At 35.3% G+C, this 288,358-nt stretch overlaps 19 protein-coding genes and 2 non-coding genes across 23 annotated transcripts in view; 10 read left to right on the plus strand and 11 right to left on the minus strand.

The window, feature by feature from the left end:
- Positions 1–37,865: 37,865 nt before the first annotated feature.
- LOC109166713 lies at positions 37,866–43,477 on the minus strand. Its single transcript, XM_019315612.1, has 7 exons — positions 43,205–43,477; positions 42,310–42,617; positions 42,053–42,205; positions 40,762–41,942; positions 40,464–40,674; positions 38,750–38,908; positions 37,866–38,463 (listed from the first exon to the last, which is right to left on the minus strand). The coding sequence occupies exons 1-7, from the start codon at positions 43,475–43,477 to the stop codon at positions 37,866–37,868; spliced, it is 2,883 nt and encodes a 960-aa protein (XP_019171157.1).
- Positions 43,478–52,226: 8,749 nt separating this feature from the next.
- Positions 52,227–53,273, minus strand: LOC109166721. Its single transcript, XM_019315624.1, has one exon. It carries the CDS (start codon positions 53,271–53,273, stop codon positions 52,227–52,229), a length of 1,047 nt encoding a protein of 348 aa, XP_019171169.1.
- A 12,481-nt stretch (positions 53,274–65,754) lies between these two features.
- Positions 65,755–111,965, plus strand: LOC109164874 (phospholipase A1-IIgamma-like). 3 transcript variants are annotated; one of them, XR_002051438.1, is made up of 5 exons: positions 65,755–65,997; positions 66,075–66,405; positions 66,826–67,623; positions 68,553–68,557; positions 111,865–111,965. XR_002051438.1 is itself a non-coding variant. In XM_019313424.1 (3 exons), exons 1-3 carry the CDS (start codon positions 65,756–65,758, stop codon positions 67,462–67,464), a joined length of 1,212 nt encoding a protein of 403 aa, XP_019168969.1. In that variant the 5' UTR covers position 65,755; the 3' UTR covers positions 67,465–67,739. The 3 variants fall into 3 exon arrangements, 1 of the variants encoding a protein (XP_019168969.1); XR_002051437.1 differs by lacking the exons at positions 68,553–68,557; positions 111,865–111,965 and adding exons at positions 76,820–76,828; positions 92,145–92,221; XM_019313424.1 differs by lacking the exons at positions 68,553–68,557; positions 111,865–111,965 and having other exon boundaries at positions 66,826–67,739.
- LOC109164858 (phospholipase A1-II 2-like) lies at positions 87,091–89,282 on the plus strand. Its single transcript, XM_019313407.1, has 3 exons — positions 87,091–87,336; positions 87,430–87,754; positions 88,364–89,282. Exons 1-3 carry the CDS (start codon positions 87,098–87,100, stop codon positions 89,030–89,032), a joined length of 1,233 nt encoding a protein of 410 aa, XP_019168952.1. The 5' UTR covers positions 87,091–87,097; the 3' UTR covers positions 89,033–89,282.
- Positions 110,097–111,945, plus strand: LOC109164866 (phospholipase A1-II 1-like). The gene is made up of 3 exons (XM_019313414.1): positions 110,097–110,382; positions 110,485–110,836; positions 111,057–111,945. Exons 1-3 carry the CDS (start codon positions 110,144–110,146, stop codon positions 111,684–111,686), a joined length of 1,221 nt encoding a protein of 406 aa, XP_019168959.1. The 5' UTR covers positions 110,097–110,143; the 3' UTR covers positions 111,687–111,945.
- Positions 111,966–116,622: 4,657 nt separating the features above from the next.
- On the minus strand, positions 116,623–117,328 carry LOC109166739. Its single transcript, XM_019315637.1, has 2 exons — positions 116,809–117,328; positions 116,623–116,693 (listed from the first exon to the last, which is right to left on the minus strand). The coding sequence occupies exons 1-2, from the start codon at positions 117,326–117,328 to the stop codon at positions 116,623–116,625; spliced, it is 591 nt and encodes a 196-aa protein (XP_019171182.1).
- A 332-nt stretch (positions 117,329–117,660) lies between these two features.
- On the plus strand, positions 117,661–120,099 carry LOC109166750. The gene is made up of 3 exons (XM_019315643.1): positions 117,661–117,670; positions 119,377–119,983; positions 120,093–120,099. The coding sequence occupies exons 1-3, from the start codon at positions 117,661–117,663 to the stop codon at positions 120,097–120,099; spliced, it is 624 nt and encodes a 207-aa protein (XP_019171188.1).
- A 7,256-nt stretch (positions 120,100–127,355) lies between these two features.
- LOC109165146 (phospholipase A1-II 1-like) lies at positions 127,356–129,301 on the plus strand. Its single transcript, XM_019313796.1, has 3 exons — positions 127,356–127,670; positions 127,805–128,156; positions 128,392–129,301. Exons 1-3 carry the CDS (start codon positions 127,438–127,440, stop codon positions 129,013–129,015), a joined length of 1,209 nt encoding a protein of 402 aa, XP_019169341.1. The 5' UTR covers positions 127,356–127,437; the 3' UTR covers positions 129,016–129,301.
- Positions 129,302–129,594: 293 nt separating this feature from the next.
- Positions 129,595–130,969, plus strand: LOC109166759. Its single transcript, XM_019315651.1, has 2 exons — positions 129,595–130,814; positions 130,937–130,969. The coding sequence occupies exons 1-2, from the start codon at positions 129,595–129,597 to the stop codon at positions 130,941–130,943; spliced, it is 1,227 nt and encodes a 408-aa protein (XP_019171196.1). The 3' UTR covers positions 130,944–130,969.
- Positions 130,970–151,694: 20,725 nt separating this feature from the next.
- Positions 151,695–154,664, minus strand: LOC109171342 (subtilisin-like protease SBT1.7). The gene is made up of 2 exons (XM_019320420.1): positions 153,882–154,664; positions 151,695–153,249 (listed from the first exon to the last, which is right to left on the minus strand). Exons 1-2 carry the CDS (start codon positions 154,621–154,623, stop codon positions 151,769–151,771), a joined length of 2,223 nt encoding a protein of 740 aa, XP_019175965.1. The 5' UTR covers positions 154,624–154,664; the 3' UTR covers positions 151,695–151,768.
- Positions 154,665–155,826: 1,162 nt separating this feature from the next.
- Positions 155,827–161,599, minus strand: LOC109171341 (cellulose synthase A catalytic subunit 8 [UDP-forming]). The gene is made up of 13 exons (XM_019320419.1): positions 161,389–161,599; positions 161,219–161,298; positions 161,056–161,107; positions 160,491–160,635; positions 160,141–160,407; positions 159,719–160,064; positions 159,300–159,437; positions 159,060–159,185; positions 158,711–158,923; positions 158,367–158,628; positions 158,027–158,226; positions 156,906–157,259; positions 155,827–156,723 (listed from the first exon to the last, which is right to left on the minus strand). The coding sequence occupies exons 1-13, from the start codon at positions 161,564–161,566 to the stop codon at positions 156,133–156,135; spliced, it is 2,952 nt and encodes a 983-aa protein (XP_019175964.1). The 5' UTR covers positions 161,567–161,599; the 3' UTR covers positions 155,827–156,132.
- A 641-nt stretch (positions 161,600–162,240) lies between these two features.
- LOC109171343 (WD repeat-containing protein 53) lies at positions 162,241–167,919 on the minus strand. The gene is made up of 11 exons (XM_019320422.1): positions 167,729–167,919; positions 167,427–167,526; positions 166,708–166,769; positions 166,532–166,588; positions 165,816–165,875; positions 165,302–165,358; positions 164,945–164,987; positions 164,149–164,226; positions 163,680–164,004; positions 162,841–162,994; positions 162,241–162,759 (listed from the first exon to the last, which is right to left on the minus strand). The coding sequence occupies exons 1-11, from the start codon at positions 167,822–167,824 to the stop codon at positions 162,670–162,672; spliced, it is 1,122 nt and encodes a 373-aa protein (XP_019175967.1). The 5' UTR covers positions 167,825–167,919; the 3' UTR covers positions 162,241–162,669.
- A 7,464-nt stretch (positions 167,920–175,383) lies between these two features.
- LOC109166771 lies at positions 175,384–175,940 on the minus strand. The gene is made up of 2 exons (XM_019315662.1): positions 175,783–175,940; positions 175,384–175,729 (listed from the first exon to the last, which is right to left on the minus strand). Exons 1-2 carry the CDS (start codon positions 175,938–175,940, stop codon positions 175,384–175,386), a joined length of 504 nt encoding a protein of 167 aa, XP_019171207.1.
- A 7,848-nt stretch (positions 175,941–183,788) lies between these two features.
- On the plus strand, positions 183,789–183,861 carry TRNAR-UCU. The gene has a single exon. It is a non-coding gene; the product is annotated as a tRNA-Arg (tRNA).
- Positions 183,862–190,673: 6,812 nt separating this feature from the next.
- LOC109166777 (protein FAR1-RELATED SEQUENCE 1-like) lies at positions 190,674–193,193 on the plus strand. Its single transcript, XM_019315668.1, has 3 exons — positions 190,674–191,146; positions 191,369–191,602; positions 192,086–193,193. The coding sequence occupies exons 1-3, from the start codon at positions 190,674–190,676 to the stop codon at positions 193,191–193,193; spliced, it is 1,815 nt and encodes a 604-aa protein (XP_019171213.1).
- A 7,251-nt stretch (positions 193,194–200,444) lies between these two features.
- Positions 200,445–200,517, minus strand: TRNAR-UCU. The gene has a single exon. It is a non-coding gene; the product is annotated as a tRNA-Arg (tRNA).
- Positions 200,518–210,679: 10,162 nt separating this feature from the next.
- LOC109167246 (protein EXORDIUM-like 2) lies at positions 210,680–211,714 on the plus strand. Its single transcript, XM_019316253.1, has one exon. The coding sequence runs from the start codon at positions 210,749–210,751 to the stop codon at positions 211,655–211,657; it is 909 nt and encodes a 302-aa protein (XP_019171798.1). The 5' UTR covers positions 210,680–210,748; the 3' UTR covers positions 211,658–211,714.
- Positions 211,715–219,309: 7,595 nt separating this feature from the next.
- On the minus strand, positions 219,310–220,484 carry LOC109167165 (protein EXORDIUM-like 2). The gene has a single exon (XM_019316122.1). The coding sequence runs from the start codon at positions 220,467–220,469 to the stop codon at positions 219,558–219,560; it is 912 nt and encodes a 303-aa protein (XP_019171667.1). The 5' UTR covers positions 220,470–220,484; the 3' UTR covers positions 219,310–219,557.
- A 16,375-nt stretch (positions 220,485–236,859) lies between these two features.
- LOC109167230 (protein EXORDIUM-like 2) lies at positions 236,860–240,391 on the minus strand. Its single transcript, XM_019316227.1, has 2 exons — positions 239,303–240,391; positions 236,860–237,097 (listed from the first exon to the last, which is right to left on the minus strand). The coding sequence occupies exon 1, from the start codon at positions 240,357–240,359 to the stop codon at positions 239,307–239,309; it is 1,053 nt and encodes a 350-aa protein (XP_019171772.1). The 5' UTR covers positions 240,360–240,391; the 3' UTR covers positions 236,860–237,097; positions 239,303–239,306.
- A 2,000-nt stretch (positions 240,392–242,391) lies between these two features.
- LOC109164669 (nucleobase-ascorbate transporter 2) lies at positions 242,392–247,645 on the minus strand. The gene is made up of 14 exons (XM_019313203.1): positions 247,237–247,645; positions 246,987–247,084; positions 246,563–246,739; positions 246,381–246,481; positions 246,215–246,290; positions 246,053–246,112; positions 245,694–245,878; positions 245,505–245,601; positions 245,336–245,422; positions 245,022–245,080; positions 244,824–244,915; positions 244,673–244,750; positions 244,389–244,549; positions 242,392–242,968 (listed from the first exon to the last, which is right to left on the minus strand). Exons 1-14 carry the CDS (start codon positions 247,328–247,330, stop codon positions 242,756–242,758), a joined length of 1,578 nt encoding a protein of 525 aa, XP_019168748.1. The 5' UTR covers positions 247,331–247,645; the 3' UTR covers positions 242,392–242,755.
- Positions 247,646–280,621: 32,976 nt separating this feature from the next.
- Positions 280,622–288,358, plus strand: part of LOC109171416 — an 8,180-nt gene continuing 443 nt past the window's right edge. Inside the window, exons 1-6 of the mRNA XM_019320509.1 lie at positions 280,622–280,901; positions 282,363–282,762; positions 285,796–285,872; positions 286,099–286,135; positions 286,344–286,560; positions 287,113–287,545. Of these exons, the coding sequence (XP_019176054.1) occupies positions 280,899–280,901; positions 282,363–282,762; positions 285,796–285,872; positions 286,099–286,135; positions 286,344–286,560; positions 287,113–287,545 (1,167 nt within the window). The 5' untranslated portion in view covers positions 280,622–280,898. The remainder of the gene's footprint in view (positions 280,902–282,362; positions 282,763–285,795; positions 285,873–286,098; positions 286,136–286,343; positions 286,561–287,112; positions 287,546–288,358) is intronic.

A 288,358-nucleotide genomic window follows, 5' to 3' on the forward strand; every position in this document is an offset into this window, starting at 1 on the left:
AGTGGACAAAACTATCACCTAATGGGCAGTCTACTTCCAGAAGAAGGCAAAGAACCTCATTTTGCCCAGTTATACATATACGACACGGCAAATGAAAAGAACAACCGTATAAATGCTGTGTGGTAAACAAGTTAGCGTAATTACACATAACATACTATTTGTTATCTAAATAAATATCAATGCAAAGTTTTTGTTGTTGTAGGGGTAGTGGTGAGCAAGATGACATTCATGTTGAAATAGTGAATGTCATTTAGAAAGACCTCAATGAAAATAATGTTTTGGTTAAGTCTTTTTGGATGGCTATGTCTGAGCTGGATATTAACCCATGCGCTGAAGTCAAAATAAAGTTGTTGGGAAAACGAACTAAAGATGCGAGGACATATAATCTGCCGCAAGTGTCTGAAGTAACAGCTTTAATAGTGGGAGATCCGGATACCAGTATTGGTGACCGTGATATTATTGTTCAAGCTAAGGGTGGCCACCTACAGAGGATCAGTGAATTAAATCCTTCATACCTACCACTGCAATACCCTCTTTTGTTTCCATATGGCGAAGACGGTTATCGGGAAGACATTGCATTCGCGAACGTAGTCGGCAAACGTTCTGCAGGTGGTAGACAGAGGATTAGTCCCAGGGAGTTTTTTTGCTATCGCATCCAGTCTAGAGAGTCAGCTCCGAGTGCCATACTATTTGCAAAGCGGTTGTTCCAACAGTTTGTTGTAGATGGATACACAATGGTTGAGTTTGGAAGACTAATTTATTTCAGGACACACCAAAAAATCCTAAGGTGTGAGAGTTACAGTGGATTGACTGATGCTTTAACAAGGGGTGAAGTCAACCCCACAGCCCAAGGTCGAAGAATAATACTACCTTCAAGTTTTACTGGTGGTGCTCGATACATGATACAAAACTACCAAGATGCAATGGCAATATGTAGATGGATTGGATACCCAGATTTATTTATAACCTTTACATGCAATCCAAAGTGGCCTGAGGTGCAACGCTTCTTAAAAGATCAAAGGTTGAAAGCAGAAGACCGGCCGGACATAATTTGCCGCTTATTCAAGATGAAGTTTGATGCCTTGATAGCTGATTGTCGAAAGAATAAACTTTTTGGCCCTGTGGCGGGAGGTAATATTTGTTTTTTTTTTTGTTTTTTTTACATCAAGTTTGTTACAATTTTATTTAATTACTTAACCTTATTATGTTTATGTCTATGATGTTGCAGTCATATATACGATTGAGTTCCAAAAGCGAGGTCTTCTGCATGCTCATATATTGCTTTTTTTGGAGAAAAGTAAAGAAGTTAGTCAAGTTGTTACTCTAGACAAGATAATTTGCGCAGAGATTCCAGATGAAAAGAAAGATGCAGAGTATTACCAAGCGGTAGAGGAATTTATGATGCATGGTCCATGTGGAAAAGCGAGGACCAATTCTCCATGTATGGTAAATGTACGATGCTCTAAACATTTTCCTAAGAGATTTGTTGAGAGTTCTACATTTGATGACAATGGTTACCCGGTATATAGAAGGAGAGACAATGGCAGTATAATTACAAAGAACGGGATCGCGTTGGACAACAGGTATGTGGTACCGCACAATAGATATTTATTGCTTAAGTATAAGGCTCATATAAATGTCGAGTGGTGCAACCAGTCACGCTCAATCAAGTACCTGTTCAAGTATGTTAACAAGGGTCATGATCGGGTAACAGCCGAATTTTACAAAACAAGCAAGGATGACGAGAATGGGAAAGCAATAGATGAGATTAATATGTACTATGACTGTAGGTACATATCCCCATGTGAAGCGGTTTGGGATCTGTTTGGTTTTGCTATACAGCTTAGGGCGCCTTCAGTGGAAAGGTTAAGCTTTCACCTTCCTAATCAACAGAGTGTGATATTTGCAGATGATGATGCTGTTGAGAACATTGTTAATAGACCTACTATAGCACAGAGCATGTCTTTGGAATGGTTTGAGGCAAATAAAACATACCCCGATGCAAGAGAACTTACTTATGTTGAAATGCCAACACGATTCGTTTGGAAGAAAGACCTTAGAAAATGGCAGCCACGGAAAAAAGGGTTCTCAATCGGACGTATATTCTATGTCCCGCTAGCTACTGGAGAAATTTTCTATTTGAGGTGTTTGCTGAATAAAATCTGTGGCCCTAAAAGTTATGAAGATATTAGGACTGTAAATGGGGTCCAATATGACTCATTCCGAGATGCGTGTTATGCAAGAGGTTTAGTTGATGATGATAACGAATATGTTGATGCAATAGATGAAGCCAGTAATTGGGCGTCAGCAGATCAATTGAGGAGATTGTTTGTGACATTGCTAATGAGCAGTTGCATGGTAAACCGGAAATAGTTTGGTATGCTGTGTGGCAACATTTATCAGATGATGCACAATTCAACGTCCGTAGACAACTGCAGAATAGAGGTAATCATACATTTTTCAATTTATTTTATTAATACTGATAACACAATATTAAGTCAAGTTTAACGTAGGTGTGTTATAACACCAAATTTTTATATAAACTTAATGCAGAATTTGTGTTGACCGATTCGCACAAGATGAACTTTGCCTTAGTAGAGATTGAGAAGTTATTATCTACTCATGGTAAGAGTTTGAAGGACTATCCTGAAATGCCTACGGCAAATTTTGAGGCCTTAAACGTTATTGCAAATATGTTTATTCAAGAAGAATTAGCATACGACTGTGGCGAACAGGAGAAGGAGAATCAGGAATTGGTAAGGCAATTAACAGAAGAATAAAAGGTCATATACGATGAAGTTTTAACTGATATTGATCGCCAAGATGGGGGGTTATTCTTCGTTTATGGTTATGGAGGGACCGGTAAGACTTTTTTGTGGCGAGCACTGTCTTCCGCATTAAGGTCTAAGAGTGAAATAGTGTTAAATGTTGCCTCTAGCGGCATAGCTTCGCTTTTATTACCTGGTGGGAGGACTGCACATTCTCGGTTTGCTATACCGATATCTGTTAATGAAGATTCCACATGCAACATAAGTCACGACAGTCAACTGGCAGAGCTCCTTGTGCAAACCAAGTTGATAATATGGGATGAAGCTCCAATGATGCACAAATTTTGTTTTGAAGCCCTAGACCAAACTATGCGGGATCTGTTGCGCTTCATAAATCCAAGGAGTTATGATATGACATTTGGTGGTAAAACAGTTGTTTTTGGTGGCGATTTCAGGCAATTTTACCAGTAATTCCAAAGGGTACGGGACAGGATATAGTTCGAGCAAGCATTAGCTCATCATATCTCTGGAAATCCTGTAAAGTTTTTAGGCTTACTAAGAATCTACGATTGAGAAGTGTTCAATCAGAAAAAGAGGGTAAGGAGATCAAGGAATTTGCAAAATGGATAGCTAATATAGGTGACAGAACAATTGGTAGTCATCGTGATGGTGAGTCCGAGATAACTGTTCCAGAAAATTTGTTGTTGAAGTGCGAGGATGACCCTATTGCTACAATTGTTGATAGCACATTCCCTAATTTTAGACTGGGAATTGGCGATTTGTCATATCTTAATGATAGTGCAATTTTAGCTCCAACATTGGATGTGGTAGATGCCATTAACCAATACATGAATGATCATAATCCGGCTGAGGGTAAGACATACTTGAGTTGTGATTCTGTGTGTAAGTCAGATTCAAATGTTGACATGTTAGCGGATTTGCACACTCCGGAATTCTTGAACGGCTTGAGATGTTCTGGAGTACCAAATCATGCTTTGACTTTGAAAGTTGGATCACCTATTATGCTATTGCGAAATATTGAATACACACTAGGATTATGCAACGGTACAAGGTTGATTGTTACAAGGTTAGCTGACCACGTATTGGAAGGCAAGATCATGTGCGGTACAAATGCAGGAACCAGAGTATTGATTCCTAGAATGTCACTTACACCGTCAGATCCAAGATTGCCTTTCAAATTTCAACGAAAGCAATTCCCTTTGATGCTATCATATGCCATGACAATCAACAAAAGTCAAGGACAAACACTTGCTAAAGTGGGGTTGTTGTTGAAAAAACCTGTCTTTAACCATGGACAATTGTATATAGCTGTTTCAAGAGTTAGTAACCCCAGGGGTTTGAAAATTTTGATTTGCGGGGAAAATGTACCATGTCGTAGTACGACTAAAAATGTTGTGTACAACGAAGTCTTCAATAATGTATAATAACATTCCACAATTTATTATTTAAAATGTACTATTTTTTTTAAATACTATGTTTCTTATTCTTATTATATTATACGTAATATTCTATGTACTATATAGGTAGCCATGCATCACATTGTTTCAACAATGAAGTCTTCAACAATGTCTAATAAAATTACTAAATTCATCAATGTGTAATAAAATCACAAGTTTTTCATTTCACATTTATTCAGGTTCAAATAACTATATTCTATACTGTATATATATCATACTATATATATAGCCGCGCATCACGCGGGTGCAACTACTAGTACTCCGTAATGTTGGCAATTTATATAATGAACCAGGATTAGCATAGCATTATAAATTATCTTGGATCGAAATGATGAGGTACAGAATTCATTTTCATAAAGTACAAAACTTCATAATACTATACACACTTATTTTTCAATTTTGATTTAGGTACATAATTTAAGTTAATAGGCACAAAATTTCACATTACAAGACATACAAGAACTTATAACAAAATAAGACACAATTACTAATTTATTTTAAGTACAAAATTCACTTTTATGATATAAAATTTCATAACACAAGATATAAAAATTTATAACATAAGATACATACACATACACCAAGGTTCATAATGCATTGTGAATCCTAATCTATGGTATAAGGATTCAATATAATGCAAACCGTGAGATTCCAAGAAGATATATAAAACACAAACGAAAGAATGTATTCTATTGAAAATTGAAAGTAATAATTTTTTAAACCGCTGGCACTACACCTCGTGGGCGGCTAATTTTACTCTTCATCAGATGGATTACTATCAAATTAGAAACTTATCAGTTTGATCGAAATAGTTCGGTTTCAAATCGAATTTGGTTAGGTTCAGATTTTCGTTCAGTTTGTGAATTCAAATATTTCGTAGCTAGTTCTTTTGCACATATAATTAATTATTTATTTTATTAATAATTTAAATTTAAAATCTAAACAAATCTACAATGTATATTACAAATTTCTCAATCTAAAAGAAGTCTAAACCGAACCAATTTCTTCACTTGTGTCTACCCACTACTACAAAAAACCATTTTAACGTCGATTATTTTTGTGAATATAACTCTAATAGACGTAGTAAATAAATGATACGACATAGATTTTTTAGAACCGACGTCATATATTTAAAAAAAAAAAAAAGAAAACTATTGTTCAATTCAAACACATTTGTTTAATACATATCTTCCTGTATTTTGTAAATTGGATTGATCAATATAAAATCATTTCCAGAACTATTGTGTTTTCATAAAGAAAGATCATTGGACTTAAACAGCTAGCAACAAGTTGCTAGTTAATTGCCTCCAATCTTATTCAAAATACACTGACTAGTTATCGAACGGTCTTTATGAAGACTTTAATTAAACACAGACATGAAACTGTTTAATTTTTGTTTAAGATATCTCATCTAATATCGTGACCGTTTAATTTGTAATAAGCGACGCGGGTTTGAATTACGAATCGATGTTGTTTAATACTTTAAATTAAAATTAATAACAATAGATGTTGGTTCTTGAAAAGAACCTATGCCTAATGTTAAAAAAACACCCGTTCAAATCACGTTTCAATGTTGTTTAATATTTTAAATTAAATTTAATAAAAATAGACTAAAAAAATATTTTTATTAGACTTAAAAAGCAAAAAATATATTTATTCCATTTAAACGAAATATATCTAAAACTATTTTAAATATAAGGTCTAAAACTCACTCGAAATTAATTTATAACGTTAATCTAAAAAAATAAATATAAAAAAATAAGTGTTTGTAAACAAGTTTTCAATCTAAACAAAAACAGAGAATGAAAACTGAAAAATTAGAAAACAAGAATAGAAAACAATTTTCGTTAGTAAATAGGCCCTCAATATTTCAATTTATGGTTAATTTTTTAGTTAGGTACTTAGGTTTGCGGTAAACTTTGAGTTGTTATACCTTGCAAGGTAGACCCTGATCTTAAACAACATATAAATTGTGTAATTTTACTATTGAAATTGTGAATTTCTAGAATATCATCTAAATTGTGTTTCTAAGTCAAAACACATAACAACTGTAGAAAGAAATTTGTGAATACAATATAAAGTCATCAAATCTTAATATGTGAATATTGTGTGACTGCAGTATTCGCAAATTATCAGCCTTATAGCAGAGTATAGGTTTTGGCATCATCAAAAAGGGGAAATTGTTAGGGACATATGTATTAAGATTTTGATGATACCAATGTAACTTAGACTGTAGACCCCTAACTTTTTATCATTTCTTGTTGCCACTTTCGTTCTAGACGAAAAGTGCCATAACTCATCTTGTAATTCGTGTTAAGCTGGACAAACACACCAAATTGAGTTATGATCTGTTAGTTAAGTCTATCAGGACGAAAGGAGATCGAAAGATTAAAGAAAGGCCACCTCTCGGTTATGCAACGGATGAAGAGATGCTCCTCACAACCACCAACTTAGACGAAAGATAAAAGCAATCTTTCGTGAAGAGACGTTAAGTCTACAATCAGACTGCCAAGACAATTCATCTTCTCAGAATTCAAGAAGAATGTTGTCTAAGTCTCAGCTGATAAATCATCCTAGGAACAAGTTGTCCTAAGGACAAGGTGCACATTAACCAAGATGCATTAAATGCATTTGTACCTCTTTTCAGAGCTAGAAGGCAAAAAACTTGCAGAAGTTCTTGCCACCAACGACTACATGGTACAACCGCATTAAATGAAGCATTAAATGCACCAAGCTCTCCGGGCATTACCCACTGGTCCATAGGTTTGAAATATCATCTCCCTCCAACGGATGGATATTTCCTCTCCTATAAATACACATCTTCTCCATTGAAGAAGGTGCTGGTTTTTCACTCAACTGATAATACTTACACAAAAGCTCTTTATGCAAGTTCACTCTTCCAAGCTTTTGAAAACCAGTGACTCAAGTTGTGAAGTTTCAAAGAGAGCCATCGGATTCCATCTTCACAATCTTGAAGAAGTCTTGCATACTTGTACACGTTGATCATCATCATTCAACCAGCCAGCCAAGACTTCAATCTGTTGGAGAACCATGCAAATCCTTTCTTCCAACCCTCAACTCTGAAGAAGATGTTGATAGAGGCGGAGTAAACTCTAGGAGTTGAAAAACCTTCAAGTAGCTGTCCGGCTTAGTGATCAAGGAAGCTAGCTTGACATAGTTTGTACTAGGAGTGATAGTGCAAACCTTTCACAAGTTGCATTGTGAAAGAAGAGTGGAGTAGGCACAGTTGGCCGAACCTCTATAAAAATCTCTCGTTTCTCTCTCTTTATTTACATACTGCTTTACTTTCGTGCATTGCATATCATTGGCCCTTAAACCGAAAGTTTCATAAGTATAAAGCAGTCCAAAGCAATATTAAAATTCGTTCAACAAATCCGCTGCGTAATAGCCCCGAAAGGAGTTATTTCTGTAAAAATCGAATTGAGTCTATTCAACCCCCCCCCCCCCCCCTCTAGACTCTCCTTTTGACCCTACCAGGACCAACAATATATTTTGTTGTACAAAGATGATTGAGACATAATATAATATATAATAATTCAAATACAAGCAAACATTAAACACATGCATTATATTGGAGTAGACAGTTAGCTACAAGTTGCTAGTTGCCTCCATCGTAGCCATATTTTGGCTCTGTTTGACAGAACTTATTTAAAAGCTTATAGCTTATTTTAAACTACTAATAAGTCATAAGCTCTGTTTAGTAATGTTTCAAAATAAGTTAGTAGCTGAAAATAAGAGTTTATTTTGAAAAGTTACCTTAGGTAGCGTTTCAAAAATATAATAGTAGCTTCCTAACTTTTTTTCTAGGGAGAAGTGTCAAATAGGCCCATATACTATTGTCAAGTGCTCAATTCCCACCATGAACTAAATTAAACGCTAATTAACCACACTTACCTACTAAATTTGTTCAATTAGCTTTTTTTTGCAGGTAATTGACTTGTTTTTGCAGGTTACCAATTTAGTTATTAAAAAAATAATTTCAAAATAATATAAAAATTATTAAAAAATAACTAAAAAAAATACAGCCACAGATGTCTTTGAAATAACAGCCACCGGCTGTCCGGCGAGGACAGCCGGTGGCTGTATTCTTTTTATTTTATTTTATTTTATTTTATTTTATTTTATTTTATTTTATTTTATTTTATTTTATTTATTTATTTTAATAATTAAATAGGTAACCTGTTATTAACCTGTAAAAAAAGCTAATTGAAAAAATTTAACTCGTAGATGGACTTATTTGACACTTAATTTAGTTCGTGGTGGAAATTGAGCACTTCGCAGTAGTAGATGGACTTATTTGACACTTGTGCCTTTTTTCTATCTTTATCCTTATTATTTTAAATAAATGACATTATTTACAACTTTCCATTAAAATCTTGTTGGCTTTTTCTCTTCTCCTATATTTTTATTCTATCTTTTTCCTCCGCAACTCTTTACCACCCAGCAACTCCTTAATTAAAGTTCTAACTCCAATCGTCTGTTTATAAATAAATGACATCATTTAACCTTAATATATATATATATATATATATATATATATATATATATATATATATATATATATATATATATATATATATATATATATAATAAAATCAAAATGTTTTAATTTTTATATAAATTAATATATCTCATCTATATCTATATCTATATCTATATATCTATATATCTATATATCTATATATATATATAAAATCCTCCTAGCCAAGTTTTCCCCCCAAAACTTAGGGGCATTTCAGTAATCTAATAATAATAATAATAATAATAATAATAATAATAATAATAATAATGTTATTACCTTAAATAAATAAATTATTATACTTTCCTTTTGAATTAGTATTTTCTACCTATAAATACAAGGGATTCTTCAATCAAAGAATCTCAAACTCATCTCTCCGCTTTTTTTGTTCGTATGAATTTTCTACCTTTTTCTAACTATATTCTCACGTACTTCAATATGTTTTGCAGTTTATATCGTCTGGTATGAGCTTGAAGATACTTAAGGAGGCTCTGCTTCAAGAAAAGTAAATTGATGAGGAAGAACCTTGGTAACAGAACCCTAATGATTTAAGTTTTATGGAAAATTGTAGAGATGCGATCGAAGATGATAATGACGGTAATTTTTAAAATTTTGTAAGATTTTCTGAAATTGAAATTTATATATATATATATATATATATATATATATATATATATATATATATATATATATATATATATATATATATATATATATATATTATAAAAATGTTGTAAAATGAAAAATGAAATTTTCTCCCGTTAGATCAAAAAGTTTTCCAATGGTAGGGGTGGTATTTTGTTTTCCATGAAAATTGGGAAGAAAGTATTAATAATTTCTTGGTTCTAATAGTTATTAAAAGATCGATTGAACATCAATTAAAATTCTATTAGCCTCAGTAATTTTTTATATTATTCATCGTTGGTATGTGTTAGGAATATATTGTAAATTTTGATGAGGCGAATGTATTTTTGAAAAATCAAGTAGTCCCCATTTTTATTCTATTTGAGTCTACAGAGTATGGTGCACCCATATCATGCAACCCATGTACAAGTCTGGAAAATCACAAGTTGATTTTAGATGTTAAGCGGGATTATAGCTTAACACAATTATGATGCGGATAAGTCACCAAGAACCATGCTAGAGGAGTTGGAAGAAACATGTGTGAGCTATGCTAAATGATCCTAAGTTTGAATCTCAAGTGAAGCATTTTTAAGCTTGGGAGACTAGCTTGGACCGTATGGGAGACTAGCTCTAACAGTATACCGTATGGGAGACTAACTCAAAGTATACCAAAACCGTATGAGAGACTAGCCTGAGTGTATTGAAATGGAGACTAGCTAGAATGAAGAAGGAGACTAGCTAAAATGGAGACTAACTAAAGGAGACTAGCTAAGAATATGGAGACTAAGTAAAATGCTCAAGTCTCACAAAAGCTATGCACCATATGGAGAAACACACCAAGTATGGTGAACCAAGCTAGAAATTCGAAACAGAGCATCTCACCATGAACAACAGTGAAGCTTTTACAGAGGTTCCAGTATATTATTTTACAAAGATCATGAAGGAGAAAATATCTGATATATTTTCATCTGAACATCGAGTTTTTACGGAGGAACCGGAGACGCTCAAAGAAGGCTGATTCGCGGAGAAATTATTTTATACTAAAGCAAGAATCAGCAGATAAATTATTTGATCAACTTGACATGTCAGAGTATTTATGAAGGACCAGAAATGTCAAAGATTGCCGCGCCGAATTTATTCAAAATCTGGAGGCTACAAAATTCAAGAAACGGCAACGGGCAAATTATTCAAATCATCTGACAAAAGGAGAAATGACATCTACCTAATATTTCAGATCAAGTTGACAATATTATCTGATCAACTACAATTCAAAATGGACGATCGAGATCGAAAGTTGATCAACGGGCAAATAGCTTTCACTAGCTATAAATTGTCTAAGCAGACTTGAAGACAAGGGGGGGGGGGGGGGGGGGGGGGGGGCTGGAACACGGCTGAAAATTGAGATATACAAGCAAGAGAAAAGCAAGCAATATTTATATCAGCCAAGAAGCAATATATTGAGCTATACACGATAAAATTCAAGTCTGAGTGAGAGAGAAATTTTATTTCTTTGTAATATTCTCTACTGAGTGTAGAAAGAGGGCGGAGTAACTAGAGAGAGTGAAAAATCCTGGTTGAGTGTAGCTTTGTGCGTAGCACTCGTGGTGAAGGGCAGAGTAACAAGAGGAGCTTGTGAAAACCCTTGGAGGACATAGCTTTGTGCGTAGTTCTCGTGGTGTAGGAGTACAGCTTGGTGCGAAGTACTCGGGAAGGCGGAGTAACAAGAGGAGCTTGCGAAAAACCTTGGAGGAGTGTAGCTTTGTGCGAAGCACTCAGAGAAGTGTCGGTGGACACTTATTCATTATTGTATCTGGGTGATCGAAGAATAGTGAATTTCCTCCTTGAAGTGAAAGGAGAAGAGTGGACTAGGAGGATTACACCACCTCTGAACCACTATAAATCTCTCTCTCTATTTACTTACTGCTCATATATTTTGTGCATGCTTATTCTAACTGCGAACTAACCTGATTACGATTTATCGCATATCTTTATCTGTCTGGGTTTGATAGTTCCCACGTTTGCATGCAAGCCAAACTTTACGTACATCATCCTTGAACCATATCAAGTGTTTCTAACGTGTTGCATGTTTAGAATATCTGTTTGAGCACCGCACTTATAAGCATAACACTTTACCGCTACTTATTCCGCTGCACACTCTAAGTTGCTTATCTTGTTAATGCTTGTTACTTAGAGTTGAAATTACCAAAGTGTTATTTGCCTTGTGTGTTTTCGAAGAAAGTTGAAAAAGTTAGAGAAGTCTATTCACCCCCCCCCCCCTCTAGACTTCTCGCCACCCTTTCGGGACCAACAAGTGGTATCAGAGCGGTTGCCTATTTGAGTCAATTTTGACTGATAGATAGATCTCAAAATCTTCAAGATAAAGAGAGATATGGCTCTTGCTCAAAATTTGCTTTTCTCACTTGATAAATTTGATGATTGGAAAATACGTATGCAGGTGTACTTATCTGCTTTAAATGACGAAATGTGGGAAGTCATCGCAAATGGTCCTATCCAAATTATGGAAGTTAACACTGCCGCCGCACTAACTCCAAATGCTCCATGATATATACCAAAGCCAAAAATGGAGTGGACAAAGGAAGATAGAGGGCGAAATAATTTGGACAACATTGCCAAAGATATTTTATTCAAAGCGGTCGATGACACCATATTCCCAAAGATTCGAAAGTGCACTACAGCAAAAGAAATATGGGATACACTTATCGGAATCGGTGAAGGCGATGAACAAGAAAAAGACAACAAACTAACCATTGCCATGAAGAGGTTCGAAGATTTTAAAATGCTACCGAACGAAAGCATCACCGACATGGAAGCTCGATTGATCAAAATTCTTGGAATCACGGATCTGGGAAAGACCATTATCCAGAAAGAAATATCGCTCAAAGTGTTACGCGGACTACCTACAAATTGGGATATGAAGGTGACCGCAATGCGCGATCATAGAGATCTAAGGACATTATCTACGGATAAACTCTTTAGTGATCTTAAGGCGTATGAGTTCGAAATGAAGACACGAGTCGAGGAAGAACGTGATGAACGAACATCCGCATTGATGGCCGAACAACCCTCAACATCAAGGTCAGTAGGAAATAATGATTTTTTAACTGACGAACAATTTTCTTTATTTGTTAGGAAATTCAAGAAGTTCATGCGAAAGAACAAAGGATCACCACAAGGAAATTTCTTTCGAGAAAATAGAAGATCAAGAAGGGAACCGGTCGAAGATAACACAAACGTGTGTTACAATTGTAGAAAGCCTGGACATTTTATGGCCGAATGTCCACACCCCAAGGCGGACAAAAATTCGAATACTTCTCCACAGGTGGAATACAAATCCAAAGAGAAGAAATTCAAAAAGGGCAAACGGAAGGCATTAATAAGCGATCCGTTAGAAGCAAGTGAATCCGAAGAATCATCTAGCGACAAGAGTGATTCATCACAAGAAGATACAGCGCTACTATGTCTAGTGGGCAAGACATCCGAACATGAGGAATGCTATATGGCGCGTGAAATCGACGAAGAGGTATCTTCTAGCTCTTTTAGCTCTTTTAGTTCCGTTGACACTTCTTTCCAGACTCAAGAATCATTTCAAAGTCTTATGGAAGATTGTCAAAAAGTCATGGCCACTCATACTCAAATCAAAGAGCGCAATAATACGTTAATTCTTGTAAAGGAAGAAATGTCACAAAAATTGCAAAATGCTCTAAATGAAATGAGTAATTTGAAAGCCGAAAATGTTCGACTTCAAGAAGAGTGCAAAGCTAGAGAGGTTCGAGAACATAACCTTCGGGAAGTAATCGCATCATTTACAAATTCATCCAAAATAATGGATAAAATGGTAAACATGCAGAAACCCGCTGGAGATAAAGCCGGACTAGGCTACGATCCATCATGTTCTCAAACCCCTGTGAAACTGACTAATTCTACTACTACTTTAATTAATAAAGTTCCGGTGGTAAAATTTGTGAAAAGTCAGTATAGCACAATGAGACAAGGAATTGGTAATCAAATTAATGCCAAGAAAAATGTTGCAAAGCCGAATCAAAAATTCAATAACTCGGATAGGCAACAAATTTTTAAAAGGCAAAAATTTGTATCTCCAAAGAGAGCCAACGAGTCTAGTGCAACAAAACCTCATAGGAATATGGGAAGAATTCCGAGAATTGGGGCTGGGAGATTATATCCCTCAGAACAAGATTGGTCGCTTGATGACAAACCATGGACCAAGTCCAGATTTGCTCTTTTTCATAGAATCAAGCAACTATCTGCTTCCCAACCCGAACCAAAGCATTATTCGCAAGTGCGTTATGATTATAGAATTTTTAATGGTTACAAATCACCTACTCTTGGATCAGTGGGATCTAGGTGGATTTGGATGCCAAAAATTACTAACGCAAAAGGACCCAATCAAGCATGGGTACCTAAAAATAATTAATCTTTCTTGCAGGAAATTTGGTATTTCGATAGCGGTTGCTCTCAACATATGACCGGCAATAAAGCTAGTCTAGTTGAGTTCAAAAGTATCGAAGGACCAAAAGTAGTGTTCGGTGGAAACGATCGATATGGAATGACAAAAGGAACCGGCGCAATTGTGAAAAATGGTCTACGAATTGATGACGTATCTTATGTCGAAGGATTAAAATTTAACTTGTTTAGTACAAGTCAATTTTGCGACAAAGGATATCTTGTAGAATTTTACAAAGGCAAATGTCAAGTCAAGGACGAATCTACAAACGAAGTTGTACTCGCCGGATCAAGAAAGAAAAACATGTATGTTGTGGATTGGAGTACAACGAAGAAATCCGTATGCTTGATGGCAAATAATTCGAATGAAGCTTGTTGGGAATGGCACAGAAGGCTAAATCATTTGAATTTCAAAACCATCAACAAGCTTGCAAGAAATAATATAGTCGAAGGACTACCCAACATTGTGTTCAAGAAAAATCAAATTTGTGATGCATGCCAGAAAGGAAAACAAATCAAAGCATCATTCAAAGTCAAAGCTCAAGAGTCAACATCAAGACCCTTAAGTCTACTGCACATGGATTTATTTGGTCCAGTAGACCCAGTAAGTATAAGTGGTAAGAAATATACTTTGGTTGTTGTTGATGATTTTTCTAGGTACACATGGACAATATTCATCAAGAAAAAGGATGAAGTCTTATCAAAGTTGCCAGAGCTATTGAAGCTACTGCAAGTCGAAAAAGACATGAAGATTGCAACAATACAAACCGATCGAGGAACAGAGTTCGTGAACAGAGTGATTCAATCTTATTGCAATTCACAAGGAATTTTACATCAATTATCTGCCGCACGAACGCCGCAACAAAATGGTGTAGCTGAAAGAAGAAATCGAACACTCAAGGAAGCCGCACGAGTCATGATAACGGCCGCCGGACTACCAAAGAGATTTTGGGCAGAAGCGATTAACACGGCGTGCTATACTCAAAATCGCAGTCTAATCCACAAGTCTTATAACAAAACACCTTATGAATTATGGAAAGGGAGAAAACCCAATCTCACCTATTTTCATACATTTGGTTGTAAATGTTTTGTACTTGTTAATGGAAAGTCTCAATTAAAGACTTTTGACGAGCGAGCGTACGAAGGAATATTCTTGGGATATTCATCTACCAGCAAGGCATATAGAATATTCAATAAATCAACAATGGTGGTAGAAGAATCGATTCACGTTGTGTTCGATGAAAATCACGACAATAACGGGAAAAATGATGAAGGTAATCGTGATTTAATTAAATCTAATGATTTGTTCGAAGACAATGTGTTGCAGGAAGTAGAAGAATCAAGTGATATGGGTGATCACCAAATTGAGGCAATATCAAATGTGATACCCGAAATATCACGCACAACTGAAATTGCACAAGAAGAAATTCCAGTAGTTGAACCCGAAGATGCAACCGTCAATAATACACAACAAGTGGAATCACATCAAGAAGGAAACTCTGAGAATCCAACAAATTTCCAACCAAATCGAAAATGGCTAAGAAGTCACACACATGACTTAGTCATTGGAGATCCAAGTGACGGAGTGAAAACGCGATCATCTACTAGGAATCAACAACAAGATGCAATGTTCTCATGCTTTCTATCTCAACTGGAACCAAAGGAAATTGATGAAGCTTTAGCCGATCCAAGTTGGATATATGCCATGCAAGAGGAATTAGATCAATTCAAGCGCAACGACGTATGGAGACTTGTTCCAAGACCAACGCACCAAAATGTAATTGGCACTAAATGGGTCTTTAGGAACAAAGCAAACGAAGACGGCGTCATTGTCAGGAATAAAGCAAGATTAGTCGCGAAGGGGTATTCACAAGAAGAAGGAATTGATTTTGATGAGACGTTCGACCCCGTCGCACGACTCGAAGCAATCCGGATATTCCTAGTATACGCAGCGCACAAGAATTTCGTGGTATATCAAATGGACGTAAAGAGCGCATTTCTTAATGGCTTACTTGAAGAAGAAGTTTACGTCGAACAACCACCCGGTTTTGAGGTAAAAGACGTTGGTGATCAAGTCTACAAATTAAAGAAGGCATTGTATGGGTTAAAACAAGCTCCGCGAGCTTGGTACGACACCTTGTCAATGTTCTTAATTAGTTGTGGATTCACCAAAGGTCTAGTCGATAAAACCCTCTTTAGAATTCAAGAAAATAATCACATTTTATTAGTACAAATTTATGTTGATGATATTATCTTTGGAAGTACTGATAAATCTTTATGTGAGAAATTTTCTAAGCTCATGCAGAACAGGTTCGAGATGAGTATGATGGGAGAATTAAATTACTTTTTGGGACTGCAAGTCAAGCAACTTGAAGAAGGAATTTTCATAAATCAAGCCAAGTACACAAGAGATCTTATCAAGAAATTTGGCTTAGATGGAAAATCCTCAGTCAAAATTCCCATGAGTACATCTCAAAAATTGGATAAAGATGATGAAGGAAAAGACGTCGATCAAACGATGTATCGAGGGATGATTGGATCGTTACTATACTTAACCGCGAGCAGACCGGACATATCCTACTCGGTTGGCGTATGTGCAAGATTCCAATCAAAGCCCAAAGAGAGTCATCTGATTGCAACCAAGAAGATAATTCGATATCTCAAAGGAACAATCAATGTGGGATTATGGTATCCCAAAGAAGGAGATTTTACACTAACTGGTTATTCAGATGCAGATTTTGCAGGTTGTAAAATAGACCGAAAAAGTACCTCAGGGACATGCCAGTTCTTAGGGGGAAGATTGGTCTCTTGGTTCAGCAAAAAGCAAAACTCCATAGCTACGAGCACTGCCGAAGCCGAATATATTGCAGCTGGGAGTTGTTGTGCACAAATCTTGTGGATGAAGCAACAATTATTGGACTATGGGATTAAGTGCGAAAATGTTAGCATTTTATGCGATAATACAAGTGCAATCGCCATAACCCAAAATCCGGTGCTTCATTCGCGAACCAAGCATATTGACGTTCGACACCATTTTATCCGAGACCACGTCGAAAAGAAAGATTTGAAAATCGATCATGTTCCCACGGAGAATCAAATTGCCGACATTCTCACAAAACCATTGTGTGAATCTCGTTTTGCAACTCTAAGGCATGAAATGGGAATGATCGAAATGAGCTAAGCAATTCCTTAACTCTTAATTTTTGTTAATTTTTGATACGTACTGTGTGTATTGCATGAAATCTATGTGATCTATGTGTTTTAATTTGAATTGGTATGTACGTATGATATATGTTTAATTGTGTACATGTTTTCGTAAAATTTGTATGTACCTAAATGTGTTATAATTTTATCTTACGAAAATTGCGTACCTAAATTTGCGATTTACTTATGTATTTCGTACAATTATTTATTTTGTCACATTAATTCGTGTAATTTATGTGTCTAATTTGCTTATTTGATAATTTGAGATGAGTATGCAACTTAGGGGGAACAATTTTTTAATTGGGTTAATTCTGATGAAATTGCATGTATTTAGGGGGAATATGTCTAATTGGGTTTGTGTAAGAATAGATGTATTCTGATGAATGCTTGCAAATTTCGAAAATCAAAAGTCAAACAAGTTAGGCCCAATTTTCGAAAGTCAAAAGTTTTAATTGTTTTGGGAACTTGAAATTCTTTTCAGATATTAGGTATCTGTCTGATCAATTTATTTTTATCAGGTTTCTTTTCAGAAAATCAGCCTTATTGAAATATGAAATTGATATAATAATATTTATCTGGAGTGTATTTATTGGTCTAACAGATTATTTTCGAGATTTTTTGTTATCTGATTTGCTCCAGGTTGGCGGTTATTTGAAGCACAATTTTTGGCGCCATGTACTCACAAATGGAGTATAAAAATCTGAGCTGGCAAATTTAAATCATGTGGAAGGTCGAATTTATCCTCAAGGAGATCAATACTCTCTCTCTACCCACTAGAGGGCAAAGGAGTAATTTTGCACCCCTTCTCCCTCAATCCTAACGGGTAGAAAAAGGAATTAAAGAAGAACACAAAATCTTCTTCTTCTTTCTCTCTCGCCGGCCGGAAATATAGCACAAGAAGAATCCAAAAATCTCTCAATGTTCTAACACCCACTCTAATTTCTCTACACAAAAATCTTCTACACACAAAAACCCATCACCCAAACCCAAAATCCTACCCAAATAACCTCACAATCCAAAAACCCATTCCTTCTATCCTTTTCGGACCTCACTGCCGAAACATCCATTTTTGCACCCAAAAATTTCTAAAATCTTTTTCTACTCAAATGGAGATTAATCAAGTGGAGATAGAGTCATTCACAACCGGAGGAACAAGAAAATCTAGCCGTGTACTAAGCGGGATGATTCTAGATGTCACCGACTTCAACAAGCAAGTGGAGGACAAATCTATTGGGGTAAAAATTATCAACTCTCTCGAATCTTGTGGGTTGTTAAATTTTTGCACTTTTAGATATGTTGGTGAGGTGACCGAATTGTATATGAATGCTAGAATAGAAAATGGCTCAATTATTTCTATGGTCAAAGGTGTTGATGTAGAAATTAATCTCGATGATTTTCGGAGGATGTTTAATCTTGTTGAATCAAATTTGAGGGTAGAAAATCATGTGCATGATGTCAATGCCATTTGGGCCGAGGTACGCGATGCAAATGCACCGCTATCTCCGAAGGTTAATGGTAACAAAAGAGACTTGAAGAAGGATTATGGATTGTTGTTGGATATTGTTCATATTGTTGTTGGACTTGAAGAAGGCCAAGCCTTTGGTGGATGGATGGTTTCAACAGGAGATCGGTTACGGGTTCGTTGGTGAGATTTTGAGAACCAAAAATGTCACCCTTACCAAAGCCAAGCATATTACAAACCATAGCTACCTCTTTCGGCCACCCAACTCCAATGAACCTAAAAATCCCTCCTTACCCTCAAGCCTACCAAAACCCACCCGAAAAAGAAAATTGCCCAACCCCTTCCAAAACCTTAAACAATATATCCGAGAACCAAGTCATGAAGGCTCAAACACCCATGCCGTTAGATCAAATGAAGAACAAAATAGCCACCCAATCTCAAGACCCTTAACCACTCAAAATCCAAACCCAATTATCCTTGAGAGCCACGAGTTTGTTGAGGAAAATAGAATTGAGGTGAATGTTGTTGAGAATGATCAAATTGAAGTTGGAAGTGATGATGAGATATCCACAATTGGGGCGGATAGTGCACTTTTGGAGGAGTTTAAAAGAGCACTAGAATGGAAAGCATGGAGATTAGGGGATCACAACTTGCTAGCCGAATCAATAGGGCCGAATACCATGGAAAGGGAAGAAATGGTGTTGAATTGGTTAGGCACACGTGATCTTGCTAAAGCTACCCGACTTTCGGTGATTAAGTCTCACTTTTTGACTAAGCTTGCTAGGAAGAAGAGAACCGAAAAGGGAGTAATGGTTGAAGCCTCAACCGAAGAGCCTTTAGGAGAGTTTGATTCAAATGATATTCGCCGTGCCACCGCTATGTCTTTAGAAGATACCCGAAGAGGACCCGGAGAGGGATCTTTGGCAAGAAATGATGGTGTAGAGATCGTGGCATTTGATCCATATCCTGCGAATTTTGGAGATGAAAATTTGAGCTTTGAGTCTTACTTTCCACATCCCGTAACGGAGGTTACGGAGTCTATTCGTGAAGAAGGAAATGCACCAAGTCAAGAGGTTTCCTTGAATTTAGATGAAGCACGGAATTTGCCTACATTGCCAATTACTTGTGAAGTCTACGATCAAGATCATCCAAGGATCCGAAATACATTGATGATTTGCTACAACACCGAAGAAGCCGAAGCAAATCTTGCCGATACAATGTCACCACACCAAGAGATGATTTTGCACACCCTTTGCCAATTCCAACCGCACCCGTGCAACATGAACCCTTGATCAATACTCAAGCCTTGAGAGAAGAAATTGTTGGAGATGTTAAGGCAATTGTACAAGACTCTACGGGTGGATTGAGAACAAAGATGGAGGCAATGGACACTAAACTTGATGATTATCACAAGGAGATGGTGAATCGTGCTCAACAATTGTTTAATAGGCAAGGCCTATTAAAAACCGAAATTGACACGGCCAAAGATGAATTGAAGAAAGATGTGATGAAGTTGTTCAATGAAATGGCAAAGCATGGGTCCGATACTACGTCGAGGCTTAAACTTTTGGAACAACAAGTGCAAGGTTTACTAACTCAATCGCGTATTCACATGGATATTCTAGAGGGAGTGCGTGACAAGCAAGATTCTTCCACCAAGAGCTTTCAACGATTCATAGATGCTGCCGAAAAGGGGGAAGGATTGGCACGTCATTTTGTGCCACAAGCTTATGCGTACACACAACCAAGAGCTCCAAGAGGACCAATAGTTGAACTAATTCGACCAACACCACCAAGAGCTCCAAGCCGTGTAAGTATGATTGATTACCTTAGAGGAACTTGTCCGAGCCCAAGTTCTACATCTCTAGGAGTGTTGCCACGGACGCCGATTGCTCCAATGCCGAAGCCAATTGCAACAAGGATTCAAAAATTGCAAGAACTTCAAACGGAGTTCGGACACCGAAGTGACCAAATGAGTGATGGCCGAACACTTGACGAATGTATCTTTTGGCATGAAGCCGGAGTGTTGAAAGGAGAAAATTAGAGAAGCTTATGGCAACTACATCACCGGGCAAGTGACCGCACCCTATCAACACAAAGAGCTAGAAAATGACTTCAAGAAGTTGAGAGAGTTCATCAATGCGAAGTTGAAAGGGAGGTAACAAAGTTGTTTGTCAAATTCAATTTTTGGTGTATAATTTATTTTAGCTAGCACATTTGTTTTGACATCCTATATATGCTAAGCTAAAATGGGTTGAAATTGCATGATGACAATATTTCGTACCATACGAAGTAAGTCCTAGTTAATTTATTTATTTTGTGTTTTTATGTCACAAGATTTTAAATTGGACTTAGTAATTTCATGTGATGCGTATAATTGAGAAAATAAAATTGAAAGGGGGAAGAAAAATTAAAAGATAAAAATCAATACGCAACCCCGCGTTATAGTCTCAATATACGTTTAGGACCGTCCAAAATTAAAATCTCTAGGTCTTATATTTGTTAAACCCGTCAATTGGCTAGTCGAAATAAAATCGAATAAAAGAAATTATTTTTCAAAATTGATAAAGCCAAAATGACTTGGGTATAAGTTTCGGCATCATCAAAAAGGGGGAAATTGTTAGGAATATATTGTAAATTTTGATGAGCCGAATGTATTTTTGAAAAATCAAGTAGTCCCCATTTTTATTCTATTTGAGTCTACAGAGTATGGTGCACCCATATCATGCAACCCATGTACAAGTCTGGAAAATCACAAGTTGATTTTAGATGTTAAGCGGGATTATAGCTTAACACAATTATGATGCGGATAAGTCACCAAGAACCATGCTAGAGGAGTTGGAAGAAACGCGTGTGAGTTATGCTAAATGATCCTATGTTTAAATCTCAAGTGAAGCATTTTTAAGCTTGGGAGACTAGCTTGGACCGTATGAGAGACTAGCTCTGACCATAAGAGAGACTAGCTCAAGGTCAAGTATATTGGACTGTATACCGTATGGGAGACTAACTCAAAGTATACCAAAACCGTATGAGAGACTAGCCTGAGTGTATTGAAATGGAGACTAACTAAAGGAGACTAGCTAAGAATATGGAGACTAAGTAAAATGCTCAAGTCTCACAAAAGCTATGCACCATATGGAGAAACACACCAAGTATGGTGAACCAAGCTAGAAATTCGAAACAGAGCATCTCACCATGAACAACAGTGAAGCTTTTACAGAGGTTCCAGTATATTATTTTACAAAGATCATGAAGGAGAAAATATCTGATATATTTTCATCTGAACATCGAGTTTTTACGGAGGAACCGGAGACGCTCAAAGAAGGCTGATTCGCGGAGAAATTATTTTATACTCAAGCAAGATTCAGCAGATAAATTATTTGATCAACTTGACATGTCAGAGTATTTATGAAGGACCAGAAATGTCAAAGATTGCCGCGCCGAATTTATTCAAAATCTGGAGGCTACAAAATTCAAGAAACGGCAACGGGCAAATTATTCAAATCATCTGACAAAAAGAGAAATGACATCTACCTAATATTTCAGATCAAGTTGACAATATTATCTGATCAACTACAATTCAAAATGGACGATCGAGATCGAAAGTTGATCAACGGGCAAATAGCTTTCACTAGCTATAAATTGTCTAAGCAGACTTGAAGACAAGGGGGGGCTGGAACACGGCTGAAAATTGAGATATACAAGCAAGAGAAAAGCAAGCAATATTTATATCAGCCAAGAAGCAATATATTGAGCTATACACGATAAAATTCAAGTCTGAGTGAGAGAGAAATTTTATTTCTTTGTAATATTCTCTACTGAGTGTTGAAAGAGGGCGGAGTAACTAGAGAGAGTGAAAAACCCTGGTTGAGTGTAGCTTTGTGCGTAGCACTCGTGGTGAAGGGCAGAGTAACAAGAGGAGCTTGTGAAAACCCTTGGAGGACATAGCTTTGTGCGTAGTTCTCGTGGTGTAGGAGTACAGCTTGGTGCGAAGTACTTGGGAAGGCGGAGTAACAAGAGGAGCTTGCAAAAAACCTTGGAGGAGTGTAGCTTTGTGCGAAGCACTCAGAGAAGTGTCGGTGGACACTTATTCACTATTGTATCTGGGTGATTGAAGAATAGTGAATTTCCTCCTTGAAGTGAAAGGAGAAGAGTGGACTAGGAGGATTACACCACCTCTGAACCACTATAAATCTCTCTCTCTATTTACTTACTGCTCATATATTTTGTGCATGCTTATTCTAACTGCGAACTAACCTGATTACGATTTATCGCATATCTTTATCTGTCTGGGTTTGATAGTTCCCACGTTTGCATGCAAGCCAAACTTTACGTACATCATCCTTGAACCATATCAAGTGTTTCTAACGTGTTGCATGTTTAGAATATCTGTTTGAGCACCGCACTTATAAGCATAACACTTTACCGCTACTTATTCCGCTGCACACTCTAAGTTGCTTATCTTGTTAATGCTTGTTACTTAGAGTTGAAATTACCAAAGTGTTATTTGCCTTGTGTGTTTTCGAAGAAAGTTGAAAAAGTTAGAGAAGTCTATTCACCCCCCCCCCCCCCTCTAGACTTCTCGCCACCCTTTCGGGACCAACAGTATGTAACAAACATTTGTCATTGTACACTAATACGATTTATGTTTTACTGCATATATATTTCAACTCTGAAATTTGTCTACTTTATTTTAATCTTAACAACATTCAATTTTAAATTTAGTCTTAATCGTAGTCAATTAGTTGTTATTATTATTATTATTATTATTATTATTATTATTATTATTATTATTATTATTATTATTATTTGCCATGGCTTTGTTATAGTAATAAATGAAAAGGAAATGATTGAAGTCAAAATATCATTTTTATATTTTTAATACTCCGTAATAATTTGAAATTCAAATTCCATTCAAATTGCGTTAGTGTAATATCACGAAGTAATTTACGCAATTTATATTATATATTTTACGTTTGTATAGGGTTTTAGCTTCCAAAACAATACTAATAACCAAACAAAAAACGAAAATATACAAAACAAAAATAGTAATTATTATTATTATTTACGTTTTAATAATAATATTTAATATTCTCCGGATTTTTTTACGTTTTTATGATAATAATGAAGAAATATGGTAATATTATGCTACAATTTAATAAAGAATTATTTGAATATGGTAATTTTATGTCCTCTAATATTATGGTAATATCACTAAATCATATATGCTACAATTTAATGAAAAATTATTTGAATATGGTAATATTATGTTCAAATTTGATCTAATATTGTGGTAATATAACCAAATCATATATGCTACGATTTAACCAAATTACCGTGTGGAAATATGGTAATGAAGAAATATAGTAATATTATGCTACGATTTAATGAAGAACTATTTGAATATGGTAATATTATGTCCGAATTTGATCTAATATTGTGCTAATATCGCCACATCATATATGCTATGAATTAATAAAGAATTATTTAAATATGGTAACCAAATTACCGTGTACAATTTTTAACTAAAGATATGCTGCGTTAAAAAGATATATTATTCAAGGGTGAAATATATGCTATGATTTAACTAAATTACCGTGTAGAATTTGATCTAAATTAATACAACTTATTTTGTATTAGTTGTCAAGGACATCAATTGCTTTGCACGGAATTCTTTGTACTATCACAAACTAACGCAATACTGATAAGGGGATTAACGGGAAAAATAAAGAAACTAACGTACAAAGAAACAATTAACTAAAATCTCGGTAATAATGTTTCCATATTCACATATTAATGTACTACCATAATTTATATTTATATTATTATTAAAAACAAAATTCTCCTTTTTTGAATTCTCGCTCAAACACTTCTGCCCAAACAATAGAAAAATGAAAAAGGGAAACTGATTAATACTAAATACTAATCAATAAAAAAGTTAGCAGTAAAACATGGAAATAAAAAAGAGATTCATAATTCACTGATTAATACTAATAATGTTAGCAGTACAAAGAAATAATGAAAAGAAAATCGGAATCTAAACCATTAATAAAAACAAAATCCTCAATTTTAACTCTCTGGCCAAAACAGTCATATATTATTAAGGTTTGCGTAATATGGTAAAATAGTGTAATACAATTCCTAATAGAATATATTGTTTTCTACTTTCCTATTCGTACTACAATTCTACATTAAAATTCCTATTCGTAATACAATACAATAATATTAAAATTCATATTCCTATTCAACAATATTATTCCGTCACTACTCCAATCAATCAATACTTATTATTTAAAATAAAATCCTCCTTTTCAACTTCCCGCCCAAACACTTAATAATAATAAGGTTAGCAGTAAAAAAAAAGGAAAAATAGAAAAGAATCTGTAATTCGAGAAGCCATAATGTTCTAAAATTATTTCTACACGTTATTTTATTATTAATCTAATGAATATGAATATAAGGAATATTTTGTAAAAAACAAAACAAAAAAAAACAAAAGGAAAAGAATCAGTTATTTATAATTTAGATTAAAATTACACGTCGTTATTGTAATATTAATCTAATGAATATAATGAAGATTTAAAAAAAAATGGAAAAGAATCGGTTATTAAAAATCTATACGTATACTATTAATAAAAACAAAATCATCTTTTTTAACTTCCCGCTCGAACACTTAATAATAATAATGTTAGCAATAAAAAAAATGAAAAATGGAAAAGAATCCGTAATTCGAGAAGCCATAATGTTCTAAAATTATTTCTATGTGTTATTTTACTAAATTCCTAATGAATATGAATATAAGAAATATTTTGGAAAAAAAAAAGGAAAGAAAGAATCGATCATTAATAATTTAGATTAAAATTATACGGCATTATTTTATTATTAATATAATCAATCAATACTATTATTAAAAACAGAATCCTCATTTTAAACTTTCTGCCCAAACACTTAATAATAATAAGGTTATTAGTAGTAAAAAAGGAAAAATAGAAAAAAAATGTGTAATTCGAGAAGCCATAATTGTTAGGACTCTAGTATTAGTAGTCTAGTAAAACTCTTTATACTTGTCTTCTATCTCTTCTATATTAGTATTGTACAGACTATTTATTCGTTTCGGTTAATCAATACAACCCTCATCTGGTATCATATCTAGGTTTCTTTCCATGGCAGCTTTGGGTAGGAATGACGATGGATCTGTTCGTGATTCTTCTGAACGGACCGTCTCCGAGGTTGCCTCCACCCCCATTTATCTGTCTCTGAGCTTGTCCAGTGCTCATCACTTTGTGTCGATCAAGCTCACCGCTCTCAATTATCTGTTCTGGCGTACCCAGATGCTCCCGTTCCTCGAAGGTCAGTGGGTGTTGGGATTTGTTGATGGCTCGGTGGAATGTCCGGTGGCCGCCTCGCCGGAGTCATCGACGGCGGATAGTGGCGGTGCTGCCTCGGCAGTAGCATCGCCGGTGGTGCAGTGGCGCCGGCAGGACAAGGCTGTCCTGTCTCTCTTGATCTCGTCCCTGTCGGACGAGATGCTCCCGTTGGCGGTGGGCCGGCCGACGTCGCATAAGTTGTGGTTGGCGATTGAGCAGGAGCTCGGCTCGGCAACGCGGTCTCGCGCGGTTCGTCTGCTCAGTGAGCTGCAGCGTTTGTCGCAGTGAGCCTCATCGGTTTCTGATTATTTGAATCGGGCGCGGATTTTGGTGGAAGATTTGGCCCTTGCTGGGCGTCCGGTTCCTCTTGATGAGCAGAATATTTATGTCTTTCGTGGACTGCGATCGGATCTTCGCCCGCTTGTTGCTCCGTTGACTCGTGGTGACCCGGTAACTCTCTCGGATCTTTTCGATAATTTAATTTCTCAAGAATATATCTGCGCAGGTGATGGTCCGGTTGGTGCGCCGGCTGCCTTGACCGTTCACCGTGGTGGCCGAGGCGGTCGTGGCGGAGGCCGGTTCTCCCGATGTGGCTCGGGCAGTGGGGGTTCCGGCAGCAGTGGTTCGGGCAGCGGCAGTTCGGGCAGTGGCGGCCGTGGTCGCGGCGGCCGGGGCCGTGGCCGTGGTCGCTCGGATGTGCGTTGTCAGATTTGTGACAAGATTGGGCACTCGGCGGTGAATTGTTGGCGCCGTTATTCTGAGTCATCCGATCATCAGGCTAATGTGGTTTTTCCTGGTAGTGAGGGTTGTTCAGTTGACTCTCACCAGTGGTTTCCTGATACGGGGGCTACTAATCATGCCACCCCCGATTCCTCTCAGTTGATGTCCTCGGCAGGTTATGACAGTTCAGACACTCTTCGAGTCGGCAATGGTGAAGGTATGCCTATTTTTAGTGTTGGGTCTACTTCGATAGCCTCGTCTTCTAGGGTGTTTCGTTTAGATGATGTATTGCATGTTCCTGGTTTGTCTTCCTCTTTGATCTCTGTTCAGCGCTTTGCTAAAGATAATCGTGTCTTTTTTGAGTTTCATCCTGACTGTTTTCTTGTGAAGGATCTCTTAACCAGGGAGGTGGTTTTTAAGGGGGGGAACTTCTGGTGGCTTATACTCCTGGCCTGCGTCTTTTGCTCGTTCCGTTGCTTATATTGCTGCGCGTGCTTCGTCTTCTACGTGGCACAAGCGGCTTGGTCACCCTCATACTCGGGTTCTTCGTCAGATTTTGCAGTCTTCTGGTGTTAGCAGTTTTAATTCTAGTGATTTATCTCGTTTATGTTCTTCGTGTCAGTTAGGAAAGTCATCCCGTTTTCCTTTGCCTCGTGTTGAAACTAAAACTACTCGTGTATTAGAATTGGTTTATACTGATATTTGGGGCCCTGCGCCTGTGCACTCTGTGAATGGTTTTCGTTACTTTGTTCTGTTTGTGGATGACTTTACCCATTTTATTTGGTTTTATCCGATGCGCTTAAAAACTGATATATATTCCATATTTGAACGGTTTCGATCACTTGTTGAGCGTTCGTTTTCTCAGAAAATACTTTCTATTCAGTCTGATTTAGGGGAAGAGTACAAAAAACTTCACTCTACCTTTGAGTCTCTTGGCATTCGTCACAGGCAGTCCTGTGCATACACACATGAACAGAATGGGCGGGTAGAACGCCGTAATCGGCATATAGTTGAGACTGGTTTGGCCCTGATGGCTCAGGCGTCTATTCCATCTCGTTACTGGGACTATGCGTTTGAGACTGCTGTATACTTGATTAATAAAATGCCCACCAGTGTCTTAAACAATGAGTCTCCTCACTCTCGTTTGCACCGGTCTCCTCCGTCCTATTCCTTTTTGCGTGTCTTTGGGTGTTTGTGTTTTCCTTTATTACGTCCCTATAACCGTAATAAATTGGAGTACCGTTCTTCTCCTTGTGTGTTTTTAGGATATCCTGACTCTTTTCGTGGCTATCGTTGTCTGAATCCTGTCACTAATAAGGTCTTTATCTATCGCCATGTGCGATTCGATGAGTCCGTTTTTCCTTTTGCTGGTTCTGTTTCTTCGCAGGTGGTGTCTCGGCCTCCAGTGGTGCCGTGGGGTGTTGCCCCCATCGTGCCTGTCTCTTCTTCTGTTGAGGAGCCTGTAGATGATACGCCGGTTCCGGGTATACCCTATGGTCCAGTTGACTCTGTCTCCACTGACCGGACCATTTCGGCTGTCCCTAAGGCGTCTCGTGGCCGACCTCGTGGTAGTAAGAACAAGGTGGCGGGTCCGCCCTCTCATGTTATGGCAACGAGGAGTCGGGGCCCGCAGCAGCATGTAGCTCTCGTTTCAGCTACTACAACTCCCGAGCCGACATGTTACTCTCAGGCTGTGGCGCATCCGGAATGGCGTGAGGCCATGGATGCTGAGTTTAATGCTCTACTGCAAAACCAGACTTGGAGTCTGGTCCCGTACACTCCAGGTATGAATGTTGTGGGTTGCAAGTGGGTGTTTCGGGTGAAACGGAATGCTGATGGATCTATTGAGCGACAAAAGGCTCGTCTGGTGGCCAAAGGTTTTAACCAGGTCGCTGGTCAGGATTTCTTTGAGACTTTCAGTCCGGTGGTTAAGCCAACCACGGTCCGTCTTCTTCTGTCTCTTGCTCACTCCCGTGGTTGGTCCATTCGTCAGCTGGATGTCCACAACGCTTTTCTGAATGGTAACCTGGCGGAGACAGTGTATATCCGTCAGCCGCCTGGTTATGAGGATAAGTCTGTCCCTGATTATGTTTGCCATCTACAGCGTTCCTTGTATGGACTGAAGCAGGCCCCTCGTGCCTGGTTTACCCGGTTGCATGACTTTCTTACTTCTGTTGGCTTTGTTCCGTCTAAGACTGACGTTTCGTTGTTTATATATTCTGTCAGTGGTGTGCATCTTTATTTTCTCGTGTATGTGGATGACATTTTAGTCATGGGATCGGACTCGAGCCGTGTTGATGGGCTTGTGGCTCAGCTTGCGCGTACATTCAAGATTCGGGACATGGAACCCCGTCTTTCTTTCTTGGTATTGAGACTCTGCCACTATCTGATGGTATTCTTCTGTCTCAACGGCGTTATATACAGGATATTCTTAGACGTGCAGGAATGGTTGACTGTAAACCGGTTTCTACGCCTATTTCGGTGGCTCGGTTTGATGTTGATGATTCTACTCCGTTTGCTGATCCTACCCAGTACCGTAGCATTGCGGGTGCACTTCATTACCTGACGGTGACTAGGCCAGATTTGTCATATGCAGTTAACAGGCTTTGTCAACGCATGCAGTCGCCCACTACTGTTGACTGGGCTGTTATGAAACGTGTTCTGCGGTACGTGAAAGGCACTCTTGGTATGGGTCTCTGTGTTTGCAAGTCGGAGTCTCTTGCGTTGCATGCGTTCTCGGATTCGGATTGGGCAGGTAATCCGAATGACCGAAAGTCTACAAGTACGTTTGCAGTCTTCTTGGGGTCCAATTTAGTTGCTTGGTCTTGTCGGAAGCAGCGGACAGTGGCGCGGTCCTCTACTGAGGCCGAATATAAGGCGCTGGCTGATGTGGCAGCGGAGGTCACGTGGTTGGTTTCTTTGTTGCGCGAAATTGGCTTTCCTCCAGACTCTGCGTCGGGGCTGTGGTGTGATAATCTGGGGGCAACATACCTCTGTGCTAATCCGGTTTTTCATGCACGAACAAAGCATGTTGAAATTGATTATCACTTTGTTCGAGACAAGGTTGCAAAGAAGGAGTTGTTGGTTCATTTTATTTCCACGAAGGACCAGCTAGCTGATATTTTCACCAAGTCACTTGCATCTGCTCGGTTTTCATTGCTTCGGGACAAGCTCAATATTTCGAATGCTCCACCTTGAGCTTGAGGGCGAGTGTTAGGACTCTAGTATTAGTAGTCTAGTAAAACTCTTTATACTTGTCTCCTATCTCTTCTATATTAGTATTGTACAGACTATTATTCGTTTCGGTTAATCAATACAATCCTCATCATAATGTTCTAAAATTATTTCTACACGTTATTTTACTATTAATCTAATGAATATGAATATAAGGAATATTTTGTAAAAAACAAAACAAAAAAAAAAACAAAAAGAAAAGAATCAGTTATTTATAATTTAGATTAAAATTACAGGTCGTTATTGTAATATTAATGTCATGAATATAATGAAGATGTAAAAAAAATGGAAAAGAATCGGTTATTAAAAATCTATACGTATACTATTAATAAAAACAAAATAATATTTTTTAACTTCCCGCTCGAACACTTAATAATAATAATGTTAGCAATAAAAAAATGAAAAATGGAAAAGAATCCATAATTCGAGAAGCCATAATGTTCTAAAATTATTTCTATGCGTTATTTTACTAAATTTCTAATGAATATGAATATAAGAAATTTTTTGAAAAAAGAAAGAAAGAAAGAAAGAATCGGTCATTAATAATTTAGATTAAAATTACACGACATTATTTTATTATTAATCTAATCAATCAATACTATTATTAAAAACAAAATCCTCATTTTAAACTTTCTGCACAAACACTTAATAATAATAAGGTTATTAGTAGTAAAAAAAGGAAAAATAGAAAAAAATTGTGTAATTCGAGAAGCCATAATGTTCTAAAATTATTTCTACACGTTATTTTACTATTAATCTAATGAATATGAGTATAAGTAAGATTTTACAAAAAAAAAAAAAGAATCGGTAATTAATAATCTATATCTATATCTATACTATATATAAAAACAAAATCCTGAAATTTTAACTTCCCGCCCAATTCCTAAAAAATCTCTCTTCCTAATAAAATATATTGATTTCTACTTTCCCATTTGTACAATAATTCTGCGTTAAAATTCTATTCTAATATTATAAAATAGTGTAATACAATCTATCTATACTATATATAAAAACAAAATCCTGAAATTTTAACTTCCCGCCCAATTCCTAAAAAATCTCTCTTCCTAATAAAATATATTGATTTCTACTTTCCCATTCGTACAATAATTCTGCGTTAAAATTCTATTCTAATATTATAAAATAGTGTAATACAATCTATACGATATATAAAAACAAAATCCTTTAATTTTAACTTCCCGCACAATTCCTAAAAAATCTCTCTATATAAAAACAAAATCCTGAAATTTTAACTTCCCGCCCAATTCCTAAAAAATCTCTCTTCCTAATAAAATATATTGATTTCTACTTTCCCATTCGTACAATAATTCTGCGTTAAAATTCTATTCTAATATTATAAAATAGTGTAATAGAATCTATACTATATATGAAAACAAAATCCTTTAATTTTAACTTCCCGCCCAATTCCTAAAAAACCTCTCTTCCTAATAAAATATATTGATTTCTACTTTCCCATTCGTACAATAATTCTGCGTTAAAATTCTATTCTAATATTATAAAATAGTGTAATACAATCTATACTATATATAAAAACAAAATCCTGAAATTTTAACTTCCCGCCCAATTCCTAAAAAATCTTCTCTTCCTAATAAAATATATTGATTTCTACTTTCCCATTCGTACAATAATTCTGCGTTAAAATTCTATTCTAATATTATAAAATAGTGTAATACAATCTATACTATATATAAAAACAAAATCCTGAAATTTTAACTTCCCGCCCAATTCCTAAAAAATCTCTCTTCCTAATAAAATATATTGATTTCTACTTTCCCTTTCGTACAATAATTATGCGTTAAAATTCTATTCTAATATTATAAAATAGTGTAATACTATTCTTATTCTAATCTACATCTATTTTATATATCAGTGTTAAAAAAATCGTGTCGCTGGCCACGGCGAGGAAGGCGTGTCGCTGGCCGCGGCGAGGAAGGCCGGAATCGACATCCTCAGCGGCCACCTCGCCGGCTGAACCGGCCTTTAATTTTTTTATTTATTTTTTTAAGTTGTAAAATGTCAAAAGTCCGGCAAGGCATAACTTTTGACTCCGTTGTCTGTTTTGGACAAATATTTTTTTGAAATCGCGTATTTTTTCGAGATCAACTATCTACCGCAAACTGCCGTAGGCAGTTTGGCCCACCAATTTCTAAAAAAAAAAATACTTTATTAAAGAGTTTCTAAGAAAAAACTATGAGAACCTTATGATTCATTAATGAATTTTTAAAAGTTTTAATTAAACAATTGTCCCGTGCATTATTTAATAATCTTTCTTTATAATTGGTCAAATTATTTAATTATGAAAATTTTGTGAATAATTAATGATGGTAATATGAATTCTAGAAGAATATAGAATTGAACAATATTTAATTATTGTTATATTATTATTGTGACTCACGGAATACAAGAGTTAATGCCATTTTTGGTCCTAGACTCATTGGGGCATTGACACTTTTCATCCTCCATAATAAAAATTGCCACTTAGTAGCCACTGTTATTGATCGTTGGACAGTTTTGATCCTCCGTCAATGACGCCGTTTGTTGACCGTGAATTAGAAGGGTTTTTCTGTCTTTTTATGTTATAATCCTTGTATTTCTCCATCCATTGGTCACTGCTACATCCATTTCTTCAACTGAGGTTATCCGCTTCAGTCCTTTCTAACATTAAGAAACCATCTTCACCCAACTAACAATCACGAATTTTACATTTGACATCAATCTCAAGATAATGGAAACAAGTGCAGTTGGAATATAAAGGGAGTTAGTCCATGCCTGTGGAAATTTTTTTGAGCATACAACATAACTAGCAATGTCAGGAATATCACCCAACCCCTCCCTTAACCTTTCTGCATCAACTATAATACGTATGCCCCTACTCTTTGCCTCCTGCACTACAATCAAAGCAGTCTCATGCATCCTTCCATCTAAGTAGACAATATTTACTCCAAGCGCTGAAGACAATTTTGATTTGGGTATGTAGACCCTCAGATATCATGGGTGGATATCCTGGAGTGAAAATGCACGTGCGAGTTTTTTTTTTTTTTTTTTGGTTGTCAACAATGACATATGTGAATGGTGAGTTTCCTCCTTTGGACACCACCATAAAAGATGTATCAACACCATCCCTTTCAAGCTCATCAAGTATTCTTTCGCCATGCGACTCATCGGCAACCTTAGATATGATCCTTGGATTAAGACCAAGACGAATTTTATCATCCGGGTTTTATCAAAGCATTGCAAGTGTTACCACCTCCTTGAACCTCAAAGCTGGTGCTCCGAATTTTATCATCCAGGATGGGGAATGAAGCTACAGCAGCCAGGAAGTCAACACCGGCCATTCCAACACCTCAGACAATGCGATTTTTGGGGAGCGGCGGATTCCACATTTTCAGCTTGAAACTTCAATGAATTTCAGGTAGAATAACAGAGTTTTTGAGGTTGTGCACCAAGTAGTTGTGGTCAGAGAGAGAGAGAGATGGGAAGGATATTTGTGGTCAATATGGAAGGGAGGACTTATAGGTGCAAATTCTACATCACGCCATCTACAACTACAACTGCTATTTACCATAGGAAGGTTCGCCGACCTGCTGCCCTCTCTGCTTCGCCGGAACCAAAAACAACCGGTGAAGGCCCCAACCTCGCCAGATCTGTTGCTGCACCGCCAGATCTGCCTTACTGGTCCGTCGCCGGAAGGAGTTACTGCATCGTATGCTCGCCGCCGTACCCACAACTCGCCGGAGAAGAACCTCGCTGCTACTCACTACCGACGGTTACTACTTAGCCACCAAGTCTCGCCATCTCGCCTCACAGGAGTCACAGCAGCGCTGGTCTAAACAAGATTAGGAGAATAAGACATAAAAAGACAGAAAAGCCCTTCTAATTCACGGTCAACAAACGGCTTCATTGACGGAGGATCAAAACTGTCCAACGACCAATAACAGTGTCTACTAAGTGGCAATTTTTATTATGGAGGATGAAAAGTGTCAATGCCTCAATAAGTCTAGGACCAAAAATGACATTAATTCCGGAATATAATACAAGAATATTTAATTATGGTTATATTATTATTGTGCCTCACGACCATTATATACTAACAGTACTTGAAAAGAATCTAATAATAATAATAATAATAATAATAATAATAATAATAATAATAATAATAATAATAATAATATAATAATAATAATAATAATATAAGTGGTAATAATAATATCTAAAAGTAATTAAGTGTTAATAATAATAGTAAGAATACTAACGTAAGAGTTGTAACATAGAATAAATTGTAATAATTAATAACTATAGTCTAAGATTAAATTTGGAATTGTCAGGAAAGATAAACGACCTCTGGTGAAATTAACTCTTAAATAATTATATATCGATTTAAATATTCTTAATATATTACAACAATTCTATTCCGTGCATCGCACGGGTGAAAATACTAGTTTAGATTAAAATTACAAGCGTTATTTTACTATAAATCTAATCTATACTATTAATAAAAATAAAATTATTCATTTTAATTTCTCGCCCAAAATAGTCCTATATACTATTAAAGTTTGCCGAATCTATATCTATATCTATAGATCTATATAAAAACAAAATCCTCCTATTACATTTTTCAGCCCAAACTTTTGTAGTAAAATTTATTTGGTAAGTAATTAAATGTCCAATAGAAATTAATTAAATCTATTAATTGTTAATATTGCATAATTGGTAATGTTATGTATGGTATTATATTCTATAATATAATTGGTAATATTATTGTTCAAGTATAATAAAAACTACCCTATGTAATATATAATAATAATAATAATAATAATAATAATAATCTATATATATATATATATATATATATATATATATATATATAAAGTAAAATCATTCTAACTAATTTTCTTGCCCAAACTCAGGCCCATTTTAATCAAACCCTTAATTTCATTAATATGGACGTTCAAGACTATTTGTCTTTTAGCCTTGGATTCCTTTTCATGTTAGCCTAATTTTGTTATGTTTTTAGAGAGTAAGGGCATATTAGATGCAGTTATTGCCGAAAAAATTAGTATTAATATTTATAATATTCTACATCGTTAAATAAAAATAGAACGAAAATTAGGTAAAAATATCACTGCATATATATTATAATTGACTAATTGATTGAAAATATAAAAGGAAATTGATATTAATGCATATTTGCCAAGCACCTTGTGCTTAGATGGCATGTAGTGACCTCTCCCATGTGGGAGGTCATGAGATGAAGCCTCAGTGGAGGCATTATCTCAATAATAATATCTACATCATCAATTAAAAACATTTGATATTCTAATTGACTGAAAATAAAAAAGAAAAGGATCACTAATTGAGTGTGTGTTGACACTACAATTGGTGATATTATGTTTTTTTTTTAATGACAAAATTGCTATATATCTAGACAATATATATATATATATATATATATATATATATATATATCTTCTATATATACAAATAAATTAAGATAACAATTCATTGCTATAATTGAGTTGCTAGAAAACGAGCACATTTGCGTAATTTATATAAAAAAAATACTAAATGATGATAAATAAAATCTCCAAAGTTACAGCACTGCATGTGTACATTTACATATTAGTTATTAATTTGAGCAATTATTTACTCAAATTCAAACAATGATAACATCAAAACACATAAATGATTCAAATCACATCTTCAATTCCACGAAATAATATTTGATGCTCTAATTTAAATAATTATATATCAATCCAAATATTCGTAATATATTACAACAAATCTATCCCGTGCATCGCACGGGCGCAAATACTAGTATATTTAATAATATAAAAACAATATAATAATCACATCATTTAAGCTTTATGAAAATGTCCTTTTTAGTTTTTTTATATCTATCAGCTTATAAAAAAAGTAATTTTACTAAACACTTTTAAGCATAATCAGCTAGTTAACAACTCTTCAGTTTTTAGCTTCATTCTAGTTTATAGTTTTTCAGCTTTAAGCTACCTTTCCATGTAAGTTTGCCAAATATAACCTATACCTTTCACTAATTCAGCCCTCCTTTGAGGAAAGGGAGTTGGAAGAAGACGCGAATCCCATACACTTAGTTAATTGATTTGATTGGTTTAAGTTGCCATTAAAAAGGGAGTTGGAAGAAGACGACATCCCTCCATTCGCTTATCACTTCGTACACAAATTTGAATAACTCTAGCATTAATAAGCGCTTAACATGACAAGCTAAGGTTGAGTTATGCAAGTATATAAATATTAAAGTTGAACATCCACCCTAAGCAAGAAAGATGATTGAGACATAATATATAATAATTCAAATTAAATACTAGCAAACATTAAACACATGCATTATATTGGAGGACACAGCTAGCCGCAAGCTGCTAGTTGCCTCCAGGGTAGCCATATCTCTCACTAATCTAACTCTACTTTGAAAAAAGAGAGTTGAAAGAAGACATGAATCTCATATGCTTAGTTAATTGATTTTATTGGTTTAAGTTGCCATTAGAATAGAGTTGCAAACTAATTGAAAGTTCAATATCTAAGAGAGTGGCATTGACATGTAATAGTGTCAGTTCACTTATTAGTTATTACACGGTCTTAATGTTGGAAAAATAGCATAAAATGATATTTTAAGTGGCTACTTTGTGGTACAATTATTAGTGGGGTCCACTTCCAAATTGAGTCGGGTTCTTCGTAATAAGACAAAGAGATTGATATATTGTACGTTAAAAACGGATAATGGGTGAATGAGAAATTGATTATCAAAGTAGACCCATTTGAGTTGGAAAATGAAGGGAAAATGCTTTAAAGTAGCTTTTGTTCCACATTGGCTTGGGAAGTGAGTTTGCACCACTATTTATACAAGAGCCTTTCTAAGAAATATTGACTTGTATAGCATAGATGTTCTCTCGCGCGCGCATGAGAGGGGGGTGCAAATAAAATCCCAAAGTGAGCCTAAAAAAGGCTTGGAAGTAATATTTTCCAACTATTAGTTATGAAGAAGTCTTCCGGAATGGGCATCTCCTTCTGGAGCTGTTGTCCTTTTCAGAAATGGTACGCATCCGTACAACCAGGTATTGAATTAACTCCCAGATAATCAGATATTGGCCTGCTGTTATAGGTGTTACAAAGCTGATTTAGTCTCAGTTTTAATGCCATGAATTAAGCGTTATTTAATCCTCAACCCCTATATAAGTTGATGGTAGAGCAGTAGATTTTTACACAACGAAATCAAGTTGTTTTTCTCTTCCGAAATTCTGCTTCTACTCTTTTCTTAGCCAACTTGTGTTCCTCCCAAAGCTCTAGTTTGTCGGATTCCATTGTTTGAATGTTCAAACTTTGAATTGTATAGTAGTACGTTTTATCCTGGAAAACCTAGGCTGTAATGCTCCTAGCACACTTGGGAGACGGCAAATAAAGTTTTAAAGAGAGACTGTAACTCGACTCGTACTTACAACCTATCAAATCCCTTCATCCCCGTGGTTACTTTCTTCCCAGAAATTTTCAATTTTTCCCAAAAAATGATAATCCTTTTTTTCGTAAAATTATTATTGTTTTTCGTGTATTCCGTACAACACTTAATTATATTCTAGGAACACTATAACACCAAGGTAGCTTGGTCCAAGTGGACCAAGTCCGGCTTTTTAAATTTGATTTTTTAACTCAATTATTGTTTATTTTGTTGATTTGCTTTATTTCACATGAATCGTATCTTTATTGAGTTATCTTTCAAGTACTATATGCTCTTGTGCTTAATCATTCACTATTCAACCTTTTTTAAGGTAAACCTGGCGGTTGTATTTATAGATAAGCTGAAATAGAGTTCGGTGGGACATTGTCCTAGTACATAGTCGTAGCGAAATCAAAAGCTGTAGTAGCTAGGGAATGAGCTAATAAATTCTGTAATCTAGGAATAAAAATAACTGAGCAGAAAGTGAAAACAGATATGTAGGTTCAGCAACTATCAATAGCATAACGTAGATATGAACGTGATGTGGTAGGTGGTCCAGACAGATAACTCTGTAGCAACTGGCAGTCCGTGTGAATTTGTATAAACTGTTCATCCCGCCTTCTAAGCCAGGATAAGGCTTCCTTGCATGCAAATGTCTCGGCCATGAGTGGGGAGAAGCAACCTATTAGGGGGGCACTGAAAGCTGACACATAACGGTCGTCGGCGTCGAGAAGAACCGCACCGACTGTAGCCGCATTTGTTCCGTGATGGTAACTGGCATCTATGTAACATTTCCTTGGCCTTGTCATCGTGCCACGTGGGAGAGCAGGGTGGCTGCGTGGTGGAGACGGCGGACGCCCGGCGATCGGCATGATAACAGCGTCGGTTGGCAGAATGTTTCCGGCAGTAGGGGCAGCCGCGACAACTTCGGAGGTTGGAGCAGATTGGCGAGCAGCCTGCCGTGTGGGGATACGGTGATGGATAGCTTCCCATGCCTTCACAGTAGCAGCTACAGTCACAAGTAAAATTTCGTTGGTCTTGGTAGACAGGCATCCCAGACCGCACCGTTTCGGGCTCTCCATAGATGGTATAATATTGCAGCTGTATAAATAATTCCATTAAAGTCTAGAACATTCAAGATTGCACTAAACCATTCATGGAAAAAACATTTGTGATAATATTGGGGAGTGGAAGGTTGGATTGAGTCCATATGGAGTTTGCATAGTCACAGAAAACTAATGCATGCATGGTGTCCTCATTCATCATTCCACACATGGCACACACCGGACTAACATCTACCCTTTTTATAAGCAAATTGTTGGTAGTAGAAAGGATATCACAAATAGCTCTCCATAGGAATGTCTTCCATTTGGGTGGGATTTTTAACTTCCATAGGGCAAGCCATTTATCAAATGCTCCATTAGAATTATCCTCATAATTACCAACTATACGCCTGTACCCATTCTTGACCGAATAACATCCATTAGGATCTTCATACCAATACCATATGTCTTCATACTCAGGGGTAACAGGTATCCTTTGGATTCTAGGTATATCAATTGGTTGAAAAATATCAGCTAGAATATGTGTTAGGAACCTTGTATTAAGATTTTGATGATACCAATGTAATGTAGAAAGTATACCCCTAACTATTAGCTTTTTCGATCGCTACTTTCGTCCTAGACGAGAGTTGCCATAACTCCCCTGTAATTCGTGTTAAGCTAGACAAACACACGAAAATGAGTTATGTCTAGTTGATAGGGTCTCCAAGACGAAAGAAGACACAAGGCATGATAGACAACAACGAGATTTAATAAGGAGTTGTCAACTAACTCGAAAGGATAGTTTTATTAAAGACAAATCTCACCAAGCATTCTTTCTCTTTAACAACGAGAAGAATGTTTTGTCTGTCTGCTTTGACAACATCCTAGGAACATAAGGACCTCAACTTGTGGGACACGTTTACCAAGGAACATTAAATGAAGATGTACCATCTCCTGGAGCTAAAGGACAAAACCCTAATGCCTTCCATACCTTCAACGGCTACATGGTACAACCTCATTAATGGAGCATTTAATGCATGAAGCTCCCTGGTCCTTATCCACTGGATAAAAGGTTTGAAAATTTCATCTCCCTCCAACGGATGAATTTTCATCACCTATATAAACCCACCTTCATCAACTAAGAAGGTGCTGGTTCCATTCACTCGATCCATATATGCAAAAGCTCTTAAAACGCTCTCAGCTCTCTCAAGCTTTTGTGAACCAGTGTTAAGGTGCTAAGATATTTGAAAAAGTTCATTGATCATCATCTTACACCTTAAAGAAGTCTTGCCGTTTGTACGAAGCAATCATCTCACACAGTTAAGACTTCATCAAGTTGGAGAAATCAGAAATCCTTTTCTACCAACCTCAACTCTGGAGAAGAAGTTGATAGAGGCGGAGTAAACTCGAGGAGTTGAAAAACCTACGAAGGCTGTCCGGCTTAGTGATCAAGGAAGTCTTTGTGTAATTGTACTAACGAGTGATAGTGCAATCCTTCCATAAGTTATGGAAGAAGAGTGGAGTAGGCAACGTTAGCCGAACCACTATAAAATCTCTTGTCTCTCTATCTTTTTACCTACGCTTTTCATTTCTGCATCATATTGACCTCATTACTGTTACCGAAAGTTTTGTTTACAACATAAACTCGTGCAAAGCAAATAATCGAATTTGACATTTCCGCTGCGCCAAAACACCGAAAGGTGATTTTTAGGGCAAAACACGAAAAGAGTCTATTCACCCCCCCCCCCCCCCTCTAGACTCTCACTACACTCTATCGGGACCAACAAGTGGTATCAGAGCCAGGTACAAGTACCCGTTTCCTGGTCAATTAATCCCACCACTTTGGCTGCAGATAAATGTTGTGGCATTTGCGTGTGAACCATAGGACCCAGTTCATTCTGCAGCCAGCGATGTTCCTATATTAAGGTAGATCTCCCGTCCCCAATTCGTCTCCTTATACCACCACATATTAGATCTTTAGCCGCCATAATACTGTGCCAACAAAAGCTTGGATTATTTCCTATATTTGCCTCCAAGAAGGTATCCTTAGGATAATACCTGGCCTTATAAACCCGAGCCACCAATGAGTCAGTGTTAGTGAGCAATCTCCATGCCTGCTTTCCTAACATTGCCAAATTGAATGCTCTCAAATCTTTGAATCCCAGGCCACCATGCTTTTTTGGGATACATAACTTATCCCAGGCTTTCCAGTGAATGCCTCGGTCAGTACCTGTTCCCCACCAGTACCGATTCATAGCTCGCTCAATAGCTGTACAAACAGATATGGGTAGCAAAAAAACACTCATTGAAAAGGTCGGCATTGCTTGTGCCACACTTTTCAACAAAATTTCTTTACCAGCTTGTGATAATAATTTCTTGTTCCAAGAACCAATCCTCTGTCTGATTTTATCCTCAATATATGCAAAAACAGCCATCTTATTTCTTCCCACAAAGGAGGGCAGACCTAGGTATTTCCCAAAATTGGGAGCCTGGGTTACACCTAGGATTTGTTCCAGCATATCCTTATCATACTGCCCTGTATTCCTACTATAGCATACATTGGATTTATGATAATTGACTTTCTGACAAGATAAACTCTCATATAGCGACAAACAATGCTTTATCTCATATGTTTCCGGCATATTTGCGTTGAAAAACAGTAGGATATCATCCGCAAAAAATAAATGAGAAATAGGAGGTGCACCTCTAGCAACCCTGCAACCATGTATTAATCCCCTATCCTGAGCCTGTTGCAACAAAACTGAAAGCCCCTCTGCACAAATAATGAATAGATAAGGGGATAATGGATCTCCCTGTCGGAGGCCACGAGTGGGTGTGATTGAGGTACTTCGGGAGCCATTTATCATAAAAGTATATGACACTGTAGTCACACACAACATAATCAATTCAATCCACCTGTCATCAAAACCCAGCGCCAGTAGCATCCCACGGAGGAAAGGCCATTCCATACGGTCATAGGCTTTGGCCATGTCCAGTTTGAGGGCTCCCCACCCTACAGTCCCACACTGCTTTCTATTAAGGTAATGACCCACTTCTGCTGCTATAAAAATATTATCAGTAATCAATCTGTCTGGTATAAACGCATTTTGTGAGCTAGAAATTATACTTTCCATTAAAGGCTTCATTCTCTGTGTAATCATTTTGGCCATTATTCTGTATATCACATTGCTCAAAGCTATTGGCCAAAAATCTGCAACCACCTCAGGGGTTTTCTTCTTTGGGATGAGCACAACATCCGTATTATTTAGCTCAGAGGGGAATATCCGATTATTAAGACAATTGAGTATAAATGTCAAAATATCATCACCAACTACATCCCAGAACTGCTGGTAGAAACCTGGGTTCATACCATCCGGGCCAGGTGTTTTGTCCGCGGCCATCGCAAAAAGGGCATCCTTAAGCTCAGACACTTCAAAGGGGCGTAATAATAACTCATTTTGAGCCTGGGTAACACGTGGGGATACCTCAGCAAATAAATTGCTACCATCCATAGGGTTACTAGTGGAGAAGATATGACTAAAATATTCCAAGATAATCGTATTCATAGCATTTCCTTCCATCCAATCCCCATTATCATTCATAAGCTTATAAATAGTATTTTTCTTTTTTTACGGTGAGAGGCATACATGTGGTAGAATTTCGTATTGGTGGCATCCGCATTCTTGAGCCAGTGTTGTTTGGCTCTCTGTCTCCAGTAAGTATCTTCTTGGATTTCCATATTGCTCAGAATTCCCTCCAGCCGCTGGAATTCAGTTAGGGATGCAGGATCAGTGCGTCCCCTAAGATGTAATTGCTCCTTACGCAGATGCATAATCTTTTCACCGAACTTATGATACCGGTCACCCCCCATCGGGATAATTGACTCCAACAGTATGCTATGCACTCTTGGATCCCTTCATTCCTCCCTTCCTCCCATGATCTTTCCACCACACCCCTACACCCTTCATGATACACCCAAGCCATTTCGAAACGAAATCCTCTCTTTCCTCCTCCCCCATTCTGAAACATCTCATGAATACTCAAGAAAAGCGTAGAATGATCTGATTTCCTCATCAGTGTATTAGTAACTCTGGCCCCTGGCACAATTTCGCGCCAAACATTAAAAGCTAGCACTTTGTCCAACTTCTCCTCAATGCATGCAAGCGTACCTTTCCCCTTCTCCCAAGTAAAATGATAACCCTCCATAGGCAACTGAGATAAGCCACACTATTCAATAGTCTCCCCAAAGCCGCGTAGGAGATCATCTGGATGTGGGTTACCTCCGCTCTTCTCGTATTGAAACAGAAGATCATTAAAGTCCCCAATCATAACCCATGGGAGAGTGGAACGTGGTGCAAAGGACTTTAATAATCCCATGCTTCTGATCGTCTATGGCGCTGAGGATAGCCATAGTAGCACGTAATTCGCCACTTTGGAAAGCTGGACATATTTACTTCAATATCAATATGATTATTTGAGTAGCTCAAAAGACTTGCCGTATTATTCTTTCGCAAAAGCAGCACTAAACCACCACCCAACCGAGTCGGATCAACATAAAAAGACCATCAAAGCCAAAACTAATGCGAATTCGTTCAGCATGTATTCGCCCCACCTTGGTTTCCATGAGAAAAATAAAATTAGGCTTCTTACGCGATGCAAGGTCCGTTAATTCTCGAACTGTTCGTGGATTGCCCAAGCCATGAAAGTTCCAACTGATAATACTCATAATGATGGGCGGGTCTGGGAACCAGAACCCGCCACAGACAAGTTTTTTTGGATCTCTGTCATAACAATATCACTGGCAACATTCGCATTGCCCCAGTGCCCATATTCAATTCACCCCTTCTTCTCTTGGACGCTGCCATGACTGACACATTCTCCCCACGGGCAAATTCAGTTGTTGCCTCCCTATGGCTTAGCTCATCAACACGCAATCCAGGCGCTATATCCGAGGGGGTTTCCACCATGGGGTTACCGTTCTTGTCTAGGAGCCATGAAGCTCCCACCTTGCGTGGACCCTTCCTCAATCCAGCGCGTAAATTATCACCATATGGATATTGATCCACCGACATGCCCGCATCTCGCGCCTTCAAACAATATTTGTGCAAATGCCTCATCATACCACAGAAATAACAAAAGTTGTGTAATCTTTCGTACTTGAAATTAACCCAGCAAGTCGACTTATCCCTTTACAGAAGCTTCATGCGCCGTTTTAGCGATTTTAAGGCAGATATTGAAACCCTAATTCGGTAGAACGTTTTCCATGGTGCATTCACTATTCAACCTAATCCACTTCAACCCACTTTTAAATAACGACATCCTTCATTCCCTTACCACTTCTTACACAACTTTCAACAACTCTAGCATTAATAAGCGCTTAGAGCGCCTAGGCGGGCACCTAGACCGCCTAGGAGGCCGGGCACCTAGCGCCTAGGCGCGATTTTTGCAACAGTGGTATTAACTATTAAATTATTAATTAGTTTATAGTTATCAAGTCTTAAAAAATTTAAAAATTTTTAAAAATAAAAAATACACAGGCGCCTAGGCTCCAATTAATGGCCGCCTAGACGCCCCCAAACGCTCGAAGCGCGCTTAGCAAGTTTTTCAATTATGAGTACTGGTATACAATACTCACTCGTGTTTCAAGACTTTCATGTTCTTATTAAGTTATGAAATATCAAAGTCTCCGAGGCTCAAATCTTTCTTGAGACCCCTAGAATCCGTCAATTACAAAACCCACCACAAATTGGAGTAACAAATTAAATTAGTTTTGTTAAGCATATATCTACGGAGCAAAGCAAGGTAAAACTAATTCATCAAGTCTGATCTTTTAGAGTAAAAGACATTTTTGGTCCTAGACTTATAGTGGTTTGGACAATTTTAGTCCTTTATAAAAAAAATTGCCATTTTATGGACAGAGTTATTGTGGCGAGGACATTTTTGGTCCTCCGTCTATATTTTTGTTAGATAACTGTCTGAGAGAGGGGTAATTACGTCAATTTAGGCTATCTCCTTCTATCTATTATATCTATGTGTGTTTTGTTTTCTTCTCGGTCATAATTCGAAGGAGTCGGAGAGTCCAAGTTGCAGTAAAGGCATGGTTGTGGGCAGAGCATTTCGTAGTGCAAAACTACAAATAAATGAGGGTCAGAGTAAAGGCATGGTTGTGGGACCAAAATCGTCCATCTCACAATAAAGAGATACCCTAAATTTACGTAATTGTCCCTCTCTCATACAGTTATCTAACAGAAATATAGACAGAGGACAAAAAATGTCCTCGCCACAATAACTCTGTCCATAAAATGGCAAATTTTTTTATAAAGGACTAAAATTGTCCAAGCCACTATAAGTCTAGGACCAAAAATGTCTTTTTCTCGATCTTTTATTATATATATACTACTGAAGAAAGATGATTGAGACATAATATATAATAATTCAAATGCATAATATATATATACACTGCCGTCTACTCCAATATAATGCATGTGTGTAATGTTTGCTTGTATTTGAATTATTATATATTATGTCTCAATCATCTTTCTTCAGCAGTATATATATATATATATATATATATATATATATATATATATATATTGAGACATAATATATATAATAATTCAGATACAAGCAAACATTACACACATGCATTATATTGGAGTAGACGGTTGGCAGGGGTGAATCCAAATTTTTTTTTAATGAGGGCGGAACATTAAAGTAAAAGAGATAATTTGAAAAAAAATCAAACATTATTTAAAATAATTTGAATAGAAAACATATTATAAATTACACATCTCATTATTAATATAAAAGGAAGTTATATATATATATATATATATATATATATATATATATATATATATATATATATATATATATATGTATATAAGTGATGACATGTTGCCATGTTGTTAGGTGTGGTCATATGGTCAATTATAGGCCATTAGATTAGATAGATCCAATGAATCATATTAATCAAGATTTTTTCAGAATTTTCGCGCACATTCTCCTACCCAGCGAACTGCAAGGGTAAACTCGTCATAAAATAATGGAATAGGAAAAATCACATTGTTGTGTGTTTTATTACACTATTGGTGCATGTTGTCAACACTGTTGGTATATTCTAGAACCCGGCCGCTATAAATGGCCATTGTAATTACCATAACACGGGAATACACTATTGGTGTGTTTCACTGTGCTGTGTTTAATTTATTACACTATTGGTGTATGTTGTCAACACTGTTGGTGTATTCTGAAACCCGCCCGCTATAAATGGCCACTGTAATTACCATAACACCCCCACTTACCAAAACGCGCGAAAATCCTCAGAATTACCACTGCCGTTAGATTAAACTGATTCAACGACACATATACGACCACACGATCACACCTAATGACATGTGCACATACGAGCGCTCTTATATATATATATATATATATATATATATATATATATATATATATATATATATATATATATATATATATATATATATATATATATATATATATATATATATATATATATATATATATATATATATATATAGGCGGGTTCAGATGCGGCAGTGTCTTACGGTGCGATTATTTCTTACGGTGCGGCAACACCAATAGTTCACCAAATATGCACCATCAACGTTAGGAAATACACCACACAAAACAGAGTAAACAGAGCCCTGCATCACCAAACACACACCATTAGGTGTGAGTAAAAACACCATACACTGTTCGGAAATACACCATTGGGGGTGGTGAGTTATATGGTGTGTTTTTTTTTGAGTCTGTGGTGTATTTTGTGATGTTTTATTACATTTCATTGGGGTGTGTTTTTATTACACTGTTGGTGCATATTGTTAACACTGTTGGTGTATTCTGGAATTTGACCGCACCGCCGCACCGTAAGACCCCGCCGTATATGAGCGCTCTTCTATATATATATATATGTATATATATATATATATATATATATATATATATATATATATACCATTCTAATAAGAGCCAATAATGTTAGGCCCTTAACTGGAATAAAAAAAATGTCGGTACTACTTGTTTCTTAAAATGAATGGTTCATAGTATTTTGATTTTAGTATTTTTAATGATTTTCCTTATTTACCCTTTTTTATATTATTTTCTTTCCTTAAATAACCTTAAATTCCATTAGTATAAACTTTATTAACGGAATATTCCGTTAACTATTTATTATTCTTAACTTACTTATTAATTTCTATAAGAAAGGTCTTAGGTTTGAATCTCATTCCAATTAGAGTTAGCATAATTGTTAAGCATATACTACGAATATGTTAAAATGTATTAAAAAATAAAATATAAAATTTAACATAAACTTTGGTCAAATAATTAGCCCGACTAAATACATAGCATTCAATGATTATAAATCAGGAACTTTGATAATCATTTGATTTTCTTTCATTAAAAAAAATAATAAATTTAAGTTCAGTTTTTTTTTTTTCATTTAATTAATCTTCTTTTGATTATTGAAAACAAAACTTAATATTTCAATTAGGGAAATTTGTAAAAAATACCCCTTTATAATTGACCAATTATCAATGTCGCCCCTGAATTATGAATGGTGTAAATGTTTCCCCTCAATTATCAAAATGGTGCACATATAGCCCCTCCCGTAACGAACCTGTGAGTCCATGTTAGTATAAATCGTTTAGTTGGGGTAATTAAGTAATTTACTTATTTTTTTCCTTTTTCTTTTCATATTTTCCATTTCCCCTCCTCATTTGAGACCATCGCCATTCCTTTTGACGCCTCATTGCCGTTCCGTACCAAAAGCATCAGAAACCGCCGCGTTGATTTCGTTCGCTACCCACGATTCTGACTTCCGGCCGGAGGCGAACCGCTTCATTCCTCCCAAACCAGGCAGTTTAGCTAGCGGTTCAATACTCACTGGTACTTGACGGCTTTTTGTATCCTTCACGCTCTTCCTTGACGGCGTTTGCTGCTCTGTCTTTGACTCCGCCGGTTTCTTTCCATTCCCCGGTTGGATAAGAACACTGAAACTAGCCGCGAGTAGACCCCGTTTTTCCCCTTCCCTCCGACGCTTCTAGATTTTTCTAATTTTTCCGGAGATGATTTCCGGCGACCGCGTTTCAATCGTACTCTTTCTATGCACGAAACCTTGGGGGACGACGGTTCGCCTACCGGTTTCCCCATAGACTCCACACACCGCGGCGGGAAAAGACGGATATTCGCCGGTTTGCTGCAACTCCTCCGCATCGAGTCGGCCTAGTTGTTCTTCTGAGTCTTGGAGCCCTATCGAAGGGGAAATAAAAAATATAAAAAGAAAAAGGAAAAAAAAAATAAATTACTTAATTACCCAAACTAAACGGCGTAGACTAACGTGGACTCACAGGTCTGTTACGGGAGGGGCTATATGTGCACCATTTTGATAATTGAGGGGCGACATTTACACCATTCATAATTTAGGGGCGACATTGATAATTGGTCAATTATAGAGGGGCATTTTTTACAATTTTCCCTTTCAATTATGCTTTTATCAATGCATGAAAACTTCTAAATAAATTTGTAAGTTAATTTTTACTATATTATTATAATAATATCTATTGTAACCTTATATTTTGAATTATTTATTATCATCATCTATTGACAGCAATTGTCACTGACAAACTCTCAAGACAATTTGTCTCAACAACTAATGGAAATTAAAAAAAAAAATCAATGATTTTATTATTGTGGATGAAAAGTATGTACGCCACTTTATTCAATCGTTATGCTGTGGAACTATGTCCACCTTGCGATGTGGACACAGTTTTATGTTCGTAATTACTGAACTATATGTTCATAATTATAAAGCTATATATTCATAATTTTTGAACTTCATATTCATAATTATTGAACACTATATTCACAATTACAGAACTCTATGTTCATAATTATGAAGCTATATATTCATAATTTTTTAACTTCATATTAACAATTATTGAATCTCTATATTCATAATTACATAACTATATGTTTATAATTATGTTCACAACTCTTTGTATGTTCATAATTATAGAACTATATGTTCATAATTTTTGACAATTTTGGAACCGTGTCCACCTTTGTCCGCCTTGCAAGGTGGACACGGTTCCATATCATAATTTTCCCACTTTATTGCTCGTACTACTTGAATTAAAAAATAAATTAGTAGCTACAACAAAAAATAATATATATGCATTTAATTAATTTAGAATTAGATGTCTAACAACACATGAAACATGTAGGTGAAAACTACTACTACCAAATATCAACATGTGCTTGTATGATAAAGAGTTCATAGCACAACTAAGATATCAGTCATATACACAACAAGACAAATCTAAAACTTGATACACCATAATCTCATTGCATGATGAATCCCTCTATGATATTACCAATAAACCAATTGCACATGACACACTACCAATAACCAAAAAAAAAAAAAAAAAAGAAAAAAAGAAGACATGTACTGAAGATGAAAACAATAACAATGCTGCCTAAAAGAGAATTAGAAAAATTTAAGCCGAAAATAGTATTTATTTAGACTATCGCTTTTAGACTTAGTACTTAGATTAACGTTATTACAAAGTTGCAAACATTTATTTTTGTGACAGTTATACATAATCAATCTCTCATATATTATCTTGCATTTAAATATTACTGATTTAAATAAACAAATTCAACATTTATTTACCTATGCATGAACATCTTCTATATAATATTGCATTGATAGACTTTGAAATACTTATTTAAAAATAAGTATTGGCCATTATCCTATTCGCGCAAAGCGCGTAGAAAAACTAGTATATATATATATATATATATATATATATATATATATATATATATATATATATATATATATATATATATATATATATAAAATTCATATTAATATTATTGAGGTAAGAATTATAGAAAGAGTAAATACCCAAAATAGTCCCTCGACTATAGCTAAATTCACAAATTGGTCCTCAACTTTCAATTTCACCCAATTAAGTCCTTAACTTTGCAATTTTGACACGATTTGGTCCTCCATCTAATTGACCGTTTGTTGACCGTGATCGACGATCTCCAGAAGAACCTTCAGCTTTCGTCGGAGCACATGGAGGCCTCCAGGATGACGTTGCACCGGTTCGGAAACACGTCGTCTTCTTCGCTCTGGTACGAATTCAACTACATTGAATCCAAAGGGAGGATGAAGAATGTGACCGGGTTTGGTAGATTGCTTTCGACAGTGGATTCAAATGTAACAGTGCGGTCTGGAAATACAACCGGAACCTTAAAAAACCGATGATGAACCATGAAATTACATATATATCCTCAAAAATCACAGTCAACAAACAGTCAAATAGACAGAGGACCAAATTGTGTTAAAACTACAAAGTTAAGGACTTAATTGGGTGAAATTGAAAGTTGAGGACCAATTTGTGAATTTAGCTATAGTCGAGGGACCATTTTGGGTATTTACTCTTATAGAAATGATAAATTACTAAATATAACTATGGCAACATTTTAATTAAAACCTAAATGAATTTAAACTTACCATTGAAGGATGTAAGAAAAAATATTGTGTATGCATGTACATGGTAATAATAATGTGGAAAGATAACAGAAGTTATAACGGCAGGGATATTTTTGTCCAAAAAATTATGTAGTACAACTTTTATAGCACAAGGTACAAAAAAAATTAACGGAAAAAATGGACATAAACCAGGGGTATAACCTGGATTGAAGCTTATTATGTTTTTAGATATATAATAAGGGGAGAGGGGATCCCCATGCCTGAGCCCGCGAGTGGGTGTGACTCGGCCAGTTGCAACACCACTCACATGGATATTATACTCAACAGTGGTTACACACAACATAATTAATTTGACCCATCGCTCATAAAAACCCATTACCATTAACATTCTCTGCAAAAACTGTCATTCCATTCTATCATAGGCTTTCGCCATATCCAATTTTAAAGCACCCCAACATGTGGCCCCACATTGTTTCCTGTTCAAAAAATGGCCAACCTCTGCAGCTACAAGAATATTATCCATGATTAGCCTACCAGGAATAAAAGCACTATGAGATTCTGAGATCAAGTCTCCCATGAGTGGTTTCATCCTGTTAGTTATCATCTTAGCCATAATTCAGTATAAAATATTCCCCAAGGCTATTGGTATCATATCAGCAACCGTTTCAGGCACGGTTTTCTTTGGGATCAAAACCACATTTGTATCGTTCAAACCATCAGGAAACGAAGCTGTATTTAAACAATTCACCACAAAAGCAGACACATCATCCCCAACAACATCCCAGAAGTGCTGATAAAAACGTGGATTCATTCCATCCGGCCCCGGTGCTTTATCAGGAAACATAGAGAACGGAGCAGTCTTAACTTCCTCAGGCACAAAACGGTGTAATAATATATTATTTTGTTCATGCGACACCCGATGGGAAAAATCATCAAACAAGGGGTCTTCACACACAGAAACACCAGAGGCAAAAATATTTTTAAAGTAATCCAAAACTACCCGGTTCATAGCATCCCCTCGACCCATATGCCCGTATCATTCATAATTCTAGAGACATAGTTCTTTTTCTTACGAGCAGAAGCATACCTGTGATAAAATCGTGTGTTGGCATCTGCACCACGTAGCCAATGTTGCTTGGCTTGCTGCCTCCAGAACACATCCTCCTGGGCCTCTAACTGACTCAACTGAGTCTCTAGACGTTGGAACTCTGCCAAGGCAGCAGAGTCCCTACGGTTTCTGATTTCTTCTTACCTCCTACGAAGGCGTTTGATTTTATCACCAAACTTGTGAAAGTGATCGCCCCCCCCCCCCCCCCCCCCCTCCATCTCATCAACCGATTTCCACACTGTTGTCGTAGGCGTTTGATTTTATCACCAAACTTGTGAAAGTGATCGCCCCCCCCCCCCCCCCCCCCCCATCTCATCAACTGATTTCCACACTGTTGTTGACAATCCAGCAACCCCTGAGACCCCCCCCCCCTCCCCCCTGCCAAGTAGCCTCAACCACCTCCCTACAGCCATCATCATTGAGCTAGGCCATCTCGAACTTAAAGCCCCTCGAACCCCCACCCCTCTGCATGCATGACGCATTAATATTGAGGAAGAGAGCCGAGTGATCCGAATTACGCGTTATAACATTCTCGACCAGAGCTCCACCATTCATAATTTCATATCACACCATCCTGACGTGGCCAATATTTTGTCCAAACGTTCCTCTATTCACCCCTCCGTCCCCTGACTCTTCTCCCAAGTGAACTGGTGGCCCCTCATCGGCAACTGCATTAAGCCACAACCGTCCAATGTCTCCTCAAAACCGCGTAGGAGACTATTTGGATGTGGATTCCCTCCCCTCTTCTCATGTTGAAAAAGGAGGTCATTGAAATCCCCCACCACTACCCAAGGGAGATCGAATCTACCACTCAAGACCTGTAAAAGATCCCACAACTCCTTTCTTCTGTGTCTCTCTGGGAAGCCGTAAAAACCAATCATCCGCCACACCAGACCACTCACATGGGTTACCTCCACATCCACATAATTTTTCGAGTAACTTAGTAAACGCGCAGTGTTATTCTTCCTCCAAAATAGAGCTATTCCGCCACTTTGTCCCGTACTATCAATGTAAAACATACCTTCAAAACCAAGACGAACACGGAGACGTTCCGCATGCACACGTCCCACCATAGTTTCCATCAAAAACACAAACTCGGGCTTCTTACGGGACACCAAGTCCTCAACTTCCCGAACTGTTCGTGGATTGCCCAAGCCACGATAGTTCCAGCTTATGGTACTCATAATGAGGGGCGGGTCTGGGAGACAGAACCCGTCGTAAACAAGTTTTTTGGAACCTCGGTCATTGTATTATCCTCCCCTTGCCTTTCCGTTCTCCTACCACACAGCAACTCCTCCCGCCGTCTCTTTGCTACCGCCACCATCGGGTTATTAGTGTCCCCCCAGACATCCCCCACGACCGCCGGTCCCGTATCCGGCACCACCCCAGCTCCCTTCTCCCCGGTTACCACCCTCGGCTGCCCTTCGGGCGGTATCAACCAGCTTTCCCCCACTGCACTTGGTCCACGGCGGAAACCCGCACGCATCTCCGCAGAGTACGAATAGTCCTCGACACCCAAAGTAGACTCCTGTGCTTGTAAGCAGAATTTATAGAGATGGCCAAGCTTACCACAGAAGAAACAAAAGTTATGCAGTCGTTCATACTTGAACCCTACCCAACATGTCGATTTATCCCGCTTCATAAACCTCATTCTTCGGCGCAAGGGTTGGTCAATTGGAATTGCCACTCGAATACGATAAAACTCCTTCCACGGGGCATTCACAAACCTGTCATCCACCTTAATAAACGAACCTAAGGTGTTCCCAATCTGCTCCAATATCTTGTCCGACGTATATCCCATCGGCAAGGCATGAACCTGAACCCACATGTCAAGAGTATCCAAACTTACATCGCCCGGCAACATTTCGTCCGTGAGCTGTCGGCAAACCAGTGTGGCGTTGTCATATGCCCACGGACGCTCCATCACACGTTTTATGTCTGTCCTATGGTGGAAAAAAAACATAAAGAACCGGGGTTGTACCTCCGTAACCTGCATGCCCTTGACCGGTTGCCAAACCGACGCCAAAACCTGACTCATAAACTCAATCTTCACCATCTTGCGCGTCAAGAAGCGGCCAACTAGCTGCCATGTTCCTTCGGTGTCACTGTCGTCCGTCTGTACATCGTTCGGCGCCGGTTCGAACGTAAAGTCATCCTCCCCCAACGCCATATCTGCCCAGCGCTCCGTTATGGCCACAACACTAGCCTCCGCCGGCGTCGTCGACATCAAGTTAGTCGTCGAAGGCGATGGGCTCGTAGCTGTCGTTCCGTTGCGATGATTTCCGGCGATCGGTCGTAGGGAAAACAGAGAGACTGTAGGAAACCCTAGAAAAACCTAGAGAGAGAATTTTATAAAATGCATGAGATTCTAATTATGTGAAAAACTATGAATGTATGTAACTTAACATTCCTAACAATTTAATATTCCGTGAACCTAACGCCCTTATAGCAACATATTTAATTACTAAAAATAATAGTAAGGGTGTGTTTGGTTTGCACATGGGAATCGGAATCGGAATGGGTATCAAATACTTGGTAATGGTAATGGGTTTTGGTAAAAGTATTTCGCATGTTTGGTAGTAGGGTGGAATGAGAATGATTAGACTAAGGATGAATAATGAGATGAAACCCTTATAAAATAAGGGAATGAGTTTTTCTATTAATGGAGTATTCCAAACCTATAGTAGTGTTTTAAAAACCAGTCAACCAAACAATAACAATCACTTTCATACTCATACCTGAGTGTTAAACCTGCCAACCAAACACACCCTAAATAAGTACCTAACACCATCTATAACTTTTTGAATTGATAAAAATATATAAAGTGAAATGTGAATTGATGTCTACAGCTCATTTTATATTATCAGTCTATCACATTCATTAAACGTGGAAACAAATTTGCTATTTCGAAATTAGTTAAATTTAGACCGTAGAAATTGGTCTACATGCATACTACTAAAGCACAAAATTTTTGATTGGCTACGGCTTAGATAGTTGAGTCAAGTATTCTTGAAGTTGATTGTTATATATATAGGTATAAGAATAAAGTTATGATTTCGCTAGTAGTTATAATTCTGTAGTGATAAGCGTTGAGCAAGTCCAAGTTCTATCAAGCATATGCAAGGTGTTAATTGTTACACAAATATAATAAATTAAATTACGCATTTACTACTGCTTAATAGCCACGGACTTAGTTGTAAGTATCTAATTTGATAGTACTTCATCTGATGAAGAGTAAAATTAGCCGCCCACGAGGTGTGCGACAGGTTTAAAAAATTATTAATTTCAATTGTCAATATAAAATACATTCTTTCGTTTGTGTTTTAATTATCTTCTTGGAATCTAACGGTTTGCATTATATTCAATCCTTATGCTACGGACTAGGATTCACAGTACACTATGAACCTTGATGCATGTGTATGTATCTTATGTTATGAGTTTTTGTATTTTGTGTTAAGAAATTTTATATTTCAAGAGTATGAATTTTGTACCTGAAATAAATTAATAAATGTGTCTTATTATGTTATAAATTTATGTGTTTTTAATTGTATTGTGAAATTCTGTGCTTATGAACACAAATTATGTACCTAAAACAAATTTACAAAATAAGTGTGCATAGTATTATGAAATTCTGTACATTACGAGTATGAATTAAGTACCTCGTCATTTCGATTCAGGATCCATAATGCTATATGGACCCTGGTCCATGATATAAATTGCCACCATTACGGAGTATATATTATGTATGGACGTGAATCAAATTTTTTGCACGACGGAAGAGATGATAAATGTCATGTTTTAATTTATGTTGCTTTTTTTATTCCCTAATAAGGTGGACCATAATGTGATATGTTTTTTTTTTTTTTAATTAAACTAGCTACAACATTATAGTCTGATCTTTTATTATATATATACTGCTGAAGAAAGATGATTGAGACATAATATATAATCGAGGCCCTCGCGTTGCCTGTAACCCTTGATTACAAGCCTAGCCTTATACTTCTCGATGGAACCATCAGGTTTCATCTTCCTTTTAAAGACCCACTTGGATTCTAAGGGTTTACTACCCGGAGGAAGATTAACAAGTTCCCAAGTGTGATTCTGTAGGATAGAATCCACTTCACTTTTTATAGCCTCTTTCCACATTGGTCCTTCTGTAGAAGTCACGGCTTCTACATACGTTCGAGGCTCGTTTTCTATCAAACAAGATAGAAAATCAGGTTCGTTTTCTAATAAACAAGTTAGAGTACCCGAATCATACTCTAACAAGTAAGTTAGAAAATCAGGACCGAATGATTTTCCAACTCTCGCCCGCTTACTGCGTCTCGGCTCGAGCTCGGGTTCTCTCTCGAATTCCCCACTATCATTATCCATAGTTTCGTCAAACGTTCGTTTTGACGTACTTGGTCCCTCGTTGGACCTACAAGGAAATATATTTTCGAAGAAATATGCATTCCTTGATTCTATTATCGTGTTCTCGTGTACGTCCGGATTATGGGACTCGTGTACTAAGAACCGATAAGCACTACTATTATGTGCATAGCCAATAAAGATACAGTCCACCGTCTTAGGACCTATCTTTACTTTCTTAGGTGTTGGCACCAAAACTTTGGCAAGACACCCCCACACTTTCAGGTACTGGTAGGAAGGTTTCCTACCGTTCCACAGCTCATAAGGAGTCTTATTGAGCTTCTTTCGGGGTACCTTATTCAAAAGGTAATTACTTGTCAAAATAGCCTCACCCCACGCATCTTGAGGTAGGCCCGAACTTATAAGCATCGCATTCATCATATCTTTCAATGTACGATTCTTTCGTTCGGCAACACCGTTCGATTGAGGTGAGTAAGGTGCAGTACGCTCTTGTATTATACCTATACTCGCACAGAAGTCACCAATAGGTGCTTCGTACTCACCACCTCGATCGCTTCTAACCTTCTTAATTCTCCGATTAAGTTGGTTTTCCACTTCATTCTTATAAAGAACGAATTTATCAACGGTTTCATCTTTGCTCTTAAGCAAATACACATAGCAGTATCGTGTGCTATCGTCGATAAATGTGATAAAATACTTATTACCACCTCTCGTTTGTATCGATCTAAAATCGCACAAATCACTATGGATTAATTCTAGTGGTTCAGTTTCCCTTTCAACCGATTTGAAAGGTACTTTCGTTAGTTTTGCCTCAACACAAATTTCACACTTGTTATTTGTGTCAATTTGAAAGTTAGGAATATGGTCCATGCTAATTAATCTACGCATAGAATTAAAATTAACATGACCTAGTCTACCATGCCACAAACTGGAAGACTCAAGCAATTAAGTAAACAGAATTAACTTTGCTTTTATTGATAACAGGAATTACATTGAGCTTAAAGAGCCCATCAGTTACATATCCTTTACCAACAAACATCCCTAACTTGGACAAAACTACTTTGTTGGACTCGAACACCATGCGAAAGTCATGCTTGTTCAACAGAGAGACAGACACAAGATTCTTCCTCAGCTCAGGAACATACAGCATGTTGTTCAACGTTAGTTCCTTCCCGGAAGTCATCTTCAGAACCACCTTGCCCATGCCTTCCACAGCAGACTGAGCAGAGTTTCCCATCCACACCTTTTCACCCTCAACGGTCTCAAAGGTGTTGAACATCTCTCGGTTGCAACACAAGTGCCTGGTTGCACCGGTATCAATGAACCACTCACGAGGGTTTGAGCCCACGAGGTTCACCTCGGTCACCATAGCCGAAAGGCTAATCTCGACCTCCTTCTGACTGCTATCTCCAACAACATTGGCTTCAGAACTCTTGTTCTTCTTCCTTGGAGCCTTGCATTCAGATGCTCTGTGGCCATGCTTGCCACAATTGTAGCATTCACCAGGAAACTTGTTCTTGGTAACGCCACCTTTCGAACCTAGCTTTCGCTTGTCCTTCTTGTTCCTCTTGGAGCTCTTACCGTGCTCCACAACGTTGGCCTTAGCGCCAACAACGATAGGAACTTTCCTATCATTCGTCCTGTTCCCTTCCTCAATCCTGAGTCGCTGGATCAGGTCCTCCAGATTCATCTCCTTTCGCTTATGCTTAAGGTAGTTCTTGAAGTCCTTCCAACCTGGAGGCAACAAATGAATCACAGATCCCACTTGGAAGGCTTCACTTAGCAACATGCCCTCGTCACGGATCTCATCAAAGATTAATTGCAAATCTTCTACCTGACTTAGCACGGTCTTTGAATCAACCATTTTGAAGTCGAGGAATCGGCCAACTACAAATTTCTTTGAGCCGGCATCCTCACTTCGGTATTTATGATCCAAAGCTTCCCACAACGCTTTAGATGTGCTTATCTTTCGATATACATCATATAGCGTGTCACACAATCCATTCAGGATGTAGTTTCGGCAAAGGAAGTCCGAATCCTTCCAATAGCCAACTGCCATCACGGATTGTGCATCTTGTTCCTTCAACTCGGGAACCTTCTAGGACAAGAACCTTGCCAAGCCGAGAGTTGGTAGGTAGAACAACATTTTCTATTGCCACCTCTTGAAGTTCGAACCAACACCGGTGAACTTCTCCGGCTTTTCAGCCGAACCACTCGGTACCGAAGGTACCCGAGACATGGGAATATATCCCTCAGTGCTCCCACCATCTTGTGAACCAACGTTCACTGGTGTAGCTTGGGAATTAGCAACATTGTTGCCATTCCCTCCACTGTTATCCACAACCACATTATTGTTGCCGTTTCTTCCATTGTTGTCCGCAACAACATTATCCTCCCCATCGATTGGCAGTACGGGATGCTCCATTTTCTTCAAGGAAATTCGGAGAAAACAACCAACGGGAAAACGAAGAATAAGGTTTTAAGACTGTTGATACCGTTGGTAGAAAACACAAATAATAATCAAAAATAAGATTTTTATTTTCTGGAAAGAAGGGAAGAAAAGATGAAGAATTTGGCTAGTGTTTGGTGTAGGGTTTTTGCAAGAGTCAAGTGAGCACTCTTTCCTTAAAACCTTATTTGCCACCTCCCAAAGATGCTAGGAGCGTTGTGGCCTAGGTTTCCCAGGATAAAACTTGCTAGTGATTCAATGTTTGAGCACTCAAACAAGGAATCCGGCGAGCAAGACACGGTTATGAACACAGTATGGCTAAGAAGAGGAGTAGAAGCAGAAATTTGAGGTTGGAAAACAAAGGTTTCGTGCAGTGTTCTTACTGTTCTCACTGTGTGTAAAACTCTACTGCCTCTACCCTCTCTTATATAGGATTGAAGGAGCCAATAGCCTTTATTATGGCAATTAAAAATGACATTAAAGCTGCCTTCCAACAGCTATAACAGCAAGCCACTACCTGGGAATTGAATTTAGAATTCGGTGCTCTCGGTGCACCACAACCTCTCGTGTAGCACGAGAGTAGGTGCTCTCGGTTCGGTTCGGTTCTGGCCGAACCAAGTGGCTATACTAGTTGGAAAATGATATCGAAGTTTGGCATAACTTAGCCCGCAAGGCAAGCCAATTTTCGTGCCGGCGCACACGAGCTCGGGCTTGAATCAAGCCTTTTTCAATCCCTGCTAGTTGGAATTTGATTTGCACCACCCCCTCCCCTCCCCCCCCCCCCCCCCCCCCCGCGCGAGAGAGCCTCTATACTATACAATTCTACAAGCTTCAAAAGAGCTCTTGTATATAAGGGGGAAAAATCTTCATTCCAAAGCAATGTGGGACAAAAGCCACTTTTTTCCTTCATTTTCCAACTCAAATGGGTCTACTTTGAGAATCAATATCTCATTCACCCATTATCCGTTTTGAGCGTACAATATATCGATCTCTTCGTCTCACTACGAAGAATCCGAATCCACTTTGACCCGACCCAAATCGGAAGTGGACCCCACTGATAATTGTACCACAAAATAGCCACTTAACATGCCATTTTAAGCTATTTTTTCCAATATAAAATGTATTCCACCAACTAGTCTAACTCATCTCTGGTTTACATTTGTCTATTTTTTGTAGTTATACGAAAACATGTACTATATATATATATATATATATATATAGAGGACAGCAAACTAAAACAAACTTTCTAAAACCCTGTCCCTCAACAATCCTAAAAGAAAGTTCATCCACAATAATCATCTCAACTAAGGCTCTCCTAATCAAGTCTTGATCAAACACCCAAGTACCTAACACCCCTTCAGTTCCTTCACTACTTTGAGTTCCAGCAGAAGAAGGTGCAGGTTGGAACGTAAGCAGGGACTGCCTTGTATCCTTAGAGTGAGGATTTTTAAGGCAGCTTAAAATGTGATTCCTTAGAGAAGAAGTCTCATGTTTTTTGGACTCACATGCAAACAACTTTGCACAATATAAACATTTTCCTTTGATGACACAGCCCTCATTGTTTCTGATCTTTTCAAAGTGATCTCATACAGGAGATCTGGTGGTTTCAACCTCTTTCCTTTTCTTTGGAACATGTGGGGGCAAAGGCTGCTGAGACTGAGGAGTATCAGTCTTTACAGCTGGTGCTTCCACCTCAGGTTGGCTTCCAGATAGACCACTAATACTTTCCATCTAAAAAAGGGTAAAGTATTAGTGAATGGGAAATCACTCATGAAAAAACATTAACAATTACGGACACAGGCATCAATTACTTAAACATGCAGAATTCAGTTAATTGCACATTTCATCATGTATGCAGAATTACACATAAATGATTTAAGGGTCACATATCCATAAACTTAATACTGGCACAGTTGCACAGATTCACACTTACGAATTACAATTTACAGTTTACAAAGAAATTCATAATCGGGCATTCAAGCTAAGTAGATGTATGCTACTTTATAATGCTCATCATTTATATGGGTTTCACACACATGGGCTAGGGCTTCCATCATATTACAACATTTTTACATATGTTTGGTTTAAATGAAATAAATTAATTTTTTTTTTTTTACTTTTAAGTCTAATATATGTAATATTTTTACATTTGATAACTGAATAAAATTTATATTTGTATATAACATAATAACTAAAAAAAATATATCTGAAATGGATATATCACTTTCTTAGTAGACATGGAACGACCTAAGGGTTTGTGGTTCCACGATGTGAAAAGAAAGTGTGTAAATGATGACTAACAAGTTTAGTATAAATAAAAGTGACAAGTGGGTCTACGTATTGCGTAAGATAGACGGTGATATCACTGTTTGTTTATACACGATGAACTCATCGTGGGTAGTAATGATCAATTCTACCTTGAACATGTTAAATTCGAATTTGACATGAATGACTGGGATTGACAGATTTGATCTTTGAGATTAAAATCGTGAGAACACCGTATGGTCTCGTGTTAGGCCAATCTCACCGAGTTGATTGAATCCTTGCAAGGATGATAATCAAATGGCTTGGACACCGTTAGATACTAAAGTATAACTAGTCGATAATCACGGTGATTGTATTACTCATGGAGAATACATTCAGATTATTGGTAGCTTAATTGTATCAAATGGGTTGTACTAGGCCGAACATTGCCTTTGCGGTTAACGAACTCGGTAGACATACGAGTAACCTAGTGTTATGCACTAGAAGGCAATAGTGAGAGTTATGAGATACTTAAGGTATGCTCGTGACTTTGGACTGCACTACGTGGGATATCTAGCTGTACATGGAAGGTATAGCACGGATATCAAAGGATGCTAAGTCCATCAAAGGCTACGTCTTTACGTAGGCCAGTGCAGTTGGTTTATGGAAATTCTCAAAACAATTAGTGATAGCTAAGATCCATGTCTGGATCAAAGCTGAGAGCCTTACACTCGTGTCGCGAGCGAGTAGGCCGAATGGCTATACCATTATTTTGAGAATGTTCCTAGTGGTAAACTCGTACCTCCATTTGTGTGCATTGCGATAGTCAAGCCAAATTAGTTAAGTACAGAGTTAGATGTGGAATAGTAAGTCTAGACTTATAAGTCGTTGACATAATACCATTAAACAATTTCTCACAACAGGAGTTATCTCTATTGACTACGTGATGTCAAAAGATAACGTAGTGGCCACTAACTCGCTAACCCGAGGGTAAGCAAATGATTGTGGAGAAGTTGGAACGAAGAATGGGTCTAAAGCCCTTGGACTAAAAGTTCTATAGTGGATACCCAACCTAGGTGGCACCTAGGTTCAATGGGACAACTAAATTATGGAACGGAGCGTGTCACTTTGGGGGTCTCGGACTCCCTACCACTCCTCATTAGAAACAGTGACTCCCGCGCGAGGCTAGCACGTTGATGCTTTAATGATTCGAATGTCGGTTGACATGTGTGAGTATGCAGGATACTCGGAAAAGAATCATCTATGTGAGAGAGAAGTGAGGGTCGCTTCAAAGGAGAATTGATGGGCACAATTCTTCACAAACTCTTGCAGAACCAGGACGGTGACCCAGGACCAAAATGGGCACACTCATGATAACAGAGCATGGTTGGGAGGTTCCTGTGTGAGATATGTCATCGTCTACACAAACGGCAGTCGGTTCAAAGACATCGCGCTCTACCGTACAGCCAGTAGAGTAAACATGTCATCACAAGGGAAGGTTCAAAGAGTATAGTGATCCCTACCTATCCTATGCAGGGATCGACCGTTGCACACAGTTTGTTTCCGATTTCAAAATACCCTAAAAATCAATTTTTCATTCATGTGGGGGATTGTTGGAAAAAATAGCTTAAAATGACATATTAAGTGGCTATTTTGTGGTACAATTATCAGTGGGGTCCACTTTCGATTTGGGTTGGGTCAAAGTGGATTCGGGTTCTTCGTAGTGAGACGAAGAGATTGATATATTGTACGCTCAAAACGGATAATGGGTGAATGAGATATTGATTCTCAAAGTAGACCCATTTGAGTTGGAAAATGAAGGAAAAAAGTGAGCTTTTGTCCCACATTGGTTTGGGAAGAGGATTTGCCCCACTATTTATACAAGAGCTCTTTTTAAGCTTATTGAATTGCATAGCATAGAGGCTCTCTCTCGCGCGCAGGGGGGGGGGGTTGCAAATCAAATCCCAGAATGAGATTGAAATTGGATCAAGCCGGTACCTGATGGCTGAAACTTTCGTATATACATTAATAACTCCCGTTTGAAAAATAACCGACCGATTGAATATACATTAATTAATTAATTCGTATATACACTCCCGTTTGCCGTTCGCAGACGGTTTGCAAATATACAAGCAGTAATTGATGGACGGGCCCAGACGGTTAACAATTTGCAAATATACAAACAGTAATTGATGGACGGGCCCACTCGCAGGTCTAAGCCCCCACTCCATCTAAAATTACAAAGACTAATGCCTAAACAGGACGAGGTTCTCGGAGTTCCACGTGCCATCGATTTGTCTCCGAGGTTCTCGGAGTTCCACGTGCCATCGATTTGTCTCCCGGTCGTTGTCTCCAACCGGTAGGTTCCCGGCCACACGACGACCGTGATGATATTCGGACCTTCCCAATTTTGAGCTAGCTTTCCATCATCCAAAGGCTGACTTGCCTCTCGACGGCGTAGAACATAGTCTCCGACTTGAAAATACCGAGGGTTGACCCAAACATCCTTCGAGCTATTCACTCTCTTCTGATACTCGACCATACGCCGAGCGGCTAGCTCTCTTTTCTCCTCGACCCTGTCGAGATCCACAACCATGGAGTGTTCATTTGGTCGAGTTTTCGGCCAAAATTGTGCACAGTTTCGCTGCATGCACGAACCAGAAAGCCTTTGGCCGAGTTTTTTGCCAAAACTGTGCACAGTTTTGCTGCATGCACGAACCAGAAAGCCTTTGGCCGAAACTGTGCTGCCCGAGCACAATTTCGCTGCATGCACGAACCAGAAAGCATATCCCTGTTGTGACCGTTGGGTTCTAATTCATCAGCTGTTACTGGAGTTAATTTTAATTAATTCCAATTTTAACAGAAAGCATATCCCTGTTGTGACTGTTGGGTTCTAATTCATCAGCTGTTACTGGAGTTAATTTTAATTAATTCCAATTTTAATTTTTTGAATTAAAACTCATGTTAATGGTTGCTGTTACAGGAATTGTAGGGGTGCCCCTAAATGACATAATAAAGGCTATTCACCTCCTCAATCCCTATATAAAAAGGAGTTGAGCAGTAGCAGTTTTTTCACACACAAGAAGAAATATATTTTCAGCCTCAAAATACTTCTGCTTCTACTCCATTCTTAAAGCTGTGTTCTATCCGTGCTCTAGTTCGCCGGGTTCGTTCTTTTGGGTGCTCAAACGTCGAACCGTTGTACGTTTTATCCTGGGAAACCTAGGCCACAACGCACCTAGCACTTTTGGGAGGTGAAAAATAAGGTTTTAAGGAAAGAGAGGCATCTCGCCTAACTCGTACTTTCCTTTTTCTTCCTTCTCCTTCTTTCTTGTTTTGGATTATGCGTTTAAGCAAAAATCCGTTCTCCATATTTGGTTTTTGCCGTTGGATTGGATTATTAGTTCCAATTTCTGGTTGATATATATTGGTATATCTTTCTCGTAGATATACATACACACACACACACACACACACACACACACACACACACACACACATATATATATATATATATATATATATATATATATATATATAGAATTACATTCAGGTAAAAACACATCTTAAAATAAAAACCTGTGGACAATTTGACATCGTTGGATGGTGGTATTGGACGATCCTGATTTTTTCCCCCTACGCGTTGTGTGCATGTAAGTATGTTAATGTGTGCACAAGCTTTGATGGATGGTTGTGATTTTTCCTCCTACGCGTGTGTGCATGTAAGTATGTTAATGTGTGCACGTGCTAATTCCAGAAATTGTTGGCAGTACGCGTTGTGTGCATGTAAGTATGTTAATGTGTGCACGAGCTCATGTTTGTATTTTAAGGAGAATTTGTATTTTAAGTTGGTTTGTATTTGAATGCAACCCTATATATATATATATATATATATATATATATATATATATATATATATATATTCTGCATTTGAATTATTATATATTATGTCTCAATCATCTTTTATATATATATATATATATATATATATATATATATATATATATACACTGCCGTCTACTCCAATATAATGCATGTGTGTAATGTTTGCTTGTATTTGAATTATTATAGATTATGTCTCAATCATCTTTCTTCAGCAGTGTATATATATTAAGACATAATATATATAATAATTCAGATACAAGCAAACATTATACACATGCATTATATTGGAGTAGACGGTTGGCAGGGGTGAATCAAAATTTTTTTAATGAGGGCGAAATATTTAAGCAAAAAAGATAATTTGAAAAAAAATCAAACACTTAAAATAATTTGAATAGAAAACACATTATAAATTATTAATATAAAGGAAATTAAAGTTATATATATATATATATATATATATATATATATATATATATATATATATATATATTACATGTTTTCGTATAACTAAAAAAATAGATAAATGTAAACAAAAGATGAGTTAGACTAGTTGGTAGAATACGTTTTAGACCCTAGGAAAGGTAGGGTATTGAATTCTATTGTTTCAACATAGTTTCTTATTGCTTTTTTTAATATTGATAGTGATATTTTCACACACACACAAAATATATATATATATATATATATATATATATATATATATATATATATATATATAAAGACTATATATAAGGTGGGAGTGGGGGTGGAGGTGGGGGAGGGAGCAGCTGCCGCCACTTTAGCTCCGCCCCTAACGACTAGCCACAAGCTGCTAGTTGCCTCCACCGTAGCCATTGCATACCTCTCACTAATCCAACTCTCCCTTGAGAAAAGGGAGTTGGAAGAAGACGTGAATCTCATATGCTTAGTTAATTGATTTGATTGGTTTAAGTTGCCATCAGAATGGAGTTCAAACTAAATGAAAGTTCAATATCCACGAGAGTGTCATTAGCACCTACTATATATAGCGTCTCTTTAGTTCCCTTATTACACGGTATTAATCCTAGAAACACTATAACATCTATACAAATGTAACTTGGTCCAAGTCACACCTTTTAAATTCGATTTTTAATTAACTCAATTATTGTTCATTTTGTTGATTTGCTTTAATTTACATGAATCGTACTCTTAAGCTTAATGACTCACTATTCAACTACTCCACTTCAGCGTACTTTTTGATAAGGACATCCCTTGATTCCCTTACCACTTCTCACACAACTTTCAATAACTCTAGCATTAATAAGCACTTAGCATGACAAGCTAATTAAGGTTGAGTTTTGTTTGGGAAGATATATTAAAGTTGGGTGGACCATATAGTCCATTAATTTGTATACATAAAATAAATTTTTTAAATACCGAACATACATTAATTTGTATACTATCAAATAATGTGCATTCAATACACAAATAATGTACTTTAGTATATTAAAAATGAACGTTATATTCACGAAAAGTCAATTATCTGAGTACATTATTTTGTATAATGCATAATCAGTATACAAATAATATATTTTTAGTATATTAAAATGTATTTTTTATGGTCTACACAACATTATATGAACTATATAATAATTTGCCTTTCATCCTCCTATGAACATTAAAATTAGGCGGCACGAGGAGCTCGAGCGGGATGGGCGATAGATGTGTATAAAAAGGGGGAGAATGTGGGGAGTTTCAGCACCACTTACTACTTGAGAAATCCATAGAAAAAAGAATTGAAGATGAGTGACACAGGCATTGCTGAAAGATGGAAGGAGCTAAGTGGGAGTGAGAACTGGAAAGATCTTCTGGAGCCTAATTTGGATTCGGATCTCCGCCGCTATCTCATTCACTACGGAACCATGATTGAACCCGCCGGCGATGCTTTCATCAACGAACCAGCTTCCAAAAATGTGGGGTTACCGCGATACGCCAGGAAAACCCTCTTTGAAAATACAGGACTTGTGAAGGGAAACCCTTTAACGTATGAATAAATACTAGCTTTAATTTGATTCATTCTTGGTTCTAGTACTTATATATATATGTTCTTTACTGTTTCAGATATGAAGTGACCAAATACTTTTATGCACCATCTCTATTAAAACTCGAGTTCGGAGCTTTAGAGTATACTTTGGCGGAATCAAACTGGATTGGATATGTTGCTGTGGCCACGAATGAAGGAAAAGTAGGTTTGGGACGAAGAGACATTTTGGTTGTTTGGAGGGGAACAATCCGACCCTTAGAGTGGGTTGATAATTTCATATTCCTTTTTGTTAATGCCCCATTAATCTTTGGCCAAAACTCTGATCCTCTGGTGCATATGGGTTGGTACTATATGTACACCACCGCCATTCAAGGTTCTAAACTCAATGCAACAAGTGCTAGAGATCAGGTACATATATATATATATATATATATATATATATATATATATATATATATAAATAGATTGCTAGCTAGCTTAGCTTCTCAAAGCAAATTTTTCAATTACTTTTTGAGAAAAGAAATTATACCAAACCTAACAGCTAATTTACCAAATTTCTTTTTACAATCAGCTAATGTTATCAACTAGTTATACTCTCTAATTAACACAATCAGCTAGCAGCTAACAACTATCAGTTAACAGCCATTTACCGAATAGGGCCAAAGCCTTCACAAATTTAATAACCCGAGGTTTGACATTTTTCCATTGTTATATGGAGGACCACTGTGAACCCTGATCGAATACATATAATTTGACTTCATAATGTACAGAATTCATGTTAATGTTTACTTTAGTTTTCTTAAATTTGGCTATGTTATATATATATAGGTTCGTGAAGAAGTTGCAAGACTTGTTGAGTTCTACAAGGACGAGGAAATTAGCATAACCGTGACAGGACACAGCTTGGGTTCATCCCTGGCAACACTGAATGCAACCGACATGGCTGTCAATCCATTCAGACCGGACATTCCTGTCACTGCTTTCTTGTATGCAAGCCCCAAAGTAGGGGATGAGAATTTTAAAAAAGCCTTCTCCAATCAACAAAACCTTCGAGCCTTGCGAATCTCCGACCCCAATGATCCTGTTCCAAAAGTTCCGCCGATTGGATGGAAAGTTGGTGAGACCATAGATTCAAAAATAGATTACGCAGATGTGGGGGTGGGTTTGGTGATTGAATCTAAGAATTCCTACTATTTGAAGCCTGAGGACGACCTCTCCTATCACGACTTGATGCTTTATTTGCATGGAATTGATTTATACCTGACGGATCAAAGAACGTATGAGCGTCAGGGAGACTTTGATCTTGCCAAAGTTAATAAGTATCAGGGTGCTTTGAAAGATGAGTATATGAACGAGAATCATATACCGATAGCATGGTTTAACATAAAGGATAAAGGAATGGTTCAGCAGGAAGACGGGAAGTATAGACTTGACGATCATGAGCCGGATGATGATAAGGTGTTTTAAACAGAAACAGTTTGGTGCATGCATGTAATATGTGTGTTTGAATAAAACTAAGTCTTCTGTAGCTTCATGAAGACCTTTGTATAATTATTCAGTGTGGTTTGAATAAAATTGGAGCTGAGGCAACTAGCCGCTTGTGGCTAGCTGTCTAGTCCAATGCATGTATATATGCAAGGTTTGCTAGCTTGTATTTGAATTATCATGTTTCAATCATCTCAGCTCTTTCGATCAGCAATATATATATAATAATAAAAGACTTGATCGAATTGCTTTTACTTCTTAATTTGTTCCTCAAATCTGGGGTTGTACTGTTTACTTTCAACAATCTTCTTAATTTCTAGCTGTTTTTGCCCATTCCTGACTTTCAACATAAACACCTGCCATGGATCTTATGTAATATGTAAGACGAATATTGATGTTTGGTAACTGAGTTATGTATGACCCAATAATAAGATTAAAGGTTTTTAAAATACAAAAATAAAAAAATCAATTCCCAAAACAATTGATCCTAAGTGTACTGTTACGATGAAATGAGTAGGTAATGCAGTGAGGAAGTAGATGAAGTGAAGAAAGATGAGTGAGGAGGCAACTAAAGTAGGTAATTGAGAATGGTTTTGGTGAAAGTATTTTGTATGTTTGGTAAGTATGGTAGAATTGAAATGCTTATCAATATTGATGTTTCGTTATATGTATCATACTATAGTCGAATTAAAGGTTTTAAAAATACAAAAATAAAAAATTAAGACTGTTAGGAATATAGCGGAATAATGCGGAAGCAAAGAATCCAAAATTGAGAATTATAGAAGTTGAATAATAGGAAAATATATAAAATGACAAAATAATTAGGAATAAAAGAAAATATATATATTATCACTAGACCAGGACTATGTGGTCTAATGGTACCCGGGTTGGACTTCCATTTGGAAGATTATGAGTTCGAGCCTCATTGGAGGTGTTATTGGTTCTTTGTGTTTCAGTAGGTAGGTTGAGAAAGTATATGAACAGATACTACAATGTAATAGAACCAGTAGCAAATATATATATATATATATGTTATCTTATTAGAACCAGTAGCAAATATATAGAGAGAGGTGTGGTTTTTCGCGCACATTCTCCTACCCAGCGAACTACAAGGGTAAACTCGTCATAAAACACCGGAATAGGGAAATATATATAGAGAGAGAGGTGTGGTCATTAGATTAGATTATTTTCGCGCACATTCTCCTACCCAGCGAACTACAAGGGTAAACTCGTCATAAAACACCGGAATAGGGAAAATCACATTGTTGTGTGTTTTATTACACTATTGGTGTATGTTGTCAACACTGTTGGTGTATTCTAGAACCCGGCCGCTATAAATGGCCATTGTAATTACCATAACACGGGAATACACCATTGGTGTGTTTCACTGTGGTGTGTTTTATTACACTATTGGTGTATGTTGTCAACACTGTTGGTGTATTCTGGAGCTCGCCCGCTATAAATGGCCATTGTAATTACCATAACACCCCTACTTACCAAAACGCGCGAAAATCCTAAGAATTACCACTGCCGTTAGATTAAACTGATTCAACGACACAGATACGACCACACGACCACACCTAATGACATGACCACATATGAGCATTTTTCTATATATATATATATATATATATATATATATATATATATATATATATATATATATATATATATATATATATATATGTCAAAGTAGGGACAAAAGAAAGAGAAAGAATTTGATGTAAGAATGAGAAATTTAATAGGAGTATCTTACAAATCAAAATGGGCAAACTATTTATACACTAGGAACAAGCATAGGATGCGGCAAACAAATGGAGAACTGCAAAGTTTGGAGAGGATGTGTAAGAGAGGACCATGCTGCGCGTATGTGTTGTGTATGACATTGTCTTATTGAATTTGAACCACAAAAATATTATGCATGGTTTAACAATCTCCACCTTGGATCAAATTCATGGTGGAAATTAACAATCGGAACAGCCGACTAAATTCAAGCACTGTTTTAACTTAGTGATAGGTAGAGGCTTGGTGAGCATATCTGCTGGATTCTCCAATGTATGAATCTTCTGAACGGTTATATCTCCTGCAGTTATAACATCTCGATAAAATGGTATCTGACATCAATGTGTTTGGTTTTGGCATGATATGTATCATTTTTGGTGAGATGGATAGCACTTTGACTATCTGAGAACACAACGGTCTGACCTTGTGAAACACCAAGTTCCATAACCAAACCTCGTAGCCAAGTAGCTTCTTTGACACCCTCTGTGGCTGCAATATATTCCGCCTCAGTCGTAGATAACGCAGCAATAGACTGAAGCGTAGCTTTCCAACTGATAGCACAATTACAAAGAGTGAAAATATAACTGGAAAGCGATCGACGTCTGTCAAGATCACCACCATAATCAGAATCTACAAAGCCCACAATGTCAGTAGATGCAGAAGAATTTCGATCAAAAACCAAGCCTAAAGGCGAAGTACCCTTTAGGTACCGTAGAATCCATTTAACGCCGTTCCAATGTTCCTTACCAGGGTTATGCATGTAGCGACTCACAACACTTACAGCATGAGCCAAATCAGGTCTAGTGCATACCATAGCATACATAAGACTTCCAACAGCACTAGAGTAAGGAACTTTTGACATATAGGCCACATCAACATCAGACTTAGGGCATGAACCAGAGGATACCTTAAAATGTGCACCAAGTGGAGTAGACACAGGTTTATAATTGGACATATTGAATCGATCAAGCACCTTCTCAACATACTTTTTCTGGGATAGATAAAGTTTACCCGCTTAACAATCCCTGTGAATCTCCATGCCGAGAATCTTCTTTGCTGCACCAAGGTCTTTCATCTCAAACTCATTGCTTAGTTGAGACTTCAAGTCATCAACCAGAGACATATCAGGGGAATCAATGAGCATATCATCAACATATAGCAGCAAATAGACAAAAGACCCATTAGAAAATTCTTTAAAATAGACACAGCTATCATACTGGCTTCTTGAGAATCCTTGCCCCAACATACACGCATCAAACCGCTTATACCATTGCCTTGGAGCTTGCTTTAGCCCATAAAGAGATTTTTGTAGATGGCAGACACAATGTTCCTTCCCAGGAACTTCAAATCCCTCAAGTTGGTACATGTAAAGTTCTTCATCAAGCTCTCCATGTAGGAAAGCAGTCTTTACATCAAGTTGCTCCAGCTCCAAATCAAAAAGAGCAACAAAAGCAAGTAGAACACGTATAGAAGTATGACGAACAACTGGAGAAAAAATCTCATTAAAGTCAATACATTCATGTTGATCAAAACCTCGAACAACTAACCGTGCCTTCCACCGTGCTTTCTCAACCCCAGGAATGCCTTCTTTCTTTTTGTAAATCCACTTATAGCTCAATGGGCGTTTACCTTTCGGCAACTCTACCAGCTCCCAAGTCTCATTCTTATGGTGACTTTCCATCTCTTCTTGCATAGCAACCAGCCACTTGGACGAGTTGGCACAGGAAATAGCCTCAGAATAGCAGGATGGATCACCATCAACCTCTTGTGCAACTGAAAGCGCATAAGCAACCAAGTGGGTTTCATCGTCACTAGCGTACCTAGCAGGTTTTTTAATTGTCCTCCTAGGCCGATCTTGGGCAATAGAGTACTCTCGCTGTGGCTCGACGAGAGGTGCGGTACTTGTAGATGCATCATCTTTAGTATTACCATTAGTGGTAGTAATACTATCATTAGGCCTGAACTCAAACTCCACCTTATCACCAGTACTCTACATCTCACCTGTACTGGAATCTTTTCCAGAAGAAAGTAGTGCATTTTCGTCAAAAGTGATATCTCGACTCAGAATGATTTTCTGAGAATCAGGAGACCATAGACGATACCCTTTTGACTCAGAGGCATAACCAAGGAAAATGCATTTGACAGCTCTCGGGTTTAATTTGCCCGTACTGGAATGAGCATAAGCAGGACATCCAAAAACTCTTAAGATAGAGTAGTCAACAGGATTACCTGACCAAACTTCCTCTGGAATTTTGAAATCAAGGGATGAGTGTGGAGATCTATTTACCAAATAGCAAGTAGTAGAAAGGACCTCGGCCCAAAAATCACGCCGTTTCCATAACCCAGCATTAGAGAGCATACAACGAGCTCTTTCCAATAGTGTCCTGTTTAAACGCTCGGCAACACCATTTTGCTAGGGTTTACCAGGCAAGGTCTTGTGCCTGGCGGTTCCATTTGCCGCACAGAAGTCATTGAAATCTGACTCACATAATTCCAAGCCATTGTCTGTCCTGAGCTTCTTGACCTTTTTTCATGTCTGAGTCTCAACAAGTATTTTCCACTTTTTGAAAATAGGAAAAGCCTGATTTTTGTGTTTCAAGAAATAGACCCAAACCTTATGGGAAAAGTAATCAATAATAGACATGAAATATCTACAGCCTCCCATAGACTGGAATTTAGTCGGTCCCCATAAATCGGAATGTATATATTCCAATACATCTTTGGTACAGTGTGTAGGAGTAGAGAAACTGACCCTCTTTTGTTTCCCAAAAACACAATGCTAAAAAAATTGTAATTTACCCGTACCTGAATCACCAAGGAGACCTTTCTTGGTCAGGAGATGCATGTCTTTCTCACTCATATGCCCCAGATGCATATGCCATAGTTGAGTGAGATCTGCATCAGACATCGATGAGGATATCGCTACTGAACTTGTCATAGTACTGCCATGCAACACGTACAAGCTTCCAGATCGAGAAGCTTTCATGAGAACAAGAGAGCCTTTTATGACTTTTAGAACTCCACCTTCAGCTATGTACTTGCACCCCAGAGATTCCAAGGTGCCCAAGGATATCAGATTGCGTTTCAAATCAGGAATATACCGAACATTGGTAAGAGTCCTGACAACATTATCATGAGTTTTAATCTGAACACTTCCAATTCCACTAACCTTGCATTGGGTATCATTACCCATCAAGACAACTCCACCATCAACTGGTTCCAAAGAGACGAACCAGTCTTTGTGGGGACACATGTTGAATGTACAACCAGAGTCCAGAATCCACTCAGTTTTGCTCCGTTTGTCACCGGAGCTAACAGATAACATAACATCGCCTTCTGAATCACTTTCAACAACACTAGCTTCAGCAGACTTCTTTTCTCTTTCTTGCTTGTTTTTCAACTTGAAGCATTCAGTCACATCGTGACCCTGCTTCTTGCAGTACTTACAGGATTTGTTGGACTTACATCCTTTGGACTTGGATCTAGATTTTTTATTGCTACTCTCTGTTTCAAGTGAACGACCCCTTACAGTCAATCCTTCACCTTTGTCCTCAGACTTAATTTCAAAGTCAAACTTTTCTTTGGACGACAGGTTTGACTTAACACTGTCAAAAGTGAGGATATCACTACTATTACCATACAGCATAATTTCTTTGAAATGCTTGTACGATTTAGGGAGGAGAGACAGGCAATAAAACAGCACGATCCTCATCTTCAATTACGACATCAATATTCTCCAAGTCCAATAAAATAGAATTAAATTCATCCAAGTGAGATTTAATCGAAGTACCTTCCGTCATACGGATTGTGTACAGGCGCTCCTTCAGGCGCAACTTGTTCGCCAGAGATTTGGCCATATAAAGCGACTCCAGCTCGGACCATAAATCTGACGTAGTCTTCTCAATTACCACCTCACCTAGAACCTCTTTAGACAGGCACAATTGAATGGTTGAACGTGCCTTGTCATCCAAATTTTCCCAATCTTCATTTGTCATTGCAACCGGGTTCTTCTTCTTCCCAGCTAGCGCTTTCTTCAAACCGTTCTGGGTTAGAACGGCTTCCATCTGAACCTTCCAGATAGAGAAGCTAATTTTCCCGTCGAACTTCTCGATATCGAACTTGGTAACAGTTGACATCTTTGAAAATAACTCTCAATTAAACCGCTCTGATACCACTTGTTAGGAATACAGCGGAATAATGCGGAAGAGAAGAATCGAAAATTGAGAATTATAGAAGTTGAATAATAGGAAAATATATAAAATGACAAAATAATTAGGAATAAAAGAAAATATATATATTATCACTAGAGTATATATATATATATATATATATATATATATATATATATATATATATATATATATGTCAACATAGGGACAAAAGAAAGAGAAAGAATTTGATGTAAGAATGAGCAATTTAATAGGAGTATCTTACAAATCAAAATGGACAAACTATTTATACACTAGGAACAAGCATAGGATGCCGCAAACAAATGGAGAACCGCAAAGTTTGGAGAGGATGTGTAAGAGAGGACCATGCTGGCGTATGTGTTGTGTATGACATTGTCTTATTGAATTTGGACCACAAAAATATTATGGTTTAACAAAGACAATTGTTCTTTAAAGTGATGATGAAGTGAATAGGTAATGCACTGAGGAAGTCGATAAAGTGAAGAATGAAAGATGAGTAAGGACGCAACAAAATGAGCAACCGATGAAATGAGGAGGAATAAGGTTGAAATGTTGAATTAATATATACAAGGATATATATATATATATATATATATATATATATATATATATATATATATATACCGATGTCCTATGAGGAGGCGATGAAATTGTTAACTAAACAATGTGTATGACTTTCATTCTCATTCATTGGGTCTAATCTCATGAATCAAACACACCATTAATATGCACACACACACATGTTTTAATTTAATCTATAATCATTGTTTTTAATTTAATCTATAATCAATTAATAGATTATGTGACTATAAATAAATTGAAGTTACATAATGGTCATGCTAGGTAATATTTAGCTTATCAGTTAATTTTAGTTTATTTGACTACTATTAGCTGTTTGACTTAGTTAAACGTTCAATATTTATAAGTATTTGATTAATTAGCTTTTTGTAACAACTTATTGCTCTAAAATGCTATTATTCAAAAAGCTAGTCAAAACAGTTTTTTTCAATCAACTTTTTTGAGAAAGTCATTTTACATGTAATCAACTATAAACCAACAACTAATTCACTACTGGAAATTATGGAATTTCCGACCACATGAAAGTGATCTTAAATCAAGTCGAAAGCCTTGCTCCGACCACTTTTGGTATCCGGAAAAACCTTTGTTGCTATTTTCGACCACTTTTTGGTTTCAACTTGATTTAAGATCACTTTCAGGTGGTCGGAAATTCTATAATTTCCAGCAGTGATTTATTAAACATCTTTCTAAAATCAACTAATGTTATTAACTACTCAATCGATTAACAGCTATTCACCAAGCACTCACAATATGTTAATTGTAGACATATAAATTATGTACCTACAACAATTAAAATATTATATGCTAACAGTTAATATATTATGTATCTGTACCGTGATCTCTTTACGTCCAGCCCCAGTGTAACATTAAGGGAAAATTATGCTGTGGACTCGTGTCCACAATCCATTGTGGACACGAGTCTAAAACGACGGCATTCCAGTAAAAAAAATTTTGATTTTGTCTCGCCGTTAACGGCGTTATTCGTTTGTGGAATTATGAATGTACAGTTATGGAATTATGAACACAAAGCTCTGACATTATGAACTTACAATTATGAACATATAGTGATAAAATTATGAACATAGAGCTCTAAAATTGTGAACATAGAGCTCTAAAATTGTGAACATAGAGCTTCAAAAATTATAAATGTACAGTTATGGAATTATGAATGTACAGTTATGGAATTATGAACACAGGGCTCTGACATTATGAACTTACAATTATGAACATATAGTGATAAAATTATGAACATAGAGCTCTAAAATTGTGAACCTAGAGCTTCGAAAATTATGAATTTACAGTTATTGAATTATGAATGTACAGTTATGAAAGTATGAATCTACAGTTATGAAATTATGAACACAGAGCTCTTACATTATGAACTTACAATTATGAACATATAGTAATAAAATTATGAACATATGCTCCTATAACGAAGCGGTCTGAAATTTTTTAAAAAAATGGTGGAAGATAACGGTGCCACTAACGACACTGTTACCGTGATTGATATTGTTTGGTTGATAGGTTTTTAGAACACTACTATGAGTTTCAAATACCCTTAATTGAAAAACACATACCCAAATAAAATAAGGGTATCATCCCCTTTCATTCCCTTATTCCTTCTCATCCCTTTTGATTAGTGCTTTTAGATTTTTGTTTTTATTTTTTATTTTTTGTTCATATTGGTGTTTTGAATGTATTTATATTAGAATAAATTGTCTTGATTTTGTGTTCTTGTATTTTTAAAATCTTTATTACCATTATAGGATCATACATAACCAAACAACATTATTGATAATCATTCTCATTCCACCCTACCACCAAACATGCAAAATGCTTTCACTAAAACCAATTACCATTACCAAGTATTTGATACTCATTCCGATTCTGATTCCCCTATGTGAACCAAACACACCCTAAATGTGCCGTCTTCTTTACTTAACCGCATTACAACCATGTTCTCATTTAATCTAGCTATGATCAATTAATAGATTATGTGCCTGTAAATAAATTGAATCATTTGAAGAGTGCTCATATGTGGTCATGTCATTAGGTGTGGTCGTATCTGTGTCGTTGAATCAGTTTAATCTAACGGCAGTGGTAATTCTGAGGATTTTCGCGCGTTTTGGTAAGTGGGGGTGTTATGGTAATAACAGTAGCCATTTATAGCGGGCGGGTTCCAGAATACACCAACAATGTTGACAACATACACCAATAGTGTAATAAAACACACCACAGTGAAATACACCAATGGTGTATTCCCGTGTTATGGTAATTAAAGTGGCCATTTATAGCGGTCGGGTTCCAGAATACACCAACAGTGTTGACAACATGCACCAATATTGTAATAAAACACATAACAATGTGATTTTCCCTATTCCGGTGTTTTATGACGAGTTTACCCTTGCAGTTCGCTGGATAGAAGAATGTGCACTAAAATACTGGAAAAATCTTGATTAATAAGATTCATTGGATTATTTATTTATTTATTTATAGAATTAGGTTCTGGTGCGGTTGGCAGCCCTAGGTGCAGTTTTGCGGTTAAATCTGAGCTATTGATCTTGTTTAAATCAACGTCCAAGATTACCAAATTTTTTTAAAACAAAAAAACGATGTGGAATTTGATAATTTTTGCATTTAGGTCAAATTTAAGGTGCGTGGATTTTGTGCTTAATGTGCGTGAGTTTTGTGCTTAAGGTGCGTGTGGTTTGTGCTTAAGGTACGTGTGGTTTGTGCTTAAGGTGTGTGTGTTGTGTCCTTAATGTGAGTAGTTGTTGAAACTTAAGGTGTGTGAGGTTTGTGCTTAAGGTGCGTGGGTTTGTGCTTAAGGTGCGTGGATTGTATGCTTAATGTGAGTAGTTGAAACTTAAGGTGCATGAGCTTTGTACTTAAGGTGCATGAATTTTGCGCTTAAGGTGTGTGAGTTGTGTGCTTAAGGTGAGTGATTTGTATGCTTAACTAAGATGTGTTAATTTATAAATTAAAGGTGCACGATATTAATACTTAAGGTTTTTAACACTTAATGTGTGTTGTTCTAACACTTAGGCATATGTTGGGCTTAAGGCCGGACTGCCCGAGTCAATCAATGAGGGAAGTAGGTTGGACCTAACCAGCTAAGGAGTGTAGCAAATTATATCATGGACAAGTAAGACCGACCAATATGAATAAATTGTTTGTCAACATTATTAAATGTGCCGTCTTCTTTATTTAACCGCATTACAACCATGTTTTAATTTAATCTATAATCATTGTTTGATTTTAATCTACAACCACGTTTTAATTTAATCTATAATCAATAAAAGATTACGTGGCTAGCTATAAATAAATTGAACTTACATAATGATCATGTTTAGTAATATAGTTAGTTTATCAGTCAATTTTAACTTATTTGCATGACTATTATTAGCTGTTTGACTTGGTTAAACATTCAATATAAGTATTTGATTAATTAGCTTTTTGTAACAACTTTATTTTAAAATGCTAAAAATCAAAAAGCGGGTCAAAACAACTTTTTTGATTAACTTTTTGAAAAAATTATTTTACATATAATCAGTTATAAGCTAACAACAAATTTTTCAAACATCTTTATACAATCAACTACTCAAACCCAGGCCACTAACCCAATCAACTAACAGCTATTCACCAAACATTCACAATATGTTAATTGCAGATATATAAATTATGTTCTTAACACAATTAACATATTATATACCAACAGTTAATATATTATATGTGTCTGATCTATACAATGATCTCTTTACGTCCAGCCTGGTGCAACATAAAGCTTCACCCCACTCAAGCCAATCACCCTATTAACCCCCACAACACCCTGACTGATTGGACAATAGTGAAAATTAAATCAAAAGCAACATGCCTGGGTTCATAACCATTGGTAACAGCCGACAAAGTGATCACGGTCGTTGAAGACGGTGACTCATCATAAGCGTTATTCAAAACCTAAAGAATATCAATACCGGAATTACTGATTGAGTTTCACGATTGGAAACGTAATATCATAATGATTCGAAGGCAATATTCGTGCAATGACCAGCATATTATATCATGCACAGGGTGCACAATGCATTGTGCACTCTAGTAGTATGTTAAGAGTTTATGCGTATTATGTTAAGAGTTTATTTGTATTATATATGTACTATGTATTTATGTTAGATTATGTGTATAATATTAGGAGATTATGTATATTTTACTATACAATAATGTATATACGAAACATGAGATTTTTAGGACGCACAATGCATTGTGCGCCCTGGTGCATGATATAACAATTGGCAATGACCAACTTAACCCCATTAGTACGGTTGATTTTAAAACGAAACTATGCATTAACTCCATTAAGGGATTTAATTGGGAACCACTTAATCTCAATATATCAACAGCTCAAATTGATTCATAAGTTCACACAATAGAGTAGTTCTCATCTAAACCGGATTATGTGTGTATATATATATATATATATATATATATATATATATATATATATATATATATATATATATATATATATATATATATATATATATATAAGGGATCAGGTGCGCGTGGTGCTTACCGTGCAGTTGTGCGGGCGGACTCACATCAAGCATTACACTGCCGCACTTAAGTACACAACACACGCACATTAAACACACAAACAAAATGCATTCAGAACACAAACTCACGCACCTTAAGCACAAAAACACACGCACCTTAAGTTTTAACAACTTACATTAAGTACACACTCACGCACATTAAGTACAAAACTCACGCACCTTAAGCACATGACTCACGCACCTTAAGCACAAGACTCACGCAAATTAAGCACAAAACCCATGCACTTTAAAGTTTCAACAACAACTCACATAACTCACATTAAGTACACACTCACGCACATTAGGCACAAAACTCACGCATCTTAGGCACAAGACTCACGCACCTTAAGTACAAAACTCACGCACATTAAGTACAAAACTCACGCACCTTAATCACCCGCACAACCGCACGGAAGACACTTACCCGCACTAGATCTTAATTTTATATATATATATATATATATATAGAATAAAAATCATATAGGAACTCAGTGTTAGGTAGGAACATGAGAACCAATCTGGGCCATTTATTTGAATTCATCTACGGTGCATATTTAAATTTTTTTTGTAGTTATGTATTTAGCGTTGTAATTAAATCTTTGGGCGTGTAGGGGGGTAGTTTGGTCACTTCAATCAAGCGTGCGTGCGGATGGGGGATTATATCTCTTAAATTTCGCAGTCTTCATTGTGCTGGAGTAGAATACCGTAGGTCGTAGCTTTTGAGTCCTTCCAATAGTCTTCATCATTGATCGAAATTCCCGTTGAGATGGCTGGCACCGTTGCTCGGAACCCTAAGCGCCCACAGCTGGCGACCTCGTCAGCCGCTGCTCCAGGTCGGTTTTCGGCTTTTTCAATTTTTTATTTTTAAATAGATTTCGGATTCTTATGCGTACAATGTGTTGTTTTTTATTTGGCTATATTATATTTGGGCTATATGATGCAAAGGAACTGGTGACATTTTTATCTCGTGTGCCATGGGAGAAAGTAGATGTCAGCTTCCATACAAGCAGAATAAAATTCGCTGCTCATAGTATTATCCAGGTCTGTGTGTTGCTTTTTTGCCCTTGATGCCATATGCTGATAATCAACGTGTATCAAGGGCTGCAGGTTGAATGAATGGTCAGTTCTCAATTCTCATGAGGCTATCATTTAGTAAGCTACAAAGGAAGCAGCTTATGTGAGATCTAATTTATTGTTAATGGTCACCACTTTTTTAATGAAAAGTTCATGATGGCACACACGGTTGGTCTCAGGTGCTTTCCCAATTTTATGTTTTTTGGCCGGTACTTAAGAGGCTGTTTATGGAGTATTTCGGTGATTTTGTTGAATCGAGTGGTTTGTATGCTGTGGCACACTCTGTTATCTGTTATTTGTAGGTGCTCAAATAGACAAATAGCGTTTGAGGAATAAAATGTAGTGTAGGAGCTCTGGATGGCACACAGTGGTGGGGTTAGGTTCTCAATGGCAGTGCATGGGTTTGGTGCGTCACGCATGTTTTCCCGTCGTCTGTTCTTTGGGTGCCTGCGCACTTCAACATCGTAGGGGGTGCCGTTGTGGGCAAAATGGCATGAACTCATTCCGCCGGGCACATTTTATTTATTACATGTGCATACTGGCCAGTACAACCTATTTTTACCAAAATCAACTTCTAAAGTAGTTCTAATTTATTGAATTTAGGTCGGCATGTATATGATTCTGTTTAAACAGGTTTTTAGACAATTATCCATACACAAATTGACTAATAAAGAATGAAAATATAACCGTAGTTGAAAAGTTCATGATGGCACACATTGTTGGTCTCAAGTGCTTTCCCAATTTTCTGTTTTTTGGCCGGTACTTAAGAGGCAGTTTATGGAGTATTTCGGTGATTTTGTTGAATCGAGTGGTTTGTATGATGTGGCACACTATGTTATTTGCAGGTGCTCAAATAGATTAATAGCGTTTGAGGAATAAAATGTAGTGTAGGAGCTCCGGATGGCACACAGTGGTGGGGTTAGGTGCTCAGTGGCAGTGCATGGGTTTGGTGCGTCACGCATGTTTTCCCGTCGTCTGTTCTTTGGGTGCCTATGCACTTCAGCATCGTAGCGGGTGCTGTTGTGGGCAAAATGGCATTAACTCATTCCGTCGGGCACACTCTATTTATTACATGTGCACACTAGCCAGTACAACCTATTTTTTTCCAAAATCAACTTCCAAATCAGTTCTGATTTATCGAATTTAGGTCGACATGTATATGACTCTGTTTAAACAGATTTTAAGACAATTATCCATACACAAATTGACTAATAAAGAATGAAAATATAACTGTAGGTGAAAAGTTCTTGATGGCACACACTGTTGGTCTGAGCACTTCAGGGTCATAGTGGATGCCATTGTTGCCAAAATGGGCTGTAGTCAACAGGTGTTGCACACTCTGCTCATTGCAAGTGTACACTGCCTAGTACAATATCTTTTCTCCCAAAAGCAATTCCTATGACAGTTTTGATTTAACAAATTCATGCCAACATGTATATGACTATATTAAAACAATTTGGTAGAAAATTATTGGTACACAAATAGACTAATAAACAATGAGTGAAAAAATGAATTGTAGAAACACTGAATGGCACACGCTATTGGAGTCAGGTGCTCCGTCAAAGCACGTGGGGTCATTCTGTTAGGCCGGGTTTGTGACACGTCGCCTTTTTGTTGGGGCATTGTCTTCGACCGTTGCCACGCCTACCCCGTCCCCTTTGTCGGTAGGGAGTTTGAACCCAGCGCGTGAACACAACACATACTTCGACGTGATTTACCCTTGCCTATCCGTCTTCTCGGAAGCACGCCGCACATCAAACCCAGTAGTAGTGGCATAAGTTTTGTAGAATTCAATTCCTCCTTCTAGAGTTCTGAACACCTGTCCCACAAATGGCTTTTTACCCTCTTCACACTCTGGAGTCCAGTAATTCGTTGATCCGGGAGAGATATTCATCGAGCAACCGGTGTATCTCCCTAGTAAGCCCACCTCACCTGTCGGGGGTTACAAAATTATTAGTTCAATATGTGGTTCAACAGTGTGGCACAGAGAATATAACCAACGTGCACACAAAATTATTAGTTGAATATGTGGTTCAGCAGTGTGGCACAGAGAATATAACCAACGTGCACACTCTGACTGGGTTTCAACACCCTGTTTGGTAGAGTACTCGCACCACAGGTTCCCATGCACCCATCACGGCTAGGGTTGTTACGGCATGGCAAAGGTACCAACAATGCTTCACCCTTGTGAATAGGTGTGTGCACTTACACTGAGATGGTTGTGCCCATACGGGTCCACAGGGGTTGGTATGTGCACGTCCCCATAACTATGGGTGCACACAGCCACATAAGCCCAGGCCTGTGTGTGCACTACAGCGTCGAAGTGGGTGCCTTTTAGGGCGGCGAACCCAATCGGGGGAGAGGGCATTATCATTACTGTCGTCGCATGGGCATCCACTCATTGCTAATGGATTTACACTGGCTTCTGAGTGCATGCTTACACAATCCATTACCAGTCTCTATCAATTGAAAATTCGAACACAACCATGATTACATATTCATATGTAGAACTTACCGTCATTGTATTCTGTTGCCATCGTTCGAAGAACTCTTAATCCCCGGCTTTGGCTGTTTCAGGTTGCACACTTCCGGCAGGAATTCACAGGCGTTTGTTGGAGATGTCCCCGTCGCAATTGTGTTGTTCACAGAATGTCGCAATGTTGTTCGCGGGATTGGAGGGAGAAGTATATTCCTGAATCGTCTTCTTTTGCTATTTTCTAGGGATCAAACCGATTACAATATTAATTATTAAATGTTGGGTGCGTAAAATGTCCCTTGTATCCCTTGTAATTTCTTATATTAATGGTCTCCTTATTAGTGATTAATTAATATGAACCATTGATTGAATGGGATTCGAAGGCTTAAATTAGTTCTCATGTTCCTACCTAATTATGGGTTCTTACTTGAAGCCCTCCCTCTATATATATATATATATATATATATATATATATATATATATATATATATATATATATATATATATATATATATATATATATATATATATATATATATATATATATATACACACACACACACTGTAGACTCAACTCATGAATTATTATCTTATATAAATTTAATTATGTGTAAAGTGATATAATTTTAATCTACTACTAAAAATTTTCATAAAATTAATTATTTATTACACTTTGAATTTTTTCTTTATGTGTGATGAAGAATTGTAAATAGTCCAAGCTAACAACAACTGGGGACGACCTACCTCTACCGGCCAAGTTGACTAGTTTTTCAATTGTAGACTCTTTGACCATTGATCTTGGGGTGTGTTTAGTTCGCACATGAGAATAGGAATTAGAATGAGAATCAAATATTTGGTAATGGTATGAGTTTTGGTGAAAGTATTTTGCATACTTAGTAGTAGGGTGGAATTAGAATGCTTACCAATATTTGTTAGGGAGAAATGTATTTAGATTTTGATGATATCAAACTAGGAATGTAGACCCCTCTTTTTACTTTCGTTTCACTGCATCTTTCGTGTTGGAGAAAGCAGTCTCAACTCACCATGTGATTCGGTTAAGTAGCATATATACATGAATCTGAGTTGTGTTTAGCAATTTAGGTCTACCCGAAGAAGAAAAGATCAAGGGAAGAACGAGAGAACAATTTAGACCGAAAGTTGGAAGGGTCTAACTCTCGTACAATCATCAAATGATAAGGAAGATCATTTGACTGAAAGGGAAAACGAAAGATGAGGACAATCTTTCATATAACTTTCCCGAGGCCATAAGTCTAAGTCAGACTTAAAAGACAACTCTTATAAATGAGCAAGAAGAATGTTGTCTAGGTCTCAATGTTGGGCAATCATCCTAGACAAAAGGTGTCATAGGAATGACATTCACAAAAGTCAAGAAGCATTAAATGATTTGTACTCTTGTCAGTGAAAAAGGACAAAAAGACAAGCAACTTTTGCTTTCAACGGCTATACAATACAGCCGAATTAAATTCTTCATGCCCAGCGGGTAATACACATTGGTTAATAGGTTTGAATTTCCATCTCCCTCCAACGGGTGGATTTTCTCTCCCTATAAATACCTCTCTTCCCAACCGAAGAAGGAGCTGATTGTTCAACTGATTTTATCTTAGAAAAAGCTCTTCAAACAAGTTCATCTAAAAGCTTTTCAAAAACCAGTGTGTGTGGTTTGAAGTTTTCAAAGAAGCTCATCCAGATTTTATACTTCACAATCCTCAAGAAGTCTTGCATCTTTACAAGAAGATTCATCTGATCATCAAGTCAAGACTTCAAGCTGTTGGAGAAACACATTATTTTCATCCAACACTCAACTCTGAAGAAGAAGTTGATAGAGGCGGAGTAAACTCAAGGAGTTGAAAAACCTCCCAAGTAGTTGTCCGGCTTAGTGATCAAGGAAGCTAGCTTGAGTAGTTTGTACTAGGAGTGATAGTGCAAACCCTTTCACAAGTTGTGAAAGAAGAGTGGAGTAGGCTTTGTTAATAGCCGAACCACTATAAAAATTCCTCTCTCCATCTCTCTTTAATTACTTTCGTATAACTATTGCATGCATACTGACCAAACCCTAAGTTTCTCAAAATCAAACTGTGCAAAGCATAATTTAAAACAAACTCATCTTTTCCGCTGCGTATATCTCCCGAAAGGAATTGATCGTTAAATTTCGAGGAGAGTTTATTCACACACCCCTCCTCCTCTAGACTCTCTTTTGACCCTACCGGGACCAACAATATTGATATATGGTTGGTTATGTATGACCTTATAATGGAAATAAAGATTTTAAAAATATAAAAATCAAAAAATAAAACAATTGATCCTAATTTAATGACATCCAAGTACTAATATGAACAAAAAAATCAAAATAAAAATCTAAAAGCATTAATCCAAACTTAAAAATCATATTACCAATATGATGTAATGAAACCTTTTTTAGTTAGGGAATTGAATTATTTATTGAAGGGGTAATCAAATCTCAGAGTTGTGTTTTAGTTAAAAAGTAGTTGTCAACCAAACACTAATAACTATGATTTTAATTTTCATTCTTAATGTGTAAACCCATGAACCAAACACATTCTTTAATCTTTCTTGTCAGCAGTTTTAAAGTGTAAGTTGTTGGTCCCGATACCGAGAGAATGAGAGTCTAGAGGGGGGGGGGGGGGTGAATAGACTCTATGCGATTTTCAAAACTTTACTCGAAAGAGTTATGCACAGCGGAAAGCATGTGTTATTTTAAGTTTTCTTTGTACACTTTCTTTAGAAATCGTCTTAACGAGAAGAGTATGAATGCTATGCAAGGCAGTTAAAACGATAAGTAAAGAGAGAGAGAGAGAGAGAGAGAGAGAAATTTTTATAGTGGTTCGGCTGTTAACTAAGCTTACTCCACTCTTCTTTCAGAACTCGTGAAAGGGTTTGCACTATCACTCCTTAGTTCAAACTATGCCAAGTTTGCTTCCTTGATCACTAAGTGGGACATCAACTTGCTAGGTTTTTCAACTCCTCCGAGTTTACTCCGCCTCTATCAACTTCTACAGAGTTGAGTGTTGGAAAGTGTTGATGTTATCTCCAACTTGAAATCTTGACTTGATGATGACTTGATCTTCGTATGCTGCAAGATTTATGTGATGTTGTGAAGATTTAGATAGCTAGATAATCTTTTGAAAAGTCTACACAAACACACGCTGGTTATGTAAGCTAGAACTTGAGAGTTTTTGAAAGCTTATTAGATAGCAATAGAGTGATAAAAACCAGCACCTTCTTCAAGTGATGGAGAGGGATATTTATAGGGTGAGAAATCCATCCATTGTTGGTAGATGGAGATTTCAAACCTATTAGCCAGCGTGTAATGACCTCTGGGTAAAGAGACTTAAATGCGGTTGTACTGTATAGCCGTTGGCTTCAAAAAGCAACCAACCATTTTGTCATTTTGTGCCGACAAAATGTACTAATCATTAAATGCTCCTTGATATTTGAAATTTCATTCCTAGGACACTATTTGTCTAGGATGATTTACCCATCTTTGAGACTTGGACAAATATGCTTCTGAAAACATATGAGACTTGTCCAATCAAGTCAGACTTTAAGTTCTCTCGGGTCATGAATAACGAAAGATTGTCCTTATCTTTCGTTGATTTCTTCAGTCAAATGATCTTTCTTTATCATTTGATAGTTACACGAGAGATAGACCATTCCATGTTTTGGTCTAAGTTGATCTCTCGGTCTTCTTCTTCATCATGAGGAGAACCCTGATTCGTGAGAACAGGATAAACATTAGATCTATTAGCAAGTTGAACAATTACACCATTTTCTTTTAAGGAACCAATATTCAAAGATGAATAAATAGATAAAGGCATCACATTAATGAACAATTACGCTCAGGTCGCGAAATTGAGGGTGATGTTAGCAAGAGCGGAAGGGCAACCTACAGGGAGGATGGAGCCATAGATGGCGGCATCGCTAGCACGCATTGGCCGCGCATCACAGGGACGATTGATGTTACAAGGATACAACACATCCTCGGGAAAGAATAAGGCTTTTGTTCCAAGCGGGGAGGAAGTGAAAATTTTGATCACAGTTGCATTTGTCTACTTTTGAGACATTATGTTTAAATGCTTTACATTCTAGTAGTATTTTCTTTATTATGCTTTTATTTTATCTTACTTGCATGAAGCTTGCTTATCTATTGATGCATGGAGTAGTTAATATTGATAATCATTTCAATTACACCTTACTTACCAAACATGCAAAATACTTTGACCAAAACTTTTTCCAATTACCAAATATTAAATCCCATTCCCATGTTCCAACCAAACACACCCTATGAATTTTGATTAACCAAACTTTTGAATAAAGCTAATAGATAATCGGTATTATTAATAATCTCAAATCAATCAAAACAATTAACTGAATTTCTTCACCCCAATTTGCAGATCTAGGCATATCATAAACCCAGAAATAAGTTATGCAAGGAACATCATTATGATATTTACATTTTTTTTTTTGTTGAAACAATACTCATTTACTTGTCTCTGCATTGCTCAAGGAAAGTGCATGTATGCCACCGTTTCTCCATGGAACGATACAAATTTACTTTTGTCTCTGCATTGCTATGCCACCGTTTGTTCTAGTTAGGACGTGTCACCAAGAGGAAATGCAAGGCTGCATCATGCATGCATTCATTTACATGAGGATTATGTGTCACCAAGGAAATTGTTAGAATATCACCTTCATTATAATATGAGTCATCATCCTCCTCAGTCACATTTGTAGTCTCTCGCTGCTTCTTCAATTTAATTTTAAAATTTGAATCGTTTCATCGAGATGATAACATGAGTGATGTGTATAAAAAGGGGCCGGGGACTCACTACTTGAGAAATCCATAGAAATTAAAAAAGAAGAGAGAGAGAGAGAGAGAATTGAAGATGAGTGACACAGGCATTGCTAAAAGATGGAAGAAGCTAAGTGGGAGTGATAACTGGAAAGGGCTACTGAACCCTTTGGATTCGGATCTCCGCCGCTACCTCATTCACTACGGAACCATGATTGCACCCGCATGCGATGCTTTCATCAACGAACCAGCTTCCAAAAATGTGGGATTACCGCGATACGCCAGGAAAAACCTCTTTCAAAATACAGGACTTGTCAAGGGAAATCCTTTCAAGTACTAGCTTCTCTTTAATTTCTTTCTTCATTCTATCATTTATGAGTACATACTACTAGTACTTATATATGCTTAACTGTATATATGTTTCAGATATGAAGTCACCAAATACTTTTATACAACATCTCTATTAGAACTCGGAGCTAAAGGGTGTACTTTGACGGAATCAAACTGGAGTGGATATGTTGCTGTGGCCACGGATGAAGGAAAAGCTGTTTTGGGACGAAGAGACATTGTGGTTGTTTGGAGGGGAACAATCCGACTCTTAGAGTGGATTGATAATCTCATATTCCTTTATGTTAATGCGCCATTAATCTTTGGCAAAAACTCTGATCCTCTGGTGCATATGGGTTGGTACTATATGTACACCAGCACCATTCCAGGTTCTCAACACAATGAAACAAGTGCCAGAGATCAGGTATATATATATATATATATATATATATATATATATATATATATATATATATATATATATATATAGTATAATTAATTATTTAATTTTATATATATAGAGGCGAGTTCAGGTGCGGCAGTGTCTTACAGTGCGGAGATTTTTTACGGTGCGGCAACACCAACAGTTCAACAAATATGCACCATCAACGTTAGGAAAATACACCACACAAAACAGACCCTGCATCACCAAACACACACCATTAGGTGTGAGTAAAAACACCATACACTGTTCGGAAATACACCATTGGGGGCGGTGAGTTATATGGTGTATTTTTTTGAGTCTGTTGTGTATTTTATGATGTTTTATTGCATTTCATTGTGGTGTGTTTTTATTACACTGTTGGTGCATATTGTTAACACTGTTGGTGTATTTTGGAATTCCGCCGCACCACCGCACGGGAAGATCCCGCCGCATTTAAACTTTATTTTATATATATATATATATATATATATATATATATATTTCAGCAAGTATATATATATATATATGAACATATACTACATGTAACAGGTCAAAAACTAACTTACTTTTTATTTTAGTTTTCTTAAATTTGGGTTTAGTTTGTTATAGGTTCGTAAAGAAGTTGCAAGACTTGTTGAATTATACAAGGACGAGGAAATTAGCATAACCGTGATAGGACACAGCTTGGGTGCATCCATGGCAACACTAAACGCAGTAGACCTGGCTGCCAATCCAGTCAACAATAATAATAAAGATGTTCCTATCACTGCTTTCGTGTATGCAAGCCCCAAAGTAGGGGATCACAATTTTAAAAAAGCCTTCTCTAATCAACAAAACCTTCGAACCCTGCGAATCTCCGACCTGAATGATTGTGTTCCAAAAGTTCCGCCGTATGGATGGAAAGAGGGTGAGACCATAGAATCAAAAGTAGATTACCAAGATGTGGGGGTGGGTTTGGTGATTGAATCTAAGAAATCCGACTGTTTGAAGCCTGACATTCTAGACCTGTGCACTCACGACTTGATGCTTTATATGCATGCACTTGATGGATACCAGGAGTCTCAGGGAGGATTTGAGCGTCATGGAGACTTTGATCTTGCCAAAGTTAATAGGTATGGGGATTATTTGAAAGCCGAGTATTCTATACCAATACGATGGTTTAACATAAAAGATAAAGGAATGGTTCAGCAGGAGGACGGGAATTATATCCTTGACGATCATGAGACGGATGATGATGATGATGATGATGATGATGATGATGATGATGATGATGAATGAGATGTTTAAAACAGAAACAGTTTGGTGCATGCATGCAATATGTGTGTTTGAATAAAACTAAGTCTTCTCTCTCTAGCTTCATGAAGACCTTTCTATAGTTATTCAGTGTGGTTTGAATAAAATTGGAGCTAAAATGAGGCAACTAGCCGCTTGTGGCTAGCTGTCTAGTCCAATAATGCATGTATATATCCGAGGTTTGCTAGCTTGTATTTCAATTATCATGTTTCAATCATCTCACCTCTTTACTTTGCTTAGTTTGTTCCTCAAATCTGGGGTTGTACTGTTTACTTTGAACAATCTTCTTAATTTCTAGCTGTTTTTGCCCATTCAACATACCGATTATCTATTAGTTTTATTCAAAAGTTTGGTTATTCAAAATTCTTAGGTTGTGTACGGTTGGAACATGGAAATTAATACTCCGTAATTGGGAAGGGTTTTGGTGAAAGTATTTTGAATGTTTTGTAGTAGGGTAGAATTGGAATGATTACCAATATTGATGTTTGGTAACTTGGTTATGTATGACCCAATAATAAGATTAAAAGTTTTAAAAATACAAACAAAAAAAAAAAAAAATCAATTCACATAACAACTGATCTTAAGAGTACCTTACGATGAAATGAGTAGGTAATGCAGTGATGAAGTAGATGAAGTGAAGAAAGATGAGTGAGGAGGCAACGAAAGTAGGTAATTGAGAATGGTTTTGGTGAAAGTATTTTGTATGTTTGGTAAGTACAGTGGAATTGGAATGCTTATCAATATTGATGTTTGGTTATATGTATCACACTATAATCAGATTAAAAGTTTTAAAAATAGAAAAATAATAAATTAAGACAATTGATCTTAAAAGTGACGATGAAGTGAGTAAGTAATGCACTGAGGAAGTCGATAAAGTGAAGAACGAAAGATGAGTAAGGACGAAGGATATATACCTATGTCCTAATCTCATGAATCAAATACACCATTAATATGACACATACATACACACACACACACACATATATATATATATATATATATATATATATATATATATGGCGGCATATGTTGAGCTTAAGGAGTCAATGAGGGAAGTAGGTTGGACCTAACCAGCTAAGGAGTGTAGCAAATTATATCGTCGACAAGAAAGACCGACCAATATGAATAAATTGTTTGTCAACATTATTTATTGTGCCGTCTTCTTTATTTAACTGCATTACAACCATGTTTTAATTTAATCTATAATCAATTAATAGATTATGTGACTATAAATAAATTGAAGTTACATAATGATCATGTTAGGTAACATTTAGCTTATCAGTTAATTTTAGCTTATTTGACTACTATTAGTTGTTTGACTTAGTTAAACATTCAATATAAGTATTTGATTAATTAGCTTTTTTTTGTAACAACTTATTACTCCAAAATGCTATTATTCAAAAAGCTGGTCAAAGCAGCTTTTTTCAATCAAATTTTTGAGAAAGTCATTTTACATGTAATCAACTATAAGCCAACAGCTAATTTATTAAACATCTTTCTAAAATCAACTAATGTTATTAAATACTTAATCGGCTAACAGCTATTCATCAAACACTCACAATTAAAATATTATATGCTAACAATTAATATATTATGTATATGTACCGTGATCTCTTTATGTCCAGCCTGGTGTAACATTAAGCTTCACCCCACTCAAGTCAATCGCCCGATTAACCCCCACAATACCCTGGCTGATTGGACAATAGTGAAAATTAAATCAAAAAGCAACATACCTGGGTTCATAACCACTGGTAATAGTCGACGAAGTAATCACGGTCGCCGAAGACGGTGACTCACCAGAAGCATTATTCAATACTTAAGGTGAGCTCTAAGGAATGTGTATCAAAGTGATTGTTTTTGTCTCAGTTGATGAATCATCCTAGGAACAAGACGTTCTAAGGACAAGAGGCACACAAATCAAGGTACATTAAATGCCAAGGTACCTCTTTTCAGAGCTAGAAGACAAAACATGCAGAAATTCTTGCCTCCAACGTCCATATGGTACAATCGCATTTAATAAAGCAATAAATGCATCAGGTTCTCCGGTTATTATCCACTGGTCCATAGGTTTGAAATGTCATCTCCCTCCAACGGATGGATATTTTCTCTCCTATAAATACCCATCTTCTCCATTGTAGAAGGTGCTTGTTTTTACATCAACTACTGATCATTCATATTCAAAAGCTCCTTATACAAGTTCACTCTCTCAAGCTTTTGAAAACCAGTGTGTCAAGGTGTGAAGTTTACAAGAAGAACTATCAGATTTCAACCTCACAACCTTGAAGAAGTCTTGCATCTTATATACGTTGATCATCCATCTTTCAACCAGTCAGCCAAGACTTCAACCTGTTGGAGAAACACGCAAATCTTTTCTACCAACCCTCAACTCTGAAGAAGAAGTTGATAGAGGCGGAGTAAACTCTAGGAGTTGAAAAACCTTCAAGTAGTTGTCCGGCTTAGTGATCAAGGAAGCTAGCTTGGTGTAGTTTGTACTAGGAGTGATAGTGCAAACCTTTCACGAGTTGTGAAAGAAGAGTGGAGTAGGCACAGTTGGCCGAACCACTATAAAAATCTCTCTCTCTCTCTTTACTTACTTTCTGCTTTTGATACAAGTGTTTTGCAGTTATTATTATTATTTGATACATGTGTTTTGCAGTTATTATTATTATTATTATTATTATTATTATTATTATTATTATTATTATTATTATTATTATTATTATTATTATTATTATTGTAGTAGTAGTGGGATGACCACTTCCTAGGTAGTTAGAGGTAGTGCGTAGTTTTTATCTTCTATAAATAGATGCCTAGGTATTTGAAGAAGAGATATCTGGGAAATTTGTATTTTGGGCTTCCTATTAAATGGAAGATTGGGGGAGAAGAAGCACTCCATAAAAACGCTTCATTTGGGGGAGAAGAAGCACTCCACAAAAACGCTTCATTTGGGGAGAAGAAGCACTCCAGAAACGCTTCGTTTTTATTCCTAAGTTTCTAAACCTGTGACGCGATCCTAGATATCCTGGCCTATAACAGCTTTACTTTCGCGCACTGCATATCATATTCTCTCACAACCGAAAGTTCTTATATATCCGAGGTTTGCTGGCTTGTATTTCAATTATCATGTTTCAATCATCTCACCTCTCGATCACCAATATATATATAATAATAAAAGACTTGATCGAATTGCATATATGCTTTTACTTTGCTTAATATGTTCCTGCATGCTTAACAAAACTAATTTAATTTATTTGCTACTCAAATCCGGGGTTGATTGTTTACATTGAATAATATTTCTTCTTTAATTTCTAGCTGTTTTTGCCCATTCCTGACTTAGATCTGTGCAAATTGGGGTGGGTGAAGATTAGGTCAATTCAACTTATTATCCAAGAAATTCAGTTAATTATTGTTTTGATTGATTTGACATTATTAATAATACCGATTATCTATTTGTTTTATTCAAAAGTTTGGTTATTCAAAATTCTTAGGGTGTTTAGTTGGAACATGGGAATAGGAATTAATTAATACTTGGTAATTGGGAATTGAAGGGTTTTGGTCAAAGTATATTTTACATGTTTGGTAAGTGTGGTGCTCTAGTGGAATTAGAATGATTATCAATATTGATTTTTGGTTAGGTATGACCATATATATAATCAGCTAATAATAAGGGGGCGTTTGGTTCAGGTCATCTTTGATTACCTAGGTAATCTGAGTCTGGTAATGTTATATTACCTTGTTTGGTTCAAGTTATGAAATTACCTGGTAATGTTATATTACCTGAAAGCTGATGTGGCGTTAATGTTTCAAGGTAATGTGATTACCCCCATTTTTTTAGGTAATCTTAGATTACCTTGAATTATTCCAACTTTGCCCTTGTTAACTAATCCTTATTCTTATAATAATAATAATAATAATAATAATAATAATAATAATAATAATAATATTATTATTATTATTATTATTATTATTATTATTATTATTATTATTATTATTATTATATATTTAGTTTTTTAATATTTGAACATTGATATACATTCATACATATAAATAAATAAAATAAATACACGCACATAAATAATATATATATATATATATATATATATATATATATATATATATATATATATATATATATTATTGAGGACATTATTGTAAATTGATTTATATAACCTAAAATATAACCCTTAACCAAACACAGTAATATTATATTCCACAATCTAAACCAAACACATAAGGTAATCTTACATTTCGGTAATCTCACATTACCTTCCTGAAGGTAATCTTATTACCTAGGGTAATCCAAGATTCCGTGAACCAAACGCCCCCTAAAGGTTTTTAAAAATACAAAAATAAAAAATTAAGGCAATTGATTTAAAGTAGTGATGATGAAGTGAATAGGTAATGCAGTGAGAAAGTTGATGAAGTGAAGAAAGATGCATGACTGAGGAGGCAACGAAATGAGCAGGCCATGAAATGAGGAAGAATAAGATTGAGTTAATGCAAGGATACCTATGAGCAGGCGATGAAGTGAGGAAGAATCAGGTTGGACTTATTTCAGGGGTGTGCATTCATATTATTTGGACTTATTTTGTGAATCATGAAGTGTTGGGGTGAGAATATATATAAATAAGGGAGATCAAAAAATGAAAATATACAAAAAAAAAAAAAAAAAAACTACAAATAAAAGAGTTTTTCTCAAAATGGTCCCTCGATTATTTCTTATTATATATTAGGCGTGCGTACAATAGGTAAACGGATAAAAATGCTCTCGATTTTAACACTGATTAGACGGAATATATAACGGGGGACTAAATTGGGTGAGGTTTTGAGAGTCGAAGAAACACATTTGGTGTAATTGAAAGTCGAAATGCAAAATTGAGAATGAGGAATAGTCGAGGGACCATTTTGGAAAAAAAAAATCTTCTAAAGTTAAATAGTTGAAAATTCAAGCTGACATAGTGCTATTTTGAAAATTTTACAAATTCGTTAGAAAAGTATGCATGTAAGTACCAACAAGTGGTATCAAAGTAATTGTTTTAAAAGATCAATTGTTTTATGTCAACTTGAGCAAATCTATAAAACTTTATTTTCAAAATTTGTTAAATAGCTAATTTTCTAAAAAAGCACAGAAGTATGGATAAAAAAAACCTATTGTTCAATTCAAATAATTTTTTTTTTTTTGAGAGAGAGAATTCAAATAATTTTTTAAATACATCTCTTCCTGTATTTTGTAAATTGGATTGATCAATATAAAATTATTTATAGAACTATTGTATCCTCATAAAGAAAGATCATTGGACATAAACAGCTAGCCGCAAGCTGCTAGTTAATTGCCTCTAATCTTATTTAAAACACATTGAATAATTATTGAACGAATTCAAACACACACTAAAACTGTTTAATTTGTGTTTAACATATCTCGTCCAATATCATTATCGTCAAGAATATAAGTTCCATCCTCCTGTTAAATCATTCCTTTATCCTTTGCGCTCTATTATGCTACTGGTATACGATACTCGCTTGTCTTTCAAATTAAAACTTCATCTCCGTTCTTATTAAGTTTGGAAATATCAAAGTCTCCATGAGGCTCAAACCTTCCTTCACTTTCAGAACCCTAGAATCTATCAATTACAAAACCCACCCCAAATTGGAGTAGAAAATTAAATTACTTTTGTTAAGCATATATCTATGGAGCAAAGAAAAGTAAAACCAAAATCATCAAGTCTGATATTATTATTATATATATATATATATATATATATATATATATATATACACTGCTGAAGAAAGATGATTGATGAGACATAATATATAATAATTCAAATACAAGCAAACATTAAACACATGCATTATATTGGAGTAGACAGCTTGACACAAGCTGATAGTTGCTTCCACCGTAGCTCTCTTTAATTTCATTCTTGGTTCTAGTAGTTATATATACTTGTTTTCAAATAAATGTGCATTTTCAAATATTAGAATTGTTTATAATTTCATCTTTGATTTTATTATTAATTTATAATTCTCTGTTAAATTTACTAAATTTCAAACTTCCAGTAAAACTCAATTGTCTAACTAAATTATTAAGATTTAAATAAAAAATTCTTAAAAACATGCATGCTTAATTCCCCGACTGGTATCTTCCAGCAATCACATAGAAGAAACATAATTTCACACAACATTGATAAACCCAGTTAAAATCAAACTCAATCACGCAACTCCATGTTGTACTCAAACACTCTTAAATCACATATTGGCTCTGTTTGGCAGAGCTTATAGCTTATTTTAAGCTACTAATAAGCTATAAGCTCTGTTTGGTAATGTTCCCAAAATAAGCTCTTAGCTTAAAATAAGAGCTTATTTTGGAACGCTACGTTAGGTAGCGTTTCAAAATAAGCTCCTAGCTTCCTAACTTTTTTTCTATCTTTATCCTAATTATTTTAAAGAAATGACATAATTTACCATTCCCAATTAAAACTCTTTTATCTTCTCCTTCATCCGCAACTTTCACCGCAAATATTATTATTATTATTATTATTATTATTATTATTATTATTATTATTATTATTATTATTATGAGATTTGCAACAATATTGCTATTTCATTATGAGATGCTAGATCATGATTATGCTAATAATTTTATTTCAAAATGTTAATTTTTTTTAAAGACAAAATGTTAAATTTTAATATATAAACAAACTAATTTAAATTTTGTGAAGGTGTCTTTTTTAGTCTTTTTACATTTATCAGCTTATCAAAAAACTAATTTTACCAAACACTTTTAATCATAACAGCTAGCTTAACAGCTCTTTAGATTTCAGCTCTGAGCTTATAGCTTTTCAGCTTTCAGCTCCATTTCAGCTTTTAGCTCCTAGCTTATAGCTTTTCAGCTAGGTTTACCAAACAGAGCCATAAATATAGCCCAAAACCCAACACTCCATCACCAAGACTGAAACAAAAGACTGAGGAAGAGCAATTTGGAGCTTGGCTTTTCAATTAGGTAAAATTTATATTCTCACATTTTTCTTTATCAGACAAGCCTTTATCTGCTGGGGTAAGTAAAAGACTTGCAAAGAATAATACAACTGCAACGAATAAGCTAAGGAAAATTTTCCGGTTTGTTAGAGTGGTATTTTCGTCATCCACTCGAAATCAATCATTCCTAAAGATTAATGCTCCATTCAGGAACCATACTGGCGGTAGCTTTATATCGTCAATTGTTGCCGAAGATTGTCCATCGCTTCACTATTCTCCCTGTATTTGCGTAAATTGAAAGAGAAAAGACAAAAATGAATGTTCACAACAGATGATTCAATTGATTAGATTCTTGCTACATGGAGTATATGGTTGCATGTCCACCACGTAGTTAATTGCGCGCACACACACACACATATTCAACTCATTGTGGGGAGTGAACAATATGGCAACATATATAATAATGTGAGCATATGTTGTGAATATCACTTCAACATACACGTATACATGTATATCATGTATAAGTTATTTAACATGCACAATTTTCAATTTCACCCCCTTTTTTACTCTGTCATTTTTCCTCATAATAATAATTATTACTATAATTATTATTACTATTTTGTAGTGACTTTCTCAACTTTGGCATAGCTTTAATGTGGTTCAGAATGATACAATTTTAAGATCAATGATTTGATGGACAAAAGAACTTGGTCATATCAAGCAAAATAAATTATCATAAAATATATACATAATAATTATTATGGTAATTAATAAATTAATTACACATATATTAGTATAATTGACTAATAATTATTATGGTAATTAAGTTAAAAATTACCTTAATAATAGTATAATTACAAATAAACATGGATCGTTGGATTTTTTAATAATTATTACAATTAATTTTATTATGATCTCTCTCGAGATATATATATATATATATATATATATATATATATATATATATATATATATATATGTATGTATGTATGTATGTATGTATGTATGTATGTATGTATGTATGTAAACAGTTTGCTTTGGTGGAGTTGGAGAAGTAATTTGCTATCTTTGTGGGGGAAGAGCCTGAAGGACTTTTTAGAAATGCCAATTCCAGACGAAACTATCATAGGTTTGAGTGAAAACATGTTGATAGCTGAAGAGTTGGCGTTTGACAAGGAGTCGTTAAAGACAAAGCATAAAATATTGGTAACACGTACAACTGACCGACGAGCAAAATAATGTTTACGACTCTGTAATGAATGATATTGATTCCAATGGAGGTGGATTGTTCTATGTGTATAGTTACGGAAAAACAGGCAAGATGTTCGTGTGGAGAACGTTATCGTCAAAGATAAGGAGCCATAATGATATAGTTCTGAATGTTGCTTCTAGTGGAATAACATCTTTGCTCTTGCCGGGAGGCAGAATAGCTATACCACTCTCATATATAAGGTAGATTGCATCCGACATGTAATATATCGCAAGGTAGTGACCTTGCTGAGCTTATAATAAGGAGCAAATTGATAATATCTAATGAAGCACTGATCACACACAAGCACTATTTTGAGGCATTGGACAAAACCATGAGGGATCTATTGAGGTTCGCCATACCGGGTAGTGCTAAAATGACTTTTGGTGGAAAGACAATAGTTTTGGGCGGCGATTTTAGACAGAGATTGCCTGTTATTACGAAAGCAACAAGACCAGTAGTTGTCGGAGCAAATATTAATTCTTCATACATGTGGACAAATTGCAAGGTATTATGGCTCACTAAGAACTTGAGACTACGGACCTTAGCTTCAGAGGAAGATAGACAGATGGTTGATTGGTTTTCAAAATGGATTGCAGACATCGGAGATGGGATTGCAAGGGTTGAAAACAATGGTTCATTTGAGATCGATATTCTGGCACAGTTTTTGTTGAAGTGTGGACACAATCCCATAGCAACTATAATGGAAAGCACATTTCCAAACTCGAGATATTACATGCTTGATGAGTTGCAACTAGAAGGTTGAGCGATCCTCTCGGCGACTTTAGATGTCGTTGATCAAATTAATCAGTACATATGCGACATGAATACTGCAAAAAGACGAATATATTTAAGTTTGGGAAAATGGCACTTTTTCCCCCTGAGTTATATACTTATAGCATTTTCCCCCCTGAATTATTGAAATGGCTATTTTTCCCCCTGAAATGTTAAATGGACATATTTACCCTTAAAATAAATATTTCATTTTTTTTCTCCAACAAATTATGACCATAAGTTGGTTCAAACAAAACAAACACTATAGCAACCAAACCGAAATATTCCAATTACAATTTAGAATCGAAACCCGATATTTAGAGTTTATTAAAATCATGAACCGGAACGGACGGTTCATGTTCCGAACTGGAAAAAATAAAATACATTTATTGTTGAATTTAGACTATTTTAAAATAAAAACTAAAATTTTAAAATAAAGACAGTTCAAAATCGCGAACCGGATCCGAAACCGCCGGTTTACAGTTCAAGATTCAATTTTTTATACATAATTTTAATAAATTGACATCTAAATATTGGGTTCTAGATCTGAATCATAACCGGAAACTTTTAATTCGATTGCTTTAGTGTCCGGTTCAGTTCAAACCGAACCGTGGTCATCCCTACGTATACGCAATAATTTGTTGGAGATGTAAAATAAATAAAATGTTTACTTTAAGGATAGAAATGTCAATTTAATATTTCAGGGGGAAAAAGCACCACTTTTAGAATAATTGAGGGGGTTAATGTGCTTACCTAAATAATTGAGGGGGAAAAAGTGCTATAAGTATATAACTCAGGGGGAAAAAGTGCCATTTTCCCTTTAAGTTTTGACTCTTTGTGTAAGGTAGAATCCGACAATGAAAATCTATTAGAAATACACACTCCTAAATTCTTAAATAGTTTGAGATTGTCGGGTCTTCATAATTATTCATTGACATTAAAGGTTGGTGCACCTGTTAGTTATTGCGAACCATAGACCACTCTCTTGGTCTTTGTAATGGGACGTGACTCATCATCACAAGATTGGTAGATCACATTGTCGAAGCAAGCATAGTTAATGGGACACATGAAGAAACCAAAGTTCTTATCCCCTGAATGTCTCTCACTCCTTTTGATACGAGATTGCCCTTCAAGTGCCAACGTAAACAATTTCCGTTGATGCTTGCATATACCATTACTATCAACAAAAGCAAAGGTCAAACACTAACTCACGTTGGGTTATTGTTAAAAAAACGGCCTTTAATCACGGACAATTGTAAGTGGCTTTTTCCCGAGTCACCTATCCTGATGGCCTGAAGGTGCTAGTTCTAGACAAGGATGGACAAGATTGTGTTGCGACTACCAATGTCGTCTACAAAGAGGTTTTCAATAATGTGTAAATACAATCGATGATATTATGTTTTTTTTTTTCAAAATGACAAAATTGTTATATATCTAGACAAAAATATTTCCTTTATATAAATGAATTAGGATAGCAATTGATTACTATAACTAAGTTGCTAGAGAATGAACACATGTGCCCAATTTATAAAAATCCTAAACAATGATATATAAAAATCTCTAAAGGTACAGCACCGCTTGCGTACATCTACACATTAACTATTAATTTGAGCAATTACTTGCTCGAATTCAAGCAATGATAACAAAAACAATCCAAACTATATCTTTAATTGCACTATATAATACTCCGTATTTGATGTTATAATTTAAATAATTGTATATCGATCCAAATATTCTAAATATATTATAACAAATCCATTACGTGCACCGCACGAGTGAAAATACTAGTATACATATATACTTTAATAGAGTGATGGCTTATAAGATTATCATATTAGAAACTGTGATATTGGATTTATACCTATTAAATTTTTACGTATTTACTATTTAGCTAGTCAGTTGTCTAACTAGTATACTAAGTAGTAATTGCTACCTATAAATATTTTGAAGTTTTTAAAATCTTATTTGTTTTAAATTGAAAAATTACTCTTACTACATAGTAGTTAGTAGTTGCAATTTGTAAACTTATTCTAATTAATGGTATTACATTATTAGTTTTTTTGAAAAGGATAAATTAATTCATTAAATCGGAATGAAGAATGTTGACAAGAAAGGCATGTGGTTCATCTAACCACTCACCGCAACCTGACACAGAAAAGGCCTCCCTAGCAACAGTGTGGGCAGCACAATTCGCAGATCGCTTAACATGACAGAATTTCACATCATCAATCTCAGATGTCAAATTCTTTACATCATCAACTAAATAACCAAAAACTGAAGTAAAAGAAACTGAAGTAATTGCATTAAAAACAACCTGACAATCTGTTTCCACATCCACCGCACCCAGTCCTGTATCCCTTAACCAACTCAATGCCTCCCTAATAGATAGCACCTCTGCTTCCCTAACCGCACATAACCCGGGCATTCTTATATTCTTGGCAGCCAGAAAATTTCCAACATCATCACGTAAGACCCATCCAAAACCCATAGCATTATCCTCAACATTTAGCGCAGCATCCGTATTAAGTTTTAGCCTCCCATGTGATGGCCTTGCCCAGCCTACCACAACATGGGAATCTGAGTGGGCAACACCAGCTGGCAGCTTCTGATTCGCATTTCCCCAACAATCCAGAAACAGCAACGCCCTATGCAACATAGTACACAAATCAAAATCAATACCCTTCCACACACTCTCATTCCTGCTGGTCCACACACCCCAACAAGCCATAACAAACTTTGGTTTTGAACATAAATCTAAGGTGCCCAAGGCCCAAAAAAACCAATCTCCAAGATTATTACCATCGTAGGGACTTACATTATTAGTTTTTGATTTCTTTATTTTCTTGTAATAATTTTAAAGTGATTTTTTTTTTCAAAATGGTCCCTTGACTATTGCTCATTCTCAATTTTGCATTTCGACTTTCAATTGCACCAAATGTGGTTCCTCGAATTTCAAAAATTCACCCAATTCAGTCTTCCGTTACATATTCCGATCCGTCTAATCAGTGTTAAAATGGAGGGTATTTTTGTCCATTTACCTATTGTATGCCTAATATACACTAAGAAATAGATGAGGGGCCATTTTGAGAAAAACTCTTTTATTTATTTCATTTTTGTTCATTTTCATTTTTTAGACTCTATCAAATTAATAAATTAGAATTTCAATACAATTTTTTCTTACAAATATAAATAGTTAAAATCCCACAATTCAACCTCAAAATTTTAAACTTTCTCTACAAACTTTTTCTTTATATATAGGAACATAAAAAGATAAAAATAAAAAGTATATGAGTATTTATGAAATTTAAGAAACTTATTGTAAAACTTGATAGGAATAGAGGAAAAGTTTGTATATTTCGACAGAGGGAAAAAGTCTGTAGGGAAAGTTAAAAATTTTGATGCTAGATGGTGGGATTTTCGCTATTTATATTTGTGAGAAAAAATCTACAAAAATTCTAATTTAATAGAGTCTAAAAAAATGAAAATACACAAAAAAGAAATACTACAAATAAAAGAGTTTTTCGAAATGGTCCCTCGACTAATCCCAAAATGGTCCCTCGACTATTTCTTAGTGTATATTAGGCACGCACGCAATAGGTAAACGGACGAAAATGCCCTTGATTTTAACACTGATTAGACGGAATATGTAACGGAGGACTAAATTGTGTGAGTTTTTGAAAGTCGATAAAACACATTTGGTGCAATTGAAAATCAAAATGCAAAATTGAGAATGAGCAATAGTCGAGGAATCATTTTTGAAAAAAAAAAAAAAAAAAAAAAAAAAAAAAAAAAAACTCTTCTAAAGTTAAATAGTTGAAAATTCAAACTCACATAGAGCTATTTTGAAAATTTTGCAAATTCATTAGAAAAGTATTCATGTCAGGACCAACAAGTGGTATCAACGTAATTGTTTTAAAATTAAAGATCAATTGTTTTATGTCAACTTGAGCAATCTAAAAAACTTTATTTTCAAAATTTGTTAAATAGCTAATTTTCTAATAAGCACAGAAGTATGGATAAAAACCCTATTGTTCAATTTAAATGCATTTTTCAATTACATCTCTTCCCGTATGTATTTTGTAAATTGGATTGATCAATATAAAATTATTTCTAAAGCTATTGTATTCTCAAAAAGAAATATCATTGGACTTAAACAGCTAGCCGCAAGCTGCTAGTTTTTTTTTTTTTTTTTTTGAATGCCCGCAAGCTGCTAGTTAATTGCCTCCAATGTTATTTAAAACACATTGACTAAGTATCGAACGGTCTTCATGAAAACTTTATTCAAACACACACGAAAACTGTTTAATTTGTGTTTAACATATGTCTCGTCCAATATCATTATCGTCAAGAATATAAGTTTTATCGTCCTGCTAAATCATTTCTTTATCCTTTAATTTGCGCTCTATTATGCTACTGGTATACGATACTTGCTTGTCTTTCAAATTAAAACTTCTCCGTTCTTATTAAGTTTGGAAATATCAAAGTCTCCATGAGGCCGGCTTAAACCTTCCTTCACTTTCAGACCCCTAGTATCTATCAATTACAAAACCCACCCCAAATTGGAGTAGCAAATTAAATTACTTTTGTTAAGCATATATCTATGGAGCAATGAAAAGTAAAACCAAAATCATCAAGTCTGATCTTTTATATATGTATACACTGCTGAAGAAAGATGATTGATGAGACATAATATATAATAATTCAAATACAAGCAAACATTAAACACATGCATTATATTGGAGTAGACAGCTTGACACAAGCTGATAGTTGCTTCCACACCTCTCACTAATTCAACTCTCCTTTGAGATAAGGGAGTTGGAAGAAATTAAAACGTGAATCTCCTATGTTTAATTAGTCAATTGATTTGATTGGTTTAAGTTGACATCGGAATGGAGTTGCAAACTAAATGAAAGTTCAATATCTACGAGAGTAACATTGACACCTAATAGTGTCTCTTTAGTTCCCTTATTACACGGTCTTAATCCAAGCTAGGAACACTATAACATCTATGCAAAGGTATAGTAGCTTAATTGGTCTAAGTCCTGGCTTTTAAATTTGATTTTTTAACACAATTGTTCATTTTGTTGATTTGCTTTAATTCGATCACATGAATTGTATCTCTTTTTGAATTAACTTCCAAACGCTATATGATCTTGTTCTTAATCACTCACTATTCAACTCCACTTCAACCCACTTTTTTTATTACGACATCCCTTCATTCCCTTACCACTACTTACACAACTTCCAACAACTCTAGCATTAATAAGCGCTTTGCATGACAAGCTAAGGTTGAATTATGTAAGTATAAATATTATTTCCAAAAGGTTGAACCTCAATCCTGTCCCGACAGAGAGGCTAGACCTTTGCTTACTGTGCACAAGGAGCTCCCTCACTTTGAGAGGTTGCTCCCATATTGCCGTTGGTGACACTCGATCCTTGGCCATTCTTTTCAACTTTTACCTATATGACAAGTTGAGTTGCCCATGCGGGCAACGAACAAAAAGTTCATAGTCTACACAACTCTAATCTGTAGACCATAAATAAAAAGTTCATTATTTGTATATAAAAATTAAAGTACATTATTTTGTATACTTAATATATTTAAAATGTACCTTATATTTACGAAAAATACAATATTTTGTATTATTCACATTTAGTACATAAATAATGTACTTTTAATATATTAAAATATACTTTTTTATGGTTCATACAACACTATAGGGACTAGGGAGCATATAATAATTTTCCTTTCATCATCTTATTATGAACAGTAAAAGTCGGCGGCACGAGGCTTTGTACGTGGCTTTTTTCCGAGAGATTTTCAATAGGGATGGACAAGATTGTGTTGCGACTACCAATGTCGTCTACAAAGATATTTTCAATAGGAAAATTCTATTCACACCACCTCTTTTACTATTTGCACCACCTATTTAATAGGTCAAATCACTTTATAGGTGGTGCTCATTAAAAATTGCTATTTGCACCACCATCATTTAATGTGGTCAAAGACTAATATTTATTTTATATATGTTTTTTATAATCAAATTATTAATTTAAAAAAAAAAAAAAAAAAAAAAAAAAAAAAAAAAACTAAACGTCACCTTCTCCGGTGAGAAGGCAACACTGCCTTCTCACCGGAGAAGGCAGTCCAGTGGGTCGCCTTCTCACCGGAGAAGGCGACCCGGGTATATTTCTACTTAGGTTGCCTTCTCCGGTGAGAAAGCAATCCACTGTGGGTTGCCTTCTCACCGGAGAAGGCAACCCAGGTAGAAATCTATCTGGGTCGCCTTCTCCGGTGAGAAGGCGACCCACTGGGCTGCCTTCTCACCGGAGAAGGCGAGAAGGCAGCCCAGTTGCCTTCTCCGGTGAGAAGGCAGTCACCGGAGAAGGTGACCGTTTTTTTTTTTTAGTTTTTTTTTAAAGAATTAAATTTTGAATTAATTAATTATTTCTTAAATCTAATAAATGCATTTTGACTAGGTGGTGCAAATAACATTTTGACCACTCATTATGCTATATGCACCACCTATGTATTTATTATAAATTATTACCTTTTTATACTTTTAATGTACTTTATACCCTATTTTAATCAAAGGGTGGTGCAAATAGCAACACCCTTTCAATAATGTGTAAATACAATCGATGATATTATGTTTTTTTTTTTTTTTCAAAATGACAAAATTGTTATATATCTAGACAAAAATATATCCTTTATACAAATGAATTAGGATAGCAATTGATTACTATAACTAAGTTGCTAGAGAATGAACACATTTGCCCAATTTATGAAAATATACAAAAAAGAGATACTACAAATAAAAGAGTTTTTCTCAAAATGGTCCCTCGACTATTTCTTAGTGTATATTAGGCGCGCATACAATAGGTAAACGGACGAAAATGCCCTTGATTTTAACACTGATTAGACGGAATATGTAACGGAGAACTAAATTGTGTGAGTTTTTGAAAGTCAATGAAACACATTTGGTGCAATTGAAAATCAAAATGCAAAATTGAGAATGAGCAATAGTCGAGGGATCATTTTTTGAAAAAAAAAAAAAAAAAAAAAAAAAAAAAAAAAAAAAACTCTTCTAAAGTTAAATAGTTGAAAATTCAAACTCACATAGAGCTATTTTGAAAATTTTGCAAATTCATTAGAGAAGTATTCATGTCAGGACCAACAAGTGGTATCAAAGTAATTGTTTTAAAATTAAAGATCAATTGTTTTATGTCAACTTGAGCAATCTAAAAAACTTTATTTTCAAAATTTGTTAAATAGCTAATTTTCTAATAAGCACAGAAGTATGGATAAAAAAACCTATTGTTCAATTCAAATGCATTTTTTAATTACATCTCTTCCTGTATTTTGTAAATTGGATTGATCAATATAAAATTATTTCTAAATCTATTGTATATATTCTCATAAAGAAAGATCATTGGACTTAAACAGCTAGCCGCAAGCTGCTAGTTAATTGCCTCCAATCTTATTTAAAACACATTGACTAACTATCGAACGGTCTTCATGAAAACTTTATTCAAACACACACGAAAACTGTTTAATTTGTGTTTAACATATATCTTGTCCAATATACCAAGTGGCTTGTAGTCTACTGGTATCGGGTTGCTCCCCTAAGTGGGAGGTGTAAGATTCGAACCGCAGTTGAGGCAAATAGTGTGTGTATATGTAGGGTATCCTCCTTTCTTATAATAAAAATAAAAAAGTATATATATCTCGTCCAATATCATTATCGTCAAGAATATAAGTCGTGCTAAATCATTCCTTTATCCTTTGCACTCTACTATGCTACTGGTATACGATACTCGCTTGTCTTTCAAATTAAAACTTCCCCGTTCTTATTAAGTTTGGAAATATCAAAGTCTCCATGAGGCCGGCTTAAACCTTCCTTCACTTTCAGACCCCTAGAATCTATCAATTACAAAACCCACCCCAAATTGGAGTAGCAAATTAAATTACTTTTGTTAAGCACATATCTGTGGAGCAATGAAAAGTAAAACCAAAATCATCAAGTCTGATCTTTTATATATATATACACTGCTGAAGAAAGATGATTGATGAGACATAATATATAATAATTCAAATACAAGCAAACATTAAACATATGCATTATATTGGACTAGACAGCTAGACACAAGCTAATAGTTGCTTCCACACCTCTCACTAATTCAACTCTCCTTTGGAATAAGGGAGTTGGAAGAAAACGTGATTCTCGTATGCTTAATTAGTCAATTGATTTGATTGGCTTAAGTTGTCATCGGAATGGAGTTGCAAACTAATTAAAAGTTAAATATCCCCGTGAGTAACATTGACACCTAATAGTGTCTCTCTAGTTCCCTTATTACACGGTCTTAATCCATGCTAGGAACACTATAACATCTATGCAAAGGTATAGTAGCTTAATTGGTCTAAGTCCGGGCTTTTAAATTTGATTTTTTAACTCAATTGTTCATTTTGTTGATTGTTGAGATTAATAAGGAACAAGAAACAATAATAATGGCAAAAAGGGTAAAGAAGCAAGATTTACGTGGTTCGGTAATGTGCTTACGTTCACGGGAGTGAAAGTATTCTTATATTCATAGTGATGATGATAGTGGTGACACAACCCCTTAAGAATACAACCAATATATTTATAGGCATCTAATCCAGGTACAAAGGGTCTACCCATTTCACTCCTACTCCTAGTATGAGACAAACTCATATTCCTAATCCATATATGAGACAAAATCAATAATCTCCACCTTGGCGAATATGCTCTTTAGGAGAAAAGATATCTTAACAAATCTCCACCTTGACGAATATGCTCTTTAGGAGAAAAGACTTATCTCACCATCTCCACCTTCACATATCTGCCCTTTAGGAGAAAAGACTATCTCCACCTTTGCAAATATGCTCTTTAGGAGAAAAGATAACTCCACAAATCTTCACTTTAGCAAATATGTCCCTTAGGAGAAAAGACTTATCTCACCATCTCCACCTTCACAATTATGTCCCTTAGGAGAAAAAGACTTATCTCACATATACACATGGGTAGGAACAACCACGCTCATCCCAACTAGCCAGCCGTATGCATCACGCAGCATCAAACGTTTTCCAGCATGTACACGAACCGCTTTGTCCTAAGCCATTCGCCCCTCAGCCGTCGACCTGTTATACCAGCCGCGACTCATGCTTACTGTCCCGTTTAGCTGACCTCCTGCATCTGGCCCATACCAGGTCCATGTCCCCTCTTGGTATCCACGCTGCCCCTAACACAACAGCGCCCCTGCAAAGTCACACTAAACCTGTGTGCCTTGCCCAATGCTCCACTAACCAGTAATTGCCACTGGTCAGCAACACGCACCACGCAGCATCAAACGTTTCCCCGTGCATGTTCACGAACTGCTTCGTCCCAAGCAATCCGCCAGCCGTGACTCATGCCAAGCCCGGCCCATACCGATACCAGGACTATATCGGCCCTAACCAGTGCCATACCAGCACATACCGAGCCCATATAAGCCCATACCTATACCAGGTCCGCGACCCCTCCTGGTATCCGCGCTGCCCAACACTACCGCGCCCCTCACCACCTTCTCATCTAGCATCTAGAAACACCCAACAAGTCCGAACAATGTTTGAACTTGTTACTAGTTACCGCTAGAACATCACCTTCACTATAATAAGAGTCATCAGCATGTACCACGTCCGTAGTTTCCTGCTTCTTCAACTCCTCCCAATCAGCCTCTTCTAGATTTGCTGGCTTTTCCGCCCTCAAGGTTTTCAGAAGGCCCTGATATGCCAACAAATCCTTTACCCTAGATTGCCATAACTCAAAATTCCCTGTACCATCAAATTTTGATACCTCGAATTTTGTACTTGAAATGGTCATCTCAACTATGCTCTGATACTAATTTGTTGAGATTAACAGGAACAAGAAACAATAATAATGGCAAAAAGGGTAAAGAAAGCAAGATTTACGTGGTTCGGCAATGTGCCTACGTCCACGGGAGTGAAAGTATTCTTATATTCATAGTAATGATGATAGTGGTGACACAACCCCTTAGGAATATAACCAATATATTTATAAGCATCTAATCCATGTACAAAGGGTCTACCCGTTTCACTCCTACTCCTAGTATGAGACAAACTCATATTCCTAATCCATATATGAGACAAACTCAACATTGATTTGCTTTGATTTGATCACATGAATTGTATCTCTTTTTGAATTAACTTCAAAACGCTATATGATCTTGTTCTTAATCACTCACTATTCAACTCCACTTCAACCCACTTTTTTATTAGAGTAAATACCCAAAATGATCCCTCGACTATAGCTAAATTCACAAATTGGTCCTCGCCTTTCAATTTCAACCAATTAAGTCCTTAACTTTGCAATTTTGACATGATTTGGTCATCCATCTATTTGACCATTTGTTGACCGTGATCGACGATCTCCAGAAGAACCTTCAGCTCTCGTCGGAGCATGTGGAGGCCTCCAGGATGACATTGCACCGGTTTGGAAACACGTCGTCTTCTTCGCTCTGGTTTGAACTCAATTACATTAAATCCAAAGGGAGGATGAAGAAAGGCGACCAGATTTGGTAGATTGCTTTCGACAGTGGATTCAAATGTAACAGTGCGGTCTGGAAATGCAACCGGAATCTTAAAAAACCGACGATGGACCATGAAATTACATATATTTTCTCAAAAATCACAGTCAACAAACGGTCAAATAGACAGAGGACCAAATTGTGTTAAAATTACAAAGTTAAGGACTTAATTGGTTGAAATTGAAAGTTGAGGCCAATTTGTGAATTTAACTATAGTCGAGGGATCATTTTTGGTATTTACTCTTTTTATTACGACATCCCTTCTTTCCCTTACCACTACTTACACAACTTCCAACAACTCTAGCATTAATAAGCGCTTTGCATGACAAGCTAAGGTAGAATTATGTAAGTATAAGTATTATTTCCAAAAGGTTGAATCCCAACCCTGTCCCGACAGAGCATCTGGAATGATGTAAATCATGGTAACTCAACTGAACATGAACCACAGAGGCTAGACCTTTGCTTACTGCGCTCAAGGAGTTCCTTCACTTTGAGAGGTTGCTCCCACACTGTCGTTGGTGAGACTCGATCCCTGGTCGATCATTCTTTCCAACTTTCACCTCTATGACAAGTTGAGTTGCCCATGCGGGCAACGAACAAAAAGTTCATAGTGTACACAACTCTAATCACTGCTGGAAATTATGAAATTCCGACGACTTGAAAGTGATCTTAAATCAAGTCTAAAGCAAAAAGTGGTCGGAAATAGCAACAAAGGTTTTTTCGAATACCAAAAGTGGTTAGAACAAGACTTTCGACTTGATTTAAGATCACTTTCAGGTGGTCGGAAATTCCATAATTTCCAACAGTGAATCTGTAGACCATAAATAAAAAGTTCATTATTTATATATAAAAATTAAAGTACATTATTTTGTATACTTAATATATTAAAAATGTACCTTATATTTACGAAAAATATAATATTTTGTATAATGCACATTTAGTACATAAATATATTAAAATATACTCCCTCCGTCCCATTTTATGTGTCTTACTTTCCTTTTTAGTTTGTCCCAAAATAGTGTCATTTTCTAAAATTGAACATAACTATCACTCTACATTTCTCAATTTACCATTTTGACTTTTCAAATTTTTAGAGGTAAGTACAATTGTACTTGTACTTTTCAAATTTTTAGAGGTAAGTATAATTGTACTTGGGCAAAATTGAAAACTTAGTACCGTTTGTTATGTTGTATTAAAAACTGTGTAAAAAGCAGGAAGTATACTTTTGAACTCACAATCTTCCAAATGGAAGTCCAATCCGAGTACCATCAGACCACATAGACCACATAGTCTTGGTATAGGGAGCATATAATAATTTGCCTTTCATCATCTTATTATGAACAGTAAAAGTCGGCGGCACGAGGAGCGCGAGCGAGCGGAATGGGCGATAGATGTGTATAAAAAGGGGGAGTATGTGGGGAGTTTCAGCACCACTTACTACTTGAGAAATCCATAGAAAAAAGAAGAGAGAGAGAGAGAGAGAGAAAGAATTGAAGATGAGTGACACAGGCATTGCTAAAAGATGGAGGGTTCTAAGTGGGAGTGATAACTGGGAAGGGCTACTGGAGCCTTTGGATTCGGATCTCCGCCGCTACCTCATTCACTACGGAACCATGGTTTCACCCGCAACCGATTCTTTCATAAACGAACCAGCTTCCAAAAATGTGGGATTATCACGATATGCCAGGAGAAACCTCCTTGCCAACTGTGGACTGGTGAAGGGAAACCCTTTCAAGTATTAAAGCTTCTCTCTCTATCTCTCTCAGTTTCTGTTCTGATCTCATTCACCCACAAGCTAGTTTAATTTATATATGTTTTTTTTTGTTAATTGTTTAAGATATGAAGTGACCAAATACTTCTATGCACCATCAATAATCCCAATCCCAGACGAAGGGTATAATGTGAGGCCAACCCGAGCGGATGCAGTGCTAAAGGAATCAAACTGGAATGGATATGTTGCTGTGGCCACGGATGAAGGAAAAGTTGCTTTGGGACGAAGAGACATTCTGATTGTTTGGAGGGGAACAATTCGAAAGTCAGAGTGGAATGAGAATATCACATTCTGGTTCGTCAAAGCGCCATTATTCTTTGGCCAAAACTCTGACCCTCTGGTGCATAAGGGTTGGTACGATATGTATACCACCATCAATCAAGATTCCCAACTGAATAAAAAGAGTGCCAGAGATCAGGTATGTGTAATATAGATTAAGTGTTTACTAAGATAGCTAGTAGCTAAGATCAAGACGCTGACTGTTGGACTTCACCTTTAAACTATTCACCTACAGTCACAATGGGTGCTAGACTTGCCTTTACCAGACTCTATCCAACATTTTGTATTTTTATTTTTATTTCAGTGTCTTTTCGGCATTGTAGAATTTGACTTGACTTATCTTTGTTATATATCTATAGATTAGTGAAGAAGTTGCAAGACTTGTTGAGTTATACAAGGACGAGGAAATTAGCATAACCGTGACAGGACACAGCTTGGGTTCATCCCTGGCAACACTAAACGCAGTAGACATGGCTTTCAATCCATTCAGACCGGACATTCCTGTCACTGCTTTCTTGTATGCAAGCCCCAAAGTAGGGGATGAGAATTTTAAAAATGCCATTTCTAATCAACAAAACCTTCGAGCCTTGCGAATCACCGACGTCAATGATCTTGTTCCAATAATTCCACCGTTTGGATGGAAAGAAGGTGACAACATAATAACAACGCCACCAACACCTTACGGAGATGTGGGGGTGGGTTTGGTTATTGATTCTAAGAAATCCGACTATTTGAAGCCTGACGTTCCAACCTTGTCAACTCACGACTTGATGCTTTATATGCATGGAATTGATGGATACCAGGGGTCTCAAGGAGGGTTTGAGCGTCACGGAGACTTTGATCTTGCCAAAGTTAATAGGTATGGGGATTATTTGAAAGCCGAGTATCCTATACCAATAGGATGGTTTAACATAAAGGATAAAGGAATGGTTCAGCAGGACAATGGAAATTATATCCTTGACGATCATGAAGTGGACGAGACATTTTAAACCGAAATAGTTTTGTGCATGCATGCATGTGTGTTTGAATAAAGCTAAGTCTTCTATAGCTTCATGAAGACCTTTCTATAATTATTGAGTGTGTTTTGAATAAAATTGGAGGTGAGGCATGCAACTAGCCGCTTGTGGCTAGATGTCTAGTCCAATGCATGTGTGCAAGGTTTGCTAGCTAGCTTGTATTTGAATTATTATGTATGTTTCAATCATTATCGATTTTAAGCAATAATATATATAATAATAAAATATCAAACTTGATCGAATTGCATGCTTTTACTTTGCTTTGTTCCTGCATGCTTAACAAAACTAATTTAATTTGCTACTCAAATCTGGGGTTGTTTACTTTGAATAATCTTCTTTCTACCTCTTTTTGACCATTCAACATAAACAACCTGCCTGCTACCACGGGACACTATATTAACTGGAAATTTTTAAAAATTTCTGAAAAGAAAAATATATAGAAATTAAAACAGAAAACATGTTTATTAGCACAGTTTTCTATTTTAAAAACTGAAAATAATTTTTCAATTTTCTAGAAAACTGAAACATTCTTAAAAACTAGAAAACTGAAACACTTTTAAAAATTATTTTCTAAATGAAAAACTGAAAATAATTTTCCAAATTTCTAGAAAACTGAAACACTCTTAAAAATTAGAAAACTGAAATACTTTTAAAAATTGTTTTCTAAATGAAAAATAGAATCATCTGTTCTTAAAAACTAGAAAATTGAAACACTCTTAAAAACTATTTTCTAAATGAAAAACAGAATCATTTACTCTTAAAAACTAGAAAACATGATCAAACCATTGACCTTTGGTTAAGGGTAAACATAACGTATTTGCTTTACACTTTAAAGTTAGACATTATTTACATTATCAAAATTAAGAATTAAACTCTATATAATGTTTTAGATTTTGATTGAAATCAATAGAGTATTAGTTCGAATATTTTAAATTATGTTACATTGTAATACAAGTTCGGTCCATATATTGAATATTGAAATCTCACATACATTAGAATTTAAAGTAAAAGTTATATATTCATATACATGTCATTCAAATGAATATATCCAAAAAAATATTTTGGCTATGACTTTGTAGGCCACATTGCATAATGCAATAGGCCTCAAATCAGACACTCGTTCAGGAGTTTTCTTTTTTCGGAATCAAAACAAAATTGGACTCATTTAAGCCAACTAGCAGATTGCAATTATGAATGCAATCTGTGACAAAACTAGTGAGATCCCCCCTAACAATGGACCTAACAATAGACCAGAAATTTTGATAAAACGAAGAGGACATACCGTCGGGGCCTGCAACTTTATCTGGGACCATAGAGAACAAAGCCATCTTCACCTCCTCCGCCTCAACAGGCTGTGTCAGTCGGTTGTTCATGTCGGCAGTGACCCGATTAGAAACTCGGCTCATAAGATCACTGTTGCGGGCAGAAGAAAGGAAGATATCAGAGTAATATCTCATAATTTCCGAGTGCATGTCTGAACCTTCAACCCACTAGCCAGCTGCAGTTTGTATGCGTACCAACCTGTTGTTCTTCCGTCGGCATGAGGCGAATTTATGAAAGAACTTCATGTTATGATCCCCTTCCTGGAGCCATAACTGTTTAGAGCGCTGCCGCCAATAGACGTCTTCCTGAGCAAGAAGTCTGTTCAAGTCCTCCTTCAATTCGTCGCCAAGAAGATATCCACGCCGTGACTGTCTCTACTACCCCTCAACCTCTCCAGCTTGTCTTTTAGATATTGAATCCTTCTGCCAAATCTTCGAAATAGTCACCCCCCTCCCCCTCATTGCCACAAATCCTTACCGCATTGTGTCACATTTTGTTGGAAGCCGAAGCCGTGATTGGAGCCCCGAGAATATTCAATAATCCTTCTGCAGTTGTCGTCAAGCAGCCATGCTGCCTCAAACTTAAAACGCCTACTGATGCGTAGTATATTTGCAAACAAGTAATACTTGGAGTACGAGTTATCGATCCACAGGAAAGTGGTTGTATCAAGCACTAGTTACTAATTTATTCATTAGAGCTAATCCTAACAATTGATTGGATGATTGGTTGCATAAAATAAATAAAATAAAGCAGAGATTCAAGATTTTGAAAACAATAGAGAGAAGATGAGATTCCTGGGATTCAAGTATTTAATCACCTAGTGCCAAATCTTAAGGACAATATTAAAATCCGGGTTTAACAAGTGTGAGGATGCAAGGTGGTATAGAGCTACTCTCGTAGTCACTAACACTAGTGAATTTCCACTCTCGTGGCTTAAACACCCAATAAAACAAGATCAAGCATCATAAATTCCTAACTACTGCCATGTCTTGATGCGCAATAATCAAGAATTAAATCCCCCTAATAAATTACCCTTCCTCAAGGTGCAACAATTAGGTGCAATTGTGTGTGCCCTAAGTTATGCCCAACTCTCGTTGTGACACAAACAAAGCTACGAAGCAAGTAATTCGGGCCCTAAACTACTAGCAACAAGAATATATAACACAATTGCAACACAAGTTAACCCAAATAATAATATATTAAAGAAACTGAGAGCTCAGGCACATAGGTTCATAAACACTTTTACCCAAGAATCGCTAAAGAACTTAGCCAAGCATGGCTAAATTATACATAGTAAATATAAATAAAGAATTACAAATCATCAAAAGAGTACAAGAATTAACCAGTTGATTCTCTCAAATCTCCCTACTAGTCTTCTTCTTGCTTCCCAAGACAACTTGTGGCTCTTGATTTCTCTCTTTCTTATCTCCAAAGAACTCTGTATTCCGAATTCTGGATTCATATTAGGGTTGAGGAATGCGGGATTTTGTAGCAAGAATCAAGTCGGGACGAAATCGTAATTCTCTTATTTTATTTTAGAAAATTCACGAATTCTTCAATTTAGAATATTTTCTAACTTTTGATTTTGGAGAATAAAGCTTTGGAAAGGGTAATTCTATTTACACCACCTATTTTACTATTTGCACCACCTATTTAGTAGGTCAAATAACTTTATAGGTGGTGTAAATGCCAGCATTAAATGTGGTCAAAGATTATTATTTGTTTTTTATTTTTTTTTAAATTACAAAAAAAAAAAAAAAAAACAAAAAAAAAAAACAAAACAAAACAAAACAAAAACTCCATCCCGTCACCTTCTCCGTGAGAAGGCAGGGACTGCCTTCTCACCGAAAAAGGCAACTGGGCTGCCTTCTCCGGTGAGAAGGCAGCCCAGTGGGTTGTTAAAAAAAATAAAATAAAATAAAATAAAATAAAATAAAAAGATCCGTCACCTTCTCCGGTGAGAAGGGCGACGGACTGCCTTCTCACCGGAGAAGGCAACCCACACAGTGGGCTGCCTTCTCGCCGGAGAAGGCACAGTGGCCTGCCTTCTCCGGCCTTCTCACCAGAGAAGGCGATGGTTGTTTTTTTTTTTTTTTTTTTAATGAATTAAATTATGAATTAATTTTGACCTAATAAATGCAATTTTAATAAGGTGGTGCAAATAGCATTTTGACCATCCATTAGGCTATTTGCACCACCTATATATTTATTATAAATTATAAAATTTTTACATTTCCAATGATACTTTATACCATTTTTGGTCAAAGGGTAGTGCAAATAGCAACACCCTTTGGAAATTGCCACCCTTGAAATTTAGCGCCCATCATGCAGATTTTCGAAATTGATGATTAATGCATGCCAATTTGAAGTTGATTAATGCCGCCTCTTTCCTTTTTTTTAGAAGTTTTGCCGCCCAGATGCAAATTAGCGTCAAACGCAATGCCACGTCTTTCTCGACGCGTCGAGCGCTGTTGTGCTCGCACAAATTACTTTCGGGAAATTTTCGACGCGTCGAGTCTTCTGGGCTCCAACTTGTCCATTTTGGCTCCAAACTCGCCCTAGAACTTCCCTTGCTCATAGAATTGACCTACAATGGTTCCAAAACACTAACAAACACCGTAAAACATTCCAAATAAGTGTGAACCATAACTAAATAATAAAATAAAGGATTTTGCAATTAAATTACCACAATCATGAACTCAAGCCTAATAAATATAATCAAATTAATATTAAAAATCTGCACAATTAGGCTCACATCACCTACCCACTCGACGGTCCGGACCCCCCTCCAGTTCCAGCAAAATAGCGCTATGATAAGAATGCAAAGTAAGAAGATTATGGACCGTTGCCCCTATATACAAATCACACCAGGCTGTAGAAGCCACCGCCCGGTCTAACCGCTCCTCCACCCAATGCGTCGTGCCTCTGCCTCTCTCCCAAGTAAAGCTGTAACCGGACATACCAAGGTCAGATAAGTCACAATCCTGCAAGGCCTCGTTGAAACCCCAGATTAATCCATCCGGATGGGGAATTGGCCCCTTCTCCTCGTGACAAGCAAGGTCGTTGAAGTCTCCTATCACAACCCATGGTAAATTGGATCGAGAACTCAACTCCCTCAAAAGATCCCAAGACTGGCTCCTTCTAGACCGTTCAGGATAGCCATAGAAGCAACAAAGCCGCCATGGAATCGTACCCGAAAAATTGACCTCCACATCAATATGACTTCCAGAAAATCCAAGTAGAGTTGCCATCTCTTTCTCCCTCCACAATAACGCCAGACCGCCTCCTAATCCTAGTCTATCTACACAAAACATCCCCTTAAAACCCAAACGTATGCTTGCTGTTTCCAAATATGCAGAGTAAGCTTTGGTCTCCATTAAAAATACAAAGTCAGGTCACTTTTTGGACACCAGGCCCACCAGTTCATGAACCATCCGAGGGCTACCCAAACCACGGCAGTTCCACCTCAGTGTACTCATGATGATGGGCGGGCCAAGCTCCCCGGACCCGCCGTAAGCATGTTTTTTGAGATATCAGCCATATTTACGTCACCAACAATTAACTGTCCCAGTCCCGACCCATCCTCTCATCGGCGTTTATGCTCCCCAATCACCTGTTGCAATTCCTCAACCAGAACCGGATCAATAGTGGGCAATGCTGGGATTGAAGGCACGCAAGCCGCCATCAGAGGTAGTTCCGGCAAAAGCCATTTCGAACCAACCGGCTTCGGCTCTCTTCTCCCCCCCCCCCCCCCCCTCCCTCAACCAAGCACCATAAGGAAAGTCCTTCGCCGTCAGTCCTTGCTCATACACCTTGTGACAGAATTTCTCCGAATGCCCAATCAAACCACAGCATAAACAAAAGATGTTCAGACGTTCGTATTTGAACGTGATCCATTGAAAGGTCCCATTGCGGTGCTGTAGCTTCATATTCCGCTTTAGCGGCTCTCCAATATTCAGTGCAATCCTGACTCTAAAATAGCTTCGCCATGCGCCCCCGAAAATGTTTGGGTAGGTGCCCACATATCTCCCCACCTGCTCAACGAACTCTGACGTTGCATACACAGTCGGCAACTCGTGGATTTGAACCCAAAAGCCACTGAATCTAGCACTATCTCCTCCGGCCTCGCCAGCGGGGACTTGCTTGCACACCAAAGTTTGGTTCTCGAATGACCACGGGCGTTCATCCAAAACTCTTTGCAAATCCTTCAAGTGAGGGAATTGGAAGGCAAATAAATTGTCCTCCAGCGGAATGACTCGCATCCCCATCACCGGCCTCCACACTGAGGCCATTACATGTTGCATGTGAACAAATTTATGTAACGTTTATCCGTTACTATTAGTATAACATTAGGATAAGTTATGATAATATTCAGTATTTGATATGTGGTGCAACACTAATAACCTAATAGCTAGACTACCATTATGATTAGGAGTCTAGTTAGGATTTAGGAGACCTAAAGACAATCAACCACAATGATGGCCAGTGGTTATATAAGGTCACTAGTCCTCTCACTGCTCACATTACATACCTCATACACCATTTAGAGAGAGCTGAGTAAAGTGAGAGATAAAATACTCGTTATCTCTGCAGCAGTCCGGATCGTTCAACCGTGTTAAGAACTATGGCTGGAGGTTAGTCGATCCTATTATCACATATTATAATGATGCATGTGATATTTTAGTCTAACAGTTGGTATCAGTCGCCATAAATACTCTGCCTAGTTTTTTTTTAATTGCTAAATATTTGCATATGTTATATACTTTGCTGTATAATTGAGTTTACACATGCGAATGTTTTTTTAGTATGCAATTGTATGTCTGGGCTGCTGGAAATTCAGTTTTTTCCGCATTAAGAAACCCAAAAAAAAAAAAAAGTTAAAGTTGGATAATAAATTTTTGTTTGACCTTTGCGCTGCTGTTGGCTGTGTGACGAAGAAGATGATGAATGAAAATGTCTAAGCTAATTGAGCCAGACTTGGGCTCATCATAATAAAAAAAAAATCTTTTTTTATTAAATCTGGGCCTGTTATGGTTTTGGGCCAAATCTGAATTGATATTTGGACTACATCAATTCATTCAGATTAACATCTTCATCATATTTGGACTTCTTCTAATTAAATTATCCAATTGAAATTTTTTTTATTAAGTCTATTATTAAATTATTATTCAACTTTGAACAATTATTCAGTTTTTAATTTTTCAGTTGAATTTTAATTTAATAATGTTTTTCAGTTTAAATTGTATTAAGTGTTACAATTTAATTGTGGAGTATTTGTGAGTAATGTGCATAATCTGAGCATGCTATTTATCTCTTTATTGCAATAATTATTTGACTGTAATTATAATTATGCCTGTAGAAAAGCATGCTCATTAAGAAAAATTTAGAGCCTTTTAGGTCTGAATTATATGCTATGCATGATTTAGTGCCTTTTAGGTGAATTAGTGACTTTCAGGTTAGATTATGCATATTATTACTCAATCTTCAGTTATTACTCCACTCAATCTTCAGTCATTACTCCACTCGTGTTTTATAAAGTTCCAAAAGCACAGAAAGTACATAAAACAATTCGTAGTTTACCCTATTCAAAGCCTTATCCATAGGTGAAACTACAACTCTTTAGATCTCTCAAACAATTTTACTTCAAAAATGAGAACACATGAATTAGGGAAGTTTCTTGGGGAGGAATACTAGTTCTATGGCCCTGGCTTAAAAGCCTTGTTGCTACTAGTCCCCTTGCGACGTTACTCTGTCTAAGGAGTTGGTTTTTAACCGAGCTTCGTCTCGACCAACTTTCCTGGGAGTATACCTATGGATTGTCTATCATATTTTGGTTTAATCTGTTTGTTTATTAGGCTTTCTTGCTAATGTGATTATGTTCTTTGGTTAATTAAAGAGTAGCCACAACATCTTTAATTTTCCAAAATTACATATTAAGTTTTATTCACATAAAGTTAATGCAAGAATATTGTAATTCACTCTGTGTGCTATGGCAAAATTTAGCCCACAGACAATTTTGTTATATTTGTAGGGTTAATTAGGATGAAATACCATACTATGAACATAATTTGCCCACAGGGATTATGTATCGGCATATAGTTTTGGTAGTTTTGTCATTAAGGGTGGAAAAAAAACCTCAAATCGCGCCCATTCCGTTTCTACCATTCGGTTTTGGTAAATTCACTATGCGTAAAAATTTAGCCCACAGCCAATTTTTATGGCATCCGAATTTATTTTTCGCATAATTTTACATTGGTAATATTATGTACTTCAGTATCTCTCTCTAATTTTTTGTGCCTCGGAAATATTCTAACCAAGCATTAATTATTATTCTTTACAGCAACTCATCCTGTCTCTCAAACACGAACTATTAATGTTCCAATCCTTAATGAAGATAATCACAAGGAGTGGAAAGATGCAATTCTCCTGCAATTAAGATTATTAGAGTTGGATTACGTTGTTCTCAATGAGGAACCCCCTGAGGTTACTGAAGAAAGCACTGGCGAAGCCAAGCAACTTCGCGCACGATGGGAGAAATCCAATCGATTATGTGTGGTCTTCATTAAGTCACGAATTTCCAGAAAAATTCGTTTTTGCTTTGAGGACATTAGGAAAGCTAAGCCCTTGCTCAAAGCTATCGATGATAACTTCATTGAATCAAAGAAAGTTTTGGCAATAACTCTAATCATGAAGTTTAGAAATTTGCATCTTTCCACTGTCGAGGGAACGCGTGAACACATTATGCAACTCGGGGATATTGCGGCTCAATTAAAGAAGTTGGAAATCATTGTACCAGATGATTATTTGGTGCGTTTTGCACTTGATACCCTCCCTCAGGAGTACAATCCTTTTAAGATTTCCTACATCACACATAAAGTGGACTGGTCTATCAATGAGTTGATAACCAAGTGTGTAATGGAGGAACGAAGGCTTGTGGCTAAGCTTGGGTATGTTCCATCTTCTTTTGTTTGTTTCGAATCTAATATGTCAGAAGTTAATACTAATTCATGGTGGGTTGACTCTGGTTCAACAATCTACATTGCAAACTCTTTGCAGGATTTGACAAAATTGAGACAGCCGACGGGAACTGAGTGTAGCATTTTCTCTGGAAACAAGATTGCATCACCAGTCGAAGTTGTCGGAGTTTGCAATTTAGTTTTGGACAATGGTTTTGTAATGACGTTAGAAAAGACATTTTATGTTCCTAGTTTTTCTAGGAACTTAGTTTCAGTGTCTAGACTTGTACCCTTCGGATATTCTTTTGAATTTAATACCAATAATATCAAGTTATTTCGTTATTCTACTTGTGTTGGTACTGGTACATTGTCTAATGGTCTTTTCCGTCTTAAATTAAAGAATGATTCAGTTTACAATTCTTTACATGTTCAAAACGACACCAAACGGTGCAGTATTAACGATAATTCCTCAATGTTGTGGCATCGGAGATTAGGTCATATCTCCCTTGAGCGTATTAAAAGGTTAGTAAAAGATGGAGTACTTTCTACTCTAGACTATACTGACTTTGAGACTTGCGTTGACTGCATTAAGGGTAAGCAGACAAACAAGTCAAAGAAAGGGGCCAATAGAAGTACAACGTTGTTGGAAATTATTCATACTGACAAATGTTGTCCTGACATGACAATACCTGGTCAGAAATATTTCATCACCTTTATTAATGACTTTTCCAGATTTTCCTATGTGTATTTACTTCGTCATAAACATGAAGCATTGGATGCCTTTAAGTCATTTAAAGCTGAAGTTGAAAACCAATGTAACAGGAAAATACACATAGTTAGGTCTGATAGGGGTGGTGAATACTATGGTAGATACACTGAGAATGGACAAGCACCTGGTCCCTTTGCTAAGTTTCTTCAAGAGCATGGGATGTTGTTCAATACACTATGCCTGGTTCTCCGGACCAAAATGGTGTAGCTGAAAGAAGAAACCGGACCCATTTGGATATGGTGCGGAGTATGCTTAGCAACTCTAAGCTTCCTAAGTCGTTGTGGGATGAAGCTTAAGACGGCAACGTATATATTAAACCCTGTTCCAACCAAGGCTGTCCCAAAGACAACGTTTGAGTTATTCAAAGGTTGGAAACCGAGTTTGCAACATATGCGTGTTTGGGGATGTCCGTATGAGGTGAGGATATATAACCCACACGAGAAGAAACTTGACCCAAGGACGATTAGTGCTTTATTTATTGGATATGCACAATCTTCTAAGGGTTATAGATTCTATTGTCCATCTCATACTATTAGGATAGTGGAATCAAGGAATGCTAAATTTCTTGAGGATGATTTAATTAGTGGGAGTGATCGGTTTAAGGACTTAGTTCCTTCCTTCGATCATATTGACTCTCAACCTTCTACGTCATCTGGTGGGGTTGTACTTATCCGCAGTGCTCCTTTAGTTCTGCCTGCAGATATACCACCTACCGTTGAGGTTCCACAAACTGTTGAGGATCAGCCTTTGGAAGAACTAGTTCAGGACTTACAGCAACCGCCTGAACTAGATTTCGAACCAATGGTTGAACCAACTCAGGATATACAGCAAGATTCTGAGCCGATGCAGACTGAACCAATTCAAGAACTGCCACCAGTTCCTGAAGAGGTAGTTGCCCCGCAGCCTGTACAAGGTGATGAGGGTCCAACCTTAAGACGGTCTACTCGAATAAGGCGATCAGCAGTTCCTAGTTATTATGTTTCGTATCTACAAGAATCTGACATAGGGGCCGAAAATGATCCTGAAACATTCTCTCAAGCCACAAATTGTGCACAGTCTGACTTATGGTTAGAAGCCATGAAAGATGAAATGAATTCCATGAAGGACAATGGAGTTTGGGATCTTGTTGAGTTGCCTAATGGGGCCAAGGCCATTGGCTATAAATGGGTTTTTAAGACTAAAAGAAACTCATTAGGCAACATTGAGAGATACAAGGCCCGGCTTGTTTCCAAGGAATTTACTCAAAAAGATGGAATCGATTACAAGGAGACTTTTTCTCCTGTATCAAAGAAAGATTCACTTCGGGTCATTCTGGCATTAGTTGCACATTTCAATCTTGAGTTGCAACAAATGGATGTGAAAACCGCTTTCCTAAATGGTGATCTAGAAGAGGAGGTTTATATGAAACAACCTGAAGGTTTCTCTTCTAGGGGTGGTGAGCATTTAGTATGTAAGCTTAAGAAATTCATATACGGTTTAAAACAAGCCTCCCGTCAATGGTATATCAAATTCGATGGGGTAATTTCTTCATTTGGTTTTGTTGAAAAATCCCTCAGATAACTGTATATACTAGAAGGTGAGTGGGAGTAAAATTTGTTTCCTTGTTTTATATGTGGATGACATCTTACTTGCCATCAATGATACGGGGATGCTTCGTAATGTGAAACAATTTCTTTCTAAGAACTTTGATATGAAGGATATGGGTGATGCCTCTTATGTTATTGGCATTAAAATTCGTAGAGATAGGTCACGGGGTATACTGGGTTTATCTCAAGAAACCTATATAAACAAAGTTTTAGAGAGATTTCATATGCAAAATTGTTCACCAAACGTTGCTCCCATTGCTAAGGGGGATAAGTTCAGTTTGGACCAATGTCTGAAAAATGACTTGGAGAAAGAATCCATGGAGAACATCCCTTGTTGGATGTCTTGGATATATTCAAGTCTGTACAAGACCGAACATTGCTTTTGCGGTTGGAATGCTTGGGCGTTACCAACACAATTTGGGGTTAGACTATTGGAGAGCTGTAAAGAGGGTTCTAAGGTATCTAAGATGAAAGGTTACAAGCTTGGGTTTAGGCAGACAGACAATTTAGATATTGTTGGTTATTCAGACGCGGACTTTGCTGGCTGTGTTGATTCTCGAAATCAACTTCAGGGTGCGTCTTTATTATGGCCAGTGGGGCTATCTCATGGAGAAGTGTTAAACAGTTCTTAATAGCTACTTCTACTATGGAAGCCGAGTTCGTTTCCAGTTTCGAGGCAACTTCAAAAGGTGTTTGGCTAAAGAATTTTATCACTGGACTTAGAACTATGGATTTTATATCTAAGCCATTGAAAGTCTACTGTGACAACCAGCTGCAGTCTTCCTAGCTAAGACCACAAAAGTGGGAGTCGAATTAAGCACATCGATATCAAGTTCTTAGCAATTAGGAATCGTGTCGAAAATAAAGTTATATTTATTGAACACATTCATACTGAGTTAATGTTAGCAGATTCCTTGACTAAATGCATGCCTTCAGTTAAATTCAAGGATTTGGTTCAGAAAATGAGACTTTCATCCACTTTGTGATTTGTATATACATTCAGTTTCAATAAAATTTTTTGACATTCAGACATTTCCTCAATTAAGTGTGTACACCTTCATTTGCTTCATATTGATGAGAAAATGTACTTCAGGGATTTGGAATAAACATAGAGTTTATTTCGTTGGGTTTTGTTTCCTAATTAAGTGCCCAATGGCAGTTTGCATTTGATCATAATGGATACTACTCGTGCTAATGAGAACATATCATTATGGTTGGTGTTTTTCTGTTATTGAGTGGTAGTGCTTGCACCAAGTGGGAGAATGTAACGTTTATCCGTTACTATTATTATAACATTAGGATAAGTTATGATAATATTCAGTATTTGATATGTGGTGCAACACTAATAACCTAATAGCTAGACTACCATTATGATTAGGAATCTAGTTAGGGTTTAGGAGACCTAAAGACAATCAACCACAATGATGGCCAGTGGTTATATAAGGTCACTAGTCCTCTCACTGCTCACATTACATACCTCATACACCATCTAGAGAGAGCTGAGTAAAGTGAGAGACAAAATACTCGTTATCTCTGCAGCAGTCCGGATCGTTCAACCGTGTTAAGAACTATGGGTGGAGGTTAGTCGATCCTATTATCACATATTATAATGATGCATGTGATATTTTAGTCTAACAATTTAATATGGCGGTCAGTCAGGAAACGGCCTACCAACGCATAAAGCGCGATATTACCCTCGGCGATAGCATCCACTGGCTCCTCCAAACCCCCCGCGTCCTCCTCGGCTAGGGTTAACTCATCAGCACAACCCTCTGTCAAATTGCTGACATCCATGATTCACAAGAGACACAGCTAGCGAGAATAACACGATCGAAACAGAAACAATCGATCAAGAAACACGAAGAAACAAAAACACAATCGAAACAGAAACACGAAGAACCCTAGAAATCTAGGGAGAAACCTCTCCAAGCGCACTCAGAGAGAGGACCGCTTTTTCCGGGCACTCCTCACGTATGACATTGGAGGGAATGTTTCTAATAGAGAGCATACTAATTTAGGTAGTTGTTGAGCCTAGGCTTGTGCATGCCATTAATGGACCGGAAAACCATGTGCGGAGCATGTTCTTATAGCATCTATATTCTCATTTGTTTAACTAGTATTACTATTGATGGTCCCGAGTGAATACATGCATGCAATGGAAAAGTCTAGATGGGTAAATTAGTATGGTTTACTAATTGAAAATTCTCTAAATTTCTAGAAAATTGGGAAATTAGAGAATAGAAAACAGAAAACATGTTTACGGCAAATTAGTATGGTTTACTAATTGAAAATTCTCTAAATTTCTAGAAAATTGGGAAATTAGAGAATAGAAAACAGAAAACATGTTTACGGCACGGTTTTTCATTTTGAAAACTGAAAACATTTTTTAGAAATTTTTAAAAATTATTTTTTAAATGGAAAACAAAATCATTTTATCATCTATTTGACTATATATATATCACTATAATAACCAAATTCTCACCGTTACTACTTACATATTTATTCATTACTAGCTATAATTACCTTCATTATCATATTTTTTCCTTATCACTATATTTTATCTTTTCTACACGCATTTACTTATATAAATATAACTTATTCGTTTACACTTAAAGTTATACATTATTCACATTAATGACTGAAAGTAAAGATTTGTACAAATCAACCATAAATCGGTCATTAATCGGTTGTTTTATTCTTTTACGTGTGATTGAATAGAAATCACTACATCAAAATCTTTCATCAGTTTAAGTTTCAACAAACATATATTTAGGCTATATAGTTAAGTGTTCAACATATGAGGAATGAAGTGTAAGAAAATTTAAATTTCCCTAAATTCTTCTAAATTTTAAGATTAAAAAGTACATTAAAATTTTTTAAAAGTGGACCCGTTTACTTCAGAAAATTGTTCTCTGTTTTCTATTTTTTAATTTTTTTTTTTTAGTTTTCATTCTCTGTTTTCTATTATCTATTTTCTCTTTAGAAACCTAGTTTACTAGCACTCTTTTTTTAATGTTTTTTAAGGCTGACGTTATAAAATTAACACAAGTTTAATTTCAAGTGATTTAAAAATCTATTTAAAATATATTTGAATATGTTTGGTTTAAATTGAATAATTAAATATAATTTTTACTTTTAAATCTAATATACGTAAGATTTTTACATTTGATATCTGAACCAAATTCATATCCGTATATAATTAACATAACTAAAAACATATCTGATCTGTACCATTAACCTATTAAGTTCACTTAAAATTTAGTTTAGATAATAGTTAAAATTTTTGAGCTAATATTTAAAATATTTTTGGATATATCCATTTTAATGACTTGTATACATATAATTTTTACTTTGATGTCTTAAATGTGTGAAATTTCAATATCCAATATCCGGACCAAACATGTATTACGACATAACATAACTAAAAATATCTGAACCAATAATCTATTGAGTTCAATCAAAATCTAAAACTTGGTGTGGATTTCAAGTTTTAATTTTGATAATGTGAATAATTTCTAACTATAAGCGTAACCAAATAAGTTATATTTATATAAATAAATGGGTAGGGTGTAGAAAAGATTGAATATGGTCATAAGGAAAAGAATATGATAATGAAGGTAATCATAATAAAGAATCAATATGTAAGTAGTAATAGTAAGAATTTGGTTATAGTGATATATAGTCAAATAGATAATACATGATTCTATTTTTTTACATTTGGAAAGAGTTTTTCAAAAGTTCCTAAAAATGTTTTCAGTTTTCAAAATGAAAACCCGTGTTAGTAAATATGTTTTATGTTTTCTATTTCCCAATTCTTCAATTTTTTCGAAAACTGAAAAAAAATTTCAGTTAGTAAACGATATTATTTTACCCCTCTAGACTTTTCCATTGCAAGCATGTATTCACTTGGGACCATCAATGGGAGGAAGAAACAAATGAGAATATAGATGCTATAAGAACATGCTCCACACATGGTTTTCCGGTCCATTAATGGCATGCACATAAATGGAAAAGATATTGAAGGAATTGGAAGTGTATTTGATAGTCTTTTTAAGCCGTAGTTCATTAATTGCACAAGCCTAGGCTCAACTACTTTCCAAATAAGTATGCTCTCTATTTCGTTACTTTTCCTAGAAGGGAAACTGCAAATTAAAGGACAACAAAGTAGAATATAACTATACCTTCACATGTAGTTATTATATATAAATTATTAATTAATTATTAATAGAAAAATGTGTGCTATATACCCCTACAAATACCCCCTACAAATACCACTGATAAACTTGTCACTTCTTGATTTGTCAAGTTTTAATAGGCGTTTTTTTTCACTTTTTCCTTTTTTATTTTAAATATCCTTATTAAAACTTGCGAGATCAGGAATTGACAAATTTGTGAGTGTAATGTAAGGGCATCTAGCACTGCTCTTATTAATAATATAGAGGGTCACTAGTTTTGCAAGTGGAAGAACATGAATAGAGTCACTCCTGAAGCTTTGAAGAAAGTTGAAAATAATAATAGAGAATTACGATAAAACATTCATGAATATAATAGCTGATCAAAAGCTCTCAAAACAGTTCAAAGAATCTTCCAGTTAGATTTTTATTGGGATTAACAACAAGAAGCAATAATAATAATGGAAGAAAGTAAAGAAGATAAGACTTACGTGGTTCGTCAATGTGCCTACATCGCATAAGTGAAATTATTCTTTTATTAATTTTGATTCTGATGGTGACGCGATACAACACCTAAAGATACATTATAAACGAAAATGTACCTTATATAAACAAAAAGTACATTATTTGAGTACATTATTTTGTATAATGCATATTTCGTACGTAAATAATGTACTTTTAATATATTAAAAAAATATTTTTTTTATGGTCAACACAGTACTAGTTCACATAATAATTTGCCTTCGTGTAATGAACACTAAAATTCGGCGCCCACGAGGAGCGCGAGCGCGAGCGGAATGGGCGATAGATTTGTATAAAAAGGGGGAGTATGTGTGGAGTTTCAGCACCACTTACAACTTCATACCAACAGAAATCCATAGAAATTAAAAGAAGAGAGAGAGAGAGAGAGAATTGAAGATGAGTGGCATTGCTAAAAGATGGAAGGTTCTAAGTGGGAGTGATAACTGGGAAGGGCTACTGGACCCTTTGGATTCGGATCTCCGCCGCTACCTCATTCACTACGGAACCATGGTTTCACCCGCAACCGATTCTTTCATCAACGAACCAGCTTCCAAAAATGTGGGATTACCGCGATATGCCAGGAGAAACCTCCTTGCTAACTGTGGACTAGTGAAGGGAAACCCTTTCAAGTATATATTATATAATAAATTAAAGCTTCTCTCTCTCTCTCTCTCTCTCTCTCAGTTTCTGTTCTGATCTCATTCACCCACAAGCTAGTTTAATTTATATGTTTTTTTTTTTTTTTTTTTGTTAATTGTTTAAGATATGAAGTGACCAAATACTTCTATGCACCATCAACAATCCCACTCCCAGATGAAGGGTATAATGTGAGGGCAACCCGAGCGGATGCAGTGCTAAAGGAATCAAACTGGAATGGATATGTTGCCGTGGCCACGGATGAAGGAAAAGTTGCTTTGGGACGAAGAGACATTCTGATTGTTTGGAGGGGAACGATTCGAAAGTCGGAGTGGAATGAGAATCTCACATTTTGGTTCGTCAAAGCGCCATTATTCTTTGGCCAAAACTCTGATCCTCTGGTCCACAAGGGCTGGTACGATATGTATACCACCATCAATCAAGATTCCCAATTGAATGAAAAGAGTGCCAGAGATCAGGTATATATGTGTTATATATAGATTACACTCCTCATTTTGTTAGATCGAGTGTTTACTAGGCGACTTATGCCAAAAGATATAGCTAAGATCATATAAACAAATCCCTCGGTCACACTGGGTGCTAGACTTGCCTTTACCAGCCTCTTCTCAACACATTTTGTATTTTTATTTTTATTTCAATGTCTTTTAGGCATTGTAGAATTTGACTTCACTTGCCTTTGTTATATATATATAGATTCGTGAAGAAGTTGCAAGACTTGTTGAGTTATACAAGGACGAGGACATTAGCATAACCGTGACAGGACATAGCTTGGGTTCATCCATGGCAACACTAAACGCAGTAGACCTAGCTGCCAATCCAATCAACAATAATAAAAATATTCTTGTCACTGCTTTCTTGTATGCAAGCCCCAAAGTAGGGGATGAGAATTTTAAAAATGTCATTTCTAATCAACAAAACCTTCGAGCCTTGCGAATCTCCGACGTGAATGATATTGTTACAGCGGTTCCGCCGTTTGGATGGAAAGAGGGTGACAATACAGCAATACTTTACGGAGATGTGGGGGTGGGTTTGGTGATTGATTCTAAGAAATCCCACTATTTGAAGCCTGACTTTCCAAACCTGTCAACTCACGACTTGATGCTTTATATGCATGCAATTGATGGATACCAGGGGTCTCAGGGAGGATTTGAGCGTCAGGAAGACTTTGATCTTGCTAAAGTTAATAAGTATGGGGATTATTTGAAAGCCGAGTATCCTATACCAATAGGATGGTTTAACATAAAGGATAAAGGAATGGTTCAGCAGGACGATGGAAATTATATCCTTGACGATCATGAAGTGGACAAGACATTTTAAACAGAAACAGTTTGGTGCATGCAATATGCATGCATGTGTGTTTGAATAAAGCTAAGTCTTCTATAGCTTCATGAAGACCTTTCTATAATTATTGAGTGTGTTTTGAATAAAATTGGAGCTGAGGCAACTAGCCGCTTGTGGCTAGCTGTCTAGTCCAATGCATGTATGTGTGCAAGGTTTGCTAGCTAGCTTGTATTTGAATTATTATGCATGTTTCAATAATCTCTTTTAAGCAATAATATATATAATAATAAAAGATCAGACTTGATCGAATTGCTTGCTTTTACTTTGCTTTGTTCCTGCATGCTTAACAAAACTAATTTAATTTGCTACTCAAATCTGGGGTTGTTTAATTTACTTTGAATAATCTTCTTTCTTATTAGAGGAAGATTAAAAATATAGAAAGGGTATGGATGTAATTTTCTCTTTTGGTTGTTACAACTGCCATAAGTCTCTTTTGTATAAGTGGCCGTCTTCCTTTCCTTTGCCATGTAACGTCACTTTCCACTTTCCATCTCAGATGAATAAACAAATGAAACCATCTTCACTTTCCCTTCACCTGTGATCTCTGTTCTCGAAATGGTATCAGAGCCACGCTCGTATCTCGCCATCGTCACCGGCGTGGCTAGCCAAGGAGGACATGCGACGACGACACCAATAGTTGGATCGCCGATACGCACGACCTCAGCAACAACTCCACAGAGGAGTTCTCATCCACAGAGGAGCCATGCAGTGGAAGATATGGAAAATCCGTACTTCCTCAGTGCAAGTGAGAATCCGTCCACGATCCTAGTTAGTCCTCCATTAACAGGGAGTTCTAACTACGCTTCCTGGTGCATCTCAATGAGAATTGCTTTGGAAGTCAAAAATAAGTGGTGTCTCGTTGACGGGAGTCTTCCGGCACCGAGCAGAGACCACAATCGCTACGCAGCTTGGAAGCGATATAGTTTGATGGTTTGTTCGTGGATCTTCAGGTCGGTGGACTCATCGATCGCTCAATCTATCATGCATCTGGACAAAGCAGCAGACGTGTGGGAGGATTTGAGAAAGCGGTTTGCACAGTATGATGCGCAGAAAATCTCCGTATTACAAAACGAGATCTATGACTTAAAGCAATGTAATCTCTCTATTAGTGATTACTATACAAAATGTAGAATTATGTGGGAACAAATGAATGCATTAAGGCCTATTCCTATATGCAAGTGTGATCCGAAATGTGCCTGTGATCTTATTGATGTGATTAGAAAGGAACGGGAAGTCGATCAGGTCATACGTTTTCTTCAGGGACTAAATGATGAGTATAATGGCTTGAAATCTAATATCCTTGTGCTTGATCCGTTGCCAGAAGTGTATAAAGTGTTTGTGATGACAGAAAAAGTAGAAAGGCAGATTGGTACATCAAGTTTGAATGTAAAAAGTATGGAGTTCAGCCAGGCCAACGCGGTTCAGAGTGCAGATGATATGGTTGCTGCTATGAAGACGTACAATGTCAAGAGGTATGGAAACAATGGAAGCAGTAAACCTAAGTGTGTTTATTGTGGAATGACGGGGCATACGATTGATAAATGCTACAAAAAGCACGGTTATCCCCCCGGTTGGGTCCCAGGTTATAAGTCCAAGATGAAACAGCAGAGTGCCGCACCTGTGATGAGTAACACTGCTGATTTGGGGATCTCCAATGATCAGTTTCAGAAGCTAATGTTGGCTTTGCAAAATCAGTTGGGGCAGCCTGCTGGTTCCAGTGCTACAGCAGCAGTATCTTTAATCCCAAAATTTACTGAGGAGGCTAAAGAAGGCAGGTATCCTATCTCTCATGTTAATTCGCTTTCAATTTGTGCATCCACTTGGATCTTAGATTCTAGTGCTACGGACCACATAACTTGCTCTATTGAATTCTTTGATGAATATTATAATGTTGAAGGAGATGAAGTTAGCCTACCAAATGGAAATCGAATTGCAGTTAGAAATAGAGGGACTGTTAAACTTGGACACAATCTGCTCTTAAGATATGTCATGCACATCCCATCCTTTCAATTTAATATTGTGTCAGTAAGCAAATTGCTCCAAGACACCCCTCACAGTTTAATCTTCTCTTCTGGGCAGTGCATAATTTAGAAAAACCGGATGGGATGACGGTTGGTTTAGCTGAACAAGAGAAAGGGCTCTATCTAATGAAGCCACCATTGGAATCTGCGAATTACAAAAGTCTAGTTATGCAATGTAATAGAGCTGAAATTTGGCATAGACGCTTGGGACATTTTCCCATAAATAAGATGCACTTGTTTAAAGAAATACAGAATTTGCCTATGGTTAATAAAGCTTGTGATGTGTGTCACCTAGCAAAACACAAACGTCCCCTTTTCCTACGAGTATTTCATCTTCAAATACATGCTTTGAGCTAATTCATGCAGATATTTGGGGGCCTTTCCCGGTGTGCACAATGAAAGGGAAACGTTATTTTCTTACTTTGGTGGACGATCATTCTCGTTTTACATGGTTACGGTTGATGAAGGCAAAGTCAGAGGTTAAAAGCTTGCTAAAACAGTTCCATAACCTGGTATATACTCAGTTTGGGCTCTTGATCAAGACGATTAGAAGTGACAATGGGCCTGAGTTTGCCTTGGCAGATTTCTATGGTGAAAAGGGGATAATCCATCAAACCTCATGTGTCAACACTCCACAGCAAAACGCTGTGGTGGAAAGGAAGCATCAACGTATCCTTAATGTTGCTAGGACTTCGCGTTTCCAAGCTCGGCTTCCTCTAGAGTTTTGGGGACAATGTGTTATGCATGCCGTGTACATTATCAACCACATCCTATCTCCGGTGATTGAAGGAGTGAGTCCCTACTACAAGATATATGGTAAAGATCCTCCTCTTGATACACTCAAAGTTTTTGGCTGTTTATGTTTTGCTTCCACTCTGCCTCACTCAAGGAATAAAATAGAACCAAGAGGAAGAAAATGTATTTTTGTTGGAATACCGGCTAACATAAAAGGGTATATGTTGTATGACTTGCTTGATAATTCCATCTTTGTCTCGCGAGATGTGGTTTTTTATGAGCAGGAGTTCCCTTTTCTGAGCAGCCAAGCACACCACCTCAATTATTTAATCATTCATTGCCGAATATCCCTACAACCACTCTGATGAATTATGAGCAGCCTGTTGATTGGAGACAATCCCCAGTGAACTTTCCTGCCAGTGATCACTTATCATGTGAGCTCACCCATGATACATCCCAAGGTTCTTCTGATGGTCAAGCATCCCTTGAAACTACAACCAATGATACTCAAGACATAACCAATCATGAGCAGGAAGCCATTGTTAATCCTCCCCTGAAAAGGTCGAACAGAGAAAGGCGTATGCCAAATAAACTACAAGAATACTACTGTGATATGGTTCAAATGCAAGGTTCTTCACCCCACAGTTTCTCCAAATTTATGTCATGTGATCATCTCACAGCATCACACAAGGCTTTCACATTGTCAGTAACATCTATTACGGAGCCTCGCACTTATAATCGGGCCATCAAAGAAGAGTGTTGGAGGAATGCAATGTAGACAGAAATTATTGCCCTGCAAAATAATAATACCTGGCAATTAACAGACTTGCCCATTGGAAAGATACCTATAGGTTGCAAATGGGTTTACAAGTTCAAACTCAAGGCGGATGGCACCGTTGAACGCTACAAGGCTAGGTTGGTAGCGAAGGGCTATACACAACAATTAGGAGTGGACTACATCGAAACTTTTTCCCCGATAGCTAGGATAACCACCATTCGGGCTTTCCTAGCAGTGGCTACATCTAAAGCATGGCATGTTCACCAATTAGACATCAACAACGCTTTTCTTCATGGGGATTTAGACGAAGAAGTGTATATGGTTCTCCCCCCGGGCTTTCAAGTAGAAAAGCCAAACCAAGTCTGTAAATTGTTGAGATCGTTGTACGGCCTAAAGCAGGCAAGTCGGCAGTGGAATGCCAAACTCACAGCAGCTCTCTTGAATGACGGTTTCAAACAATCCTCTGTTGATCCATCTTTATTCTCTAAAGGAACAGGCAGTAACTACATTGCTATCTTGGTATACGTTGACGATATTCTTGTAGCAAGCAGTGATTTGCTTCTCATCCAACAACTCAAACACCTACTGGACAAGGCTTTTAGAATCAAAGACTTGGGTGTTTTGTGCTATTTTTTTTGGGTATCGAAGCCAAACTTTCAACTGCCGGTTTAAGCTTATGCCAAAGGAAGTATGCTTGTGACATTTTAAGTGATGTTGGATTCATTAATTGTAAACCAGTAAACACGCCCATGGTTCCAGGAACTCACCTACTGCAAGAAGATGGCACAATTTTGAGTGATCCAGGAAGCTATCGGCATTTGATTGGTAAACTGTTGTATCTCACGGCCACGAGGCCAAACATTACATATGATGTTCATAAATTGAGTCAGTTTGTTAGCTCTCCAACTGAAAAGCACATGGCTGCTGCTCATCGAATACTCCGTTACATCAAAGGCTCTCTCGGTCAAGGAATATTTTATCCCACAACAACCACTCTTCAACTCAAGGCCTTTTCCGATTCAGATTGGGCTTCTTGTGCTGACACTCGCAAATCTGTAACAGGCTATTATATATTCCTTGGTCCTTCTCTCATCTCATAGAAGTCAAAGAAACAGGCAACAGTATCAAAATCTTCCACAGAAGCAGAGTACCGGGCTTTTGCAACCACTGTTTGTGAGCTACAATGGATCACCTCCCTACTTCATGATTTGCACGTTACTGTAAGTGCTCCTGCTATTGTTTTTGCGATAATAAGTCTGCTATTGCAATCTCCGAGAATGATGTTTTCCACGAAAGAACTAAACACATCGAGATCGACTATCACGTTGTACGGGAAAGGATTGTTCAAGGCCTAGTTAAACTGCTCTCTGTTCCCACTGGTAACCAAGTTGCAGATGGCTTCACCAAGCCTCTACCTTTTTCTTAGTTCCAATTCTTTGTATCTAAGCTGGGTGTTCAAAATTTACACACGCCAGCTTACGCGCGGGGGGGGGGGGGGGGGGGGCGGGGGGGGGGTATTAGAGGAAGATTAAAAATATAGAAAGGGTGTGGATGTAATTTTCTCTTTTGGTTGTTACAACTGCCATAAGTCTCTTTTGTATAAGTGGCAGTCTTCCTTTCCTTTGCCATGTAACGTCACTTTTCACTTTCCATCTCAGATGAATAAACAAATGAAACCATCTTCACTTTCCCTTCACTCGTGATCTCTGTTCACGAAATTTCTAGCTCTTTTTGCCCATTCTAGGTTTGTGCCTAGATCAGATCTGCAAACTGGCGGGGTGAAGATTAGGTTAATCAATTGAACTGATCGAAGAAATTCAGTTAATTGCTTTGATTTTTTTTTTGGTGCGTTTGTCGCCCTTAGCTGAAGGCGTTATCTGATCCTTGGCACCGGCCTGCTGCCAGCGTTGACGTCCATAAGAGCGTTGAGATCCGAGGGGGATGAGTTCCGAACACGAGTTTCCCAATCTATATTTTGTCCAAAATTTGCAAGTCAATCTGCACATTGGTTCCCCTCTCTCATAATATGAGAGATTCTGACCGTATTAAACTTGTTGATGAGGTCGAAACAATCTTTAATTAAAGTAACGACTTCCTCTATTGGATGATAGCGTCTACACAAATGTTAGCGTCTACACATAGCGTCTACACAAATAAGCGTCTACACAAATGATAGCGTCTGCACAAATGTAAAAGAGGATAGAAATATATTAAAGGGGTAGTTAAGTCTTTTCTATCTTCTTAGCAGTTATAACTGCCATCCTTTCCTCTTGTACGTATAAAGGCTCTTTCCTCTGCTGAATCAATATACTTTACCTTTTCCACTCATAGCTTATCTCTGCTCGTCTCTTTTTCACTCCCAACTACATGTAACTATTTCGTCATTCTCTCCCTTGCAGGTCCCATTATTCATGATTGCAACAACTGTCGGCTTGTCCATTTCCACCCAAATCTTTTCAACCCCTTCACTCAAACAGAACTGTAGACCCTCCCTTAGACCCCCACAGCTCCGCTAAGAAACTATCAGTAGCTCCAACTTTCGTTGAGAAACCCTTCACCCAACGACCATGTTCATCCCGAAGAAATTCAGTTAATTGCTCTGATTGATTTGCATTGAGATTATTAAATTAATAATACCGATTATCTATTAGTTTTATTCAAAAGTTTGGTTAATCAAAATTGTTAGGGTGTGTTTGGTTGGAACATGGGAATGGGAATTATTACTTGGTAATTGAGAAGGGTTTTGGTGATACTATTTTTACATTGATTGCAGTATAATTCTCAAATAAATAATTACTCAGAGTAACGAGTTATCCATCCACAGGGAAGTGAGGCGTATCAAATACTAGCTACTAATCTATTCTTGTGAAGCTAATCCTAATGATTATCATGGATGGTTGATTAAAATAATTAAAAGAAAACAAAGAAGCAGGTTTGTGAAAACAATAGAGAGAATGAGATTCTTGGGATTCAAGTATTTAATCACCTAGTGCCAACCTTAAGAACAATATTAAATCTGGATTAAACAAATGTGAGAATGCATATAGGGGAAAGAGTTACTCCCGTAATCTCTAACCTAAGTGAATATTTGCTCCCGCGATATAAACACACAACAATGTAAGAACAAGCATTCACAATAAACTCTTAACTACTACCATCTCCTGATGCGCAATAATCAATAATTAAATTCCCTAACATATATGCCCTCTCTCAAGATGCAACAATTAAGTGCAATTGTGGGTACTCTCAATTATGCCTAACTCCCGTTATGACATAAGGATAGCTATGAAACAAGTAATTCGAGCCCTGAACTACTAGCAAAAACAATATAATCATAGTTGCAACAGAAGTATAAAACCCAAATAATAATATATTAAGAATCTGAGAAACATGCACATAGGTTCATATCCACTTTTTACCCAAGAATCTCTAAGGGAATTTAGCCAAGCATGGCTAAATTATACATAGCAATTAATATAAAGAGTTTACTAATAATCAAAGTAAGTAGAGGAATAAACCAAGTGATTCTCCCAAATCTCCCTAGCTTTTCTTCTTGCTTCCAAAGACAACTTGTAGCTCTTGATTCGTTTTCTTCCTATCTCCTAAACATAGCATAGGATCTTCTAGGATTGAGAAAGGCGGGCTTTTATAGGGGAACCAAGCTAGGGGCAAAAAGGGAGTTTTCTTTGCGAAAACCGACCTAAAATTTGCACAACAGGATTCGACGTCTCGACGTGTCGAACCGAGACGTTGATTTCACGGACGCGTAATGTAAATACTCGACGCGTCGAGAGATACTACTCTCAAATGGATTCGATTCTGTAATTTTTGGACGTGTCGAGAGATGCTGCTCTCAGACGGATTTGATTTTGTAATTTTTGGACACGTCGAGTCTCCTGTATACTCGCCCTTCGGTCCACTTTGGCTCCAAACTTGTCCTAAAACTTCTCTTGCTTTTACACTTGACCTACAATGGTTTCAAAGCACTAACAAACACCGTCAAACATTTAAAACAAGTGTAAACCATATCTAAATAATAAAACAAGGGAATATGCAATTAAAGTAACATTTTCATGAACTTAGACCCGACAAACATGATCAAACTAACACTAGAAGATTGTAAAATTAAGCTCACATCATGCATGTTTGGTAGCAGGGTGGAATTTGAATGATTACTAATATTAATGTTTGGTTATATATGACCCTATAATCAGATTAAAGGTTTTAAAAATACAAAAATAACAAATCAGGCAATAATTGATCTTAAGAGTGATGATGAAGTGAGTAGGTAATGCAGTGAGGAAGTCGATGAAGTGAGGCAAGATGAGTGAGGAGGCAACGAAATGAGCAGGAGATGAAATGAGGAATAAGGTTGAATTAATGCAAGTATATCTATGAGTAGGCAATGAAATGAGAAGGAATATTGTCGAATTAATGCAATGATACTTGATTTAAATTAGGTAATGAGTTACATTAGGTAATGAGTTTTATAATTATAGGGGTAAGAAAATTATACTTTTGGTCCTATGACTATTGGGGTCTTGTTAATTTCAATCCCACGACTTTAAAGACTAATAATTCAGTACCCTAACTATTCAATTTTTATCAATTTAGGTGGCCAAATTCCTACCAACAAAGCTGAGAATTTTGAGAATTAGCATTGCCTAGCTGGAGCTTGGAAATGATAAATATCTCAGGCGATTCTTGTTTGGTTCAACAGTTGCGGTCTCCGGCGCTACTCATATTCACCGGTGGCCTAGGTTTTATTGTGATTTCTTATCCAGTTCATTGACATAGACTTAGATTTGTGAATTTCTTTCCCTCATTTCTTGCTTGGGTTTTGCTTTCCCTTTCATAAAATCAACGCTGGTGGCCATTTTCCCATCATTCATGGCGGTTTTAAGTGTGGAAGAAGGTTGGAGCCTTTTCCATTGCATTTTTTCCATGTTTTTCCAGTGGGTTGCTTTGCTGCTAACAGAGTAGATTGTGTCTTGGGGATTTACCGGTCATCCTACACTGGAGTAATTGCCTTGCCGGATGTGGAGAAAGAAAAACGTACGGGTTTGATCAAAGTCAATGGGCTACCGTCTTTTTGGGGGTTTTCTCTAAGCCGTGAGATGCCATGGCCATCTGACCATCTCCAGTAGCTTAGCTTTGTTACTGTGTCTTTCTGGCTGCTTTTTGCCAATAGCAGCGTTATTGCCCTAGAATGGTTTTAATGGTAGTGTTCTCAACTTTCCTCTTCTTTTTTTTTTCACCTGGAATGACCGTATTACCCCCGAATTAATTAATCAAATTAAAATGGATTAAAAAAATCCGACGATAATTGGCCGACTGGACCAAAATTGATAAAAATTGAATAGTTAGCGCATTTAATTGTTGGTTTTTAAAATTGTGAATTGAAATTAACAAGACTTCAATAGTTATAGAACCAAAAATATAATGTTCTTTTATAAGAGTAATTAAATTCTAAATTAATGTTTTAAAAAGGTTATCAATCAAACAATCTGTATGACTTTCATTTTCATTCATTAGGTCTAATCTCATGAATCAAACACACCCTTAGTATGCACGCATACACAAGTATATGGCGGCATATGTTGAGCTTAAGGAGTGAATGGGGGAAGTAGGTTGGCATATAAGCTTAAGGGAGGGAGTCAATGAGGGAATTGAAGTAGGTTGAACCTAACCAGCTGAGTGTATAGCAAATTATATGATGGACAAGTAAGACCGACCAATATGAAAAAATTGTTTGTCAACATTATTAATTAGTCCTTTAAATTATTGGTGAGTTCTTTTAGAAGCTTTAAATGTGTCGTCTTCTTTATTTAACCGAATTACAACCATATTTTCATTTAATCTATGATCAATTAATAGATTATGTACCAATAAATAAATTTAAGCACAATGACTTATATATTTATAGCACTTTTTCCTCCTACATTATATACTTATAGCACTTTTTTTCCTTGTGTTATATATTTATAGTACTTTTTCCTTCTAAATTATTTAAGAGGCCGGTTCACCCCTTGATATGTCAAATGGACATATTTATCCTTAAAATAAATATTTTATTTATTTTTCTTTTCCAACAAATTATAACCACGATTTGGTTCAAATCGAACAGACACTATAGCACCCAAACAGAAAAGTGATAATGACAATCTAGAACCGGAACCCAATATTTAGAGTGTATTAAAGTTGTGAACCGAAAATGCCGTTCATGTTCTGAATTGAAAAAATAAAATACATTAATTGTTGAATTTAGAATATTTTAAAAATAAAAAAATTAAATTTTAAAAGAAAGTTTGAACCATATCCGTTCAAATTGGATCCGAAATCGTGAACTGACAGTTTAAAATAAAAACCAAATCGCGGTTATATATACTTGTATGTGAGAATCAAAATAAATGTGAAAAAATACATACACTATTTACAAATATTATAATTCTAATTTTAAGCTAATGCTAGTAGTTGTTCCGATTTGAACCTCCGGCTCACGGTTCGTGATCCATTTTTTTCAGTTCACGATTTTAATAAACGGAAATCAAAATATTGGATTCTAGTTCTGAATCATAATAAAAAAATTTCGATTTGATTGTTATAGTGTCTGGTTCAGTTCGAACCGAATCGTGGTCATCCCTACGTATAAGCAATAATTTGTTGAAGAAGAGAAATAAATAAAATATTTATTTTAAGGGTAGAAATGTCCATTTAATATATCGTGGGGAAAAATCGCCACTTTTATAATAATTGGGGGGCAAATGTGGATGTATGAATAACTCAAGGGGGAAAAAGTGCTATAAGCATATAACTCAAGAGGAAAAAGTATCATTTTCCCATAAATTTAAATTACATAATATATTAATTGCAGATATATAAATTATGTACCTACCACAATTAATATATTATATACCAACAGTTAATGGCCCTGTTTGGTAAATGGTTGTTAGCTGATTGGGTTAATTAGAGGGTATATCTAGTTGATAACTTTAGCTGATTGTAGAAAGGTGTTTGGTAAATTAGCTGTAGCTGATAGCTGTTTGTAATAATTTCTTTTCTAAAAAAGCTAATTGAAAAAGTTGCTTTGAGCAACTTTTTGAATTTTAGCATTTTGAAGTTACAAAAAGTTAATTAACCAAACACTTATATTGATTTTTTAACAAAGTCAAACATCTAATAGTGGTCAAATAAGCCAAAATTGGCCAATAGACCAACTATTTTACCAAACATGGCATATATATTATGGCCCTGTTTGGTAAAATAGTTAGCTTATAGGCCAATTTTGACTTATTTGACCACTATTAGTTGTTTGACTTGGTTAAAAATTAATATAAGTGTTTAGTTAATAGCTTTTTGTACTCCAAAATGATAAAATTCAAAAAGTTACTCGAAGCAACTTTTTCGATTAGCTTTTTGAGAAAAGAAATTATACCAAACAGCTATAAGCTAACAGCTAATTTACCAAACATCTTTCTATAATCAGCTAATATTATCAACTAGTTATACACCCTAATTAACCCGGCCAGTTATCAGTTAATAGCCATTTACCAAACGAGGTATATATATATATATATATATATATATATATATATATATATATATATATATATATATATATATATATATATATATATATATATATATATATATATATATATATATATATATATATATATATATATATATATATATATATATATATATATATATATATATATATATATATATATATATATAGGGTAGGATTCCAGTGAGAACATGAGAACACATCATGTCCATTCATCTAATATTTTTTAATGGTATAGATTAGATGCACACGATTTGTTCTCACGTTCTCACCTTTAATGCGCGTTCGCACACACTTAATCTAATCTAGACCATTAAAAATATTAGATGGATGCACACGATTTGTTTTCGATAGGGTTCAAGTGATAACATGAGAACACATCATGTATATTAAGGGATTTAATTGTGAACCATCTGGTCTCAATATATCAACAGCTTGATCCATAGGTTCACACTATAGGGTGGGTTCACTCAACTCATTAATTATTATCCCATGTAAATTTAATTGTGTAAAGTGATATAATTTTAATCTGCCACTAAAAATATTTGTTAAAATTACTATTTTCACTACTACAGAAAACGGATTTAACGTCTACATTATAACGTCGGTTTTTTGAAAATCCGACGTTAAATATTTAAAATTATTTTTTATTTTTTTAAAAAATACATATGATGTCGGTTATTTGGTATGGCCGATGCCGTATATTAAATAAAAAATAAATATGAGATACGACGTCGGCGTTATACGTCGCCGACGCCGTATCTCAAATAAAATATATATATATATATATATATATATATATATATATATATATATATATATATATATATATATATATATATATATATATATATATATGGTATACGGCGTCGGCGACGTATATCGCCGACGCCGTATACTCGAATTTAAAAAAAATAAATAAATAAATAGTAGATACGGCGTCGGAGAATTAATCTCCGACGCCGTATCTCTAATAATTAAAAAAAATAAAATAAAAATGGTATACGGCGTCGGCGACGTATAACGCCGACGCCGTATACTCAAATTAAAAAATATAATAATAATAAATAGGAGATACGGCATCGGAGTTAAATCTCCGACGCCGTATCGAATAATTAAAAAAAAAATTAAAATGGTATACGGCGTCGGCGACGTATATCGCCGACGCCGTATACTCGAATTTAAAAAAAAAAAAAATAGTAGATACGGCGTCGGAGAATTAATCTCCGACGCCGTATCTCCAATAATTAAAAAAAATATATTAAAATGGTATACGGCGTCGGCGACGTATAACGCCGACGCCGTATACTTAAATTAAAAAAAAAAATAATGAAGCTAGCTAGAACATTTCAGATCGGCGCCCAAACATTTCACACTCAACATTTCACTCATCACGCATTTGCTCCAAACGCCCTACGCCACCGCCGCCGAACGCCCTACGCCACCGATGCTCTCCACCGCCGCCTAAGTCGTCGTCCACTGCCTCGCTCGCCGCACGTCGACTTCGTCCTCAGCCTCGCTCGCCGCACGTCGACGTCGTCCTCGGCCTCGCTCGCAACAGTGCCGTCGTCTTCGGCCTCGGCCTCGCTCGCCGTCGTCCTCGCCGTCGCCCAACGTCGTCGCCGCTCGCCGCCTCTCCTGCAAGGTACGTACGTGTGTATATATATATATATATATATATATATTGAATATTAAAAATTGGTTTTTATTATATATATATATATATATATATATATATATATATATATATATATATATATATATATATATATATTAAATTAAAATGGTTATGTATATATATTTTATGAATTTTGAATTTTATATATTATTATTGTGTATATTTTCGAAATTTTAGGAATAATTGTGTATATATATTTAATTTTATAAGTTAGTGGGTCAATTATGAATTGTTGTGTGTATATGTAGAATTTTATGAAATTTTGTTTATATATTATTGTGTATATCTTTAAATTTTAGGAATAATTGTGTATGAACATTAAGGAATAAGGTTTAGTTTATAGATATATAGAACAAATATTATGAATATAATACATAATTTAAGTGAACAAATCTTAGCTTGCTAGGTGAATCTTGGTCCATAATTTGCCTTTTTCAAGTATATAACTTACCAAATAATTTAAGTAAACAAGCTAAGTGTATAATACATGATGATGTTATTGAATATATTGCACTAGTTGATACTTAATATAAAATGATGTTGTTTTGGACCAAGGCCCACCATGCTAGGTGAATCTTGGTCCATAATTTGCCTTTTCAAGTATATAACTTACCAAATAATTTAAGTGAACAAGCTAAGTGTATAATACATGATGATGTTATTGAATATATTGCACTAGTTGATACTTAATATAAAATGATGTTGTTTTGGACCAAGGCCCACCATGCTAGGTGAATCTTGGTCCATAATTTGCCTTTTTCAAGTATATAACTTACCAAATACTTTAAGTGAACAAGCTAAGTGTATAATACATGATGATGTTATTGAATATATTGCACTAGTTGATACTTAATATAAAATGATGTTGTTTTGGACCAAGGCCCACCATGCTAGGTGAATCTTGGTCCATAATTTGCCTTTTCAAGTATATAACTTACCAAATAATTTAAGTGAACAAGCTAAGTGTATAATACATGATGATGTTATTGAATATATTGCACTAGTTGATACTTAATATAAAATGATGTTGTTTTGGACCAAGGCCCACCATGCTAGGTGAATCTTGGTCCATAATTTGCCTTTTTCAAGTATATAACTTACCAAATAATTTAACTTAAAATGTTGTGAGAAAAATGTAATACTAATTGGCCGAAATGAATATAGTGTAGTTGTTGTAGTAGTTATAATTATATAAATTTGTTAAAATGTTGTTAACAAATGTTTAACTAGGTTATTATTATTTTAGATTGGCTTGTGATGGATAAAAGTTGGATGAAAGCTAATCGACTTAGTCAGGAATATGAAGATGGAGTTAGAAATTTTTTACAGTTTGCAAATAATAACCTTCCGAATAGTAATAAGAGGTTCTTCTGTCCTTGTACGAAATGTTGTAATCAGAAAATGTTAGGTGAAGAAGACATATATGATGATCTAATTGTTAATGGGATTAATCCATATTATACACAATGGATTTGGCACGGTGAAAGCGATGTGGCTACAACATCTAACATGGTCAAAAAATGGTCAATTGTTCTTCATGGAAAGAGACAAATTACTAGAGATGAGAATGAAGATGTTAGTTTTGATATTGAGGAAATACCACCATTTTCTTCAAGTTTATTGCCCACTATTATTGATAATGAGATAGATGAAGTACATGCATCACGAGATGATCATCATGAAGGGATATGGGAGAATTGATTATTACATGTAATGCCCGCTATTTATTTTGTTTTTTAGTTTTCTTATTGTAGTACTTTTATATATTCTAATAATTTTTGTTTCTAAACAGGCGTATGGATTCAGCAAATGGTGATGGTACTACACAGGATGGTACTACACAAGATACTCATACTACTCAAAGTAGTAATACTACTTCTAAGACGAGGGGCGCCACTCGTATGCAAAAACTCATTCTGCAGCGTTCTACTGAAGGGAAACACCACATTGAGCTTGATGGATTGGAGCCTGTCTACGGGCCAGAAGGGAGTGCATTTAAAAGTTATGTTGCATTAGTGGGACGAATACATACTCCTATCACAATAGATGAATGGCCGAATGTCCCAGAAAATATTAAGAGTACTATTTGGAAACAAATCCTGGTAACTTTTAATTTTGTAAGATTTTGATTTATTCATAAAGTTTCTATAATTACATTTCTAACTAATAAATAATTTTGTTTTGCAGAATACTTATGATATTCTCGACACAACTGATATGAGGAAAGAATGGTTAAAATATGTGGGTGATCGGTGGAAAGATTTTAAAGCGAAATTGGTGAGCAAGTATATATACGGTAGTTTTGCAGGTATGAGCCCATGTATAAAATACAACTTCATTAAACAAGAGACATGGGATGAGTTTGTAAAGTCGCATACAGGTTCAGCATATGAGGTATCGTTATTATTCTATCAATATTTCTAACATAAACTCTATCATTATTATGAGGGACATGTAAAGAGTTTGATTAATATTTTGTATTTATATAGGCGAAAAGAAAAAAATATCAAGACATACAAGCTAAGAATATTCATCCACATCTTTTAGCTCGAGGAGGTTATAAAAGGTTGGAGAAGATGATGATGGATGAGAAGTTGAAAGAAAACCAAGCGTTGGCTGATGCAGATCCGACGTATACAATGAGTCCTCCGAGTCCTCCACGTAGAGCCGAAAAGTGGAAGAAAGCAAGAATTGACAAGTCAGGAAATTATCGCACTGAATCAACAAGATTGGTGGCGGAAAAAATTGTAAGTAAATATGTTGTCATTTACTAAAGTAATAGTAATTATTATTGAATAATTTTTATATATGTTAGGATGCTCTTGAGATCCAAATTTCTCAAGGAGAATTTGTTGAGAAAGGAAGACAAGATTCATTGACTGTTGCATTGGGTACTGATGAGCATTCTGGACGTGTTAGAGCCATGGGAAGAGGACATGGCTTCAAAAGTGTATTTGGCCATGCAAAACGTCGCGAAAAGCCTCCTGAAGATGTTCAACAAATGGTTGATGATGCTGTTGTAGTAGCGTTAGAGAAACAAAAGCAGCAAAATATTTATGAACGGGAGGAATTTGGTCAACGATTAACTTAGCAATTTGAGGCAAAAAATAGCTAGTATGATGTTGAAATTTAGTGCTATGCAGACTCCTTTACAAGCAAAGCAGGTGGATGACGTATGTGTGGATGTTGTGTCACTACCTCCAAGTGACAAAGCTAGTTCCCCAGACCCTTTTAGTAATTTACCGGCTGTAAGTATTCGTTTAAAGTTATCTTATTATTATTTATCAATAAAATTTTATATGATTTTTATTTAAAAATGATTGTAGTTAGGGGCACGATGTCAACTGTTCTTAGAAGATCCAATTAGACGTCCAGTAGCATATGGGGCAGCTTACAGTGGTGGACAGGTTCATGGGGTTGTACTGGATATAAATCATGTGAAGGTGAGCGTAAATGAAGTTAGTGATCCAAGTGCACATGTACCAATCCCCACCAGTGAGGTTCAGCTTGTAGGTGATGCAATTCAACACTTTATTGCTTGGCCAAAGAAGCTGGTAGAGTTATGTACTAAAGTTGATGTGGTATGTATACTGAAAATATTTCTATTTTAAAATAGTAAGTAATTTACTTTTTAAAATAATAATTCTTACTTGTATTATAATTCACAGTCAAAAGAAAAGACCAAATTGACTTTTCATTCGGGTGTGCAATCCGTTCATCAACAATTCACTATACCTGATGATGATTCTTTGACTGATGGATGCAAAAAGGCCTTTTCAATAGCTCGCCGTTTTGAACACCCTCTTGTGGTCCATGTGGCTCGTGGTATTATGGACAACATTGACTATGACTTGCACCTTCTAAGTGATGAGATAATGCGTTTCTTAAATATGGAGACCATCGATGTTTCTCTAGTTCAGTTCTTTATGAGGTAATAAGTTCTTTAGTATTATTTATTCATAATAGTTTTATATTTATATAGTTGGTAATCTATATATAATTGGTTGTGTTTGTGAATAGGGGTATTTACATTAGTTTTGAGTTGGCATCAAAAAACACGTATGGCTTCCTAGATCCATATTGGATTCAACCACAAATGAATAATATGGAAGACAGGAAATCATATATAAATGCCACCATGCAGTCGGGGAAGAAATTGGTATACTTAGCCCCATATGTTCTCAAGTAAGTATTAATTACGTTTTAAATAAAAGTACTTATATATAATATATTTTTATTATATATTATATTCACTTAAAACTAATAAATTATTTATTTGTAGTGAGTATTGGATGTTGATGGCGATTTGTCCTCGACTAAATGAAATTTTTTGGTTTGATTCACTTGGTCATGGGCCGCGTGAAGACATTAAACATATAATGGAAACGTATGTAAATTTATATAATTAATTAGTAGTTATCATTAAACTAGTGATGCCAAGTATTTATATATATTCTATGTCTTATATTAATAGGTGTATGACTGCAACAAACATGATGAGTGGAAAGAAACAAAATCGTTCACCAAAATGGACTATATGTTCGGTAAGTACTTCATTCACTTTGTAAAACATGCAAACTTATTGTTTTTTTTTTATTAATTTATTTTATTTTTATTGTAATTCAATGTAGTGTGCTATACAAAAGGGAACCACCGAATGTGGTTATTATGTGATGAAGTTCATGTTGGAAATTGTTTCCAACAATCTAAGCAAAGGAATGGATAAGGCAAGTAATTTCTTAATATATCTTTTGGCTTCAAATGTTTAAAAATACTTGCTTATTTATTAATTTTATTTCTTTTGAACTTTGTAGGCTTTGGAAAGACAAGGAAGATTGCCCTACAACAAAAAAGAGATTGATGAAGTTAGAGACAAATGGTCTAAGCTTCTTATTGATGAATGGGTTAATAAAACGCTTCTTAGTTGATACTTTACGTTTAAAATTAGTTTATGTTTATTGGCTTAATGTTTAGTAGTTTTGTTGAATTTTGGTACTTATATTAGTTTTATGTTTAGTAGCTTGAATTAGCTTAATGAATTGTGTTCTTTATATTAGTTTCATGTTTAATAGTTTGATACTTTACGTTTAAAATTAGTTTATGTTTATTGGCTTAATGTTTAGTAGTTTTGTTGAATTGTGGTACTTATATTAGTTTTATGTTTAGTAGCTTGAATTAGCTTAATGAATTGTGTTCTTTATATTAGTTTCATGTTTAATAGTTTGAATTAGTTTAATAAATTAGTTGATGTTGAATGTTGAATGTTAAATTGCTAGCTGCGCAGGATTTGAAAATTGATACAGGTTGGGTAGAAAACATAAAACGCATATAAATAAAAAAAATAATAACATACGGCGTCGGTTTTTACCTAAAAACCGACGCCGTAGGTTAATTATTATTTTTTTAAAAAAATAATAAATATATACGGCTTCGGCGTTTACCTAAAAGCCGACGCCGTAGGGTAATTATTTTTTTTTTTTTAAATAATAAATATATACGGCTTCGGCTTTTACCTAAAAGCCGACGTCGTATGTAAATTATTTTTTAAATATATATATATATATATATATATATATATATATATATATATATATATATATATATATATATACGGCGTCGGCTTTTACCTAAAATCCAACACTGTATATTACATACGACGTCGGTTGTTCAACCGACGTCGTATCATTTACTTACGACGTCTCTTAAGACGACGTCGAAAGATAACCGACGTTAAATGAGGTATTTTAACCGACGTTAAAACCGTTTTCTGTAGTAGTATTTGTGCTCTTTGAATTGTAATTATTCCTAGCTAACAGCTGGACACGACCTCTACCCGCCAAGTTGACTGTTTTTTTCAATTGTAAACTCTTTGACCATTGATCTTGATCTTTCTTGTCAGCACTTTAATTAAAGTGTCTCTATTTGTTATTTTAATTTTCTTGGTTCTCATGTTACCTAATGAAGTAAAGCTAGCCGTCATCTTATTTTGATGTTTACCATAAATCTTTTCCATTCGCTTCTGCAACACTTGAGTCTCATTTATATTTATTTTACTTGTTTGCATTAGAAAAAATTTATTGCTTGCAAAAATCCAATTTGAAACAAGGAAGACTCGAAGAGCTAATTTTTTGAGATGTTTTTTCAGTCCCAGGTAGGATAGAGAATGAAGAGAGAAGAGTTAAAATGATGAAAAAAATTCTGAAAAAAAGTCACATTTACGTGCCCAACTGGCGCACGTAGTGCAAGCATTTGCTGGGTGATGAAGTATTATTGGGGTGAGTGGATGTGTAAGAGAGTATCTTTACACCGGATATCGTTCTCACAAGGATTGACGATAGGAGTAGAGTTTTAGTGTTCCAACATAAGATACTAATGTTCCTCATGGAAATCTAGCTAAACCAAATGGGTTGATTTGGATACAAACACAATATCAAACATACAACGCACTTGAATATAAATACAAATGATAAGAAAGTGAGGGTAGGTAGGAACAAAATGTAGGTCAAGATAGTGAAACCAAATCGAGAGCAAGAAGATGAATCAATTGAATAGATGATAGATGGTGTATAACCATAGGGAAGCCTTTCTCAAGGTTATCCCACACTCCTAAAATATTCAAGTACATTCTCATGACTCAAGAATGTCTAAGAAGCATTTCATCAAACACCAGGTGTTCTTAATATATCACACACATCCCTTTTTTCAAAGGTGAGACACGGTTGATCAACTCTTTGAACTTAGACTAGGTTTTCACTCGAGACTAAAATATGCCAATCAACATCATCAAGGTCAAGTATCAATTTTTCTTATCAACCAATTTAAAGTCATCCATTAAACACCTAACCTACATCCCTACCTCCCTCCAAGGAGAACTAATCACACATAAGCATAATGAAAATAGCACAATATTCACAAGCAACAAGAAATTCCATAACAAACACAAGATATATATAAGATCAAAGCAATAAAGCAAGAAAGTAAATTGCAAAGGAATGAAATAAAGAGAAAAGAACTTATCTATTGAAAATGGAAGTGAAATGATAAAACCCAAGCTTTATAAATCATTAATTAAAAGTCTCTAAAATGTTAAAGAACCTAAATCTAATCCTAATCTAACCTAAAAATATGAAAGGAAATAAAGGAGAACCACTAGGATTCTAAAATGGGCCAGAACTGTGTTGAAATGACTAAAAACGGGGTTAAATACAAGCAAAGTAGGCTAGGCACGAGCATGGGCACGACCACGGCCAGGCCCGTGCCCAGAAATGAGTTTCCACTGGAATGTAGCCACGGGAATATAATGTCCACGGGCGTGGCCAATCTCGTGGTTACCAGTAGAGATAAATTTTGCGCAGCTGCTTTGACTTCTAGACTATTTTTCACCCAAAAATCTCTAAACTGGCTTTTGTGGTCTTCAAAAGGAACCAACAGAAGGAGTCAAAGTCAAAATGAAGTTAAGGGGTTCGGGAGCTAGTATTGACAAATATTAATTTCCTAACTGATGAAAGGGAATCTCTACTATGTTCCAAGCATGTTGGAGACTCATTGAAGGTGTGGTTGTTTAAATAAGATCAATCTCGGAATGAGATCATTCAAGGAAGGAAAAAGAGCAGTTTGTAGGATGCAACTTATTTGACACCTAAAAGTCTACAAAAGAGACAAACTAATGATAAGTATGATCGAACAACTCTTTTTAACTTTGGAATTGCTTATAAGCTAAATAGGGAAATAACGTCCTTTAATTTACCGTATGGATAAGTTAGTTGCAGAAGATATATATCATATGACAGCGGATTTTAGGAGATTGTGGCAGCTTTTGGACGTCTACCACTTGCTAAGTGACAATGGAAAGATTCAAAATCAAAGTTGGCGCTCATCATTCCTCGTCTATAAATGGATGACCCCAAGCTAAGAGAGAAGATGTTTGTCTGATAAAAATTCTACGTGCAAGTGTTCTAAGCAATCAAGCGGAATCAAATTCTCTAGCTGAAGTGAAATAAGAGGGATTTCCAAGTCCAACACTCAACAAACAAACAATCATCTTTCCAGCGGAATGAGTTGTAAGATCAACAAGCAAGGGGATTTAGTGGATGACCATTGGCTAAACTTTGATCGGATAGTAAAGAGTAGGGCGACTTGGTGGCTGACCCCTATTTGAAGGACTATCACCAATAGAGGCTAAGGTTTCTCATCACTTTGTATTCAGATGTCGGAACAATACTTAGGGTCTGTTTGGAAAGAAGGAAAATGACTTATGAAAAATAAATCATTTTCTGAAAATATTTTCCTTTCTCGTGTTTGGCTGTACAGCAGAAAACTGTATTTGTGTGCTTGATTCATTTTCTAAAAAATGAGCAGGAAAATGACAAAATCCAAAAGAAAAAATATCAAAGGAACAAAAACTGGATCATTTGATATCGGCAGGCGTGTAATCACTTTCCTATAAGCTTTAAATCTCCCTCTATAAAAGCAACAAGGTTCAAGATTTAATCTTATGAGATACAAGAAGATGAATGAAATTCTCAAGTTGCTTTGTTTGAAAATTTCCTGTGAGATATAGAACTGTGAAATATCAAGATATGCAACAAGATAATTGCATCCTACATTTTCAGATGTTTCTCCAAAATATTTATAAATGCAAATATGATTGTTGGAGAAGTTACATGGAAATTTTCTGTAGTTTTAAAATTTATCTTCCATAAAATATATCTTAAATGATCATGGTGACTCAACTGAACATGAACCATAGAGGCTAGACCGGTGCTCACTACGCACAAGGAGCCCCCCTCACTTTGAGAGGTTGCTCCCACACTGCCGCTGGTGAGACTCGATCCCTGGTCATTCTTCCAAAGTTTCACCTCTATGTAATTATGAACCTTTGTAAGGTTGTGAACCGCACGCAAATAACTGTGCAAATATATTTATATATGTTATAATTTTCTAGCACACTTTTGCATGTACGTTTGGAAAATTGGAAGCTTACGTGTTGTATAATCATTTTCCAAATGAAACACACAATTCTCATATATTGGGGAATAATTTCCCAATGTTGGGAAATAATTCCCAATGTTGGGGAATAGACAAAGCCTTCCAACAAACTCATTCTCCAATTAACTTTCTACCAAACTAAAATAATATTTATAACTCCACACCTCCAAATATTATTTAAGCTTTCATGGTAGTCCATCTGAACCATTACTATATAAATTTCCAACACAGTATACATAAACAAGGCAAAAATTATGCTAAACACAAATCATCTCTTCCAAGTAATATTCATTAAACACTAAAATAATAAGTAATCCATTACAATAATTATAAGCAGAATCTTTGACAATATATATAATCTTGCAACAACTGCCCAGACTGCAAAATATCGTTTCCTTTTACTTTCTTTCTCTACCTGAGTACCTGAGAATTCGTGACATCTGGTATCAGAGCTTCCGAGCCGATGACGAACACACAGAGAGACTTTGATGAAGCTGCAAGACAAATTGAAGAGATGCAAGAACATATGCAAGCTGTGCAAACGCAGATGATTGATAATCACCTTTTGAAAAAGTCATTTTGTATGTAATAGCTAAAAGTTAATTTACCAAACACTTTTCTACCTACAATAAGATAATGTTATCAACTAGTCGAACCCACTAACCTAATCAGCTAACAACCATTTACCAAACACTCACAATAAAATGAGACGGAAAAAATAGCATTATGAAATGATGATTCTATTTAGATTAAAGCTAAGTAATATTATAGAAACCCACGAGAAGTTTTCTAAACTTGCTAGCACAAGTATATATATATATATATATATATATATATATATATATATATATATATATATATATATATAACTATTGATTCCTGAAATCACATGGATATAGTAAAGGAAAGGTCGGATGATTATTCAGAATTGACGCCAGTGGAAAAACCTCTTAAACATCTCAAACTGCAAGATTATTCAGAATTGCAGCAATTGGACTCCTGACAACATATCTAGAAGACGACCATTTCAGATATCCTTGAACAACCGTTGCATTTGTGGGGGAAGCCGATGAACGGGAGAATGTCACTTGATATGATGCCTTTTGGTTTAGCTCTGAGAAGCTCAACGTGGAAGGCTCCACAGTAACACTAACGCCATCCGGTGGAAGAATTTCAACAGTGTAGGACGAACTTGCCTCGCCAACATTCGTCACGGTTCTAGTGTAGGTCTGTGATCCTGATGTTGATGTATTCACAAGGTTTATGGAAAAGGAAGGGTAGTTTAGCTCTGCTTCCTGGATGGATGTTGAACAGGTCACATTGCGTTGCAAAATGAGGCTAACTTGTTTGTCTGTGTACCCTAATCCGCACAAGTAAGGCACGTAGTCATCAGGTGCGACATCATAAACTAGCCCCGGATCGTTGGCTCTTGATGGATTAACCTGGCCAGCCCCAACTGTAAAGATGTCAGCCGGGAGGCGCCTTTCGTCTTCGATTTTGTTGTTCCCGAGGTTAGTAGTGTCGGAAGTGGTGATGATTGCTGACTTGATTGCAGCGGGGGACCAATCCGGGTGTGCACTCTTGAGTAGAGCTGCGACACCGGATAGGTGCGGGCACGACATTGAGGTACCTGAAATAATGTTGAAAGTTGGTTTCGAGTCGGTCCTGTTTTCCACTGAAAATGGCCAGGCCGCAATAATACTGACTCCTGGACCTACAATGTCCGGTTTCAGAATCCCCGGGCTGGAGACGCTCGGCCCCCGGGACGAAAAGAAGGAAACCGCCGGGGCGTGGGGATCACCGATTACAGTTCCCTTGAATAGGATTGTTGCGGTGGGGTTGGAGGTTGAGTTTAGGTAAGATTTCACCTTTTCTCCATCGGCAAAGCTAAGGTGGGTGGCGGGGAGGGCATGAGGTATTGCAAATGTGGTGTAACCCATGAAGTCCTGGTTCACAAGAATCATGGCGGCGCCGCCGGCTTCCTTCACAACCGTTCCTTTTAGAATCACCGGCACCGAACCCACATCGCACACCACAACTTTTCCTTTCACATCATAACCGTCGAGTGAAGAATTGCCGCAATATTTTGCACTAAAATCACTGGCGTTCATCCCAGGATAGACAAGTGGAAGCAAATCCTGGGAAAATTCACGCTGATAAGCTGATTGCCCATCTACTTCTTCCCCGTTTCCAAGACGTGCCGTCGCCACCACGTTTCTATCAACCGTGGCGGCTCCCACGGTGAGAATCCACGGCGCTACGTTCGACAATGTGAAAGCCTCCGGGCCGGAATTCCCAGCTGAGCAGCTAACAAAAATTCCCTTCTCCATAGCTCTATATGCGCCAAGGGCTATATTATCATCATAGAAAGGCTCCGTTGGTCCTCCACCTAGGGAAATGGAAAGAATGTCCACACCATCTTCAATTGCCGCGTCCATACCTGCCAGGGTGGAGCTAGAAATTTCATTTTATGGGGTGAAAGATTAAAACAAATGAGATATTTAGAAAAAAAAATCAATTAATAAGTATAAAGATTTGACCTCTTAACTTCTACTATAACACATACTTTATCATCTAAGCACTTCATTTGAGTAATATAGACATTTACTATATATATATATATATATATATATATATATATATATATATATAAGGGTCCCATATATATAAAGGGTGAGATGGGTGGGGGAGGAGGAGGGCAAATTAGTGTATGAATCATGGCCTCTGTGGATCATAACAAAAAATACATTTTTAATATAATAAAAGTATATTATTTGTGTACTGAATGTACATCATACAATAATGTACTTTCAACAATCAAATAATATATTTTTCTCTAAAAAAAAAAAAAAAGAGAAAGTATATTATTTGAGTGTCGAAAGTACATTAAAAATGTGCGCTGTATTCAGAGAAAGTATTTTTTTATCATTAAAAAAATATATTTTCTCTGAATACAATATACATTTTTAATGTACTTAAAGTATATACTGAATGTAGAGTATTTAATAGTATGGTTCACATAATAATGTAATTGCCCCTATTGCCACCCATATTGGCTCCGCCCAAGCATACCTGCCAAAATGTCAATTTCCGAACACCCACCGTTGGCACCACAGACCTTATACATAGCCAAATGCGCCCGCGGCGCGATTCCAGTGGCGGTGCCATTATCGCTTCCATAGACATTAGCGCCGTCTACAAAGCTCCCAGCCGCCGTGCTGGACGTGTGTGTGCCGTGTCCATTAACGTTATCAAACGAAGTAGATTGGTTTCCGCTCAAAAACCCCTTTCCTCCGATGAGCTTGTTGTTACACGCAAAACTGTCACAGTTCCCCTTCCACTTACCCGGCGGAGGGGGCATCCCGTCGTCGTGAAACGACGGGTGGTCGGGGAAAATCCCGCCGTCCAGCAACCCAATGATCACGCCTTCGCCATAGTTGGAGCTCTCCCAGAAGCCTGAATTCAAGTGCAGCCCCAAGAAATTTGGAGTGTGGGTTGTGTGCAGGTTATACACTCTCGGGGGCCGTGCAGACACGAAGCCTTCCTTCTTCTCCATGGCTTTCACTTCATCAAGGGATAATTTAGCAGCAAAGCCGCTAATAACATGCTGATAAGAGTAGATTATGTTGGAGGAATAATCAGTTGATGTTTCCAATCCCGAACTTATAAACGACTGATAATGTGAATCTCTTGAAGCCAGGCCATCAGGTAACTCAACATGAACAATGTAAATCTCCGACTCAACTGCGAAAATGGTAGAAAAATGAAGAAATACAATGCAGAGAATGGTTAGAATAAGGTTGAAGTTAGCCATTTTTGCTATAGATAGAGCTTAATTAGCTTGTCCCCTTCTTGATAAACTCTTATCTATATTTATAGATTTAATTTACTTGAAGTTATCGATGGAAAATGGAATTGCTCGGGAGATATAAGTATATAACTTCGTTGGTTTCACAGATTACATGTATTTGTATTTTCCACCGTCGTTTTCCTAGGAAACACACTGCTCAGACGACTCATTCGAGATTGCTAATATGGAATACAATAATGTTGAAAGCCTGCAGGAGGATTGTTTTAAAATATTTTATTTAGTGATAAACTAGGATTAAGATCTAGCTAAAACTAATTTAATGTTAGGATCAAGTGTTACGCTAAAAGGTATAGCTTGCAACAAAAAGTAACTTTAATCATATTTTTTTAGAGACAAGGTGCTGGATTTTACCATTTTTGGAGACAAGGTGCTGCTCAACAATTCTTCTAGCTACCTGATGGATACCCCTAGTTAGGTGTGCCCTGGTCAGGAGATTGCGTAACGATTACTTAAAAGGATTGGGAGGGCCTTGGCAACCTAGCTCTGACCTACTACCTCTTTAGCTCGTCAGTCGACTCTGTCAAGCGACCAGACAATGTAGGCGGATGAGTCCCGACCGTGTGTCGTGCTTAGGGACGGTGAATGGAAATTCGGTGGAGATTCTTTCCCAGCTTTGGCGCGGGAATTTTCTTTTTCAATATTAGGAAGTTTATCCATTCAATTTTATTAATCTCTTCTTCTTTTCATTTTTGAAGGTTCATATTTTTGTATAAATTAAATACTCATGGGTCACATTGTAAGGGTTCTGATTTCAATACAAGCATTATTACTCTGTCAAATTTTTCTTTCGCTTTTACTTAGTAAGTTTTACGGTAGTGTTGGCTTGCTGTCCGGCTACCCTAAGCCGTAAAACAACACCACCAATTGCTGGATTTGACCATTCACCGACCTTCACCCAACAATTCTATCAAACAATTCGACAGGCCATTCACCCGCCTTCGCCCAACAATATCCTAGCCACCAATGGCAGAACTTGAGCCTTTCCAACAATTTCATTGGTCTCAACCCAACAATTTTCTTAGCCACCAATTGCTGGACTTGGCTATTCACGGACTTCCGCCCAACAAGTAAAATGTTTTAATAAAGTTAATTATTGAAAGCTAAGTTGAAGATTATGTTAAAAGTGAAAATGTAATTGACCAAAAGTTGAAAAGCAATTATTTCACTTTTATAAATCAAGTATAATTCTATTTTTTTTTTTTCTTTTTTACAAAATTTTCTCATTTCCCTTTGTATTTTGTACATTAAATTCCATCAAACTCAAAAGCAAATAAGAAACATTTGCATTGTCAACACAATTCTTGGTGGTTTTATGCTAATCAAACACAAAAACAGCAAGTAGAAAAATTGAGAGCAGAGCATGAAGATCTAATTAAGGCTGTCGTCCCAGCACAAAACCATGATATATATAACTTCTTCTTCTTCTGCAGCGGCCATGCATGGAAGCTAAGCTCAACTACAGTCAATGGAAATGCAGTTCTGAGCCAAGGTTGAAGGGTCATTCTTGGCAACAAACGGATTGATCTTGACCCAGATGAGCGAGAAAACCGACGCCAACAGCACCGACCAAAGCACAACAATGGTGGGGGTGCGATTCTGGCGACCCATGAGACCTTTCAAGAATGGGTAGAGATGGAAGATGACCCATAACGAGAAGAAAACTTTGCCGAACAATGGCCCCCAGGACTCGTAGCCGCTGTTGAGGGCGTCGGAGAAGCCGGCGATAACTCCGACCAAGTTGACGATGAGAATGGTGGTCGGAGGGATTAGGACTGTGGTCCACTTGAAGAGGTAGAGCTCCCCGAACTCTCCGTCGTCTGCCGCTTTCGCCGTGACGGTGAAGTTGGTGTCTATCCCCGCAATCATTTTGAGGATTCCTTGGAAGACGGCGAAGAGATGAGCTGAAACGCCGCCGATCACCCAAAACTGCTCGTTACGCCACCAGTCCTCTATGCTCACGCCGCTCCACCGCAACTCCAGTACTCCTGTCACGATGATGGCCATAAACAGCCCAAGAAACAGAGCACTTGCAAGGTTCGATAGCTGGGAAAAGATGAGAATTAGTTTGAAGAGTGATGAGTTTACTACTGAAAATTATGAAATTTTCGACCACCCATCTAAAATCAAGTTGAAAGCAAAAAGTGGTCGGAAATAGCAATAAAAGTTTTTGGTCGGAAATTTCATAAGTTGATGAATTATGGATATAAATGATGATATTTACGTACCGTTGGGATGATGAATTTTCCGGTGAGGAGGCAAATGGCAGGCAAAGAGCAGTATGCAACGAGGGGAATGGAGGTGAAAGGGTAGACAATGGTGTTGATATAGGCGAGCCTTTGAAGCCATTTAAGGCGGCCGCCGCCAAATCCATACCAGAGAGGACAATGTCTGCTGAAGAAAATCTCGACAGATCCTAGAGCCCATCGAAGAACCTGGTGCAACCTGTCGGACAAGTTGATTGGTGCTGATCCCTTGAATGCAGGCCTTACTGGCATGCAGTAAATTGATCTCCATCCCCGGCAATGCATCTTGAACCCCGACAAGATATCCTCAGTCACTGATCCATATATCCACCCAATCTAAACCAAAACATCTTAGATTAGTTTAGTCCATAATAAACTCATTCATTTAATTTCTGTCAACAAGATATATAAGAATTCTGTCTGTTCAACCCCATTCAAGTTGGTTTGTGCTGACTCAATAATAACTATAAGGAAGTTCGATTCCTAATATGAGCGGTCTAATAACTTTTTGGTTTGAGTTGGTCAGCTATTGGTAACCAATATTGTAAAAATCTGGTTAGGCAACCAACTAGACGCTAGGTGTCCCTAGGCTGAGGCGATTTCAGCCCTAGGCGGCTTTTAGTCGGCTAACCGACTAATTGGCCGACTAGGCGTCGACTCGGCCGAGTCGGTGCCCAACTCGGCCGAGTGGTTTTCTTTTGCCTGCTCGGCTACTCATCTTTTATATTTCTTCAGCCATGTACTCAACTAACCATCTTACATATGCAGTTAACTAGCTAGTTCATGGTGATTATAACAGTCTAACAACTCCTAGCCCTAAGTGGGAAAAATGAAGATGATATACTCGAATTACTTGGCCGCCTAGGTGGCGCCTAGCGCCTTCTGTAACATTTTTGGTAACTAATTAGGCTAGTTTATCTCCTTGTGGTTATTCAATTTGCTAATTAGGATCAATCGGTCAGCTATGAACAACCTAACTTGGTTTTCTTTGCTGACTAGGGTCACAAAATTATCCTGTGCACACCTAGGTAGTGACACTAGCTAGGTTTTCATTGTCACAAAAAAAAAAAAAAAAAAAAAAAAAAAAAGATAAGAATTCTGACCTCTTTACCCCATGCAGTCTTTTCTTCATATCCACAGCTGATGACATGAATTGCTTCGTTGATGAGTGTAGAAGGATCTGCAGAATCAGGCACTCCCCCATTCTCCATTAATGTGGACTCAATGAAGACGGAAGATATGCCGAAGGTTTTCTCAAAGCTCATCTGAGAGATGAGTAATGACCTCTCATACTCATCATAACCTGGAGATATATGCAAGTTTAATAACCAACAATTCTGATATATATACTGTTTAGCATATAATATAAAAACATAAATGTGCAGTCCAACTATCAGCTTAGACTTTTAGTCGAGAGGAAGTAATTAGTGCAGTTGGCCTTACTCTCAATTTCCTTTAGATTAAAGATGGCAGCATTGAGATCTTCCCTCTTGGCATCGCGGTAAAGCTCTGAGGGATCCTTCTCTTTCGCTGGCTTCTTGCCTCGGCAGCAGCAGCAGCAGCTTCCAAACGAACAAGACGATGAAGATTTGGATAATCTGGGCATGTTTGGAGGGCTATAACCATAAAGCGCTTGTCTGTTGAAAACACATCCAGTTCCCACATAAACCGGTCCTTGGATGCCATCCAATCCTTTCATGTTAACCTGAACAGAACTTGTTGCATTTGTAGTAATGGTGAAAGGCTAAGACTGTGGAGCTAGCTACTTTAGATGTGGTAATACTTACATCGAAGAACACGACATTCCTGTTGGCATATCTGTCGCTCTTGTCGATGCCATCAAATCTCTGAGGGAACTGCACATAGCATACATCTCGCCCGACTTGTGGATCCATCAGGAAACACATTGCTTCCCGGATGGCCTTGCTGTTGTTAACGTAGTGATCACAATCAAGATTGAGAATGTAGGGTGCATTTGTAAGAATTGCAGATACCCTCACCTGCAAAAAACATATGAGTTTATAAAGCCATGAGTTAGACTATCTGATTGATTGGATTCAGTTTTTAGCGTGGTTTGGCCCATGTGCATTATAGCCCAGTTGAGTTTGAGAAGTCAGTAATTTGTGCAAGTTTTACCAGAGCATTTTCTGCACCAGCCTTTTTGTGGTGTTGATATCCTGGCCTCTTCTCTCTGGATACATAAACCAGCCTAGGGAGTTCATTTCCATCTATGTCATGGGCACCAGTGTTTCCTAAGAAAACCTGAAATTGGGACACCAGGCGTTTAGTTCATTTCTCTGTTTTTATTTTCGGGGTTTTCTCATTTTTCTTTTTTCGCTGAGAAAACAGAAAACGTGTTTAATAAGCAAAATTAACCTGAATCATGCCAGGGTGGTCCCTTGTATTATTTCCTGGCCATGATGTTCCATCTGCCATGGTCCAACCATCTTCTGGTGTTTTTTGAGCCTTGGCAACTAAAGCATTTATCCTCACTTTATACTCTTCATATTCTCTCTGCAAATCCCAGAGTGCAGTGAATAAATAACAAGATTCCAAGTTTTGAAATGTCTTTGCTGGGCGGAGGCCAGTAAAGGGCCAAGTCCAGCAATTGGTGGCTAGAAGATTGTTGGGCGGAGGCTCGGGGCAAGTCTAGCACCCTGTCGGCCTCTCGAAAATGTGGCGGTATAAGAAAATAAAGTTGTGTATTCGCTAATCTAACAAGAGGTACCAGAGCCAGGTCAAGTTTGAGTCCCAGCAACATTAAAGTCTTGATGAATATTGAAGTGTAGTATTACCTTAATTGCTCTTCTTTCCTTGACAAAAGAAGGCTGCACTTTGTCCTTTAGGTAATCAATCTTCTGGGAGAAGTAGAACTCGGGTGCCCGTGGCTCAATCGCAAACTTTTTACAGAACGGCACCCATTTCCTTGCGAATTCAGCAGTTTCGGCCAGAGACTCGAATGTCAGCATGGCAGCACCATCATCAGAGACGTAGCACGAGACCTTTTCGACAGGATAATCGACAGCAAGAATTGACAGAACAGTGTTGGCAGTGATCAGAGGCGGTTCTTTCATGGGATCCACCGTACTGACAAAGAAATCCACAGGAGCCAGCGCGTTGGGCTCGCCCTCTCTCTCGAACCTGGCACATATACAGCACAGATGAAAAGTCATTTTTTCACTTCGAAACATGGAATTTAAGTTTGGTGCGGGCATACCAAGCAGAGAGCCTGTCAACGTATGTCTCGCGGTTGATGGGAGCCCATTTAGGGAACTGATCCAACACCCAAGAAAACGCGAACCAGATCTCGCAGATGACAGAAGTAAGCCACAGAGGATAAGCACTGTCAACTGGATTTGTGACTCTATAGTGGATGAAGAGGGAAAGGATTACGAGGCGCATAATGATGATAGTTCTGTATGGCCCGATTTGGGACTTTGGAATTGGAATCACTGATGAAAGTGTCTCTGCAGAATCTGCAGACCTGCACAAGCTCTCATATTACATGCCATTACAGATATATGCATAGTTGAAATTCTGAGATTTATCAGCTTTTCTTATACTTACTGTGGCTTTTCTTCCATCTGCTGCTCTGCTGGGATTTCTTCTTCTTTTGCAGCCTTCTTTTCTGGCTTTTTCTTCTTGTTTTTCTTCTCTTTCCAGCTCTCCACTCTGTTCTTCCATATCGGGTTCCCCGATTCACCATTGTATTCTAAATGAGGGTAACAACAAGATCATATCAGATCACTTTTTTTCAGTGGGTGACAAGGAAAACCCGCAGCCACTACTCGAGGATTGATAAATCCTACTTTGTGGCCTTAACCAGCAAAGGACTACAAAGAAGTAAATCAGCCAGGTTGGCCTTATCAGCCTAGCCGCCTAGAGGCCAGCAAAGGACTACAAAGAAGTAAATCAGCCAGATTGGCCTTATCTGCCTAGCCGCCTAGATGCTGAACGGCTCAAACCAAGAAAGTCAATAGGCCGTTCCCGTTAAGAGTTGAACTTATAACCTTGTGGTTACCAAGACAACAGTCTGACCAAATTGGCTGGGTTACTCCGATCAGATCCCTTTTCTTAAACAAATGATAAAGACTTAGAACCTTTAAAAATGAAAATAGAAAAGAATACTCACCACTGTCCATAGTAGAAACACTGCTAATGTTTCTAGCATGAAGTCCAAGATCCTGCACCAGTTCACAGTTTTTAACCATTAAAACTTCTCACCAATCAGAATATTATATTGTGTTTGTTCTATGCAGGGGGAGAAATATATATAGAGGTTGTTATATTCATACTTGACTGTTATTGAGCTGAGCAGCCATGGTAGTATGGTTGCCTGATTCCTCTCTTTCTCCATCCGCCATTGCAGAGTTCTCTGCAACAGTATAACAAGTTCAGGTCTCTCAAAATTCACAGACATTCATGAAACTCGAATCCAACCAATTAGCTAGTCTAACTCACGTACCATCATAAGGAGTGCCACAACGCATGCAGGCGTTGCGGCCTTCCTTCAGCTCATACTCCACGCAAGACTTGCAGAGAGGGTAGTTGCAGTCATGGCAAGCCACAAAGACTTCACCATTTGATGCCAATCCGATCTGCTCACCGCAAACCGAGCACGAAGGAACCCCAGACTGCATCATCTTGTTGATGGCTTCCCTTGCTGCCCTCTCAAAGTTTGCATGAATATAAAGATGGGGTGGTGGTTGGAGGGGAGTGGGGTGGGGGTGGGGGGGGGGGGGGTTTGGTGTGATGGCATTTTTCAGAGGGGAAGCAATGTCATTTTCTTTATCAAAGAAAACTATGGGAATTTTGCTGCAACTTAAAGCAAGGATGTGGTTGGGCTCATACATATCTCTCAACCAACTAATGTTGGTGAAGTTGCTTGGACTAGAAAATCTGGACCGTCTGATTCAAGCATCATAACAATTTTTCTTTTAGTATTTTTAGTATAATCCATGGTTTTTTTGAAAATTTGTATGCTGTCGTAGAGTATTATGGCAGTAAAGTCTATGTAAAGGTATGGGGTCAGTTTCAGTCTCAAATGCAACAAGATTTTGTTATTATTACTTATTGCCACATTTTTAATACCTTACTGGTTTCATGGTTTGCATTAGTTTTGAGACCGAGCACGGGGCTCGGCCTAGGCAGCCTGGGGTTGGGCCATGGGCTTGGTTTTGGCAGCCGAGGCCGAACACGAGACTCGACCTCGGGGCCTCAGATCCAGCCAGACCCGTCTTGCTCCATTCCACCGGATCGGTTTGTTCCGGATTCCTTTTACTTGAATCACAAGTCATCTACTGACCAAGTTCCCTTAAACATCACAATTCCAAATATATAAACGCAATTATTCAATATAATTAACAAACCAAAAGTCCAAAATATTACAAATATTTAAAGATTCTTGTGGTTCAATTGTTCTTTCCCAACTAAGAAATTATCTAAAACAGTAATATAAATGCTCTATTTTGACCCCAAAACCAACCAAACAACTCTCACATCTCATCCATTCCACCATTAACATAAAAAAGGGAGAAACAGAGAAGATTGCAGGCCCGTTGGAGCCTAAAGTTGGAAGATTGTGGGCCAGAATCTGACCACTCGATATAGCAGTGGATGAAACTCATGAAAGTCGTCAACAAAGTATATAACACTGATGTTTGAGGAAGAACAGACTCTCGATGTCCTCGGACTTGATTCAGAAATGTGGGGACACGATGAACAAGAACCTAAATGATATACTTGTTCACGCAATAGTATAAACCTTAACTACTTTTGATGTATCGCAGACAACTAGGTTATCAGAATCGGTAGGGGTGGTGCAGAGCCAATTGACCTGATCATTCCAACGAGTCGGTCATAAGAAGCCAATATATGATAGAAGGAACATAAATGCATTATATAAAGGAGAACTCACCTTTCTTCTTAGATTTAATTTGGAACGTAAAACATCTGTACTGGTGCTTATTCCATCGGTAACAACAGGTCTTGACCAATCCCAAACGCACACTTGTTTGTCATTTCCGCCAGAAATTATGAACTTCCCCTTCTCCCCGAATGATGAAAATGATCTAATATAGAAATAAGAATATCAGTGCTGGCGGGGTATCCCCAGTCAAGATGGCTAAGGATACAAACTTGTGACCACAAGGTCACGAGTTCGAAACTCAACCTTCTTGGTTTGAGCCCGTCAGCTATGGGCAAACTACGCTGGTTTACCTCCTTGTAGTCCTTTGCCGGCTAGGGTCACAAGGCAGGATTTACCCAGTGCACACCCTCGGATAGTGGCTGTGGGTTTCCCTCCGTCACCCCAAAAAAGAATATCAGTGCTGACACAAGGTCACGAGTTCGAAACTCAACCTTCTTGGTTTGAGCTGGTCAGCTATGGGCAAACTAAGCTGGTTTATCTCCTTGTGGTCCTTTGCCGGCTATGGTCACAAGGTGGGATTTACCCAGTGCACGCCCTCGGGTACTGGCTGTGGGTTTCCCTCTGTCACCCCAAAAAAGAATATCAGTGCTGACACAAGGTCACGAGTTCGAAACTCAACCTTCTTGGTTTGAGCTGGTCAGCTATGGCCTATGGGCAAACTAAGCTGGTTTATCTCCTTGTGGTCCTTTGCCGGCTAGGGTCACAAGGCGGGATTTACCCAGTGCACACCCTCGGGTAGTGACTATGGGTTTCCCTGTCACCCCTAAAAAGAATATCAGTACTGACTCGCGACCCCAAAGGTCAAGCAAGGAACAAAGAAAACTTACACACAGGACACTGAAGCATTGTGCCCTCCCAAAGCGTGATCCAGTCGCAAGCTTCCGCCATTTTGAATGTCAAGTCCAGAACCAGTGGATGAATCAGTGGCTTTAGACGCTTGAGAACCTTTCTTGGCTTTAGTTGAACTTTTTGATTTACAAGAATTCAACTCCGATTCAATATTTATGATATCAACAACACCATCGCCCCTGGCAACAACACAAACCTTCCCAAGTTTATCTACCATATCAACTTCAGGAAGTGCCAAGGCATGGACAAAAGCAGGGTTCAAACACTGCCCGTTGCTATCTTTATTTCTCACATCGGACATGCCTATGGCAAGATGAATGGTGTTCAATCAGCTTAACATAAATAATCATCACCCAAAGACTTAAATTGCAAGATGTCAGAATAATACTACTAGGTGGGGGTGGGGGGGGGGGGTGTGGTAAGAACAGCATAGTGGAAGGCTCATACCGAAGTCCACAATCTTCTTAGGCCGTCCCTTTGAGAAGTCCCACACCACAAGCTTAGAATCAAGGCCACCAGTAATCACTGCAGTGCAAGAACGGAACACCAAAACATTGAAAACATCAGTTGATGCAAAATGGATAACATAGCTAAATCTTAAGCTATTGCTCAAAGTAAAACAATAACTAGCACTTTCCACATTGAATTGGAGAAAAATACCCAAAAGCTCAATATTTCTTCTTTCCCAGGCATATTTTGGATATCTGACTAAATTGTATAACTACTTGTCCGTTTGTGATTATATGTAGAACTTCAGTAGATATAGTGTGGAGAACAATATTCCCATCATTGACCTTGAATCTCCAGAGGGGAAATTTTTAACTACATCCACTCGTAAATTTCACTTAAAAATAGTGATACTGATACCAATAGATGGTTTTATAGCAAAAAAAAAAATAGTCTTTTAATCTCAATATGGAAATTTTTGAAACCACATGTTGTAGCAGACATCCACAAAGAAGATAAGCAAGATGTCAAGCACTTTTCTTTATAAACTTTCAGCTTATATTGTACTATTCCGAGGACTCAACATAAAGAACACAAGATTTTTAAAATTTTTATTTTTGTTAAGTATAAAGGAGATTATCTGTTCTTAGCCCAAGAGAATCAGTTTCGCTGTATAACTTGTTCTTATTTCTCATTTAAATAAATAAATATAATATTGTTTTTATTTCGAATTTGACCATGCGTTTGGATACACACGTAGATATTTGATGGACAGAAAATTTTATTTAAAAAGTACCTTCCCAAGGTCTCCAAGGAACAAATTGAACACTGCTACAGATCTAATAAGATAGTGAAGGATATCAAAAATGAAAATCTCTTACAGAATAGGCAGGAGGAAACAAATTTAAAAGAAATATCAGTCATAAATGAGATACATTATCATGATATTGTAATTAATATTTAGAGCTCGGATGCAAAACCTTTGCACACTTGTAAAGTCGTAAGTGAAAACCAAAAACTACTGTTGTATAACTATATAAGGCCAATACAATAACAATAAATAAATAAAACTAAAACAAAATTTAATAGAAAGGCTCCCATATAAAGAATAACCTCAATCTCATGCAACATTTTCATTGTAGCAAAAGGATACACTTGTATGGCCAGCTCTCAGAGTTCTATAAAGGCATTGTTGACGGATGTCAATAACCTGCAGTGGAGAGACAGTCATAATATGGTTCAACAACTCAAAGTGATTGACTAGGCCCTGTTTGGTAACATAGTTAGCTTATCAGCCAATTTTGGCTTATTTGACCACTATTAGTTGTTTGACTTGGTTAAACAATCAATATGAGTGGTTGATTAATTAGCTTTTTGTAACAACTTATCGCTCCAAAATGCTAAAATTCAAAAAGCTGCTCAAAGTAGCTTTTTCGATCAGCTTTTTGAGAAAGTCATTTTACATGTAATCAGCAATGAGCTAGAGATTTAAATTTTGATATTATCAATGTATGTAGAGATTTAAACCTCACCTTCTAATTATCTTTTTTTTTTCATTATTTTCAATTATAAACAACAACATACCAAGCTAGACATATTTTCACCAAAACGTTATTTTGTAAATCAAAAACATAACACTATAGTAATGCTGCAGTTGGCTATCATACCTTAACGTCACCACTATCATCTGCAGCGGCAAGGAAAGATGAATTTGAAGTGCAAACAATCTGCAAAAAAAAAAAAAAACAAAAAAAACAAAAAACAAAAAACAAAAAAAAAAAAATCCAAAACAAAAAAAATACAAAAACAAAAACAAAACAAAACATTAATGATAAAGCACATGCAAAATAGTATTGAATGAATTTCACAGCATACATATATTGTGTGTTTGTAGATTTTCCTATATACGGTTATACACTGCTCACTGCTGTTCAAAATTCAGAATGCATTGAATTACACACACACATAAACAGAGTTTAACATAAATGTGACTGTGTTTATGTTCAGAGTGTTTTCCTAAATCCTATATACTCTACCACTCAAAATTCAATATACTGTTATATATGGAAGTTCAAACACAGCCCACAATTGCCAGAGAGCCTTTTAATTGATCCTTACGGTTCTGTTTTACTATTGATTTTTTTTAGTAATTAAATATTTCTGGGTATTATCTATACTTGTGAGAATTCCCTGAGATATGGCAATTTTAGTTACTTTAATTATTATGCCACAACAATTATACTTCTTTAGATTCAAACGTAAAAATGCATAGGCCAAAGGAAGTGTTAAAAATTAAAATCCGTGGGTATCATAACCCACTTAACAATAACAGCTGCCTAGAGATGGCACTAAAAACTGTGTCAAGAACCAAATGGCAGGCTACCTGATTTATCTCATCCTTGTTGTAATTGTAGCTCTCTAACGGTTTAGATGCCTTGCCCTTCGATGAATATAGAGAAAATGAATATAGAGTTAAACAATGCACTCTTCTTTAGTACAAAGCAGCCCAAATACTTAATCATATGGATTTATTTCTGCAATAACTAATTGGAGATGTACCAAATTCACTTCAAAAGACTTGACTTCATTTCCTGAGGATACATAAATTATATCTTCATTGCCTGCACCAAGATAGAACCATTAAGATTTGAAAATAAGTCCACCAAAAATGAACACCAATGCAATAGGAAATTCGCAGAGTGCACACTTCAAGAAAATGAATAATATAGTCTACAAAAGAACACATACCTTTAAACTACCAATAGATTTTTTTCTTAAATTTTCATACAGAGAATTATAGCTAACTTGAACCATTGATTAATGATGCAACAAAAAAATGTGTTAGCATAGTTAAAGAGTGTTCTTAAATTGATATTAGGGTGGTCACTTAAACTCAAGTAAGGAATCTTTTAAGCATTAGGAATTTACATGATTACTTTACTTTCAAAGTAGTTTATGGAATCCTAGAGAGGGAAGGATTTTAGTTTCCCTATCATGGGCACCCCAATTTAGTATCAAACTCCTCAATCTTGTAATTCTTAGTATAACTTAATATATTGGAATACATATGATTTATTTTCTCGAATTCTTTGTTCATTATCCAGTTGCTTCTGCCTTTACAGAAGGTTGTCACTCCTTGCCACTCACTGGACTAACATTTCATAATTTCTACCACCCACTAGGCCACCATTTCAAAATTCCCAGAAAAATAGGAAAGAAATGGGAAAGATGCAAGAACGAACTATAAAATAGAAAATTAAAAAAATAATAATAATAACCTGGCTTAAAACAGATTGAAGAAATGGGATCATCATTGCCAACATCCATCTTAAAAGCCATATCCTTGCACCGCATATCAAACCAGCAAACATTGCCATCCTATGGTTGAATTGAAGTCAATTAAACCGCGGGTGGTCACAATAATGACTTAAAAGATTAGAAGCAAGAAGCTAAAACGTAAAGGCGAGCCCTTTAAGAACTAAGGGCATTACCCAAATTTCCAGAAAGTATGCAACTAGAGATACTGATAAAATACGAAAAAGAGAAGGGAAAAGAATGGAAGGGCAGAGAAGGGGGTTACCTCAGCTGCAGTAGCAATGAGGCCAGGGCGGGTCCGGGAAGCGATACAATAGGTGGCGTCCGCTTTATGACCCCTCAGTCGTCTTGGTTCCGCCATGGCAGCCGCCACTCAGTCCTTGCGAGTTTTCTTCCGTTAACCTTTCGTTACCCCCCTCTCCTTATTGATTTTACCGAGTACACCCTCCGTCCCAAACTAATTGCATGATACCACCTATGATAATTTAGAATTTAATTTTTTGTTAGTAAATAAAACTGCTAATAACTATAACTAGTATGTAACTCGTGTGATGGATCATGCATCATGTACGGACAAAATGTCGTAAATATATAAGTTATATTGTTATGGTAAAATCCTATATATAATAAAGTCATATGGGTCTTGTGAAAATTAAATGGTGATAATCAACATTTAATTTTCACAAGACCATAATAATATTGTTATTGTAAAAATTAAATATTGATAATCAACATTTAATTTTCACAAAACCATAATAATATTGTTAATTATAATAACAATAATAATAATAATTGCAATAATAATTATAATGATAATAATTTACACGGACAGTTTCTATCTATTATATATATATATATATATATATATATATATATATATATATATATATATATATATATATATATATATATATATTTTGACGGTAATAATGTTACCGGTAATAATAATATTATAATAACGTTATGTGAGAGAGTAACAATAGTGGTATTGCCCTTTTGTCTCAGTATGGAAAATACCGTCCCCTGCTCAGCTGAGGGAAGTTCTATTTATGCTAGGTCCTAACGGTAACAACATGAAGAGACATCCTTGGAGAGCTGAGCTAACGGCAAGAATATGAAGAGTCATGAATGAGGCGTTGAGGCTTTAACTCTCTCTCATCAAATGGTGGCATCAAAGGCGGCTTCAATGACAATAAAGGTGACACCTGTTGGATTCTAACCTTTGGAGTTCTGCCCGTTGGGTTCCCATGTGATGCTGAGTCAGATGCTCATTTGTGATCCGGGTCGGGTGCCAGCCCAATTATCCTGTCACCAGTCCCCCCTACTCCTGAGTCAACGGATGTGTTTGAGTTGACTTGGGAGTAAGGCTGAATCTATCTTGATCCTATGTATGTGATTATATATATATATATATATATATATATATATATATATATATATATATATATATATATATATATATATATATATATTTTTTTTTTTTTTTAAATCACATATGATTTTATTTCTTATGCTAGCCGAGATAGGCTTTGGCCTAGGTTGGCAGAGGTGCGTGCCTCGTGGCCGAGGCGTCGCCTCGACTGATCATGGCCGAGGCGTCGCCTCGACTAACCGTGGCCGAGGCGTCGCCTCGACCGACCGTGGCCGAGGCGTCGCCTCGACCGACCGTGGCCGAGGCGTGCGCCTCGACCGATCGTGGCCGAGGCGTCGCCTCGACCGATCGTGGCCGAGGCGTCGCCTCGACCGATCGTGGCCGAGGCGTCGCCTCGACCGATCATGGCCGAGGCGTGCGCTTCGGCTGATCGCGGCCGAGGCTGGTTGGGGCAGGCTCCGGCCTATTTTTATTATATTTTTTATTTATTTATTTTTAATTTTTTATTTTTTTGCCGAGGCGTGTGCCTCGGCCAAACTGTGGCCGAGGCGTGCCTCGGTCAGACTGTGGCCGAGGCGGGTGCCTCGGCCGAACACGCCTCGGCCATCCGAGTTGAGTCACGTCTCGGCCAACCTGTGGCCGGGGCGTGCGACTCGTTCCTTTTTTTTTTTTGAAACAACATGGGCGGACCACAAGCACGAGATATTATTCCAAAAGATTTCAGAATGCAAAGCGGGCGGACCGCGATTACCAAACACTAGTCCCAAACGACTACTAGGATACTAAGGAAAATACTTAATCAAATGTTCCTAGCTCCATACCCGATCGATTATCCTTACATATGGTATGGACTTATGGATCATTTCTGCCAATCTGTTTGCATGCTTTAACGTAACAACTGCGGGCCGCTCGCTGGTCTCCTCTGACTACCCCTATCCCGCTCGGAGTGGGGAACTTCATACATAAGTGTTCCACCGACACTATGGCCTTGAGGTTCTCCAGTGCCGGTCTCCCCAATATGATGTTGTGCGCACAAGTGAGTCTTACCACGCTGAATTCTAAGTCAAGTTTGCGAATGTTAGGGCTCGTGCCTATCTCCACTGGTAAGACCACTGACCCCTCCGTCTCCACTGAATCACCCGTAAATCCAGAGAGTGGGTACGTACTTCTTTGAGCTGGTTCCTAAGTATCCCTAACTTGGTGAAGGCATCGTAATACATCACATTGACTGAGCTTCCCGTGTCGACTAAGATGCGGCGGACAATGACATCGTTGACGTCCATCTCAATTACCAGGGCGTCACGATGGGGTAACGGGCCCTCTGGGAGGTCATCATCAGAGAAGGTGATGGCCTCCTGTCTCTGTTTTTTTTCTCTGGGAAGACTCGCCACTTCTCCCACGTATAGCCGCCGGCTCCACTTCTTTCTTTCCGCGGGCGTGTCGCCCCCTGCAGGTCCACCATAGATAAAGTGTATGGTGTGTTTCTTTTGTCGTCTAGGCGCCACCTCGGTTTCTTTCTCGCTATCACTCTGCTCAGATATTTGGTCGTGTTCTCTTTTTTTCAAGGTGGACGGCTCGGTGACATCCTCATTTCTCCAGACATTTTTTGGTGGATTTTTTGATGGATCGCGCTGCGGCTGTTGCTGCTGTTGCTGCTTGGATCGCTTGAAAAAAATGCCGGAAGTAGCCCTGATGGATGAGTTCTTCTATTTGTCTCTTCAAAATGTGACACTCATCTGTATCGTGGCCGGCTTGACTATGAAACCTGCAGTACTTTGTTTGGTCTGCCTTTGGGGAGACTTTCATGCACTCCTCGGGGAATTCTACCATTCCCATCTCCTCAGCTTGCTGTAGAATGACACTGACGGTATGGGTAAGAGGAGTTAGATTACGCAAGGGGACCAGGCGAGGTCGTTCGTGGTCTCGGCCTTTCCCTGCTGTCGGGTGGTTCGAGGGTGGTGCCTGGCTGGGCGGACCCGCTTTCCCAGGCTTCCCACCTTTCCTTCCATCCTCTTCGTCCTTCTTCTTTTTGTCGACGTCCTCTGCTTCGGCATAGCGGCTAGCCGTCCTTATCAGATCTTTGTAAGAGCGGGGGTGGTGGGTGTTCAACTGCTTGTGTAAATACCCTGATCTTAAGGCATGGATAAATATCCGGATCACCGCCTTGGAGTCGAAGTCGTAGACATTATTGACTTCCTTTTTCCATTTTATCAGGAAGTCTTTGAGGCTCTCGCCTCTATCTTGCTTCACTACACAGAGGTGAGAGAAAGGTTTCTTACGTTGTATGCTACCGAAGAAGTATGTCAGGAAGCTCTTGGACAACTCCCCAAAGTTTTGGATCGACCCATCAGGGATGGTGTTGAACCAGTCTTGGGCCGCTCCATCCAGGGTGGACAAGAACGCTCGGCACATGATGGCATCCCCTGCCCCGATCATTACCATAGCAGCCTTGTACCTCGTCATGTGGACGCGTGGGTCAGTGACCCCCGTGTACTCCTTGATGGCGGGCAACCTAAAGTCCCTCGGCAAAGGTATGTCCATGATGCTTGGGGAGAATGGTGCTGCCATCCGTAACTCGGGTTCCGGCGACTGCTCCCGTGCCCCCACCCTTCTTGCTAACTCCTCGATTCTTCTCTGCAGCCTCTCGACCAGGGCCGACTCATCAGGGTGCCGGCGCGGGGCCGGCTACCGCTCCTCCAAGTTTCGGTGTGGGACCCGCTCATCAACGCGTCGCTTCCCCGCCGAGTGCCGTCGCAGAGCCGGCTCTTCGACGCGTCGCTCCTCCAAGTGTCGACGTAAGGCCGACTCATCAACGTGTTGGCGTGGGGTCGGCTCCCGAGACTCGCCCACCTCCTCTGTGGGTGATCTCTCGGCTTCTCTGTTTTCGTGTTGGCGAGGACCTCTGGTAGAGGATCCCTCGGCCCGTGATCCTAATCTTTGCCGCACGGGCGCCCTTTATCCCAATCGTTCTGGTGCAGATTGGGAAGGGCCTGGTTGTCGTCTGGCCGGTCCACTTCTTTGGGTCTCCACCCTTATTTCCTGGGGCCGCGGCGGGGGCACTTGGCCTTGTAGTCCCACCGCCACTTGGTTTAGTGCCGCCGCCACCGCTTGCTGGATGGTCGCCTGGAGGTTCACGACTTGGTTCGCCCCTCCATTGTGGAGCTGGTCTCGAAGGTTTCCTCCATTGTTGAGTTGGTCTCGAAGGTTTCCTCCATTGTTGAGTTGGTCTCGAAGGTCCCCGGGCCTCCCGTTGTTGAGCTGTTCTCGGAGGTCCCCTGAGGCATTGCCATTGTTCGCGTTGCGGGAACCGTGGGAGCTGCGGGACACCATTCTTTCAAGCTTTCTTGTTGAAAGAGGAATGAGCTGTGTGTGTCGTAGCCTGCTTGAGTATTGGACTCAGGCTCTCAATGAAAGCACCAATGACGGTAAAAATGTTACCGGTAATAATAATATTATAATAACGCTATGTGAGAGAGTAACAATAGTGGTATTACCCTTTTGTCTCAGTATGGAAAATACCGTCCCCTGCTCAGCTGAGGGAAGTTCTATTTATGCTAGGTCCTAACGGTAACAACATGAAGAGACATCCTTGGGGAGCTGAGCTAACGGCAAGAATATGAGAGTCATGAATGAGGCGTTGAGGCTTTAACTCTCTCTCATCAATGGTGGCATCAAAGGCGGCTTCAATGACAATAAAGGTGACACCTGTTAGATTCTAACCGTTGGAGTTCTGCCCGTTGGGTTCCCATGTGATGCTGAGTCAGATGCTCATTTGTGATCCGGGTCGGGTGCCAGCCCTATTATCCTGTCATATATATATATATATATATATATATATATATATATATATATATTATATTTATTTATATTTCAATTTCTACTGGCAAATTATTGTGAGGAACGATGGTCCGCATAATTGTATGGATCATGAATATTAAATACATTTTTAATATATTAAAAATACATTATTTTTATATTGAAAGTACCTTACACACATATATAATGTACCCTTAGTATATTTAAAATATACTTTTTTATTGCATGCAACCCCAAAGTTCATAAGTTTGAAATTAATATATGGCATAGCTAGGCGGCCTAATATTTAAGATTGTTGATGTGCATATTGAGAACTACGGAGACAAATATGCGTTATTCGTGGATTCATCGGATACTATCCAATAACACTCTCCAACTTAATTGACGTGAAGTGGCTTAGTAACATTAAGATTATATTCTCGAATTATTAGTTCTCATCTTTTATTGATTACACACTTAATTCGATAGTATTTGGAAGAAAAAATCAATGTTCGAACTAAGATTGTGATTTTGGTCTTTAAAGGTCAATTGTATGTTGCTACATCTAGAGTTAGAAATCTCAAAGGTCTAAAAATTTTGATCCGTGGTGACTCTAAAATTGTAATTCAATTACTATTGTAGTTTACTAAGTTCTTAAAAATTTGTAATAGTAAATACTATGTACTAAATTTTTAATATAGTTTAAGATTTGTAGTAATCACCCACCTTAAATATTATTTTAATTGTAAATATATTTATGTTCATAATTTTATCATAGGAATTCACACATAATAATTATTAAATAACAAAAATTTTATATATGAATAAACCTCATATAGGGTATATTTTTATAACATATTTTCCGTGCATCGCACGGGACAAATACTAGTATTATAAATATATAAGTTATATATATTGATATAGTATGATACATGAGTTATAGTAAAATGATACTTTAAAAAATTGATGTATAAGTATGATACAAAAGACTTATTAATTAAAAAATTGTTTATGTAAAAAGTATGTAATTGGATACAATAGTATTCTTTTTTATGTATGTGGGGTAATTAAATTAAAATTTGAGTTTTGAAATGATTAATTAGTAAAAGGAATAATGTTTAGTAGTAGTTTTTTTTTTTTTTTGGGAAAAGTGTCAAATTTGGCACCCTAAGTCGATCGGATAGTGCAATTGGGTCCCCTAACTAAAAAAAGCTTCATTCAGACCCCCTAAATCTGTAAAATTGTTCAATTAAGTCCAAAGTAACTTGTTTAACAGGTTAAATCTTCACATTGTTGACACGTATCATTTTAAAATATTTTTTATTTTTGTGTTTTTTAATTTTATTTATTTATTTATCAAAATATATATTATATATAAAAAAAATTAAATTAAATTAAAAAATTAAAAAACAAAAAAAAAAACAAAAAAACACAGCCACCTAAACAGCTTTGTGCGTTTTCAAAAAAAAAAAAAAACAGCTTTGTATTTTTTCTTGTTTTTGTTTTTTTTAATTTTATTTTTTATATATAATATATATTTTAATAAATAAAAATTTTACAAAAATATATATTTTAAAATGACATGTGTCAACAATGTGAAGACTTAACCTGTTAAACAAGTCACTTTGGACTTAATTGAACAATTTTACAGGTTTAGGGGATCCGAAAAAAGCTTTTTTTAGTTAGGGGACCCAATTGCACTATCCGGTCAACTTAGGGGGCCAATTTGACACTTTTCCCTTTTTTTTTTTTTTTTTTTTTGAAGGGAATGTTTAGTAATAGTTGAATAAAAGAAAATTAAAATTATAAATTATTAAAATTTATTTGTCCCCTCAAAAAAAAAAAATTATTTGTAAACCACACTAGTTGTTGAAGTACAAATCTTTTCTAACTCACTACAAATTAAACTTTTGAGGCCATAGAGATTACAAACTCTTGATGCAGCAACATACAATTAATCGTGTACAAATACTGGTTTTTTCAGTAACAATCCTATATGGGATAGTGTTTGTCCTTAACTTTTATTGATATTCATTGCATATGAAAGTATTAACGGGAATTGTTTTCTATTGAACTTTAACGGCAATCTTGGATCTAAAGGAGTCATAGTCATTCGAGAAACCAATTAACACCCTAGTACCTACATGGTTACCTGACCTAATTTTGGCTTCTATAACATGTGTTTGACAATCTGGTAACTACCAACCTATGTGCATAAACCAAGTGAGTGATCTATATTCCTCAACAACATCACAAGTGAGCCAACCTTTAGGGGACGTTTGGTTCAAATTATATAAGATAACCAAGGTTATATTGCTTGGTAATATAAGATTCTCATGTTTGGTTCAAGTTATGTAACTTTCCCAGGAAATGTCAGATAACCTCCGCATTAAGTTTTTAGCTATTGAAAGAGAATGTGAGATACCCTCTAATTTCTTAGGTAACCTCACATCCCCTTGTCTTATTAATAATGTTAGGCTTTGGACGTTTTAATCAATTTATCTTATTACAGTTGTCTTATTTACATATTTTAGTTTTAAACCAAACACAGTAATCTAACATTCCAGTAATCTAACATTCCCAGCAATCTAACATTCTCTAAGGTAATCTAACATTTCGTGAACCAAACGCCCCCATGTTAATATGTGATTAGGTATGTCAGATGCTCGCAGTCCATTTAGGAACTCAATTGTGTGCACGTTTGTGAGTAGTACGTCCATGATTTGATTAAGATCTACATACAGTATCGTAACTCAAGTATATCCTGTTTCCACTATATGCATGTTACTCATGTAGTCATTAATTGAATTAACAACATGAAGTGTTGGTGCCAAAATTGCCCGACTTTCCAGAAAATTGTTATCACAATCTCCATTCTTAAACATCATAAATGTACTTTCCATGATTGTGGAAATCGGGTCACTAGTTGAGGGCAACAACATCTCTTGAGGAATATCAACCTCTGCACAATCATCATTTGAACATCCAAATGTTCCATCATCGATCAAATCAATCCAATTTGTAAACTCTTCCACTTGTTGCATTTCTAGACCAGGTTCCATATTATTTAAACGAAGATTCTTTGTCAATCTTAAAACTCTACAACATTCCAAATATAAGAGGAATTTATAGTTGCATAAATGATATCTTGCCTTGTACATTTTGGAATCACAGGTAATATCTGCCTAAAATCACCACCCAAAACCACTATTTTGCCACCAAATGTATTAGTCGCACTTGAAGGATTAACAAACCGGAATAAATCTCTCATTGTTTTGTCCAACGCTTCAAAGTAGTGTTTGTGCATCATTGGAGCTTTATCCCAAATTATTAACTTTGTCTATGATCTTCACAGTTAACTCAACAAGGTCACTCCCTGGTTTAATATTACATGTCGAGTCTTCATTTATAGATATGGGTATTGCAAACCTTGAATGTGTAGTTCTGCCTCATGGTAGAAGCAGAGAAGATATACCACTTGATACAACATTGATAACAATATCACTTTTAGACCACAATGTCGCAAATAAAACCCTCTTTAGAAATGTCTTGCGTGCTCCACCGTAACCGTACACAAAAACAAACCACCATCATTCGATGAAACATCTCCAATTAGTGTATCATATACAACTCTTTATTCATCAGTTAATTTCTTCATCAAGTTATCACTCTCTTCAACAAGTGATTCACGATCATATGATAACACTTCAAACAACAATCGATTTATATTTAATTGTGAAGAATCTAAATTTGGAATTGGCATTGGATGAAAGTATTTCAAAGACTTATTGTATAGTTGTAGGTAACAACTTGTCCAATTCCAGCAGAGCTAAAATTTTCTTCTCATCATTTGTTAAGATCAGATCTCCAAAAAAATGAAAAATAAATATAATAAGTAACTGATAAAATGAGAATTAACTTTTATAAAGGAAACTATAGGATATGATTACAAATTAACAATACACAAAACTTGATTTTAATAGTAGTATACGCTGATTGATTTGTGCATCTTCGGCAAGACAATATCACACATCATTTTAAACATTTTCTGGCCTATTCAAAGAATTTGATGTCAACAATGTGACAAAATTTTCTCATGGAATGAGCGGGTTACCAATGGCTTGCCTCTTTGAGGGCATCAATGTATTCTTTATCATCATCTAATAATCCCCGTGCATAACATACATCTCTAAAAGACATATACTCTATCCCAAGAAATGTCCGAATGTCTTTAAAACTTGTATGGCCATGAACTATATTAAGAAGGCATCTCAAGTAATATAATTCACCACTGCCCAACGGTACATAGAAGATACGACCAATTGAAAATCCCTTTTTCCTTGGATGTCATTCCCGAATGCTCTTCTTCCAAACAAACTTATTTGGTATCTCAATATAAGTTAATAGTCTTGTGTCTGCATATCTCTTGTTGGCTTCAAACCATCAATTGAACATTCTTTGACCAATAGTATGTCGATTTAGCACATTGTCGACTCTATCATGATCTTCCGAAATAAACAGATTGACAATTTAGGAGATGAAAGTTTAGTCTCTCAACCGCTGGTGTTCTGAATTACACATCAAAACTAAAAAACACCACATAGCCTCACACGAAGAGATATAGCGACAATCGTAGTACATATTTATCTCATCTATGACTTCATTACCATATTCGTTAGTTGTACTTTTATAAAATTCAGCGGTGACTCGATCATTGCCTTTATTAACATACTTGAATAATTAAGTATTTGATAGATCTTGATTGATTGCACCGTTCCACGTTCATCCGTGCCCTATATTTTAGAAGCAAATACCTATTGTGTGGTACCACATATCTGTTATCCAACTGAATTCCATTATTACTTACAATCATGCCATCATCATGACGCCTATAGATTGAGTAACCATCTTCATCAAAATTGGAAGAGTAAACAAACTTTTTTGAGAAATACTTTGAACATCTACCATTTATCATGCAAGGGGACTGTTTCCTAGCAACTCCACAAGGACCATGAACCATGAATTTCTCAACTATGTTGTAGTATTGTCGGTCATCTTCTTTATTAGGGATCTCTGCTAATAATTTGTACTATTATTATAGGGAGTAATAGTTTACTTATAAAGGTCACACTTGTGTGAGAACCATTGAGACGGGTCGTGTCAACATGCAAATGTAATACTTATACTAGTAAATGTAATACTAATTAGGATAAAATGTTTGTTATTTATAAGGGAAACGTAATACTTTAGATGACAAATGTAATACTTTTACATTTTGATGTAAAAGTATTACATTTATTTTATTTATCAAAAGTATTATATTTTCCCTTATAAATAACAAACATTTTATTCATAATTAGTATTAGTATTATATTTGCTAATATAAGTATTACATATAAGGAAAAATATAATACTTTTGATTTTTTTTTTTAAAAAGTAATACTTTTACATCAACATGTAAAGTCTTGCATTTTCCTTCAAAAGTATTGTATTTTCCATGCATGTAAGTATAAACATTTGGTTAATGATTTAGTATTACATTTGTTAGTACATATATATATATATATATATATATATATATATATATATATATATATATATATATATATATCATTGTTTAGGATTTTTATACATTGGGCAAATGTACTCGTTATCTATCAAGTTAGTTATAGTAATCAATTGTTATCTTAATTCATTTGTATAGAGGATATATTTTTGTCTAGATATATAGCAATTTTGTCATTTTGAAAATAATAATAATAATAATAATAATAATAATAATAATAATAATAATAATAATAATAATAATAATAATAAATATCATCGATTGTATTTGCACATTATTGAAAACCTCTTTGTAAACGACAGTGGTAGTCGCAACACAATTTTATCCATCCTCGTCTAGAGCTAACACCTTCAGGCCATCAAGATGGTGACTCAGGAGAAAGGTACGTACAATTGTCCGTGATTAAAGACTGATTTTTTTTAGCAATAACCCAACGTGAGTTAGTGTTTGATCTTGGCTTTTGTTGATAGTCATGGCATATGCAAGTATCAACGGGAATTGTTTACGCTGGAACTTGATGGGCAATCTCGTATCAGAAGGAGTGAGAGACATTCGATGGATAAGAACGTTGGTTCCTTCATGTGTCCCGTTAACTATTTTTGCTCTGTTCATTCATCGTAAACATTCTTTTGCTCGTCGGTCAATTGTGTTACCAATGTTTCATGCTCTATCTTCAACTTGTCATGCGCCAACACTTCGACTATCAACATGTTTTCACTCAAATCCTTGCAAATAATTGCCCAATTATCCACGCGATGCACAAATAATTTTTTTTTTTATTATATATTAGACAATAAAATTAAAGATGAAATTATAAACAATTCTAATATTTAAAAATGTACATTTGTTTGATTATAAGATTAGTGCAAAAGTATCACTCAATTAATTGAATAATATATTACTCATTTTTCTGCAATCATCTTAAAAAATCGATATATAATATAATTTATGTAATTATATTATTACTAAAATAAATAGGAGAAGAAAGGATAAATAATTTAATTGTAATTATTATAAAAATAAATCCAACGATCCATGTTTAGCTTAATTACCATAATAATTATTAGTCAATTGGTAATACCAGATTCATTTTTAGCCAATTATTCTTTTTTTATTTTCAGACAATTAGTCCATTAGAATATCAAATGCAGTGATATTTTTACCTAATTTTCGTTCCATTTTTAATTGATGATGTAGAATATTATTATTGAAATATTTTCGCCTAATTTTTAATTTTCATTCCATTTTTAATTAAAATGCAATGATCTGGTCATTTCTTTTTTCATTTTAGTTAATTATGGATCATTTTTTTTTATTTTCAGTCAATTATTAATATACATTTTCTTTTATATTTTCAGTCAATTAGTAATATCATATTCATTTTCATCCAATTTTTTTTTCAGTCAATTAGCTAATTAGAATATCATATGTATTGATATTTTTACCAAATTTCTGATCCATTTTTAATTGGTTATGTATAATATTATTATTGAAATATTTGATGTTCCATTTTTAACTTTCGTTCCATTTTTAATTTACCTTTACTATTGTTTAAAATATGCCTTTACTATTGATGATGTATAATATTATTATTAAAATATTTCCTTTCCATTTTTAATTTACCTTTACATGATGATGTAGAACATTATTGTTGAAATATTTCCTTTCCATTTTTAATTTACCTTTCACATTTTTCATTAAGTTAAAGTTCAAGATTTTGTTTTTATATATAGTATAAATTAGAATAATAATTATATTACACTATTTTATAATATTATAATAGAAATTTTAATCTAGAATTATAGTACGAATAGGAAAATAGAAAACAATGTATTTTTATTAGAAAGAGAGATTTTCTAGAAATTGGGCAGGAATTTAAAGTTCAGGATTATATTTTGTTAGAAAACAATATATTTTATTAGAAAGAAAGATTTTTTGAGAATTTATCGGGAAGTTAAAGTTCAGGATTTTGTTTTTATATATAGTATAGATTAAAATAGAAATTGTATTACACTATTTTATAATATTAGAATGGAAATTTTAACATAGAATTATAGTACGAATAGGAAAATAGAAAATAATGTATTTTTATTAGAAAGAGAGATTTTCTAGGAAATTGGGTGAGAATTTAAAGTTCAGGATTTTGTTTTTATATATAGTATAGATTAGAATAGGAATTGTATTACACTATTTTATAATACAAGAATAAAAATTTTAACGTAGAATTATAGTACGAATATGAAAGTAGAAAACAATATATTTTTATTAGAAAGAGAGATTTTTTAGGAATTGGGCGAGAATTTAAAATTCAGGATTTTGTTTTTATATATAGTATAGAAGTATAGATATAGATTAGAATAAAAATTATATTACACTATTTTATAATATTATAATAGGAATTTTAACATAAAATTATAGTACGAATATGAAAGTAGAAAACAATATATTTTATTAGAAAAATAGATTTTTTACGAATTTGCCGGGAAGTTAAAGTTCAAGATATATATATATATATATATATATATATATATATATATATATATATATATATATATATATATAAAATAGATTAGATTAGGAATTGTATTACACTATTTTATAATATTAGAATAGGAATTTTAACCTGCATGTGCAGCTCAACTGGTCACAGAGGTGAAATTTTGGAAGAATGACCAGTGATCGAGTCTCACTAGCGGCAGTGTGGGAGCAACTTCTTAAAGTGAGGGGGGTTTGTTGAGTGAGTTACCATGGTTTAGGTTTACATCCTCCCTCCTAAATCGAAATTTTAACATAGAATTATAGTACGAATAGGAAAATAGAAAACAATGCTCAGTTGAGTTACCATGATTTACATAGGAAAATAGAAAACAATGTTCAGTTGAGTTACCATGATTTACAACATCCTCCCAAATTTTAAAAGAATTATAGTACGTACGAATAGGAAAATAGAAAACTTCAGTTGAGTTACCATGATTTACATCCTCCCAAATGCTCTGTCGGGTTGGGGTTCAGCCTTTTGGAAGAATAGAAATTTTAACATAGAATTATAGTACGAATAGGAAAATAATTTACATCCTCCCAAATGCTCTGTCGGGTTGGGGTTCAGCCTTTTGGAAGAATAGAAATTTTAACATAGAATTATAGTACGAATAGGAAAATAGAAAACAATGTCTTTTTTATTAGAAAGAGAGATTTTCTAGGAATTGGGCCCAATGTTCAGTTGAGTTACCATGATTTACATCCTCCCAAATGCTCTGTCGGGTTGGGGTTCAGCCTTTTGGAAGAATAGAAATTTTAACATAGAATTATAGTACGAATAGGAAAATAGAAAACAATGTCTTTTTATTAGAAAGAGAGATTTTCTAGGAATTGGACGGGAATTTAAAGTTCAGGATTTTGTTTTTATATATAGTATAGACTATAGAGTATAGATTAGAATAGGAATTGTATTACACTATTATATAATATTATAATAGAAATTTTAACCTAGAATTATAGTACGAATATTACAGTAGAAAACAATATATTTTTATTAGAAAAAGAGATTTTTTGGGAATTGGGCGGGAAGTAAAAGTTCAAGATTTTGCTTTTATATATAGTATAGATTAGAATAGGAATTGTATTACACTATTTTATAATATTAGAATAGAAATTTTAACCTAGAATTATAGTACGAATAGGAAAATAGAAAACAATGTATTTTTATTAAAAAGAGCGATTTTCTACGAATTGGGCGGGAATTTAAAGTTTAGGATTTTGTTTTTATATATAGTATAGAATAGATAGTATAGATTAGAATAGAAATTGTATTACACTTTTTTATAATATTAGAATATGAATTTTACCTTAGAATTATAGTACGATTTGGAAAGTAGAAACGAATATATTTTTATTAGAAAGAGAGATTTTTTAGGAATTGGGCGGGAATTTAAAGTTCAAGATTTTGTTTTTTATATATAGTATAGATAAGTGCTAAATGTTTTATTTCTTATTAGTATTTTATTTTCAGTATAAGTATTACATTGTATCTTGACCCGACCCGTCTTACGAACAAGGATATGTGAGATGGTTTCGCACAAGTTTTTGCCAAATAATTATACACAGTTATTATTTGACTATCAAAAGTACATTTATTGTGACTATCTTAAATCCTAATCAAGATGATCAAGTTATTGACTTAGTAATTATAAGATTACAAAACTAGATAGTTCACATTCTTTTTAGTAAACTCACAAAGTGCAAGATTTTGGACAAGAAAAATAATATACGAGATTTTGGACAAGAAATATTATACTATAGTGTATTATTTTTCTTGTCCAAAATCTTGGACATTCTTTGAATAGCATTTATAAATGGTGGTGATTAAACCTAGCTTGTTACGTAACTTCTCCATTAAATAGTCTACACATGCCAAAGACCTTGTGGTCAAGCGGCATTAGTGACTTTCTTAAATAAGAGGTTATGGGTTCGAGTTTAATTGGGGCGGTGTTGACTCGTTGGGCTTCAGTAGATTAAGAAAATATATTTGAACAGATACTACATGTAACATTGTCAATGCTATTCAACAAATATTCTGATCTACACATAATAAATATTATCTTGTAAAGAATTATGAGTTTTTTTTTTTTGTTTTTTGTTTTTTTTAAAAAAATCTTGATAATCATTTACGCTTACTTTATTATCTAATTGCATCCAATATTATTGTATTTTAGATTTAGATTCTTTTACATACTAAGGCTAGTAACTAGGGTAACTGAGTTTACAATGGTATTTCTTAATCTCAAACTAAAAATACTCCCTCAACAAGTCAACATCTAAACTTTTATGAGTTAATACTCAAAATGGTCATCGATTATAGTGATTTTTTTTTAATAGTTTCGTCCTAAATGACTTTGGTAACCTAATATAGTCCTAGACTTTTGTGTTTTTGCTCAATGTAGTCCTACGTTTGTTCTTTCGTCAAATTGGTGTTAAATAGAGGGACAATTCAATAATTTTAATATTGGACTCTCTTTCAATATTGGACAATTCAATAATTTCGAGAAAACTAAACTGAATTGCCACCCCTAAAGTTAATTACCAAAATAGTCCCTTGACTATAACGAAATTACCAATTTGGTCCCAAGTTAACTGTTGACTAATGGTTAAACAAATGGAGGACCAAATTGGTTAAGATTTTTAAAGTTGATGGACTTAATTGGTTAAAAAAAATTGTCAATGACCAAATTGGTAATTTCGCTATAATCAAGGTACCATTTCGGTAATTAACTCTTAAATAAATCACCTCTCTTTTACGAATTGTCCTAGTAGTCAGTAAATATTGAAATTACTAAGATAATTCGTTAATCCGTAAAAGAGTTCTATTGAAATTACTGAGACAATTCATAAAAGATGGTTGATTTATATATGTCACGTTTTAAAAATTGAGGGGTAATATTTACACTGCTAATAATTCAGATGTGACATTGATAATTGACATATTTGTGAGGGGTATAAATTACAATTTTCCCTATAATAAATTAACACTTCGTTTGGGTCAGAACCCTAATTTCATTATTACAAGTAAACCAAACTTACACAAATAAACAACAAGCGCCCATGGCCTAATGGATAAGGCGCTTGACTTCTAATCAAGCGATTGTGGGTTCGAGTCCCACTGGGCGTGCTTTTATTTTGTGGGCTTGGAACCAGGCCTAAGCTAAACCACGTTATGTAATAAATGCCTGAGCAGGCCTATGATTTTTTTTTTTAATCTCTTGATAGAAGAATGGGGCCCAAAGCCCAACGTCAAATTATTCATTTTTGATGTTACCGTTGCTTCACTTGCTTGTCATTTGATCTAGACCCAAAAGAAATTAGATCAATCTATAATCAAGGGTCAAAGAACATTGATAAGTTATAAGAATAAGACTCGTGTTACACTCCCTTCCTGACTTCATCTTCTTATGTGACAATGTGTAATTGATTTTATTTGTATTTAATAATATTAACTTTTTCGTATTATATTTAAAAATTAAAAAAAATTACATTTTTTCAAATGTTAATGTTATACATACATACATACAGACACACATACTATGACAACTCAAATTATTTTCCTAAATCATATTTTATAAGTCCCAAAATAATTATTTTTACTCCTTCGAGATTTTTTCTAAAATAAGGTGTATGAATTAAATATTTTTAATCGTGACTTTATTAATTCTACACCAAAACAAGCCTATTTCGAGAATCCCAAGTATTGGGTATATCTATGTATCAAGTTTTGATCCAAAAAGTCAATCTGAGAGAAACATGAGAAACCCAAGTCAATGTTTTTACTTAAAAACATCCTTTTAAGAAATCTACTTTATCTCCTAAGTTGAATAAAACTATTTCATTACCTAGCTTAGCCTTGAGTGAGAAACCTGATAATTTCAAAAAGCTAAAAGACCAAACTCTCATTCTCTGCAAAATATCTCACCTAGGGTTTCGTACCCTATTTAAACAACACTATTCACTCCTAAGAACTTGATCCCTCCATTTTACCTCCTTTATTCTAAGTTGTAGAAGTCAGCTAGCATAGAAGGAAGAATCACAATAAGTTTTCCTCCATCCATTTCATTTTCCTTCATTCATTTCCATCTCCTGACACTTTGCTTCCATCTATTCCCTTCATCTCTTTCATCCTTCACTGTGTTTGAGTTTGTGATGGGTGTTGCTTGTATTTTGGTTGTTTGAGAAAATAGGAGGTGAGGGTGAAAATCTCTGTTAAAGAAGAAGAAGGACCCACACTAGAGAAAGCCAAGCTCAAAGGTATAAATCATGGATTCCCAAAGCTATTATTTTAGCCTGATAATGTTCGATTTCGTGAGATTAGATGCTTAGAAATGTTTGAGAATGTTTGTTGATAAGTTTATTGTGTGTTGAGGATGTTATATGTTTGATTCATGTTTGTCTGGAAGTGTTTGTTTGAGCTCTGAGCTGAGAAATTTGGAGAAGAAGACATTTGGTGCATAGAGGTGCACACTGTCTGGTTCACTAGGTTGGCATTGCGGTCCTAGCCAACGGATCTAGGAGAGACCCGTTGGCTAGACCCATGAACCAACGGACCAGAGTGATGAATCAAAGGGAGATCCGTCACTCTAGGCCGTTACTTGGTGGAGCCAAGTGACGGGGCTTCTCAAGCCCCGTCACCAAGCTCCGTCAGGCTAAATCAGAAGAAGGCCGGGCCTTTTGAGGCTTAGTCATGTGTTATTTCGGACCGAGATTCGTGGGCCCGTGAGGCTCGGACACTCGGGCTAGTAACGACGCGCTAGTATGGGTTGTATTTGTTTTATTTTGAGTAGAAGCATATCTAACAGGCAAATATAAAGTTGGCCTCTGTGTAATTGTTTGACTTTGAGTTCAAGTTTGTGAAGGAGAATGTTAGCATCTAATTGCAAGATTATTTGAGTAGTTGTGCTAATTGCATTGTTTAACTCTTGAGTAGAAGGATTGTTGAGTTTACTGAGATTTCTTGCATAAGTCAATGTATTCCAAGCTTTGCAGTGAAAAGACTATTTTACCATATTTAAAGATCACGTACAGTAAAGGCTCAAACGAAAGTTTTTGCTCCTGGCCATGTGGGACCCCGAGAAGTCTGCATGCGCACCACTAGTCTAAGCTGGACAACTATAACCAATATTTCCTAAGGAAAATGTTAATCATCCCCTACAATTGTTACTAACAAAACAACCAATGTTTTTTTTAAAAATTTATTTTTTCTTTTTTAACCTTTAAGCCTATGTAAGTGGTAAAAATAACGTAAGTGTGTAACTTTGTATATCTTTTCTCGTTATGTGTATTAATATTTATAATATTATGAAAAATTCTAAGGAATTGATTGATATTGATGTCAATTCTATCAAGTACACAACAAAATTCACACAAGTATGAATACTCATGTAAAAGCCGTGTTTATACCAAGATGTTTTGTCTTTGATTGTTTTTGCTTTTATGTAATAAGTTTTGGATATATATATATATATATATATATATATATATATATATATATATATATAGAAGATCGCTCATAAGTGGTCACGTCATTATGTGTGGTCGTGTGATTGTATCTGTGTCGTTGAATCAGTTTAATCTAATGGCAGTGCTAATTTTGAGGATTTTCGTGCGTTTTGGTAAGTGGGGGTGTTATGGTAATTATTGTAACCATTTATAGCGGGCGGGTTTCAGAATACACCAACAATGTTGACAGCATACACCAATAGTGTAATAAAACACACCACAGTGAAACGCACCAATGATGTATTCCCGTGTTATGGTAATTACAGTGGCCATTTATAGCGGACGAGTTCCAGAATACACCAACAGTGTTGACAACATGCACCAATAGTGTAATAAAACATACAACAATTTGATTTTCTCTATTCTGGTGTTTTATGACGAGTTTACCCTTGCAGTTCGCTAGGTAGGAGAATGTGCGCGAAAATACTGAAAAAATCTTGATTAATATGATTCATTGGATCTATCTAATCTAATGGCCTGACCATATAACCACACCTAACAACATGGCCACATGTGAGCACCCTTATATATATATATATATATATATATATATATATATATATATATATATATATATATATATATATATATATATATATATATATATATATATATATATATATATATATATATATATATATATATATATATATATCTGTGTGTGTGCGTGGAATGAAACGGTTGTTAATAAATATAAAGTTGAATCTGGATGGAATTATTGCGAAGAAATTATTAGAGTGTTTTTTTTTTAATGCTACTGACTCTATTACATTGTAGTATCTGTTCAAACATACTTTCTCAACCTAATGAAGCACACAGAGTCAACAACGCCTCCACTGAGGCTCGATCTCATAACCTTTCACATGGGAGATGTCACTACATTGGAGTTTTGTTTTTAATTTTTAACAAAAAGAAAGGAACTTTAGCGTACGCTGACTATATTTTTTTTTTCTAGTATACCCAGGATTTTTAGTGTCGTACATAGTAACTAATCCCTTTATTGTAGGCACTTTTTTTAAGTAGAACAACTAGCCTGAAGATTTAAGGGTGACTTCATACCCAAAGTCAAGGATTGAAACTTTTTCCCATATATATATATATATATATATATATATATATATATATATATATATATATATATATATATATATATATATATATATATATATATATATATATATATATATATATATATATTAGGGTCTGGTCTGCGGGCTATGGGTCTTAGCGGGCCAGACCCGTTAGGCCAGCTATTATTTCGCAGTCCATCTTTTTTGTAGCCCTAATCCGCCACACCGCGCGGCGGGTGCGGGCCAGCCACTTTGACAACCCTAGCTGTCCTCGTTGCTAGGTTGGGCGAAGGAGATGAAGGTGGATAAAGGAGGAAGCATTATGCTATGGAACCGTATTCATAACTACTAAACTATTTGTTCATAATTATAAAGCTATATATTCATAATTTTTGAACTTCATATTCATAATTATTGAACTCTATATTTACAATAACAGAACTCTATGATCATAATTACTGAACTATATGTTCATAATTATAAAGCTATATATTCATAATTTTTGAACAATTTCCAGATCTTCATCTGAAGCAGAATACAGAGCGAGCTATGACCCTTGCTGCCTGCGAGATTCAATGGTTGATCTTCTTGCTCGAAACATTGGAAGTAAAAATAGAAGGACCAGCTATATTGTACTCCGACAGAAAATCAGCAATAGCCATTGTTGAAAATCCATTTTTCCACGAACGTACAAAACATATAGAGATTGATTGCCACCTCATAAGGGAGAAACTCCAAAAGGGCATTGTCAGGCTTTTACATGTTTCCACTGATAATCAGATAGCTGACTTTTTCACAAAACCCTTACAACCATTGCCATTTCAAAATTTTATCTCCAAGCTGGGGCTTCATTCCATATACACTCCAGCTTGGGGGAGGGGGGGGGGGGGGGGGGGGGGGTTATTAGAGGATAAAACCACTACCAGTGCTTAATAATAGTATGTTAGGCAGTTAGTTGGTTAGTTAAGGAGCAGTTACTTTCAGCTTGCAATATTGCTTCTAAATTCTGTATCCTCCTATATAGCTTCCATCTCTTCTTGTAAAGACAGTTAGTCAGTTTACTAAATGAAAACAACAGTTCTTTTCTTCTTTCGTCCAGCTTTCATTTTGTGCTAAAATCAACTAAAATTTGGCTGATCAACCAATAACAAAACACCCTATTAGTATGTAAATTGTGAACATTTTGAATAATTTGCGCTTAGGGGCCTGGTGGTTTCTTTCCTAACCTGTGTACCTTACGAGCCTATATTCGATGACTTGCCACACTTTGACCTTTAAAATTTTTGCCACTTCTCAATCCAAAAACATTGTACATGGATTCTAATTACCCAATCGTTACATCGTGAACCAAGGTGCACAATGCATTGTGCGCCCTGTCCAAAACGATGTCGTTTTATCTGTTAAGAGTTTATGTGTATTATGTTAAGAGTTTATGTGTATTCTGTTAAGAGCTTATGTGTATTATTATGTATTATGTTAGATTATGTGTATTATGTTATGAGTTTATGTGTATTATACTATACAATACTGTACATTTGAAATGTAGAATTTTTATTTTTAGAAGTTAACGACAGAAATGAGAAACGAAATTTATAAAAAAAACGGATATAAAATGATGCCATTTTAGTTAGGGCACACAATATAATTTACCAGTCGTTATATCGTGGACCGCGGTGCATAATCGATTATACACCGCGCATCAAAACGGTGTCGTTTCTTTAAGTATAGAAACGACGCGCTGTTAGTGTTAACGGAGTGACACTACAGTGTATCTAAACCGACACTGCCTCACGTATTATTTTTATATTATCAAATGAAACTGCAGTTATATCAAAATGATACTGTAGTTGTAGTGAAATGAAACTGCAGTATATATAAAATGAAACTGAATAACATTTCACATATTTGAGTCTATATTGTACAATGAAGCTGTAATTATATCGAAATGATCATGTAGTTGTGTTTTAATGAAACTATAGTGTATATAAAATAAAATTAAATAACACTTTCACATATTTGAGTTTATAAATAATATTGAATGAAACTGTAGTTATATCAAAATGAAACTGTAGTTGTGTTGAACTGAAACTGCAGTGTATACAAAATGAAACTGAAGAACAGAGTTATTTTTTACGGAACGGATTTCGGTTCTTTTCATTAAATAAATCGACATCGTTTTGATGCGCGGTGCATAATCGATTATGCACCGCGGTGGACGATATAATTTTTCATAATTTACCCTTTAGTCTAATTAACTCATTGATCTCCACTTTCAAGCCTAATTTGACGTTGGGCTTAGGCCCCATTCTTCTCTCAAGAGATTAAAAAAAAAAAAAAAAGAAATCACAGGCCTACGCAAGTGCGCAGCGCAAATTATGCTGTGCAACCGAATGGGCAAATTATGCTGTGGATCTGTATGCACCATGCATGGTGCATACAGATCCACACCGTTAACGGCGTTTACTTCCTTTTTGAGTTTGTTTCCAAGTTTCAAACTCAATCGATATCACCGGAATTGGCATTCGATATCACCGGAATCGCGATCGCAATCTCAATCGCATTCGCAAATCGCAATCGCAAATCGAAATCGGAGTGGGGATCGGGAATTACAAAGTGATTGCTAGATGGAGGATGGAACAGAGCAGACGAATTCCGCTGTTGGTGATTGGCATTCGATTCAAGGTGATCTTGTTATTGTTTTTGCAATTGTTCATTTTGGTTTTTTGTATGATTATGTGATTAGCAGTGATGTTTGTGTCTAGAATCTGCAAATAGTTGTGCAAAATCACGTAAGTAATTTCCATAATTGTATAATAACAATTCCAGAATTTGAAAACAATAATTCCATAATTTCATAACTATATTTCCAGAATTGCATGTCTATATATTCAGAATTAGCGGGGTACTCTGTTTTGGCAGTTTGTTGCGACTGTGTATCCAGAACTGTATAACTATATTTCCATAATCATATAACTATATATACAGAATATGTAGGCACTATGTTTTTGCTGTTTGATGAACTGTTTGAAGTAATGTTCACCATGTCTATATAATGTAGTTAGTAAAGGCATTGTGGATGGTTCAGTGAGTTCAGATCAAGTAGATGTAGATGTTGATGGATCTTCATCAATTCCAGGTTTATTCATAGTGGTTTACCTTTTAATTAGCAAATTCTGGTTAGGAATTATATGTTAATGGAAATGGTTATTATTGTGTTATATTTGCAGTTGATCAAGATTTGGTTGGTTTGGTAGTAAGTAATGCTGATGAGGCTTTTGAGGTGTATAACAGTTATGCATATAGACTTGGTTTTAGTGTGAGGAAGGGTCATCAACGATACAAGGGATCTACGAACACAATTCAAATGAAGAAATTTTGTTGTTCTAAGGCTGGTTATAAGGCAAACAGTGGGGTTAAGGCTTATTCCAAAATTGACACAAGGACAGGGTGTGGAGAGTTTGTTCAATTTGACGTGGGTGATGATGGGTTGTGGACAGTTACAAAACACGAGAAAGTGCACAATCACGAGTTATGTGTGTTCAACAAGAGTCATCTACTTCGTTCACATAGGAGTGTCGGAGATAATCAGCTCTTATATTTACAAGGTTTGAAGGACAGTGGTGTTGCATTGGCAGATGGTATTAGGTTCCTAAAACACCAATCAGGGGGGTCCCCTTTAGTTGGTTTCACCAGTAGAGATGCTTATAATTCAATGGCTGCGGATACTGTCAAGCGATTGGATGGAACGGATTCTAACTCTTTAATTGAAATTTTTAGGAGGAGGCAGTCTACCGAGACTGATTTTTTCTTTGATTTTGAACTTGATTTGGATGCAAGGTTGTGCAGTTTTTTTTGGAGGGGTGGCCAAATGAGACGAGATTACGAGGTGTTTGGGGACTTGTTAGTGCATGATACGACATATCGAACAAACAAATACGATATGATTTGTGGCCCTTTCGTAGGGATGAATCACCATTGCATGAATGTAATGTTTGGATGCGGGTTTTTGATGAATGAGAGGATAGAATCGTTTGTGTGGTTGTTTAAAGCGTTTTCAAGATCAATGGGTGGCAAGTCTCCACAGACTATTATGACAGATCAATGTGCAACTATGGCTGTTGCTATATCTAAAGTGTTTCCAACATCACGTCATCGTCTTTACATATGGCATATTGGTGAGAATTCAAAGAAGCATATCAAGACGTTAAGGAACAATAAGGATTTCTTGGATATGTTTAACTACGTGTTGAAATACACAGAGACCGAAGCTGAATTTCAATTCTATTGGACAAGGTATGTTAGTAATTAATCGTTTTTATTGCATTACGTTTCATATGCATATGAATTATGGATGTATAGTATAGTAATTATGGATGTATAGCAGGTGAACTAACTGGTGGTCACTGGAAATGTAGTCTATGGATTATGGATGTATAGTGCATCAATTATGGATATATAGTATTTCAATTATGGATATATAGCAGTTGAACTTTACTGGTGGTGCCTGGAAATGTAGTATATGGATTATGGATATATAGTATTCCGATTATGGATATATAGTATATTGATTATGGATATATAGCAGTTGAACTTACTAGTGGTGTCTGGAAATGTAGTAGTATGGATTATGGATATATAGTCTATCAATTATGGACATATAGTATTCCAATTATGTATATACAGCAGTAGAAATTCTGAGTATGTGTTAGATGTGGTGATGCTGCTTGTTAATATTCTGCTTCATAAACATTTGGGATTTTGTCTTACCATTTTCAGGTTGGTGACTGACTATAAATGTCACAAGAATACTTGGTTAGAAAAGCTATATGATTGTAGGGAGAAGTGGTGTCCAGCATTTAACAAGGACTATTTTTCTGGGGGCATTCTATCATCACAAAGGAGTGAAACTACAAATCATTCGATTTCTAGAAGGTTGTCCAAGACAGCGGGTCTTTGTGATTTCTATTCATCGTTTGTAAGCGTAATTTCTGAATGGAGAAGTAAAGAGAACGGTGAAGACTTTTGGCGTGCTCAAGGGGTACCCGCTATGATGATGGAGCATGTGAAACTTCTTTCACATGCTAGAGAGGTATACACGATTGAGATATATTTTCTGTTTGAGGAACAATTCATGAAAGGCAGTGCGTGTCATCAAGAGATGGTGTTGAATGATGGCCGTCAACAGAAGTATCACGTGTGGCAGCCAGATATAGATATTATAAGGCATGAGGTTAGTTTTAACGCAGCCAACTTGGACATTTCTTGTAGTTGCAAGTTGATGTCTGAGTTGGGAATTCTATGTTGTCATTGTATACGCATTCTTCACGTACATTGTGTTTCTAGTATCCCCGACAAATATATACTTAAAAGATGGACTAAAAAGGTTATTGATGGTAGGAATGTCAACATTGATTCTATGATTTATAATGTTGGTGTTCCTCCATCAATTTGGGTGTTCGATATTAGTAGAAAATTTCAAAGATTAGTTGTGTCTAGTCAAGATAGCAGCGTAGCTAGGAAATTGTGTGACGAAGCTGTTGATGATGTAAAGAAAAAGGTTGAAGCCGAGGTTGGGCATGTGCATATTGAAGAGTGTGGTGTTTCATCTTCAAGTGGTGGTGTTCAAAATCCTTCAAGTCGGAGATTGAAAGGTGAGCGTAACAAAAGGAGGAGTGGTGTTATTGAAAAGAAGTACAGTCTTGCAAGGGGGAGAAGGAGTGCTGCAAATAAAGCTGCATTGAGTACAAAGGGTGTTGTTCAGTCTTTGGTGTTGGAAAACATATCCAAGCTTGCTGGGGATGGATACCTTGTACATCCAAGTTCTTCAAGTTCAGATTTTGTTCAGTTTAATAAGGGTTTAGATGACAATGTAGGTGTAGATTGAGAATTACAAGTTGTTATCATTGATTTTATGCAATTATGGACTTTTAGTTTTGTAATTCTGGATATGTAGTTTTGCAATTATGGAACTATAGTTATGAAATTATGGAATTATAGTTATGTAATTATGGAATTGTAGTCATGCAATTATGAAAGGTATGCAATTATGAAATTATAGTCATGCAATTATGAAAATATAGTTATGCATTTATGCATGTGTAGTCCCCATTGTGATGGAATTTGTAGTTATGAAATTGTGGTGTATAGTTATGCAAGTATGGATGTATAGTTTTGCAATTATGGTATTATTGTTACGCAATTATGGAACTATAGTTATGTAATTATGGAATTGGTTATATGCAATTATGGAATTATAATAATGAAATTATGGAATTATAGTTATGCAATTATGGAACTATAGTTATGCAATTATGGATTTATAGTAGTCATGCAATTATAGATTTGATACATGAAAACAAAAAAAAAAAAGTAAAGAAAAGAAAAGAGAAAGAGGTGCATAGATCAGATGTAAATTGTTATTCAGCTATTAACATCATGCATTCACATTCACAAAATACAAGTCACATTGTTAGTGTAGTTCACAAAAACTTTCTCATTATTTAGAATTCAGTCAACATGTTGAAGAATATTCATTCAATTCTTCTTCGAAACTCTTTTGGCCGCTTGCAGAACCTCCCCCCTGACTTCATTCATTCTCCACTTTATGAGGTTGGCAGCATATTTCGCTCGCAGTTCACACATGAAGTTTGCCTATAAACAAAGAACATTAAGTAATTAGTCATTTGCAGTTTTATTTATTTTTTTAATGTATTTTGAAACTATTGTATGGTAGTCTTACATTCAAGCGCATATTCTTCTTGAATCCTGGCTGCCAGTCTTGTAGAGTCCCTCGAAATGTCTCCATATGCCGGAGTACATAGATCCAGCAATCAGTGACATTTTCAGTGTTTACCCAGTCCAACTTAAGGTACTTTATATCAACTTTTTGCAATTTCACATACAAGGAGTGGCACTCGGCCTTAAGGTAACCACTGAATGCTTCAATCTGGTCAGAAAAGTTAGTTTAGTGTTAATAATGCTTTTAAGTCAATAGATAGGTAATGGTAAGAATGTCAATTTTTTTTTTTTTTTATCAAAATTACCAATAAGTGTGGGCAGTTGCCATATTTGTCCTTCTCCGAAACATTAGCTGGTAACTCCTTGTTGTCAATGACCTGTACTTTATGTTCTTTCACATTGAAGCAGACCAAGAAGTAGTGACCATGGCGATGAACTGCGAAAAATATCTAATTCCAATTCAAAGTTAAAGCAATGTTAGTATTTTTTTTGGACATGATAAAGTCAAATTGGACATGGGTAATAGAACTTACCAGATCTGCATCACTGATGTCTAGGTTCCCGAAGCTGGTTATTTCATAGCTCAATCTCTCATTGAAATTCTTCATTTTTATGTGAGTTGGGAGATCCTTCATCCACTGGTCATTGGGATCAATTTGAAGCTGCACATACAAATGCAAGAATGAGTAGTCATAATCCAAATAATATTTGTTGAAAATGTTAAAATTATACATACAGAGTTATATATATACACTTCCAGAATTGTACAACTATAGTTCCATAATTGCATAACTATAATTCCATAATTTCATATCAATAATTCCATAATTGCATATCTACAATTCCATAATTGCATAACTATAGTTCTATAATTGCATAACTATAATTCCAGAATTACAAAACTATAAAACCAGGGGTTCACAGGTACACATCCAGAACTGAATAACTACATATCCATAATCTAAAAACTATATATTCATAATTTGTGAACACTTACATGTACTAGGGTGGAGAAGTAGACCCGCTTTGTCTCCCCAACCGCACGGGGCATGTTTAGCAATGTAAAACGTAGGGACCAGACATCTAGGAAGCTGCTCAGTAGCTCACCATTGCACATAGTTGCAAAATCGTCCCTTGACAAGTAGTAATCACCATATTTGAACAATGTCTCTCTACAATACAGTAAATAAATAAATATAAGAACATAAATTAATGAATAAAATTTAAGTAAAATAGGTGGATGGAAACATACCCTCCCGGGTGCTCACTTGAGGCTTCCAAAAATGCGTAGTTTGAAAAAACCTTTTCTTTGGGAGTTGCATTATTGATGGAGCCTTTGTTCTTATTCCAATATGGTGACCTCAAATGAAGCGGGATGTTTCTGAATTTGCGCACAGGTCTCTTTCTCACAGTAACATCCTCAACATCAGATTCACTTTCTTCCATAGCTCTGTTGTCCAGAAAAAAACAGAGGCAGTTCATAACCCCACAAGTATAATTCCAGAATTGTATAACTACATTTCCATAATCTATAAACTATATGTCCATAATTTGAGAAATACATATCCATAATTGTAAAGAAATCAATGTCAATAGTTGAATAAGAATATATTCATATTAATCAAACTTAATATTCATAATTATTGATGAATTGAAAACCATATTCATAGTCTAAATCTGCATAAGAAAGCAGTAACCTACTTATCAAATTCATCAATCTCAGCAGCAGCTTGGGCAGCAGGGGTAGTAGGAGTGGTGGATTTTTCGAATGGCACTCTGATTAGTAATGGAGTTGCTTCCTTCTCTGTTGAGGTTGATACTCCTGCACTCCTCACAATGTTATCCACCAAGGTGTCCAAAGGCTGCTGTTGAGATGGTGGTGGGGTTGGTGTAGAGCGTCCAAGTAGCTCAAACGATGGGACTTCTATTTCTATTTCTTTTCTTGTTTTTTCAAAAGTTGCTACCAGAGAATCAACTGCTGATGTGAAGCTTTCACTTCCGAAGAAGATGTCATCCAATTGCGAGGCAGTTGGGCTAGGAGTCGGTTGAATTGTGCTTGCAGCACTCAGCATTGTTGATATTCCTGAAAAAATCCTCTTCATGATTTCAACCGGGGCCCCTTGCTTGCCAATGTCAGACATGACCTGACCGAACTCAAGGACATCTGCTGTAAGCAGTTGAAGCACATTTGTTACTCGGTCAACATTTGTCAGAGGCACAAATGGAGCTGGAATAGATGGTGTAGCAGCAGGGCTGGACACTGGCCTTGGTATTGCAGCAGGAGGAGGTGCAGGTCGGGGTGATGATGTAGATGCAATGGCAGTAGGTCTCTGAAATCGAGGGATAACTTTGCCCTTACCAAAACCCCCTGATTTTATCTCAGCCGATACTCGCTTGTGTACAAGGCTTTTTGTCCAAGCTTTTATTGCCGGGAATGTGCGGTTGACAGTCATGCCTCTGAACTCTACTCGGTCAAAGTAGAAGAGCTTCAAGAATTACAGAAGAGTATGTTAAGGAGTTGAATAACTACATATTTAGAATTGTATGGATGCACATTCTTATTTGCATAACTATAATTCCATAATTATAAAACTACATATCCAGAATTGCATAACTATAATTCCATAATTGGATGACTATAATTCCATAATCCATAAACTACACATCCATAATTGAATAACTATAATTCCATAATTGTAAAACTATTATTCCATAATTGGAAAACCACAATTCCACAATTACAAAACTACACATCCATAAGGGCATAACCACACATACAGAATTGCATATCTATGATTCCATAATTGCATGAATATAATTCCATAATTACAAAACCACACATTCATAATTGTAAAACAATAATTCCATAATTTCAAAAACATAATTCCACAAATACAAAACTACACATCCATAGGTGCATAACCACACATCCAGAATTGAATATCTACAATTACATAATTGCATAAATATAATTCCATAATTAGAACATTTTATGTATAATGGAATCTTACCAGGATGAATACCATTGGACCTCCAAAGGATCTGGTAGGAGAGTCTTTGTAAATGTCATACGAATCAATTAAAGACTTGTACGTGTACTTGCACCAATTAAGTCTTGAGATTGCCCGGATGTTGAGCAATGACTTGATAACTCGATAGTTGGCATATCTTCCAGTATTTCCCCGGAGCAGAGATGACAGCAAACACCACAAAGTCTCTCTTGAAGGTATCTCCATGGTCACCTCTCCTGATTATTTCATCAGGCATCTTTGTTGTTATGGATGACCCTGACTTGACAATCCATCTTTTCCTCCACTCAGTCAGGACCTTATTATATGTAGCTTTAGAATTTTCCTCACTCTTTGTACCTTCCTCAACATCTCTCTTCCCCGGGGGGAGTCTCAAGATGTATTCAACATCCTCTTCACCGACATGTAGATGGTCACCATCCAATATGAAGTCTGATTTGAAAACATCAAACCTTTGCAGAAGATACTCAACAAGTTGTGAGTAATTGCTTGAGAATTGTAGGTGCAGCAGCCCTCCAAAACCCATATCAATCACAGCATCCTTTTCGTCCTGTGTTAGACGCTGGACAAGGTCATACATTTGCTTGGGACCCATTCGTGTACTGAAGTAATTCACATCAGGGTCTCGTACTTTCTCTCGCTTTTGTGGTGGTGCCCTCTTTCTTTTCACAGCTGCTGGTTGTTGCCTTGTCGAAGGCTCTGCTTGATCTTCCTGGGCAGGGGTGAGTTGAGCAGCTTGTGAGCTCAATACTGCTCTGGTTGTTCTCTTTTTTACAGACTTCACAAATTGACCAAGCGTAGCGTCATCTACCACACCTAACTCATCCATTTCTGCAAATAAAAAACATCAAGTGAGGTTAACAGAGTACTATATCCAAAACTTCATAACTACAATTCCATAAACACACAACTATACTTCCAGAATTGTAAAACTACAATTCCATAATCTCATAAGTATACCACAAGGCAAGTTATGCTAAAAAGGATTTGAATGCAGTTTGGTGCACAGAGTAAGGTTCACAGAGTAATACATCCAAAATTGTATAACTATAATTCCATAAACGCACAATTATACTTCCAAAATTGTACAACTACAATTCCATAAGTATACCCACAAGGCAAATTATGCTAAAAAGGCATTGATGCAGTTTGGTGCACAGAGTAAGATTCACAGAGTACTACATCCAAAACTCTATAACTACAATTCCATAAACACATAACTATATTTCCAAAATTGTAAAACTACAATTCCATAAGTATACCCACAAGGCAAATTATGCTAAGAAGGCATGAATGCAGTTTGGTGCACAAAGTAAGGTTAACAGAGTACTACACCCAAAACTGTATATCTACAATTCCATAAATGCACAACTATACTTCCAAAATTGTACAACTACAGTTCCATAAACTTATAAATATACTCATAAACCCATAATCATAACCATACACGTTAATAATCAAATAACTATACATTCATACAAGAGTAAACAGTATAAAACCCTAGTTTAAAATTTCATAAACATATACTCAAAATAAATGCTTGTTTTGTGTAAATGCATTATGTATCAACGTAAAATGCAATTATACCTGTTATAGGATGATGATGAGCTCTGGTTTACAGAGAAAGCGCAGTTGAATATGCGATGATCGGACGCCGGCGACAATAGCGACGACGAGTGTGTGTGAAAGCTAGAAAATGCTGAAGAAATGGTAAGGAAATGGAGATGATTGAAGCGTCTACGGAGGGTATCGTGTTGGAGAAGGAAGGGAGTGCGGGAAGTGAAATGCAATGGAGAAGAAACGAAGGAGCATTGTTTTATATTTTTTTTTTTAAAAAAAAATCTGATTGGTGGAGTGAAACGGTACCACTAATGGCACCGTTACTCCCTAAACGACGTCGTGTGGATCCGGATGCACCAAGTATGGTGCAAACGGATGCACAGCATAACGATTGAACCGAATGCACCTTGCAAGGTGCATACGGTTGCAAAACGGTGCCGTTTTGGTTAAAAAAACGCGCGTCCCACTTAAAGTAGAAATCAGGTTCGATTCCCGGTAGTAGCATTTTTATATATCCAGAAATTCATAACTATATATCCAGAAATTAATAACTATATATCCACAAATTCATAACTATATATCCACAGTGAATGAATGAAGTAAAAATCTACAATGAATGAATGAATGAAGTAAAAATCCACAATGAATGAATGAATGAAGTAAAAATCCACAATGAATGAATTAAATATCCACAATGAATGAACTAAATATCCATAAATTCATAACTATATATCCAGAAATTAATAACTATATATCCATAAATTCATAACTATATATCCACAGTGAATGAATGAAGTAAATATCTACAATGAATGAACTAAATATCCACAATGAATGAACTAAATATCCATAAATTCATAACTATATATCCACAAATTTATAACTATATATCCAGAAATTCATAACTATATATCCACAATAATACTATTGCCGAGAATCGAACCTGAAATTTTTTTTTTTTTAAAAGTGGGACGCGCGTTTTTAGTCAAAACGACGTCGTTTTGCATCGTATGCACCATGCGCATGGTACATTCGGTTGCACAGCATAACTATTGAGTGCGCAGCAGTCGTTATATTGTAGACCGCGGTGCACATGCACCGCGGTAAAAAACGACGTCGTTTCTTTAAGTAAAGAAATGGTCCGCCGTTACCGTTAACGGAGTCCCCGCATATATATTTGGTGTATTAAACACCAACTGACACTACAGTATATCTAAATCGATACAGCTAGCCTCACGACAAATGAAACTGCAGTTATATCAAAATGATACTGTAGTTGTGGTGAAGTGAAACTGCAGTGTATATAAAATAAAACTGAATAACATTTCACATATTTGAGTGTATATTGTACCATGAAGCTGTAATTATATCAAAATGATAATGTAGTTGTGTTTTAATAAAACTATAGTGTATATAAAATAAAGTTAAATAACATTTTCACATATTTGGGTCTATAATAAATATCGAATGAAACTGTAGTTATATTGAAGCGAAACTACAGTGTATACAAAATGAAACTGAATAACAGAGTTACCTTTTGCGGAAGGGTGCGGAACGGATGCCGTTTCTTTTATGCACCGTGGTGCACGATATAGTTTGCGAGGGCGCAGGCATTTATTACATAACATGATTTAGCTTAGGCTGACAAAATGAAAGCACGCCCAGTGGGACTCGAACGGATGCCATTTCTTTTATGCACCGTGGTGCACGATATAGTTTCTTTTATGCACCGTGGTGCACGATATAGTTTGCGAGGGCGCAGGCATTTATTACATAACATGATTTAGCTTAGGCTAACAAAATGAAACCACGCCCAGTGGGACTCAAACCCACAATCGCTTGATTAGAAGTCAAGCGCCTTATCCATTAGGCCATGGGCGCTTATTGCTTATTTTTATAAGTTTAATTTACTTGTACAATAATGACATTAGGGTTCTGACCCAAACCACAAAAGTGTTAATTTATTATAGGGAAAATTGTAATTTATATCCCTCACAAATATGTCAATTATCAATGTGACCCCTGAATTATTAGCAGTGTAAATGTTGCCCCTCAATTTTTAAAACATGCCATATATAAATCAACCATCTTTTATGAATTGTCGTAGTAATTTCAATAGAACTCTTTTACGGATTAACGAATTGTCCCAGTAATTTCAATATTTACTAATTACTTTGACAGTTCGTAAAAGAGGGGTGATTTATTTAATCATTATAAATAAATTAAAAGATAGGCCAATATTGAAATTATTGAATTGTCCCTCTATTTAACACCAATTCAACGAAAGAACAAAAGGATGACTACATTGAGCAAAAACACAAAAGTCTGGGACTATATTAGGTTACCAAAGTCGTTTAGGACGAAATTATAAAAAATCACTATAATCGATGACCATTTTGAGTATTAACTCATAAAAGTTTAGATGTTGACTTGTTGAGTGACCATTTTAGGGAGTTTTTGGATATTGGCTGGACAACCGATTTTTAGTTGTTTTGACCAATTTTAGCGGTTAAAATAGCTTATTGGTATAGCTGATTAGAGCAATAAGTTGATTTTCAAAAAGCTAACAAGAGTAGCGTTTCCGTATCAGCTGATTGCAATTAATTCAAAATGTCAAAATTATCCTCTCTTCTAAGACTTCTTTACTAAATTGTTTCATACCTTCACCTGCTAAATTTCCATACTCCATCGCAAAGCACAACAACAGTAGCGTTCGTTCTTCTTTTTCCCACACTTTCTCCATCCACCTTCCTTCATGCCGGTCATCGCTGCTCACGCCGATTGTCATTGCTCAGCCAGAATCATCTTCATCCGGTGTAAAGAAGAAGAAGAAGAAGAAGAAGAAGAAGAAGAAGAAGAATAATAATAATAATAATAATAATAATAATAATAATAATAATAATAATAATAATAATAATTAAAAAGACTAATCTGAGTAATCTTTATCCTTCTTGCCATCTCCCATCATCGGGTCTTCATCTTCAGAGCTTAATCCTCATCCTCTGATTCTCAAAGTTTCTTTGCGTTGATTTGGGGCAAATGAAAATATCTATTAGGGATTTGCTTTTAAATGAGCCTTGGGTTTGACATTTAATAATAATAATAATAATAATAATAATAATAAATACGGGTTGTGGGTTTAAACATTTAATAATAATAATAATAATAATAATAATAATAATTTTTACACTAAATCCATTTTAAATGATTAAAATTAAAAATAATTTTATAATAATTAAATTTATTCTTAGAAAAGTATAGATGTTGACTCAAATTTTATAATTATTTATCAATAAGAATTTATGCATCTTGGTATATTTAAAATTTAAAATAATACAATAAACTCATGTCTTTAAATGTCATTTTACATGTAATAGTTAATAGTAAACAACTAAATTACTTATTAAACACATTTCTATAACCAGCTAATACATTCAGTTGGTCAATATCAATCAATTCCTTAGAATTTTTCATAATATTATAAATATTAATACACATAACAAGAAAAAATATACAAAGCTACACACACGTTATTTTTACCACTTACATAGGCTTAAAGGTTAAAAATGAAAATTTAAATAATAAAAAACATTGATTGTTTTGTTATTAACAATTGTAGGGGATGATTAACATTTTCCTTAAGAAATGATTATATATAGTTGTCCACCTTATTAGACTAGTTGGGCGCATGCTGAGTTCTTGGAGTCCCACATGGCCAAGAGCAAAAACTTTCGTTTGTTGGCACCGTGAGCATTGTAGCTAGCCCCCGTGGTCTTATCCACAAGACTTGACCTGCGTAACCCGGATAAGACCCCTTCCCAAACATTCTCGTGCAGGCGTTGACTGCCTCCATCGGAGCCTTGGCTGGACCTTGGAAATAACCATTTTTAAACGGGTTCGTCACGGTTCCCGTCAAGACCGTGGCGAGGTTGATGATCATCCCGTCGATGCCAACATCTCCGTTGGGCTCAACTAGAGGAGGTGTTTGAGGGCCGTAAATGGGCTTATGAAACGGCCATGCACATTGCCCCGGGCATTGAGTCTCCGAGTGACTCACCCAGGCGTATGAACCACCAGTAGCTAATGTTGATTCTGTTGCTTGTAATCAATTTCCCATACTTTGTAATAATGTTGAGCTATGGCATCAAGATTGGGACATTTTCCCTTGAATAAACTACATCTCCTTGATATCTCTGTCTCTAACACAAAGAATATGATCTGTGACATTTGCCATCTTGCAAAACATAGGAGATCTACCTTTCCCTTAAGCAACACTGTATCTGCAGCCTGCTTTGATTTAGTCCACATGGATATTTGGGGTCCGTTTCACATCAAATCTATGAGAGAGGAAAGATATTTTCTAATTATTGTTGATGATTGTTCTAGATTCACATGACCGGGGCATATGCAAAACAAATCAGAAACAAGGGGCCTAATTAAAGACTTCTACCAAATGCATGGTTCACACTCAATTTGGAGTGACCATAAAAACCATAAGGAGTGACAATGACTTAGAGTTTAAAATGAAGGATGTGTTTGATGAAAATGACACTATCCATCAAAATTCATGCGTCAATACTCCTTAACGAATGCAGTGGTTGAAAGAAAACACCAACATGTTTTGGCAGTTGCTTGGGCTCTGAGATTCCAACAAGTGATCTTAAATCAAATCGAAAGCAAAAAGTGGTCAGAAATAGCAACAAAGGTTTTTCTGGATACCAAAAGTGGTCGGAACAAGGCTTTCGACTTGATTTAAGATCACTTTCAGGTGGTCGGAAATTCCATAATTTCAAGCAGCGATGTAGTATGCATTTTCTAACTGTGGGTAGAGCAAAGTCTTGGAAACTATAATATCTGTCCATATATGTCTACTTCTCACTTGAGATATCTAGCACATAATGTTTATTCTGAGATTGAACTTGCAGTGGACTTGGTCAAATTAAATCTCAAAATGAGATCGAAAAGGTTTGAGTTTTATACTAGTTAGTGGGCATAGCTGTGGCAAGTGTTACACAATTGGTTTTAATACCAATTTTATTGCCATGTTGGATGCTATCACTCCAACAGCCCTATATAAAGAGAGGTAGGGCAGAAGCATTTTACACAATAAGAAATCCAAGGAATTCCAGTACGCTTTAGCTTTCAAAAACTCTGCTTCTACTCTTTCTTTAGCTTCTTGTTTCTATCTTTGCTTTGTTCGTAGGATTCATTGTTTGGGTGCTCAAACAGTGAATCATTGCACATTTTATCTTGGGAAACCTGGGCTACAACGCTCCTAGCATTTGTGGAGGTAGCAAATAAGGTTTTAAGGAAAAAAACGATTTGTTCAAACTCGTGCTTACCTCTACCCAAATCATCTACCTTTCCTTCCCACTTTTTTCCTGTTTTCCCATATAATAATAATCTTTCTGTAGGATTATTATTTTGGGGTTTTTTCCACCTTATTTACCCAACAAATATAACCTTAAGATGGGGGCCAGTTGAGTTTGGTCGAACAATTGACTAGGTAAATTTGGTAACCATAAGCTTTTAAATTCAGCCTTTTTAGTTTGAGTTTGACAACCTTTAATTACTCAACCCAATTATTTGTAGCAAAAAAGACAAGGTCACTCCCATGTATCAATCATTATATCGTGCACCGGGGCGCAGAATGCATTGTGTGCCCCGCCCTGTCCAAAACGACGCCGTTTTGTTTAGTTCTGTGGGAAGTGACGCGACGGAGTTTATGTGTATTCTGTTATACAATTACGTACATTCTATTATACAATTATGTACATTATAATTATTTAATTCTATAATAATAATAATAATAATAATAATAATAATAATAATAATAATAATAATAATAATAATAATAATAATAATAACTATTATTAATATATATAAATAAATAAATAAAGAGTTAATGAACGATTTGGTCCTTCAATTATTCATGAACTGTCAATGTAGTCCCTCAATCGCTTATTAATCGATTTGGTCCCCGAAAACAATTATTTTTAGTCGATTTAGTCCTTCAGGCCGTCTTCCGTCGACGATCGGAGGGGCTAAATTGACTAAAAATAATTGTTTTCAGGGACTAAATCGACGGCCCGAGGGACTAAATCGACTAAAAATAATTATTTTCGGGGACCAAATTGATAAGCAATTGAGGGACTACATTGACAGTTCGCTAATAATTGAGGGACCAAATCATTGATTAACTCATAAATAAATAAATATGTACACACACACACACACACACACACACACACACACACACACACACACACACACACACACACACACACACACACACACACATATATATATATATATATATATATATATATATATATATATATATATATATATATATATTCAAGGGTCCCTATATATAAGGAGTGAGGTGGGGCAAGGGCAAGAGAGGGGAGCATCTGCCCCTAATAGTGTCAAAATGGGCCGGTCAGCCAAGCGGGTGCCTAATTTTTGGAAGGATTTTGCGTGGGTAAGCGAGTCCCACGAGTTTTTTTTTTATTGAATTTAAAGTTCAAAAAAATAAGTAAAGTCTACAAATATTAACATTGTGAATTTGCAATCTGGCTTTAAAGTCTAGCAAAAATTAATATTAATTCAATGTTTAAAAAAATAAGTAAAGTCTACAAATAATATTAATTTTTTTCATATTTAAAAATTTAAAAAAAAATTATATTTTTCAAATGTTAATGTCTAGTTATTTGCACTGAGCAATATGTAGAGCTATTTGTACTGTGCAAATAATGAATTGCACGGATCTAATCATGGACGTGCAAAATAAAACATTAAATGATGTGGATTTGACCACACATTCTCACCTAACACCTTGTTCTCACCAGATTAGGAACATATATATATATATATATATATATATATATATATATATATATATATATATATATATATATATATATATATATATATATATATATATATATATATTAAGGTCTGGTCTGCGGGCTGCGAGGCGGGTGACCAGTTATTTCGCAGTCCATCTTTTTTGTGGCCCTAATCCGCCACACTGCGGGGCGAGTGCGGGCCAACCAGTGGGCTTTGGCCTACTTTGACAGCCCTAGCTGCCCCCGCTGCTAGGTTGGGCGAAGGAGATGAAGGTGGACAAAGGAGGGTATGGGCCAGATTTGGCGATTGACAACTTTTCGGGTTTGTTTTGCAAAGTGGCTGCTTAGTGGGAAGTTTGATCGTTGGTAGAGGCATGTGTGCGGTTAGGAGTTTTAAGTGATATTGTCCACGAACCTACACTACTACAAAACACACTTACCACGGCGGTTATTTTTATAAATACACGGCGGTTCATGAAGTGCCGTGTAAGTGACCGCCTTTGTAAATAAAAACTTTCTACGGCGGTTATTTGAACCGCCTTGTATACTTCTAAAACACGGCAGTTGCTAACCGCCGTCTAATCTCACGATGTATGTCGTGTAATCACAACAATTATATGTATAGACGGCGCTTTTCTTGAGGAACCGCCGTCTATTCATATGTATAGACAGCGGTACAATATAAGAACCGCCGTCTATACATATGTATAGACGGCGGTTCAATGTAAAAACCACCGTCAATACATATGAATAGACGGCGGTTCAATGTAAGAACCGCCATCTATGCATATGTATAGACGGCGGTTGTCTTGAGGAACCGCCGTCTATGCATATGTATAGACGGCGGTTATCTTGAGGAACCGCCGTCTATACATATATTTTTCACCTTAAAAGAAGGTAAAATAAAATTACATTATATATTCGATGGGTCCTGGGGTCGCTTGGTTCATCTCACACTAACGTGTCACCTCACCAAGGTTCCGACACGTCCGTTGGTTCCCAAGTACCAAGCGCACCACAATTCGAGTTATGCTTAGGGTTAAGGGAACTCAAGGGCTCAGGGCCCCAAGCCCAGGGTGTAGTGTAAGGCCAAGGATCATTTTTATCAACAATATTCCAACCCACGCTTGGGATGGGAATCGATCCTTGGCCTACCTTTTTGAAAGACCATATCGGATACCATCAGACCACAAGGGAGATGGTTAATTATGCTATGTAGGAACATAATATACGTGCACATGTATATAATTAGAAAATACTAGGTTTTCTTGGATTAAGAAACTGTTAAGCTTAATGAATAATATTGATTTAGGAAAATTTAATAAAACTAGTCGTATGCACATACGGTCCTCGTACAATGCCCAAAAAAATATGAAGTATCACACCTTTACACGGCGACCGCCGTCTATTAAGTGACGTAAATATATATTAGAAGGCGGTTATTTAAGAACCGCCGTTTATTAAGTGACGTAAATATATATTAGAAGGCGGTTATTTAAGAACCGCCGTATATTAAGTGGCGTAAATATATATTAGAAGGCGGTTATTTAAAATCGTCGTCTATTAAGTGACGTAAATATATATTAGAAGGCGGTTATTTACAACCGCCGTCTATTAAGTGACGTAAATATAAATTAGACGGCGGTTATTTAAGAACCGCCGTCTATTAATTGACGTAAATATATATTAGACGGCGGTTATTTAAAACTGCCGTCTATTAAGTGGCGTAAATATATATTAGAAGGCGGTTATTTAAACCGCCGTCTATTAAGTGACGTAAATATATATTAGAAGGCGGTTATTTACAACCGCCGTCTATTAAGTGACGTAAATATATATTAGACGGCGGTTATTTAAGAACCGCCGTCTATTAATTGACGTAAATATATATTAGACGGCGGTTATTTAAAACCGCCGTCTATTAAGTGGCGTAAATATATATTAGAAGGCGGTTATTTAAAACCGTCGTCTATTAAGTGACGTAAATATATATTAGAAGGCGATTATTTAACAATCGCCGTCTATTAAGTGACGCCGTATATAACAGACGGCGGTTATTTAAAGACCGCCGTCTATTAAGTGTCGTAGTATATAATAGAAGGCGGTTATTTAAAGACCGCCGTCTATTATGTGCCGTAGTATATAATAGAAGGCGGTTATTTAGAAAACCGACGTCTATTATGTGTCGTAGTATAACAAAATATAATAGAAGGCGGTTATTTAAAAACCCGCCTTCTATTAAGCGACGTAGTATATCATTTCTGTAGTAGTGTTATTGTTCTTCATTATGGTCGACTATGACAGTTTGAGGTATGGTTTAATTTGTTATTCTCAAAAAGGTTTCAAGATATAAATCTTCATAGGAGAAATTGTACTTTTTGTCCCTCAATTATTAACTGAAATGCAATATAGTCCCCGGTTTTTAATTTGAACAAATTCGATCCTTCAATCTTTCTAACTTTAGCCAATTTAGTTCTCCTATGATATTTGGGTAGCAACTTTGACGGAGAACACTTAGGCTTGCACTGTTAAGACAACTAAGCTCTGCTGTTGGTGAAAGATTTGATGGAGGAGGCGGCTGACCCTTCAGGGGCGGAAATTTCTGACCGGAGGTGTATATGGCTTGCCAGGCTGAGGGGAGAGTAAGAAGATTTTGTTGTCTGAGGAGCAGGGAAGGGGAGGGAGGCAGAGGTCAAGACCATCAAAGAATATATAAAGAAAACAAATTTAAATGTAATCTGAAGGTATTTTCGACCACCAAAGGTGGTCGTAAAAATGACCAATTTAAAAAATTTAAAAGTGGTCAGAAATAGCGACCACTAAATAAAAATGGTTGGAAATGCTGGCCCTTATCCGTCCAATCCTACCCTTCTTCGAAATATTTAAAAATTCTCTCTTTCTAACCATTTTTGTGGGTGGTTGAAAAACTTGTTGCTATTTATGCATTTTCTAGCTCTGGGTAGAGAAAAGTCTTGGAAAGTCTAATATCTGTCCATCAATCCATGTATGCCTACTTCTCACTTGAGATATCTAGCACATAATCTTTGTTCTGAGATTGAACTTGCAAGGGACTTGGTTAATATTATGATTATTACTTTTATTTCATTAAATTATTTTCTTGAACGGTATCCTTGAGTTACAATTATTTATTTTCTATGAGTAGCTCCCTCCCCTAAACCAAAAACCAACCCCTAGAAAAGCATACTTGCGGGCAAATTGGAAATTAATTAAAATCTATTAATTAGTAAGCAAATATATAATGGAAATTAATTAAAACATATTAATTAGTAATATTGCATAATATGGTATTTCTATTGAATACCTATATTTATTTATATTGAGTAATGAGTAATATGGTATTCTGGCAATCCTCATACGGTTATCCCATTTTAGTCTCCAACAAATATTCACCGTGATGTTATTTATTACCTTAATAATAATAATAATAATAATAATAATAATAATAATGTTTTCATTACTTTACTTTATATCTAATCCATTTTATTACTATTGGACACAGATATTATTTACAATTAATATTTAATATGTATATAATAATAATGTTAATATTAATTATTTATGTAATTTACAATTAAAATTTAAATATATCTATACTATTAATAAATTAAAAAAATCCTCTTTTGTGAAATTTCCGCCCAAACAATAGTAAATTTAAATTGGAAAAGGAAACTGATATTATTAATTAATTGAAAATATAAAAGGGTCTTAATGGAAAAGGAAATCAATCATAAATTAGGCAAATTGAAAAAGGAAATGGATATTATTTATTAATTAACTAAAAATTATAAACATCCATAATTAACTTAAAATAGAAAAGGAGATTGTCGGATCACATGAAATAATATTTGATTAAGAATGTAAATTGAAAAAGAAAATTGATATTATTAATTTATAATTCTCATCCTATAAATACAATGGATTGGTGACTACAAAAATTGTAATTCTTCATTTTGCACTGCCCCATCCTCTTCCTGTGTTGGTGACTCTCTCATTCCCTTCTATATACCACTGCCCAATAAGAAATCATATTACAATTTTATAAATTTGTTAGGTAATAAGGTGGAAAACCCAAAAATAATAATCCTACGGAAAGATTATTATTATATGGGAAGAAGGTAAAAAAATTGGGGAAGGAAAAGATGGAAGATTCGGATAGTGGTTAGCACGAGTTTGAACAAATCGTCCTTTTCCTTAAAACCTTAAAACAATTATTTTTAGTTGATCATGGAAATTTGAAATATTAAAAGATAATATAAGAGTATTTAAAAAAAAATGGAGGTAATCACATTACCTCAAACATTACTTCAAAATCTTACATGACGATAATATAACATATATTTTCATTACCTAAGTAATGTTATAGAATTTCAATCGACCAAAATATATAATGATTGATCAATTCATAGGATGTTAAGGGAGTAAATACCAGCGGAAGTCCTCTGACTTTGGTGGCACTGCCACTTTTAGTCCTCAATTTTAAAATCGACCACTTTTAGTCCTCTTACTTTTTGTTTCTAGCCATCTATGGTCCTTTCGTTAAACTTGACCCTCTAATGCCGTTTTCTAAAAAATAATTAAGTCCTTTCATAATTAATTTATTAATTATTGTGTTTAATTTCCTCATCAGAATAGTCAAACAATGGTTTCCCAGCTATGAACGTGTACAAAACCAGCTCGTGAATCAAAATGGCGTACAAAAGCTGGTACGAAGGTTGTGCCAAAACGACGTTGGAATATCTCGGTATGACTCGGCAAACATAATAATTAATAAATTAATTATGAAAGGACTGAATTATCCTTGAGAAAACGGCATTAGATGGTCAAGTTTAACGGAAGGACCATAGATGGCTAGAAACAAAAGGTAAGAGGACTAAAAGTGGTTGATTTAAAAGTTGAGGACTAAAAGTGGCAGTGCCACCAAAGTCAGAGGACCTCCGTTGGTATTTACTCGATGTTAAGGTATATATGCTCAAACGCGCAGTTACATGTTTGATACATGTCAAAAAGGAAAATGATAGTCAATATAACTAAATATTGTTTATTCAATTCATTTTTTTTTCTCTGACAGAAATTATTTAGGAACTCTTGACCATTGAATGAGGTCTACGGTCTGTATCGTCCGGGAAAAGCTTAGCATTGAGGTTGGCAGAACTGTATATATAACACCTCCCATTTCTCCCTTCTCAAACAATTCCAAAGCTCAATCTTCCTTCCATCTAAAAGCTCTGGCCTTATCAATCATGGCTGTCATTAACAATTGTGCCACGGCTTCCGCCGTTGCTTTGCTCTTCTGTTTTCTCGCCGGCATTCCGGAGCCATCCTTCGGGGAACTAGTTAAGGAGCCGCCGGTTGTCCTCGAGTACCACAAAGGCACCCTTTTGAAGGGCTCGATCACTGTTAATCTTATATGGTATGGGAAGTTCACGGCCACCCAACGCTCAATAATCGTCGATTTTTTTGAGTCCTTTAAGACGGTAGATGTTCCGACTCCTTCTGTCGAGTCTTGGTGGAAGACCACCGAGAAGTATAAGGGTGGAGGACCCTCCACTATAGTCATTGGAAAACAAATACTCGAGGAAAACTGCCCGCTCGGAAAGACACTCAAGGATGACCAGATTGAGCAATTGGCGTCCAAGGGTGGGAATACTGTGGGGAGTGTTAATGTTGTCTTGACCGATAAGGATGTTTCTGTGGACGGGTTCTGCAAGAGGTGTGGCACTCACGGGTCAACGGCAGGGGAGAAACAGGTTGCATACGCCTGGGTGGGTAACTCGGAGACTCAATGCCCGGGGCAATGTGCATGGCCGTTTCATAAGCCCATTCAGGGCCCTCAGACACCTCCTCTAGTTGCACCCAACGGAGATGTTGGCATCGACGGGATGATCATCAACCTCGCCACCGTCTTGACGGGAACCGTGACGAACCCGCTTAAAAACGGTTATTTCCAAGGTCCAGCTGAGGCTCCGATGGAGGCAGTCAGCGCCTGCACGGGAATGTTTGGGAAGGGGTCTTATCCGGGTTACGCAGGTCAAGTCCTTGTGGATAAGTCCACGGGGGCTAGTTACAATGCCCACGGTGCCAACAAACGAAAGTTTTTGCTCCCAACCATGTGGGACCCCGAGACGTCAGCATGCGCGCCACTAGTCTAATAAGGTGGACAACTATAACCATTTCTTAAGGAAAATGTTAATCCTTCCCTACAATTGTTACTCAAAAAACAACCAATGTTTTTTTTTTTTTTTTTTTTTTTTTTTTTAACCTTAATTACCTTTATGCCTCTCTGATAGGGGTTGGCTATTTGTAAGTGGTAAAAATAACTGTGTAGCTTTGTATATCTTTTCTTGTTATGTGTACCAGTAAATTACTCATGCGTTGCGCGGATAACTTTTTTTTATTATATATTTAAATAATAAAATTAATGATGAAATTATAAACATTTTTAATATTTGAAAGTGTACATTTATTTGAAATTATAACATCTGTGACATGTTGGTAAATAACATCTGTCAGTCATGGAATGGATCTATAAGGGATGCAAGGGACAAACCAATTATAGAATGTCTTGAAATTCTTAGGAAAATGATGATAGGTAAATTCTTTGAGAAAAACAAAAAGCAGCAGAGTGGAAATCTTTGATATGTGCTGCAATTGTGAGAAAATTGAGAAGGAGACAGCAAAATACCTGGCAACACAATGTGATTTCTTCAAGTTTGAAGTTGGCCATTTATATGGGGATTAACAAGAGGTTGATCTGAAGGTGAAAAAATGTTCTTGTAGGGTGTGGGACCTAACTGGCATTCCATCCAAAGAGACATACTTGAAGGTATATGCTGGTTGTATCAACCCTATGACAGGTCCATATGAGTGGCTACACTGTGACAGAACCCCACCATTGCCTCCTTTGTATACTGCCAAGGTATATATGCATTGCCTAGTCATTAATGATTGACCTATCTATGAACTTTTATTTGACTAAATTGCTATGCAGGTTGGGAGGCCAAAAAGCTAAGGGCAAAGTCAGGTGGTGAATTGACACAAGATGGAAAGTATGTGTCCAGACAACACATTCAACTACATTGTGGACTGTGCAGGCAATCTGGCCACAATGCAAGGAAATGTCCAACAAATTCAAAGAAAAAGGTTTACTTTTTGGCCTCCCATAACATATTCAACTACATTTTTTTTTTGTATTAAGCCTAAGTTAACTTTTCATGTTTCTTTGTTTTGTCCCAGTTGAAGCCAAAAAAAAAAAAAAAAAAAAAAAGAGTAATTTATACTACCAGACAAATCCCCATCCACTTGCCTCCAGGGCACAACCAGCCTCATAAGAAACAGGCTATCTCTGGCCAGCACCAACCTGAGAAAGAATACCACCTTACCTCTGGAGACCAGCAGCAGCAGAAGCAAGATGACCATGATGAACTACCAGCAGCAGCACAGCAGCAAGATGACCATGATGACCTACCAGCAGTAACATAGCAGCAAGCACAGCAGCAAGATGACCAGGAGCAAATCCAATCCAAGGACAGCAAGGGCAAAAGGAAAGTGAGGCCATCCAATAGGAAAAAACCCTATTATACCAGGAGAAAGACCACCTTCAAGTCCAAGTTCTTTGGAAATAAGGGTGAACCAATTAACCTTGAGTGATTGCAAACTAGGTGCTTGTTAGGTTGGCTTATGACTCTGTTTTGGGAAGCTGATGGCTAGGTTAAGGTCTGAATGTTTGCTTAGATGTTTTGTATCAAACAGTCCAGTTAGTATCTTTTTGGTTGCCTTAGATGTTTTGTATCAAACTACTAAAAGTACAATGTTTTTGGTGAATGGTAATGCAGTAGGTATCTTTCATGATTTTGTCCAAGTTCCATTACTATATACTGTGTACAAACTTACCAATTCATTCATTACCAAAACCAACCATATATATCCAATTCATTCATTACCAAAACATATATATCCAATACATTCATTACCAAAACCAAACCTGGAATTCATACATTACCAAACAATATATATCCAAAACCAAGCCTAATTCATTCATTACCAAAACCAACCATAATTCATACATTACCAGAAGGTTACCATAATGCATACATTACCAAAACATACCAAACTACACACATTACACAAAATCATAACTTGGAAATTTCATTACCAAACCCTACAATCAACTACTGCTACAAATATTACAATCAAGACTACTAAAACCTTGTTCATGGACTTCAAACCTTGTTCACTTCTCAGTTTCAAGATTAATTTTCATATCTCTTCATCTTGTCGGTTGATGCGTTTTAGCAATCCTGGAATTATTCGCTTTGAACGATAGCACATTGGAGTATCATACCAATCAATAAAACCACATCCCACCTACCTCTGCAATAATACAAAAATTGAAAAAAAAAATAGGTTTTAAACTAATTTCTAAAACAGAAAATATCTGCGAATTTGATGTTCATAAATTAGGTTTGAAACTAATTTCAAAAAAAAAAACCTACGAAATTGATGTTTTCGTAGGTATTTCATAAATAAATAAAAAAAACAAAAATTAACTTACATTACCACCCAAGCATTGCCAAAATCTACGACCTGGGTTCTCAGTTGTCCAAGAAGTGCGTAATTTCAGTTGCTCACCACATCTACAATGGACAATTGGAAACCTTTCTCCAAATTCATAGAACTCGTTGGCATGATTAGAAGAAGAATAGGAATACGAATTAGCCATTGCTAGCCAAGCAGAGGAGGTCGAGAAGTAGTCGAGACGCCATCGAGGAAGCCGGTCGGAACTTCTCGCCAAATGGAATTGCAGCGGTGGACGATTGGTCGTTTATTAGCCCAGCAGGAGTTTTCCCCCAAATAAGTACACTAGCAATGATGTTTTTATCCTCATCAGAAGTTAATTCGAAACATTAAATGTTTTTCCGGCCAAAATTGGCCGGCAATTTGGCCGGGAGGACCAAATCTGCTAATAATTGCATAGTTAAAGGTTTAAATTGGGAGTTTTGAAAGTCACGTACTCAAATTATCAGTACCCTAATAGTCACAGGACCAAAAGTGCAATTTGAACTTTTTTTTTGGAAAAATTGCATCTTTGGTCCCTGAGTTATACACAAGTTTTGACTCAGTCCCTGAGTTATGACTGTAACCATTTTCAGTCCCTTAGTTATGAACGAAGTGGCGCTTTGGTCCCCGACCGTTAAAACTGATGGAAAAAATTTAAAATATTTAAAATTTGAGGGGTAAAGTAGGAAATTCACATTTTAGTCTCCTTATATCAAAACCACTTTCACAACATTATTTTTCACTTCTTAGCCTCATATTTCAAGATTGTTCAATTCTAAAAGCATTTCAATCAATAACTTTAGTATGACTTGTTAGGAACCTGACTTGCGTATAACAAACTTAAGACTTAGCACAAACAAATAAATACTTGATCATTGTCTTCAGACGTATGAAACACACTATCCTATCAATTTTCAATGTTCTTTACTAAGCAACAAAGATAATCAAACCATAACTTTTGAGATACAAAATGGTATCAACTTTCTTAGGTTGCTTTTATGAGAAATTTACTAATGGAATAACTTGAGATGTTTAGTATGTAAAAATTTTTCATATGCAGTTGTTTAGTCAATAATCGTTTTTAGAAGTTACAAATTAAAAGTTTTTAGAATTTTCACAACTGAGTCTTAGATTCCTCATTCATTACTCTGATTTTTAAGAAGACAGAGGAGGTGATGGATATATACATATATAATATAATTTACATATATTGTTAGGATATACGATTCTTGATTAAGTTACTACAGAGCTCACGAAAGAATTTTACATACTAAAAATCTATAGTTACTCCCTTGGCGAATTTGTTATAAAAATAACCTGAGATATTTGATATCTTCTTGTATTTCAAAAGTTATGGTTTGATTACCATTATGTTTAGTGGGGAAATCAGAAACTTTTAGGATGATGTGTTTTACATGCTTGAAGACAATGATCAAGTATTCTCTTGTTTGTACTGAGTCACTTGTTCCTTATACGAGACTCATGTTACTAACAAGTCATACGAAGATTATTGAATTGCTTTTAGAATTGAATAACCTTGAAATAGAATGCTAGGAAGTTGAAAATAATGTTGCAAAAGTGGTTTCAATACAAGAAAATGAATAAAATGTGAATTTCTTATTTTACCCCTAAAATTTTAAATATTTTTTAGTTTTTCCGTCAGTTTTAACGGTCGGGGACCAAATGCGCCACTTCGCTCATAACTGAGAGACTAAAAACGGATACGGTCATAACTCAGAGACTGAGTCGTCACTACCATTATAACTCAGGGACCAAACTCGCCATTTTCCCTTTTTTAAAAAAATTAATTTATTACTGTATTTATTTATTAGGGGGTTTTGGGAAAAGATTCATCTAAATCTTTCCCCAAAATGTATATGTGTTGTTTTTGTTTTGTTTTTTTTTTTTTTTGTTTTTGTATTGTTTTGTTTTGTTTTTTTCTTTTGCAGTTTGGAGCAAATTGCGGAGTTATTAAATAATATTTTTGATGTTTTGATTAAAAACAAAATGTTAGAATGGTGGATTTGTTAAAATTTTGGTGAATTTGTCAATAATGGAACAAAGTTATTAATTGTATATGGATATTAAATTTCGTTTGGAAAGTAGAAAAATAATTTCTGGAAAATGAGTTATTTTTCAGAAAATAATTTTATTTTCAATGTTTGGCTGCACAGCAGAAAATTGTCTTTGGCTCTGTTTGGCAGAGCTTATTTAGGAGCTTATAGCTTATTTTAAGCTACTAATAAGCTATAAGCTCTGTTTGGTAATGTTCCTAAAATAAGCTAATAGCTTAAAATAAGAGCTTATTTTGGAACGCTACCTAAGGTAGCTCCTAGCTTCCTAACTTTTTTCCATCTTTATCCTTATTATTTTAAAGAAATGACATAATTTACCCTTTCCAATTAAAATCTTTTTCTCTTCTCCTTAATTTATCAGCAACTTTCACCGCAAATATTATTATTATTATTATTATTATTATTATTATTATTATTATTATTATTATTATTATTATTATTATTATTATTATTATTATTATTATTATTATTATTATTATTATTATTATTATTATTATTATTATTATTATGAGATTTGCAAAAATATTGCTACTTCATTATGAGATGCTAGATCATGATTATGCTAATAGTTTTATTTCAAAATGTTAATTTTTTTAAAAGACAAAATGTTAAATTTTAATATGTAAACAAACTAATTTAAATTTTATGAAGATGTCATTTTTAGTCTTTTTACATTTATCAGCTTATCAAAAAGTTAATTTTACCAAACACTTTCAATCATAACAGCTAGCTTAACAGCTCTTCAGTTTTCAGCTCCGAGCTTATAGCTTTTAAGCTTTCAGCTCCAAGCTTATAGCTTTTCAGCAAGGTTTGTCAAACAGAGCCTTGTGTATTTGATTCATTTTTCAGAAAATGTCTTTGTGTTTTTTGGTTCATTTTTTAGAAAATGAACAAGAAAATGAGTAAAATTGTATAATTCAACCTTTTAATTTTTATATATCCAAAGAAAGTCATTTTTATATCTCTCAAATTATTACTATACAAATCTAATAATTATTATGGTAATTAAGCTAATAATTACACAAATAATATTATAATTTAGTAAAAATTATTATGGTAATCAAGCTAATTATTACCATAATAATAGTATAATTACAATTATGTATTAATAAGTGTATAGCTAAAAGGAAATTTATATTATTATTATTATTATCATTATTATTATTATTATTACTATTATTATTATATAATAAAATAAAATAAAATTACAATAATAACGATATTAATAATTACTAATATACTAATAATCAAAACAAAACTATTCATAAAATAAAATAAAATTTTTTAAAAAAAAAAAAAACAAAAACAAAACAAACCAAAAAAAAAAAAACAAAAAAACAAAAAAAAAAAACAAAAAAAAAAAAACAAAGGGGAGCCATGGGCTGCCCTTTGTAAATGGTGTGAGATCATTTTGATCCCACATCGAAAATGTTTGGAAAGAGGAGCTCTTGAGCTCCTCTATAAAAGATGAGCAATGCTCATCTTCCAAACATAATTGTTTGCCCATCAATGTGGGCAAGTATTGAGAAGCCAAAAAGCTTTTATATAAAAAGTCTTAAGACTTCTTATTTTAGGTTTTTTTTTTAAATTAATTTATTAATTTATTTATTAAGGAATTTTGGGAAAAGATTAATCTTAATCTTTTTTCAAAATGTATATGTGTTGTTTTTGTTTTTAGCAATTTGGAGCAAATTGCGGACTTATTAAATAATATTATTTGTGTTTTGATTAAAAACAAAATGTTAAAATGACGAATTTGTTAAAATTTTGACGAATTGGTTAATAATCAAACATGGTCATTATCTAATAATTAATATGACAATTAACAAATTAATTGTACAGGTGTTAAAGTTTGTTTGGAAAGTAGGAAAATGATTTCCAAAAATATTTTTCTTTAGAATGTTTGGCTGCACAACCGAAAATTGTCTTTGTGTATTTGATTTTTTTTTTGTGTGTATTTGATTTTTTTTTTGTGTATTTGATTTTTTTTTTCAGAAAACTTCTTTGTGTATTTGGTTCATTTTTCAGAAAATGAACATGAAAATGAGTAGAATTGTATACTTAAACATTTTAATTGTTATATATTCAAAAAAATATTTTTATTGTTTTGTTTTTTTTTTTTGAATGCTACTAGCTCTATTACATTGTTTTGTTTAGAATATAACAACTTTTATTTTAAATTCCATGCATGCAACATAAGTTTTGGATGTACTCAGTGGACGAGCATTTTTTATCAATTTTAAGAAGCCTTAATGGCTTCTTATTTTAGTTTTTTTTAATTTATTTTTTAATTAGGGGGTTTTGGGAAAGATTAATCTTATTTTTTTCCACAAAATGTATATGTGTTGTTTTAGTTTTTAGCAGTTCAGAGCAAACTGCTGAGTTATCAAATAATATTTTTGGTGTTTTGATGAATACTGCTTAAGGACGAATATATTTAAGTTGTGACTCTTTGTGTAAGGCATAATCAGACAGTGAAAATCTATCAGAAGTACACATTCCTGAATTCTTAAAGAGATTGTCGGATTTTCATAATCATTCATTGACATTAAAGATTGGTGCACCTGTTATATTATTGCAGAACATAGATCACTCTGTTAGTCATTGCAACGAGATACTACGCGACTCATCATCACAAGATTGGTAAATTAAATCACAATGTCGAAACAAGAATAGTTATTGGAACACATGAAGGAACCACGTTCTTATCCCCGAATGTCTCTAGCTCAGTCCTTTTGATGCGAGATTGCCCTTCAAGTTCCAGCGTAAAAAATCCCCGTTGATGCTTGCATATGCCATGACTATCAACAAAGTCAAGGTCAAACACTAACTCACATTGGGTTATTGCTAAAAAACCGATCTTTAATCACGGACAATTATACATAGTTTTCTCCAGAGTCACCATTCCTGATGGCCTGAAGGTGTTAGCCCTAAAAAAGGACGGACAATTATTTATTTTCTATGAGTAGCTCCCTCCCCTAAGCCAAAAACCAACCCCTAGAAAAGCATACTTGCACAATATTATTATTATTATTATCATTATTATTATCATTATCATTATGAGAAAGTCCTAATTGGTATTGGTGCTTCTTGTACCTGGTAAACCACAAAGCAACTTTTTATCTTCATTTTTGTTGTATACTTGATAGAATTGACATCAATGTCAATCATTAATTTAGAATTTTTCATATTATTAAAAATATTAATACACATAACAAGAAAAGATAAACAAAGCTACACAGTTATTTTTACCACTTACAAATAGTCAACCCGGTAATTAAGGTTAAAAAGGAAAATTTATATTTAAAAAAAAAAAAAAAAAAAAAAAAAAAAAAAAAAACAATGGTTGTTTTGTGAGTAACAATTGTAGGGGAGGATTAACATTTTCCTTAAGAAATAGTTATAGTTGTCCACCTTATTAGACTAGTGGCGCGCATGCTGACGTCTCGGGGTCCCACATGGCCGGGAGCAAAAACTTTCGTTTGTTGGCACCGTGGGCATTGTAACTAGCCCCCGTGGACTTATCCACAAGGACTTGACCTGCGTAACCCGGATAAGACCCCTTCCCAAACATTCCCGTGCAGGCGCTGACTGCCTCCATCGGAGCCTCAGCTGGACCTTGGAAATAACCGTTTTTAAACGGGTTCGTCACGGTTCCCGTCAAGACGGTGGCGAGGTTGATGATCATCCCGTCGATGCCAACATCTCCGTTGGGCGCAACTAGAGGAGGTGTCTGAGGGCCCTGAATGGGCTTATGAAACGGCCATGCACATTGCCCCGGGCATTGAGTCTCCGAGTTACCCACCCAGGCGTATGCAACCTGTTTCTCCCCTGCTGTCGACTTGTGAGTTCCACACTTGCTCCTGCAGAAACCATCCACAGAAACATCCTTATCGGTCAAGACAACATTAACACACCCGACAGTATTCCCACCCTTGGACGCCAATTGCTCAATCTGGTCATCCTTGAGTGTCTTTCCGAGCGAGCAGTTTTCCTCGAGTATCTGTTTTCCAATGACTATAGTGGAGGGTCCTCCACCCTTATACTTCTCGGTGGTCTTCCACCAAGACTCGACAGAAGGCGTCGGAGCATCTACCGTCTTAAGGGACTCCAGAAAATCGACGATTATAGAGCGTTGGGTGGCCGTGAACTTCCCATACCATATCAGATTAATGGTGATCGAGCCCTTCAAAAGGGTGCCGTTGTGGTACTCGAGGACAAGAGGCGGCTCCTTAACTAGTTCCCCGAAGGATTGCTCCGGAATGCCGGCGAGGAAACAGAAGAGCAAAGCAACGGCGGAGGCCGTGGCACAATTCTTAATGGCAGCCATGATTGATAAGGCCAGAGCTTTTATATGGAAGGAAGATTGAGCTTTGGAATTGTTTGAGGAGGGAGAAATGGGAGGTGTTATATATACAGTTCTGCCAACCTCAAAGCTAAGCTTTTCCCGGACGATACAGACCGTAGACCTCATTCAATGGTCAAGAGTTCCTAAATAATTTCTGTCAGAGAAAAAAAAATGAATTGAATAAACAATATTTAGTTATATTGACTATCATTTTCCTTTTTGACATGTATCAAACATGTAACTGCGCGTTTGAGCATATATACCTTAACATCCTATGAATTGATCAATCATTATATATTTTGGTCGATTGAATGACATTATTCTTATGGTGCTTTTAGTTCAAATTATATATCATTACTTAGGTAATGTAAGTATATGTTATATTATCGTCATGTAAGATAATTTTGAAGTAATTAATGTTTAAGGTAGCGTGATTACCTCCATCTTTTTAAATATGTACTATTATATTATTTTTTTTAATATTTCAAATTTCCATAATCAACTAGCCCTCATATATACTAATATAGAACATTAGTATAATATAATGCTATTTCCCTAATAAGGCAATATTATTACCAAAGGTAATCTAATGTGAACTAAACATACATACCCTTAGAATAATGTTATTTCCACCCATTTATTTCACCTGATGACTTGACAATAAAACCAGTAGTGAGCTGGCCGACTCCATCCAATATTAAAATAAAATGGTTTTTTTAATGCTATTGACTCTATTACATTGTAGTATCTGTTCAAACATACTTTTTCAACCTAATGAAGCACAAAGAGTCAATAACGCATCGACCGAGGCTTGATCTCATGGCTTTCCACATGGAAGAGGTCACTACATATAAAATTTACTTAATTATTAAATATAAACAAAATCAACTACACATTATCACATAAGAAGATGAAGTCCGGAGGGGAGTGTAACACGAGTCTTATTCTTATAACTTATCAATGTTCTTTGACCCTTGATTATAGATTGATCTAATTTCTTTTGGGTCTAGATCAAATGACAAGCAACGGTAACAACAATATATTGTAATTTACAATGATTTACATCCTCTCAGATACTTTGTCGGGTCGGGGTGTGGGGGCCCTTGGGTTGGGGATTCAACCTTTTGGGAAGTAACGATTGTAATTTACTCATCGTAAGAGCCTATCATTGCTAGAAATTTCGATATTTCTGTCCAACAATAATGTTGGTCGGTAATTTGTAAAAAATCACAACATTCCGTCACAAATAGAAGTGGACGGAAAGTTGGATGGAAATTCCGTCCAACTCTCGCATGTTGGACTGAAGATCCGACGGCCACTAAATGTTGGACGGAATTTCCGTCCAACAGTTGTGCGTTGGGCGGAAAATCGAATTAACCGGTAGGTGAAATGCAAACTGGTAGGTTTTTTTAATTACCATCCAACATTTTGTTGGACGGAAATTTGAATATTAAAGCTTTCACTGCGTATTTCAGCTCATTTAATGTTCTTCAACTTTCCTCCATCTTTTCATTGAATGCATGCGATGTATTCAAATTTGATTTAGATTTGTTGCTAGATGGTCCCACCAATGTGGGTAGGGTGGTGACCAAAAGCTTAACAATTAAGCTTGGAAGATGAAGTGAAAGATTTTTTGATTAATGGCTTCATTCATGTCTACTTAATGGGAGATTAAAGTGGGCAAATGAAAAGACAAAAGAGTTGGCTTTGTAAAGCCTATATAAAGGCCATGGATTTGGCTACCTTGGACATGAGAGAGTTCAAGAAGAAGAAAAAGAGAGGAGAGAAAATTTGTGTGAGATATACAAGTGTGAGAAATAGCCGAGAAGAAGTTGGCGGATTTCGTAGAAATTCTTGTGCTTCGGGGTATGTTATTTTCTCTTGTATTGTGTTGCCTCTAATCTTTGAATTAGAGAAGTATTCTCTGTTGTACCCATTATCTATATAGTGGAAGGTTTACTGGCTTGTGCCCGTGGTTTTTTAGTCCTTGCCTTGAGGAGGTTTTTCCACGATAATAATAGTGGTGTTCTCCTTGGTGCCGTTTATTTATTTTCATTGTGCTAATTATATATTCTTGTGAGCTTTCTTCCCAACAACTGGTATCAGAGCCTTGTTCAAGTGCGAAGCTATGGAAGGAAAGTTCAATAGAATTGCAAGTTTGAATGACACAAATTATCACATATGGAGGAATAAGATAAAAGATTTACTATATGTGATGAAGTTGCATTTACCCGTGTTTGCTACCCAGAAACCTGAAAATAAATCAGATGAAGAGTGGGCCTTTGAGCATGAACAGGTATGTGGTTTTATTCGGCAATTTGTTGAAGATAATGTGTATAATCATATTTATAGTGAGACCCATGCAAGGACACTTTGGAGTAAACTTGAGGATTTGTATGCTTCAAAGACTGGCAACAACAAATTGTTTTATCTCACAAAATTGGTGCAATTGAGATATAACGATGGTAGTTCGCGGATCACTTGAATGAATTTCAAGGGATTGTTGATCAATTGTCAGGTATGGGAGTTAAATTTGATTATGAGGTTCTTGCTCTTATGGTATTAGCATCATTGCCAGATTCTTGGGAGACTTTAAAGATTTATTTGACTAATTCTGCTCCTAACGGTGTTGTAACGATGGAACTTGTTAAAAGTGGTGTCCTGAATGAAGAGATGAGACGAAGCTCACAAGGTACTTCCTCTCAACATTCAGAGGTCTTGGCTACAACAAATAGGGGGAGAAGTCAAAGCAAGGGTCCAAGGAGTAAAGATAAAAACAGAGATAACAGTAGAGGTAAATCTAATAAATTTGCTAATGTTGAATGTTATCATTGTCACAAAAAAGGACATACTAAGAAATTTTGCCGACTACGGAAGAAAGAAAATCAGAAAAATAAAGACTCTGAAAAGAATATTGGTAGTGATGATGATAGTGTAGCTGCTACAGTTGAACATGATTTTCTTATCTTCTATGATGGTGACCCAGATGCCATTAATTTGGCAAGTCATGATACAAACTGGGTAATTGATAGTGGTGTATCCATTCATGCTACAGCTCGAAAGGATTTTTTTGTTAGTTATGCAACAGGTGATTTTGGAGTTGTGAAAATGGGCAATGATGGTAATGCAAAGATTGTTGGTGTTGGCGATGTTCAGTTAGAAACCAACAATGGCACCAAGTTGCTTCTGAAAAATGTGAAGCATGTTCCAGATATCAGGTATAATTTAATTTCTGCTGGAAAATTAGATGATGAAGGGTATTGTAATTCTTTCCAAAATGGCCAATGGAAACTCACAAGAGGTTCTCTAGTTGTGGCTCGAGGCACAAAGTGTTCTACACTTTATGTTTTACAGGCCAAAATCTCAGGAAATATTGTCAATACGGTAGAGAATGATGATATGAATGATATATGGCATAAGACGCTTGCGCATATATCTGAGGAGAGGATGTCCATGCTGGTCAGGAAAAAGGCTTAGCTGGGTTGAACAATGTTCATTTAAAGAGGTGTGCTCATTGTCTTGCAGGGAAGCAGAATAGAGTATCCTTTAAAAGTTCTGCTGAGACTAAGAAGAAACCAGAGGTATTGGAACTGATACACTCTGATGTGTGTGGACCTTTCAAAACTAGGTCACTTGGTGGTGCTCGCTATTTTGTTACCTTCATTGATGACTGCTCAAGGAAATTATGGGTCTATACTTTGAGGCATAAAAGTCAAGTTTTGGACATATTCAAGCAATTTCATGCCCTAGTTGAGAGACAGACTGGGAAGAAGCTAAAATGCATAAAGTCAGATAATGGAGGAGAGTATATTGGGCCACTCAATAGGTATTGCACAGAGCAGGGTATTCGCCATAAGAAAACACCACCAAAGACTCCTCAATTAAATGGTGTTGCTGAGAGGATGAACGGGACTTTGATTGAGAGAGTTAGATGTTTGTTGTCACATGCAAAGTTACCAAAGACATTCTGGGCTGAGGCACTAAGTACTGTTGCGCATGTGTTGAATCTCTCACCATGTGCTCCTTTAAGGTTTGACATACCAAATCGGGTATGGACAGGAAATAATGTTTCCTATGATTATCTACGTGTCTTTGGGTGCAAGGCATTTGTGCACATTCTGAAAGATGAAAGATCGAAACTTGATGTTAAGACACGACAGTGTGTGTTTATTGCCTATGGTCTAGATGACTTTGGCTACAGATTTTATGATCCGGTTGAAAAGAAGCTTGTGAGAAGCCGAGATGCTGTGTTCGTGGAGAATCAACCATAGAGGATATTGACCAGGTTAAAGAATTGGGTTCTCGTAACGGTGACTCAGTTGATACTGAGATAGTACCTCCAACAATGGTTCCTGAAGAGGTTGGAGATGATAACCAAATTGAGCAGCAAGATGTTACTGATGCTTCCATTAATGATGATGAACTCCTAGTTCCAGAAGCTTCAACTCCACCTCAGCTTCGAAGAAGTTCAAGAGTTAGACAGCCTTCCACAAGGTACTCTTCTGATATTTATGAAATTAATTTTGTTGATAATGGTGAACCAGAATGTTACGCAGAAGCTGTGGAAGATGAACACAAGGAAAAGTGGATTGAAGCCAAGCAAGATGAGATGAAATCCTTGTATGAGAACAATACCTTTGAGTTGGTAAAGCTACCTAAGAGTAAGAGAGCTTTGACAAACAAGTGGGTGTACAGAGTGAAACAGGAAGAACACTCCTCACGACCAAGGTACAAAGCTAGACTGGTTGTCAAGGGATTCAACCAGAGAAAAGGTATTGACTTTGATGAGATATTTTCTCCAGTTGTTAAAATGTCTTCCATCCGTGTTGTTCTTGGACTAGCAGCCAGCCTAGATTTAGAAATTGAGCAAATGGATGTAACGACTGCTTTTCTTCATGGTGATTTGGATGAAGAAATATACATGGAGCAACCAGAAGGTTTTGAAGTCAAGGGAAAAGAGGACTATGTCTATAAGCTAAAGAAGAGTCTATATGGCTTAAAACAGGCACCAACGCAGTGGTACAAGAAGTTTGAGTCAGTTATGGCGAAGCAAGGTTACATGAAGACTACTTCTGACCATTGTGTGTTCTTTCAAAAACTCTCTGATGATGATTTTATTATTCTCCTATTGTACGTTGATGATATGTTGATCTTCGGCAAGAGTGCTTCTAGAATTAATCAACTAAAGGAACAGTTGAGCAAGTCTTTTGCTATGAAAGACTTGGGGCCAGCAAAACAGATTCTTGGGATAAGAATTACACGAGACAGGAATGCCAGAAAGTTGTGGTTGTCTCCGGAGAAGTACATTGAGAAAATACTTTGCAGGTTTAACATGGACAATGCTAAAGCGGTTAGTTCTCCTCTTGCTAATCACTTTAAATTAAGTAGTAAGCAAAGTCCTTCTACAGAGGAAGAAAAGGCAAGTACGCAACAAGTCCCTTACAATTCAGCAGTTGGTAGTTTAATGTATGCTATGGTATGTACAAAGCCAGATATTGCTCATGCAGTTGGCGTTGTCAGTAGGTTCCTTTCTAATCCTGGCAAGGAACATTGGATGGCTGTTAAATGGATTTTCAGATATCTTAGAGGTACTTCTAAATTATGCTTATGTTTTGGTTCTAGTAAGTCTATGTTGGTTGGATACACTGATGCAGACATGGCAGGTGACATTGACTCTAGAAAGTCGACTTCGGGGTATCTGATAACATTTGTAGAGGGAGAAGTATCATGGCAGTCTAAGTTACAAAAGTGTGTTGCACTTTCTACCACAGAGGCTGAGTTTATTGCAGCAACTGAAGCTTGTAAAGAGTTTATATGGATGAAGAAATTTCTTCAAGAACTCGGGATCAAACAAGACAAATATGAGTTATTTTGTGATAGTCAGAGTGTTATACACCTTGGTAAGAATTCCTCTTTCCATTCAAGATCGAAACATATCGATGTAAGATATCACTGGATACGAGATGTTTTGGAGATGAACCAGTTACAACTTGTAAAGATCCATACAGATGAAAATGGGTCTGACATGTTAACAAAGTCATTACCAAGGGAAAAGCTTGAGATATGTCGTTCAGTTGCAGGGATGCAAGTCCCTCCCACATTGGCGTGAGGGGGAGTTTGTTGCTAGATGGTCCCACCAATGTGGGTAGGTTGGTGACCAAAAGCTTAACAATTAAGCTTGGAAGATGAAGTGAAAGGTTTTTTGATTAATGGCTCCATTCATGTCTACTTAATGGGAGATTAAAGTGGGCAAATGAAAAGACAGAAGAGTTGGCTTTGTAAAGCCTATATAAAGGCCATGGATTTGGCTACCTTGGACATGAGAGAGTTCAAGAAGAAGAAAAAGAGAGGAGAGAAAATTTGTGTGAGATATACAAGTGTGAGAAATAGCCGAGAAGAAGTTGGCGGATTTCGTAGAAATTCTTGTGCCTCGAGGTATGTTATTTTCTCTTGTATTGTGTTGCCTCTAATATTTGAATTAGAGAAGTATTCTCTGTTGTACCCATTATCTATATAGTGGAAGGTTTACTGGCTTGTGCCCGTGGTTTTTTAGTCCTTGCCTTGAGGAGGTTTTTCCACGATAAAAATAGTGGTGTTCTCCTTGGTGCCGTTTATTTATTTTCATTGTGCTAATTATATATTCTTGTGAGCTTTCTTCCCAACAGGATTAGGGTTGGTGTTTATATGTGTGTTTGTGTGTAAATCCTATTGTCCAGGCTGGAATCACAGAAAAGAAAATTAAAGAAAAGAAAAATAGGCTTACAGACAAAGTCCATATAACTGCAATTAATACAAGCATTAACTACTGCAATTCTTGATTGATGCCCGCAGCTTCACCTTCATGCTAAGAGCTTTTGATAACAAGACTTCTTTCTTCTCCCTTGGCCTTTTTGAAAGAATTTATATATGTGACAGAAATCCATTGATCTTCTTGTTATAATATGATCTCCATTTGCTAGACAACAAAAGCAGCACAAACATTCTTCCTAGTCCCATAGCAAATCCCAAATTCACGGCTGGAAATTATGGAATTTCCCACCACCTGAAAGTGATCTTAAATCAAGTCGAAAGCCCTGTTCCGACCACTTTTGGTATCCGAAAAAACCTTTGTTGCTATTTCCGACCACTTTTTGCTTTCAACTTGATTTAAGATCACTTTCAGGTGGTCGGAAATTCCATAATTTCCAGCAGTGATTAATGGTTAGGTTTTCAAGTACGTTGTTCTAGGATATTACCTGCTAGGTTGTTGAATGACAGGTCTAGTGCTCCCAATGAAATGATTATATTTATGCAATAGAATCTATTTTTATTCAACATATACATATATCTGTTACAACATTCTTATATACTGGTTTGTTCTAATTAAGTTGTAATATATGTGTATATGTCTGAATTGACTAATCCTATTCTTATTCTTCTTTCTCCCTTGACAATATTCTATTCCTACCACCCAAATCAGACATGTCTTCTCTTTCTCTTCTTGTATGGGTAGAAGTGCATTTAATATTCTATTTTATTAATTGCATTTAATTTGACTCCCATCCTATGGTGCTATATAGATGTCTCAACGTAAAAGAAATAGAGGGAGTAAAAGTAAGACATGTACAAGTACTCAGTCACACCTTGACTTGTCACAACCACCATTATTACGTCCAGTAATTGATGCCTCGGAAGAGGAAAATACACACATAAAGGCAACACAAAGTAATGAAGTCAGAATGAATTTGAATGACACTGATTCTCAGCGTACTGCCTCAGCTTCAAGGGAGAGTGAGCATACTATTGAAGCAGCGACCGAGCATACTTCTCAACCGACTTCTGAGTCATCAGATGTTCCACCGAGCACAATTCTAAATGACCGTAGGACTCTGATTCACCCAATTGGCGGAAGAGCGTAAGTACTATACATTTTCACATATCTTATCTTACTTCTTACTCTATATAATAGCAAAATGTTTTTCGCCAATCAATTTCCCGCCTAAATGAAATTGCATCATTTTAAGGTATTAAAATACCAATTAAATGAAATTGCATCATTTTAAGGTATATAATGCATTATACTTATCTATTTTCAATACATGTTAATCTACAATTATTGTTATTTAATGATGAAGCATGTAATACATTCCAGTATTTTTAAGTTAACATTTTATTATATAAATTAATTTTTGTTTACTGGAAAAAAAAATTAGAGTATCCAATTTTAAAAAATAAGATTAACCTGTTTTTTTATTCTTACAATTTTGTTGATCGACAACAATTTAATTGTTCATTCTAATATAGTTTTGAGAGGGAATTTTTTTTTTGAAAAAGTTACTAAATCAGTTACTAAATTGAAAAAAAAAAAGTTTTTTAAAATTTAAATCAGTTGCATGAACAATAATATTGGAGAGACGAATAAGTTTAAACAAATAATTATTGAACTGATATTAAGTAATTAGAAAATATGATGTATTTCTTAATTTCGTTTTAAACAATAAGTTTTACCTGAAGATGATACTGTATTTATTAGTTTGTTTTATATTTGCTCCGGTCACCCGATTTTTCAGATCGGCATTTGGGGAAGAAAGCAATTCCACAACGGCCAAAAGCTACGATCAGATTATCTGAAAAGTTTTTTAGCAGTGGATTACTTGGACGTGCGACGGTTTAAAATCGAGTGTGTCAAGACGCCGGGAACAGAGAAGGTTCGCGTAAGTCAGTGAACATTTTAGAGAGAATGACGAACGCAACAGAGTAGACGGAAGCGCAATCGTCAAAAAATATGGATTAGGGTTTGGTAATGAGGTTTTATAATTGGGTTAATGGGCTTAGGTATTGGGCTGAAATGCAACGTAATTGGGTTATATGGATAGATAATTAAATGTTTATTGGGCTTAGCATTGCAGGTTTTATTTTTTCTTTCATGTCATGAAATATTTCATATTTAGTTTAGATTTATATATGTTGTACGTATATAATTATTATTATTAAGCAATGTTTAAGAAAAGATTTTCGTAGTTAGTTTTAATGTATGATGATGATACTGTATTTTTTATTTATATATTGTCAAGTATATGTACTATAGGTTTTAATTGCAAATCATATTAATAAATGTTTTCATATATAAGAAAATTTAATTTCATAATTTTTTTTTATTGTATATTGTGTGATTTCCTAATTTTTAAAATTTTTTTTATAAAAATGTGTGTGTGTGTATAATTATTTTAATGTACACTTTTTAAATCTCATGTGGTATGTTATAACACAATTCTTTATAATATATGCTAACAATATGTGATGTTCCATATAACAACCAATTTAGTATTGTTAAAGAAAAATACATTTCAGAATAAGTTTTAATTTCATGATTAATATTTTATTTTATTATTTTTAAAATATTATCAATATTAAAGTTACTTAAATTTTATGCCGTGCATCGCACGGGGCAAAAACTAGTATTATATAAATTCCATAAAACCTAACTGATGGGGTGTGAACCCCGTGGGCTCGGACCCAAGAAGAAAAGAGATCAAGCCCAAGAAGAAGAAGAGAAGCCCAAGAGGAAAATGGAGTAAGCCCAAAAGAGATACAAGCCAAACTGAGAAGTCGGCTCGACCTGGGGGTCGGCACGGGTAGGAAGTCGGCCTAAACTAGCCGTTAGCCCATTTACTACCCTATTATTACCCCACTTATTACCACTAGTCAATTATCTAATTATTATTATTATTATTATTATCCATAACCCCCCACTTAAACCCCTACTTACTACCCAAATTAAGCCATCATAAAGCTTACTGATTGCCCTCCAACGGACACTTTTGGAGGAGCTAGCTATAAGAAGGAGGGGAAGACAAGAAGAAGAGGCCATTCACTCATTCATCTACATGTGGGAGGAATCTCCCAAATACTACCACTCACTATTCTTTCATCCCCAAGAAGGCTCCATCACTCTCCCAAAGAGGATGCACTCTTGCACAACCACTCTCCACTCATCCAAGCAAGAAGACCACATGAAGAAGACTCCATATGGGAAGACTCCACCACTCTTCCACGCGTCAAGAAGCATACTCCATCTCCATGTACAAAGTATAGCTCTCTCCTTATACAATATTTCCATATCCCTATATAAAAAATAGCCACACAACATGTACAAAGACACCTACAAAATACATAGTGGAGTTAGGCTTGGCACCGCCCAAAAAGGCTCGTGGTTTTCCTTTCGGTTTCCACGTACAAAAGCATTGAGTTATAGTTTTCTACTTATTTTTCTATAAGCTGCATGTGAAAGGTGAATCCACCGACCAAAGGTTGTGTTGGACCTCCTTGGGCCCGAAAACCCAAAAACCAACACTAACATTACATTATAATTCATATTTGAGCCTCATTCAGCATATCGTGGGATTATCAATTGCATACAGAAGGCATACCTGCAGGCTATATAATCATTTAAGGCTGCTCCTCAATATCTAAAGGATGTGTGGTTTAATGAGTTTAAGGTAAGCACTTATGTCTCAAGTAGATGTAAACTATGCATGGTTCTATTGACTTCTCCCCTTTGATAATTGTACAAACCTCAATAAAACAGTGCTAAGGTAGGAAAGAACTTAGTAAAAAGGTATACAAGGTTCTCACTAGATCTAATTTATTTAACATTAACTTGTCTAGCATCTTAGATTTAATAATGTATATGGAAGAACTTAGGTGATTTGAAATGTGTTATGTTCTTCACCCTTAAGGTAACCCCATTTTCAATTGTTCAATGCATACAACATTATCCTAAAAGAAAATAAAAGATAAATTTAGATTTGTGCAACCATGTCGTGTAGGGCATGTGCCAACGACAAGAACAGATAAAAAGTTTGTAGAAAAACAGTTGGAAAGCAGAGCACGAGCCTTAGCAGACAGACTGTGACACACCAAGCTAAGTAATTAATACAGTACTTTTTGTGCCATGTAATATAGGGTAAGAATGGTTACAATGATACTTTCAATTGCATATTATATTGTTTTGATGAATTATATAATATAATTATATGTTTGTGCATAGTTTCCATTGGATTCTGACAGTTATCAAGTCACTAAGGATATTGTTTATTTGTGGGACCCTTTTAGTCATCACATTCGCGATGAAGATTGAAAACATGTTGTAGAAATGTAAGATTTTTTTTAATCTCTTTCATTTTTATTCGTATGATTATTTCATTTTCTGAATAATCAACAATTATGAATATATGAAGGGCTATTAAAATGTTTAATGCAGCCTTTGGAAATGGAAAGAAAGGACAAAGTAAAACAGTTTTGGAAAATTGTCAAGGTAATTTAATATTTTTAACTAAGTATATATAAGTGTCTGTATATGTATTTATATCTAGATAAATTGTTAATGCACATGCAAATATTATTTAACATCTGTAAGCTCCTCGTCTACCGGATAGTAACCAATGTAGTTTCTATGTCATGGCTTACATGAAAACTTTAATTGAGAATATGCCAGACATTTATGATAAAGATTCTGTTCAAGCACTGGTAAGATAATTTTTATCATTATGCCTCCATCGAAATAAATTTTATTCCTTCATTATTTATATATACCTAGTTTTTACTTGTCAAGTGGTTAACGAGAAGAGTTACTATTATATAATGTTATGTACATGTGTATCTCACTATCTAGCTATCTCATGTTCACCCATGAACATATTATGTGCATTGTGGACTTTTTTTTATTATTATTTCAAATATTTTTATAAAATTCATCATATTGTGGTTATGTTGAGTACGTACTAATATATTTACTAACTTTTTATATGTAGCTCCAACAAGTTGATTACGACAAAACGATTATTGATCTGGTGCATTCTGAATGGGCAGATATTGTATAAAGTTATATAGAGTAGGTATGGTTTTGATGATTAGAACTTTAATTTGTGAACATTTAGACTTGCTTCTTAGAATTGTTTTTTGAAGTATTATGACTTGGATGGTGATTGGATTTGAATTGGTCATTGAAGTATTTAGACTTGGTAATTAGTTCTTTTGTATTTTGAATCTTAGCTTGTGCAAAATTGTGTAACTACATTTGGGGATGATGATTGGATAAATTACTTTTTTATATGATTATGTTTAAAATTTAAGCAGGTTAAAAAACGGTTTAAAACCGTTGTCTTTCATATATAAGACAACGGTTAAACACTGTTGTCAATTCTTCAAATTATCGAGAATACAGTAGGTTTCGACAACACATAATAGACAATGGTTAGAAACTGTTATCTTTTTTTACAAAAGACAACAGTTTAAAACCGTTGTCTATGGGCGTCACTGTTAACAACAGCGGTTTTGACAACACTCAATAAATAACGGTTTTGAACCGTTGTCTTTTCTAGAAAAAACAACGATTAAAAACCGTTGTCTATGTGCGTGACTTTTAACAACACCGGTTTCAACAACACTCAATAGACAACTGTTCAAAAACCGTTGTCTTTTCTCTTTTCTAGAAAAGACAACGGTTAAAAACCGGTGTCTATGTGCGTGACTTTTAACAACACCGGTTTCAACAACAATCAGTAGACAACAGTTCAAAAATTGTTGTTTATGTGCGTGACTTTTAACAACACCGATTTCAACAACTCTCAATAGACAACGGTTCAAAAACTGTTGTCGTTTCTAGAAAAGACAACAGTTAAAAACCGTTGTCTATGTGCGTGACTTTTAACATCACCGGTTTCAACAACACTCAATAGACAACGGTTCCAAAACCGTTGTCGTTTCTAGAAAAAGACAACCCGGTTAAAAATTGTTGTCTATGCGCGTGACTTTTAACAACATCAGTTTCAACAGCACTTAATAGACATCGGTTCAAAAACCGTTGTTGTTTCTAGAAAAGAAAACAGTTAAAAATGATTGTCTATGCGCGAGACTTACAACAACACTAGCTTCAACAGCAGAAATTTTACCCCTACGACAACGGTGAAAAACCGTTGTCTATGTGCATTTTTCTTTTAGTGAAAATAGCAACCACTAAATAAAAATGGTTGGAAATTCTGGCCATTTTCCTCCAATTCTACCCTTCGTCGAAAAATTAAAAAAATATCTTTTTCTAACCATATTTTTGGATGGTTGAAAACTTGTCGCTATTTATTCATTTTCCAGCTGTGGGTAGAACAAGGTCTTGGAAACTCTAATATTTGTTCATGTATGTCTACTTCTCACTTGAGATATCTAGCACATAGACTCTGTTTGGCAGAGCTTATTTAGGAGCTTATAGTTTATTTTAAGCTACTAATAAGCTATAAGCTCTGTTTGGCAATGCTCCCGAAAGAAGTTCATAGCTTAAAATAAGAGACTATTTTAGAACGCTACTTTTGGTAACGTTTCAAAATAAGTTAGTAGCTTCCTATCTTTGTCCTTATTTCAAAAAAGAAATGACATCATTTTACCCTTACCAATTAAAATCATTTTCTCTTCTCCTTTATCCGCAACTTTCACCACAATTATTATTATTATTATTATTATTATTATTATTATTATTATTATTATTATTATTATTATTATTATTATTATTATTATTATTATTATTGTTGTTGTTGTTGTTGTTGTTGTTGTTGTTGTTGTTATTGTTGTTGTTGTTGTTGTTATTATTATTATTATTATTATTATTATTATTATTATTATTATTATTCACAACAATATTGTTATTTCATTATGCGATTCTAAATCATGATTATGCTAATAATTTTATTTCAAAATATTATTTTTTTTAAGACAAAATGTTAAATTTTATAGGTAAACAAACTAATTTAAATTTTATGAAGATGTCATTTTTTGTCCTTTTACATTTATCAGCATATCTAAAAGCTAATTTTAGCAAAGACTTTCAAGCATAACAGCTAGTTTAACCGCTCTTCAATTTTCAACTCCTACCTTATAGCTTCTTAGAGCATCCACATCAGTGGATATTATGGAGTTATTGTCAGATGAATTATCTTGGGTGGGGTTAATAACAAATGTGGGGTGGGGTTATTTGTGAAAATATTTGTTCTGCAAATACAAAGATAATGTCAGGAAAAAAAAAAAAAAAAAAAAAAAAAAAAAAAAAAAAACTGGCTGTGCGCGTTTGCGCACAGCCAATGGCTACAATTGCACGCGCCTGACGCGTCAGGATTTTATTAATTTTTTTTTTCAATTTCTGTTTTGTTATTTTTTTTTCTTTTTTTTTTTCTCTCCACCCCCCCCCCCCCCCCCCCCACATTCTCTTTCCTAATCACTCTTACATTATCTCCCAAATCTCCCCAACTAATGTGGATGCTCTTAGCTTTCAGCTCCTTTTAAACTTTCAGCTACCTTTTCAGCTAGGTTTGCCAAACATGGTCATAATGTTTATTCTGAGATTGAACTTGCAGGGGACTTGGTTAATATTATGATTACTTTTTGAAAGTTGATTTTAGTGGTGAAGTTTAGTGAGTATCGTTCTCAAGGCCGGAATGGCTTTAAGGGAATTAAGGAATGAGGGGTTAAACACGGGTTCATATAGTGTTTGAAAGCTAACCAATAGATGTTGGAGTATTGCATGTTCTATTAATCTATAATGATAACAACTAATTGAATTGAAAGACAATATATAAAAGAGAGATTTGAACCAAACAAGCTTGGATAGAATACCTTGAGTGGTCTAAAGCTTAAGTTATGAAATTCCTAATGACAAACTTGGGGAAATGGTATAAGTGCCAACGTCACTCTCGTGATCAATTGGACTATCAACTAATCCAAAGTCCCATTCTCATGGAAACTTGGCTAGGTGAGGCAATTTAACAAACACTTTTTGTGCTCATTTCCTTCAAACCCCCTTTTCTCAAAGGAAAGTAAGAAATATGAAAGATATGGCTATGGTGTAACCCTATTCTCATAGGTGATTCACCAATTCCAAATATCTCTTGCATAATTTGGCCATAACTATGAAGGAGTACATTCCATTTCATCAAATTCATAACCAAGTTCAACATGAAGGCAATACAAAACCTAATTTATGCAATTCAAGTCACATTGGCATCCATACAATGAAGTTAAATTCAAATCCCTAAATATGTTTAACTACTCATGATTGGAATGTAAAACTAGAAACAATTGAAGTAATAAACATATAATTCAAAACTTCAAGAAATATAAATGCAAAAATATATAATGGAGAACTTAACTTGATGATTTAATTGAAAGAAATAATCTGGTAATTGATTTGGAATATAATGTGCAATTACAATGGTTAGTTTTCCTCTAAATCTTCTAGTAGATGATGGATTACAATGTGGAAAGGTTCTAAGATGTTTTGTGGAGATTAAACCAGAGGGAGAAGTCCGAAAACTAAAAAAAAAAAAAAAAAAAAAAAAAACTCCAAAATAACTACTAAAACATATATATATATATATATATATATATATATATATATATATATATATATATATATATATATTTTGAAGTTCGCGTCAAACTGTAGTGAACTGTACGAAGTCATGGTTCCCACCGTGAGTCTCACTGATCAGATTCTGATCATTGAGACTCATGCTGACACTCACGGTGTGACTGTTAGCATGAGTTCAGTGATCAGAATCTGATCAGCACACTCATACTAAGACTCACACCGTGAGTCTCAGCATAAGTCTCCAGATCAGAAACTCAGCCACGGACTCATGCTGGCACTCACGGTGTGAGTCTCAGAATGAGTTCCTCCAAATGGACTTCACGCTATCATTTTGCTCTTTCGTTCCCCGGTGTGCCTTCGGGGTGCTTCCCTTGTGCTTTTAAGCCTCGTTTTCTCCCAAGATTAGCGTCATTTCATACTTGCTTGCACCATTACTCAATCTTTTCTTCATTTAATCAAGATACACCAAATTAGCATTGTTGCACCATTATTTACCTAACATTTGAGCCAAAAGCAAGCATAAATGAGCACAAATATAAGGCTATTTCATGGCATATCACTTTTATGTCATTAAATTATTTGCTTGAACTGCATGTATCCTTGAGTTACAATTATATTATTTATTTTCTATGAGTAGCTCCCTCCCCTAAACCAAAAACCAACCCCTAGAAAAGCATACTTGCACATTATTATTATTATTAGTATTATTATTATTATTATTATTATTATTATTATTACTATTATTATTATTATTCTTATTATTAGTAGTATTACTACTACTACTATTATTACTACTATTATTACTACTATTACTATTACTATATATTACTATTACTATTACTATTACTATTACTATTTTGAGAAAGTCTACAGTCCTAATTGGTATTGATGCTTCTTGTACCTGGTAAACCACAAAGCAAATTTTTATCTTCATTTTTGTTGTATACTCGATAGAATTGACAACAATGTCAATCATTAATTTATAATTTTTCATATTATTAAAAATATTAATACACATAACAAGAAAAGATATATAAAGCTACACAGTTATTTTTACCACTTACAAATAGCCAACCCCTATCACAGAGGCTTAAAGGTAATTAAGGTTAAAAAGGAAAATTTAAATAATAAAAAAAAAAAAAAAACATTGGTTGTTTTGTGAGTAACAATTGTAGGGGAGGATTAACATTTTCCTTAAGAAATGGTTATAGTTGTCCACCTTATTAGACTAGTGGCGCGCATGCTGACGTCGAAAACAAAACTATTGATAAAATCAAATAAAATTTAAAAAAAAAAACAAAACAAAAAACAAAACAAAAAACAAAAACAAAACAAAACAAAACAAAACAAAAAAACAAAAAAAAAACAAAAAAAAAAAAAAAAAGGGAGCCACATGGGCTGCCCTTTGTAAATGGTGTGAGATCATTTTGATCCCACATCGAAAATGTTTGGAAAGAGGAGCTCTTGAGCTCCTCTATAAAAGATGAGCAATGCTCATCTTCCAAACATAATTGTTTGCCCATCAATGTGGGCAAGTATTGAGAAGCCAAAAAGCTTTTATATAAAAAGTCTTAAGACTTCTTATTTTAGGTTTTTTTTTAAATTAATTTATTAATTTATTTATTAAGGAATTTTGGGAAAAGATTAATCTTAATCTTTTTTCAAAATGTATATGTGTTGTTTTTGTTTTTAGCAATTTGGAGCAAATTGCGGACTTATTAAATAATATTATTTGTGTTTTGATTAAAAACAAAACGTTAAAATGACGAATTTGTTAAAATTTTGACCAATTGGTCAATAATCAAACATGGTCATTATCTAATAATTAATATGACAATTAACAAATTAATTGTACAGGTGTTAAAGTTTGTTTGGAAAGTAGGAAAATGATTTCTAAAAATATTTTTCTTTAGAATGTTTGGCTGCACAACCGAAAATTGTCTTTGTGTATTTGATTTTTTTTTTTTTTTGTGTATTTGATTTTTTTTTTTTTGTGTATTTGATTTTTTTTTTCAGAAAACTTCTTTGTGTATTTGGTTCATTTTTCAGAAAATGAACATGAAAATGAGTAGAATTGTATACTTAAACATTTTAATTGTTATATATTCAAAAAATATTTTTATTGTTTTGTTTTTTTTTTTTTTCAATGCTACTAGCTCTATTACATTGTTTTGTTTAGAATATAACAACTTTTATTTTAAATTCCATGCATGCAACATAAGTTTTGGATGTACTCCGTGGACGAGCATTTTTTATCAATTTTAAGAAGCCTTAATGGCTTCTTATTTTAACTTTTTTAATTTATTTTTTAATTAGGGGGTTTTGGGAAAGATTAATCTTATTTTTTCCACAAAATGTATATGTGTTGTTTTAATTTTTAGCAGTTTAGAGCAAACTGCTGAGTTATCAAATAATATTTTTGGTGTTTTGATGAATACTGCTTAAGGACGAATATATTTAAGTTGTGACTCTTTGTGTAAGGCATAATCAGACAGTGAAAATCTATCAGAAGTACACACTCCTGAATTCTTAAAGAGATTGTCGGATTTTCATAATCATTCATTGACATTAAAGATTGGTGCACCTGTTATATTATTGCAGAACATAGACCACTCTGTTAGTCATTGCAACGAGATACTACGCGACTCATCATCACAAGATTGGTAAATTAAATCACAATGTCGAAGCAAGAATAGTTATTGGAACACATGAAGGAACCACGTTCTTATCCCCGAATGTCTCTAGCTCAGTCCTTTTGATGCGAGATTGCCCTTCAAGTTCCAGCGTAAAAAATCCCCGTTGATGCTTGCATATGCCATGACTATCAACAAAGTCAAGGTCAAACACTAACTCACATTGGGTTATTGCTAAAAAACCGGTCTTTAATCACGGACAATTGTACATAGTTTTCTCCAGAGTCACCATTCCTGATGGCCTGAAGGTGTTAGCCCTAAAAAAGGACGGACAATTATTTATTTTCTATGAGTAGCTCCCTCCCCTAAACCAAAAACCAACCCCTAGAAAAGCATACTTGCACAATATTATTATTATTATTGTCATTATTATTATCATTATCATTATGAGAAAGTCCTAATTGGTATTGGTGCTTCTTGTACCTGGTAAACCACAAAGCAACTTTTTATCTTCATTTTTGTTGTATACTCGATAGAATTGACATCAATGTCAATCATTAATTTAGAATTTTTCATATTATTAAAAATATTAATACACATAACATGAAAAGATAAACAAAGCTACACAGTTATTTTTACCACTTACAAATAGTCAACCCCTATCAGAGAGGCTTAAAGGTAATTAAGGTTAAAAAGGAAATTTTAAATTAAAAAAAAAAATGGTTGTTTTGTGAGTAACAATTGTAGGGGAGGATTAACATTTTCCTTAAGAAATGGTTATAGTTGTCCACCTTATTAGACTAGTGGCGCGCATGCTGACGTCTCGGGGTCCCACATGGCCGGGAGCAAAAACTTTCGTTTGTTGGCACCGTGGGCATTGTAACTAGCCCCCGTGGACTTATCCACAAGGACTTGACCTGCGTAACCCGGATAAGACCCCTTCCCAAACATTCCCGTGCAAGCACTGACTGCCTCCATCGGAGCCTCAGCTGGACCTTGAAAATAGCCGTTTTTAAACGGGTTCGTCACGGTTCCCGTCAAGACGGTGGCGAGGTTGATGATCATCCCGTCGATGCCAACATCTCCGTTGGGCGCAACTAGACGAGGTGTCTGAGGGCCCTGAATGGGCTTATGAAACGGCCATGCACATTGCCCCGGGCATTGAGTCTCCGAGTTACCCACCCAGGCGTATGCAACCTGTTTCTCCCCTGCCGTTGACCCGTGAGTGCCACACCTCTTGCAGAACCCGTCCACAGAAACATCCTTATCGGTCAAGACAACATTAACACTCCCCACAGTATTCCCACCCTTGGACGCCAATTGCTCAATCTGGTCATCCTTGAGTGTCTTTCCGAGCGGGCAGTTTTCCTCGAGTATTTGTTTTCCAATGACTATAGTGGAGGGTCCTCCACCCTTATACTTCTCGGTGGTCTTCCACCAAGACTCGACAGAAGGAGTCGGAACATCTACCGTCTTAAAGGACTCAAAAAAATCGACGATTATTGAGCGTTGGGTGGCCGTGAACTTCCCATACCATATAAGATTAACAGTGATCGAGCCCTTCAAAAGGGTGCCTTTGTGGTACTCGAGGACAACCGGCGGCTCCTTAACTAGTTCCCCGAAGGATGGCTCCGGAATGCCGGCGAGAAAACAGAAGAGCAAAGCAACGGCGGAAGCCGTGGCACAATTGTTAATGACAGCCATGATTGATAAGGCCAGAGCTTTTAGATGGAAGGAAGATTGAGCTTTGGAATTGTTTGAGAAGGGAGAAATGGGAGGTGTTATATATACAGTTCTGCCAACCTCAAAGCTAAGCTTTTCCCGGACGATACAGACCGTAGACCTCATTCAATGGTCAAGAGTTCCTAAATAATTTCGGTCAGAGAAAAAAAATGAATTGAATAAACAATATTTAGTTATATTGACTATCATTTTCCTTTTTGACATGTATCAAACATGTAACTGCGCGTTTGAGCATATATACCTTAACATCCTATGAATTGATCAATCATTATATATTTTGGTCGATTATATTTTTAAATAGAATCTTTACCTAATAAAAGGATTATATCAATGGTAATAATTAATTATATTTTTTTGTATTCTGAGATTTTGAAGAAAACATGCCAAGAAGAAATAGTAATATGAGATTTAAATGTGTGACGGTGGTGTGTGCATTTGTGTGGTAGGGCGTGAGCAAATTTCTGAAACTTTGCATCATGTCATTTTTGTTTTTGTTTCGTTTTGTTTTTTTTTTTTTTTTTTTTTTTACGATGGAGTATGCATTTTTTTTATATAGCGTGTGCAAATTTTTGGCAAAGGAACTTTGCTTCATGTCGCTTTTAAAAAGAAAATAATAATTACGCTGGTGTGTGCATTTGTGTGGTATGGCGTGTGCAAAAAAAAACATCATGGTTTATATACATTAAAAAAAAAAAAACCAACAAGAATTAAAGCACACACCGTACCAGAACAATGCACACACCGCTGTAAGATTGCATTTTAAAATAAAACAATAATAAAGGTGTGTGCATTAAACTGGTGTGTACACGTAATGAAGTAGGTGGATGCATAGGAATGAGCATGTAGGTATTTACTAAGTAGGTTATATTTCACAACTATATGGCGTGTGCGCACACGAGTGACAGTATGTGCGTTATGCTGGTGACAGTAAGAGAGAGAGAGAGAGAGAGAGAGAGAGAGAGGAATATTGGAAATTGATTGAGGCCAAAAATAACGCTACAAATCTTTATAAACATGAAAATAAATGATATTGAAATTAATAAATATAGTTATTAAAGAAAAAAACACCCATGACTCCATCTAAAATCAGTACCATGTGTGATCCAAGTGAAATCAATCTAAATTGTTAAAAAATAAAAATAAACGCACAGGATATGGCCTCACGATCTCACCTGGCTAGGGGGTTGCACTGGATTCAAAATATATATATATATATATATATATATATATATATATATATATATATATATATATATAAACAAAAGGTGGGTACAATGCCCCCACCCTTTGAGAGTGAAACTGGCGTGTGTTCGTCAGATGCCATGCACCTTGACAGATACGCTCTGCAGCGAACAGTGTATGAATTCCTTCTCTTTTTTCCCTATTCTTCCCCTCCTCTTTCTTCTCTCATGGGAGGTGCCCTAATAATGGAGTTGAGATCCAATTTTTACAATGTTATGTTACTTTTAAAATCTCTTTTATTATTGGGATAAGCGTCAAATAGGCCCTTCAACTATAGGTCAAAGTGTAATTAGTCTCATAAATTAACAAAAGTCTCAATTAGGTCCTTCATTTCTTTACTTGTATGCAATTAAGTCCATAACTATTAAAAATTATGCAATTAGCTCAATTTGCAGATAAATATAAAATAATAGCAGGTAAATTTAATTTTTTTTAAAAAAAAATTATAAAAAAAGAAAAAAGAAAACTGGCTGGGTGGCCTTCTTCTCCGTCCAATTGGACAGAGAATCCATTGTCGGCTTCTCCGTCCAAGCGGTGTCATTTTTTTTTAATTATTTATTAAATTATTTGAATTAAAAATATATTTTTTTTATTTTAATTATTTTTTAAAATTTAAAAAAAAAATACCTATAACTTAATTGTAACCTGCTAATTAACTTAATTGCATAAAAGTAAAAGGATAAAAGGATTTAATCGAAACTTTTGTTAGTTTAAGGGACTAATTACATTTTGACCTATAGTTGAAAAGACTATTTAGCTCTTATCCTTTATTATTTGAGTGTTTAACCCTAACAACACTCCCTTCAAAAAAAATCCTCACATCCCCTCTCAAGTTCACAATCCATTGTTTAATAAATAAAAAACAAAAATTGATTTAAATTAAAAAATAAATATTTTAAATGATGAATTTTAACAAATTAAAAAATCATTATGCTTAATTGAGTTCCAAATGGGATGAACTAACCCAATAGAAATATACCATAACGGATTAAGCTTGAATAACCCTGCAGAGCAGCCTAAATATATATTGAAAGAATTCAATGAAAATATATAGTGACAATACAACATTCACATCCACCATTTCCTTTTCCAGATTTCGATGAACAATCTTAGGCCTTCTTCTTCTTCTTCTTCTTCCACCAACACCAAGAGGATTCATTCTCTCCCAGAGTCTCCTCTCCTCCTCCTCTTGTTGATTTTAGTCTGTGAGTATGTATATTGGTGTTTTTGGTATGATGGGATGGATGATGATGATGAGATCAGGAGGGTGGGAAGAAGCGGTTGAGGTTGAAAGGGAGGGTGTAAAACTCTTCGTTCCTGCTATCTCCCTTGAAAGTTCTGAACTTTGCCCACCATGGCATCCCCCTGTCTCTTGCACTGTCTTTGTACTCCAGCGTGTTGTCCAGGAACACCGCCACTATCAGCGCCACCGTCGGCGATGACAGGAAGATCGTGTTCAGGAAATCGTTGAACTGCAACCAAATAGAAAGATGCACCAATTAATGAATCTGTTGGGCGAAGACCGGTAAAGGTCAAGTCTAGCACCTTATGGGGCTGGGAGTTGTTAGGCGAAAACTGGTAAAAGGCCAAATTTAACACCCAGTGGTTGGAGATTGTTAGGCAGAGGCTGGTAAAGACCAAGTCCAGCACCCAGCATCAAGTCTAGCACGACGTCGGTGGTTAGGGGATTGTTGAGCTGGTTAAAGGTCAAATCTAGCACCCAGCATCAAGTCTAGCAACAGGTGATTGTGGATTGTTGGGTGGAGGCGGGTAAAGGCCGAGTCCAGCATCAAGTCTAGCATGTCGGTGGCTAGGAGATTGTTGGGCTGCTTAAAGGCCAAATCTAGCACCCAGCATCAAGTCTAGCAATCGGTGACTGGGGATTGTTGGGTGGAGGCCGGTAAAGGCCAAGTCCAACATCAAGTCTAGCATGTCGGTGGCTGGGGGATTGTTGGGCAGAGGCAATCAGGCTGGTAAAAGACTAAGTCTAGCACTCGGTGACTGAGAATTGTTGGGTGGAGACCGGTAAAGGTCCAGAGTCCAACATCCAGCATCATGTCTAGCACCCCCAATAAGGGATGGCAATTTCAATCCGACCCGTGGATATTCACCCGAATCCACCCCGCATGGATCGGGTTTTTTTAGGTGATGGTGGGTGGTGGGTCGGGGGTGGGTCTTAAAAAAGAAAACCCGCAGTGGGTCGGGTTGGATTCGGGTTCTATGTACAAGATCCGCCTAGAACCCCACCCGACCCACCATGTGTGTGTATATATATATATATAATAGTAAAATAAATACTAGTATGTAGTTATTTATAATAGTTTATATAACTCCGTGTATCTTTTTACTATTTTTTATATCAAAACTACTAAGTTTATTTTTAAAAATTAACAATTTAGTTATTATATTTAAATATTTCCATTATTTATGTTTTAGTATCACTAATGGATTTTATTTTTTTATTATGTGTAAATAATTTAAATATTATTTTTTGAAAAACATAATAAGATGATAAGTGGTGGGTACCCGTAGTGGGCACCCGCACCCGGTGAGGGTGGGGGTGGGTTCTAAAAAAGTCCACCCGATGCGGGTTGGAGGTGGGGGTGGGTGGAGAAAATATAAGGTGGGTCGGGTGATGGATGTAGCCCTCCCCGACCCATTGCCATCCCTACCCCCAATGACTGGGGGATTGTTGGACAGAGGCTGATAAAGGCAAAGTCCAGCACCCAACGTCTCAAAAATGTATGACGGTATAAGAAAATAAAATTGGACATTCATTAAAATTGACAAGTGTTTGATCCTAACAGAATGGAATAATGTGTTTCTATTCATCTCAACTAAAAGTTTAAGTTCATCGGGAGGGGGAGATGAGAAATGATTTGGCTTACTTACCCATCCAGCCTTGGTATGAGAAGGGCCATGAAGAGCAGCAGAGGTATATTCCCTGAAGTACTCCGGAATCGACAATCCAAGGAAGAGGGAAACGCCAGCAATGAAGAGGTTTCTCATGGAATTCATGTTTGTAAATTGCAGGAATGACAACCCCACCGAAGCTGTAACAACAACAAAAACAACTTAACATCCTATGAAACTGAAGTATGCGTTCCATCTCAACTTTAATATTTTATATACTATACATTCAACATGACGGTATCAGGTCGAGACGAGATTCTCACCGACGAGGCCAAACATTACACAGTACACAGCAGCGAATATCGTAAAAGGAATCGATGCAAACAAGGCCCCGAATTTCCCTGCGAGTCATGAAATCATCACAAAGAGCAAGCAAAGAGAATTATTATATAGTGAAAAACCGAAAAAACTCACCTAGTATTGAGAAGAAGATCATGAAGCCAGCTGAGATTTGGATAACTCGGCGGCTACCAACACGAGTGCTCCCCAGAAGCCCCACGTTTTCTCTGCAGATTCATAACGCAGAAGACACAAAAGCAGTGTTGTTATGGCAACGAAAACTAGATATAGGGGCAGAAAATTAAGGTAAAGCGGCTGGCTTCGAGTACTAACACTGAAACCGAACATCCAGTAGCCGTCCCAAACAGTCCACTCAACAGGATCCCAATTCCCTGAACACAACGAGGATAGTTATACATCAAATTCATCCAAATATTCGAGACCGTTGTTCTTAGCTGCAGAGATTTTCAAGAACGAGAATAAATTTCAATTTTGGCTCTATTCACCTAACGAGTTAATTATATTCGTGTTCAATTGTGTTGAGTATATAGTCATTAATGTGCAATCTAACTATCAGCTTAGGTTTTTAGTTGAGATGGAGCACATGCTTCAATTTGGTAGGGGACTAAGAGTGTGTGTCTACAAACCTGCCAACCAATGCCCCGGCTAAGAACGTGAGCGGGAGGTGGTGTAGCACTTGCCAGACGAGAAGCCGCTTTATATGCTCCAGTAGACTGCCAGCCAGCCAAGAACACGAGTTTTAGTCACAAATCGTGACGATACAAAATTTTTTTTTTTCGATTTTTAGTTGGTTACCTCAATCAAGGAAACTAGCACAGCTGCCATCATTCCAAAGGCATGACCAGCCTCAAAGGTTGGTGCACCCCACTGAAGTGGATATGGAATTTTAATCCTGGAGACCAAATTACAAAGACCATCCAATTATAACATATGTATCAAAGATACGATATGATGATAAGAGTCGAAAACGCAACTAATACTAACCATGGTGCCGAAGAAATAAGGTATGCTCTATCTGTGCGGCAGTGTTTCTGAGTCTCCTCGGGACGATGTTTATATGCACCACTGGCAGTGAGGAGGTGTGCGTAAGCCCAAATTATCGTGACCGAGATAATCAGCGCGAATCGTTCCAGAACTGGAAGCTTTCTGAACTGGAAGTTCTTCAAGTACTTCGCAAATGTGAAAGAAACCGAGTCATTCAATAGTGCAAGAGAGACTATGTATGCCACACAGAAATGACATTTCATTTTAAGAATAACAGTTTTTTTACATATGATGTTTGATACTAAGACGAGTAATGAAAGGTGAATTTGACAAGTCGAAAGAGCAACAAAATCGTGTACCTGAGAGAAGGCAACAAACAAGATGAACATAGGAACACCGATTTCAACACACTGTCCAACCTGAAAAAAATTTTGTGTTTCTGTAAGCCTAACGAGAAATCATGCATATTTGAGCAATAAAAAGGAACAATTTTTGTGTTTCTGTGAAATATTTCACCATACCACTGGGAATCCTTTATCGAGCAGTCCAAACCCCACCAACGAAACAACCGGAACCATTCCAATCGGGCTGAAAAACCTGATTCAAACAAGGAGAGTTCTTCAATCTATACAAAACAAAAGATTAAGCCCCATTTCAACTATCATTAATTATTCGTCGAATTTGCACCTGGAAAAAATAGCCCAGAGTTGGCTATATCCCAAAATAATTTGCACACTAGAAGCTACTATTAGAGCACCCTGTATCGCTCGCATTGTGCTGAGGAATCTCTGCAAGAATCAACAAAGTTTTTATCAAAGAATCAGAAATCTGAGATTCCCATAATCAGAAATGGCAGAGATTCTACTCACTTCATGAGGATCAGCAATCCTTGCCAAGGAAGAATCATGAATAATGGAAATTATGGGAACTGCAAATGCCCATGATCCTCCAACCACAGTAGGTAATCTTGTTCCAAATAATGTTTGTAAAAGAGTGTTGATTCCTTGGACAAAAAGTAGAGTCTGCACCACCCTCACAGTATCACCCTGACATCAAAAATTGTGAAAAAAAAAAAGTTCAAAATAAATAAATCAGATCCTTTTTCCTTTTCACTCTCAGTGCATGCTAACCAAGAAACTGAAACACAAGTTTAACACAAACTTAAATGTCAATGAGAATCTATTCAAGATTCCTCCAGTTTTTCAGATGTTATGTCATTGGATATCAATCTTCTTAGGAATTAAAGAACCCAAAAAAAAAAAAAAAAAAAAAAAAAAATTGCAATCTTCTTACATGATCTCCACCCATAAAAGGAACAAGAAAAGATGGAATCATCACTGCAGTTCCTAATGCCATGATATAATGCTGAAATCCCATCGCTATCGCCTCCCCTGTTTTCCACACCAGAAAAAAAAAAAAAAAAAAAAAAACACAAAAGATAAAATAACTGACAACCCAGGTATTTGACAAAAACAACACAACTTTGTATCTAAAAACATAAAGAAACAAAAAAACAAAAACAAAAATTAAATTTCGTTCATACCCCAAGAAGGATTGGAATCAATGCAGTACTCTAAACCTTGAAGCTGGTCCATGGGGAGGTGGCTGATTTCTTCAGGCTTCGGAGGAGTTGCCATTTCTGAGCAAAAAATTCCACACACCACTACTACCCTTACCTTTCCCTTTTCACCCAAAACACAAACTTATTCAAGAAAATGCATAAAACAACTAAAGACTGAGTCTTTGATTGTTCAACGTGGTGGGGGGAGTGTTTTTGAGTGAACCAACGAGATAACAAAAGAAAAAGAATTAAGTAAACAATGAGGATTAAAGACTGTCTGTCAAGCAAAAGCAGAAAAGAAAAAGGCAATTGCAGAGAGAGAGAGAGAGAGAGAGAGGGAGAAGAGGGGTTTAAAGTCAAGCTTGATGTGATCTGTTTAACATATATATACACATATAGAGAGAGAGACAGAGAGAGAGAGATTGGAAGAGTGAGAGTGAAAGAGGAAGAAGTGACAATGGATTACACTAAAACAGGGTGCACTTTTTTTGATTGCGAGGGTGTCCGTTAACTTTTTACGAATATTACAGAATTACCCCTTAAGGAACATACATCCAAATCAAATGTTACCGTTAATTGCTGTTCAGGAGCTGTACTGTTCTCTGCCAATCTAAATTCGCACTTATTTCTTTACTGTATATTTACTCTTCCCCACTTATTAAATAACCCCTCGAATTTTTGTTCCCTAGTTACTGCGCCGTGGGCCCCACCTCTGTAACACTACATCTTATTCGTCACTACCATTCTTTTCAAAAGGTTGAATCTCCTACCCGATCGAACATTTAGAATGATATAAATCATGATAACTCAATTATCACAGGTGAAATTCGATTTCAGGTCATTGTTTTCAAACTTAACACTATAACGATTGAACTGTTTATGTGAGTTTATTCATCGCTATCATGTTTCTATAGATACACAATACATAATTAGATACTAGAGTTAATTCCAGCAATAGTCCTCCGAATATATTAATTTTTTAAAATTAGTGCCCGACTTTTAATTTGGACACTTTACGTCTCTTGACTTTTAATTTTTTTTAATTGAGGTCCATTCGTTAGATTAAGGTAAATTGGACTTTAAATGAAAGGGTAAATTAGTCATTTCATCTACCTAATGTATAATTCTTCGTAATTCTCCCTTGTATGGCCGACTTCGGACATCAGATTTACTTAATTGCTTAATCCCTAATGGAATTTTGTTCTTCGAGTGGATTTAGTGATTAAGCAATTAAGTGAATCTAATGTCCGAAGTCGCGAATACAAGGGAGAATTACGAAAAATTATACATTAGGCAGATGAAATGAGTCATTTACCCTTTCATTTAAAGTCCAATTTACCGTAATCTGCGAATGGACCTCAATTGAAAAGAAATTAAAAGTCAAGAGACGTAAAGTGTCCAAATTAAAAGTTGATGACTAATTTTAAAAAATTAATATAGATGGAGGACCATTACTGGAATTAACTTATACACAATATATAATTAGATACTATAACGTTTTTAAACTCAATATTATTGTAATTATGATAAATTTGTATTATCATCTTATATCTGGAATGGAAGAGTACCAATGAAGTACCCCACAAAAAGAGTAAATGTAGTATTACTTATTTTATATCATGTATTTATCATTTATATAATTTAGATAAATGTGTTGTTTACTCCAATGTTTCCGCTTTCATTTCTCTAATTTTTCAATTTTTTTTTTCAATCTTTGTTTTTCAAATTAAAGAAATATACAAATAAACATATATATGTTTTTTTTTTAAAAAAATGAAAAAAAAAATCAATTAGTAAATGCATATGAAGAGGACATTAATCATTCAAATTTTAGAAAATGATTATATTGGACTCTTTTAAAGAAAATATTCATTACATTATTATACTTTGTATTCTCTCTGTCTTATTTACTAATTCATACGTTTTTTTAAAAAATATTTTCTTATAATTTTCAAATTTAATTTTTGTACATAACAATAATTTTAATGTAATTTATAAAAATATAAATTTTATGCGTTAATTAAATTTAATATTAAAGATTGAATGGTAATAATTTGAGTAAATTTTTTGTTACTGTGCTTGACATGGGAAGATGTGAGTAAATAATAACGGGGATAATTTTGAGGAGGGAACAAAAATATATATTGAGTTGTGACTATCATCTTTTCTTTTTTATGGTAATTAGGTTTACACCTTAAAAGTAGAGAAAGAGGGTAGAAAAGGATGGTTTTTACTTATCTTATTTATTTATTTTCTTTTTTAGGATATTCATATTTCTTTATAAGATAATATATGTTCTATACTTATTTATTTTAAAGGATGACAGATTGATTTTGTTTCCAACACGGTAACAATGGAAACACTTAGAGCAACCTCAATAGTTGTAGATTTTTGTAGGGTTTTTACATGCCAAGTAGGAGAGAAAAGCAAGTGAGAAGAGGAAAAAAAAAAAAAACTAAAAGGCATTAAGCGCCCGAAGGCACACGCCTTCTGGGCGCGCAGCATCTGTGCATATTTTCCCCTTCCCCTCCCCCCCAAAAGTGGACCCCACCCAAAAATCATATTTGCATGAGAAAAATCTAGCCAAAACCCCCATTTCCTATTAGATAAAAATCAATTCATAGCCCGCATGGACAGCTCAGTTGGTCATACGGGTGAAGTTTGGGAAGAATGACCAGCGGCAGTGTGGGAGCAACCTCTCAAAGTGAGGGGATCTCCTCGTGCACAGTAAGCAAAGATCTAGCCTCCGTGATTCAACTGAGTTACCATGATTTACATCCTCCAATATGCTTTGTCAGGTCGGGGTGTGGGACCCCTCAAAATTGAGGATTCAACCTTTGAAAAGAATAAAAATCAATTCTTAGTTTTTTTCTTTTTCAAAAACTAAGTAAAAATAATTATTGTGGTTGCTCTTATGATTCTCCGTAACCAATGGCTAGTCCATTAATTTAGATGTCACAAATTGTTCGGTGTTTTAATTATTCTAATTGCAAAGGGTCCTCATGTAGATCATGCATAAATACAATGCATATGCTCTGTCGAGTCGGAGTGTAGGGGCACTTAGGATTGGGTACAGCCTTTTGGAAGAATAAATACCATGCACATGTATTTTACTTGGTTTTTTAATGCTTTATTTTTATATTTTGTTAATTCCTTCGGTGGAGTGGATTCTATATTTAATATTTGACTAGTTTCTAGAATAAAAGCGGAATAATACAAATGATATAAAATTTAATTTATTTAATTTTAAAGTTTCAATCAAAATATCATTTTATTATTTTTAAAGCATCATTTGAATATTACTTTTTATTAATAAATAACTTCTAATATAAATCATTAAAAATTTATAACGGCTTAAATAAATTATACTTTAACTTACTTTTTATTTTTATCTACTCAAATATAAATAAACTTAGTTAAGCATGTTATTAATCCATATCTATCAAAAAATCGCTCAACACAGCCATTTATAAATAACATTTATTGTAAAACTAACTTATTCAAGGACAGATGAATAGTTAATGAAATATAAATTAAAGAATTTGTAACACTCATCACAAAATTATAACATTGCAATTTTTATATAAAAATATTAATACAAAATTAGAAGCTACGTTTTTCGTAATGTGTTGGAGAGGTTACTTAGGGAAGTGTATTTGATCATGAATTTCATATACTTTTAAACACTTTTATAAACTTTAAGATGTATTCAATTCAAACTATTAGGAAGTTATTAATGATCCGTTTGAGAAACTTAGAAAATGACTTTTGAAACCCATTTTTCAAATTTTTCCGTGTTTGGGTACTTAAGGAAAATGAAGTCAAAGAAAAAAGTATTCCTTCTAGTCAACGAGAAAAAAGTCCAATTTGGTAGAAAATGTCTTCCTTATTTTTTAGTCGGAAGACATTTTTCGGATTCTTTATTTTTCATTACTCTCTTCACTCTCTTCTCTTTTTTAAGTTAGTTTCCAGATTGTTAATATTATTACCACCACCACTACTACCACATCACCACCACCAACATCAACATCAACACCACCACACCACTACTACACCACCACCACCACTACCACCACCACCACCACCCCACCATTGCCGCCACCACACCACCATTGCCACCACCACTACCACCACCATTGCCACCGCCGCCACCACAACATATTATCATTATTATTATTATTATTATTATTATTATTATTATTATTATTATTATTATTATTATTATTATTACAACAAATAATATGTTCATTTTAAGGAAAGTGAACCAAATAGAAAAAATACAATTTCTTAACTTTCAACCAAATAGAAAAAAAAAAAAAATTTCTAACACTCAGTCAAACACTAGAAAGTTAAAATATTTTTCAGAAAATTGTGCATTTTCTAGAAATCATTTTTTGAAAAATATTTTTTAGGTTTCCAAACGACCCTGAAAGTTGGTCAGTATTCAATTAATCTCCTGTTGAGGAGAAACCAAGGGTCCTTTTACTAACTGGAAATTTTCCCTAATTTTCTGTAAAACTGGAAAATTCAAGAACAGAAAACATGTTTACTAACACAGCTTTTCATTTTCAAAACATGAAACAATTTTCCAATTTTCTAGAAAATTAGAAAACTAAGGCCCGTTTAATAAACGAAAACTGTTTTCTATTTTCTAGTTTTTCAGTTTTCATTCTCTATTTTTCATTCCTATTTACTAACGTAACACTTGTTTTTTCAAATTTTTTTTTTATTAACCCTATAAAATGAACACAAGTTTAATTTTGAGTCATATTTAAACCTTTTATTTAAATATTTTAAAATATATTTGATTTAAATTGAATAAATTTAATTTTTACTTTTAAGTCTAATATATGTAAGATTTTTACATTTGATATCCGAACCAAATTTATATATGTATATAACTTAACTAAAAATATATCTGAACTAATAACATATTAAGTTCACCTAAAATTTAGTTTAGATAATATTAATATTTTTTGAGCTAATATTTAAAATATTTTTGGATATATTCATTTGAATGACATGTATATAAATATATAATTTTTACTTTGAATTCTAATATAATAATATATGTGAAATTCCAATATCTGATATATGACCCAAACTTGTATTATGATAGAGTAAATACTCAAAATGGTCCCTCGACTATAGCTAAATTCACAAATTGGTCCTTGACTTTCAATTTTAACCAATTAAGTCCTTAACTTTGCAATTTTAACACGATTTAGTCCTCCGTATATTTGACCGTTTGTTGACTGTGATTTTTGAGAATATATATGTAATTTCATGGTCCATCGTCGATTTTTTAAGGTTCCGGTTGCATTTTCAGACCGCACTGTTACATTTGAATCCACTGTCGAAAGCAATCTACCAAATCCTGTCGCCTTTCTTCATCCTCCCTTTGGATTCAATGTAGTTGAGTTCGAACCAGAGTGAAGAAGACAACGTGTTTCCGAACTGGTGCAGCGTCATCCTGGGAGCCTCCATGTGCTCCGGTGAGAACTGCGGGTTCTTCTGGAGATCATCGATGACGACGCGGGCGCCGGCGTTAATGCAGAAGTGTTCGAAGGACCAAATCGTGTTAAAATTGCAAATAGTTATGTTTAAATACGTAATGCAAGTAGAAAAGATAAGAGATAGTGATAAGTAAAAGAAATGATAGTGAATGTAATCATATTAATGAATAAATATGTAATAAATAGATAATGGTGAGAATGTGGTTGTGATATATAGCCAAATAGATGATGGGTGGTTCTATTTTCAATTTAAAAAAATATTTTTTTTCTCCTTCAATTATTTTAAAAGGAAAGAGATAAGAAATTAATTAATTCTAACAAATATATCTATTTTAGAAATAAGGAAGTTCCCCTAATAGGAAGTTAGGTTTGTTTAATTTTAAGAGTCACATTTGTGTGATACTGATTCACAGATATATTGGGTCGGGTTGGATTAATATGAAAATGTAATACTTATACTGTAAAATATAATATATATTTTTTAATGTTATTGACTCTATTACAATGTAGTATTTGTTCATAAACTACTTTCTCAACCTAATGATTCACAGATATATTGGGTCGGGTTGGATTAATATAAAAATGTAATATATATATATTTTTAATGTTATTGACTCTATTACAATGTAGTATTTGTTCATAAACTACTTTCTCAACCTAATGAAGCACAAAAAGTCAATGCCGCCTCCATTAAAGCTCAAACCCACAACCTCCGATATGAGAATCTAATCTTGGTGTCATTAGACCACAAGGTCTTGGCAAATATTTGTTACTTATAAGGAAAAAATATAATACTTTTGACAACAAATATAATACTTTTACATTTTGATGTAAAAGTATTACATTTCCTTTATAAGTAAAGTTGATGAGTGTTTGTTACTTATAAGGAAAAAATGTAATACTTTTGAAGGAAAATGCAATAATTTTAAATCAAACTATAAAAAATATTACATTTTTTCTTCAAAAGTATCACACTTTCCCATATAAGTAATAAATATTTTATCCCTTATTAGTATTATATTTTTTAATATAAGTATTACATTTGATCTTGACCTAACCCATCTTACGAATCCTGAAACGGTCTCACACAAATTTTTGCCTAATTCTAAATTAGTTAGAATCTCAAATGGTATAATAAACCAAAATTTTTTAACTAAATTATTGCTCAAATTACAACATAATATGTGAGACCAAAAATTGTGAGACGGTTAGATATATAATAATTGTTTGTTACTTATGATAGAAAGTATAATATTTATTACTATTGGTCAAAGTGAGGGGATTCTTTGTGTGCAGTGAGTAAAAGTCTAGTCTCTATGATTCATGTTCAGTTGAGTTACCATGATTTACATCCTCCTAAATGCTCTGTCGGTCGGAGTGTGGGGAGCCCTTAGGGTTGAGGTTCAACCTTTTGGAAGAATAATGAAAATAAAACTTATGTTAGTGAAATAATGTGAATTGATAACTTGTACATTTTGATTTATTCCTCGTATAATAATGAGATATTTTCAAAGTTACCATCTTTTTACCTTTTACTTTTTTTTATATATACAAATTTTAGTAATGAAATATTCCGTTAACTATTTATTATTCTTAATTTACTTATGGCAAAATATTTTTTAACTTTTTAATAATAATAATAATAATAATAATAATAATATTTCAAATGGGTGATCATTTGATCGAACCCTGGTGGTGGAGGCATTAATTTTTTGGACTAAAATGTATAGAATAAATATTACTATGTAGATTGTAAATAATCATGAGTGTTTTAAAATAATAATAACAATAATAATGGACATACAATTAAATTAGATCCACAAAATGGAAATCGTGTCAATTTTTTTTATTTTTTAATTTTCTATTATTTTTTCAACTCTTTTCTTCCTTGTGATAAGAATATTAAAATATAATAATATTTACTTCATTTGAATTGTTATTTTTTTTTCAACTATATATTACAAGAATGAAAACTACTATTTCTTGAATGTCCATTCTAAAAGAATATGAATGTCATACTATAATTATTTTATGAATACATTGTATTCTTTTTACTTAAATAAAACAAATAGAAAACAAATCAAACTTTATTTGTTATAGCACAAAATTTAATTTTCTATTCATCCAAAAGGCTGAACCCCAACCCGACAGAGCATTTGGGAGGGTGTAAATCATGGTGACTCAACTGAACATGAACCATAGAAGCTAGACCGGTGCTCACTGCGCACAAAAAGCCCCCCTCACCTTGAGAGGTTGCTCCCACACTGTCGCTGGTGAGACTCAATCCCTGGTCATTCTTTTAAAGTTTCACCTCTATGACCAGTTGAGCTACCCATGCAAGCATTCTTAATCTATATTGCTTTAATTAAAATGTACATTTTATTACAAGTACAGTTAATTTATTATGTATGAGACAAAATTTCTCTCTATTTTACGAAGGAAAAATGATCATTTTGGTCCCTCAGTTGTTTCCCAATTATCAATGTAGTCTCTAATTTTCAATTTCAACTAATTTGATCATCGAATTGTTTAAAATTTTGTCAATTAAACACTTTCAAGATACCAAAAGAGTGATTTCTTCATTTCTAAAATTTCGTCAAGTTGATCTTCGAAGGATTTAATTGACGAAATTTGAAACACCGATGATCAAATTAGTTAAAATAAAAAAAAACTATGGACTACATTGGTAGTTGGAAAACAATTGAGGGGCCAAAATAATGATTTTTCCTTTTAAAAATTTAAATGTAAAAATTTCATTATCTAATCAATCTTATTGGGAAAAAAAATAATATTTTAAAATATCAATAAGAGTTTATAAGATGAATAATTCATATATAACAACAATTGAGATTACAATCATAAAAAAAAAAAAAAAAAAAAAAAAAAAAAAAAAAAACCCTTATGTATTCATATGTTATAACTTAATTGCATAACTCTTCAACTGCTCTAATATCAATCCTTATTTTCATCCTTAAATTTATTAACTATGGTATAACAATTGATAATTGTACAAGGTGGTATTTACACTGTAAATTTTCACACTTAGGCTGTGTTTGGAAACCCGGAAAATGACTTCTGGAAGTCATTTTCCGGGTTTTTGGTGTTTGGCTACACCTGAAAAATCCAGTCAACGGAATCCATTTTCCGTTGACTGGGGAAAATGAGGCCAATTTGGCGGAAAACGATTTCCGCCAAATTTGGGCGGAAGTCGTTTTCCGCCTCTTCTCTTTCATTTTTTTTTTTTTTTTAAAAATTCTATGGTTTCCGGCGGAACTGGGTTCCGCCGGAAGCCATAATTTTTTTTTATTTTTTTTTTTGTTTTAAAGATTTAAAATAAATTTTTAATTTAGAATAAAATAATTAAAATATTTAATTATACCATTCTACTCTCATTTTCCAGAAAATGAACCAAACACACCAAAACAGTTTTCCAAATGCAACCAAACACTGGAAAAGGAAAATGTTTTCCGGAAAATGACTCATTTTCCAGAAACCATTTTCCAGAAGTCATTTTCCTGCTTTCCAAACTGACCCTTAATATAATACAAGATAAGACTCCATCTAAGATTCAAACATATGAAATGGTATTGTAACGCAAATTATGTTGTGGACCCGTGTTCACTATGTGCATGGTGGACACACTGTACATTCATAATTTCTATACTGTAGACAGTGTTGCAAAAATTGCGCCTAGGAGCTCTAGGCGCCTGCCTAGGCGATCCCTAGGTGCCTAGTATTGACTGTAGATTCATAATTTCTAAACTGTAGATTCATAAAATTTATAATGTAGATTCATAATTTCTATACTGCACATTCATAATTTCTGTACAATAGATTCATAATTTCTGTACTGTAGATTCACAATTTCTGTACTGTAGATTCATAATTTCTAAACTGTATAGTTATCAAATTATGAACACATAGTTATCAAATTATGAGTCTACAGTACAAAAATTATGAATGTGCAGTATAGAAATTATGAATCTACGTTATAAATTTTATGAATCTACAGTATAAAAATTATAAATCTACAGTATAGAAATTATGTATAGAAATTATGAATCTACAGTATAAAAATTATGAATTTATAGTACAGAAATTATGAATGTGTAGTATAGAAATTATGAATCTACATTATAAATTTTATGAATCTACAGTATAGAAATTATGAATCTACAGTATAAAAATTATGAATCTACAGTATAGAATTATGAATTTACAGCGTGTCCACCATGCACATGGTGGACACGAGTCCAGGGCATAATGCTCCACAAATTATTCTGTGAATCCAGGTCCACCTTGACCCAGGTTCAAATCTTTAAATTTTACAATGTTCATAATTTATTTTTTAAAAATACACAATTTGTATACTATAAACATACAATGTTAACATACATGTAATTGATTACCTTATTTTGTATTCACAAATTCCTTTCAAATACTGTAGTCACACAATATTAACATATTAGAATTTGATGATCCTGTATAGTTTCTTTCTACAGCTGTTATGTGTTTTGACTTAAAAATACGATTTATATTCTAGAAGTTCACAATTCCAATACTAAAAATGCACAATTTATACGTCGTTTAGGACCAGAGTCCATCTTGCAAGGTGAATCCTAGTCCATATATGCTATAACAACTCGTATTGTAAGACACCAAAGAAAAAGTTATTAGGGAGCATAATATAGTATCCGTATAAAGTTAAAAGACCCCAGCAAGAAGATTCATTCAGTTAACCTAAATGAAAATGCCGCACTTTATGCACTATTTTATGTGTAACGTAACACTATCTGAGTAAGCCCAACGTGTGAGGGACGAGGGCACAGTCAGTATTACTGTAAAATCTTCAACGTATCCTTTTTGATGTAAAGACACCATAGATAAACGAGCCACTTTATTCACGGTCTTCCCATTTCTCTATATCTTAATTAGGCTTTCACAGCCTCACTTTTCCCCTGCAAAAATTGCGAAATTAACGGCCACCTTGGCCCACCCACATGCAAAACCACAAATTTCTTTGGGATGTACATGTATATTTCATAAGACAAATTTGGGGTTTCCTTGAGATCCTATTAAGAGTATCATAGGGATATTATAAGAATAATTAAGAAAAAAAAGATAAAAAAAGGACAGAAAAAAGAAAGAAAAAAATAATAAAACTGAAATTTTTAAAAATAAATAAATAAATAAATGAAGCAGTGCGACTGACGCATCACACGGTTTGTGACATTCTTTTTCAAACTTTGCAGGAGAAATAATTCCATAATTAATCTCACCCCACATCAATAATAACCCCACCCAAGTTATTTCATCTTACATTAACCCCATATTATGCTCTATTGTGGATGCTGTATTAAGGAATCATCCCAAAATCTTTGATCATTATACCATGGAGTTGGTCCACCTTATAAGAGCATTTACATCAGTTTGATTTTTGCACAACATTTAAGAAGTCAAGTAAGAGAGAGAGGAGAGAGAGAGAGAAGATGAAAAACGAAGAAAACCTTGAACTGACGCAAAAGAAAAAAAAAAAGCATTTAATGCGCCAACCAACACGTGCACTATGCCGGGCCCTATATGTGCGAGAAATCGCGCATCTGCGCATTTCCTTCGATTTTTCTCTCTCTTGGGGGCTCACAAAAAACCAATAGTTTGCAAGAAAACAAAATGCATTCTCTCTCATTCTTCTCATTAATCTACCTCATGTTGGACCCCACAAAAAAACCAAGAAAAAACTATAGATGGACATGCTCTAAGATAAATCACTAACATAAAGTGCATTTTTATTATACTGAAGATACAATTTTAATCAACTAAAGGTTTATTTTTAAAAATACATTATTCGAGTATTGAATATACTTTGAATACACAAATAATATATATTTAGTATATTAAAAATATACCTTTATTCTGATCCACATTGCACTATCTCCACAATTTAATTTGCTCAGAATCTTAGAGCAATTACATGACTGAGGTTGGGTTTAAGATTTTATCTATGACATCAGGACAACATCCTTAAATAAATACTCTGTGATTCATTTTTAATTCCTTTGCATATGATGTTAAGATTCCATTTGAGAAGTCCGTATGGGCAGCTCAGTTGGTCACATGGGTGAAGTTTGGAAAGAATGACTATGGATCGAGTCTCATTAGCGACATCATGATTTACATCCTCCCAGATGCTCTGTCGGTCGGGATGTGGGGGCCCTCAAGATTGGAGATTCAACCTTTTGGAAAGAAGATTCCATTTGAGAAAGCAATGACATTAGAATATATGCATGAGATTGTAATGGTTCAATTGCACCATTTTCATTGAACCCTTATCCCTCAAATTGAAATTTTTGTGATAATAGTGGATTGCTCCAAACATTCCAACCTCAGTTCATCTAAACCAATCTTCAAAAAAGTAATTAAAGTGCTGGATGACTCCAACTTCTCTAATTGTTCTTTTAAATACACTTTAAAAAGGTGTAAAGTTGCATTTAATTACAAAGCTCTGTGCCTTACCTCAGAAGATTTTGGCTACATGAAGTCATTCTTTCAATCTCCCTGTTTGTAGTGATGGTGTCAAAAAAAAAAAAGAGTCAAGATCTCTCCAGCTTCTTGTCAGTAGAATCCTTATCTTCTGCCTCCAGCCATCTTTGTTGCCTAAAGAATTAGACAAATAAATTAACAAACATTGAAACAGTGCTGGTTGACAATAATTTCTGGCCCCAAAAGTATTCTATTCATTCTTGATGAGCAAAACAATTAAGTAAAGACTAAAAGGCAAAGCTGAAGTGGCACACACACCAGCACAATGATCTTCCCAACTATACCACTGAATGTCAACAGATAACGCAGTCAAGATAGTTAAGGATACAAACTTGTAATTACAAGGTTATGAGTTCGAATCTCAGTCTTCTTGATTTGAACTAGTCAGCTATAGATAACTTAGCCTGATTTACCTCCTTGTGGTCATGGGCGGACCCAGTGTGGCACAGTAGGGGCAGCTGCCCCCACTCCCCCCACCCCACCCCTTTATATATAGCATGAAATATTATATAAAATTTATATTTATGTTAAAAATATCAATAGTTTGAATAACTTAGTTGGTTAAATTTTAAATTTCGTGTTATAAAAAGCTTATGTCATGGGTTCAAATCTCATTAGCAACACTTTTAATTATCTTCTCTCTTTTATTTCTTCACAAGATAAATTAAATATTTTTTTGAAAGTAATTAAATATTTTAAGTCTACTTTTTATGAATCATTTAATTAACAAATTAAATGCACTTTTAGTCTAGTTTTTAAAAATCATTTAATTAATATAGTATACAAGTTTATAATATACTTTATTGTATTCGAATTAATTTAGAAAAATTGATCTAACTAAAAGAAATTAAAATTTAAAAGTATTTATGAATATATTGTTATTCAAATTCTTTTATCTAACTGGTTATTTTTTATATTTTCTCATAAATATATTGTAATTTATAATGTGTTTTGTATTTTAACCTTATTATGGTTGTTTGATATTTTGTCATTGACATTTCTAACGTCATTTAATATTCACCTCCACTCAGATAATTTTCTGGGTCCGTTAATGCTTGTGGTCAGTCGTAAGACGCATTATTTACACAGTGCATACTCTCAAGTAGTGGCTACAGGTTTCCTCTGTCACGGCGAAGAGAGCGGAAATCGGAAAATCGATAGAGGAATCGGAGGGAAAAACAACTATGAGATTCGATGGAGGGGGGAAAACGGGTTGAGAAACGGACTTGGCGGTTATACCCGCGAAAAATTCCAATTTGTTTTGGGCTTGAAAGTAGAACCACGAATTTGCCCAAATATGGCCCATGGGCCTGTTATCCCGACCCAAGATATCAAGCAATCGTCCAATTGCGGCAATTTATATCCTACACCACGGCGCGCGTTGCAATATGCGCCCAGATGCAAAACGACGTCGTTTTAATTTTTTTTTTTTTTGAAATTTTCCGCCCCAGTGAATGGCAGTAGTTTTTTCTTAAAAAAAAAAACCCGTTGTTCAAGAATGTACATAATGTTATACTAGAATACATATAATTGTATACATGAATGTACATAATTATATAACAAAATATACATACTCTTTTTAAAAGATAATACACATAATCTAACATAATACATAATAAACATAAACTTTTAACATAATACACATCAACTATTAACATAATACACACAAATTTTCTGATTCGGATGTACATAATTGTATAAAAAGAATGTACATAATTGTATAAAAAATGTACATACTGTATGAACCAATACACATAACTGTATGAACAAATACACATAACTGTGTGAACAAATACACATAATCCCAGCAACTTCCTACCGCGCCTCCCAAAACGACCCCAAAACGACGTCATTTTGGGAGGCGCGCGGCGCACAGTGCTATGTGCGCCGTGGTGTAGGCTATAACGATTGTCCAACTGCAGGCAATTGTTATATCATGGACCAAGGTTTATATTATATTGTGAACCCTTATATAAAAATTCTATACCTTCATGAATATATTTTGTACCTACAATTAACAGTTTCTGTAAATGTAAACAAATAACTTGATAATTGCTGACACGTGATATGATAGTCACAGCTACAGAAATTGTCAACTACAGGTACCTAAGGTGCCAACAATAGATACAAAATATGAAGGTTACATAATATGATAGCTACAGATACAGAAACTATCAACTGCTCTGCAGGTACAGAATGTGCCAACTATAGATCAGAGTTTGAAGGTTATTTTTAGACCAGAGTCTATAATGCAAGGTAAACCCTGGTCCATGGTATAATTTGCGTACTAAAGGCAAATATTGTGTGGACCATGGTCCACAGTGCTACATTGATTATAACAAAAAGTAAATTTTAATATATTAAAAGAATATTATTTGTGTACTGAATATACATTATTTGATAGTATGATTTTTTTTAATAGTGTTTCGTATCTACATCACTATGAGACTAACTAAACCAGGAAGAGCCAATAATAACATTTCTACTGAAGCTTGAACTCATAATCTCTCATATGAGAATTCAATCTGAATACCATTAGACCACAAGCTCTTAGCTACTTATCAACTGTCTGATTAGTGATTATGTTAAATAATATTTCGATCTTTATAAATAACTTAAATTCATAATGTTAAACAAAAAAAAAAAAAAAAAAAAAAAAAAAACAAAACAAAAAATTCTAGAATGTTTAAAATATATATATCATTGAAAAGTAAAGTTACCTACTCGCCTTTGCTTGGCTCCATTAGATTGAAAAGTCTAGAAAGGCAGGACCTCTATGATCAGTCAAATAATTACCTTCTGCAGACAATTACTCACTAATTACCTTTCATTTAAGGAAAGGAACAGGTGTAAAGAAAATTATAAAATCCTTTGATGCGTCCAATAAGTAGGAAGGATCCATCATCTCAAAAAATTCAATCTAGGATGACTAATATTATAAGTGTTCACAATGTTTTTATTTTATTTTATTTTTATTCTTTATTCCATGCTAATATGAATGCTACTATTGATTCAAGTTGGTCAAATTGTAACCTTCTTAGTTTCAGACGGTGAATTATGAACAATTTAGATTGATTTACTTTCCTTGTGGTGCTTTGCCACTAGGGTCACAAGGTAGAATTTATCTGTGCACACCTTTGAGTAGGGATTGTAGGTTTCCCTCATCATAATAAAAAAATCACATTTTTAATCTTTCAAATGTGACTAAAGTGTATATTATTGAGTCCTTTAGTTGGATAATTTAGTCACTGTGATATATTTTTGGAATAAGGGTCAAATAGGCCATCGAACTGCACACCATAATTCAATTAGGCCACTGAACCTAAAAAATCAACAATTGGGTCTCTAAATGTGGTGCTTTGCCATTGTTTGAAATTGGTTAGTTTAGGGTCCTAATTGTTAGTTTTTAAGTTTAGTGGCCTAATTGCATTATCGTGTGCAGTACGATGAACTATGTGACCCTTATTCCTATATTTTTCTATTCGACACTCGTATATTGTGATTGATTATGGTGATCGATCTCACACCTCTTAACATTGTTCCACAGCTTTGTCGTTGTATAGTACCATGTAAGAAAGAAGACGCATTTCAACTAGGTAACTCAGCTAAATTGATCGGGCAATTTGCTTAATAGTTACAAAGTTTCGAATCTAACTCCTTATAGAATTGTATATTGACATTTTCAGTTTGAACTCTACTAGTCAACTATTTCATCCCCTTCTCCAATCTATTGAAGAAAAAAGAAAAATAGAAAGCAAAGAAATGTAATAAGAAAATTGAATTGAAGATCAGGGAAGTCAAATATGAAAGCAATGGTCTTTGTTTCATTCCAGCTAGTGACCATAGCAGCATCGCCTATTCCATGTAGTAGGTCGCGTGGTTAGTATTGACTCCCATAGTACAGTGTTCTTCCAAGTAATGGGAAAAGGAGAGAGGTGATGAGGCCCCACCATGGCTATGCTTTTTCTATTATTAAATAGCCTCTATATTAGTTCATTAATTTGATGATCAATTATGTTGATTATGTTAGGGCACCCTAATGAAAGACTTTCCTCATCAACCGATCAAAGCTAACTCAACCCTCTACAAGTATGTGGATACCTACACTTTTGTATTTACATATTTACACATTGAGTTTGGCCCTGTTTAGTAAATGACTGTTAGTTGATATCTGTTAGTTGTTGGCTGATTAGATTAATTAGAGGGTATAACTAGTTGATAACATTAGCTGATTGTAGAAAAATGTTTGATAAATTAGCTGTTACCTGATAATTATTTGGTATAATTTCTTTTCTCAAAAAAGGCAATTAAAAAAGTTGCTTTGAGTAGTTTTTTGAATTTAACATTTTGGAGTTACAAAAAGTTAATTAACCAAACACTTATATTAATTTTTTAACCAAGTTAAACAACTAATAATGATCAAATAAGTTAAAATTGACCTATAAACTAACTATTTTACCAAAGAGTGCCTTAAAAAAAAAATTATAAGGATAAAAGTAAAGAGTACATGCATGTCCAACGAAACACTCGTTGGGTGCGTCATAAGTGACAAACAGTTATCCGCAACTTTCTTTCTCTTGTATTTATATATAAGATAAATAATATTGAAGGATGATGTAGAGATAGATGAATATATATTGGTTGAAGATGTAAAGGACCAAAGGGAAATTCCCCACCACAATGTTGATGCCCTTACAAATGGATTTAATATAAAGTAATGATGTTCGTTTTCGAGAGCTTGAAGGGTTGAACTTGTAAAAATTTACTACAAGCCAAGTGTTTGAGTTAAATCTATGTAATTTTGGTTTGTTCATTTTATTTAATTAACTCGATAGATAAGGTTCAAATTAGCCACTCAATGTAATCTAAAAATGTAATTAGGTCACTGAACGAAAAAAAAAGTACAATTAGGGTCACTGAACACTCCAAATGTATGCAAATTCACCTGATAGCAGGTTACCATCAATTTTAATATGTTACCTGCTTACGTGGCAGCTGAGTTGGCATTTTTAATAATTATAAATAATTTTAAAATTTTAATAATAATTTAAAAAAAAAAAAAGAAAAAAAAGGAGAAGAAAACGACGCCTTGTCGTTTTATTTATTTATTTATTTATTTTAATTTTTTTAATTTTTAAAATTTATTATTAAAAATTATTAAAAATGACAACTCAGCTTCTATGTAAGCAAGTAACCTGCTAAAATTGATGGTAGCCTGCTATTCGGTGAAATTGCATACATTTGGAGTGTTTAGTGGCCTAATTGCACGTTTTTGAGTGTTCAAATGGTCTAATTGCATTTTTTTTTCATTCAGTGGCTTAATTGCATTTTCAGGTTACGTTCAATGGCCAATTTGAACCTTATTCCTTCGATAGTATTAATGACTCTGTTACAATAATGTAATATATGTTTATACATACTTTCTCAACCTATTAAAGGACAAAGAGCCAAATGCTTGTGACCTCCCATTTGAGAGCGCCACAGTTATGCCGCTTGTTCACTAAGGTCTTTGGCAAATGACTAAAGATTTAATTATAATAACAATTTGTTCTAATCTATTTTACCCAATGATGTATGTTGGTATGGTCCCTATTGTTTTAGGTGTTTGTGCTTTAGCCCCCAAATTTTGAAAAATGGGGAAAGTATTAATATGCATGGTGTCTAGCTGGAGGCAGTTTAGTCCATAATTAACACCTAGTATAGGTAGCTATCTTCATTTCAAGAATCCTTTGAAAAGTAGGAAACATATAGTCAAACATGTGAAAACAAGTGCGAGAAATTTAAAGAGAAGAGGTACCATGTTTGTTTGAATAATATGATGTGGTCGATGGAGCCCCTAGCTCGGTTCCTAGCTAGTTCAAAGGTTCAATTATACTTGTTTAAGAATTATGTTTGTGTTTATCAATGACCATGTACTCAAGTTGTAGAAATAATGAGACAAGTTAGGGATGTGATATATAATTCATCGATGTAAAAGATCGGATATCGATCTATGAAGTGTGGATGAGATTGCACGGGTGTTTATAACTTAAAAACTTATGAAGGAGTATTTTGTCATCATCATATTAGTCTCAGTGTCTACTTTAGGTCTCTAAGAATTTAAGTTATTCATAAAGTGATATTTTGATCATTATTGCTAGGGTAACACTTGTGTGAGACCGTCTTACGGGTCTCAATACGTGAGACGGGTCGGATCTTTGATTAATGGGTTGAATTTTTTACCTCATTAATCAAAGATATAACCCGTCTCAGAGATTGAGACTCGTGAGACGGTCTCACACAAATTTTAGGAGAAAGGCTATTTAAAGCATTATTACCAACTCAATTTTGCCCAACTCAAAATGGGTACACTTTGAAAATCAATTTCTCATTCACTCATTATTGATTTTGAGCATATAATATATTAAATCCATTCTCTCACTTAAGATCCTATTAAAACTTATACCACAAAATGATCACTTTAAATGTCATTTTAAGTCAATTTTTATTGCAACTTAAATCTTCTGTGTGATTTGTGAGATATTACATATGATCAAGATTTATCTAATACACACTTTCATATAATAGCTGCGAGTTTTTTTTGTCATAAAAAAAAGTTTAGCACATATATATTATGTTGAAAAACAGAGGTAAATAATTTTCCCAATTCTAAATTAAAATCCCTAGTCGTGATTTGCACGTTCTGACTTTTATGCAAGAAGTTTTGAAATAAAAAATTTATATTTTTATATGAAAGACTTTGATTCAATTGTTAGAGAACATTTTTCATTGCATGCCTAACTATTTTTGTTTTCTAGTATATAGGAGGATTAAAGTCATATTTAACCCAATACTAATAAGGATAAGAATAATAGGTAAATTACTTTTTGAAAAATTAAATATCAAGATTGGGACACTGAAAAAGGAAGATTATGATCACCTTTATTACCTATAAAAACAAAAATTCCTCGCCCTAGTGTTCTACACCTCGACCCATCAATTTATTATAAACTTTGTTGTAAAAATACTTTTCTTGATCTCAAAGGACCTTCACAATCGTCACGCAATATCCGATTTATAAAGGAGTAATCACCTCCCTCCATCGATCCATTGTCACCCAATTAGCTAGCAACTTTGATTACATGATAATATGTCACCCTATTCTGCTCGCGATACACATAACAAATTGAACCCAACCTCCCATTCACTTTTTAGGGTAGTCTTGTATGCTTCAATAATAGTACATATGAGACCTCTAGGGAGAACACCTCCTTTTTAAGTGATTTCACCACTTCCTAAGATTGGAATTACTCAATATATAAAGAATAAAAAATTAAAATATTTTTTTTTTTAGAAAAAAAATTACAAAAGGCTGTCAGAGCGCAATTTTTTGTACGAGTTGCAAACTTGTGCACCCCTCCCTCACGGAGCAATAAAAATTTGATGTTATATACAATTGATTTTATTTTACAATTTTTTTTAAACTTTTCCAAATTTGACTATTTATTAATATAATTAATCACACCATTAGAAAAATAAGTTTAATCTCATAAATAACTGTATTATTTTCCAGTTGATGAATAGGGGTAGACTAGAGGGCAGAGGCCTCTTAGCTTGCTGTTGACTAAACCACTAGCTAGGGCCTAGGGGTAGGTTAGAGTGCATCATCTTCTTTACTAAACCATATATGTTTGATACTAATCTACATTATATGATAGCGACACGTTGATGCTTGAATTTTTACACATTAATTTTCCCCCTTTTATTTCTCAAAAAAATAGTTCAATTAATTTTTTCTTACAAGTAAATAAAATCAAACAAAAGATTATTATAAAAGTGTCGATCCTTTTTTTTTCTTTTTCTTTTTTTTTTTCCAATGAAAATGTTTTTATTTTTATTTTTTTTTGCAATTTTTATTTTAATTGGAAAAATAAAGTTGGAGAATTGTGATCATTGTAGTTAAAAGTGGGGTGAACAATAAAATAGTATTATTCACCCATCATTTTTTGAATACAAGGTTGGAAAAGTGACTCTTGTAAAGGTGCGCGATCTTAAAGAGTTTTGGGTTAAATCTTTACGAGTAGAGTTTGAGTAAAGAGCTCTTGTAGGGGTGTCTCGTGTTATGTGGCAGTATTTGATTTTTGTTTTAAAAAAAGATTTGGGAAAATTGTAAAAAATACCCCTCTATAATATGTCAATTATCAATGTCACCCCTGAATTATGAGTAGTGTAAATTTTTCCCCTTAATTATTAAAACGGTGCACATATAGCCCCTCCCGTAACGGACATGTGGTTCCCCGTTAGTGTACGACACCGTTAAGTCGGAGTAAATATGTAATTTAGTTGTTTTTTTCTCTCCCTCGATTCGAAGTACGAGCGATGGACAACGATGGGGAACCACAGGTCCGTTACGGGAGGGGCTATATGTGCACCATTTTGATAATTGAGGGGCAACATTTACACCGCTCATAATTCAGGGGTGACATTGATAATTGACATATTATAGAGGGATATTTTTTACAATTTTCCCAAAAGATTTTGATTAATAAGTATATTCTTTTTTTAACATATTTTTATATTTGATTAATAAATATATTTTTTTAAACATTGGGTGGGGTTAGCCAAATCATGGTAATCAAGGAATAAAATAAATTTTTATTATCCTGCGGCCCACGGGGCACAACTCAACTAGTCAATCAACTTAAAATAAGTTTATTATAAGCTTTAATTTGTTTGGCTAGCCGCTGCATGGTGAAGTGTTTGAATCATACCAATGACCAAGAAAGGGAGGTATTGATTTGACCTTGCTATGGACAGTTGGACACTAAGAGCATCCTCAATAGACATAGATTTTGAGGAGTTTTTGCATGTATGACTAGAAAAAAAGAACATGGGAGAAAGAAGGGATAGAAGAAGAAAAAAACAAAGGAAACGCGCCCGACTGACGCTTTTAGTGCGCTTCACACGACAAACACAAAAGCCTTTTCAACTTTGGTGGGGTCCACTGTGCATATAAAAACCAGGTCTTCCTGCTAAAACCTCAAATCTTCTCTCATCACTCTCCCTCCTCTACATGTGCATCAAAACCTGCAAAAATCATATAAAATTCACTATTATGGATGCTCTAATGTACAAACATTTGAGGGCCAAATAGCCACTTGAAACATATTCCACAAATTTACTTAGCTTCCTCCACCAATCTTGAAGATAGGAACGGTGAGGGATCTTTAAGTTTGGGATTGTGTATGGGGTGGGGTATTAGTGGTCTTAGGTAATTTGTTCATAAGCTTAGGGACCAAATAGTAATTAAACTGCACTAATCCGACTCATAATGATAATATTTAAATTTAAATAATTTAATTTTAAAATATTTAACTCTTGACCTATAAAAATAAAAATAAATACTTAATACGGTGTAGTTAGGGAATCAAATCAAGTAATTAATGTAATATTTTAATGACAATAATAATTAGTTAAATCTTCCCATGCAATTCTTGGGTTGGCCATGACGTAACGTACGCTTAGGTTAGGAGTATCTATCCACAACCATAATAGACTCTTCCTTCATAATAAAATCATTCTTTGACAGAATCTTACGACTTGAAAACAAAAGAATGTCAACTCTCCCATGCACACGTAAAGACAATTTCTTCCCCCCTTTTTATTATTATTATTATTATTATTATTATTATAAAAAGAAACATTATATTTTTCCGCATTTTTTAATGTTTATTTTTCTTGAAATAACATATTTCCTATTCTTGTACCGTTTTCATGTCAATTCAAACATCTGTTAGTATATATAATACCCCCTTCAGTCCCTTGAATGTCTATCTTTCTCTCACTATATAATACTTTTTATATATGTATGTTTGTATACTGTGAGCCAATTCTGGTTGTCTCTTTCTTAATCCCATTCCTTTTCTATATAAAAAAAAAAAGGTTAAAAAATTTTGATAAAATAATAAGAAGACTAATTAATGTGATTTTAGTTTGATTTAGAAGTTTGGGTTTGTGAATTATTGTTATCTTTTATCTTTTGTTGACTTTTTTTTTTTTTTTTTTAATTTGTAATACTAATTAAATATCACATTTGCACGATTAAATAAATATTGAATTGAAAAATTAAAATAAAATTACAAGAAAATTGTTGTAAATAAATATATGTGAACATTACTAGAGATATTATATTATTAATTACAATACATCTTCATCTTTAATTAATAGTCTTATGACCCTATTAGAAGTATATATCTTGTATATATTGTACTGAATGATGATTAATAAAAGTATTCATGATTCTTTGTCATTCTCTTTACATTATTACTTTACTGCAATCGGAACTATACAACAATTTACTTGAGGATACGTCGGATTATTTCACAACAGAAACAAAAATAATGAATATATTAGGAATGTAGAAAAATGTACGTACAATAAAGTAAGCATAATGTACAAGTTCTTACTACAACTAATTGCACCAAATATAATTTCTATTCCTACTAGAATCTTACCACTAAATTAAATTTTCAATTCAAGTAAACTATGTCAATTACGAGAGGTGTTAACCAACAGAGCTTTCAGTAAACTACTCATGTTTGTGTTTGGTAAACATTTGTTTATGTTCATTTATTAAGGTAAACGAACATAAATGAACAAATTTTAGAACTTATTTAACAAACGAACATAGTCTGAACATTTGTATGCTTGTTTGCTAAGAGTTAGTGAATGCGATCGTTAGTGTTCATTTAATAATGTTTATGAACATGCTATCTCGTTTAGTGTTCGTTTAAGACGGTTCATGAACAAGCTCATTTAAGTGCAATTTATTTTATTATAATTTTTTAATTTAAAGATACTAGCTACTTTGGTGTAGCCTAATAATTATTATTATTATTATTATTATTATTATTATTATTATTATTATTATTATTATTAGTTGTTATGTTGTTTGTTTTGGTTATTATTCTTGAACCTAGATTATTTGTTATTCACGAACAAATTATATAAGATCATGAATATGTACATTTGTTTGTTTATTTACAGGGCGTTTGGTTGGAGGGGGGGAATTATGTGGGAAAGGAATTGTAATTCTAGGGGGTTGAATTACTGGGAATAAAGTGGGAATTTAAATTCCAGTGTTTGGTTGACAGGAATAGAATTACTGGAAATTTCAATTCCAATGTTTGGTATATATGGGAATTGAAAGGGAATAAGTAGTATAAAGTCAAAAATGTCCATTATTGTTGTTAGACATTAATTTTAGGTTAAAAAAGAAAGGGGTAATTTTGACTCATCACTATCTTTTTTTCCCAGGAATTAAAATCCTAGGGGGGGGGGGGGGGGGGGGGGGGGGGGGCGGACATGGGATTTTAATTCCATGAAAATGGGGGAATTGCAATTCCCTCCAACCAAACTACGGAATTTAATGGCCTTTGGAATTAGGTGGGAATTAAGTGGGAAGGGAATTTAAAATTCCTCCAACCAAACACCATGTTTAGCGTTTGTAAACATGTTCGCTAACGTTAACGAACAGATATGTTCGCGAACGTTAACGAACACTTAACAAATGTATATGAACAAAATTTTCATAAACCTTAACAAACAAATATGTACACTCTAAAAATCTTAACAAACGAATACAAACAACCTCCATTCGTTCGTGTTTGATTTATTAAAAGCCGCCCTATCAATTACCAAGAAGTAAATTATAGCAAAACAAGGTTGTTATCTTCCTTGTTGGGATGTCCCTAGAACACGACCGTGGCTTGCATGTGGGTGCTGAGAGAGTTTTATTTGATGACAAGTTGGGTTTTTCTCAGTCAAATGGTAGTCTGGAATACGCAATTGTCAATTGTGTCATGTACCCTATATATTATAGCAATTCAATTGGTCATAGGGATGAGGTTTGAGAATAATTTTTCTGGATCGAGAGCCACCAGCAGAGTGTGAGAGCAACCTCTCAGAGTGAAGAGGGTTACTTGTGGGCAGTAAGCAAAAGTCTAGCCTCCTAAATACTATGTCGGGCCCTTGGGGGTCACTTGTTAAACTGTTAGTTTGATGACCATTCCAAATTTGACTCCCAATGAAAGCAATTTACTATATATCTAGTAGTGGCCATGAGTTTTCCTCGCCGTCCAAATAAATATAAATTATTACTCCATCTGTTTCATTTTATGTGTCTAGTTCGGTTAACGCGGCGACTTGACTGAAGTTATATTTAATCTAATTTTTCATATTATTAAGTTTAGTATTAGTATACAAAATTTATATATTTAGAAACTACACTAAAAATACTATTAAACACCAAAAAAAAAATTAAAAATAAGTAAAAATACTATAGAAAATATACAAAGAAAAAAGAGTTAGTTTGACCAATGAATAATAAGTTGGACAGGTAAAATGGAGGAGATGGATTATTATTATTATTATTATTATTATTATTATTATTATTATTATTGTTATTATTATTATTATTATTATATTATTATTATTATTATTATTATTATTTGAGATGGCGCTTTTAATGACCTTAATTGAGTATGACAACTATATCCCATATGATCTGATTGATCAGTGTATATATAAATATATATACTTGTAGTTGGGCTTTGGGTACCCTAGTTTATTAATTATATGATTTAAATTCCTGTGCTTTCAAGCATGCACATATTGCATTAAACAAATCACATGCAGATAACTGCATGACAAAGACTACTTAACCTTTCCTAGAAGATTGCAATCAAAACCTTAAATTAACATAATTAGGTGCCCTTTCAATGCCAACTATATTTTATTATAATTCCCCTAATAAAATTTAGAATAAGATTGAATCCAAACTTAAGAGTCTCATTATCATTACGGGATATGTCTCTCAATTGTTTTATAGATTTCTAAATGTTTGTCCAATTTTTTACCCCTTCTGTTAGTCCTTAGTAGATTCGAACCCTACATCATGTGATTGTTAATAAAGCAAAGTTTATAAACTTATTTTAGGTTGATTGACCAATTGAACGGTGTAAGAGACTAATTAAATCTAGGATGCATGCATGAATGTGCACATATATTTATTTGATATTTTGGTGGTAATTATTTTGTGTTAATAATTTAAGTAACATTCAACATTAGTGACCCGCAATTTATGTTATAAAGCTTTATGAAAGAGGTAAATTACAAGATATGTTCAAGATTCTAGATGTATATGATGCATGATTGAGTGCACATTTTGGAGGCACTAAGCTAATTGAGAATAATTATAAATATATGAAATATTTTGATTATATTCTTTATATCTACTATATATATATATATATATATATATATATATATACTAATAAGAGCCCAAGAGAGTTAGGCCTATAATGGGTATAAAAAATGGCGGTCAAATTTTTTTTAATTAAATGAATGGCTCAGATTGATCAAATTTTAATTTTTCTTTAAGATTTCCTAATTTATCCTTAATGAATATGATTATCCGTTAACTTTTCCGTTAAATATTATCTTTTCCATTAATTTCTGTTAGTTCACCGTTAATTTACTCATTTCAATAAGAAAGGTCTTAGGTTCGAACCCCATCTCAATCAAAGTTGGCATAATTAGTACTCTATTTTACTCTTATTAAATTATGTTAAACAATAATTTAGTAGCTACAACAAAAAATAATACATGTGCATTTCTTTAATTTAGAATTATGTGTCTACAATGTCTTTATTCAAAAAAAAAAAAAATTATTCATTATCAATAAATTAAATAAGAGAAATAATTTCATTAGTTATTAGTTATATTGTCTTTATTTTTCTCCAATATAAAAATTATTTACATTCGAATTCATCAATTGATTATATTCGCTACATTGTCTCTAAAATGTCTTTATTAAAAAAAATTATTCATTATCATTAAATTCATTAAGATAAATAATTTTATTAGTTATATTGTCTTTATATTTCTCCAATGTAAAAATTCTTTACATTCAAATTCATCAATTGATTATATTCACTACATTGTCTATTATCTTTTTTGTGCATTATTTTTTAATTAAATATCAAAGTTATAATACAAAATAATGCTATATGTTTATTTACCAAGTATTTTATTAATACTATGAAAAAATTAAAAAATATATAATTAATAAAGTCAATCATATTAAGTACTTGAGGAATTTGTTGACAAAAAGAGTATTCAAATCACACAACAAATTGAAGTGAGAACTACCTCGCAATGTCCTTGTTTGACAATCAGCAGTTAGCGGATTATATCATCGGATTTGACCAACGAATTATATATATTAACGGGTGATAAAAAGATATTTGAAAAAATTAGTTGTTTAAATTAACATGTAAAATGACGTAAAGGTATACAGTACATATATTTAATAATAATAATAATAATAATAATAATAATAATAATAATAATAATAATAATAATAATAATAATAATAATAATAATAATTGTTTTAAAAAAATAATTAAGTCAATCATATTAACTGTACTACTTGGGAGGTTTATTGACAAAAAGAGTATTCAAATCACACAATAAATTAAAGTGGGAAACTACCTCGCAATGTCCTTGTTTGGCAATCAACAGTTAGTTCTTCAATATTAATATATATTTAATATTTTATGCCCTAATTTTTATTTGCTCTCCCTTATGTCCCGTATTTGGTTTCAACCATACCTATACAATTATTTCATTGACAATTATAATTAATCTTAACTACATTATCTTGCATTTGTAAACTTAGAATTACCTATTTAAATATGCAAATTCAACATTCAATTATCTATGCATGAACATTTCCAATATAATTTTGTCTTGATATACTTTAAAGTACTTATTTTTAAAAAAAAAACATTGGACATTATCTCAATCGTGCAATGCGCGTAAAAAACTAGTCTACTATATATATATATATATATATATATATATATATATATATATATATATATATATATATATATATATACTAATAAGAGCCCAAGAGAGTTAGGCCTATAATGGGTAGAAAAAATGGCGGTCAAGTTTTTTAATCAAATGAATGGCTCAGATTGATCAGATTTTAATTTTTCCTTAAGATTTCCTAATTTATCCTTAATGAATATGATTATCCGTTAAATTTTCCGTTAATTTCTGTTAGTTCACCGTTAACTTACTCATTGATTCAATAAGAATGGTCTTAAGTTCGAACCCCATCCAAATCAAAGTTGGCATAATTAGTACTCTATTTACTCTTATTAAATTAAAATAATAATAATTTAGTAGCTACAACAAAAAATAATACATATGCATGTCCTTAATTTAGAATTATGTGTCTACAATGTCTTTATTCAAAAAAAAGTTATTCATTATCAATAAATTAAATAAGAGAAATAATTCCATTAGTTATATTGTCTTTATTTTTCTCCAATATAAAAATTCTTTACATTCAAATTCATCAATTGATTATATTCGCTACATTATCCATACAACGTCTTTATTAAAAAAATAGTCATTATCAATAAATTAATTAAGAGAAATAATTTTATTAGTTATATTGTCTTTATTTTTCTCCAATGTAAAAATTCTTTACATTAAAATTCATCAATATAATTAAAAAATATAATTAATAAACCCAATCATATTAACTACTTGAGGGATTTGTTGACAAAGAGAGTATTCAAATCACACAACAAATTGAAGTGACAAATATCTCGCAATGTCCTTGTTCGACGATCAGCAGTTAGCGGATCAGATTATATTAGCGGATTTGACCAGCGAATTATATCAACGGTTGGTAAAAAGATATTTGAAATTAACTAAGTGAATTGTCACATATAAATCTAAGACAAAAAATGAAATTAACTCCAAATAAAAGTGTAGGTTTGCAAAAGTGGTTAAGTAGCTAGGTGGAGTATAATTCAATTATTTCTGTTAATATTTTAGTTTTTTTTTAAAGTTTTTTTTGTTTTTTGGAAGTAAGTTGATGCATCTCAACCATTAAACCAATGCCCCAAAGATGGAGTGATTTGTGTTATATTATGCTTTAATTTTTATTTACTCTCCCTTATGTCCTGTATTTGGTTTCAACTATACCCATACAATTATTTTATTGACAATTATAATCAATCTTGACTATATTATCTTGCATTTGTAAACTTAGAATTACCAATTTAAATACGCAAATTCAACATTCAATTATCTATGCATGAACAATTCTAATATAATCTTGCCTTGATATACTTTAAAATACTTATTTAAGAAAAACATTGGGCATTATCTCAATCGCGCAATGCGCGTAAAAACTAGTTTATATATAAAGAGCATGTAATCCCGTTTGGAGGAATCGCCGTACTGATCGAGACTTGATTCGAGCGGACACATGGGCACTTTGATGCTTAGAATTTCTTAATGGGGGCTCTCTCTCCCATCCATTGCACCGAAAAAAAAAAAAAAAGAAAGAGAGAATATAATAAATTAAATTAATTTTCTTTTCATTTTAGTAATGGTTAATTGTTGAATTGTATACTTATTTGTTATTATTATTATTATTATTATTATTATTATTATTATTATTATTATTATTATTATTATTATTATATTAAAGAATAAAGAAGGAGCTGGCCCCACTTTTGCTTATTATTATTATTATTATTATTATTATTATTATTATTATTATTATTATTATTATTATTATTATTATTATTATTATTATATTAAAGAATAAAGAATGAGCTGGCCCCACTTTTGCTTGTCGACATCAAATTTAGGAAATTCCACATTCTCATCGATCAATTCATGTTTGACCTTGTACCTTAAAATGTCAGAAACTAAAAATCACACCCCTGTATATTTTACCGTTTTGTTTATTATTCAAATTAATTTTTTAAAATTTATTTTATTCAATATTTTAAAATTTTTTTAATTTAGTTTTTTTTTTGGTATTTAATACTCTATTTTTAAATATAAATTTTATACACTAATATTAAACTAAATATTACAAAAAAGTGAGTTATAAATAACTTAAATAAAGGCTCTGCACCAGGACTATGTGGTCTAATGGTATCCGGGTTGGACTTCCATTTGGAAGATTGTAAGTTCGAGCTTTAGTGGAGGCGTTATTAGTTCTTTGTGTTTCAGTAGGTTGAGAAAGTATATGAACAGATACTACAATGTAATAGAGCTAGTAGCAAAGGCTCTGCAAACCTTAGACGATGACAGGCTTGGGATTCCTATTTGGCAGCCACCAACTTGTAATTTTTGGGTATTTCCCTTCTACTTGTTCTAAAAAAAAAAAGAAAAAAAAACTCTTTAATCGAACTACACACATAAAATGAGAGAAATGACTCTTTAGTCGAATTACGCACATAAAATGAGAAAAAAGAAGTGTGTGTGTGTGTGTGTGTATATATATATATATATATATATATATATATATATATATATATGTTGATGTTAAAGTCAAGGATAATTACTATCTAGGGGCCAACTTAAAGACTGTCTAAATATGAAAGTGCATGATGTATTTGAATACAAAAGTCCTACCAAATTTGACTAATTTGGTTTAGAATTTAGATTTCAACCCCCACCCCCACCCTAAGATGCAACAAACCAATTGAAACTGGAATGACTTTTATTATGGAATTACAACACATTTTGTTCATGGAATGAATTTGGAAGGAATATGAATGCTATTCCACATGAAATGGAATATATACGGAATAGAATTTGAATTGTATTTTATTGTTCGGTTCGCTAAATAATTAAATAGACTTTAAGAATTGTATTATAATGTTTGGTTGGTTCAAGGAATATAAATGGAATATGTTTTAAAGACACAAATACCCTTATATAAAATAATGATAATGATAATGATAATGATAATGATAATGATAATGATAATGATAATGATAATAATAATAATAATAATAATAATAATAATAATAATAATAATAATAATAATAATAATAATAATGATTATGATGATATACTGAATGTTTATATATATATATATATATATATATATATATATATATATATATATATACACACTACTGGTAATTCTGAAATTTCCGACCACCTGAAAGTAATCTTAAATCAAGTTGAAAGCCTTGTTTCCGACCACTTTTGATATCCGGAAAAACCTTTGCTGCTATTTCCGACCACTTTTTGCTTTCAACTTGATTTAAGATCACTTTCAGGTGGTCGGAAATTTCATAATTTCCAGTATTGATATATATATATATATATATATATATATATATATATATATATATATATATATATATATATATATATATATATATATATATATATATATATATATGTTCAGCGGTTGTGCGGTTATATATGAGTCATTGATCTTGCCTAAATCAACATTCAGGATTAACAGTGGTTAAAAAATGCGCAGTAGCAATTTGGTCTTTTTGCATATAGGTCAAATTTAAGGTGCGTGGTTTTCTTTCTTAAGGTACGTGGTTTTTATGCTTAAGGTGAGTGGTTTTTGTACTGTGTGGCTTAAGGTGTGTCAGGTGTTGAAAACTTAAGTGCGTCGATCTAAAGCTTTAGGTGCGTGATTTTCCTTCTTAAGGTGCATGGTTTTCCTTCTTAAGGTGCATGGTTTGTGCGCTTGAGGTGCGTAAGTTATTGAAGTGTCGGCCTAGAGCTTTAGGTGCGTGATTTTCCTTCTTAAGGTACGTGATTTGTATGCTTAAGGTGCGTCAGTTGTTGAAACTTAAAGTGCGCCATTTTAAAACTTTAGGTGCGTGGTTTGTGTTCTTAAGGTGCTTTGTTTGTGTGCTTAAGGTGTGTGGTTTGTGTATTTAAGGTGCGCCATTTTAAAACTTAAGGTGCGTGATTTGTGTTCTTAAGGTGCTTTGTTTGTGTGCTTAAGGTGCGTGATTTGTGTACTTAAGGTGCGTCTTTTTGTGTTAACCGCACAATCACATGGGAACTTATATTTGCACCTGATCCCTCTATATATATATATATGACAGAGAGAGAGATAGAATAACAACAACAACAACAACAACAACAATAATAATAATAATAATAATAATAATAATAATATATTTATATAATACATTATATTTATTAAATAATGTGCAAAGAGAATTTTTGGTACGTATTTGTAATATAAAAGTTATTCACAAGAATATAGAAATAGCTAATACCAAGGCCCTCCCTAGGAATGGCTATTCTCATAGTAAAGGTAATAGCTCATTCATTGAAATGTTATTTCCATATCAAAATAACTAAAACAAACAATGGAATATGTCTATTTAAAAAAATATTATTATATTCCTGCCCTATTCCATGCATGAACCAAACATGCCATTAAAGAAATACTCAAAAGTTATATAACTATACTGTAACTCTGTAAGCACAAAAGTGGGGGTGCTACACACAAGACATTAATTTTTATTTTTATTTTTTTTATAAATCTGGTAGGGGAGACCCAAAGACATTAATTTGGTTAGTAGAAATTGAAGTAATCGAATTGAATTTTGATTGATTCAGTTAATTGATTGAATGCGAATTCATTTGACTAACCGAATTAATCAAAATTTTATTTTATATAATATATTTTTAATATTTATTACCAATTTGATGAATTTTAAATTTTTAACTGAATTAATTAAATGATAATTAAATTTTTAAATTTTTTTTAATCATTAATTGAGTTCTTCATGAAGAACATACTGTGCATTGCCGGGTCTTTTTATGTCCGTTTAACGGCTGGCCCAAAAGGAATTATCACTTTTGAGAATTGAATCCGAGTTATTTCAAAATTTTTCTTCCAAAAAAAATTCATTTGTCACTTGAACTACCCTATTGCGTTTACATCAAGTGAATTGATGATATAGATAACAATATAACATATTATTATTATTATTATTATTATTATTATTATTATTATTATTATTATTATTATTATTATTAAATCATCATCATTATTTATTGAAAACAATATCGTCTGCAACATCATAGACTCATAGTTAGGGACCTGTAATAATGAGAGTGTTTATTGCACATGAAGTAACATTTCGTTGCGGATAATTTAATTTCATAATTTTATATATCTACTGACAGCTCGTGAATTAATGAATTAATCGATTTCATGTTGTACAAAAAATTCTTAAAAGAGTACTTTTCATATTATGAACACATTTTTTCAAGAAACTTATAGAAATCCTCACGAAATATTTTGACCTCATCATTTCTATAATAAAAAGAAATGGAATCACATCTCTTAAAAGTGAATGGTAGTCATTTAAATATATTTAAGAAAAAAAAAATTACAAATATGTTTGATGGAGGTTTGGAGGACCAAATTCATCGACGCACATGAACCCAGCTTTTGTTTTCGCAAATCATATAAAAAAAGGTAAACTTGTACACTGAGTAGACCTTGTGGGACGACGGGCTTGACTCAGAGAGTTAACAATAATTAAACACGTGACCTTCTAGTACATGAATCATGCTCAGCCTACTTGGCCACCATTTTTAGGACTACACCTACCTTCATTTTGAGTTATAACTTTTAGCGTAACGACAACGTTTAATTCAGACCAAATTTACCATTTTTGCCTGCACATGCTTAACTCACTGGTTTAATAGGCAGTGTGGGCAGATCTCTTGTGCGCACCGATATTTAGCCCTGTCTGCTGAGCCATTGAGTCACTGTGATTTACATCCTCCCAAATATTCTGTCGAGCCCTTGAGGTTGGGCATGTTGAGCATATAATATATATAAATATAAATGTGTAATCCAACTATCAACTTAGGCTTTTTGTTGAGGTAGATGCTACAATTGAGCACTCAACCTTTTTTGGGAGAAGAAAAATTTACCATTTTCTTTCAAAGGGTAAACCCCAACCCTAAAGGCACCCCACATTCCGTCCTGACAGAGCATTTGGGACCATTTTCATGGTGCCTAAATGGTGACGATGAGATGATTCAATGAGGGGAGCCCCCAAAAACATATGTCAAACAATTAAGATAATCACATGAGAGAGAAGGTAGACAACTGTCAAAGGAAGGATTAATTAATCAGAAAATATATATACACACATAACTTTTTAATTAAGGAATCACATGATATTCAAATTCTACACCCACAAAGCTTAGGGACCAGTCAACCTTAGCTTCTCATCTCCATCCCTAGCTAATAATGCATACATTATTACATTATTATGATGCTCGATTGGACTGTCCTGCCACGGTTGAATTACCCACTTTAATTTTTATTAATTATAATATATACATTATTTTAATTTTAATTTTTTTTTTTAAAGTAAGAAAGACCATAAAAGTCACAGCAATATCTGAATCTAGTGATGACTAATGGCATTGAAATTTAATTCCTTGTTGAATGAAACAAACGCCTCCCAACGCCCAGAGAAAAACAACACCACCGCCCACCCTCCTATTTCAACCTTATCCCCCCGCCCTCTCCGGCGGCTTCACCCTCTTATCTTTCCCGACGACGTCAACACCGGCCGATCGCCGGAGACAGAAGAGCAGTACCCGCCGCCGATCATCCTCCGATAAGTCACACAACAATTCTTGCCCAACAAGCTAGCTAGCAAGCTCATCATCGTTTCTTGATTGACATATACATACATATATACTTACATGGTTTGTATCTATATATATATATATAGCTAAATATGTTTCATCTATATATACTTGACTTCCACATGCACCTAAACTTGTGATTGATATGATCAGTTCAATCTGCAGCCTTTTTCATCCAAGGTTTTAATTTTAGTAAATATTATAATCTTTTTTTTTTTTTTTTTGTTTCATTTAATTTTCACATACTTTTATGTGAAAAGGGTCTTCTTCTTCTTCTTCTGATCCTTCTCCTTCTACTTCTTCTTATTCTCCTTCTTGCTTGCATGGATGGATGGGAATGTGTTTGTATTGAATTGGGAGCTAGAAAATATGAAATAATGGATGAAAGGGTGTTGTTTATTTTGATCTTTTGATATGAGAATTATGTGTATGTGTGTCTATTTGTTCTTCAATTTAAACAAGTGTGCTAATAACAACATATATGGATTTAGATAAAAGTGTTGTTAGGGTTTTGCATAGTTTTGTTTGAAAAAATCTTTTAATTCCCCTCTTGGGATTTCATTAATAATGATTAACTTCTTACAAAGTTATTCATTTATATTGTTTCCAATTTCTTCTAAGCATGCTTGCTAGCTACCTCATCAAGTTTATCTATGTATTGCCTGCATGTACAAACTTAGCTCACTGGTTCAGTAGTCAGTATTTGGGAGAAGTTTATATATGTGTATATACATATATAAATATATATCATCCTCTCAATCACGCACCTTCTTCAGCTAAGATTCCCTTTTTCTTCTTTTTTTAATCGAAATGGTGAAACTAACATCACAAAAGATAATTGCTTGCTTATTCGAGCTCAACACTACAACCAAACTTGTATAGAAAAGTCTAGCAAAAACACCCGAACTAATAAAATATTTAAGATGGAATTCAAATATGAAATTCCTAACTCAAATAAAATGTTCAAATTTCAAAGTGAGGGTGTATGTTGGTAACTAAAACTAACTCTCATCTAATTCTTCATTATTCTTATTCATTTTCTTTTTAGATTTGTAGTTAATTAATTTCCTCTCTTAATTACCTTTTCCTTGATGATTTTTTTTTTCTCTTTTTTTCTTTTTTTGGGGGTATAAATCTTGCATAATACAACTGATTTAATTAAGACAACCTACAAACTTTAATGTTGTGGGTTAAGAATTCTTTAAATTCACATCTGCTAACATTTATGTTGGTGGATAATTCAATAAAACCTTGGGAAGTCACTTGTAAATTCACAACATGTTTTAGGTACTCTGCTGTTTGCATCGTATTGGTCAACTTAAATATTGTCAGAAATGTTTTTTTTCAAATATATATATATATTGTCAGAAATTATTCCCAACCTTGTCAGAAATAATATTTATAGGGGCAGTGGACATTTTTAAAAGTAAAAACACAAGAGAACAGTAGAGTACGAGGTAAATAATCTTGTAAAGTTAGTCAGAATATTGGCGGCTAAATAACCACCTTCAATTGTTTCAGAATAAAAACATAGGCGGCGGCATGGAAGCCGGATTATCCGGAGAAATGCAAGAGAAGGAGAAGACGCCGTTATTATCGCCGGAGACATGTTCGTCGGAGAGTAAAGGAATGGCGTCGATTGATTTGAACAGCAGAATGGACGGCGGCGAGGATGATGATGACGACGACGACGACGTAGAGTTACTCAGCGAGAAAGCGGGGCCGGATGGAAACTCGTCGGCGAACAATAGCAGCTCTTTCTCCGGCGAGTTGGAAGGAAACAATGGAAATGGCAATGGTGGTGATGAGAAGAAGTCTAGTGTCCGGCCATATGTCCGGTCAAAAATTCCCAGGCTCCGATGGACTCCTGACCTCCATCTCTCCTTTGTGCACGCTATTCAACGACTCGGTGGACAAGAAAGTAAGTTGATAATATTTTTCCGAGTTAATTTCATTTTTGGTCCTAAATTTATAGGTCACAATTAGGGATGGCAATTTCAATCTGCACCGCGGATATTCACCCGAATCCACCCGTATGGATGGGATTTTTTTGGGTGATGGTGGATGGTGGGACGGGTGTGGGTCTTTAAAAAGTAAACCCGCGGTGGGTCGGGTTGAATTTGGGTTCTATGTACAAAACCTGCGTAGAACCCCACCCGACCCACCATATATGTGTGTGTACTAAGTTTATATAACTACTAAAATAAGTACTAGTATGTATTATTTATAAAAGTTTATATAACTTCGTGTATCTTTTACTATTTTTATATCTAAACTAATAAGTTTATTTTTTAAAATTAACAATTTAGTTATTATATTTAAATATTTCTATTATTTTATGTTTTATTATCACTAATGAATTTTATTATTTTATTACGTGTAAGTAATTTAAATATTATTTTTTAAAAAAATAATAAGATGATAAGTGGTGGGTACCCGTAGTGGGCACCCGCACCTGGTGGGGGTGGGTGTGGGTTTTGAAAAAGTCCACCCAATGCGGGTTGGAGGTGGGGGTGGGTGGAGAAAATATAAGGTGAGTCGGGTGATGGATGTAGCCACACCCGACCCATTGTCATCCCTAGTCAGAATCCACTTTTAGTCCTTTTTTATTTATTTATTAGAACATCATCATTTGTTCTCGTATTATTGTTACATGACCATTTTTAGTCCTCCATCTTCAAAATCGTTAAATACAACAAAGACATTGCAACTTTTTTTTATATAAATTATGTTGAATCGCTATATTTTTATGTTTATTTTTTTGAAAACATTCATAATTGAAGACCAAAATGTCCTTGTATTTAACGATATTTAAATTATTTTGTTGATAAAGGACTAAAAATGGTCATGCCACGATAATACTAAAATAAAAAGTGAATGTTCTAATAAAAAAGACTAAAAATAGACTCTCACCTATAAATTTAGAACAAAAAATAAAATCAACTCTATTTTTTTTTTTTTTTTTGCATAATTTAAATTTCACCTCCTTTTGTAGTCTATCCAAATCTAATAATTCACCAAGAGTCAATGAATATAAAAAGTTTTTAAAACCTTTGTCAAGTAAATTTCTCTTTGTATGACCAGGACTATGTGGTCCAATGGTATCCGGGTTGGACTTTCATTTGGAAGATTATAAGTTCGAGCCTCAGTGGAGGCGTTATTGGTACTTTGTGTTTCAATAGGTTGAGAAAGTATATGAACAGATACTACAATGTAATAGAGCCAGTAACTTTCAAAAAAAAAAAAAAAAATTCTCTTTGTATGTGTTTTACCTAAACTCTACTATCGAATATTCTATATTTATCTTATGAAAAATCTACCATAGCTATTTTGGAAAACTTAACTGAAAAGGTAGATGAAAGCTGAAAAATTATAAGCGGAAAATTAAAGAGCTGATTATACTTAAAAGTGTTTGGTAAAATTAGGTGTTTGATAAGTTGATAAATATAAAAAGACTAAAAAGGACATCTTAATAAAATCAGTGTTGAAAAATCGCGCCTAGGTGCTAGGCGTGTTGAGCATATAACCATTAATGTGCAATCCAACTATCAGCTTAGGCTTTTAGTTGAGATGGAGCACATACTTCAATTTGGTATCAGAGCCAGATCTCTACGTCACCCCATAAGCGACTACAATCCACGTGTTGCTTGAAACCCACCGCACACGTGAGGGGGAGTGTTGAGCATATAACCATTAATGTGCAATCCAACTATCAGCTTATGCTTTTAGTTGAGATGGAGCACATACTTCAATTAGACGGTCGGCCTCCTAGGCGTTCTAGGCGCCCGCCTAAGCGCTCTAGGCGCTAGGCGCTTAGAGGGCTCCTAGCGATTTTAATAACAAAAATAAAGATAAAAAAAAAAAGTTAAAAAACTACTAGCTCATTTTTGAAGCGCTATCTAATGTAGCATTTCAAAATTCTAAGTTAATTTCTTATTTTAGAAACATTATCAAATAAAACTTATAGATTATTAATAGCTTAAAATGAGTTAAAAACTCCAAAATAAACTTTGTCAAATACAACCATGTCAATCCGTACAGATGTCTTTCACACGCCAAGTATAAGTATTATTTATACTTAATTTTAAGGTTGTAATAAGTATGCTTGTCAGTTGTCACCACAAAACCTGGTAAACCAAAATATATATGATTATATTCAAGGTAAAAGGTACTAGTATCAGTATCGATAATGATTGACACATTGAAAGTTTTTCAATAATTTTGTGCAGCAGGAGCCCTATATTTATACCGGGCGTTTGGTTGGATGGAGAGAATTAGAATAGAGAAGGAATTGTAATTCCATAGAAAAAGAATAAAGTAGAAAAATTTAAATTACATTTTTTTGGTATGAAGGAATAGAATGATTGAGAATTTAAGGAAGAAGTGAATAAAGACTAAAATGTCCTTGTATAATAATAATATAATAATTATAAGAAGGATAAAATGGTAATTTATCATGAAATTACAATTTCACAAAGTGTGAAATTGTAATTCATAGGGGCCCTAGGAATTGCAATATCATGGTTAGAAGAAATTATAATTCCATGGAATTGCAATTCTCTCCAACCAAACCATGGAATTGCAATTCCATGGAGTTTGGTACGTAGAAATGGAATTATAATTCAATCCTACCAATTGTTATGCCGTGGAACCGTGTCCATCTTGCAAGGTGGACACGGTTCTATGTTTATAATTATAAAACTCTATGTTCATAATTTTTGAATTTCATATTCACAATTATTGAACTCTATATTCACAATTACACAACTCTATGTTCATAACTCTAAGTTCATAATTATAGAACTCTATATTCACAATTATGACAGTTTTGCAAGGTGGACAAGCATAATTTGCCCAATCCTACCAAACACCCCATATACATTAATGTCACCCTTAATTGGTAGTCTTACTTTTGATGATAACTTATGTGTTAACATGAATTTGGGGTTGGCAGGAGCAACACCCAAATTGGTTCTCCAGTTAATGAACGTCAGAGGGCTCAGCATTGCTCATGTAAAGAGCCATCTGCAGGTAATTTCATCATCATCATCATCATCATCATCATCATCATCATCATCATCATCATCATCACTAATGACTTGATTCACAAGTAAACATATATATATATATATATACATACATACATGTACAACGTTAATTAATTGTGTTATTATTGCAGTACAGTCATATATGCATGTAAATATTAATATTAATATTAATATAACATGGTTGTTGTTGATGCATTGCCTAATGTCAGATGTATAGAAGCAAGAAGCTTGATGCATCCGGCCAAGGTATAGTAATCAATCAAACTTGCTATTTCTAAAAGTCATTCACCTAAACTCATATATAATCTGGATGCTATTATTTGATTTTAATATTTTAAACTTACGAGATAATTATACAAACTATATTATTTGTACAAACTCAGAATTCGTTTTTATCTAGAATATTATAAGGATCTATAATTGTTGGGTTCAATTTATTTTTCTCTTTATATAGTATTAGGTCAAGCTAAGAGAGGATTTAAAGGGAGGAGTTATGGATATGGAGACATGAACTGTAGATTTATTCCCCATCAGCATTTCAAAATGCAAAACGGCGCAATCGTGTTAACAAGAACTTTTGAAGATGGTCGTCATCAAATGCTCAATAATAATATTGCAAGGCATTCCATGTTTCAATCCCCAACTTATGACCTCAAAAGCATCATCTCAAGGTACCCATTTAACCCCTCTTATTTCCACATTATTTGAGTAAATAGTATAGGAAAATCTGTAGTTACTATCCGATAATATGCATTGGGTAAATCCCCGCTATGTGACCATAGCCAGTAAAGAACCACAATGAGATAAACCAGCCAGCCTAAGTTGTCTATCTCAAACCAAGAAGGTCACTAGGTCATTTCTGCTAGGAGGAGAACTTGTAATCTTGTAATTACCAAATGAAGTAATCTTGTAGACTTGTACTTACCAAATCAACAATATGGCCAACTTATACTCATGCAAACATTGTTACTGTTAGGATCAAACGCTTATCTATATTTACGCTAAAAGTTATAGTTAGTGAAGACACAACTTTATTTCCTCATTTATAGACCGCTAGCACATTTTTGAGACATTGACTGTTGGGCTTGACCCCACCCTTTACCTGCCTCTGCCTAACAATCACCAATCACGTGGTGTGACCTTTACCGGCCTCCTCCCAATAGTTACATTTATATGGATTTGAACTCCCGGCCTCATACTTAAAAGCTACATACATGTTTCAGATATCAACAGAGGTCATCATCCAATCAAGAAAGTGTTCTTCTCAAGCTCAGCGGGGCGGCGAAAATGGAAGATCATAGAGAAGGAAACGTGTTGAGAATGAGGATGCTACATCAGCATCAAGAGAAGCTGCCATTATCATATGCTCCAAAAGATCATCAGTTGCAATATTCATCACCTGCTAGTAATGGTAGCCATCATCATCAAATTGTCCCAATCAGGCCTAGCCAGTTTCTTGAAGAAAAAAGATGGCCGCCGCGGGGATCCATGGCGGCCAATCATTTGAAAGAGAAACCTGCAACCTTCACTACATGTGGCCTTTGGTCCAATGCTGCAACTCCCCAACCATTGCTTCACCACACAATCCCTGCTGGGACAAACTCCAGATTTAGCACTCTTGGCCCTAGTTTTGACCCCCCATTTCGGAGACTTGAGGTAATATATATATACTTGTAATATATCCATGATCATCTATTTTTATGATCCCATTTTATTTATGGACTCAACTCCAATCGACCTTGGTCCTATTTGGTAAAATGACTGTTAGCTGATTGAGTTAATTAGATGATTTAACTAGTTGATAACATTAGCGGATTGTAGAAAGGTGTTTGGTAAATTATTAGTTGTTAGCTGATAATTGTTTGGTATAATTTTTTTTCTCAAAAAGCTAATAGAAAAAGTTGCTTTGAACAGCTTTTTGAATTTTAGCATTTTGGAGTTACAAAAAACTAATTAACCAAACACTTATATTGATTCTTAACCAAGTCAAATAGCTAATAGTGGTCAAATAAGCTAAAATTGGCCTATAGGCTAATTATTTTAGCAAACAGGGCCAAGCTTGTCTCAATCTTGTTTCCAAAAGGTTGAATCCCAAACCCTAAGGACCTCTACGCTCCAGCCCGACAGAACATCTGGGGGAGGATGTAAATTATGGTAACTCAGTTGAACACAGAGACTAGACCTGCTCGATCCTGGGTCATTGTGTTCAAACTTTACCCCTGTGACCAACTGAGATGCCCATGCGGGCTTGTCTCAATCTTAATGCAGGTCCATCCCGCTTCATTTGTTCCCTAATTGTTATATCATAGACTATGGTCTACCTTGCATTATGACTCGGGTTAAAATTTATGTGTCTGAAGTTAACATATTATGTGCATGTACTTAACTACTTAACTGTGCTCTCAATTTATTTACATGCACATAATATGACACATGCCTTACTAATCTCATGGGTGAGCCTGTTTCTGC

The sequence above is a fragment of the Ipomoea nil genome, unplaced genomic scaffold, assembly GCF_001879475.1.
Source record: "Ipomoea nil cultivar Tokyo-kokei standard unplaced genomic scaffold, Asagao_1.1 scaffold0317, whole genome shotgun sequence".
Taxonomy (NCBI): Eukaryota; Viridiplantae; Streptophyta; class Magnoliopsida; order Solanales; family Convolvulaceae; genus Ipomoea; species Ipomoea nil.

Coding starts and splice junctions, on each gene's coding strand:
- LOC109167246 (XM_019316253.1), top strand. CDS start 210,749: ATGGCTGTCATTAACAATTGTGCCACGGCTTCCGCCGTTGCTTTGCTC.
- LOC109166777 (XM_019315668.1), top strand. CDS start 190,674: ATGAAGAAATTTTGTTGTTCTAAGGCTGGTTATAAGGCAAACAGTGGG. Junction 191,147..191,368: donor GAACTTGATTTGGATGCAAG/GTTGTGCAGTTT, acceptor AGCGTTTTCAAG/ATCAATGGGTGGCAAGTCTC. Junction 191,603..192,085: donor TTTCAATTCTATTGGACAAG/GTATGTTAGTAA, acceptor TACCATTTTCAG/GTTGGTGACTGACTATAAAT.
- LOC109164858 (XM_019313407.1), top strand. CDS start 87,098: ATGAGTGACACAGGCATTGCTAAAAGATGGAAGAAGCTAAGTGGGAGT. Junction 87,337..87,429: donor GTCAAGGGAAATCCTTTCAA/GTACTAGCTTCT, acceptor TATATGTTTCAG/ATATGAAGTCACCAAATACT. Junction 87,755..88,363: donor AAACAAGTGCCAGAGATCAG/GTATATATATAT, acceptor AGTTTGTTATAG/GTTCGTAAAGAAGTTGCAAG.
- LOC109171341 (XM_019320419.1), bottom strand. CDS start 161,566: ATGATGCAGTCTGGGGTTCCTTCGTGCTCGGTTTGCGGTGAGCAGATC. Junction 161,299..161,388: donor TTGTGGCACTCCTTATGATG/GTACGTGAGTTA, acceptor ATACTGTTGCAG/AGAACTCTGCAATGGCGGAT. Junction 159,438..159,718: donor AGGAAAGAAGAGCAATTAAG/GTAATACTACAC, acceptor TGGGATTTGCAG/AGAGAATATGAAGAGTATAA.
- LOC109171343 (XM_019320422.1), bottom strand. CDS start 167,824: ATGGCGGAACCAAGACGACTGAGGGGTCATAAAGCGGACGCCACCTAT. Junction 166,770..167,426: donor TTCAATCTGTTTTAAGCCAG/GTTATTATTATT, acceptor ATCTTGGTGCAG/GCAATGAAGATATAATTTAT. Junction 166,589..166,707: donor AGTCTTTTGAAGTGAATTTG/GTACATCTCCAA, acceptor TATTCATCGAAG/GGCAAGGCATCTAAACCGTT.
- LOC109164874 (XM_019313424.1), top strand. CDS start 65,756: ATGAGTGACACAGGCATTGCTGAAAGATGGAAGGAGCTAAGTGGGAGT. Junction 65,998..66,074: donor GTGAAGGGAAACCCTTTAAC/GTATGAATAAAT, acceptor TTACTGTTTCAG/ATATGAAGTGACCAAATACT. Junction 66,406..66,825: donor CAACAAGTGCTAGAGATCAG/GTACATATATAT, acceptor ATATATATATAG/GTTCGTGAAGAAGTTGCAAG.
- LOC109166771 (XM_019315662.1), bottom strand. CDS start 175,940: ATGATGCACAAACACTACTTTGAAGCGTTGGACAAAACAATGAGAGAT. Junction 175,730..175,782: donor GTGATTCCAAAATGTACAAG/GCAAGATATCAT, acceptor GGAATGTTGTAG/AGTTTTAAGATTGACAAAGA.
- LOC109167165 (XM_019316122.1), bottom strand. CDS start 220,469: ATGGCTGCCATTAAGAATTGTGCCACGGCCTCCGCCGTTGCTTTGCTC.
- LOC109166721 (XM_019315624.1), bottom strand. CDS start 53,273: ATGTCGACGACGCCGGCGGAGGCTAGTGTTGTGGCCATAACGGAGCGC.
- LOC109164866 (XM_019313414.1), top strand. CDS start 110,144: ATGAGTGACACAGGCATTGCTAAAAGATGGAGGGTTCTAAGTGGGAGT. Junction 110,383..110,484: donor GTGAAGGGAAACCCTTTCAA/GTATTAAAGCTT, acceptor TAATTGTTTAAG/ATATGAAGTGACCAAATACT. Junction 110,837..111,056: donor AAAAGAGTGCCAGAGATCAG/GTATGTGTAATA, acceptor ATATATCTATAG/ATTAGTGAAGAAGTTGCAAG.
- LOC109171342 (XM_019320420.1), bottom strand. CDS start 154,623: ATGGCTAACTTCAACCTTATTCTAACCATTCTCTGCATTGTATTTCTT. Junction 153,250..153,881: donor GGAAATTGACATTTTGGCAG/GTATGCTTGGGC, acceptor CCACCCTGGCAG/GTATGGACGCGGCAATTGAA.
- LOC109166713 (XM_019315612.1), bottom strand. CDS start 43,477: ATGTCGGTGGATCAATATCCATATGGTGATAATTTACGCGCTGGATTG. Junction 41,943..42,052: donor AATACGAAATTCTACCACAT/GTATGCCTCTCA, acceptor GGAATATTTTAG/TCATATCTTCTCCACTAGTA. Junction 38,464..38,749: donor AAATGGCTTGCCCTATGGAA/GTTAAAAATCCC, acceptor TTATTTATACAG/CTGCAATATTATACCATCTA.
- LOC109165146 (XM_019313796.1), top strand. CDS start 127,438: ATGAGTGGCATTGCTAAAAGATGGAAGGTTCTAAGTGGGAGTGATAAC. Junction 127,671..127,804: donor GTGAAGGGAAACCCTTTCAA/GTATATATTATA, acceptor TAATTGTTTAAG/ATATGAAGTGACCAAATACT. Junction 128,157..128,391: donor AAAAGAGTGCCAGAGATCAG/GTATATATGTGT, acceptor ATATATATATAG/ATTCGTGAAGAAGTTGCAAG.
- LOC109166739 (XM_019315637.1), bottom strand. CDS start 117,328: ATGGCCTCAGTGTGGAGGCCGGTGATGGGGATGCGAGTCATTCCGCTG. Junction 116,694..116,808: donor GGCGAAGGACTTTCCTTATG/GTGCTTGGTTGA, acceptor CTTCAATCCCAG/CATTGCCCACTATTGATCCG.
- LOC109167230 (XM_019316227.1), bottom strand. CDS start 240,359: ATGAGGTCTACGGTCTGTATCGTCCGGGAAAAGCTTAGCTTTGAGGTT.
- LOC109164669 (XM_019313203.1), bottom strand. CDS start 247,330: ATGGCAACTCCTCCGAAGCCTGAAGAAATCAGCCACCTCCCCATGGAC. Junction 246,291..246,380: donor CTCTGGGCTATTTTTTCCAG/GTGCAAATTCGA, acceptor TGTTTGAATCAG/GTTTTTCAGCCCGATTGGAA. Junction 245,423..245,504: donor TGCTAGTTTCCTTGATTGAG/GTAACCAACTAA, acceptor GCTGGCTGGCAG/TCTACTGGAGCATATAAAGC.
- LOC109166759 (XM_019315651.1), top strand. CDS start 129,595: ATGGTATCAGAGCCACGCTCGTATCTCGCCATCGTCACCGGCGTGGCT.